The 224,796-nt window shown below is 40.4% G+C and overlaps 4 protein-coding genes and 1 long non-coding RNA gene across 12 annotated transcripts; 4 read left to right on the forward strand and 1 right to left on the reverse strand.

Annotated features, from left to right (window-relative positions):
• Positions 1-11,211: 11,211 nt before the first annotated feature.
• LOC128851431 (uncharacterized) lies at positions 11,212-16,758 on the reverse strand. The gene is made up of 3 exons (XR_008448812.1): positions 16,618-16,758; positions 14,090-14,196; positions 11,212-12,003 (listed from the first exon to the last, which is right to left on the reverse strand). It is a non-coding gene; the product is annotated as an uncharacterized LOC128851431 (long non-coding RNA).
• A 35,858-nt stretch (positions 16,759-52,616) lies between these two features.
• NDUFV2 (NADH:ubiquinone oxidoreductase core subunit V2) lies at positions 52,617-66,897 on the forward strand. Its single transcript, XM_054059365.1, has 8 exons — positions 52,617-52,775; positions 55,672-55,737; positions 61,615-61,677; positions 61,762-61,878; positions 63,471-63,639; positions 65,188-65,297; positions 66,229-66,305; positions 66,742-66,897. The coding sequence occupies exons 1-8, from the start codon at positions 52,746-52,748 to the stop codon at positions 66,833-66,835; spliced, it is 726 nt and encodes a 241-aa protein (XP_053915340.1). The 5' UTR covers positions 52,617-52,745; the 3' UTR covers positions 66,836-66,897.
• Positions 66,898-76,241: 9,344 nt separating this feature from the next.
• ANKRD12 (ankyrin repeat domain 12) lies at positions 76,242-145,227 on the forward strand. 2 transcript variants are annotated; one of them, XM_054057395.1, is made up of 12 exons: positions 76,242-76,362; positions 98,489-98,626; positions 106,497-106,644; positions 115,287-115,433; positions 116,399-116,599; positions 120,682-120,824; positions 122,387-122,534; positions 125,294-129,972; positions 138,240-138,338; positions 139,928-140,071; positions 142,703-142,798; positions 143,108-145,227. In XM_054057395.1, exons 2-12 carry the CDS (start codon positions 98,540-98,542, stop codon positions 143,291-143,293), a joined length of 6,078 nt encoding a protein of 2,025 aa, XP_053913370.1. In that variant the 5' UTR covers positions 76,242-76,362; positions 98,489-98,539; the 3' UTR covers positions 143,294-145,227. The 2 variants fall into 2 exon arrangements, with proteins under 2 accessions (XP_053913370.1, XP_053913371.1); XM_054057396.1 differs by lacking the exons at positions 76,242-76,362; positions 106,497-106,644 and having other exon boundaries at positions 98,488-98,626; positions 143,108-145,224.
• A 2,399-nt stretch (positions 145,228-147,626) lies between these two features.
• Positions 147,627-173,698, forward strand: TWSG1 (twisted gastrulation BMP signaling modulator 1). Its single transcript, XM_054057397.1, has 5 exons — positions 147,627-147,779; positions 150,074-150,238; positions 157,545-157,644; positions 162,049-162,315; positions 171,229-173,698. Exons 1-5 carry the CDS (start codon positions 147,642-147,644, stop codon positions 171,408-171,410), a joined length of 852 nt encoding a protein of 283 aa, XP_053913372.1. The 5' UTR covers positions 147,627-147,641; the 3' UTR covers positions 171,411-173,698.
• A 4,095-nt stretch (positions 173,699-177,793) lies between these two features.
• Positions 177,794-215,965, forward strand: RALBP1 (ralA binding protein 1). 7 transcript variants are annotated; one of them, XM_054059472.1, is made up of 10 exons: positions 177,794-177,977; positions 198,899-199,192; positions 207,027-207,485; positions 209,280-209,629; positions 211,033-211,194; positions 211,643-211,774; positions 212,294-212,401; positions 213,208-213,329; positions 213,734-213,857; positions 214,131-215,965. In XM_054059472.1, exons 2-10 carry the CDS (start codon positions 198,949-198,951, stop codon positions 214,392-214,394), a joined length of 1,965 nt encoding a protein of 654 aa, XP_053915447.1. In that variant the 5' UTR covers positions 177,794-177,977; positions 198,899-198,948; the 3' UTR covers positions 214,395-215,965. The 7 variants fall into 7 exon arrangements, with proteins under 7 accessions (XP_053915447.1, XP_053915448.1, XP_053915452.1 ...); XM_054059473.1 differs by lacking the exon at positions 177,794-177,977 and adding an exon at positions 178,773-178,789; XM_054059477.1 differs by lacking the exon at positions 177,794-177,977 and adding an exon at positions 206,674-206,768 and having other exon boundaries at positions 199,076-199,192.
• The last annotated feature ends 8,831 nt before the right edge of the window (positions 215,966-224,796 follow it).

The following is a 224,796-nucleotide window of genomic DNA, read 5'->3' on the forward strand; positions in this document are numbered from 1 at the left end:
AGCCTTGTTTATTATTTACTGTTCCTTTCACTATAATATCAGCTGATCTCTGTTCTCTGTTATGTATCTCTGCTATGTATTGTTGTTTCACCATCTTCTATAAAAGCACTCAGGGAGGGGAAAGCCCGTTCCTTGCTATGGCTGTGGAAAATGTCACTGTGACTTGTACTGAGAGTGACTTTTCAGTATCAAAAAGAGTATCTTTATCAGGATTTTTCACAAGCACACAGGTTCCTAGGGGTTTGGCTTTAGAAGTCTTTTGCTTTACTCGAGACTGCCCTCCTTTGACAACGCAGTGAATGTCTTTGATGACACCTTGAAAGATTACACCAAAGATACTCTTCCCTCTTTCTGCCAGTGACTGAAACAGGAGCTCTTGGGGATGGGGGGGCTGAAAAGAAGGCTGGGTGGTGGTGACACGGCTGCATACGACATCCGGCTTCATTCACTGTTTGTATTCTCATTGTCCATGTTGTTTAGCACAATTCTGCACCACGCAGCTAGATCCAGCTGCCTTTTGGCAGACTTTTTACGTAGAGGTATGGGTCTCTACATAATCTTTTTGACTAAAGTATAACAGTAATAACTCATAAACAAATTACTGTTAGGCAAATTCCAACATGTGCAGGTAGCCTGTTAGTGAAAATCATAGAATCATAGAATCATAGAGTGGTTTGAGTCGGAAGGGACCGTAAACACCATCTAATCCTCCACTTCCACTCCTGCCGTGGGCAGGGCTGAAAAAAAATAACTTGCAGAGCTGAAAAAAACCTCAAGGGATCTCTTAAAGGACTATTAGTTTCGCTTAGAGTCTTCTCCTCACCAGGATCCCAGCAGTCACAAAACCAATGGTTTACCTAAGATGGGGCAGAGCTTTTTGTTGTGGTGGTGCTTTGTTCTGCTTTGTCAGTCTGACTGACATAATTCAGCTCTGGACATTGCTCCACCCTCGCCAAATAAGAACATATCTGCAACTATCACAGCTCCTCCAGGTTTGGCTTCAGGATATATGCACAGCTGAATGAGATATTTTTGTACTCAGGGAAGGGCAGGGAAAAATGTTATTATTAACCAGACTCTTTCTGGAAATGGCAATAAATTGCTTATGGCCAATTTCAGCTAATGCTGGCCTTTTCCCACCAAAATATCACACTGGTTTGTATCTACAGACAACATCCAAATTTCCATTCTCTGATTTTTCTGGCACAGAGTCTTTAGGACAGCAGTTTCAACCATATTGTTATCAGAGGATTGCACATCCGTGGAATCATCGGTGAGTTTATTTATACACATCCTGCCTGAGTGCCCAGCTCCCAGTGCCAGGCGTGGCTGGGCAGTGACTCAGCAGCAGGAAACCTGATGTTGATATTTCTCGGCTCACATTCAGGGAATTGCTGCTCCCAGCTTCCTGACAGTCATCGAGGCATCACAACAACTTTCTCATAAAGATACAGCGCCCTTTCTATTGCAATCTCTGGCTCATACCGCATGTGAAGCATTATTCAGCCCCGGTTCCCTTCACTCCATCTGTCTCTCCACAGAGGTAATAGTGAGATTTTGGAGAAACAGAGACCCAACAGCAGACTTCACTGAGTTTTTTACCTAACTCATCGGGAAAGTGCAGAGGTTTAGTCTGAGTGTTCCTCGTGTTTTGCTTCCAGAAAAAGATTTTGTGAGGCCTTGCTTTGCTGGTGTTTGAAGACATAGAAGCATATGAGGGTGAAGACTGATTAAAAAAAGCATAGTCTTTTTTTCCCTCCCCCACGTTTAAATGTCAGTAATGTTCTTAGACTACATTGCTACTATATATGTGTACTAAACACACATAATGCAGCTTGATCTGCTTCAGTCCAGTAAGTGTGTTTTGGCTAAAATGGCTTTATGCCAACTTTTCACTCACCCCTCAAGTGAGTCCCATCAGGACCGGCAGATTACCCACTGATATTCATGGCACAAAACTCCTCCAACAGCTTCTCCAAGCCCAGACCTCTGTGAAAATTTGCCTCTGGCAGGTAAAAATAACTTCACTCTTTTTCTTTCTGCAAGCTTAACTCCCCAATTCCTGATGAACCTCCAGAGCTGGCAGCCTCTGCCCCTGCGTGAGCTACCTGCCAGGGAAGCAGCTGAGAGACGTGGACCAAAACCCAGTGGGAAACTCCTGCACCTCCCATTGCCACCACCTGAAGGAGGGGATATTTGTGGTGCCTGGGCTTCACCTCCCTCCCAGAGGAAAGCTATCAGTAACCACAACATTCAGCCTGGCTTTTTGGAGTCGGGCCACCATTTCCCCTGCTTGGTAGAACGGCCATGCTCACTATTATCATAGAATCATAGAATCATAGAATCATAGAATCATAGAATCATAGAATCATAGAATAGTTTGGGTTGGAAGGGACCTTAAAGCCCAGTTCCAACCCCCCTGCCACGGGCAGGGACACCTCCCACCAGACCAGGCTGCCCAAGGACCCATCCAACCTGGCCTTGAACACCTCCAGGGATGGGGCAGCCACAGCTTCCCTGGGCAACCTATTCCAGTGCCTCACCACCCTTATCCTGAATAAATTCATCCTTATGTCCAGTCTAAATCTTCCCCTCTCCAGTTTATACTCATTGTCCATAGTCCAATCACTACATGCTTTTATAAAAGGTCCCTCCCTGGCTAAGCTGTAGCCCCTTTCAGGTACTGGAAGGTCGCTATAAGATCTCCTCAGAGTCGTCTCTTCTCCAGGCTGAACAACGTGGGGAAACGGGGACGGGGAGATGGGGACAGGGAGAAGGGGATGGGACAAGGCAGGGCGGTGGGCTGAGTAGGGCAAAGGTGGGGCCAGAGTGGAGCAGTGAGAAGGGAAGGCAAGCTGCCTGGCTACAGAGCTACACTGGCTGCAGAGGGAAAGGCAGAGCAGGGCCCCGCATCACCAGCCTGCCCCATCCTACCTGTGGCTGCCTGGGATGAGGAGCCTGGAGAAGAGGGCAGGCTGCCCCTTCCAAGTTTATTCCTCTTTTTCTTTTTTTGGACTACTCCCAGCTGACACACTTTTCCCATTTCCCAAGAGGATTGTGCCTAAAGCACTTGACCAAAGGCATGGACAGGGTGAAGTAGTGGGGATGGGGATGATGATGGCATCTTTGCGGTGAGGAAGAATAATTTTGTGAAAACTCTTCCAGTTTTTCATCACTCAGCCCAAAATCATCCAGGTCTCCTAAGCACTGACAGCCATGCCTGGCACTCCACAGCCACTCCAGTGGCCCAACAGATTGGCAGGTGCATAGATACACCATGGAGATCACAGGCTACTGTATGCCGAACTCCCAGTGGTCTCCAGCAAGCATATGGATGCTCCTTCAGGAGACCTCTGTAGGACTTCTGCAGTATCCGGTATCATCTCGAGACTGGATATGACAGATCATAGAATCATAGAATCATAGAACATGTTGGAAGCGATCTTGAAGATCATATAGTCGGGGGGGTTGGAACTAGGTGATCTTTAAGGTCTCTTCCAACTCAAACTATTCTATGATTCTATGATTCTATGATCTGTTGTATCCAGCATCCAGGAAGCTCTTAAATGCAACAATACCAGAAACCAGGTATAAGGAAAGTCATTCTCACTGGAAGGTATTTCTTTCCACTGTTTGCACCTAACATAGCACTTGTCATTTGCTGTGAGCAAAATGTTTTTGCCAGAGGTAAGCATATACACAAGATTCAAGATTGCGATGGACAGAGCTCCTTAGTGCCAGTATAGTGGAGACAGCAAGAACTGAGGAAGTGGCATAGCAGAGAAGTGGCAAAAGCTATGCAGGAAACTAATCATCCTCCAATCTATGCTCCCTATCATTTCTCTGCAGTACTCTAAAAGTGCTTGAGGGGAAAAAGCAGCACAGAGAAGCAACAGATACATTGTTAATCGATCCATGTAGACTTCTGGAAGAAGAACAGAGGAAAAAACCCTCAGAGACAAGTGAAATGAATATCTTAATAAGTCTAAGTCGGGGAAAGTGGAGAAACATTGTAGGTGGGGAAATGATCCAGAGGAAATATGAAACTCAAGAGCTCAGAAATGTCTATAAAAGGAAAGCATTAAAAAAAGATGGGGGAAATGGACACCCTACAGAAAACGTTTATTTTAACATCTGAAGTATTTTTATTTAGTTCCTTCCTTCCTAACCAAAAGCCACGTCTGACAACTGAAAATGCAGTATAGTAGTGGTGTCATTCTCTCTATTTCACAGGTTATCTCAAAAAGCACTTCTCTACTGTCACTAACCTGTGGATATATTTGCCTCCCACATTTCCCCAAGGGAAGGTCAAAGAAGGCTTGAGAAAGGATGAACAAAAAGATACAAAGGGTGAAAAAGCATAAATAGATCCTGAACATCTAATTTCCTTGCATTTAAGTGCTTTTCAGAAGAGTTCACAATATACAGCTTTGTTTTGCTGTTATTTTTAAACACCTACAACACAAAACACTTTGTTAAACACCAATTAATAAGAACTCTGTGGGAGAATTCGAGGAATTTATTACATTACTAAATAATATCCTATACTTATTTGTGCAAAGTACATTAAAAAATGTCTTTATAATGTCTATGCCTGCTTACCTCCAGCTAAACTAATGCTATTAAATCTGAAGGCCCATTGAGTGGCTGTATTTTATTTACTGTAGGAGAGAGGTTTTTCTTCTGTGGCATTAATGGCTGAGAATATGGAACAATAAATCCACATTCCTCAATAAGTGAATGTATATTTAGGCTTGTCCTAGTTTTAAATGACCATACATGATTTCCATTATTATGCAATACCCTGATTATGATTGTCATGACTTTCTGCATTAAAAGATACCAAATGTATTTCATAGATTCCGTATTTGGAAAGAAGGCAAAAAGGCTGCTGGAACAAGTTGAGGGTCTTTTACCTGACATTTGTCCCACAGGCCAGCATCCCTAACCTATCCCAGAATGGCACCAGCCAAACAAGTCCCTAAAGCCTCAGTCCTGCACCCAGACATGTTGACTATATATATGAGCAGATGTGGGTGAAGACGGTTTCATTTCAATAGCAGCAAAGAAATCACAAGGGCCCAGTACATGTGCAATCAGATCACTTGTATTTAAAGCATGTAAATAGGGATTCAGGTGTGAAATCTTTGAGATGATATTTTGGAAATTTCAGCTCTAGCCAGTTCCTTGCATGAAGGTGCACAAAAAAAAATCAGTGCTTTTTTTCTTCAACCTAGCAGGTGAACAGATTATGCCTTTGTGCATTGTACTGGGCTGCAATGGCCCATAGCACCATTGCATGAAATGGGTGCTGAGCCCACCCATGAGTGGAAAAAACGTATTTGCAGCTATAAATCTGTAACCACATACTGGTGCAATCAGCACAGTCATTGTTAACTCCTTACAACTTTATATGGTGTGATACAAACATATTTTATTACACCCCTTCAGGAGGCTGTATTTTCTTCTTGGGCTCATTGACAATAAAACTCCATGAAGATGATCTGCATTGTGCAGAGAAGGGTAGTAGCTCTGGCTTAGCTCCATCACCAGCTCTGCATAATTGATGAACATTTTTATTGTTCTTTTCACTTCATACTGTCGCAATTTTGAGCAAGCAGATCCAAACATGTGCTTTTAATGCATGCATTAGGGAAAGAGTGAGAAGGCAACTCAGTCATAGCTCAAGGGAATGTTTGTCACCTATAAAATCAATGTCAGAAAATAAAAATAGAAAAATTAATACAAGAAATGAAATATATAACAGTGGATGTCAGCATTGCAAGCAAAACAATGAAGGCCCTGCTTTGCCATAAATTTACTGTGCAAAGCAAAGATCAGAAAGGTTAGCTGTGTATTTTGTGAATTCTAAGAGGTATAGCGAAAGTGGAAAAATAGGTTAGTGTTGAAATCAACCCTTACTTAGTTATTCTTTGATTTTTCAAGCAAGTGAAGTGTTAGACAATCATTGGTGATGTTTGCACATCCTGAAGCCTTTTATACTGTTCCCATCAGCTTTTTATTTGGAAATCCCAAGTTTATTTATTATATCCCCTTAGAAGAGTTTAACAAGTTTATAATACTTGACTCTTCCCCTTTCTAACTTCCCTGCATACCTAATGGAACAATAAAGAGAAAGAAGATCTAGCGTTGATTAATTTGTCATCAAAATATGCCACCAGGTATTTGGGGCCTCAGGAAGGTATTTGCTTTACGTCTTACAGTCCCTAGAGCCCTAAATGCTCTGATACTAGAGAGTATCTCTGAGACTTTCAGAGGGCACACTGTCTATATAAAGGAAATTCTGCAGGAACCAGCCTACAATATGCTCAGGAGTGAGCTGCCTCGCTGAAATCCCCTGCTAGCTCAGTTTGTGACAGCTCAGGTAGATCTCTGTGTGCCTTCCTTTGTATATATGCATGCATACATAAGATGTGCTCATAAATATGTTCGAACTGTTAGAGAAAACGAAATGATAACAGCTGGTAGGAGATGGCAGTTTTATAACTGCTTACTAATTTTTCTGTAGCTTATTGCTGAGCATTTTAGAACAGTGATCTTGCCAGTAAGTGCCAGTTCTTTTCATTCAGTTCAGTTTAATAGCTTAATAATGCATAATTGGAGTTCTTGGGTACTTGTAGTGAAAGGACACTATGCTCCATTAAGTCCAGGATACTTATTTTGAGAAAATGAGTGAGTGCGCAATTTTCTGGGAACACTAATAGATTTAAATGGATTTCAAAAAGCCTTTTACTATTAAAGAATAAGACTCAAATACAAGGCACATGCTCTGCTCCTGGGATGAGCCCATGATGCAGTCTGTCACTCACTCCTTCTTCATTAAAGAAATTCCACAGATATTGCTGGGAGTTTTCTTGATTATTCAAGCTGTGAATGGGATCATATTTAGGCCTCTTCTGTTTAGAACAGGTAGCATTCTTTATATAAAAGATAAATGGTTTTGAAGCAAGCTATTTCAGCATTTTATCGATGATTTGTAAGGCTACCCACTAGAAGTAGTCCCTAGAAAATCTGTTATTTTCTGATTCATCCACACAGAGCAATATTGTTCTCATGGTCTTTATAAAGTTTATAAAATTCTTTTGTTGACTGATGGGTTCTGTGTTCAAACTTCCTATGCTTTGTCTTCCAGAGCTCATGTGCGATGGACTGTAATGTAAATAAAACCTTCACTGCTGCTTCCTCTGGACTCAGCACCATCATTACATGGCTACTGGGCTGCAGAGGTACTTACATGCAGTGATGGACATTTGGAGATTGTTCAGTATTTTCCATGTTTGTAGACCACCGCACTCTTCCCATACTTAAGAATTCTTGGTTCCCGAGTCTTCAACACAAATACCTATTCCCTTCTGATCAGCATGGCTCATGACTTGTCTCCCCAGCATCCCTCAGCTAGTTTTGTTAGATATTTTTATAGTCTCTTATTCACCTTCTAACTTGCTAAACGTAATATACCCTTTGTTGAGAAGATGAATTTTTTTTCTAAAACGCCTGATATAAATGCCTAAATCTCTTCCAGACTGTGTGTCTTGCTTCAGCTGAAACTTCTTTCTCCATTGCTACTAGCACTAGTAAAAGTTCTTTGGAAAATCTACCCATTTTGTACCCATGTCACTCATCCCGTGCCTAAATAAGAAACAGATAAAATTTATGAGTAAACATGCTGAGCTGATGCTTGGCATATAGACAATACAACTTATAAACAATGGTGGGAAGAATTAAAAGATTTCACATTTCACTTTTTATCGCATCTTATTTTCACTTGCCGCATGCATACTGCAACAATATTTTCGTTTTCAATTTAATTTTTATTGACTGCTTTTCTTTTTCATTCCCACTCACATAAATGAGAACAGGGCACTATGAGTTATCTATGGATGATTAATTTATCTTGCTGACAGCTAGTCAGTCCAATGAATTAGGAACAGTCATAGCTCCAAGACATCTAATCATACTTTCCTTCTCTTTTGCTACATTTTAGAGGAAAACAAGGTCATCAACTCCAACTCAACCATTTGAGATCATCAACTCCAACCATAACTGTTAACTAGTAAATCATATCCCTAAGCACTTCATCTACCCTCCTTTTACATACCTCCAGGGATGGAGACTCAATCACCTCCCTGGGCATGTTGTTAAAGTGCTTGATAACCCTTCCAGCGAAGAAATGTTTCCTAATGTCCAATCCAAACTTCCCCTGACACAGGAGAAGGCCACTTCCTCTTGTCCTGTGACCTATCACTTGGGAGAAGAGACCAACACCCACCTCTCTACAGTCTCCTTTTAGGTAGTTGTAGAGAGCAATAACATCTCCCCTCAGCCTCCTCTTCTCAAGGCTAAACAACCCCAGTTCCCTCAGCCGCTCCTCATAAGACTTATTCTCCAGTCCCTTCACCAACTTCATTGCTTTTGTCCGAACACGCTCCAGGACCTCAATGTCTTTCTTGTAGTGAAGAGTCCAAAACCAAACACAGTACCCAAGGTGCAGCCTCACCAGTGCTGAGTACAAGGGCAGAATCTTCCCTGGTTCTGCTGGCCACGCTGTTTCTGATACAGGCCAAAATGCCACTGGCCTTCCTGGCCACCTGGGCACACCGCTGGCTCAGGTTCAGTCGGCAGTCGACAAGCATCCCCAGATCTTTCTCTGCCAGGCAGCTTTCCAGTCACTCTTCCCCAAGCCTGTAGCGCTGCACAGGGGTTTTGTGTCCCAAGTGAAGGACTCTGCACTTGGCCTTGTTAAATCTGAACATCAGAGTTACAATATAGTATAAATATTAACATTTTTATTTCTGGTTATTTCTGCCTCTGTCTGCAATTTCTCCGTATGCAATGATGCATGCCCAGATAAGTATTCACTCCATATGCACACTTTCCATTTCATGGAGTGTGGTTTGCATCTTTCTCCACCCAGGAACTTTGAGTGTCCTCGGCTCTTGGGATTGTTGACCATGAGTCAACGTCTGTCATACCCATCTCTAATGATTTTAAAGGTAGTGGTGCAAAAAAGAGTTCCTAAGCGTGGTTCCAGAGGACAGATGGAAAGCAGAACTTGAATCAGTATTCCGTAACACTTCAAAAAGCAGGGAAAAGTCCTAAATAGCTTCTTTCACCACCAGCAATGCTGGGGACAGGGATGTGACTCCTTGTTCACAAGTATGCTTCTGTTGCAAGAACCTTACATATTCAAGGACTACCTCTGAGAAGCAGGATTTACGAGTTTGGATATGTAGTTTCTATGTGAAGATAACTGGTAGAAACAAGGCACTTTGCTGAACTTGGGTGCAAAACGGAGGATCTGCTCCTCACAACCTCTTACTTTACCAGGAGGTGACCCACACAGATCAACACTTCTCTCTACTTTGATGAGTACTTGCTAAAGGAGAGTGTTCCAACACACCTATTAACTTTATTACTTTTACCTCCTGCTGCGACTTTTTGCACTGATCACTGCTCACATATTGGCCTTCCTCTACCTGAAGCTCAGGGAAAAGTATTATTTTGCTTTGTTTAGTTCCACATTCATCCATATTGATTAAGTCCTACAAAAGCTTACATTTGCCAGCTGGCAAAAAGCCATAAAACTTGTGGGTTTACTGTTCCTCCAGTCTTTGTTGAACACTATTGTTGACACCAAGGCCATTGTGCCCTTGTACATACCATTGTCATTTTTGCCAGGGGGCTGATGAGCTGTGGGGTGCCTGACAGCCAGACGTCATAAAGTGATGTGGTAGATCTGACTCAGAATTTTAAAGTGGAGAGAAGCAGTAGGCTGTGTCCTGCTCACTATAATTAAAGGGTGTTGAACTTTAGAAAAGTTGTAAAAATTATTAGTAAAGCACTGAAAAGCTCCGGCTCTTTTTCTTGTGTGCAGTTATTTTCCCTGATGTCAACTTGATAAAGGGTTCTCTGCAGCTGGTTTTCATTCAGGTCACTAACACAAATAATTTCACCCACCACTGGGCAAAGTAGTGCAATTGTATGATAATCCAGTTGAGGGAAATCAAGAGGAAAATCAGAAGATTGTCTCAAATCTGCGTATGCTTTAAGCTTAATAAAACACTACATGTCAACTAAATGCCTTGTGGTTACCAACAGCTTAGAAATTAAAGGCTAAGAGCCATGAAATTATCAAGATTCACAGTTATATTTTACATAGCTGCTAAACCTCAAAATAATTAGTATTGACTATCTCCACTAATCAATCTAAAGCAGATATTGGAAATTAGAGGCTAAATCATGTCATCCTGGATGCCAAAAGTCCTATTTATGGCACACCATTGTTTTGCCATGGCTTTATTTCTTCAGTAATAAGTGAAAGATGTGGTTTGGAATCATAACTGAAAAAAACACATTTCAATTATTCTTCTGGGTTTATCTCAAAGTACATACGAATGCGCCTGTTTGGAGGGTTTCTGGCTCTTATACACACGTTTTGCAACTGTTGCCGATTTTGGCAAACAGCTGCTTATAGACAAACATAAAATTCAACTGCAAGCGTCTCATAATCAAACACATTATAACTTACATTGGAACATGCTCTGAGAGTATGTTTGTTTGCAGTGTTATGGGATGCAGTCCCAGAACAAGCCCTAAAAGGGATTTGATTAGGAGAGAACAGGCCCAGCTCTGGGAAGGCATTTGTTCACTTGCTTCAGTCTGGCTCTCAACACAATGGTCCTTATTAGAGGATCATTTCCAAAATCTGGGCTGAACCAGTTAAGGAAAGAATTTCAAGAGCCTTGCTGGCTCTTGAAACTTAACATGGCTTTTAAAACCAGTTCCTGCCCAATTAAAAGAATTATTTCTTCAGGGGCTGTCATTTAAATGGGACTTGTAAATAGTACCTGCAAAAATACTATCTGGCAACTCTCAAAATATTAATGTGTTTAATATAAATAAGTCTTCATGAAACTTGGAAGAAAATCATGGGGGCGAATTCCTACCATGGAGTAAAAAGTATAGAAATACGAAGACAATTACATTTCTTTTCCAAGTTGCATGGAACGACAACCAGACTTTATTGTAATAGCAAGGCAAACAAGTTCTATTGACAACAACTTAATAAATATCCTCTTAAAAATAGTACAACTTTTAAAGAATTGATTAGCAATAATAAGAAAATCCCAGCCCTCTCTGTCTGTGTGTCAGAAATCTGGAGTGCATTTGAGAGGGAAAGTCTTTAAATATTGACTCAGATGATTTGTTTGTGTTGACATTCAAGGAGCCTGAAATACAGGTCCTGAATTGTCAAAGCTGATCTCCATAGCCTGTTCTTCTTCAGCATAAATGAAAACACAGAAAGAGGGGAAAATCCAGCTGCTTCCAGTGTCTTTGCTGTGTGATTCTTTTAAAAAGTACAGTTGAAAAATCTATGCTGAATTTCTTTAAGTTTTATACAAAAATTGCACAGAGAAAATGTAACCATGTCTTTGTGCATCTCATGCTCCTGGATGCCACAAGCTGCATAACAAAACTTTCATTGAGGCAGGAGTAACGTCTTCCTTTCACCTGACTTTTTTGGTCTCCTTAGACCAGGAGACCCAGCCTAACCCTTGTGTCTCCCAGCTCTGTGCCGTTAGGCAGAAGTGGCAGTGTTTGTGCACACTGAGCCCAAAACTGCTCCCCAGGGAGGCAGCAGTGCCCAGACCTTGTCACTACTCCCTTTATTCCTGTCCCTACTGATGTCCATGATGGACCGCTGCTGCACTCCAGTCAGCTGTCCAAAGACTGGGAATTTACTGCAGGTGCCCATTTACCATCATGTCACATCAGGAAAGGTATATATCTTTCCTCTTCAGGTCTGATTCTGACCCACCATGCTAACCTGGGTATTTGCATGACAATAAGCAGTTCTGCTCAGAAAACCGAGTCAACAAAAATCTGTGTAGAAAGCTGAGAAAGGAGGAGATTAACTGTAGGTTTGAAGGCTATGATGTGAAGAATATGGCTCTTTTCCTGCAAGGCTGGATGGAGAAACATCTGAGAAACACAGAAGGTAGAGGGAAACCATAAGGATTTTGAAAGTTTTGAGAAAGAGTTAAATGATCCCGGCACAGATACAGCAGATTACACGTATTATGGAATTCACAAGTCTTTTTTTATTTATTTATTTTAAAGGAGGAAACTGCTATTTTTTTTCAGCACATTCACTACTTTTGATACTAAACTGAAATTCCAAAACCTTGCAAGTTGTATGCCCTAGATAAATCAATTCCCGGTTATCTGTTTTCTTAGAAAATATTTTTTACAACATTAATAACTGCATAAGGGTCTTTTGTAAGTTTTGGAAAAATTAACTGACCAAGAAACGTTCAGGATTGCACTGTTACATAAATCCTTTGCCTTTGTACGCTAAATCAGCACAGCATCCGAAGGAGCTGTTACGTAAGTATTAGCAAGACAGCTGCAAGTTATACTTTCTTCATACTTTTCATATAAGCTCATTTGTTGTTCAGAGATCACTCAGACCCAAGCACTGACAAAAATCTTCCAAAATCTGCATTCAACCCAAGTCCAACAGTATTCTCTAACACAGTTATCTGAACAACCCAGCAAGTAGTTCCAAATGTCTCTTGTGAAATCCTTTTAAAAATAGAGTTTCCCGCAAACACATATTGCTGGCTGAGTATATGGAGTCTGACTGGGCTTTTAGTTTAACTGGAAATAATTCCAGCCCCATCTACTGAGTCATTTTAAATTTGCAGCAGATTGTCTATTTAGAGAAAATACACAAAAAATATATATACAGCACTTGTCACATGCATTTATGTAAACCCTAAGTTGTTGAGAGAAGAGGTGTTTTCTCCCTATATTCTTTTATAATAAAAAGGGCCCAAGTAGCAGTTAAAGTCTTAAAGCAATGTAAGGTCTTAATAAGCAGAAATAATGAATGAACAAAGTGCAAAAGTTCTGAGGCTCACTGAGCCAGAAGTCTTTTATGTGTCTTCAAACCTCCTCGGATGTTCATAGGAGGGTGACAGGAATCTTAGCGCATGTGTTCCTTTGCAATAATTTTTCCTACCCTTTTCTAATCACTTTAAGAACAGGATTCCAATAAAATTACATTACTATAAACTGTTGTAACAGAGACCTGCCAGTGTTCAACACTAAACAGCAAGAGGGACAGAATCACCATGCCTTTTCCAGAACTCACTCCAGAAATTTCAACTGGGACAAATTCCAGGTTTATATGAAGAAGTTCACATATATTCTCAGTGTGCATTTCTGATCTCTTATCTTTGAGAAGTACTTTAGAACACTGAAAGTGGTGGAGATACAAATAACACAGGTTTGGGACAGAACAAATGTGCTATCCGTTCACTGGGGAAGCATTATACATTACACATAGAGGAGTCAACAGGAAGGGCTAGATTGTGCCCCACAGGAGGGTTTTGCACTGCTCCCTTCATCAGCACAAAGCTGCCATAAGGATTTAACTGGGTACCTTAACTCTGCACTGCAGAGCTCATCTTACACCTTTGGGTGGTATATTTGGGTGGTACCTTACATCTCTGGGTTGTGTATTCCTGCTCCACTACCCTTACTGTCTGGAGATGGAGAGCATAGTACCAGATATCCACCACTAAAGCCATTCCTGGAAGTCAGAATAGCTTTTGGGAATGTCAGGCCACCTGCCAGAGACTGCATCCATATTGGTGCAGTGTCGGTGACCCAACGCTGGCAAGTGGCAAAAAGGTGGAGGAGCAGCTCCAAGGAGACACCTGTGGAGCTCCAATGAGACACCTTGCTGGACCAAGTTCTCCTGGCCACTGCTGAAGCTAATTAGATTGACTAACTTGTTTACCCTGCTCTAAGGAGTAGTTGGGTTAGCGAGACCCATCCTGATGTATTAGGAGGTCCTAGATACCCCCATAGAACAGGGCTTAGGTCTGAGTCGTTCTTGTATACTTGAGCAGTCCCACGTGCAGTTACACCTCATCATGTGGTGTTGAGGTGATGGCAGTATTTAATGATTCCTTTCTCTACCAGGTTGTGTTTCTGCTAGTTGGAATCTGCTTTGAAAACTAAAGCTTTCTGTAGCCCAGAGGGTGTTTATGGGACTTACCCTCAAGCTGTTGCAGGTGAGTTCTTGGTGCTCCTCCCATCCACAAGAGTGATGAGTCTCCAGCAGCAGAAATAAAAGTCCTGGGAAGGACGACCTACAGCTTGAAACTGAAATATGGCATTACAACCTCATTAATGAGAGCAGCTGGAAGATTCGACATGTGGCTGTTGAACAGCTCTCTAGCGAAGGAAGATCAGCATGTCGGGTTGGGTAAGTCCTTCAGTCACACATGAATAATAACAACTTCAAAACATTTTCTAAAAGTTAGAAGAAACTTATGCAGCATTTCATATCTCAATACATTATTGCAACTTAGTTAAGTACAGCTCTTCCTATTAATTCATACAAACTGTGTGGGACAATACCAAGAAAAGACTCATTTTTTTCTAACCTAGATATGTATTTCCTGAATTTCTTTGATTGCAGCTAGCTTTCCAGTCACGCTCTCACAGACTGGCTCTTGGACTCTTGTCCAAACTCTTTTACTCCCTGTATGCCTTCATATGATAAGGCAGCTGTCTATGGCACCGTTATGATAAAGGAGGTCAAAGGCTCAGTTTTCCTTCCTAAATCATAGGTATCCTGTGCTATTTGGAACTCCCAAGGGCAGCTATCACGCAGAGCTCACAGGCAATTCGTGTCCTGCAGCAGAACAAAGATCCTCCTTGAGGCCAGGCAGGATGTTCTTCGTTAGGGGCTCCATCTATACACATGGACATCTATTACCATTTGAGATATCCTAGGAAATCCAAGGTTTGTACAAGGCTGGAAGACATGGCACAGGGCGTCTGTGAAATATGTGACAGACAAATGTTTGTCCAGGTAATATACCCTGGCGACCTGAACTGGCACTAGATAAATATGTAATGGTGACCAAATGGTGACACAGATATCCTTGTTTAGGCAACTGAATCACATCCCTAATAAATGTAGTTGGGAATGCACATGACAGCAGTTCAATAATCCCATAGATTCATCCACTCCAAGGGCAGGTTCCTCAGGATGCATAGGGAGGATTCATAGACACTGGGTCTAGTGTCTGCACTAGAAGTAACTTGCTTAGCATCCAGTTGATGATCCAGAAGAGTAAATGTCTCCTGTGGGTCCTGTGTCATACACACAGTTTTGCATGCATGTCCCAAAGGCAAGGAGACATCTCAGTGGCTCATTTTTCAGCAACTGAATCCTACAGTTGCTCACCATTTGTTGTAATGCCTCCCTCACCACCAAACTCACACATAGACACTCACACTGTAGACACCTCATCATAAAAGCACAAACTGACATCTTCACTGCTAGCTCTGCTTGGGGACTGCCATGCTGTAACATTCCAGACTACAAGCTGTTCCTTTACCTTGTGTCTACCACCATGGGCCACTGATCTCAGCTTCTTCCCACACCTCTGCTGATATACAATCACTGAGTCATAGAAGCAAATCTCAGAACATACTAAGAAGAGATCCGTGGAGATCACCAAATCCAACTCCTGACTTCACACAAGGAAATCTAGATGTTAAATCATGTTTTTAAGAGCGTTGTCGAAATTCATCTCAAATGCCAACAAGCTCGAGGTCATGACCACTTTCCTGGGGCACTTGTTTCAGTGCTTGATCAACGCCTCAGTGAAAAACTTTCCCCTAATGTCCAATCTGAACTTCCCCTAATGGAGCTTTGAGCCATTCCCTTGCATCCAATCACCAGACACCAGAGAGAAGAGGTCAGCATCTCCTTCTTCAGTCCCCAAGATGAGGAAGTTGTGAACAGCAATGAGGTGACCCTTCAGTCTTCTGTTCTCTGAGCTGAACAAACTTTGTATACTCAACTCCTCCTCAAGTCCTCTAGTCCTTTCACCATCTTTATCGCTCTCCTTTGGTCACATTCTAACATTTTTATATCCTTCCTATGTTGTAGAGCACAAAACTGCACACAATACTCAAGATGAGGCTGTACCAATGCTGAGTATAGTGGGACAATCGCTTTTTTTTACCAGTTAGCTATACCGTGCCCAATGTACCCCAGGATATAGTTGGCCTTCTTGGCCTCCAGGGCACATTGTTGACTCACATTGAGCTTACCCAAAACTCATAAATCCTTTTCTGCAGGGGACACTCCAGCCTCTTGTCTCCCTATCTACACATACACTCAGGATTACACCATCCCAGGTGCAGATTACCCTCCCAGGTGCAGAATTACAAGTTAAAACTACTCCAGTTACAAGTAGCAACTAAAACACACGTCACTATTGAGAGAATAACAAACATGACTTCTCAATGCTGAGCAAACCTACCTCCAGAGAAAATGCCTATGGGCAAATTCCCATTTGCTATTTCGAGTTCTCTGCAACACGCAGGATCACAGTGACATACAGAAAAGATCCCTTAACTTTTTCTCCCACTCCCACCTCCTTAATGGTTTCCAGATATCTTCAAGAACCCGTTTAAGCCTCTCCAGCTGCTGAACTCCCAAGTTTTTTCTTCGTTATTGATTCAATTGAATCTCCCTGAAAATGGACAAAAGGTGGCGAATACCTGGTTCATCAGGTACAGGTTTCAGAGTGTTATCCTCTGCTGTGTAGAGAGAGTATCTTCAGATGGAGTCCTTCAAGTGTCATTAATTCTGTTTGCTCAGTGTGCCCATGGTATCACCTGATTTTTTATTTTTGTATGATTTCTAACGTATCTCATTATTACCTTGACACCTGGGGACTGTGATTTGCAGGAAGGGTTCTGTTCCAGGCCAGGCTGACTTATATCATAGTTCCAAGGCACGTTTGGCAGCAGCTAAGAGTGGCTGGTTATTTTTAGATTTTTTTTCTGTTCTTCTCTCAGTTTGGCTCTGTCCTATTTAAACTCTGTTTTCAAAAAATAGAGATCTTAGACCAGCAAAAGCTTCCGTTCTAATTTTGAGATATATTTTCACTGCTTGCAAAAAGAGTTTTCAAGTAGCTTGCTTCCACTTTGATGGTCCTAAAACTGTGGTATAATTATTTTGGACCCAAATCTGTATCTCTTTTCCTTGGTATGACAGTATCTCTCAGAATAAGGACAGAATTTCTATCTAAATCCTCTGTTTACAGGGGAATTTTTATTCACGTATACAGTAGTACCTATTTCTAACATCTGAATATGAACAGCATTTTGAGGGTTCTGCCCCTCAGTCTTTGCTGTTTATTTGTGTGCTTCCAGTTTTGCATTGCTGTAATTCACAAGGCCAAATTCAGTGACACCCCAATGCCTGGAAATGGCTGGGGTCACTTGCTGAGCTAAGGGAATCAGAGGGTGTAGAATTTGGCACCTCCAGTACCAGTACCAATAAACAGGGAAAAAAGCTGCATTCTTGGTATTTTCCCACCTGAACACACAGTGGCTATTGCTCTAAGCGGAGCTAATTTTGTTTGAAACTCATGGCTTTAAAAATTGAGAGGTGTGAAAAAAAGATAATTTGGAGGAAAAATGTACACTAGATTTTCCAAGGCAGCTGCCAAAATTGTCACACGTACATAGATGCAGGGGGAAAAATAGTGCAGTAGTGATGCTAGATCCTCTCTCAAGCCATTTTTAGCATCTTGCTAAGTGATGACATTGCCAAAGGAAGGGTGTGTACTCTGTAGTATGCATCAAGTGTACCAACAAATTATGGAATATATTAATATGCCATGCAAAACTGACTTGGCAAAGCCAAAAACAAAGGTCTTGTTTACTTCCCATTTTACAAGTATCTTTGGTGCAAGCACTGTTATTATTCTGGTTTTGATTACTGCTACAAGCTTATTGCAACACTGAGGCCACGTGGGCAGACAATTCACAGGTTGATACTTAATAAAGGAGCCATCTGCAAGCTCCCGTGCTATCATACATACTACAGCAATGTCTTCATAAAACATTTTCCCTAGAACATTTTTGAATCTACTTGATTTATGACTGTCAGAAATACCAGCTCCCATTTTTTTGCTGCTAGATTTCTTTAGGGAGTGTCCTTGCAGCGGAGCATGGCAGCTGATGAAAAATCTGACCTGTTTAATGGACAGGTTAGGGGTTGCAGAAAAGGAAACAAGCATTTTTTTTTCCCCTTTGGTACCTCACTATTAGAAGCTTCCTCAATGCTGCGCAAACACTCATAAAGGCTAATATTGTAACTGCTGCAGGTAAATTTACAGACAGGGAATGAGAAAGCTCGAATGACAACTTTAATAAAAGGACCTGGAAATGTGGGGCTTGATGCTTGTCTCTCTTGTTCATATATAAATCAGGATTAACTTAAATTTTAAGAGAAAGAACTTCTATAAATGTGTGAGACCAGACCATGACCACTCATCAGAATAGGTGTAAAAGATCTAGTCAAAAAAGGAACAAGTATTATTAGTCTGTATTTACTTAAAATATTTATTAAGTGCATGAGTATTTTAGCTTGAATACATTTGCCTGGCAATAAAATCAGAAATTCCGTACAAGAGAAAGGATTATTTCAATTGTATTCCACCTTCCCAGTAACTCTAGCAGCCCAATTTTCTCTTTTGCATGAGAGTGCCCAGGCATAAAAGCATGTGGAGGTAACACTGAGCATTTGGAAAGCCCGAATGCTTTGAGATCAGGAGTATTTGAGGAACAATATGAGACAAAACCCCCATCCCACATTTGGCTTTAACTGCTACTCTTGCATTCCAGTCTTGTGTCATACCATTTCTTTTCAGGAACATGTCTGGCAAGATAGGTTCTGTATTCCTTCTGAGTTTTCAAATAAGTGGGAGCAAGCGAGCCAGTAGCTTGCAGTTGGATATACAATTAGCTCTGCGGCTTTACGTTTCTGTCCTGATGCAGAAAATCTGCAGATGCTGCAACTCCATATTTGTTGGTTTTGCAGGCTGATTTCCTACTTGGTTCAGGAGAGTTTCTGAGAAATTTCAGCTATCTAAGTGGGGCTTGGAAATTTTGCCATGAGATAGGATGAGTTTTGTGTCCTGTTGGTGTTTTGCTAGTAAAAGAAAAGAAAAATTGAAAGTTTATTACTGTGGCTGACGCATCACAGGTGGTTGGAACCATTTCCCAGCTTTATGCTCGAAATAACTTTTTCAAAATCAGCACTAATCATAATTCAACCTTGTGAGAATTGCCTCAAGAGCATTATAAGAATTGCTGTCCAAAGGCCTGGAGAGAAAGAGTCCAAGTGCTGGAAACTCCACTCAGAGAACCACTCACAGCTATGACAGGCAGCTTCAGAGGGATTAAACTGCTAAGAAGCATGTCTGGGCCATAGGAAATAAGATGTTTGCTACCATACCAAGAAAAAAGATATTCCTTTTTCCATCTTTCTTTCTTTAAATATCTTTGTGGAGATCAGGGAACCAAAACCACATACATTATTCCTGGGTTTATGCTGGAGCCAAATGTTGCTTCCTTTTTTGCTAGTTCTTCTCATCTTAATAATTCCTGTCGTGATTTTTGCTTTCCAATGATCTTCTCAAAACACTAATAGCAGAGATTGCAGGATCTCATTCACCAGTGGTGACAGGTGATTAAAAGCCTATCACTGCACAAGCATGGGTAGAATTCTTTCTCTCCAAAGCATTAGTTTGCGTTCCTTAATTGAATCCAATTTGAACTCATCTTGTGGCTTCTTTCTCAGCTCACGGCTCCTGCTTCTCACATGCACATTTATCTTTCTCTCCTTCTCCAGACACAACTGGATATAATAAGGTTGTCTTTGACACAACTTCCTACTATGGATGTTTAAAATACAGGTTTCTTTTCATCGAGCCAAGATTTCAGCTGCTACAAATTTCATTGCCAGACACCTGCCCTGTGCTGCAGACAATAGCTTTAGGGACTGGAGTAGGGTCTCCGTGATGACTGCCATCATGATCAGTGTCTCGTTCAGTTCCTGCTTGCACCAAGTGATCCTGTTCAACTGCGTTCATCATCTCCATTGATTGAACGGTCCCTTAGTGCGCTTGGAAAGGTAGTGCAAGGGTTAAATTGCTCTGTTACAGCCCTTATTGTGGGGGAGCAGCAGTGGCTTGCTCCACTTGGGGACGGCAGCTGGGAGTCTAGAGTGACAGCAAGGCAGTCAAGGGCAGGGATCTCACCAACGAGTGTCCCATAGTCCCATAGTAATCAAACACATTGAGAAAAGCAAGTTCAGTGACATTAACCCAAATCAGCTGAGAGTGCAAATCCCCAGGTCTGTAGCAATAGGGCAGATCTGAGGTCAAACTGGGAAGCCAAGTGAGCAAGGCAACATCAGAATCAGCACCGTACAAGACCAGGCACGGGCATACCTGTAACACAGCTCAACCAAAGACCAAGGATGAGTGCCTGAACTTTAATGCAGCTCCCAAGACAAGAAGGGGAAGACCCTTGACAAGGCTTCTCACAGCTTTCCTACACAGCTCTTTTCACAGCAGCCTGATCCCAGGATACACAGCTGCACCATATCAACACACGTATGCTGGCCTTCAACACACAGACCACAAAACCCTTGGATCAAGGAGGGAAGAAGCTGCAGAACCTTAGTGCAACCAAGACCCTGACACTCATCCTTTCTTCTTCATTCTTTACTTCCAAAAGAGGCTCAAAATCACCTGTGCTTCAGAAGTGGTGCTTGAATATCAAGTTGCTAATGGAAGATGAAGTGCTTAGGAGGGTCATCATGTGAGCACTGGAATGAGTACCACCAAGTTCCCGGGAGAACGTAGTCTGCTTGCATCCCGTGGGTCTCCTTGAGGAACTGATGCAGATTTCTAGCTGCTTACAGAGTTTATTGGTCCAGACAGCTATAGAGGATTTCTGATTCTCTCCTCAGAACCTAATATTAAAGAGATTCCTGGACTCTTGTCAATGTCATAATCAGAAGTAATGAAAAACTCTATATTCCTCTCTGAATGATCATATACTGGTCATCTGAGGAGATAATTTAAGGCAGAAATTCATTGTAACAGTTATAGCCATAAAATTCCATAATTTTTCATTTAACAATAACTTAAATAATCTAGAATGTACAAATAACAAAGAATTTTCATCCTTTGTTGTCAAGGATCAGTTCAACTATTACAATTTTCTAAACAGAAGGCTCTGTACTTGCACATAGAAAAAGTGCAGAGTAGTTATTCTTATAAGTAAGCCATTGATTGAGTGATGTTCACTAGGAATAAGGTTAAATCCTTGTTCTAGGTGCATCGAACCAGGCCCTTGGATTACATATTTTATATTAATTTGCTACATTCTCCCCTTTTTAGACAAAATTACCTTTTAATGCGGTGAACAAGCCTTTCGAAACCATTGTGGTAAAAGAAGATGTCCCTGTCTTGGGGCAGGGGGAGGATCTCTTTGGGAGATCCTAAATAAAATAATTTTTTTTTTGTGGTAATAGTTTAATTCTTAATAGCTTAACTCTTCAGAGAGGCTGGAATTTGAAATGTAGAGAGGTAATCTATCTACTTACATGGAAGCAGATTTAATTAGAGCTCAATACCTTTAAAATGGCTAAATTATGCACGGTGTTGGGATAGGTTGTGCTAACTGAAAATCAACACTGGCACTCATAATGGAAAATAATTATTACTTGATTTATTTTATATATTTTCCTTGCTATTACAGTGGGAAAGACTGCATTTGCTGCTTGTGAAACTGTATAGAAGGAATGGTGATGCAAGGTGTTTTAATTCTTTTGACCAAGTTTGTGTCATTCTGTTTTAAATTTCAGAATAAGTTCAGATCAAATTTTCTGCATCCAAGTGTGAGCTTCTTTTTTGCTGCTGCAGTTGCCAGAAGTGCAAGGAATTGTAATTTTCCACATAAAGTTGAATCCAAAAAGGAGAGCGCAGATTGTCCATAGCACCTGTCAGGCAAGTAGCCACATCCACTAACTTCAACAGATGAAAAGCTGTAACACTGAATGCTTTAGCTATTGACTTTGGTTAGAACAGCAATAAGCCAAGTTTGAGAGTTTCTGACAGTCTCATCTAGAAAGAATAAAAAAACCAAGGCAAGAAGAGCTGTTTGAAAAAGTACTTAAAGCACGCTGGGGAAAAAAAGATTTAATGATATAGAAGGAAAAAATATCAGGTTTTATCACGCTAGAATTGTAAACTAATAATACATTCTTTTAAAGTGTCTGGAGTATGGTGAAAACACATTGCCTGAGATGCTCGAGGTGAAATTAGTGCACCTGGAGATACACGATAGGGAACAACCCATGCTAGCAGATGAAAGGTCACCATAACTTTCCTGTCCAGCCTGCTCATACCTGGGCATAGATTCTGGAAACTATATTTGGTTCTTTTAGTGTCCCCACCAATGAAGCTGGGTTTTAACGTGGAAAAATCATGCTCTGTAGTTAAGTTTGGGGTTTTTTTTTCTTGTGTTGGCTTAGGTTACAGCTGTAACTTTTCAGTGAAATAGGGGCAGAAAAAAACAACACAATGGGTCACATTTTCTCAAGATTACCCTCTCCCAAGTGACCTCATATCTTTTTAATTCTACCTTTACATTTCTCCCTCCTGCCAAATTATGAGACTAACACGCCTATTGATTGTTTTTTAAAAGCATGATATGTTTTTATGGCCATATTTTTATATTAAGTACCTGGCTTTATTGCCAATTGGTCAATCTAATGCATGTTAAATTTTCTTTGATATTGCTTCATTTGACACATCTGATTTTGCCCAGCTTTCAGCTGGAGGCCTTTCTTAAAAAATACGGGAATAAGGTAGTGAAAAAATCTTGACTAAAATCTTATACCATTACTGCTTCAGACTTTGTTATTCAATTTTTAAGATAATACAATGCACTTACTAGATATGAAAAGTAAAAGGAGCTACTTTCATAATTTCCCACACATCATAGATTTTGATAGAACTTCTGATTTACACATACTCAGAAAATATTAAAACAAACTGACAGTTCTGTTTTGATGCTCCTGCTTTTGGGAAACTATAAAGATTTTTTATTATTCATTCAGAAGCATATCTGAGTTGGGAATAAAGCACCAAATTTTAAAAAGTATTTAACTTCCTCCAAAGATAATTCAAAATTCATGGATATGTGAAGATCAAGTTCGTGCAGAATCTGAACATACATAAATCTACTGGACCTGAGGAGATATATCTCAGAGTCCTGAGAGAACTGACTGATGTCAGTTGTGAAGTCACTCCATCATATTTGAAAAGTCATGGCAGTCAGGCAAAGTCCCTGGTGACTGGTAAAAAGGGAAATACCATACCCAGTTTTAAAAATGAGGACCCTTGGAACTACCGACTATTATTAGACACCAAGTTCTTCACACAGACTTGCTTTTAAAATGAAAAAGTGACCTGAAGGCCGAGACATTTTGGCAAGCTACGGTGTGTTCATTTCGGCACATGGAACAGACAAGACTGCATATAGTGATGCCTCTCACATTTTTATAACATGTTGTAAATGCCCCACCAGGCATCCAGAACAGGGAAGGTTAATGTCAGCTACCTCATTTTTCATGGATGCTTCCTAGAAATCTGGAAGGAAGCATCTACGAAAAATCAGATAAGGTCTTTTTTGCAGAGATTAAGCTCAAGACAAATAAAGAACTGAAAACAAAGATGTTTCCTTGTCTAAATTCCTTCAAAGTTTTGGTGTGTAAGTTACGAGGGTATGACTTACGCCCATCATATACTGCCTTTTCAAGGAGCAGGTGTAGACTAGCTTAAAAATACTGATCATAACCTGCTATCAGCACAGCAAGCTGTGAATACCATCCATCAACCTGTCTCTCCAGGACTTCATTAACTCCAAACATCCTTTAGCATTCCTGCTCCTCTTTTTTCCTCACGGTGAGACAAGTTTGACCCTAAGGTATACTTATGCTTTTCAATGAAGCAAATGAGGTCACACAGATGAAACTGAGAGTAAGATTTCATCCATTATGCTCAGATCATCTTTTCACTTTTGCAGTACCATAAGCAGGGTCATTTCTTGATAATCGCAGGTTCAAGTCTAGGATGTTAGATATTTTACTTAAGCTTTGAGGGGTTCCGAAAGCATGCTAGATAGCTCTGAGTCCAACATTCCCGCCCAAATAACTTCTAAACTAATTTCTGAATACAGCAGCAAAGGAAGTAAAAGGAGATGAAGAGGATCTGTAGGGAAATACCGAATTCTGTGGCAGTCTTGTGAGATTTGTGCACCACAGGTCAAGAAGAACTATTCTGAACGCCATTAGGAAAATCAGTTGTAAGAGTCACAGAAGCAATTCATTTGTTCAGCCCCTTGGTCACTATTTTATCTATGTACCTACTTCCAAGGTAAGCCAGCACACTCCTTTTTGTTTTGCACTCTTACATCCTAACTTTTCCTCTTATATATACACATTTTACACCTCTGTCATTTCATTTGGTAGAGTCTTTTATGATGATAGCAGAAGAAACAGGTAGCTAATCAGACATCTCTGCTTGAGATTACCTTACTTGGCAAAGGATTAGCTGGATATCTACACTGTGGGTTAATAATTCATGGGGAAGGAAATATTGCAGCTCCTAGCCTTGCTTTGGGATGGCACTTCGTCTCTTGCCTTGCACGTTAGTCTTAATTGTCCTGGTAGAAAGAATAATAAATTCTTATGTTTCCTGCACACTGGCAGCCTGAACTGTAATCTGCAGTGCAAGGGTAAATATCTTATGAGTCATCTTTATCCAAACCCTAAGGCATTTTGCTTTAGAATCTTCTAGGTGAATTAAGCTAACACCTCACAGGAGAGCATGCCTGTTCAACAACTGTTGCTTATTTCTCAGCACTAACAGCTATGTTAAATATATTTTATACATTTAAAACCCCGTGAGGAGAAAAGCAGTGAAGGAGTTGGGGAGGGAGGAGGAGGTTTGAGGTCCCGCTTTTATCCCCATGCATGGACAATACCTGCCCTCTTACTCCTCTGCCAGCTCTCATTCTCAGTTTTATCTCATGTTGTTGGTTATTCAGGCTGCAGGGCCATAAACTCTGCATTGCATCAGCATGTTACAGCTATGGTTGCTGGTCTCTCAGGGACCAGTTCTGTTCTTGCTTCTAACTGTGCAGAAGGCAGGGTTCTCTCTTCCTGGGTTGCAGGTGATAAATAGGTACGGCCACCTCTTCACCAGAGAACTCAGGATATTTCTGCTTGTGTCCACATATGCTCAGGAAGAATAAAAACACCTATGGAGTGATAAGCTCTTGAAAGCATTTTAAATGCTCTGATGACTTTATGAAAAAAAAAATCAGATTGAATTAATAGTTGTTATAATCAACAGTATTATGCTAGAGCTTCAAACTCTCAATGACAGCCTAAGAAGTGACTAAAAGCAACAGACTGATATCCTACATTAGCTAGTCTTCAATAAGTTCTAAATTTCTTCTGATTTACAAAGCAAAATAAGACTATTCTTTCTTCTTTTCCCCAAGTGTCTGTCAGTTAAGCATTTTGATATTTTAGAGGTCATTAAAGCAGGTAGGTTGGCAGCCTTTATAAAGGATTCTTCATTTATGGACACCTCTTACATTTATAAGAGCAGAAGAAAAATTAAAGGGATTGCTGATCCTCCTCTCCCGGCCATCAGCTTTTCAGTGTGGTTTTCCTACATCTTCTAAGCTAAGCAATTGTGGAGTGTGACAGTCAGATGAAAATTGTCCTAGTAGTTAAATTTCCTACCTGACCAGTCTGCAGTTCCTTACCATGAATTCCCTGTCTGACCTTCAATAAATCACACCAGGACAGGACAGCGGGATATTCAGGTGCCTCATTTAGACTCACTGCAAGAAGTTAGCACTTCAGAAAGTTGTGGCTGCACTCAACTGCATGGTGTTTGGTTCTGGGAGCAGGTTCCACAGGCTGAATGTGGATGTTCCCTCTTTCTCCCTCCCCTGTACACATGTATGTCCTAAACATCACAAAATGTAGTCCACCTCCCTACACCAGCCTGAGGAGAAGGAAGAGGTGCAAGTTCTGAGACGTGAATTAGAAAAAGGAAGGTAGTGGGCTGGACAAAATCACCAGAAGGTAGGAGTTCTAAATGTAATGAAAATAATGAATGAGATCTAAACTGAGGAATCATCTTTAGTGAGGTGAAACAAGATGGGGAAGGGGTTGGAGAAACAAATAAGGTCAAGGATAGATATTTCAGATGGGAAAGAGTAAACCAAGAGAGGAAAGATAGACTGAACAAAAAAGTAGGGACATGAGTAAGAAAGCCTGAGTTCAGATGGAAAATGGACAAAGACAGTGAGCTGTCTGGTTTTCACATACATGTAAAAAAAACCAGTCTGAAAATGTCATTCTAAAGTCCTCACGTAAACACTGCGCATGATAAATTTATCTTATTCTAAGCATTGTTCTCTTTTGCTTTCATTTGCCAAAACTAATTTGGTCATTAAATCCTAAAAAAACCCTGTGAATTACCCTCAGTTTTACCCCAAAACAAGGAAAGTGTTTTGCTGTTTTTAAACTGAATTCTTACTCTTCAGAGGGAGCCAACACCTGCTGCTAACTGAAATGCCAGATGGTGCATTTGGATTTATTTAGACCTGACCCACTTCACAGGAGGGAGTGTTGCCCATATAAGATAGTACCTGTTCCCCATGGGTTTGCATGAGAGACGGAGCTTCAGCAGGCTGATAAGGCTGAACGCAGAGCAGCGCTGAGCCCAGCACTGTGTACTGCAGGTGATTCATCGCATTAGCAACGCAGCTGGATGCCATAGGAATCCAAATGCCTTCAAACCAGCAGCTTTTTCCACTTCAGGACAAACAGTTCTTGCAAACAAATAAATTGCAGAAGCATCTTTCTGTACTGCATTAGGGAAGAGAAGAATGCAGAACCTGTGTAGAAGAAAGAAGGCTGTATTTCTTTTCATCCACATTTCCAGCTTCAGCCCTTTGACAATATGCTCCATTTTGCTCTACAGCAGCATAAAAATATCTGCTATGGATCTTTAAAGGGGAACTGTTGCTAACTTGCCTAGAAAAGACACTGTAGAGACTGACTTAAAGATTTCTTAGCATCATTTCTTAGTCAGTCGAAGGAGTGGTGAACAAGCAAGTCTTCTCTTCCAAAGAGGATTAGGATGTATGTAGTGTTTCATGCACACAACAAAACAAAAACAGGAGTCCATCCCACGTTTGATATGTTGTTGTGTGGAAAGATGTTTTTGCAGAATTGAGCTAAGAAATTGGCATGTATTTATTCATTCACAGCACTAAAACACAAATAATGACTCATAAAGTCTACAGGGACATCCACATTTCTCAAAGCAATGCAGTTCTCTGGAGTCTTCCCACTTTGCAGGTGTCAGCTAAGGTGATAGTGTCTTACTGCAGTTGTTTTTCACCTACAATACTTAAAAGATCTCCTTGGGAAACAGTTATAGGATTAATATGTCACATTTAGATCAAAATAACTGACTACTAGGACATAAATGTCAGAGGTAAAATGCCCAACTTACGATGTCTTCAAAGTCAGTAATTACCTGCTTCAATTTGCAGCCACCTGACTTAGGATGTCATGAGCTAGAGGGGCTACATTGACTGTTTCTAAATCCTTTTTGAAGACCCTTATACTTTGGGCCTTGAGTTTAATGGTTTAATTATGCACCCTATGGAAAGAGAACACAATATGAAATAATTTCACTGAGCATTCTGTAGCTTTCATACTGTGGAAATAATGAACAGACACTCCTTAATCACCTTTCTCTGTACCACTCATAGTATTGTAAAATTTATCATCACCCCACTTCCTCTCACAGTTTGTTTTCCAAGTTGAATGGCTCGTTTGCCTACTCTTTTTCTGTGGAAGTTACCATTCTTCTTTCTCAGCATCTTTCTGAGCTCAAGTACAGTCCTTTCAAGACGGATGGCAAGAATTTCATGAAATGTGAAATACAGTTGTGAAAACAAAACATTAACTCTTACCATTTGTTTCCCATTTTTCAAAGCATTGCTAACCCCTGAAAGATCTTCTGTCTCTGTTCATGACAGCTTTACATGCTTTGGTAAGGAATCTCTTTGAAAGATTTTTTGAATATCTATACTTATAAACAACTATAATCATCTGTTCATCGACACCTTCGAAAGATTGTAATAAATTTGTGAATAAAAAGAAATCTGTGCTGATTTCTCCCCAGGTCTCATATTTACATTTCACCCACTGACTGATTTTTATTCTCTGTTATATTTTCTGTAGATTTGCCTGGTACAAGTCAGATCCTCAGAACAAAATCTGTAGCTCTTTCAAAGACTGATGCACCATCTGCTTTTATTTTTAATGTACAAAAAGGACTTCAGTACTCTGGTTGCAACTCTTTCAATCCTTGAATTCATTTAAATAAATGTCTTAATTTAAGAGTATGAATTAACCAGTAAGACAGGATATACTTCATTTCTGGAAAAACAGTTTCAAATAAATAACGATGTTTCATTGATCCATCAGTTCTTCTCCCACTTTCACTTACTTCCCTTTCTCTTAGATCTCAGACCTTGTACTTGATAGGAAAAAAATATCTCCAGAGTGGTAATTCAATAAAGTCTGGGTTTGGAGATTTCTTTTCCTTTTAGCTTGAGTAATTCTAGTCTTGGAGGAAGGGCTGCAAGACATCCTTTCTACCACAACCTGAAGGTAAATGCCATGTTTCTATTACAAAAATGACAGGAATTAAGTGTGATGCAATCTTAATTTGAAACTACTGACGTGCCCACATCTTCATCGTTCTTTTTACAAAGATCTGCCAAAGTCCTGTCAACAAATTTCAATTTACAGAGAAAAAACTCCCAAACTTATGTTAAAATCTGATTCTAAAAGTAAAGGGTCTGGTGACTTCTTGGCTGAGGAATTAAGAGATGTTTCCAGGCTACTCCTAACCATGTATAAATTATTTATTGCTACCGTGTAGCCCTTATTCAGAGAAAAATATACACAGGAGTCTCTAAGCTTGAGAGATCTCACAGAATTTCCTATATGTTATTTTGAAAGTCTCTTCATCCACATTATTTAATGCTTTGCCTGCAGCCCAGGCACTTGTATCTCAGACAGTATCTTGAGACATCTGTCCAAAGTGAGACATTTGCATGTTAAAGTCCTCTGATTTTGTACTTAGGGTAGGTAAAGGAAAGCCTAGAGGGTGTAGACTACCAAGCAAAACAAATCAACTGGTGGCAAATGGCTTTCTAAAGTTGTAGAGAAATCAGTATGACAAGAAAGTGGTGTAGCTCTTCTGGTTTCCTTGTGAAGTGAAAAGACAGCACAGCAGCATCCAGCTGAACCCTTTGAACAGAGCAGCCTTGTGTTATGGCAATAAATGGGAAAACAAAAAAAACAGGGATCAATTTTCCTGCTCATGCGCCCCCACGGCCACGCAAAAAATCTCTTTTAACCTCCTTTTGCAAGTTCCCCATTGAAGGAAAGAGATTAATAGTGTGGCAATCTTAAAAAAAAAAGGGGCTATTTTTCTTGGCTAAGTCACCATACATACCATATATATATGTATGTCACATTGTGGTGGGCTGGCCTTGAGTGGATGGCAGGTGCCCACTAAGCCACTCTATCACTCCCTTTCTCAGCAGAATGGGGCAGAGAGAAAATAATGGGAAAAAAACCCTCATTGATCAGAATAAAGGCAGTTAAATAAGGCAAAAGCAGAGGCCACACATGGAAGCAAAGGGAAACAAGATTTATTCTCCACTTCCCATCAGCAGGTGTCCAGCCACTACCTGAGAAGTAGGGCTTCAGTACACATAGAGGATGCTCCAGAAGACAAGAAACCTTGTCTTCCTCTCCTCTTTCTCTTAGCTTTTGTTGCTAAGCAGACAGCATAAGGCATGGAGGACCCTCAGTATTGATACAGGCTGGGAGATGAAGAGCTGGAGAGCAGCCCTGCAGAGAAGGACCTGAGGGTGCTGGTGAATGAAAAGCTAGACATGAGCCAGCAATGTGCGCATGCGGCCCAGAACGCCAACTGTGTCCTGGGCTGCATCAAAAGAAGAGATGCCAGCAGGTCAAGGGAGGTGATTTTGCCCCTCTACTGTGCTCCGGTGAGACCCCACCTGGAATACTGCATCCAGCTCGGGAGCCCTCAGGACAGAAAAGACATGGACCTGTTGGAGCAGGTTCAGAGGAGGGCCACAAAAATGATCAAAGACCTGGAACATAGGAACACCTCCACTATTAAGACAGGCTGAGAGAGTCAGAGCTGTTCATCTTGGAGAAGGAAAGATTCTGAGGAGATCTCACTGTGGCTTTTCAGTACTTAAAGGGGGCTTATTAAAAAAATACTTTTTAGCAGGGCCTGTAGCAACAGGACAAGGGGTAGGGGTTTTAAACTAAACGAGAAGTTTAGACTAGATATTAGGAAGAAATATTTTTCACTGAGGGTGGTGAAACATTGGCACAGGCTGCCCAGAGAGGTGGTAGAAGCTCCATCCCTGGAAACATTCAAGGTCAGGTTGGACGGAGCTTTGAGGAATCTGATCTAGTTGAAGATGTCCCTGGTCATTGCAGGGGGGTTGGACTAAGTGACCTTCATGGTCCCTTCCAATCCAAACCGTTCTATGATTCTATGAATACCCATTTGGTCAGTTTGGGTCAGCTGTCCTGGCTGTGTCTCCTCCCAAGATTTTGCTTGCCCTCAGTCTACCAGTAAGTGGGGAACGTTGGAGAGGCAGCCTTGATGCTGTGTGAGCACTGCTCAGTAGTACCCAAAATGCTGGTGTTTTATCAACACCTTTCTGTCTACCAATACAAAGCACAGCGTTATGAGGGATGCTGTGGGGAAAATTGATTCTATCTCAGCCAGATGCAATACACACACGTATCAATGCCATGCTTTGCAGATATATTTCAGATGCTGGCAAGCAAGATCCACAGGTTTAAAAGAGCTTTTCATTAACACCATCCGCCTCACATGGACAGTGAGGGGACGAATACACTGAAGATGTGAGGTGCTCTTCTAGTACTAGAAGTGTAAATAAAACTCAGCTCAATTTTTATAGAATTTTCTACCATCTGACTGACTGACATAAAAAGATGATATATTGACATATTCCTCTCCCCACTGAAGCTGCTGATTAGGGCTGCTGCTTTGCAGAGCCACGGGTAGGGGGAAGGGAAGAGGAGCGGCCACATCAAAGCCCACATGTGCAGCAAGGATGAGTCAGGGAGAATGAGCTAGCCATTATGTCTCTGCCACCCATTTGCCTATCAAGATGACCAAACTGGACCCTGGTTACCCCCTCCCGCATATCAACACAGGTATGCAGAGTTATACCATAGCCACAGAACAAAGAATCAGAGGTGATCCTGAAAACAGAAGTAATAATAAGATTTATTAATAGAAACCAGTATACGTTGTACGTGGATGAGTTATGGACGTGGAAACCATGAGTTTCGTGTGTTGGAAATGGCTTGATGTATGACCCTGCAGTTTTTTGGATCCCTACACATTGGTGAAGGTTGCACCAGCACGGGGGCCAAAGCAACCCACCGCGTCCCCTGGCCAAAGGTAAAGAAGATAAGGAGCTGCACCAACTGGCACGCTAGATGTTATCAATCCAGAAGGGACTATAAAAAAATGAGAGGAGAGGGTTATAATTGGAGCTCCCTCTCAGCTGGTCTGAGACCCCCACTGACATCAACATAACATCATGGTTCCAATCCCTTCAAGCACCAGAGCGTCTGCAAAAACTGCACCTGCAGCAACCTCATGGAAACATCTAAAAAGACTTTATCTCTGAACTCCAGACAGGTCATATAGTCCCTCATAGGGACCCTTACAGGATGCTAATATTGGTCTAGACTTGAGTTTATACTCTAGACTTAGAATTACCATTTTAATGCAGTTCTGGGTCCTACTCAGTCTCCCTCATAAATGACATAAATTGCCTGAGATCATCAGCTGCAGACTTATGTAACAGTAGAAACTGTTTTTCAGGAAAAATATTAATTCCTATTATTAGACATGAAAACATTTTTCAGTGTTATGAGTCATGGCTCTTGTCATCAAGCCAAATGCCATTTAATGTATTTCCTAAAAGCAATACCCTTAACTTCACTCAATCAGTAGTTCTGTTAGCATGCTTAGATGCCAGCTCTCCAACGTTTGATTATGAAATAAAATGGGCACATTCGAAAGGACTTGAATGGTATCATGTGTACTTAGGCTTCTGCAGTGGCAGGCTGATGCTGCCATAGCAACAAAATCTCTGAATTGCTTGAATTCTAAACCACCGCAGTTAAACTCCCTGTTGAGACAGAAAACAGCTGTCCTGCTAGCCTGCAGTCACTGTAATTTTTGCAGCTAAGTTGTCTGCAGTATGGTCCATATTTATATAAGTAGGGGCTGCATTTCCCTCGAATGGAGACTGATGTTTCTGTTGCCCTTCCTCCCACCTGACCAAGAATTTTGTGAACACCGGATTTTCACAAGACAGCGCTCCATGTCATGTCTGTATTTATGTACCTATGTCTCAAAGCTGTGACTGAAGTCGGATATTTCAATGCTGTCTTGATGTTGCTATTGTTTAATTGTAAAGTACGATCACTGCGATTGCAAATAAACATATACACATTTTAGCACCTTACTTTATATATTTATATGTATATATTGCACACTCAATCACCAAGTAAGGGCAGTAAAATAACGCTTTTGCCAGATGCAAATTTCTGAAAGTTCTGTTTTCTTCCTGGGCTTAGCAGAGGTCTGGTCTAGGGCACTGCCTCTCTGCTTAGAAATTGTGATGCTTGAAAGCTTGAAGATGAGATACTTTAAATTTCTATCTTTTCCAGCAATAAACTAGTTTTTGCAATACCACGCTTTAGATGCTCATTTTTTTTCACACTTCTTCAAACACTAATTATCTTTTTCAAACAGTGATCTTTTTCATATGCTCAATTTTTACAGCAATTGCAGTTAACGATTTCATAAAAATACACTTCTACCACATATAAAGACTAGATATCACAGAACCACAGAATCATAGAATCATTTGGTTTGGAAGGGACTTTAAGATCATCTAGTCCCAACTCCCCTGCTATGGACAAGGACACATCCCACTCTATCAGGCTGCCCTGAAAAAAGTGAGCAACACCACTTGGGGAACCACCACAATGACCGCCGAGTGCCCCACGTCACCAGTCTCAGAGGCGAATCACCACACACTCTTGAAGCAGGTACCGACAAGACCCCATTACCGGGAAGCCTCAACAGACCCATGACAACTGGCTGAGGGGGCACACCAAGGACACTGGCTTTTACGAGGATGTGACTTGAGGCAGCACAAACCAGTGACCCCCTTTGGCAGCCCTGAGGAACCGACGCAGCCAACAGATCTTGCCATCAGCCCTGGAGCTGAGGAGACCTCATTTGGAGGGTCTCCTTTCAGTTCAACGCATGTCTCTTTAAAAGCATTTCGAGTCAAAATGAAAACACACTTAAAATCACATACAACTTCACACAGACTAGAGATAACAAACTTCCAGTGATATAATGAAACCAACAGAGATTATAAACTTCCCGAGAGAAAAACATCTTTAAAACACTGGAACAAGTTGCCAAGGGAGGTGGTTGAGCCACCATCCCTGAAGGTGTATAAAAGATGGGCAGATGAGGTGCTTCAGGCCATGATTTAGTAGTAGACAGTTATAGTTAGAGTTGATGATCTCTAAGGTCTTTTCCAACCTAATGATTCTGTGGTTCTAAGTAGGCTTTTAAGTTCTATATTAGAGGTTCTTTCTCCCTCATTAATAAAAAACATGTGTAAAACAAAAACTCCCCACCACGTAAGTTGCTGTATCTCATTGCACCCCATAGAATGAGATCGCTAAATGGTGGGTGTTGCATTTATGTGTGTTATCATGACAATCCTGAATTTAAGCACTCAGAGGAACAGTTACGTCATAGTTCACCTTACTGGGGATTTGTATTTGAGTTCTGAGATGCTGTTGGCATTCAGGGAGCACTGGGCATCCAGACTGCCACATTTTGCCTGTCTAGCACCAAAGGTTGCTTGATGTTGGTGCAATAATGTGGACGTTGGTGCAATAGTGTGGAAAATAGACTGTGAAGCTAAATCTTCACTCAGCTTTTTATTATAAAAGTAAACACCTTCATAAGTTGTGACCAGAGGCTAGCACAAGATGTTCTATTGCTCTCAATAAATTTTCATTGCCTCTAAAGATTAACCAGCTTGGGAGCTTTTAATATACCATCATTGCTACATTTGCCTTTGGTAAATTTACCTAAAATGTCTTTCCAGAGGAATAAATTGCAGCATAGCAAGGGAGACGAGAAATTGCTATTCACAAGCTACTGCCTTCCAAAGGTTACCTTATAAAAATGTCTGCTGACTTAGGCAGTATTCTTCAGTGCCATTTTGGGGATGAAGGTTTGGTTACGTTAAGATTTATAACACACCCAGGAGCGTTCTCACACATACATAAATAAGAGGAACTGCTGAGCTCTGAAAATAAATCACTCAGCTTTTCTTGGAGGCTTTTAGGAAACTCTAAGGGCTGTGAAGATAGAAAAAGAAATTAAAATATCTACATTTGTCTTAAGCAGAACCATTTTTTCAGTGGGATACACAGCCAGTACCTTCATCACGGGCATATTCCAAGTGATGTCAGAACACATCGCTGAAGAAATGAGTTGAGTGTCAATTCTTGGTCGACACATTCAAGGTATTTGGGAAAAATCAAGTATCCAACCTCTATGTAGAGACCTTGGCCTGTCGATGACTATTCTTCCTCAGAGTAAATGTGACAAAAGATCATGGTAGCAGGGAAACAGAATTCCATGAGCTTGGCAAGTAAAAGCATTGCTGGACCTCAGTACTCAACCTCTGACGTTATGCATTCATTTGCTTACCTACAGAGTAGAAGGAGGAAAAGAGCTGTGAAGACCTAATGGAGGTCATCACTCAGCCAGGTTTATGGTTTTCTGACAACACTTTCATTTCCAAAACGTAAGAAGCATGTCGAAAAGAACATCTATAAATGATGAAGTGGTCTGAAGTCTTATAGATAAACTTAGATGTTATGGGAGCCATTAGCATGTTAGAATGATAAAGAAAATATCTAGGAGTTCTTCTGGTGATATGGGACTTAAAAATTATGACAGCATGTTCCTATTGTTTTGTTTTCTTCAAATTTCTATTATATGGAGCTGCTCATCTCTAGAATTTTTTTACATGCAAATTGATACCTCTTAATTCTTCCAATGCCAAAGCATTAACTGGGCTACATTTTCAGTAAGTGAAGCTCCATATGCATACATCTGTGCTTAAATGTGCAAATCCCAAAGCTGTGCTTGCAGCTGAATGTTCTGATACCTGTTCTTTGCATGAAAAATTATGCCACTAAAGGCAAAGCTGTAAGTATGTTTTGTAACACATCATAGGTCTCAGTTTCCTGGAAAGATTTGGGCATATGAACTAATATAAATACGAATAATATATGTACTGAATTGTTATCTCTTTTGGGGTTCATTTAAGTGGGAGAAATTGTCTTCATATTTAGGAAACTACTTATCATTTGGATGGTAAGACACCCAAACATCCTATGCCAGCCCAAAACATTGCAGTGTCTTTGTATTCTTTGACTCACCAAAGGCATTAGATTGCTTCAGTCTGCATTTGTAGCTGAAGTTCAATTGCCCCATAAAATCTCAGACAGCCATTTTATTGGCACAGCAGTGTAAAGTACATACCCTGCTGCAAATTATCTTCCTAGTCACAAGGTGGCAACAGGAGAACATTCTTAGCAAATAGGCATATATATGAAGCACAACACTTTCTTAAGTGGACAAGTTTGTATACTAGCTTACACTTTGCTCAAAGTTCTTCCTGAGCATAAAATCTCTTGCCAGAATTCTGCAGAGTCAGAGCAATGTGCACACACTTTTATTAGAAGCAATGAAGTTTGGTCATAATAGTCAGTGATATTCCTAGCTCTTTCCTTGGGCACTAATTTCCCAGAGCTTCTTTTACAGTCAGTTACTTTCCACAGTATTTCAGCTGTTCTTGATTGCAGAAAAAAGTTACCTTTTCCCAATGGCTATAGGATATGCAAAAGGAGGTTAATTTCCCTGGCTAGATTTCATCTTTGGGAATGGCCCTCAATTTTTACAGTAGTTTTTCCAAACATTTTTCATGAAAGAAATCATTCAAAATAATGCAAATTATTCTGACAAAGCAGCACAGAGTAAAAAGGATCATGTGAAGAGTATCTGGTGCCTGCTCTATTTTATCCTGCGTATTGTCATCAGAGAATAATTTTATTAAAAAAAGATTCTCCAGGATGTATTTCAGATATGCAAAGGATGACATTATCTTCCTAGTCTCCATTCTCCTTCTGTCTCATGTTCTGTATCTTGGAAACACTCCACGTGGTCTACTGTAGGCATGTGTTCCCACCTTTTACCAAATCCCCAGAGCTCAAAAGTGTGACTTTTTTGGCTATCAAGCATCACAATCTAGAACATGTCACAGTTAAGTAAAGAAAGCTTGTACAATGCTTTCTTCCCAATGTTTGCCTTAGGTTCTTTCTAGTGTCTAATTTAGTAGCTACCTAAGGAAAATGTAGATGTATATAATATATGGCATTCTACACAACAGAATTATCTTCTCCACCATTTTTCATTTATTAAGAATATACAAACAGTATCTTTCATGCATGTCTGAAGACTTTATGCTCCATGGTTAAAGTGGAAATACTTGATAACCATTAGTTTAAATAGGTGCGTCCAACACCAGGATGAACCCCAAGGTAGAAATCACAGAAGAAAATCATACATGGATGAAAACAGAATTTTTGCATAGTATCAGCTACCAGACACTCTATTTAATATATTTCAGATTAAAATAAATAGTCCTCAGTAGTTTAACTAGAACATTTACAGACTTATAGAAACTGCATTTTCTTCCTATCATATATATATAGTATGTACATATCAGAAAACCATGACACAAACCATGACATTTATTTAGGATGACGGGCATAATTCACATATTTGCTGTGAATAAAGCAGTCTTCTCAAACTCATGTTGATGAATCTTTTGAGTAGTACTTCATGCTGCTATTTATGTTTTTAATTGTCACGTGTTTATATAACAAACCTGATGGTATCTGCCACCTGATTGCCAATCTCATGAAATAGGCAACTATCCAGATACCACTGAATTCAGCTCTACCAACCCAATGGTGTAGGCTCACGTTGACTTAGAAAACAGCAATAGCTGGAGAACCATAGAATCATAGAACAATAGAATCACTAGATTGGAAAAGACCTCTTAGATCATTGAGTCCAACCATTCCTATCTGTTACTAAACCATGTCCCCAAGCACCTTGTCTACCCGTCTTTTAAACACCACTAGGGATGGGGACTCAACCTCCTCCCTGGACAGCCTCTGCCAGTGCCCAATGACCCTCTCTGTGAAAAATTTTTTCCTGATATCCAGTCTGAACCCACCCTGGCACAGCTTGAGGGTGTCCCCCTTGTCCTGTCCCCTGTCACAGCTCTCTTGGGAGAAGAGGCCAGCTCCCTCCTCTCCACAACCTCCTTTCAGGTAGTTGTAGAGAGCAATAAGGTCTCCCCTCAGCCTCCTGTCCTCAAGGCCAAACAACCCCAGCTCTCTCAGCCGCTCCTTGTAAGACTTGTTCTCCAGTCCCCTCACCAGCTTCGTTGCTCTTCTCTGGACACGCTCCAGAGCCTCAACACCCTTCTTGGAGTGAGGGGCCCAGAACCGAACATAGGATTCGAGGTGCGGTCTCACCAGTGCTGAGTACAGAGGGACAATAACCTCCCTGGACCTGCTGGTCACGCCTTTTCTGATACAAGCCAAGATGCCATTGGCCTTCTTGGCCACCTGGGCACACTGCTGGCTCATACTGAGTCGGCTGTCAACCAACACCCCCAGGTCCTTCTCCTCCAGGTAGATTTCTAGCCACGCTTCTCCTAGTCTGTAGCACTGCATAGGGTTGTTGTGCCCCAAGTGCAGGACCTGGTATTTGGTCTTGTAAGAAGTTATCACCCCACAGCTAAAGAAAACTCGTGTTTGTTCCTCACCTTCAGCACACAGTGCAATAGCTCCGGTTAAACTAAGGCTGAAGACGGGCATCAGATAGATCTTGTCTGGTCTGTTTGGATGTGACTTCTTGTCCAGAGCCACCGACCAGCGCAATGGGCTTAATCGTCCACCGGGTGGCACTAAATAACAAGGCTGTGCCGTGCAGTTATTCCACTCGTCCAGCACCGGCAATGGAACCAGCTGTTAATCTAAAAGGTTACAGGTTGCTACCGGCACAGTTGTGCACTCGGAACGTTCCGGATTTTAGCTCTATGTTTTCTATCAGGTTGGCCTTTAGAATTCACAAGTGTAGCACTGTGCTGCTTCTTGTTGCAATGCAAAAGAATCACAGGATGGAGACAGAAGCTGTGACAAAATGAGATGTTGACTCTAACAGAGATGAGCAGTTCTCTCAGGACTATCCACCTCCCAGATTAACGCCTGCCCTTTACTGCATCGTTTTGTTTCAGGACAACAACTCAGACCAAGTCGATCAACCAAATCTTGGCAAAGCAGCTCTAATGTAGTTCTTGGTTAAACCTTGTTTTAAATACAGCGTTCACCACAAAGAAACAAAGGCAAGGGTTTTAAAAAGTGGTAATACCATTTGGCAGCAAATAGTGCAGTCACACAAATGCCAACCTTTCAAGCATGTGTGCATTCTTCAGGACTTAAGTTTAGCCTTTTCACAAACACTAACCTTAAGGCTGTAAAGAAAGATTTGCTCTGGTATTATTTGTACTGAATGGAACATTTGAAAAAATCCTCACTTGAATTTGGTGTTTATGTTTTTGCCTCCTAAAACACGGTACCAGCATAGGCCTCTGGTTTTGCCCTTGTATGTTAAAAAACATAATACATGAACATGGAAACGGCTGCAGCAAATCGCTCTGAAGATCCATCCAGTCCAGCAGCAGCCAACAGTAGAACAGGGGGAACATTGTAATAGGGCAAACAAATACTAATGGCAAATTCCACCAGTTCCTAACAAATACTGATGGCAAATTCTTCCAGTTCCTAAGAGCATGAAGCTCAGACAGTAGCCAGCCCAGATGTGATATTTCTACTTACTAGCCTTTGGTGGTTTGGGTTTTTTAATGGCCTTACCTTAGTTTCATTTTCTCAACATGCGTATGGTTTGGCATTGACTGCTCTGCATGACAGTAAGTTCCTCATCTAAGTAAGCATTGCTGGAAAAGGCATTCCTTTTTGTTTTGAACAAAAAGAGCATTGCTTGATGTAAGTATTATGGTGCAATATTACACACAAGTGGAGTAGTTTTACACTTTTAAATCAGAGAGGAGGGTTGCCCAATCAAACAGACTTACAGATGCTATTTGCATCACATATGATAAAAGGATTTCAAATTATTTTTTTATATATTCTCTGAAGACAGACAATTACAGCAGCTACAAGGCTCAGCTATAAAGGCTAAGACTTTTAGAACCAAACTAGCATAATGTTTATCCAGGCATAAAGATGCTGTGAGGATAAAGCTTGTTATCTCAGGCCTTTCCAGACTGAGGAAGAAGTGTTATATTCATAATGACATATGGGAAGTACAGTGATATAAAGCACTGAGGTGAGATTCTGTGCTGTGTTTAAATCATCTTACAAGATCTTTAGACGTTAAGATAGTTTTACACCTACCCAGTTCTAAGGATGTCTGTTCCCGAGGAGCTCTGCCTGTAACTTATGCTGTTTAAATCTCTCTGGGGCACTCAGAGGGTCATGACGCTGCCTTGTATTATCTGCTGCTAAAATCTTTTTTATAACATGAACTACATGTCATATATTTAAAGACATCAAAAGGTTCAGTCTCTTTAAACCAACTGTAGATTAAAACCATCAAGAAGCTCTGAGATTCCTCCTTTCTACAGTTTAGATCTTAGTGTATTTCTTCCTCTAGAAGTCCAGTAGGGTAATTATGGGAAAACCTGCTCTCTTAAAAAGGTAGGAGAAAGAATTTTTCCCTAGAAAACAAACTAAGGATCTAAGTCGAAAGATTACATACAGAAAATACAATAAAAATCTCAAGATAAGGAGCTGGAAGTTTCCTACATTTACTAACAAGTGGCATTTTTCACAAGCAAAAAATGGTGCCTGATATTTTCCAGTCCTAAGGTGAGCCAGAAAGCTAGGTGCAGACCCAGAGTTTAGAAGCATTCCCTAACTTTTAATAAATCAGTAAACAAAACTAACTGGACCAAACTCCTTCTGGCCAAACCTTAGTGAAGCCTGTTGAATTATGTCAACAGGAAAAAATTTGACCTATCTTGTTTGTAAAATGTTGCGCAAATATAACAAATAAATTGAGTAAACAGTTCCAGAAAGAATGCATCATCATCATTCAAAATATGTTCTAGGAGACATAAGGGTAGATAGTGAGCTGAAGACTTGCATCATGGAAAAAAGCTAAATAAGGATTCAAATCTGCTCTAACACATTAAGCATTGCTGCTCTTATTTCTTTCTCTAGTTAATTTAGGACAGAAGCAAAATCCACGTACCAGTCAGGCAGGACCAAATTCACCTCTGGTGTAATTTAGCCGGATCAAAGACTAAGACTGAATCAATAATTTGATTTCCAGAGGATAACAGATAGTGGATATGGATAAGATGTGATACAATTCTATCTGTATACATTGAATACCCGATTCCAATGCAAATTCATAGTATCCAATGCATGGATTAATATCATTCCAATATCAACATTCAGAGGAGACCTTGTCCATTGGATTCACACACATTCTTTGCCTGTCCTCAGCTTCTGTGTGGTATTACTCCTCCCAGCAGGAGTTTCTTTCCAGGCCACTCATGGGTTTTGCCAGCTGTTGCAGTAGAGTTCTGAGAGGATGAGCCAGTCAATAATTCAAGCAGGCATTTGTTCATGCTCAGCTTTTCAGCAATCCATCTAGTAATAACCAAAAATCAATCATTAATTAAACATGCAGACCTAAACATAAAGCCTTAGGTCTACAATACTGTGAAATTGATGCTGCATTACAGTTTCTGATAGCTACACCATGCGATGATTCTTAGTCTCCGAGGCAGTGGTGGTTGAGTTTGAGAGCTCTCCAGATGGGGAAGCCAGAACCATAGGTGACATATTCTCCCTTCTCCAAGATCCACTATGTATCACCTGCATTTACATGTAGCTTTCCTGTGGAACAAGACCAGTCTGATTCAAAGATTTACTTCCTTTTTCCATAGGCCAGAACTATTCTGTTATGGCTTGTTGGAGCTATTGTACACTCTTTTTCATCCAGGTCCTGTCCAGCCTCTTTAGGCAGGTGCTACGTGTTTGTAGACTCCATGCCGGCCATATCATTCCTTCAAGTTTTTGCAGACTGTGTACAGTTATCTTAGCTCTACTATTTTTGTGCAACTATGCCAAGCAAACAGATATTACACAATATTCACTTCCTACCCTAAATCAAAGTCCTGTGGTTTGTCTGGGTGCAAGGTAAATAGGATGTCTCATGCTTCTGCTTTAACTCAAGCAGGCTTGTACCATATCTGGTACGACGCAAACAAAATATATTTCACAGGTCTTCTCGCTCCACAGCTATCCCTGCTGACTCTCGCTTGCTGCCATTCTGGAGGCAAACTAGCTGCAACTGAGTACAGCACAATATTACCTCTTTTGTCAAACCACCTTTTACTCAGCATGAGTAGAACCCCTGACTCACCTGAGAACAGCCTCCACTATCCCTCTACCTGAGCCACTAAAAGCTGTCTTCTCACCGTCAGGTAGAAGCAAAAGATAAATGTGTATTAAAATGTTGTTTCTTTTTAAATAAGGCTATGGGTCATGCATGTTCTTAAATGTAAGATTATAATTGTACACTTCTCTGACTTACAACTTGGTAGCAGTAGTGATTTCTTGTTTAATGAGGGCTGGATACAAATACTAGACAGGATTTATAATCTCTTGTTCTTCAGCTGTGAACCACAGCAGATGGTTTCAGTCTGTGCAGATTAAGAGCAAAGTAACACACTTTGTATTTCAGAATAAATAGGAATAACTTAACACCATTTACAGTTAGATCATGCAAAATAGAAAAGACAGCATCTTAAGAACTGAACATCTACTAATTTGAGCAGATTTTGAGATTATAAATATTATATTTGGCAGCTTGGAATCATACACACCACAAATGTATAAGAAAGTCTGAAAGGAAGAATGAATATGCAATAGGACTCGGATTTGGTTCCCCTCTCCTTTATACCACTCTTCCACTCCAGCCTTTACAGTCATTTCCAATATAGCTCTTTTTCTGCAAGGACACATGTTAGAACTTTTGTCACTGGAACAGTTCCTCTGAGTCCTAGTCCAGGAGGTTAAATCAAAGCATTAAACAAGAGAGGACAGAAGTTCTTATGGGACAGGTGAGAAAAAGCAACAAAACAACACAACAGCATCAAGCAAACGTCAAACAAATGACACAACAAGTGATACTATCAGCATGATTGGTATCAGTTGCAGCAGTCTTAACTTTTGTCATGGTGGTTTTAGATATCAGAGCAATGAAGAACTTTAACAAGGAATTGAAAGATTATTTTAGATATTCATAGATATGGGACATTTCTCCCGAGTAAAGTGGGCAGCACAGGGAAAGCGTGAAACAAGTGGACGACGCAGACAGGCATCATAGTGTAATAAAAGAGAGAGTTTTTTCAATAGAACTACTGCCTTGATGGCACCAGACCTCTATATAGGCCTGCTCAGGAGTTGCTTTTGGTGCATAGCCCATCATTCTTCAACCCAGATGGCTGAATTCATGCCAAACATGAGCTGGCAATTCCAAGCCAGGCAATCTCATCACTCTCTATGAAGAAAAAGTCTAGGATGGAGAGAGTGTTCTTCTATACAACAGCACCTACAGTGGAGACAGGCATTTCTGTTATGAGTTAGTACCAAGGTGGGTCCTTGGATATCTTTGAGGAGTGATAGCAGTTTAGTGCAGACCGGACCACGGATTTTGTCAGACGGTCCACGTGGTGTGTTTGTTGATGCCGTGTTTCCTGTTGTCACCTAGTTTCTGACAGAGATATAGTTGTTGTTCAACAAAATAATCATGGGGATTGAATTGAAGAAATAAAACCCACTACTAATGCAGCTTTATAAGGGGGGAGAGGCCTTGAAAGTGAAAGCAACTCTTTGGATAATAAAGGGAAGTCAGAACTTTCTTTTATTTAATGGTCAAATTTGGGGAAACAGTATTTGCAGCAATATTCTCAACGACTGTGAATGGGGAAAAGATTGAAATCACTAGGACGTGTAATCAGGAGAGAGAAAAGAGTGTGACAGTTACTGAATTAAATAATAGATGTGGGTGTCAGCGAAGTACAAGGGCAGAAGCTGCATTAAAGTGGTTTTTTGATGAAACCCCAGATAGCAATTCTAAACCATGTGTTAAGCATGCTGAGAGATGAAAGAGAAAGGATGATGAGGCAATAAACAGGAAAGGCAGGTGAGTTCAAGGGCACCGTTTTGATTAACATGGAAGAGCTTAAATCATGCCTGGATCTGTGAAGAGCATAAACCAAAGAATAGCAAGGAGAAGACTGAAGATCATTAAAGATAGTGTGATGAGTGGTCACCAGAGACTAAGAGAGGATGAGATTAAGTCCTTAAGAACATGGTCAGAGGAGGAAAATGAGAAATTTGAAACCTCAGAGTTTATGGTGGCTGGAATAGTGAGTTGCAGACAGGTAAGAGCATAAACGCTTTGGAGTCTGGTACACAGCTCTTCTATCTCCTGTTCCAGTGTGGCAATTATGAATTATTGTGTCAGCTTTGGCTGTGAAAGACTGATCCAGACTTTGGAGCAGCCACACTGCTGGCACCCAGGCCTGTTGCTGGGCCCTGGGAAGGTGTGAGTGTGCAGAGGACACCTGTGGGAGGCTCTCGTGCTGTAAGTAGGACCCATGCACCAGGATGCTCCTTACAACTCAGCAGCAATTTGTTTCAACACAGGTATCAAAGTGTGGAACAGCTGAATCCTAATAATCCACAAAGATATTGAATCAGCCTGTCTGTTCCCAACAGACGTAATTACTCTCAAAGCTTTGGATCTAACACAAATGTAATTCCTGTGCTTGTAATTATTACCCACTGAGATGTGGAGGTAGCTCTGACTAGAGCGGCATGTTTTGATTTACATTAGGTAAAACAGACTTCTTTCCTGGGGACCCACTTGGATGCAAGTAAAATGATGATATGACCTGGTGACAGCAACAGCTACGCCACATTAAATCACCATCCAAGGTGAACAGATCAAAGGTCATCAGCTTCTGGTCATCTAGGATGGTGTCTATGTAATAGTCAGGGCAGGGGGGGGAAGGTTTTTTTGAAGAGTTACTGAAATACAGAATAACTGTTATAATAAACAAGATAATAGACAAGGATTGCAGAAACTTATTTGTGCCCTACGATACCTGACAGGGCGAAAAGCATTTACTTTCAGGCAAGTTACTAACACATTAGAAAGTCAGTGCCCTAAAAGTCTTACTAGGCAAAGTAAAAATACGCCTTTAAACTGCACAATAATAACAACTACATAATAATAATAATAATAATAATAATAATAATAATAATAATAATTATTTGACCAGAAGTCAAACGCATTCCTGGTAGAGTTTTGTTGCCTCTAGAGAAGAAATGAAGATGTTGTCTCCTTTCATGCACACAGTCATTGTGTTGTGTTTTGTGATTTTTTGTTACTATTTTTTGTAACCTCAACCTCAAGAGGTTTAATGCATTTTAATTTCTTTTTAAGTAGGTCACTGGTTTTCCTATTCTGCACTGCCCTCCTTCTAAAACAACTTGTAGTCTAAACTTTTATTTATTCTCTTTAGAATGGCGGAAAAAAAAGCTCTGCAGAAAATTCAAATTACTTTAGCAATGCTACCGTATTCCTCTTTAACCTCACCCACTCAATACCCACCAGGCTGTTCTCAAGTTCTTGCCTTCCCATCTGCTAGTCCTTCACAAATAAGAATTCAGGGAGGAAGGCATCACAGAAAGATGAGAGCTGCATAAGGCAGAAAAGAGGAAACTTGTTCTTAAAAAGTATGACAAGGCAATGCAACTTGTTACTAAAACTGTCACCAAGCTGGTAGGGCATGTTCTTTGTAAAAAGACAGTAACACACTGACCACCAGGAGCTTAAAAGAAAACAGACTAAAACTCCATCCCATGATGTCCTTCCTGCATTTATCTCCGTTGAAAATTACAGTTACTTCTCCTCCCACGTCCTGGAAGGCGTGCAGAACTTGGTAATACAATAGCCCTCAAAATGTCAAACAAAATATTTAGACAGCATGAGGTGGGGAGAGATTGCAGCGAGGGAGTGACAAGAATTATGACACATGCGGGTAGTAACTGCATACGGCAGGGCTTCCTCTCTGGTTGCTTGCCTGAAAGGTGAAGAGAATGCACTGGTAGGGTTTTTTCTTGTGATGCTAAAGGCTGCAACATCTCTGGTTGCAGTTGGTCAGCACTCTGAAGCCCAGCTTATGAATTAAGGGCCATGTTGTGTTACTTGGAGCTTGTGAAAGCAAGTAAAGCGACATTCGGACTCACATCTCTGCCAGCACAAGATATGAGGTTCACAGGCACTGTGGGAGGAAGACATAAATAATAAATGAGCTAAGTAATGAAGACTAGCTGTACCTATTTATAGTTCTAGCTGCCCTTTTGAATAAAGAAAGTTCAAAGCTGCTGCAAAAAGATACTGATACCTTTTTTGAATGGTATTTGAACTTCATGGATGATTAACACGAGAAAGTCAGGAGTTGTCAATGAAAGTCACACCAGCCTTTCATATTGTTGTTGGAGAGAGAAGCAGTGCCTCTTACAGCAGTTTATTTACACATCAAAACATTCTGAAGCTTAAATTAATATTTAGCCTAGATACAGATGTAACGTGAGGATTAAAATTAAATTGTGTAGACTATTCAGAAGCTGTTCTTCCATATAGATTTTGGTACCTGACTTGGGAGACTACCTTAGGAAAGCAGCTCTTCGGGCTCTGTACCCAGTCAGGAGAGAGTCAGCTAGATACAGGAGGAGTGCAGGTTCCTAGGATGGGCATTTAAGTGTCTAATGCTAAGTGTGTGAATGCATTTACCTCCTCATCCCTCTCTATTAACAGTTTAAGTGAGAAGAATTTGTTCCTAGTGCCCTTCCCATGCTTCAAACCAGGGATTAGGATGAGAAGGAATGGCCTCAAACTGTGCCAGGGGAGGTTCAGACGAGACACTAGGAAAAATTTCTTCACTGAAAGGGTTATCAAGCACTGGCACAGGCTGCTTAAGGAAGTGATAGAGTCACCACCCCTGACGTATTTAAAAGACAGGTAGATGAGGTGCTCAGGGCTATTATTTAGTAATGGACAGGTATGTTTGGGCTGGATGATATTAAAGGTCTTTTCCAATCTAGAGAGTCTATGATTCTATGATTCTATGATTCTATGATTTACTGGCACTGCTACCATTTGCTTCAAGCAAACTGTGGAACAGAAATGCAAATTTATCATCTCTGGTACTCAAGCCATGGAAGCAAAGTGATCATCAACAAAAGAACTGAAACATATTTGTTGTATTCCATGTATTGTGAAAGCTCTTATCTCACAGGTCAGTAGGCCTAGTCCTCAGATGAGGAAAATCAGTTCAGTTCTCTCCCTTTCAGTGGATCTATACTGTTTTGCACCAGCACTGAAGATATGGCCAGTTTCCTGCGGCAGTGTCATTTGCCTCCTTTATAAATGTCTTTTCTGATGTTCTATTTCCTACTACACCTTCCAGGTTTCTCTGGCATAGTAAGGACTACTATCATACCAGACAGCCTCCGCTTAACAGCAGTATTCCCTGGTGTTCACATCCAAGTTGGTTCTTAATTGTTACTCAGCACCGCAGCTAAGCATTTGTGGTGGGGTTTTTACCATGTTCCATATGGCTTTTCATTTTCTTTCTAGTCCCTACCCTTCTGTAGTTATTTCTCTGAAGAAAAACCTTCTGCTGAAGTGGTTCCTTGTACAACCTCAACACTACCCATACAGTCATCTTTTGTTGGAAGAGTTCTTTCTACGATGTTAATAAATATCCATTCCAATATCACAATGAGTGTGTTTAACATGCAGGCAGTTTTTGCCTGCTTCGTCTCTGCTTCACGTCGGAAATGGGCCTCAGATCATACTTTACACTAATTCTGCTCTGTAGTACATATAACTTTTTGATTAATTAAATCTAGTTTATCACAAGGATAGCAACACTTCTTCATCTGAAACAATCCTGGGTATATAAGCCATTTTTATGTACGGTGCTGCAATATAAAGAATGCAACAGAGAATTTTTTGTTTTCCAATGTTTTTAGGTCTTAATTATTTAATACAATTTCTTCTGTTCATTCCCTGTGTTTTCACACTTCCTGAAATAGATCGCTGTGCTGGTTAAAAATGAGCATACTGATGTATAACACCAAGGTTTCAGAAATATCTCAAAAGCCTTTTCTTTTTCTTTTTTACATGGTTGACAGCAGGTTGTAGGTGTTTTAATGTGATTAGAAGCCTGCGATACCATTTGATAGTATTTATGTTCTCTCCAGATGGCCTGTTTGCAGAAGAACCTCTTCAAATGGCTTGCCAATGTTCACAGTCCCAACACTGCCAATTACTTGCCAGTGTTGCTTAATGTTAGAGCACGTATTATAAAATAATTAAAATTGAACGTTTTCAAGCATAATTGGTTAATATTACTTGTATGGCTATGGCTAGAAGTACTACATTTGAATGTCAGAAAATATACAGCAAACGCCTGTACATGCATAATGGATCGAAGATTAATGAAAGCTGATTTGTTTACTTTTGTGTTTCAAGATGGAGAGTAATGTAACAGTCATTAAATATCCCTAGCACATTTCCATTTACAACAAAATCCTGAAAGCAATTATTTGGCATAATGCATGCTAGTAAAGAACTCAAATGACACAGTAAATAATTATTTGATTGCAAGAATAATTCTCTAGCCTGCATTTGCAGAAAACAACAGTATTCTCCATCTCTACATTAAGAGCCCATGCAATTAGAGAGTGTGAGGCTGCTGGGGACAGGCTGTGAGGTTACAGAAAGAGGTTGTCTGGCCATTTCTCACCCATCCTTGTACACCTACCCTATTGGAGACATAGGCACAACTACACCACCTGCTGCATTTCCAGATCCTTGAACACAGGGAGTATCAATCTCCTTAATGCAGCTCCCTTTATTGGTGGGTCACACTGGAAAAGGAGTTGTCTGAAATCACCGGGATCCATAAAAGACCCTCTTAGGAATCACTGGTGGTTTGAGCAGTTGTTTGCACATGCTTTGTGGTGCTGGACCATCCTCTGAGTGGGCAGGACTTTGGCACTTCAGTGCAGTGCATGGCAGAACACACGAAGCAATGCATAAGTCTACAGATCACAGCAGATCACAGACTCCCACACAAGGACACACTGGTTTTTCAGTATTGTCATCTGATAAATAGACTGCATTTAGATTACAAATGCTTCCAATTTTTTTCCCTTGTTTAGTAACACATTTACAAAGTCCAAATTAAAAATGTGTATTGGGCTAACTTACATAATTAATAAGTTTCTGTGATCATACGTTTTATAGTATACAAATGGATGTTTTTTAATTTATCTGGACAGAACAGTCCCCGAGCCAAATCATACATGGCCTTTGCTATTCTTAGATCATGTGCTTGAGGCAGAGTCTCAAAAGGATATAAAAATTTGGCTTAGCAACAGAATCTGTAATCTGCACCTGAACATCCCTCCACCATTATACTTGCTCTGCCGTAGGCAGTCTTTGTGTTTGAAGAATTCATTTCAGGGCAGTACACAAGTACATAAATGAGACTTATAAGTGACCAAATAATTAGTGAAAACAAATAAGTGAAAATATCGAAAACTGGTAACAGCACTTCAATTACAAATACTGACAGCAGCTCTCAGCATTGAGGAAATGCAAAATAAAGAGCAAGAAGATAACCATTGACTACAACAAAACGAAACGTAACTTAACCGGAGGACTAGCACCACTAGTTGATCTGTGCAAATGAAAAGTATTCTGTTAAAAGGGTATTTAATTACAAAACCAGTTGCTGAATATATACATGCCTGTATATATGCGTATGTCTGTATGTATACCTGTAAATATCTGAAATAGCATCTCAAATAATTCTAATATTGCTTAGTGCTTGGGCTTTGTCTAGAACTATGTGTTGAGAAGTACAGGGGCTCTCATGTTGCCATACACATAGGTTTCTTTATAGGAGCCACCCAGGTCCAGCTACAGAGGCACAGCCACTGTGGTTCTGTGTAAGCTGGACTTTTGTACAAGTGCCCTGATGGCTCATTTTGTTGGTACAAATCCATAATGTAATCATGAAATCTTTTTAATATAATTCTGTTTGTTCTACTGCAGTTAATCCTGCCTTTTTGAAGGTTTATATGAAGTAAAAAAGGGTCTTTTGACATAAAAAAAAAAAGCAGATGAAAAATAAGAACATTTCGGATAAAGGAAAAGTCTGTAAGGAAAATTGAATTGTTACTAAAAGTACTCAGAGCTTCAACCACGATGACCGCAATTTTCACAAAAGTAAAATATATGTGGATAGATTTTCACTGCACACTGCATGAATTTAAGTAGGCTGCTCTACTGAGAGCCAGGGCAGATGAGAGGTTGGGGAGTGCAGGGGAGATCCTCCTCAGAGGGAAGGACTCTGTGATAACAAATGCTGGAACATCAGTTGATGCTTTGCAAACCTGCAATGCTGAGTACTCATTGGCATAAAATAACTCCTTCTTGGCTGTTATTTGAAAAATATGAATTTATTTTATGGTTAAAAAGACATATTTGCATTCCTCAACATCAGACACGAATGACGAGAGATCTGCGCAAGGATGGACCTGTAACTGATATTTCTAACAATTTGTTGCATTCAAGGAAGAGTCTGTTACTTAGGTCTTCTTCAGTCCCAACATTTGTACTGTATTAACTAAGTTATACTGTAAAACAAGAATGCTTATCAAAGGCCAAGAAGACAACCAAATGTTTGTAGTCTCATTTTGTCTGGTCAAGGGAGGTCAAAACACTGATGCAAGCAGTTCAAACATTAAACACTGCAATTAAAAAAAGTGGGCAGAAAGGAGGAAAATGGAGGACAAAAAAACCTCACCAGTTTTTGCAATTACCCCGTATTAATTTACCCCTCTTCTAGGTGGACAGGCAGAGAGAGTTGTGGTTGTTCAGCCTGGAGAAGAGGAGGCTGCAGGGAAACCTTATAGCCGACTTCCAGTACTTAAAGGGGGCCTTACAGGAAAGATGGGGACAGACTTTTAGCAAGGCCTGTTGCAATAAGAGAAGGAGTAATGGTTTTAAATTAAGGGAGGGTACATTTAGACTGGATATAAGGAAGAAATTTTTTACTATGGCAGTGGTGAAACACTGGAACAGGTTGCCCCTAGGAGGAGTGGAGGCTCCATCAGTGGAATCATTCAAGGTCAGGTTGGATGGGGCTCTGAGCAACCTGATCTAGTTGAAGATGTCCCCATTCACTGCAGTGGGCTTGGACTGGATGACCCGTAAATGTCCCTTCCAAGCCAAATCATTCTATGATTCTGTGAATCTTACAGATAATTGCTTCCAAAAGTATTAATTTTTTCACGCTGATGTCTGTCACAAAAGGTTTAAATCCAGAGTACTCTCACACAGATCACAGAACGGTTTGAGTTGGGACTTTAAATATAATCCTGTTCCAACACCCCTGCCATGGGCAGGGATGCTTTCCACTGCACCAGGTTGCTCAAAGCCCCATCCAACTTGGCCTGAACACTTCCAGGGATGGGGCATCCATAGCTTCTTTAGGAAACGTACTCCAATGCCTCATCACCCTTAAAAAGTTTCTCTGTACTATCTAATCTAAATCTCTCATTCAGCTTAAAAGCATTACCCCTTGTCCTGCCACTGCACTCCCTGATAAAGATCTTGTGGCTTGCTTCCACAAACCTTCCAAGTCCAACAGGACAGGAATTCAACACCTGCAGGAGGAATGGTCTGGATAACTTCTCCTTCCAGAGCAGGCAGTCACCATACCCCACTAGTGGACTAAAGTGAGGGGCAACCCACGCATTTGGGATGAGCAGCCATCACAAGGGCAGGCGTGTATGTGTCCACCAACGTGCTCCCGCCAACACACACCTGCTGATACAAGTAGTCCCTATTACAAAAAGTGGAATATTTTTTCTTTAAGCTAAAGTAAAGTTTCATCTAACTCACTGTGTTCCTCAAAAGTTAGACACAATGTCCCTCTGACAGCATGTTTTCTTTCAAGTAGTGTTTTACCAGACACTGTTCATTCTTTGGAGATGGAAAGGCCTTGTGTTCAGTCTGATCTGTGCTAAACAGATTTGTTGTCTTCTGTAATCATCTGTTTGCAGCCTTTCTGCATCTCTAGTACAAGGTCATGAGACAAGAATCATAGAATGACAGAATAATTTGGTATGGAAGGACCTGAAAGCCCATCCAGTTCCAAGCCCCCTGCCATGGGCACGGATGCCTCCCACCAGAGGCCCCATCCAACCTGGCCTTGAACACCTCCAGGGATGGGGCAGCCACAACTTCCCTGGGCAACCTCTTCCAGTGCCTCACCACCCTCATGGTGAAGAAATTCCTCCTTATATCTAGTCTAAATCTGCCCCTCTCCAGTTTATACCCATTGCCCCTCATCCTATCACTACAAGCCTTTGTAAACAGTCCCTCCCCAGCTTTCTTGTAGCCCCTTCAGGTACTGGAAGGTCGCTATAAGGTCTCCTTGGAGCCTTCTCTTCTCCAGGCTGAACAAGCCTAACTCTCTCAGCCTGTCCTCATAGCAGAGGTGCTCCAGTCCTTTGATCAGTGGCTATTTTTAAAAAAAAATTGAATATTTTGATTTAAGCTAGGGTAGAGTTAAGTTTCATCTATGTCATTGTGGTTTTTGAAAGTCAGACTATGCTCTGACAGTGTGGTTTCCTTCAAACAGCGTTTCCCAGGCTCTGCTCATTCTTTGGAGATGGTAACGTCCCGTGTCCAGTCTGATCCGCGCTGAGCAGATGTGTCTGCTGTGATCCCCTCTGTCTGCAGCCGTTCTCCATCTCCAGGGCAAGGGCAGGCAGAGCTGGCGCCAAAGCTCCAAATCGGGAAGAGATTTGACTGTTGTGAAGTCCATAGCATCAAAATCAATCCTTGGAAAGTAATGGAATAGGCTTAAGTTTGCTGGGAACATTTGTACACGTGTGTAAGTGTGAAAGGCACCCTGTTCCAGCCCCGGTCCGCCCGCACACGGTGGATGGCCACCCCTCTCTCGCGCTCCTCAGCCCTGACAACAGACACGCGTCCCCGAACCCCCGCAGAGGCCCCCCCGGGCCGTTCCCCCGCGGGCAGTGCGCAGCCGCGGGGCGCATGCGCGGGACCGGGTCTCCTTGTCGCGGCGGCGCGTAGGGCGATCGCGGGCCTGAAGGAGCGGGGAGGGGAGAGGAAGGGCAGCGCAGCGGCTGTCGCCGGTCACCGGTCACCGCCATGTTTCTGCGCGCTGCGGCCGCGCGGGCGGTAAGGGACGGGGCTGGGGGGAGGTGGCGGCGGCGGGGGCAGGGCGGCGCCGCGCCATCGACCCGGAATCCTTTAGGCCGGTGCGGAAAACCGGGGTCTCGCCGTTTCTTGTTAAAGCCCCGAGAGGTTGGGGCTGCTTGATCAACATAGAATAGTTTGGGTTGGAAGGGACCTGAAAGATTATCCAGTTCCACCCCCTGCCATGGGCAGGGACACGTCCCACCAGACCAGTCTGCCCAAGGCCCCATCCAACCTGGCCTTGAACACCTCCAGGGATGGGGCAGCCACAGCTTCCCTGGGCAACCTGTGCCAGTGCCTCACTATTCTCACAGTGAAGCAATTCATCCTTATGTCTGATCTAAATCTACCCCTCCCCAGTTTATACTCATTGCCCCTAGTCCTGTCACTCCATGTCCTTTTAAAAAGTCCCTCCCCAGCTTTCCTGTAGCCTCTTCAGGTACTGGAAGGTCACTATAAGCTCTCCTCAGAGCTTCCTCTTCTCCAGGCTGAACAACCCCAACTCTCTCATCCTGTCCTCGTATGGGAGGTGCTCCAGCTGTCTGATTATTTTTGTAGCCCGCCTCTGGACCCATTCGAACAGATCCACATCCTTCTTATGTTGAGGATTCCATAACATTCCATTCCATCAGTGTTCCAGATGAGGTCTCACTAGAGAAGAACAGAGGGAAAGAATCACCTCCCTCACTCAACCTGCTGGCCACACTTCTTTTGATGCAGCCCAGGATACGCTTGGCCTGGGCTATGAGTGTGTTTTGCTGGCTCATGTAGACCTTCTTATCAGTTACCACCTCCAAGTCCTTGTCTGCAGGCTTGCTCTCAATGATGTTGTCTCCCATCCTGTATTGGATTCATTAATTGCCCTGACCCAAGTGTGGGATTTTGCACTTGGCCTTGCTGAACCTCATGAGATTCACACAGGCCCACTTCTCTGTCTCGTCCAGGTCCCTCTGGATGACATCCCATCCTTCTGGTGTGGCAGCTGCACCAGTCAGCTTGGTGTCATCTGCAAACTTGCTGAAGGTGCACTCAGTCTCGCTGTCTGTATGATTGATGAAGCTACTAAACAGCACTGGTCAAAAGATAGTTCCAACCCACTTTATCTTAAGATGGACTTTAAAGATCTTAATGCTCTTAAGCCCTTTCAGCTTGAAACCATTACCTGTTGTCCTGTCAGTGCACTCCTCATAGAGATCTTGTGGCTTGTGAGGGACAGTCTGGGTAACGTCTCCTTCCAGAGCAGACAGTCATCATACCTGCTAGTCAGGTAAATTGAGGGGCAGCCCACTCATTTGGGAAGAGGGGCCATCACAAGGGAAGTTACAACGATCTTTAAGGTCCCTTCCAACCCAAATGATTCTATGATTTACAGGTTTTGGTTGTTGGAAACAGGACAGGATCTTTGGAGAGAATAAACGATTTTTATCTGAAGTGCTTCTTTTGGTAGGAGACTGCCTCTTTCAGGTAGAAGCCTGAAGCTTACAGTGTGGTGGTAGTCCCTACAGAGCCAAAACTGGATATGTGCTATATTTACTTTGAATTTAGTAGGGTTTATACCAGAGCATCAAATTCTCATTTATATGCTCCTTTCAGCATTCGCTGCAGAATTTTAGATGTATTTGCATGCTCTACTTACACTTTTTAATCTTTTGTCTGAATTCTACATGTTGCCTGGTTCCCCCAGGGCACTCAAATTAGCATGCCAGTGGAGTTTATTTGATGTACTTTATGCAAGTTGATAAAGACAACAGGCTGAGAGTGTCTTGGAAAGGGTGGCACACAGGAATGATTGTCTACAGAGTTATCCATGTATCCCGGAGTTCATTTTGGCCTCTGACACAAAAATTGCTTTCCTGGTTGCTGCTTTCCGGTGAGCCAGAAGTGGAAAGCTAAGAGGCATGCACAATGGGTGCATGGTACAGAACGCACGCAACTGCATAGTAAATCCAGTGATTCCTTGAAGGGACTCGTCATAGAACAGGGAGATGCTGTAGCCATCATGTCAAACTACATTGCAGGTGAAACTACATGATCTGCTGCAGAGAAGTTTGAGTTGATTAGGTTGCTCTCACAGAAAAGCAGGGACTCTAGTTCACTGGTACTACTTGGATTTCATATCTGACCTCCTGCCTACATTTCCACTGATTTGATGCTGATCCACTTGAAATCCCACAAATTTTATACAGAGATTAAGTAGGTGGATTTTTGTTTATTTGTATGCTATATTCCTCTTACTTTAACAACTCTCAAAATTGGTCTAGAGATCAATATACAAAATTAATATTAAATTGATATTAAATTATTTGTTAATATAATGTTTTCTTATGACAAGATCATCAAATTTTTTTTAGTAATACTGGCCAGAATCTAGCAGTATTCATCTGTTTTGGCATGACGGGTCCAGACAGAGACTACAGAGAATAACTGAACTCAACTTGCATATGGCTTTTGTGTCCTGTTGTTATTTCACGTTCTTAACTTTGTTCTTCTACGCTTACTAAATAAGTACCTCTGTAATGGTAGTTTCTGAAAACTTTTTAAAGGACATGAAATAAAGTAACAAATGGGAAAATTCTTCAGTGAATACTTGGATGAGTATTTGTATTCAAGGCAGTTAGACTAAGCGGTGGCAGAGTATATGTTTGAAGTTAAATCTTCTAACTTCTACTTTGTCTGAAATAGTCAAGATGACTTAAGAGATATGCCCTCCTAGTAGTACAGGAGAGCCCTTGATATTCTTCTCTTGACAATTCAAATTATTAGTACTGACTCTAGAATTAATGACATACAATTAGAGTAGAAACCAAGTTAATTCTGAAAGCAGTCTTTAGCAGTTATATAAATTATTAACTATTAATACTATCTATTTTGTTTGTAGATAAGTCAAGTCCGATACTTACATAGAACAGCAGTGTGCAATGCGAGTGGAGGAGCCTTATTTGTGGTAAGCAATTTTCTGCCTTACTGGAGGGAGAATGTGTAAGAAGAGTTTGGCACATAATTTTCTAATCTGCCTAAAAAGTTCTGATGGGCAGAACTTGCTATAGAAGCCTGCTGGAGTTTACGAAGAAGTGACTTTTTTCAGTAGGACTTATTAGAGTGGCAATGGAGTATCATAAGGTTTTATTATAGTTTTTAGTCTCGTTTTTCCTGTATCATGAAAACTTGTTTCTTAATAGTAATGGTGATATTAGCAGCATTTGTGTGTGATCACAGATGACACTTTATTTCGTTATAGAACGGTTCTTTTCAATCGAAGTTATTTGAGTTTGTAATTGAAGCTCATGACACTTGTTGCAGGTCCAATTTCTTGGTTTCTAAAATTTGCCAGTGAATTACCTGTAGGTCCAGGTCTGGCTCTGTTCACTAGAAGTTAAAAAGGGCAGTTCTTGTTAATATTATCTGCCGTATAGTGTGTTGCATGGTGGTTCATTGAGGCCATAATTATCATAATATGTATAAATGGTAATAGTGGTTGCAAACAAAAAAAACCCTCAGATTTAAATGTGTAAAGCAGACATGTGGTCCATCTGCCTCTGAAGTGAACCTGAAGCATCTCAGACAGGTGTATTTGTCTCATTTTGCTCTATTCAGAGCTTTAGTCTGCAACGCAACAGCTGAATAATGTGATGTGTTTACAGCATCTAGTAGAAATCAGCACTTTAGTTACTAGAGAACTGACCACTTTGTTGCAAGCAGGTGCTCAGCATTTTTAACAGATTTTTCTCCTTGTTGTTGCCTTTCTGCAGCTGTTTCTATAGTTTTTCTCATACAATGAAGTTAATGAGATTAAAGTACATGCTTCATGCACGTTTCCAGAAACCTAAGCAGTTATTGGTGATTTATGGAGTGAGAGCTAGTATTCAGGGAATGGTGGAAACAGTCAGTGTAGGCTGACAACTTAGGAAACTTCAAGTGTAGTTTGAGGTCGGTGAAGACAGGAAAAAAGGTTGTTGGCTTGTGAAGCTGGATAGCTTTGTAAGTTCTCCATGCATTTTCCAAGATTTATGTAACTACTTCAATTATTTTCTGGAGGGAGAAGCCTGAAAATAGAGAAAGAGAAACAGAAAAGAAAAAGATTGTATTCCAATTAGCTACTTGTGATATCCATTGCTTTATTTTGTTGCATCATTGACTCCTTTTATTTTTATTCCACAGCAGAATTTTGGCTAGCAAGGCACAGAAAATTGTTTGTTGGCTTGTTTATGGGGTGGGGGTTTTGTTTGGTTTTTTTGTTTGTTTTTTTAATAGGGTAATACTTGCTTTTCTGTGAAGTTAGAGGCTATAGGAAGAACGTAGTTGGATGCCAGTATGTGTGCGTGTAGTTGTTTGCTGTAGGTACAACTAAAAACCTTCAAAGCAGATTTCAGATGTTATTTAACACAGCAAGTTTCAAGGGAGACTTCTGAGTTGAGCCGAATGTATTATTTTAATCAACACTAGGTGCTTGTATACAATCAGAAAACTGGGGCTTTTCCCCCCTAGATTTTTGTAGGCGGGGGAGAAAGCTATTGAAAGTCTTCATCTGCCTATAATTTACTAAAAGACTAAGTGTCAAAGGTTGTTAAAAATTGTTTGTGGAAGAACAGCAGGCTTAGCTGGGAGTAACTCTAACCTGTTGTGGTGGTCCTCTTTGTATGTCAGTTTATATAGAAGTGTCTTGGTTTTGTTTTGCAAAGCATGTTGGTGCTTCTTGTTGCACTTTCCATGCAGGAAATCTTCTGTGTGAGGTAGGAAAATGCATGCAGCATATTTGTTTTGTAGCAGCAGGGACACGGTGTCAGCGGACCTAGTGAATCTAGGATTGAAAGGCAGTGCCAATTTGCATACCTTTGTTTTTATTTGCAAACTTTTTTTCATTCAAGTTTTATTCTTGCATATTATCAGAAACATACGGAATTAAGAAAACTTTACTGAAATTGCTTGGCTGTTTCAGGAGAAAATGAAGAGATTTCTCAGTCTCGTATTTTCACTTCCAGAAAGAATATATCAAGTTTAAAACTAGGTAGATTATTTGCCTATAGTAGCATCAGAGAGCTGCTCCATATCTGTCTTATTTCTGATAGCTAGGAAAGGCTTGATTTCAAAGATACTTTGATTTACAACAGTTACCTTTCTTTCATTAAGCATGCCTTCTTTATCTCTGACTTTTACCTGTCCTTAGCTCCTTAACAGCTAAAACTTAACTCTTTGTGATTTTCAATATATGGACTGTTTCCTTAATACATCAACTGTCTCAATGTGGGCTTTGTCGTAGGGCTGCACAGCAGTTCAGTACAGAAAGTTACATAGTTGCTGTACTAAAGTTTGATTTACTTGTAAAGATGACCAGTGAAATTATTTGGTCTGAGAGTACTTCCACCATTATTGATTTAAGAGAGGTTTATATCTTGAGTTCTGCTGGAATACTGAATGTAGGGTACTTTCCCCTTGGAAAAGTAGTAGTAAATTTCTTTTCATTTGATTTGAATAGCAACTGATTAGATATGGATGCAGCAATCTGTTGCTCTCATCATCTTTTTCCCCTGCAAACCACACAGTTCTCTCATTTTGGTTTACAGTGTTTTGGACTGGTGTTTACACCAGGACATGGGTCAAGTTTCAGACCAGCTAGTTTGCAGTATACTTGAAAGCAAGTTTTTTCTAGTTATTCTATTGCAGTTCTTCAGTGCTCTTTAATAATTCTGTGTGTCGAGAAAGAGGATTCTATCACTGAAAAAGAGAAATAAAATGGCCTGGGTTGGTCTAGCAAAAAGAATGTGAGATGAACATTCAGCAGCCTTAGTACCTTCCACAGGAGAGTGCCATCATCTGTGGGGTACTGTGGCTTGGGTCGGCCTTCACAGTGCTATTGTTCACACTTCCAAGTAGCTTAGGCTGCATGCTGCAATACAAACGTGATACAGTCAAGCTATGTATGGAATGAAAAAGTACTGTCTAAGACTTCAGGAAACTAGGGAACACAGGAAGAGAATCCAGGAAAAAAGTGTGGATAGAGTCTGACCTTGCATTTCAAGAAATTGCTGTAGTTGATGCAGACATAGAAGGTTGTATGGAGGAAGCCTTAAGATATAGTTTTCTTTTTATGACCATCTTGTGTGTAAGGAAAGGCTGAGGGATCTGGGACTGTTAAAAAAGGCTGGAGGTGGAGGGGATCTTATCTATGTCTATAATATCTGAAGGGAAGCTGCAAAAAGGACAGAGCCAGGCTGTCCTTTCAGTGATGCCCAGTGACAGGACCAGAGGCTATGGCCTTGGAGAACATCAGGAAATATTTTCTACTGTGAGGGAGACCAAGCACCGGCATGGGTTGCCCAGAGAGCTTGCGGTGTCTCCCACCTTGGAGATATTCAGAAGAAGACATCTGGACATAGTGCTGGGCACCCAGCACTGGGTGTCTCTGCTTAAGCAGGGGGCTTCAGCCCAATAACCTCCAGGGGTTCGTTGCACCCTCAACCACTCTGTGATTTAGCATAGGGTTCCTTCCAGTACTGTGTCCTTAATTCTGATCTTGTTTTTCAGAATCTGCATCCCAAAAATGCAGGAAGGCATTCATATAATTTAGGAGCAAATCAGCTTGTGTAAGTCTCAGATAAACGTTGCATTGTCAGACAAACAGAAGACTAGGGAACATGTGATTGACAAATTCTTAACAGCTCAGTAGGCCTAGAACTCTGTAAGCTGTCTGTGAAAATTATTGAACTCTCTGCAGCACAGAATTAGATTAAACTCAGTTAGGAATAGATCTTATTTAGTGTTCACTTGTGCTGTAGCTTTCACAGTGCACCTTGGAGCCTTGCTGCACAGAACTGACTGTGTGGCCAGCTGTGGCTTCAGATATAAAGTCTGTATTATTCCTCTTGACATGCAAGGTATTTAAGGATACCAGTTTAGAGACGGTACACTGAAAATAGCAGCTGTTCTAGACAAAGAGGGAGATTTTAATAAATTTACTTATTTGCAAAAGAAATTGAGATCAAGTACAATTGTAACTCTGTCAGATAGATGTGGAAGGCAAAACAGCAATGTGACGTAAAAAAGACATGCTGACTTGAGAAGGAAAAGTTAAACTATGGAAATAATTATCATGAATCATGGATTTTATCTATGCAGAGAAAAAAGTCTGTAAGGGAAAAAACTAAAGGTGGTGCTGTATTTCCAATCAGTTTTTCCTCTGACACCCTCTGTCAGAACTTCCATTAAAATTGGTAGAAAACCCTCATCAGTATTGCATATGGGAAGTCAGATCCTTTATCTGGAAGGGTTGATGACTAAAGGGTCTAAAATAGTGGCAGTTGCATTCCTAAAGGCTGTTTTATGTTATCTTGTAGATCACGCAATAAGGAATAAATTCATACTTAATAGAATATTAGTGTGTTCCAAGGGAATCTGTTATCTTTCTGTAAATCCTGTTATTAGGTGAAAATTCTGCTGGGTGGAGAAGTATATGTGGACCAAGTCTTAGGTTTGACTTCGAGCAGTGGTAGGAGTACCTGCTATCAAATTGATGGTGGCAATCATACTGTCTGCTCCAGGATGTAGACAGGATAAACAAAGGGAATCTCTTGTAAGACCAGCAGATGTAATTCAAGTTAAGTACCTGGCCTTTTTATATTCCTATATTAAAATTTCTAGATCCAGAAATAGCTATAGACTGTACATATTAAGTTCTGCACTGATGACAGTCTTGTAGTATGCAAGTATCTTGCAACGTTAAGACTTTTCATTAAATCCTTCACTGCTTAATAAGAACACAGGGTGGAAACTGCAGAATTGCCCTAGGTTACTTGAGAAAATGATCAAAGTGGAAGCCAGTGGAGTGGGTTTCTTTCTCCTAAATATACTTTTAAAGCTTTTATTATTAGCTGGTTGTGGGTTACTTTTAACATCAAGCCTCAAATATAGCCTACGTTTTTTCCCCCAGACTTTCAGTTTAATTTGAAACTTTCTATTTGAAAACTGCATAATGTTTGGAATGAAATGTAGCTCAAAGTATTTCAAGGATAGCATAATGAGATGCTTGGAGATAACTGAAAATTTGTGCAGGTATTTTTTCTGCTGGATAAGAATTTTTCTCAGAACTAAAATTTAATTATAGGAAAATGTCACTTTCTTGAAGAAAGTGACTTCAATTTGTATTTTCTGAAAACAGAAGAACTAATTTCAATTTCATATTTCCCTAGAAGACAACCTTAAGAATAATATGATAAATAGTTTATTTGGGAAATATTAATTCAAATTTCTGGTTCTTCCATTCTGATCCAGAATTGTAACTAAAATTAAAATGTTGAAATACATTACAAATCAAAGGAATATGTTAAAATGGGTTAATAATGTGTGTGTGGATGTGCAAACATTTGAATTATATAATAAGCTGTTTGATGAATTTTTAAGTTTTTATAGTCAGTCTTGTGGGAAAGAAAAAATCGGCTGTTTTACTCCCTTGTTGTATTAAGGTATTAACCAGATGACTCTTAATCTACCTGTGATAAGTTTGAACATAATTGCCAACAAATTAACAGTGTTAAAAAAATTTATATTTTGATAACGCCATATTCCTCAAGAAATTATTTTTTGAATAGGAAATAACATGAATAAGTGATCAGTTTTAGGAGTGGTTAAATAAGCATCAGCATTTTCAATAACTTTCCCAGACCTATTTAATCATATGTGATTCAGTATTTTTATCTGAATATATCAGTTTTATTCAAGCAAATTAACTGTAAGTATCTAATGAGAAGATATTTTACACCAGTAAATCTATCTTGAATAATTTCCTGACAACCCTATTTTTACATGTTTTCTTTTTCTTTTCCTGAAGCACAGAGATAGTCCTGAAAATAATCCAGATACTCCATTTGAGTTCACACCGGAAAACCAAAAGGTATGCAGACAAAGAAAGTTGAATACACAGACTTTGTCTTTAGATCCATACTGATTTTTTTTTCCCCTCTTTCTCTTTAAAAAGCGGATAGAAGCAATCATAAACAACTACCCAGGGGGACACAAGTCGGCAGCTGTCATGGCAGTGCTAGATTTGGCCCAAAGACAGCATGGATGGTTGCCCATATCAGCCATGAACAAGGTATTTAGTACTTAATTATCTTTCAAGAATAATTTTCCTGTTTTCTTTAAATACCTTACTAGAATATTAGCATTTATTTATCAAAACATAGTAATGTGGGAATTTACTTGTGGCATGGAATTGCGAGAATTCCTTGTAAGACTACATTTTAAAAAATAAAAGCGAAAACTAATGCAGAAAACTCAGGGCTTTGTTATTTACATAATGTTAGCCCATTGTTAGAAACTACAGACAGAACAAAACAAAAACTACATGAGCCTTATTTGGATAGGCTCTTTTCCCAGAGTCATCCTGAAGGTAGGAACAGAAACTCGAAAGATTGTGTTTGCTGCGGAGTTTGGGGAAAGAAAAAAGATAATGATGGTGGGTTTTTTTCTCCTCCCATATTAGTGGCAGGATTATACTTGATTTCGAGGCCTGCAAAGACTTCTGCAAAGCAATACTAGTGTAATATGTGTCGTGAGTGTTTTGTAACAATTCACAGCAAGTACCAGGAAGACTTATCAAAGTATTTATTAAAATTGTTTCAAAATCAGCAGGCAAGCAACTACACTGCTCTAAAGTGATAGGTTATGTGACAGTAATCAAGTATCAAGAACTAAAAAATTCTGGTTTATAGTCATATGAATAAATATGTCATATTTTGTTACAATCTGGCATATCATCAGTTTGTCAAGATTTAAATTCAATCAAGATATACTGACGATTGTTAACATTATAGAAATTACTGAAGAAGCCAAGAGGTTATTTAAAGAACAGCAACTTACATCTGCTACCATTTCTACAGCATAGCATAAATTCTCAAATCTTCATTAATACTGAATGCGAAATGTATTTTTGTTTATTTACTTTACATTTCAAATTGATATTATGTTTAAAATTATCTTAAGTTTTTAAAGTGAACAAATATTTTCGGTGATTTGTTACTTGCTTGCTATAGAGATTGGAGCAGTTGCACTATTGAAAATAGTCAGTACTCAATCTGAGCAGTTTTCTAGGGTTCCATGTTAATGAGGTCAGGGTTACTTACACCAGAACTGACTCCATGGAGATGGTGCTTCACTCCCTATTTATTAGATGTGACACCAGTCTGCAGATGTGGCCATTTCCAAGGCCAGCCCTGGTGTGTCACAGAACCTGAGACAGAACTGCTCTGAAGTAGGTGAGCACAGTACTGGTCTGTAAGTATTCCCTTACCAAAAGGCTGACAGGGGCAGGTGCATGCAAGTTCATTCATTCACTGCAGCAAAAGAAGTGCAGTATGAGCTGAAGCTGATAATGAAAGCTGGAACCCAGCTGACTCCTTGCATCTAGTTTGCATATGATGCTGGAGGGGAGCTGACTTGAGCTCCTTGCTGCACTAATCCATGTCTTACTGGAGTTTATGCTCGAGCAGGGTGACTCAAATCAAAGTAACTTGGGTGTCTTTTCTTGGTACTTGAGTACAGCTGTGCTTTGATACCCATTCCTTCCCTCTTAGTTAGCCCTTACTGCAGACAGAGGACAAGTCACTTTATTGAAATGGTTTGTTAAATGCCTTTACTGATGCCCTGTGAGAATTCCATGTAGTGACTGTTTTCCCCTTGTTGCAGGTTGCTGAAGTTTTAGAAATGCCTCCCATGAGAGTGTATGAAGTAGCAACCTTCTATACAATGTACAATCGCAAACCTGTTGGGAAATACCATATTCAGGTCTGCACTACCACACCCTGCATGCTGCGAGACTCTGATGGTATTTTAGAAGCCATTAAGAAGAAACTTGGTATGACACAAATTTGTAATATACTGTTTATAATTTTTTTACTTTTGTTTAGTAATACTGAAAAAAAATTTTTCATATGGTGCGGACAGAGCAAGAGTATTGAAAATATACAGTGAAATAATTAGGGAATAGGCACTGAACACTTCAGATTTCAGATTTGGCGTTTACTCTTTGTTTTTAAAGTTTTCAGTGCAATAGAGCAGAAAAGACCATGGTCTGGAGTGCCATTTAGTGGTCTTAAAGTGGTTTTAAAGGCAAATTGCGAGGAAATGCAGTATTCTAACATGACTCTTGAATTGACAAACTTAAGTGTTATCACATATATAGGAGAGGACTCTGAATGCTATGGTGTTATTTTATATGCAAAGTAAGATTTTTAACTTATATGCTATTTGGAAGTTGTTTGCGAGGGTTTTTTTACTTAAGTAACATGATAGACTCATAGAATGTTTGGGTTGGAAGGGACCTTTAATCCAGTCCACCCCCCCTGCAGTGAGCCGTGACATTTTCAGATCAGGTTGTTCAGAGCCCCATCCAACCTGCCCTTAAATGTTTCCAGGGATGGGGCTTCCACCACATCTCTGGGCAACCTCATTGTAAAAAACTTCTACCTTATATCTAGTCTAAATCTACTGTCTCTTGGTTGAAAACCATTACTCCTTGTCCTCTTGCAAGAAGCCCTATTAGAAAATATGTCCCCGTCTTTCTAAGTCCCCTTTAAGTATTGAAAGACCACAGTAAAGTCTGCCTGGAGCCTTCTCTTCCAGCTGAACAACCCCAACTCTCATTTTAACTGAAACTCATAGCTTGAGAAGTCAAAGCATTAAGAAAGATTGTGTAACTCTGAGATGCAGGCCTTACTTAAACTTCTATTAGTTTCATTGTCCTTCTAATAACTATAGAAGAAAACTGCTTTTTGGCATTCTTCTTTCTGTGGAGTATTTTGTAGAGATCAGACTCTGGCATGTTATTTTGGCTAACCTGCCCTCTGAGGAAGATCTATATCTGCATGACTAGAATAAGAATGTGTCGTGGGAGCTAAGTGTGTGCATAGAATTTCTCAGGAAATAAGCCTTTGTGTATAAACTTGGAAACGTTTTAAGAATTTGTAGCTAACAATGTTAATGCGTGGATCTTGGTTAATTTGGGAATCCAGTACTCAACGCTGTATATTAACATTATTTCATGTTAAATACATGTGAAACCTACATTTTTCCCTCTTTTTTTTCATTCTGTTTCATTGATTACTAAAAATATTCTCAAGTAGAGCTGTTCTGTTTCTTAGAATTGTTGTTTCATGGTTATTTTTCACAAAATCGTAACTGAAAGCCTGTAATTGAGGTCTCAAAAATATCTCTGAAGACTTCACAGTTTACGAGAAACTTTTGTTTAATGGAATCATTTTGGAAACATTAGAAGGACTTAACTATGAAAAAATTTATAAGGCCAACATACAAATAATGAGAAGATTATGGAGTACTTAAACTTATGCTTTTATTAATCCTGTTCAATAACCATTGCTGAACCAAATATTCTGTATTGTTTTAGGTATAAAAGTTGGAGAAACAACACCTGATAAGCTCTTCACGCTGATAGAAGTGGAATGTTTAGGTGCTTGTGTAAATGCACCAATGGTACAAATAAATGACAATTACTATGTAAGTATTACATTCCCTTTTAAAAGGTTAAACTTCTTTGCTGGGTTACCTGTATTTTAACTTGTTTCAAAGTCTGAAGTTTTAGTTACTTCGAATTCCTATTGGCAGGAACAACTTACACCCTAGAGCATCTTTTAATTTCTTGGCCTCCTCCTGGAACGTCTGTATCACAATGTATGAGTGTATTTTTTCTTTCAGTTACTCTCTTGATTTATACAACTGGAGTGATGTATTTCTGTGATAGTGGTCTGCCCATAAATCTGGAATTTTTAAGTAGGTATTTGATGAGCTTTTCATGCAGTCTGTCAGAAAGTATGGACTGCTTTAACACTATTTTTGAACTTACAGATTTCCAAATTATGGCTCACTTGGATGCCATCAGGCCAAAGGAATTAATATATTGACTAAATCCAGCTTTTAAAATATCTTATTTTTTAAATATTTTATTTTGTTATCACAGTCTGATTTTTTTTTTTAAGAACTGTTCTCTTGAACTGTACCCACAATTTCTTATTCGTAGCTGACACCATTTTGCAGCATGTGCAGTGGAACACGTGTGGCGGGCAGGCAGAGTTCCCGCTCACTAATGCACCAGGGAAGCTGAAAACAAACCCACATTATAGATGCCTCATGTGAACGTTCAGTTTTAACATAATTTCTGCAACTATATGTAAAATAAGAATTGTTACATTAAAATAACAAGATTTTAAAGTAATAAGCTTTTAAATTTTCCTAAGTCTTTAAGCCAGGGTCTGTAGTGGTGGACAGGGTAAAAATTACCCATGCTAGGATCACACCTAAGAGAGCCACTAATCTCATGGATTTTGAATGCTGGAGGTAGCAAAACGGCCGACTCTTTCTGTTTTGTCAATGTTTTGTCAATGTTCTGTTGTCGTTTGTTTTGGAATTTTTTGTTTGTTTTTTTCAACAGGAAGATTTGACACCCAAGGATATTGAAGACATAATTGATGAGCTAAAGGCTGGCAAAGTTCCCAAACCTGGCCCAAGGTACACTATATTTGTATGACCCTGGCCAACTACTTGAAGTCTGATTCTTTTGAGAAACCAAATTCTTGTTCTGGTGATTTGAGTTCACAACCTAGAGCAAAAAAGCATTAACTAATTTACTGAACAGAATTGCATGTATTCAGTGCCTTTTGATATATTTAAAGCCAAAAAGATCTGGAAAGAACTAAGAAGAGTCATAGGGGCCCTATCTCGTCACTATTTGAAAACTATTTGTCACTACTTGAATTTGGAATCTTTTTTATTTAAGAGTAGCATCACACATTTCTGGAGGATAAATAGGAAGGACAAAATTTAAAAAAAAAAAACAACTGGATTTAGCATTAAGTCAGATTTGTAACTGTCTTCTGCCTGTGACTAAACAGTATCTGAGGTAATAACAATACCAGCAATGAATAAAACTGCTTTCATTTTTCAGGAGTGGACGTTTTTCTTGCGAGCCGGCTGGTGGCCTTACTTCTCTGACTGAACCACCCAAAGGACCAGGTTTTGGAGTTCGTGCAGACCTCTAAGGATTTTTGTAATATAGGATGGACTATCTGAAACTAATAAAGTAACTATAATCTCAGTGAAATGTACATTCTAATAGTTTATTAAAAAAAAATGAAGAAAGCCACTGCAATTGGAATAGCCAACTTACAGTGGTTTTAACTACTGCAAAGCATAATCATAATCCTAGATTATAAGAAAGGGGTTCCATAGCCTGTGAAGTGACTCACTGAAAGTGTGCGCTTCTGATCACTGTGAGGTGAAAGTTGTATCTTTTGATCTGTCATTGAAAATTTTTTCAACTTTTACTAAGGTTCTTTGAAGAAGCAACAAAACTGACTAAATTACAAGTCTGACAAATGCACAAGGAAGCACACTGAAAGATCATCTACAAAACTTCATTGCATGTTACTTTTAATTGCAACTTAAAAACAGAAAAACAAACAGGAAAGGTGATCTAAGCTCCATTGTGTAAAAAATCAGGTAGGTTCAGTAAGAAGTGAATTTTGAACCTCATTCTTCTTACTACCATTCAGTGACCAGGAAATGTGAAAATTATCTTTTTATCATGTTACACCCCCTCCCCCATACCAGTAGTACTCTAGTAAAAGAATGAACAGCAACAAAAAAACCCACTTCCTGTACAAATTTATTCAATACAGGCAAGATACGCAGTTGGAAGAAGGCAGGGTATACCACAACCATTTAATACATGGGTGAGTGTAATATATGAAACTACTTGTTTGATTCACAGATCCTTCTTTCACCCTAACTGCCGAGTATCAGCTACTTCTGAGAACTAATCTGTGTGAAATTGAGATATTTCTCATGATATAAAAAAGTTGAAGATAATTTTTTTTAAAATGGACTGCATGTTGACACTTAATATATACGCTTGTAAAATCTGGCGAGTACTTTATATATATACACATATATACATTTCAGTGTAAATTAAGAAATGTGAGCAAACATGTCAGTCACTCGAGACCATGTTGTGCCTGACTTTTCTAAAATCTGTGGAATGTAGATTTTTATTATAATTAATATAATAGAGGGAGCTTTATTATTTATATTTTTTAATATTATATTCAGTTTAATTAATGGTATTTCCCTACACGTGACTTCTTCTGAGTCAAATTTTGTATCTACACGTTTCCCTGCACAATGCTTATCTCCTAGAGTCTTTTCATCCCCTACCTTTATTTCAGTAGGCTCTGTGAAGTTCTTTGATGTATTGTTGAACAAGGTAGTGTTGCTGTCAGTAGTACTGAGAGCAAAATACATGTTTATTATTTATATGTTAAACTTGCTATCCCTTCTAAATTACTAAATTTATAAAATTAAATCCTTGAATTGCATACAAAAGTGAATCTGCTAAATAAATAAATACAGGTCATGAGTGAAGGAGTTGCCCAATAATCATCAAATCATAGAATAGTTTGAGTTGGAAGGGACCTTAAAGATCATCCAGTTCCAAATCACTGTCATGGGCAGGGACATCCCACCAGACCAGGCTGCCCAAGGCCCCATCCAACCTGGTCTTGAACACCTCCAGGGATGGGGCAGCCACAGCTTCCCTGGGCAACCTGTGCCAGTGTCTCACCACTCTCGTGGTGAAGAAATTCTTCCTAATGTCCAGTCTAAATCTGCCCCTCTCCAGTTTTGTACCTGTTCCCCCTCGTCCTATCCCCACAAGCCTTTATGAACAGTCCCTTTCCAGCTTTCCTGTAGGCCCACTTCAGGTGCTGGAAGGTCGCTGCAAGATCTCCTCAGAGCCTTCTCCAGGCTGAAGAAGTCCAACTCTCTCAGCCTGTCAGGATGAGCAGGATAAAAATCTTGTAAGCAATACAGAACACTCTGCATATGAAAAAACAGTACATGGGTTGAATTATCATCTGTAATTTAAAGTTCCTGAATTCTGAAAGGTCACTCTAATGTTTGTAGTAGCCACACACCTGGTAGCAGCCCAGGCATCTGGAACTCCTCTGGAGAGGTGAAATGAGACAGACTCACTTTAATATACCAGTCTAAGCTATTTGTTTGACTGTAGTAAGAAAGCTGTATTGTAGCTCATTGAGGATTACCTTATTCTAACCCGGTATGAAAGCAGGCTGCTATTTTTAAAGCACACATTGAATATAAATGAGGATTTTGCATGTGTTATGGAAATATCCTGTGCCACAATTACTCATGGTTTTGTATCTAACTGTGAAACTGATAGAATTGCACAATTGTTTTGAAAGGAAACATAGTTTTAGACCTGCCAGGTTTGAAACTTCCAAGTATACAAAAACAAAGCTCTAGACTCCTCCCACATGTGAAGCTGGAAAGCAGAATTTGTTGCCCTGTCCCGCTTTTATCCTAGATTCATTCAATCTCGACATGAAAATCTTGAAGTCAGTCTCCTGAGCAGAACATTAGTGGTGTTCCACAGGCAAGTATGCCAGTCATTTTGATGCAACACCTGACAGTCTGCCAATCACTTGACTAGAAAAAGGTAATTTACATTATCCTTGTCATGTGGTACAAATCTGACACATCACTGTTTAAAGTTAAATTAATATTGTAGGGCAACTATAGGACAGTGAAATATTTGAAGAGAAACAAGCACATAACCATTATTCTATCTCATTTTATCCACTTCATTCATCGATTATATGAGGCTTTACAGCCCTGGTTTCTACAACAAAAAAGTTTGGCAATCATTGTATTAGGATAAATGATTAAATAAAACATTCATATGTTGCATTATTTCAGGTTTTGTTTAAAATTGAACATTTCAAACTTCAAACATCTCAACTAGAAATATATGCTCTGCAATATTTGTTACAGGTGTTTATACAAAATTATTTTCATAATGATAACTTAAGCAGGACTGTAATGAGGATTAACAAGGTGGTTATTATGCAAGAGTTCTAGAAACAGCAAAGTCATTTTTTTCTTGAATAGCTGCAGATAATACCCTGTGCTTGCTTTTACTGGTAGTATTGAATGTTTTAGGTAACAATTAATAGGGCATAATTTCCATTATTATCAGTCCTCAATAGCAGAGCATTACTAATAGTAATTCTAAGCAGGTGACACTAATCTGTCAAATAGTTAAACACAATTCTGCAGTTTCCATCTGCCAGTTAATATCTTGGACTGTAAGAGTACTGGGTGGCAAGTCAAGATGAAAAATTAGTTAATTACAGCTACAGTCAACACATTCCTTAAACTGGTAACATAGTAACAAAAACAGTTCTGTGGGTTTGGTGGTCTTGTTTGCCTCTCTTCTGGAATAAGGGAAAAATGAATGAATTCACATATATTAATTCTCCATATGCAAAAGTGGAAAGAAAAAAAGTATAAGGATGAGGAGGAAGAAAAGACTACCTAGACAAGATTTTAAGAAAAAGACACAGTCTTGGGAAAGGAAGTGAGGTTTAGAACTTGGAAGCAAAAGACACTCAATGAATCTGGTGGACTGAGAGAGTGGGAGGTGGTTGTTCTTTCCTTTGGTAAAGATGGAAGGGAGTCTGGAGTAATAGGAAATTCCACTAAATACCCAATGATGTGTTCAGTGTTGGATAGCAGAAAGTGTTTCCATCACACACACACACTACTAGAATATGTGGAACCATGTGGAAGAAGCAATGAAATTCAGTTCCACCTGTGCAGTATGTTAGCTGGGCTCACTGGCTGACCTGCTGGTTACCTACCTGAGACCTGTCTGTGCTTTCACCAGCCTGACATTTTGCAAACTCTTAGGTTAAGTTCTTTCAGAGTTTTGAACCGCAGCCTGGCACTCAGTTACTAGATTGAATTCAGCAATTACACAGTTCAACCAGATGCTGTCCAAGTTTGTCTTGATTAAGACCAGTAATTCCCACAGCTGGTAACACAAGACACTTCACTAGGCAGGGCAGCTCAAGCAAAGTGCTACACACACGAACATAGTGCAGCTACAAAGGGATTTTGCAGCTGTGCTATATGCTAAAGGAGAGAGCTTTTGGAGACAAGGGGAAGAAACTAATGTAGCAGTAGCAATTAGCAATTAACTGACTGATGCTTCTTATTAGTCCAAACAGGAGTTCTTATAAAAGGCTCGGGGAACTATATTTTTTTAGTTACTGATAGGTAATTACTCTCAGATCATAGTATCTGCTGCAGAAGATGTTGTTCAGGAGACTCCTACCTGGTTATCTCAGCTACTGGTTGTGAACACCTACCAACACACTGAAAACCCAGCGTTGCACACTGCTGGTGCTGATGCACATGGATCAGAATGCAGTGTCACACTGCTGCTCTACACCTGCACCCTGCTGGGTTTTTAGAAGGTGGATCATCGCTATCATTTCTGTATGATAGCAGCAATGTAACAAAAAAAAAAAAATTCTTTCTTGGTATATATATATATATATATATATACTCCACTTCTGCTCGCAGTCAGTAGCCTGTCTACACTTCAATCTGCTTGCCTCTGTGACGGCCTCCATAATCAGCCTGACCTGAAAGAGAATAAAGTGAACACAACTCCCTTTGTTATGCAGTCACAGGTGCCCGCAAACCTGTTCCTGGTCAGCTGGCAGTACTTAAGGTATGCGAGCAGAATCAAATGAAAACAAAAGCAGTGCTTTACAACCCAAATGATCTGTACCCAGCATCTGTACAATAAGATTTTGAAAGCAGATGAGATAACTTTACCTGAACAATTAGATGAGGAGCATGGATGTATTTCAGATTAATGATGCCTTTCCCTACCCATGCTGGAACACTCATGGCTGGAAATCAGAACACAGGGAAAGTCCTCAGAATTAAATGGCCTTAATCAAAGTAACCTTTATATTCTGAAAAAAAATCATGTTTCTGGCTTACTTAATAAACATAATTATTGAATTCTTACTTTCTAAACAGTAGCAAATGAAAGTAAACCAGTAGTAGCCTGAGCATGGCAACTAAAACTACATCAAATGGAGAGGCTTTTTTTAGCTGCCTCCTCAAAACCCTACACTGACAGCCTACCAAGCTTCTAGAAAGTGCTGAAGATATCTCTAGTATTCAAGAACCCATTACTACAAACCCACACGGATTCTTAAAGTCCTACTGCCTGCTATTTTAATAAGCAGACACAAAACCTTTCACAAGTGCAGACAAATGACCGGTTTTAATGTTGCAACTAGGACTAACATCAGTCCACTGCTGTAAGCCCTTTTGATATATTTGTATTAGGTTTAGCTTGTTGGTGCAAGTGAGCTACTATTAAAATTTGTAGGCCTGGTGGGTTTTTTCCCCTTTAAAAACTGGAAGGGGGCACAAGTTTAAAGCAGTAGTCTGTGCCCACCTGCAAGGCTGGGGGCTGCACGCCCCCACCTCAGATGGTTCTGCAGCTCCTTGCCTACATCTGCTGCACCCACCGGGATGCGAGGCGTGGATGGGGGTTCTGCCTCCGGAGACAGCATTGAGCGAACCACCAAGTACAGCAGGCTTGTCCTCCCACAGCTGCTCTCCAGCACGCACCCTGCCACAGCACCTGCCTCCAGAGGCTTCTCCCAGAAGCTGCGTGGTGCTGCTGCGCTTCTTCCAGCCCCCGTGCCAGCACAATCCCCTACCTGGGTGGGAGCGATACCAAAAATGCTGGTAAATAAAACTAAGACTTGTTTTGGAGTTTTAGAAGGCAAGCGTCCTTTTAATGCAGGCCTGGGTAGCATGAGGGAATGATCTGCACTAATTGTGTGAAGTGAGACAAGAGCTGAATAAAGAATGTATTTCCCACATGTTTAAATGCAAATGTATAATTTTTCCTAGAAATCTTATGCATATTATATTACCTTCCAAGAACTACTTTTAATGTTATTATGAACTTCACAACAGTCAAATCTCATGCTAATTTGGAGCTGGCTCCAGATCCCTCTGACCTTGCACTGGCAATGGGGAAAGGCTGCAGACAGAGGTGATCACAGAACACATACCTGTTCAGCACAGATCATACTGAACACAAGACGCTACCATCTCCAAAAGAATGACGTGTGTCTGAAAAAACACTATTTGAAAAAAAACCCAATGTGGTACAGTATCAGAGGGATATTCTGTACAACTTTCAAAAAATCGTAGAATCATAGAATAGTTTGGGTTGGAAGAAACCTTAAAGGTCATCTAGTTTCAACCTCCCTGCCATGAGCACGGACATCACACCAGACCAGGCTGCCCAAGGACCCATCCAATCTGGCCTTGATTGGTGCCCTCCAGCGATGGGGCAGCCACAGCTTCCCTGGGCAACCTGTGCCAGTGCCTCACCACTCACATAGTGACTAAATTCTTAATGCCTAGCCTAAATTAGCCCCCTCCAGTTTATAACCATTGCTCTTAGTCCCATCACTACAAGCCTTTGTAAACAGTCCCTCCCCAGCTTTCCTGCAGCCCCTTCAGGTACTGGAAGGTCACTATAAGATCTCCTCTGAGCCTTCTCTTCTCCAGGCTGAACAACCCCAACTCTCTCAGCCTGTCCTCGTATGGGAGGTGCTCCAGCCCTCTGATCATCTTTGTAGCCCTCCTCTGGACCCGTTCCAACAGTTCCACATCCTTCTTCTGCTGAGGATTCCAGACCTGGACACAATACACCAGATGAGGTCTCACGAGAGCGGAACAGAGGGGGAGAACCACCTCCCTCGTCCTGCTGGCCATGCTTTTTTTGATGTAGCCCAGGATTGATGTAGCCCAGGACACTGTCGGCCTTCTGGGCTGCGAGTGCACATTGGCGGCTCATGCCGGCTTCAGGGGCCAGCACCCCCAAGTCCTTCTCCGCAGGGCTGCTTTCCATCATATCATCCCCCATCCTGTATCCAAACCGCGAAGCTTTTAGTTTAAATCAAAATATTCCACTTTTGTAATAGCAACTACTACAGTGGCTGCAGCCCCTCATTAACCCCCCAGTGTCCGCCCTCGCCTCTCATTGGGCAGCGTCCTCCTCACCCGCCTCTCATTGGGCAGCGCTGCCACAAGCGCCCGACCCCGCCTCTCATTGGCCAAAGCTCGCCCCCCCCACCTCTCCTTGGGCAGCGCTGCCGGCCGTGCCCGCCCCCCCCTCATTGGCCAGCCCTCTCCCCTCCCGCCTCTCATTGGGCAGCGATCGTGGCGCACGCGCCATGCGTCGCTCGATAAAAGTCAGTGCGCCATCATCACCGGAAAATTCCTGCCGGGGGAGGAAGCGAACGCGGTGGCAGGAGCAGCTGAGGAGACGGGGGGGGGCGGGGGGCGCGGGGCGCGATGAGGAGGAGTCGCCCTGAGTGGCTGTAGGTCGGCTCCCCCGTTTACCCGCGGGGGAACTAGAAGGCTCTCGCCCCGCTTTAGCCCGGGCCGCCGCCATTTCCAGAATGTTCCAGCGGTCGCGCGCAGGGAGAGCGCGGCGTCCGCAGCGGCGCGTGCGCGAGTGGCTCGCGCGCTCCCTCCTCCCCTCCCGCCCCTGTGGCGCGCTGCGAGAACGTTATCCACGAGCTGCCTCTGCGCGCGCGCGGGGTGGCGAAACGGCACTGGGGGGGTGGGGCGGCGGGGGCGGTTGCGTGAGGCGACGGCTGTAACAGAAGGTGGAACGTTTTGATTTAAGCTAAAGTAAAAAGTTTTCATCCAAGTAACTGTGTTTTTTTGAAAGTTAGAATGTCTTTCTGGTAGCATAAGGGTTTTTTTTTTAATTGCATGGGTTTGATACCATGTTTTTTCAAATAACGATTTTCCAAGCACTGTTACGCTCCTCGTTCTTTAGGAAATTGTAATGTCCTGTGTCCCGGTCTGATCCGCGCTGAGCAGATATGTCTGCTGTGATCTCTGTCTGCAGCCGTTCCCCATCTCCAGTGCAAGGTTATAATATAAGATGTAGTTACTATTGCAAAAAGGGAATATTTTGATTTAAACTAGGGTTTTCATCCAAGTAACTTTATTTTTTTAAAGTTAGAACACCTATCTGACAGCATAGTTTTATAGCTTTTTTTTTTCCCCCAATACTGTTTTTCCAGACACTGCTACACTCTTTGCTCTATAGGAAATGATAACATTTTGTCTTCAGTCTGATCTGTGCTGAGCAGATGTGTCTTCTGGGATCACTTGTGTTTGCAGCCTTTCCCAATCTTCAGTGCAAGATCATGGTACGAGAAGTGGTTACTATTACAAAAATGGAATATTTTGACTTAAGCTAAAGTAAAGCTAAGTTTCATCTAAGTAATTTTTTTTATTTTTATTTTTTGAAACTTGGACGGAATGCTCATTTGATGGTGGTTTTAATTGCATGGGGTTTTATAGCATGTTTTTTCAAATAGTGTTTTTTCCAGGCACTGTTACGCTCTTTGTTTTTTCTGGAAATGATTATGTCCTGTGTACAGTCTCATCTGTGCAGAACACGTGTCGTCTTCTGTGATCACCTCTGTGATCACCTGTCTGCTCCCCATCTCCAATGCAAGGTCAAGGTACAAAAAAGTTACAAAAAGTGGAATGTTTTGATTTCAGGTAGAGTTAAATTTTCATCCAAGCAACTATTCTTTGAAAGTTATACACAATATCTGTCTGATAGCATGGGTTTTTTTAATTGCATGGGTTTTTATAGCATTTTTTTTTTCAAACAGTGTCTTTGCAGATGCTGTTACACTCTTTGTTCTTTTGGAAATGATAACGTTTTGTGTTCAGTCTCATCGTTGCTGAACAGATGTGTCTTCTGTAATCACCTCTGTCTGCAGCCTTTCCCCATCTCCAATGCAAGGTCAAGATACAAGATGTAGTTACTCTTATAAAAATGGAATATTTTGACTTAAGCTCAAGCGGAGCTAAGTTTCAGCTAAGTCATTGCGGTTTTTGAAAGTTAGAATGACCCTCTGAGGGGATGGTTTCCTTCTAACAGCGTTTCCCAGGCTCTGTTCATTCTTTGGAGATGGTAACGTCCCGTGTCCAGTCTGATCCGCGCTGAGCAGATGTGTCTGCTGTGATCCCCTATGTCTGCAGCCGTTCCCCATCTCCAGGGCAAGGGCAGACAGAGCTGGAGCCAAATCGGGAAGAGATTTGACTGTTGTGAAGTTCACAACAACATTAGAATCAGTCCTTGGAAAGTAATGGAATAGGGATAAGATTGCTGGGAAAATGTGTACACCTGCTCATAAGCATGAAGTGCGTCCTGTCCCAGCTCCGGTCTGGCTGCGCACGGTGGATGGCGATCGCTCCCTCGCGCTGCTCAGTCCTGATAAGTGATACTCCCTTTCTAACCCTCCCCAAACGAGCCGTAGGGTTCTCTCAGCCGCCGTTTCTCTCTCCCGGTGCCGCCCCACCCCCCCTCACCAGCCGACCGGGCTGCGTTAACGCTGGCGGCAGCGCGCGCCCTGCCCTGCGCCCGCACCACGTGGGCGGCGCGCGGCCAATGGGCGCGGCGCGAGGGGGGGGAGGTGGAGGGGGGAGCGGCGGGCGGGGGAGGGGTGTTTGCAAACCCGGCAGCCCCAGCGGCGGAGCCGGAGCCGCGGGCAGCGCCGGGCGGGGGCACCCGCTGCGCTGCAGGAGCCCGCGGGGACAGCGGAGCGGCTGCGGCTCCCGGGACAAGGTAAGGGCGGGAGCGCTTCTCGCGGGGACCCCCGGTGCTGCCCCCGTCCCCATCCCTGCGCGGCAAGCCGGCAGCGGGACCCGGGGCGGCGCCCGGCCCTTGGCTCCGGCTGTCAGCGCCGCGGCGGGAGCCATGGCGCCGCTGTCACCGCGCCCTGCCCCGCGCGGCGGGGGCAGCGGGGAGGGAGCACCGGGACGGGGACACGGACAGACAGACACATATACACAGAGACGCGTACACACAGGTACGTACAGAGAGACAGAGACACGCACACAGGCATGTACATGCAGGTATATACACACACATATGAATATGTTCACACGTATACACTATATGTACACACGTGCATATGTAAACACACATACACTCATGCACACACACATACATACAATGTACATATATGTATATACACAGTCACACAGATACTCTTAATACACACATACACACATGTGTACATACACTCATACACGTGCACACAGATACATACAATGTACACATGCATATACACACGCAAATACATATGTGCATACATACGCACACGTGCGTGCACACATACATGCATGCACACACAGTGTACACACATATATACACGCATGCAGAGACATACACTCATACACACAGACACACACATTGTACACACATGTATATGCACTCTCACACTTGCATACACCTCATACATTCTCACACATATGCACATGTGCACATGCAGGTGTGCACATATACACAGAGAAATACAGACATACAATATACACACATATATACTCTCACACACACACACACACGTACATACAGTCTAATATAAAGAGAGACACACAATGTACCCACACATATGTGTACACACGTGTATATGCACACACACACGCCCCACTGCCCCGCCTCCATTTCGGGCATTTCAGTAGCTCTGTGCAGCCTCAGCAGTTGCTGTGCCGATTTTGGCCGTGCCGCCCTGCTGGGATGGCAGCCCCAGCCCTTGCCAAACGGAGACACAGGACGGGTGAGTGAGGCGTTTCTGGTGTCTGCGTTACCGACCCCAGGGTGCCCGGCTGCTTTGCAGAATGAGGCGTGCAGCCGCCCTGTCTGCCCGTACGCTGCAGCCGCCGCTGAGGTGCAGCAGAGCCACTGGCACTGCACAGGTGTGACACAAGGCAACAAAGGAAGGGCGAGACATGAGAGAATGCCAGGCTCAGTGGCATGGTGCTTCATGCTAGTTCTAGCCTGTCTCTAGGTACTGCTGCTAATATTGTGGAATCAATAGAATCGTTAAGGTTGGAAAAGATCGTTGAGTCCAACCATGATCACAATACCACCATGCCTGCTAAACCATGTCCCAAAGTGCCACATCTGCACGTTTTTTAACACCCCCAGGGATGATGAGTATTCAGCCTTTGGGTTTTTTTTCTCTAAGAACTGTATAGAAATGAAAGGTTTTTTTTTAAGCTCCCAAATAAAATTAGTAGTTTAATATCAGCATAATCAGCTGTTAGCCTTGTGGAATTTGCTTGGATGCTCTCACTGTGTTCTATGCCTTTCTTCTGATGCAGAGGACAATATGAATTTTATACCTGTGAATTACAAGATAGTTTATGTGAAAAACAGTGCTTTAATGAAGACAACCGAGTAAGTTGTGATGCTTGTGGGAACAAAAAGCTATCAGACAGATGTGGAACAGTCCAAATGTACTCATGTTCCAGGAAAGAAATGTTTAATCTTGGAACAGTGGGAAAGGGTGAGATCATCATGTCTGTTAGAAATCATTAACTTTTATTAAAATAATTCAGCATTATTGACACATCATGATTTGGAGGTGGGGTTCACTTTTACTCTCTAGTTTTGAAGCACAAGGGCTTGGGTGTTTTTCATTATGCAAGTTGATGGCAGCTCAGCTGTCCTCATATCTAGGTTACTCTAGGGACATGGTGAGCTACCCACAGGTGCTTTGCGGCTACAAGGAGCTAAGCATCCCGTACTTTCTTTCCTTCTTCCACTGTAATCTTATGCTGTAACTCGGTGGGTAAGAGTCCTCAGAGTAATAGGTCTTCAGAATGATATGAGACATCAGGGCATTTCTTCTGTTCTGAGTGTTTGAGGCTTGTGCTGATGTTGGCTGTCACTCGCTTTTCTTCTTCCTTTAGATGGAAGCTCAAGACTCTCAGCTAAGCTTGTGGCTTGAGCTGGAGATCTTAATCTCACCCTGTGTGAATTGAGTAGGTTTCTGTGAAAGCTTCAGGAACTGTCGGTTCGAATAAAATTACAGGGTTTGAGGTGTAGCAGAATACTTCATTGACAAAGTCATAGAAGACCCATTGACTGTCTCATCCCATTCCCCTCGTCCCTCCCCGGCCCCCTCCTTAATGTTTCTGCTATCCTGTGTGTGTCTTGTAAGCTAAAATGTCAAGGAGTACCAGTGTTTTTCTCAATACCCAGAGGACTATGGTGGCATTCTTGTGGTGATGTCAGTTTTTTGGTGTGTGGTATGTGAGTCCTTTTTCTGATTTCCTGGCTTTTCTATAGTAATAGCAAAGTTGACAGTTCAATCTTTAAGCTATAAAGATTTCTGCCTTTCCATTGGCATCTCTTTATGTATTCTTCTCCCACTCAGCGGGTTATTCAAAATTATTTGTGAACTCAAATACTACAGACAGGAAAGCTTAGGACAGATGTATAAGAAAGCAAGCTCTGTGCGGCAAACTTAAGTTCATTTACAGTTTCCTCCAGCAGGCTTGTACAGTAGGTAACTTCTTTGAGGAAAAAGTCTTTTAATAAGCAGGCTGAATGAGTGTTTGTGTCAAGCCTCAGTGTTTGTCTGGCATTAGTTGCAGGGGGTACTACTATGTTACCACTTACCTTAGGGTTAAAAGCACAAACTGAAAATTATCGGTAATAGTGTCCAGCAGTAGGATTTTTGCACCTTTAGATGTCTGTTTAAATTGCTACAGACCCGGTAAACTGTTTCAGCTTTAACTTAACTAGACAGAAAAGGCGTGGATATCCTTTTAGTGGAAATACTGACACCTAGAAATGGCTGAGCTAGAACTTCTTCAATATTGAGCCTACAGATATATGAAAACAGACTTTATTTAACTGATTTACCATGTTTAGATGATCTTAGGCTGATGAAGTTGTGTGAAAGACTAGTGCATTGGTCCTCTTTAAAACTGGAAAAAAACTATTGATCGCAAAATATGTAATGATTAACCTGCTATCAGACTGTTAATATGCACACTCAGAACAACTTACTTTTGCCAAATTTGATCTTATGAAGAGGTGGGCTGGGCATGAATTTTAGGTGTTTCTTCTCTTCCGTGTTCTGTTGCATATTGCAGATGGAGTAGAATAATGTTGGTCTCCCGATCAGGCTGTATTTTTTTTTTTTAACTACATCATTAGACTCTACTTAGACTCTAGTGACAGATGGTATGCAATAAATATTAGCACAAACTCTATCTTGCATTTTTTGTTATGACACTGAATAGTTTTATTGACAGAATAACAGAAGTCAGAGCCCTGCTAACATCTTTATGATTTTTTTTCTGACCAGTTCATTATTGTTATTATTCCAGAACCTAGAGTAGTCTTAGAAAGTTCCTCCATAAGTTTATGGATCCATGCTTTGTACCTCACCTATGCAGTTGAAGAATTTGCATAAAACCTAAATATTCATTTAAAGAGAGACTTGGAGCCCATGAGAGTCCTTGACTTTGCCTTGGCTTATTTGGTGAGGCACCCTAACAGGTTGACCAGAGAAGCTGCGGATGCCCCATCCATGGAGGTGTTCAAGGCCAGGTTGGATGAGGCTTTGAGCGAGCTGATCTAGTGGATGACGCCCCTGCTCATGGCAGAGGGATTGGAACTGGATGATCTTTTAAGGTCCCTTCCAGCCCAAACCATTCTGTGATTATTTTGGGTTATGTCATTGGATCTGATGAAGTGTCCTTATATCTACTATTTATCTTTAGCAAGCAACAAATGAATAAACTCTCCTCAGTTTCATGGTGGCTACTCAGAGTGCTCTAGGTAGTGATAATGTCACAAGAGGATTGGTTTAGGCTAAGAAAAGCCATTAGCAATGTTAGAGACGTAATTACCATGCATATTAGATTAAAAGTAAAAATGCAAGCTGACGTGGAAGACTTGCTATATTTTCTTTGCTGTCTGTACTTGCCAGCAGCCTGGTGGAGATCAAGACTATTGGAATTACTTCCTTCTTGTTCTATGTCTTGCATTCATGAGGCTGGAAAACATCAGAGGTCAAAGCACTTTTTTCCCCTCTCTGAGCTTCAGAGTGTATTAAATGCAACAGGAACCAAATATTACTTTGCATTTCCAGGAATATTGTTGCAGTAGGGATCTTAGGGAGTTCTATCACTTCATGACAGCAGAAATGAGCTTACTTACACAAAGACATTTCCTATAGTTGCCCTTCTCTTTGAAAGCCTTTTGTTTTAGCCCTGCTTAATAGGTGTCTGGCTTTTCAAACCTTCCAGGCTTTGATAGATAGACACCTTCCTTCTCTGGTTTGTGGAAATATCTTCCTCTTGTTTATGTTCACATCAAGATTGTGTGCAGCAAAGAATGTTAAGTGAGAGAAATCTGCTTTCTGTTGTGCTTTGCATTGTTCAGCAACCTCCTGATCAGGGTTCTTACTAGTTTACTGATAAACAAAAAACATCAAGATCATTTAGTGATAGTCTCTAGAGTGAGCTGTGCTAATACAATTGTCTTCTGACTTCAAGAAGGGACAGGTGTCTTGACAGCTGTATTACCTTTCTTAAGTAAATAATAAAATGTCTTCTGTCTTGAAATTAACTGGTTCTTTGCTTTCCAGTCCCTTCTCCAGATGACACAGTAGAACATTAATGAAGGTTAATTGCAATACTCACTGTAGTTTTACAGCCCTGAATAGTTATACTTGTATGCAAACAGTATTCTGGTTACTCTCTCTTTCCACACCATCTGTTACCTCACTATATCTCTTTTCGCCCAAAGACAAATTATTGCTGGAAAGGAACTAACATATGATTTTGTTCTGTTACTTTTCTGATATGTGGTGGTGGCCAAGAGGTGGCAATGAAGACCATCAAATATTTTGCACGTCTTCACAATTTAGCCAGGACAAAACGCCTCAGTTAGCTAGCTGGGGACCTGGAAGTAGGCCTAGTCAGAGTCAGAAGCTTGTTTTTCTTTCCTTTCATCTACTCATTGAGGTCTTACTCATGAATGGTAGCACTCAAGCGCACTATTTTACCAGTGGTGACTCCTGCTGGAGTTGAAGGACTGTGGGGAAGTGTCAGTTCATCTGCTTTTAGCTTCTGAAGGGCCTTTGCATATTTTGAGGTTATGTTCCTTCTGGCAGTGCTGTAGATAAGTTTTGGGTTTTCTTGTGTTTGGGTTAGCAAATTATCATCAGTTTATGAATATTTAAATAGTAATTATGGAGTTTTAGTAATAAAGTATGAAGTAGATTTGAAATCTCTTGTCTTGGAGACCTTTAAAAGGTTTTCAGAGGGGCTGTAGTTTCCTGTAGAAGGAATTTAAGCTTAATTGTATCAGTAGGCTTGCTTATCTTTAGTTTGGTAAAATAACTAATAGAAAAGCTTTTAAGATTTCTTTGATAGGCACTGTGCTAATGTAATAGTCTTTCTTAGTTTACGAAGATCTACTTACTTACATCTTTAAGGAATAACCAGTAGATCAAAAAGGAAGCATACAACTCCACTTCTCTATTTAGCTTAATGGGAGTATCATATTATGCCTAAACATCTGTGCAGGTGCTTCCTTTGAACCCACAGCTCATCCTAAAAAAGACTCAAGAGGAAGCATCTGTGAACATACAAGTTTTTTTTAGACTTGTAGATTAAAAGGGAGGACTAATGGATTTTGCAGTAAGTGCCTTTGACTCCTGGGAGACGGAGTTCTTGCGCAAGCATGACTCTTTCTTGATCCTATAAAAAGGAAACCTATTCTGGGAAAGAGAAGAATCTCCTTCGTTTTGAGAGGGTATCTAGAATAAAGTGATATCTCTCCGGGCATTCTGGAAGCTTATCTATGTCTGATTCTCAGAATAAAGAAGTGAGGTTGTTTTTCCATGTAAGTGTTTATTTCTACAGCTAGGTTTGTCCCTCAGTAGCAATGTGATGTTTGCATTCTATGCAGCTGTCTTACTGATAGGGTTTAACTTCAGTATGATGTCACAAGCTGCACAGGTTCTCGCAGCCAACTGTGTAAGTCTTTGTTGGAATAAATGCTGTCCTGACTACACAGTGTAAATTGCTGGAAAATGTAGAAGACTTAAACCTTTTCATATGCTGAACATAGCAGCAGGAGGAGAGAACTGCCAGTAGACATGCTGCTACAGAGGTAAAGAACATGTGCATTTCTAATTCATGCAGCAGAGTCACAGACCAGTTGAGATTAGAATGCACCTCTGGAGATTGTCTAGTCCACCCCTCTGCCTAGAGCAGGGTCAGCTGGAGTGGATTGCTTATAGGTATGAGCAGTTGAACCTGGAATTCACCCCAGTAGTGCGAGTAAAATAATATATATAAATAAGTTATGAAATTCTCATTTTAGTTAGTCTGTTGGGATTCCATGCTGAACTTGTTGCCAAAGGCTTGATAAATTGTATAACTGTCAAACTTTTTTTAAAGCGAAATAAAAATGTATTTCAGGTGTTCTAGGTAATGAGTATTTCCTGATTAATTTCTTTTTTAGTAGTCAAAGGATGCATTCTTCAGGTACTGCCTGTGTGTGGTAGTCTTGTAAAGCTGTGGTGCGTTCCTCTAAGTTCTGCTACACAGATTCTTTATGAAGGGTTTTCTTTTTATTTAAAAGGCTACTTAACTGGTGATGTAAATAAGGCTTTTTTTGCATTTACTCTCACTTATTATAACTGCACTTTCTGATATTTACTGTCTTTTGAAGAATAAAAAGACAAGTACATGAATGTCTTTTTGACTCTATTTGTACTGGAACTTAGTTGAAGAAAGTCTCTTCCAGTGCCTGCAACTGGGGTAAGCTTCTGAGTGAGAAACTGAAAGTGAAAGGACCTTATTTTCTACTGCTGAAGGAGAAATATGAAAAGTAGCTAAAGCAAAAGTATTAATAAGAGCACTTCTTCAGAAATTATCATTTAAATATTGGTAACTTAAACTAAATCAATTATATTTTTGATCCTGCAGAATTCCTTTCAAGGACAAAACCAAGTATTTATTCAACCAGTTGTGTCGGTACTCTCATCATTCTGTTTGTGTCCTTCCAGTGCTTCCTTGCAGAACAGCCAGCCATATGCAAAAATAATAATGCTAGTATCTTCCATGAAAAGACAAAGGGTTAATCTGAGAGTAGAGAAATGCACTTGAGGATAGGACAATACTGACAAACATCCTTCCTATTCATTTTGAATTCTAGCACCAATTGCACTTCCTTACTGGCCCACGTCTTTTAGGAAGTGTTAGGAATGATTGGACTCGATGACCCAGTGGGTCCCTTCCAACCTAGGGATTCTGTGATTATATAATGCTCTAGAAATTGCATGTGTGGCTCAGAAGGAGTGAGACCCTGTGTCACTAAGGGAGCCATTTCTGCCCAGCTGAAATGGGAGTTAATGTCTGACTTCTGGAAGGCAGGTTTATTAACATTTTGGGGAGAGGGAGTGGGTTTTTTGTTTTGTTTCTATTTGTTGTTAATGTGAGGAGTTAACCCTGTTCCTAAATTTATGTTGATTACATCCCATCCCTCTCGTTTTGGGGCAGGTGATGTGTCCCTGTATGAGTAAAAGAAGCTTCAATACAAGTTTCTTAGAATCCCAGATGATTTTCTGCTGTTGAGTAATTCCTAACTGTTCTCTAATAAAACGTCATCTGGTTTATGTTGTGCAAGTTCTACAACTTTCAGCTTTGGTATTTTAAGCTGCTTCATTTAGAATTAGTTTTGTCATAAGATATTAATTTAAATGCTTTGAATGCAATACTTTTCTTGGGTATTAGGAGGAAATTATATGAGCAAATAGGGAAATAGTGGTGATAGAATGATCTGCCTTTTTTTTTTAACAGCCAGATAATACTGGTTTATTGATGAAGGTTCTGCAATTCTTGAACAATCTGGAAAGCCGTTATGATACCAAGTGTCTTACTGTTTTATGCTTTTCTAGAAAAAAACAACATTACTCCAATCCTGTTGTAGGGATTATTAGTTACTTAGTTATGAGCTTGCAAGACCATAGTCTAACATGTATGCAGACCACATCCTTCACTATTAAGCAGACCCACAGCCCTTCAAATGCTTTTCTAAAATAATGACAATTCTATAATCATAAGTTGGTAGGACTTCTCTTCTGAAAGTGCATCCTGAATATAAATATCTGTATTGATTAAGGTGTAAATCAGTACCTATTGTAAAGATAGCCCCTTGGCCCTGTTTATTTCTTTTACTAAATAGCTAGCATTTAGATTTTCAGACTTTAGAGACTATTTCTGTTCCAAAATAAAAGTGAAGAAATCACAGTAGTTCATCTTTTTTTTTTTTTTTTTTTTTTTTTCGTTTTGTTTCTTCAGGAGACCTATTCCAGCTGTCTGTTCATATTAAATCTTCTTTTGGGGTGCCAGTTGCAAAGTGCCATCTTCCCCACTCGCCTGTTTTCAGGGTCGTACCACCGTGTCAGTGCAGACCATGTTTGTCAACACTGTTTTTCACCCTAAATGACCTTATGTAAACAAATTAATTCCCATAGCTTTTTCCCTTCCCCCCACAAGCTAGGAAGGGATTTAATGTCCTAGGAGATGGTCAAGAGTAATCTGGGAAAGAATTTATCGCTTACCTACTTTTGTTTCATAGCTTTTCTCAGCACCTTACCGGGTCTTTGGAGGCAGTCTCTTGGTGTCTTCTTTTGGAGGGGGCTTGACGCACATGGGTTTACCCAGGTTTGGGTGAACGAATCTAAATGGATTTTTTGAGAGCGTCCTGTCCTTTAAAAATGACACTTTATGGGATACTTCTACTTTTAACACTTCACAGTACTATACTGAATATTAAAGTAGAAACAGGGCCTAGTGCATTTGTTTTCTATAGCTCTTCCATGTTCGGTTATCTGTATGGAAGAACACTAAAGGTCTTTTATAGATGACTGGGATCCTTTTGTTTATCTTCCTCTGTCATGTTCTATTAATAAGTTTTAGCTCTCATATGCTGAGCAAGTCTAGATTGGTTGGCATAGCACCTGCAAGGATATTTTGACAAAATGTTAAGTTTTCATGCTTTTTCAGTCTCTTGGCAAGACATAAACAATAGTTAATTCCAAACGCGCTCAGAAGTCTGATATCAACCAGACACTTTTTTTCACAATCCTGGTGTGCGGAGTGACATTTTTAGTGGGACGATCTCAGAATCAATTTGAGTCTGGAAACTTCGGGAAAAGTAAAGGAAGGTGATGGGAGCGTGTTGCAAAAGGAATGAAGCAAGTTGTTCTTGTCTGTATTTGCACACCTTCTTGCTGTATACTACAACATCACTAATCTTTATGTTCTGCTATGTCAGAAATGCTGTCTGCCGTGTCTTAGAGTAGCTGTGCTCATTTGCCCTTCTGTAGATAAAGCAGTGGGATCACAAGTTGATGATTTTTGGTTGGGACTCCACTTTAAATAGTGAATGGGATGGATCTCTGGAGATAAATTGCAATTGTGCAGTTTAGGTTACTGCTCCAAGAGGAGTCTTATTGCAGAAGTTGAAATAAGCTCTCTAACTTAGGAGGCGGTTATAAGAAAAGAGATTCCCATGTTGAAGAAAGTTGGGTACTGACTCTGAAAATTATGAATTTTCAGTCTGTTTTTGAATTTGTGTTAGATACAGACTTTTTATGAGCATTTGCCAAGTGTTTTCCTCACTTGTGGATAACTGCTTTGAGACTATTTTACGTTTTTTCTTCTGCAGTGGCAGGAAAGAGGATTTGCTTGTGGAAGTGGAAATTGTAGTCACCGATGGCTATGGTCTCACCAAGTATAAAGTGCTATCTAACATGAAATAATCTGAAAAATAAAGCGTGTAATGTATTATGGGTACAGCAAATTGGTCAAGCTTTTGACCTCATTATTTCTGTGAACTTCAGTCACCATCTGTAAAATAAAGTAATGACTTCTCATCTTCCAGCAATATTGTGAAAGTAAATTAGTATCTGTGAAAGGAGGGGGAGCCTGACCCTTATTGTTATCAGTTTTGATTTACAGATAGCAAGTTCTGTAGTGTTGTCCTTTTTATTTAGGATGAATGTTTTTAATTAAAAAAAAAGGGAGGGGGTTGTAGGCCTTCCCTTCTCTTTAGGAAGCTGGAAATCAAGGCAAGCTGAAATAGCAGAGGGTGATGGTATGAGTGATAAATAGATTGTCTTTCTCTGGAAGAAAGTGAAACCACTTGCTGCATGCTACATGTGTTTCTGGTCAGTGGTTCCTCAGAACTTCACCAGCTTGTCAAAAATGTTCACACAGCAACAAAAGCAAGTTTCTTCAATTGCTATGAGAATTTGGCTTTGCCAGTAGTGTGAATGATCACAGAAAGTTGAAGTACATGTTTTGTCTTGAGTACTACTGAAACGTTTCAGCAGGAGCATTAAGGGCTAAACTAGCTTAAAAGGAATGTTCAGCAAATGCATATATTGCTTGATCTTGTCCAATGAAGCATAAAAAAACCAATCAGAGTTGTAGGATACCCTAAAAATCTAATTTCTTTTGTCTTTTTTTTTGTTTTGTTTTTACTTTAAGAAGCAAATCAGTGTCAGTGTGTTGGTTTCATTCTGACAGGTAGATTTTTTGAGTTTTAATTAAAAGTATTTGAGGACAAGATACATCCAGTGCTACTCCAATAGGTGTTTCCATCCTTACTTGGTTGACATTTACTAAAAGTGTAATTGCAAGAAAACATTGCAGAAAGATGCACAGATGTTTTCTAATGATTTGCTGTGATATGAAAGAGGAGCAGTCTCTTGCTCTGATGCGGCTATTATTGAAGCATGATCATAGAATTGTGGAATGGTTTGGGTTGGAAGAGTCCTTAAAAATCCAGTTCCAACCCCCCTGCCATGGGCAGCAACATCTCCCACTGGATCAGGTTGCTCAAAGCTTCATCCGACCTGGTCTTGAACACCTCCAGGAATAGGACTTTAACGACTTCCCTGGGCAACTACCTCAGCACCCTCAAAGGAAAAAATTCTTCCTCATATCTAATCTATATCTATAAGCCAGTAGTACCTTTAAATTTCAAGTCAGTCCATGAAACAAATCTCAAAGGCATGTTGTGATGTGTTTTTTTCACTTATGAATAAGATTTTGTAAATTAAATTTTGGGCCAGAATTTCTTCTTGTTCTACAGTCTGCTGCTTGTAAAACTCTGCTGCATGATTTATAGGTACCTACAGTTAATCTAGAATAGGAAGGCTTGTATTTTCCGTAGTTTCTTTTACCATTCTTTTCCTGCCCAAGTAACAAACTCAACCTGGCCTATGTGAGGTACAAGGGCAGCTGAAGATACCTGACTGACTAGATAACTGAGGGATCTAGATGACCTCCAGATGTCCCATCACTTTAATTGTTCCTTAATTCAATGAACAGTGAGGTTCTTGTGTTCTTTGGTAAGCATGTGCTTAGTTAAAAAAAAACCAACAAACAAACAACCTCCCCACAGACCCTGGGGCCCCCAACCCAAACAAACCCAACCAAAACTCTTTCTAAAACTCAATCAAAAAAACTCCAAATTCAGTCATATTCTTTAATAGAGCGTATTTGTTAGGAGGAGGTTGATAAGTCTAGGTACTGCTGTTAGTGTGGAAAATAAATTGAAGAGTATTGTGAAATCTGTGGAACTTGATACTTGAAACCAAACACAGGTAATCTCGGGCTTTTAAAATACAGATTTGAAGGTCTTCTGGCTAGGGCCCAAGGTCCCCTATCAGCAAGTGCAACAAAAGCCCTGCAAAATGTCTTGTGTTTTCTTCACATTGAAAGAGTTGTATGTCCTCTGATTTTTCTCCTCTTCCTAGTAGAAATTCCTAGACTATGAGACACATTCTTTATTTTGGTAGGAAGTAGTGGTGAGTTCCAGCTGAAGTATTGGAAAATCTTTCTTGCTGCCTGTGTTGGCTGTTTTTTAGAGACTTCATCCTAGCCCTGAGTAGTGTAGTCTGGCATGCGATGAGTAGGTATTTCAGAGTACACTAAAAGCTGTTCTGGAGATTATGAGTAGTCTTTGCCCATTCCTATTTCATTATTCAAGGACACCTCTATAAAATGGTGTTAAAATATCTTATTTTTCTTACTACAGAAGTATTTTTGTCCTTGTATGTCTGGATCTCAAGTACGTAAACATTTCAAATTAAAATGTAGAAATACTCTCTCATAGGACAGTGAGCCTAGTAGTCCATTCCAGATATTAGATAGGATCTGAGAAATCTCCAAAATGCACATATCCACGTTATCTCATGACATATATTTCTGAAAGATGTGTTTGTGTTAGGCTGTGTTTTATTTTCTTTGTTTTCTACTGTATCCTCTAAAATCAGACAGGGAGAAATGCAACAGGGGAGGGGTGGGACACTTCTTCTGAGGTTGCACAATAGGTATAGCAAAGACAGGAGTAAAACTGATCTGAGCATTGCATGTTCTAGCCACAAAGTCATCTCAAATATTGTGCAAATCTTAGTGGAAAATTGTAATAAAAAGAGTCCCTCACTTTTGGACTGAAAGGATTTTGCCATATATTTTCATCAAATGCTGTAAAATCTGCCAAATCTGTGACTCATGTCCATGCTGGGTCCTGCATTTGCACTTAATACTGCAACAGACTGTTGCCTTAGGCACCGTTAGTTTGAGATTGTGTTGGAGCTTCGTTCTTTCATCATAGCTCTGACACTGGAATCTGTATGGACTGAACTGTCGCAATTGTGTGAAAAGAGCTTGTGAATATTTTCCAAATAAAAATGTTCTTGTCGCCTTTCATCTGTAAAAGCCACTGCGTGTATCATTCAGGCACTGTTCTCTTCAACATACTAAATGGGTGTGCTAAAGCCGGTAGCATTTAGTCATTTATATGCTGGTTACTGCTAGAGGGCTGAATTGCAAATACAATGAGACACCATGGAGCGTAGGGCAAAAGGCGCCTGGTAAATTGTTCTTTTCATTGTTCTTGATGGTATTTTAGCGCACACCGTGTACAAGATGTAGTGATGTGAAAAACTTAGTCTTAAATAGTACAACATATGTAAATAGCCTCTTATTTAATCTATCTTTTTCCACAATGTGTTTTTGTTTAAGCTTGTAAAGGACAGTGTGCTTCTAGTCTGCAGCAGGAGGCAGGCTTGCCAGTAGGGATGTACTTCAGTGCATATTTAGTCGGTTATAGCAGCATACGTCTAATATATTATCAGCTTCTGGAAAAGATGTCTTACTATATAGATCTCATACCTAGTCAGCTTTGACTTCAGCACCTTGGCAGTTAAGTTGTTCAGTGATCCTAACTACTAGTAACATGTGTGCTACTTTCTAGGGCACTGGACTCTAGCAGCACTCCTGGTTACTGTATGATCAGAAGTCATTTTTGTGATCTTCATTACTTTGTTTTCATAGGAGTTTGCATCAGAAACCTAAAATGAATTTTGCTCAAATTAAGCTTTTCATAGCCCTTTCTTTGTCTTCATTGCAAAGATGGAATAAACTGCTGCAACAATTGTAGACTAGCTGTGTTTATGTAGTCCTCTGCAATCAAAACCTTGGTACAAAGTCTAGTATTTTTGTGGCTACGGTCACCACTCATTCTGAAATTTCAGAGCAGTATTTTCTATAATGTTCTAATGAGATTCTTGAAAGTAGTCTGCGTTTACTATTCAAAGGACCAGGTTTCATGGCCAGCTTGCATCTTTTTCTGTTGATGGAGAAAAATGCTTGATCATCTTTTGGAGTAATCATCTTTCACTATACTGAAGTGACCTATGCCACAGAGCATTGTTTCTTAAGAGGATGATCTTGATCTCTACCCTCCTTACCCCAACCTTGCTAATTTTCAGGGGAGCATCGAATATACCAGTTGCGAGAATGTCGCAGTGTGCCTTTCTGTGGAATTATAAACTTTATCTGGAAGATGTTCTTCCATATACTCTGTTTTGGGATGTGAATGTTCTCTATTACAGCAATGTAAGTTTAAGTATGAAGTGTAAGTGGGAAGAGTAACTGGCTAGGTGAAGAAAATGGATAGGGGATGGGGTGGGATGGGAAGAGACAGAAAAGGTGAAGGGGAGTGGATCCAGCAGAACACTGTGTCTGAATTTTCTGGCACTTTCCTAAAGTGCAAGATTGCTTTCGTAATTTTTTTTTTTTTAACCTTTTCTCCCCTACATTCTTCCTGGCTGTATTCCACGTACTGTTGCTGTCTCCTGACAATGCTGCTGTCAAGATGTTTCTTGCAGTGCCTGCCTCCTCCTGACTGTATTTATTAGTTCTGATTTGAAGTCCAGTTACAGTAAGCCTGATGGAGCTTACTAGGTTTGAAACACTGAACTAGACACTACTTCCCTCCTTAAGCTCAGAAGTGTATAGGATTCCGTAGTCCAGCTCTCCTGTTAGTGGCAAATAAATTGCATGCCCTGGGCAATGCCCTATCCTGTACCTTCATTTTGACATTCCCATGGGACATCAGCAGTGTTTAAGATTTCATTTCTACAAGTGTATTTCTCCAAGTTCGTGCAAGGCTGACCATTGTACTAAACTTGAAAGTGCTGCAGAGTGATCTGGACTGGCTGGATTGATGGGCTGAGGCCAGCTGTATGGGGTTCAACAATGCCAAGTGCCAGGTCCTGCATTTGGGTCACAACAACCGCAGGCAGTGCTCCAGGCTTGGGGAAGAGTGGCTGGAAAGCTGCCTGGCAGAAAAGGAGCTGGGAGTGTTGGTCAACAGCTGGCTGAATATGAGTCAGCAGTGTGCCCAAGTGGCAAAGAAGACCAATAGAATCCTGGCTTGCGTCAGAAATGGTGTGGCCAGCAGGACTAGGGAAGGGATCGTCCCCCTGTACTTGGCACTGTTGAGGCTGCACCTCAAATACTGTGTTCAGTTTGGAGCCTCTGACTAGGAGATAGACATCAAGCTGCTGGAGCACATCCAAAGAAGGGCAAGGAAGCTGGTTAAGGGTCTGGTGCACAAGTCTTACGAGGAGCAGCTGAGGGGACTAGGGCTGTTTAGTCTAGAGAAAAGGAGACTTATCACTCTCTACAGCTGCCTGAAAGGAGGCTGTAGCGAGGTGGATGCTGGTCTCTTCTTCCAGGTGACAGGCGATAGGATGAGATGGAATGGCCTCTACATGCATCAGGGAAAGTTTAGACTGGGTGCTTGGAAATATTACTTCCCTGTAAGGGGTTGTTAAGCATTGGCTGCCCAGGGAAGTGGTTGAGTCACCATCCCTGGAGGGATTTATAAGACATGTGGATGTGATGCCTAGGCACATGCTTTAGTGGTGACAGTGTTAGGTTTACAGTTGGACTTGATGGTCTTAAAGGTCTTTTCCAACCTAAAAGATTCTTGTGATTCTCCATTAAAATTAAAATGAGATGCAACACTTGTGGTTTTTTACAGGCCCACAGAAGTGGCAAGGTGTAAGAATTTTTGGTTTATGTTCCTTGTTCTAGGGAAAAAAAAAGTCTTATGTGTTGATGATGGAATCTCCTGTGCTTTCCTCCCTAGCATAATCCCTTCTTGCCTGTTCTCTCAAGTTTCTCACTCTGCTGTTTGCTCATCATAGTCACGTTCTCTCGTTTAACTAATCTGAAGCTTTACTCCTCATTAGACATAGTTTCATGTGGAAAATGTTGGGTGAAAATATGGCTGTTCTTTTCATACACATGAAAAGCGTTCAGCTTCCCAAGCCAGAAAAGCCCAGCTCTATACCATTTGACTTTTCTTACCCTCCTACTGTATGTTGTACCTTCACATACTCAGACCTCACTGGTCTCTTTCCCCACAGTCCCAAGCTCCCCATCTTGTACCTCTTAGCACATCCCCAGCCGCTAACCAAAGTATTCCAAATAGTCTCTTGTTCTATCTTGAATTCTATTTTCTTAATGGACACTATAGGTGAAAAAGTAGATGTCGATCTGAGTTAATACATGCACTGTAGTCTGCTCAGGAGTGGTTTTGTTGTATATTGCTAGGTTATAGTTAAGTAGCTATCTGTATAGAGGCACTGACTTCTGTAAGAAGAAAAAAAATTGACCGTACTGCTATGTACACCATCACGTTTCGTGTAGTGGTAGTAATGCTGGAGTTTGTTAACCTCTCTTTTGGAAAAAAATCACTTCTCTTAGTTGTTTGCTGAAGGATGCTTTTATTATGAAATAAAATGCTCAAGTAATTTGCATTTTTCCTGATAAGATGAAAAACAAACCTAAAGAGTGTTAAACTTAGTTAAATGAAAATCTTTTTGCTAATGTCTTTTTGCTTAAACTCTGTTCCTTACAGTATTTTAAAAGCCCAATTTTCTGTGAATTTTGATGCTTTGTGCTATATCTGTTCCATTTCTCCCAGTGCATTAACCTGAGCTGCATTTGACACTCCCACCAGAATACAGATAACATTTGGCATGGCTAGGTAGGAGGAACCTACGTACTTCTTAATTAGCCAGTATGTACATAAGAGTTGGCCAGCTGGCTTTCTCTGAACAGAATATGTAATGTCGGCTTTTTCCTGCCTTTCCCTCAGCTCAGCTGTTCTTAGATGTCTCTGTTATACTCATCCACTGATTTTTTTTTTTTTCCCCTTTCTATAATAGACTCTTAATAGCTTTGAGTTCTAGATCATAACGGTCATTTCTAAAGAAACTTGGAAGAGTGAAAGTTGTGGGGTAGGAGGGACATCGCTAAGAAGAAATCTGTGTCAGTGTATTAGTTTCAATCAGAAATACACCCTTAGAGCAACTATCCTTATCTCTCCTCGCTGCAGTTTAATTTGCTCTATGCGGTGGTTTCAGAGCTTGACTCCTACTGTTGTAAGCCAGGAGAAGTGTTCAGGAATGTGCTGAAAGTAATCCAACCCTTAATGTGTGTTTAGTACGTGGGTCTGCACTAGAACTGATCCAAAACAAAGCTGCTAAATGTGACTAGTGTAAATTCTTGTTACCAGCTATTCCACTCTGCAGATCTCTTGATAATTCTGTACTTCTCGCTAATATAGATGTAGCCTTAGCTGTCATTTTCATAAGTTTAATTTTAGCAAAACATTCTGAAGCCTACCTGTCATATATTTATAGCAGAAGTTTTGTACAGTTGATTCACTGTTTTCCAGTCTGGAGTAAATCCCTATTGAAGAAAGGGATGTTTCTTGTCATTTTTTTTCCTCTGCAGAAGAAATAAGTTATGGGAAATAGAGAAGAACAAAGCTGTTTGAGAAGATTGCCTTCTGTTAAGTCCTCTGCTTTTTAAGTGTAGATGCATTCTAGAGCTCAAAGAGAAATGCAGTATCTTAGAAATTAACCCATCTCTACTAATAATATTCTCATAGCAATTCAGTCTTATGCCTCATTTATTTGCTGATAGCTGACCTTCAAGATCAACTGTACAACAAGGCTACCAAAGGAAACCTTCCTTAAGCATCGTGTAATTTTTGCTGTACGTGTTACTGGAAAGACATAGGGGAATTTGAGGGCAAGCACGCATTGTAAACCAGAATCAAAACAAGTAGGTCTGTGAGCACCAGAGCTAGTGATGCTTAATTTCTTATAGAATTACGTCTTATCATTGATTGACCCTGGTAACATGCAGATCTCAACTGAAGATTCCTCTGTGACTAGGGTAAAAGAAGGAAAATAGTTTATAAAAGGCCATTTCATGTGGAGTTTTCTTGCCTGCAATATGTCATGAAACTCATGTTGAAACTCTCCTTCAGGAAACAGTGACAGATTATTGTAGTTTTTAATTATTAACCACCAGCCACTCTTTTCCCATTAAATTAATGAGGACTTAATTTATTTGAAAACTTTCCTCTGCTGTCAGATTTAACATCCATCTACGAGGCTTGAAAGTCATTGGTGAATCAAACATGCATGTAACACAAACATTGGCCCCAGTTTCTCAGGAGTCTGGGCTGAAAGCAAAACTCATATAAAGGGATTGAATGGCAGTGGCGCTGTTGGAGTACCACATAAATTCTCTGGGTTTTTTTAAATAGGTGAAGGCATACCCTTTCGTTAGTGCTAGATGTAAGCTGGTACAAATTAGTACAATAATTTGTTGGTACTAGAGATTATGTGCCCAATTTTCTGTAGCTAGTTGTGTCTGAAATTCTGGTGTTTGGTGTGGGAGCGATTGTGTGGGTTTGAGGGTAGGTTTTTTTATTAAATAATCCTAGCTTTTTATATCATTGCCTGTAGATCTGTCAAAGTGCCTACCTTTGTTACTCTAAGGAGGTAACAGAATTTTTAGTTCTTTTAGGTGAAAAATGATTGAGACAAAAGTTAACCATGCTTCAAGTGATAGGACATAGGTAACTGATAATTAATATGCAGGAAAGATGTCCAAATGTAGACATCCAAACATAAAATCAGAATATCTGATTTTGTTACATGCAGAGAAGTTTCTTCAGTGGGAAGCAGACTATGTGTATTACTGAAAAGCATGAAATAGATCAGTTTGTTGGAGAAAAAGCACAGCTGTGCCTGTTTGTCAGATGAAAAGTGATGGCATTGCTTGTTGTGACAGAGGAGAATAATTTCAATGTAGAGAGTTTAACTTTTAATTTAGGGTTTGGGTGATTTGAAATGTGCCGTCAAGACTGCCTAATAAACCAGTAATTGCATTAAGAAACAACCCTGAAAGAAACTCAAAGCAGACAGATCTAGGTTTCCCTGGAAGAACCTACATTTTCACTTTGAATATAAGTATTTGTTGACTGTGTTCAGCACATGAATTGAAATGGAACTGAACTGTAGGTAAACAAAAATATGGTTAAAACATCAGTAAAATCATTTCTTCAGGTCAGAATTTTATTGTAATATATACTAGGTGACATAGACACCCTTTGTGAAAAGTAGGTTTTTTTCTTCAAATATTTGAAGCGTTTATGTCTGTTTGAAAAGTATTTCAGACCAGGATTGTGAAATAGCAACCTAGTACATAAAATGTGTAGTGGAAATCCTGCCATTTGTCGGTGGCATAGTTGGGATGGTTCTGCTTTAATAATCCAGCATATGATACTCAGTTTTAGTGAGTAAAAAGCAGTTTTCTCTTCAAAACCTGATTGGCTTGGGGTCAAGAATTGAATGAATTCACATTTAATTTTGATCATGTGGTGAAGAAAATGGAAACATCCGTCCTGTGCTTTCTGTCTTCATATCCTTATATTTGTGTATTATTTATACTAAGTGTATTATTTTAAATTACCTTTCTTCTAAATTTGTTTTGAAAACATTTTTGTCATCCTCTTGGCCATTTACAACACCTGTAGCTTGGATTTTTTTTTCTTTTTGGTCTACCATTTTTAAAAATAAACTATTTCTGTTCAGTAGCACTCGAAAGGACCTGCAGGGAGAGGCTGGGCCTTTTGTGAAGTAGGAACTCTTGTTCAGTTAATGTGGTTTAGTCCCTACTGGTGAAGCAAATAAGAGGAGCGAAGCCAAGTCTAAGCTAATAAATTACTAAGCTCATGAAGGTGGGCTCCTTGCTGTCGGTACCAGAAGGGTATTGGGAATGGCATACTGAACCAGGAAATAAAGAACACCAAAGCAGGAACGGTGCTAATGTCGGAGAGTCAAGTAGCAGAAAAAAAGGCAGGAAAGAAAACAGCAGCATATGCAATTAGAAATGTTTCGATTTCAGTAATAAAGATCATAGAATCATATAATGATTTGGGTTGGAAGGGACCTTAAAGATCATCCATTTCCAACCCCCTTGCCATGGACAGGGACATCCCACTAGACCAGGCTGCCCAAGGCCCCATCCAGCCTGGCCTTGAACACCTCCAGGGATGGGGCAGTCACAGCTTCCCTGGGGAACTTGTTCCAGTGCCTCACCACTCTCATGGCAAAGAAATTCTTCCTAATGTCTAGTCTAAATCTGCCCCTCTCCGGTTTATACCTGTTCCCCCTTGTCCTATCACCACAAGCCTTTATAAATAGTCCCTCTCCGAAGATAAAGTTCACATGTTGATCTGTTTTAAAGTAGTTGTATTTGTGATGGTATATACAATGAGAATGGTCACAAATGAAGTTTAAAGAGAGGATTTGAGAGGTTAACTGAGCAAAAGAAGATTTATGACTTGTGTTTTCTTTTTAAACCTATGAAAGCAGATTTTTGCTGCTGTCTTAATATTCTGTGTATGGTGTAATCAGCACAGCAGTCATCGTCTGTGAAGACAGTAACTCGTTGCTTCTTTTAGGATTAATAAATGTTTTTGTAAACTGCAGGAAACTCATTCTAGAGTAGTCTGCATTGCATCAATAACCTTTTTTAATTTGTGCAACTTTTTTAAAAAAAGCAAATAAAAAGAGAAGGCAAATAACTGTGTGCTTTATCCTTCAAAGATGAACAATTACTCGCCATATCAGCAGGGCTGCATAAATCCTATCGACACTGTATAAATAAAGAGAATAGACTAATGTTTCTTTTATCTAGGGTAAGGGTAGAACAGTAGAGATTTCACAGTGTTGTAGCTTGTATCATAGTGGGGACAAGATTCAGGTATGTGAGACAGTTTTTAATTAAGCTTTTCCAGTTTTTCAGCAGTTTGAGGTTAATATTTAAAAAAACCAACCAGCCACCCCAGATAAAATCCTTCAGGTGTTGGGGAAAGGGAGGAAAAGAGCAGCCTTAGTGCAATGTTTCCTGATTGTCTGAATTTAGGATTGAAGATTTTGAACTTCCCTTCCCATCTTGTTCTTCCCATCTGTTCTGGAAGAATAAGAAAGTAAGATGTTATTTTGTTGTATACAATGGTATTAATCTTAGCCAAGTATTCTGTAATGGAATTTCCCACAGTTTAGGTCTTATGGGGAGTGAGTGTATGGTGTGTAGAACTTCGTTTGGATGTGGAAGTTTTGTGTGTCAGGTCTAGTGTGCAAAATCCTCAAAGTTGTGTGAGAAAGAGAAAATACCAATGTCGTCAGTTGCCCGTGCCAAACCAAAATAGTGGCCTTGGTCCTGTAACAGCAACAAATTTGTTACCTGATGAGCTCAAAACCTTAACTGTAAAGCAGCTGTAGAAATGTCACACCTGAAATGACTTCTAGCTGTAACATAACATTGCTACAAGACACAGTAAGACTGTCATCACATAAATATTTGTAACACAGTACATCAATTCAAAATGACCTCTAAGATGTCACCAGCTTTAAAGTGATGTCAACTGCAGTTTTACTTCTCATGTGACCTTTCCTCTTAGGCACTTTTATGAGAAAAGTGGCTCCTCATTCTGTGGAAGAGGCAAGTCAGACATCTTCCATTGTATGAATCTGTAATGATGTTTATTTGGTGTACCCTAGAGATGAAACACCACAGAACTCTTAGAACTTTATATACATGTATATGGCAATGGATTATGTAATTAATTTGCTGTAAAGTGGAGATAAAGGTTTCTGGTATCAGGTGTAACCTTTAGATTTTTCTGCTAACATTTATCTCTTGTTCTAACGTATATCTCTTGTTCCAACAGAAGGAGTAGCAAATCACTAAGGTTTGCCCTTTTACCATAACAATTTGAGTAGTTTTCCATGCTAGAAAGCTTATTTTCTCTTCACAGTGTTGCTAGAAATGATCTTACGCATCTTCCTAGTCTTAGTACCTATAAAATGGAGTGAGATACTGAACCAATGAGCCATCAAACACCCAGAAGTGTAAAGTCCGCCTAAGAGTTAAATTAGAGGGAAGATGCAGTTGGACAAGTGACCTGGTAGTTTCTTGATGATACTGTCCCCAGTACTGGCCATGTCAGACCTTTTGAGTTTTCACACGAAGGTCTGAGCTGCGAATGAGTGGGATGCTTGAAGTCAGGTGTCATTGTTAGTCATCTTTTTTGGGGTACTGTTCAGCTCTACTGCCATCTGCTGTAAAAATATTTGTCCTGAAATGTCACTGCTGAGTCTATGTTTATATAATTTTGTTTGTTTCTTTTTCAGACACATGATGAACCCACTGATACAAGATACAGCTAGCTAGACAGCTATAAAATGCCCAAATTTGGATCCACAAAAACAGTTCAAGTTGAAAATTCTGAGAGCGATAGCACCATGGTAGAAAAAACAACTGCAAGAAAGGTAACAAAATTATATTCATGTCCATTTTATTTTGGTCTATCACAATTTTTGTTGCTGTAATGGGAAGAAATAAATATGAATCTGTATTCTTATACCTTGAGTGCAGGAAAAAAAGTATAATTTTTTACACAGCTCTAACTGTAAATTAAAATAGGGAATGGAATTTATGCCTTTTATTGTAACTTAATTCAAAAGGAAGCTGAATGCTTTGGGTTTATTTGATATAAGTTAGTGCATAGTTTCTATATCTTGCCTCATGTGAAGTCTTTATAACCTCACAAGAACAATGGTTCATGTTTTGTTTAATTTTACAGTGTCATACTCTCTGTAACAAACACATGAAACATTTTTGAAGGCCTGTGACAGTGCACAGACTAATGAACAAGCACAAGTTTCTTATATTCCTTTGTAACACAGGGACATCCTGCCTCTGTTAGGAGGACTTGAAAGCCGAATGCTGCAAAAAAGTTATGAGTGACTCCTGTACGAGCAAGTCCACTTTAAAAATGGTACAATCCATTTTTGAAGGTTGGAGAATGAAGGAGTTTATGAGCTCCAGTAATACCAAAGGGTGGTTTGTTGTTTAATAAAGTATCCCGTCATTTTCAATCTTCTGAAGCGCAGTTGCAGATAACCCAGTTCTCCATTTTGTCAGCCTAGTACACTTGTATAATAGACGAGTTTATTTGTAGCACTAATGAATAACAGAAGATAGAATAGTATTCTGCGTTGTGAATGAGAAGTTGTATATTGCCCTAAGGAGGGAGAAACCATTTATCTCCCAAATGACATTTAAAACTGTCTTCTCTAGAAAAGGAAACTTCGTACTGCTGCCTTGGAAGTTTGTATTCTCTGTAAGACCACTTAATGAATGGATGTAAGACAGGAAGAAATTTAAAAAATTGGAAAAGATCAGAAGATCCAGCGTCTACTTAAAGTTGTTTGTCTTCCGAAAATGTTCATAGAAAACTTTAGACTTTTTAGTCTCTTCCCAATTTGTTTTATGGGTCCCAGTCAAGCGAAGCAAAGGTAGTTGTTTCTCTTTGATGTGATGAACTTACTTAGATAAGAAGAGGAAGATAACAGAGTAAAATGAGGAAAGGAAACTGGCTTACTAGTAAGGAGATTTAATAATTTTTTAGGTTTCTTTTTTTTTTTTTTTTTTGCTCTGATCCTTGCTTGGGATATGGTCAGTGTAGTTGAAGTGTCATTCGATACTGGGAAGGAGGGGTAATGTCTGCAGCCTACAAGAAACAAGAATAGTAAGGCTATTAAAATGTAATTTCATGGTATTAAGTAGTGCCTTTTTATTTAAACAGTTGTAAATAAGTTAGATTTTGTAAAGATATTAGATATTTAACAAAAAAATGATTTCTGGCTTTATAAAATCATTATCTTGACACTTCACTGTTTCTGAAAATGAAACAAACCTTCAATGCAGGAGGATCATGAAGAATAATAAACAGCTGCTCATGCTAGGAAAACTGAATTATGTTGCATGTTTTTCCAAGCTTTATTTGTGTTGTGTTTGGGGTTTTTTGTATTATAAAAATCTATAACAGGTTAAAATGCGTTTTCATCTTTTGCTCACTTTCACCAGAGCAAAAATAGTGAGTCTGCTGGAATGTGTCAGTTTTAAATTTTCCTTTTCCTTGTTTCTTTGCTAAAGATATGGCTTGAAATGCTTGGAATGCATTTGTTTGTAGATTTGAGCATATAGAAATAGATTAACATATTTTCACAGTGCAGATTACTTTCTTCCTTCCTAGGCTTTCAATTTTACACAAAAATCGCTCTGCGAACTGAGTTTGGAAAAAACAATTCATTAAAAATAAAAGAGTTTACTTGTGAGGCTCCTTTACCACCTCCGCTCTTCATCTCTTACTCCCTTGCACTTCCTCTCCCAGTTGCTTGCAGCCATTGCAGAAAAATGGCACTAGTTTCCATAGAGGCTGTTGAATCTGCAACCACTGCCAAAGGAACTGCCTTAGCAGTGACCCTTGCACCCAGTTCAGTGAATTATTCACTGCTTGTCTTGACACCTTCCTCTCCAGTAATCTCCTGCCTCTGATCCCCATAAACTCTTCTCTCTCCGCTAATAAGTTAGGTAGTCTTCCAAAACAGAGATGTATTGTTATTCAAGAACACTAAAGAAGGTTGTGAATTCATGTGAGGATATGAATATTTTTTTCCAGGGAACAGAAGAGTGTCATTTATTTAACCACCAGGAAATATGGCAGATTTTGATTTAGAAAGGAATAGATTAATATCCTATTTCTAATGATCACATAAACTCCTTTCATTGTCATATTGGTTTGGGTGATGATTTGTCCTTAGCTGGTTGCTGTAACAAAGAATGGTATTTGAGATTGAGATGCCAGTGAAAGCAGGAGTATCTACATAATTGAAGTCCAGAAAAGGATGGAACTTTGACCGAGGACATAGATATGGAATCACTAAGGTGGGCTAATTACATTGGTACCAAAAAGTAAGCTGATAAGTTGCTTGCACTGTTTTGTTCAGTCTAGCTCCCTGTCCACCTTGGCCCAATGTGTAATGTGAGATTAGAGTAATGTAAGGTTTAGTTTGGAGATTGTATGATATAAATTGATGTGTAGTATTGAAAAAGTGGGACCCTAAATAAAGCAGCAGAGTTATTTAATTGTGGTATTAATATTCCTGTTTTCTGTTTTTTAGCAAAATAATACAGTTTGGTTGCTTTTGTCATATTTTGAGAAAAACTGAATACATGATTAAGATGTTAAATAGTCACTTCAACAGTCACATATCTGTTCTTAACACACTGACAAGTAATTTTCAGAAGTGCTTAGTGTTTAATTCCCCTGAATTAAAAAAAATAGACAAAATATTGCAAAAATGTAATCACTTGGATTCATCCTAGAAATATTTAAAATTCGACAGGCAATAGTGTAGAAGTTGAGTTTGAACAACAGAAAATCATGAAGGCAAATCCGTATTAAATACACAAAAATAAAGCTCTAAAGTAAAAGATTGACCAGGCCAAATCAACAGTGATCATTTAAAAAAAGAAATCTTTATAAAGTAGTGGAAATTTCTGTAAAGCAAATAAGGATTTTTGTTTCCCAATATGTAAATATTTGCAACTATCATTTTAAAAGCAATAGTCTTTGAAGCATTAGAACTTCTTATGAAAAAGGTATGGATTTGTTAACGTAATGTAGTTGGTGTAAGGAAGGGCTGATGCTGCAGGTGAAAGGGATACTAAAGAAAAATTTTTGTTTTAGTGGCATTTTGATACAGAAGCATCATGGGAATCTGAAAAATCTCTTGTCCACACACTTTTCTCTGTATTGTGTGACCAGTGAGTGACCATTCATTGTGCCATCAGAGATTCCTGTGTCTTTTAGTAGCATAGAAAGACCCTGAGGTGTTCAGTACTGATAATTGCAGTGTAGCTAGTACCAAAAATGCATTCTAACTGTATTTTTCATGTGGCTTTGGCTTTTTATTTTTTCCATAGAATAGTATGATCAAACCATTTCTGCACTTTGCTCTTATTTGCTTCTGTGTCCACCTTGTTATTGAAGCAGAAACATCTTTGTGCTGGTACTCATGGAGCTTAATCTCTATGATTGTGAAGATATGTAGTTTAATTATTGGTGTTCTCTTGTATGTTCATAGATGCATTGGAGGCAAAGGAGGCCCAACGTGAAATGGTATTCATACAAAACAGTGCATCTTACAAATGAACAGTAATGCTAAAGGACACCACTCTGTAAAAAAAATCGTCATTATTCTCAAAGTAAAAACTGTAATGGCCTAAGTGCGTGGTCTGAGGCTATTGCAATGGTTAATATATTAAGATAAAAGAAAAAAAACACTTGCAGGATTTGGTTTTCCTTTCATAATCGATACGTTTAGCTCTTACCCTTTGTGCACTCTTAGCTGTTGTCTGAAGAATGTAGTAAGGTTACTGTTGTTATGAGACTTAATCTTTCCCATTTGTCCAGTGGAAGTTAACGCTTATTATGCTGTTCTGTCAACCGGTAAATAGCTGTGTGAATGACCCCTGTGTCCAGGTCTTCTGACGCCTTAAAAAAATAATTGGGAATAACATTGCTGTTAATAAGCTCTTTATGTCATATATGCTTTAGGCTATGTCTATTTTTTTCAGTTGCTCATCTTGTGAGCATAAAATAAACAAATTTTTAAGTGTGTGCAGTGTATAGACCATTTACTGTTTGCATGAGGTATTTTATAAACATAAGGACATAATGAAATATAAATCTATCTGAATTTATACTTTAGAAATTACATAGCCAAAACTCAGGAAGTAAATGATGGATATGTAGTCCAGAGGAGAAACATGTTTGGGGGTTGTAAGAATCAACTCTCTCTTAGAAATGTCTGACAATAGTGCCTAAAGCCATTTTAATACCATGCGGAACACGCTTTAATATGTAATTATCTTTGATAGGCAGAAAAAGAATGCTTGTTCTCCCAGGGTTTTAGTACATCTGCTAGATTATATGGCACTTAGTTTTCTCCTTTTGTGTATTGTCATTGATTGTAGCGGTACCAGACAATAGAGCTGGAATGGGATATCAAAAAAATTGTCCAGACTGCTGTTAGTTAGCCTTCCGAGACAGTTTCTGTTGAACAGATTAGAAATGTGCTTCTCATCGTAGCACATTAGTATGGTTTCGTTGACAGAGAAGATTTTTCCTTGTTACTACATCATCTAGTGAGGCATGCATTAAATGTTGAGACGTGCAGATCCAGTTCATCCATTTGCCCCAGAGTAGAATAAGTTTAGTTTTTGACTAATGTTTGTTTGCCAGACCTTTTCTTTAAAGCCTTGCCTCATGGGAAATTCCAGTCTCCTTGGGCAGTTTGTTCTCACACTTAATTATGCTGGCTGACATAGAGTGGATACTTAGTAGAAGGATAAATAACTTCTATTCCTCTCCTGTTGCAGTTTACAGCCCATTACATGTTCGCTAACTGTAGTGGGTATGGAGAGTATGTAATGCCTTTCTCTTTGCAATAATAGTTTATGTATCTGAACATTATCATGTCTTCAGTGTTTAGTTCAGGATTAGCAGTTCTCACTTTAGATTAATCTAACCACTTTAGATTTAGTCCACAGATGCTCCGAGTTACTGATTGCTTCATAAAATACATCAACTTTGTTTTGGTTGATTTAATGAATCACATTAAGCTAACACATAGGCTTATTCATGCTGAATTTGGAACCTTGCTTTGGACCCCAAAAAAGAGATAGCCATACTATTACAGTGATCGTCAGTAGTTGGAACAGTGAACACAGCTTGCTCTTTAAATCGCACTGCGTGCTCTAACCTACAGGGCTTGCTACCTCCTTTTGCTTTCCTTGAATCCAGTTGAATCCAGTAGGCCATTAAGAGTTTTGTGGCTTTTAATGTGGGATCTTGTGATTGTACACCTTGGTTTTATCTTGGCTTTTCTTGTTTTGTTTTGTATTTAGACTGTTTTTCAAATTTGATTGTAATTTTCTTTTTCCTTTTGCCAGCGCTCTTTGCTTCTCCCTCTCTCCTGGTTATGTCTGCATATCTAATTGCATCTCTTATTTTAGCGTTGTTACAAAAAATACTAAATAGCATTGAGAAACGCCTTGTTCATTGCATCTTTTGGTTTGGAAATTCCACCACTAATTTGGTTCCACCAAATTCCACCACTAATTTGGTTCCACAATAGCTATGGAACAAAATATTCTGATTTTTCATTTTTTCTTTATTCTGCATGTGGCCTATTCTTTCATTTTCATTGTATCTTTATTTCTCTGGAAGTAAGCATTTTGAACTCTCTCCTAATTAGATCATCACAAACTTAATATCTGTGATAATAAAAATAAAAATAAAAGTAGTGCATCGGTCATAATATTTAACATACTGCATATATGCAGTTTGAAAATAAGAATAAATGTAAAGCTATCAAATTATTTAAGCGGCTTATGTCTCTTTGTGAGTACTTACTGATCAGTACCAAAAAAGTGATTCTTTTTAAGGATTACCAACCACAAAAAGTTTGCCTTTTTTTTTCCTACAAATCAAGTTGAAACCAATGTTTGCTGCTTACTAATTTTAAAATATTTATAATTAATCCTTTCTTTTGCATAGTACCCAACGTAAGATAGTATTCTAGAGGAAGCAGTAACATTGTAATACCACTTTATACAAATTTACATACGTACATATGAGAAATAACCAGATTGGAACAAGGGATGAAGAGAGCTCTTGGTAAGATTAGGCTGAAGTGGGAGACTCGTATGTAGTGAAGGAGGTCATGAAGGGCTTAATGGAGTTTGGATCTGCTCTTGTCAACTTATAGATGCATTTGCGAATGATCAGTTGTTGTAGACTGATTAGCTTGTTTCAAAAGTAGTAGGCCCATTATTATCCTAGGGTGTAGGGAATTCTTAAGAGATTTTAGATTTTTTAGATTTTCGTGTTCTAGCATGAGAGGAAAAGGGTGTGTGTGTGTGTGTGTTTATTCAGTGTTTTGGTTTGCTGTGTGTGTTTTATTCTGTGTTTTGGTTTGCTTGGGAGCTTGGGGGTTTTTTGATTGTTTTTGGGGGGGTGGGTTGGTTTGGTTTTTTAGGTTTCCAAACTTGGAGTGAAGATGAGTTTTCTTTGGGGCGTCAACCTTTTACTTCAGAAATTCTCCTGACATAGACTGATACATTCTTTGTGACTTCCCTGGTACAGGTGTTTGTTGGCTGAAGATTGTATATTTGTTTCCTGGTTCTTTTTATAATCACTTTTGCCTACCCTTTTTGCAACAGTTTAAACTCAAGAGTGTCAGATGATATAGTCAAACTACTCTTCTTACCTGTATTTGTTTTTAAATAGAGGAAGGGCAATCTTGAGAACTTTACTTGGAGTTGTTTCGTAGTTTTCCTCTAATCAGAATAAGTCTTTTAACTTCTTGCTTCAGAAGTAGCAAGAAGCAGCCTTTTGTTTTTCACTGGTTGACAAGTGTGTGTGCCTCTTCTACCTTTAAAAGACCAAATCTGTTAGTACATTCACCTGATCACCTGTTAAGAATGATCTAAATCTGGGGAGTTGTGATAGCTGACATAACTAGATGTGTTTCTCCAGCATGTGATGAACAGAAGAGGTATGTCTCTACATAACCTCTTGATTGGTAGGCCAAAACTTTGGGGTTTGCAAAGGGTTCTCTCAAGCAGTCCTCTTACTAACCTGCTGTCTTTTACATACTTTGACCTATATTAGCAAAGCAATCAATTAATATTGTGTCCGTTTGTGTTTTTATCTGTTTATCTTGAAATACGTTTTATAAGCCAAAAATTCTAGATGTATGCCGCTAAAAATCCGTATAGCTTGTAGCTGTTTTAATCTAAATTTGATACCAGGTAAAGTATTCTTTACAGATTTTCTAAGTTCCTAGTAAATTTTCCTTTAGAAAATGAAACACTTATTCTTGTTGAAATAGAAAGGGAGTTCTGTATGGAACGATTACAGGGTTGGGGCAGGGGAGGGTTGTTAGAAGTTTTTTTGTTGTTGTTACTGTGTTGCTATTCACAGTCTGAATTTGCAGTGTGGGCTTTTAATGTGCTTTTAATGTGATTATTATGTTATGGTCAGGGAAGGAAATTGAGATGGTCGTTAAGAGTTAGCAAATTCTTGTTCAGTTTGTGTTGTTCCTTTAATCATGGCTCCAGTAGAGAACAACAGTAAGGTTACTTCAAAAGTTTTTGAATAAACTAAGTAATACAGATGCAGACATGCACATACATTCTTGCGTAGCAGTCTTTTCAGTCTGTATACATTATAAGACCATTCTGCTTTATGCAAAAATTACTTAGTATACTTTTTATTTATATTAGAGCAAGGACAAGATTGCATCCTACAGCAAAACTCCAAAAGTGGATAGGAGTGATGTGGGGAAGGAGATGAAAGAAAAGTCTTCCATGAAACGTAAACTTCCTTTTACTATTAGTCCATCCAGAAATGAAGATCGCAATTCAGACACAGGTAGAACCTTTTTATTTCCTTAACTAATTATTTGTTGGTAAAATACGTCCTAATTTAATTAATTGTATATTACGGTTTTATATTGATTTTTTTTTTCCCTATAAAAAAGATTACTAAGTATGAAAGTTGCTTGCTTGCTTCCGATTGTTGCATCTCAGTCTGATAGGCTTTCATCCTTTCATTAGCAAGAACTAGCATGCCGGCATAGTTTATCTACATTTTCTAGTTGTTTCCTAACCTCATTCTTTTGCTTCTGTTTTAATAATAAACCTTTCTTTTCATCATCATCTCATTTGCTTAAACAAGAAAACTGATGAAAGATGTGTAAGTGCCTTGATTTGAGACACAGCTGTCAGCCTTTCGTAGCCTTTTTGGGGGAGAGGGAGTGGGAAAGATTGGTAGATGTACTGTCCTCCATATAAGAGAAAAGGTTGATAAGGTTTAGCCATGGAGAGTGAACTTCTTTCAGTCTAAGCTCTTATGATCTATTCAGGATACCTTTTCTGCAGAAGCCGGTAGTTCTTCCTGACTTAAGCATATTCTGTTAGAACTGAGTTCAAGACTTGAAAATACCATTCTTAACATGGCTCTTTTCAAATCAAAATGAAGCAATCTGGATGTCTTCCAAGACAGTTATTTCTGAGCCGAGATAATGAGTTATCTGTCATAGTTCAGTAATAGTTCTGTTGGTAGCAAGACTGTATCCATGCCCTCTGGTAGGCCACCAGAAGGCATGTTCCCCAAATTTCTCAGAGACTCAGTGCTATAGTTTTGTATACTTTGCTCATTGTACATTGGAATATTTTTATAAACAGGTAGTTCCCTTAATACACTTAGATTTAAATGCAAAATAGGAGCGTATACCACTATACCTGATTAATTTTTGTCCAGGATTGATTCAATGTTGAAACTGGGCTTCTGGATATTGCATACGCATGCTTTAGATCTCCATTTTCAGTGGGTTTACAGAATTCTAGAGTCTTACACTGTACTACTTGATTCTGAAAAGACCATGTATAAATTAGAAGTATGCTCTCAGCATCTGCATTATTAAATTTATTGCTTGGTATTAGACCCTAAGTGTTCTTCATAATGGAAGTAAATATATATAGAAGTAATATTTAGCACTTACCTAATGCTTCTGTCTTGGAAATCTTTTGTCATCTCTCCCCACCCCATCAGTTTTAAATAATTCGTTGTCACAGCATCTTGTGAGGTAATGTAATTTTTTTGTGTTTTCCTTGCTATAGCACCTGTTGTCAGCAGTTGCCACAAACAAGATGAATTACTTTAGGCACTTAGACATACACCAAAAGACAATGCGCGCACTACAAAATGTTGTTACAGGTTGTAGCAGTGAGATGAAATAAACTGTTCAAGTAGGGGCAATAAATACTTAATATGACAATAGAAGTCACATAGCTTTTAATTACTGTGTAGCAAACATCACAGCTTGTTATCCGTGTCATTACCACTGAGGTAAGTAGGTAAGAGCAACCACTCAGTTTCACAGATCAGGAGCTTGCTACCTAAGCCGTCCAGAACCTCTAAGGCAGGAACATTGCTAGGATGAAAGAACAGTTCTTATAATGCTGATTCTGCACCTAACCAATTAGATTAGACTAGGGAGAATTAGACTAGACTAGACTAGACTAAGGGCACTTAGAAAGATGCCATGTTTGGCACTGGCAGGGATTAGGACTGACAGCAGTGATCACGAAATGCACTGCTGCTTCTGGCACAAACTTGGCATTAAACATTGAAAAGATTTGCCTGTTACATCTGACAGATACTTATGATACTTTGGGAAAATCTGTAGTGGTGTTTTAGGGAAATGGTCAAAGGTTGTATATACAATTCGTAATGAGAAATATTCTGAAAAAATATGTGGTACTAGTCCGTTCTTCCCACTGCCCATTACAGTTCCAGGATATATTTTATTCTTTCCCTATAGTTTTACTTTTAGTACCCTCACAATGTGTTTTTTTCAGAGTTCAGACTAGCAAAATGTTCTTACTACTTTGCTAAATAGTTTCTCTGCAACAGGTAAGACCATTGAGTTTAATTTTTCAAATGTTTTTAAAGATATAGAGTCTTCTAGAAATGTGTCTAGGTGAACAAAAATCAAGAAATACCATAAAAAGTCGCTCTTGGATAAAAAGAATTAATTAATGGCTTAATTCAATAAATGGTTTATCTCCAAGATACGTAATAATGTTGCTAGCTGAGACCTCATGGTAATTTGGTTTATTTTCAGATTTAGCCTCTAGGTTACTTTCTTAATAATTTCCTGCCAGTTAGGACTGAGTCCAGTTGTCTAGATATAGTCATGTGATGCCAGTTGAGATGCTTGCAGCAGCTAAGTCAGCACAGGGCTGGAAGATAACGTGAGTCACAGGAGACCCGTGGCCTTCAGAAAAGGCCAGTGGGACAATGACAGCACCTGAGATTGCACTGCATAACTGTTTTTAAGCAACAATGTCCTATTCTGTGTGTCTTTTGTTGTGCAGGAGTGTGTCTGTTACACTGTCCTGTTTTGGATGGCTACCCTGCTGAGGGCTGTTACCACATCCCCATTCTTTGGTCAGAGCAAGCACAAAAAGCTACTAAAAATAGACATACCGGAGTAAAATTTATTTATACTGCAAGTTTTGCAGTATAGCTTTAACCCTTGTTTAAGTCAGTCTTATGAAAGACTCTACTTGCGGGCTTTGATTAAGACTGGTAGAATTGATGGTGGAAGGAGAAGCATTTTTCATATCTTTTTTAGTAAGTTCTCTTAGACTACTTAAATAGTGCTATTTAAATTTTGTTAGTTTATGTAATTAATCTGGTTATTTTTAAATCACCTCTAATGTGATTATCAGAATGAGAAGAACAGACAAGTGCTACTTTTTGCAAAGGACAAGTTTGTTTGCTTTTTCTCAGCCTTATTAGTCTGAAGAGAGAAATTTGAATTTTTCCTAATAGTTAAACGTAATGGCAGTGGCAGATCAGAAAAATTGTTTTCATTTTGAAGATAAGCATTGTCTTGTTACATAGCTGATTATTCAGGAAGAACAACGTGAGTTACAATTACACTGAATGTGCTAATTTGTGATCTTTCCTTGGGAATTACGTTCTCCAGATTTTCTGTTTATAGTAACATCTCGTTTTTGTTCTCTGACCCCTTCATTTTCTCTCTTTAAAGTAGTCTAAACACAGCACAGTCATTTTTCTTTTAGCATTTAATTAACATCCAGAAAAGCAAAACAACTGACCTCTTTATGTTGCACATGATTATCATAGTAACACTGTTTTTATACTCGTGCTTCCCATAGTACAAAGGTTAGTGGGGCTGTTAAAGGGACTGTTTACATGCTGTGTTACTGCTTGCTGGATTTGGACTTACTGTTCAATATTACAAGTTTCTTGGACTGTTGTTTGGACTGGAGGCAGGAAGGTGGAGGTCGTTTTATGTGTGTATGGGCATGTTGGTTTGGTTAAATAAATCTGCTGTAAACATGATTTAGTAGCTACTTTGGTATCTCTACATATACAGCATCCTGTGAGGTCTCTTCATCACATCCTAATCTTTCTCTTTCACTGAGGATAGGAAGTAGCGGTCAATCATGCAGAGTTTCTCTTTAAAATAACTTAAGTCAGATTACCACAGTCGCACAGATCTCAGTAGCTGTGTCCTCCTAATGTTGTCATCTGCAGAACTGATCATCTTGACCTGTATTCTACAGTTGTTAGTATTGAGCATATTAGTCTTTTGTTGTATATTACTCAATCTTATAACTTCCTTAGAAACATTTATTTCAAGCAATTAATATTTTAGCTTGTTAGGTGTCTATTAATCCTATTATTCCTTACAATTTGCACTATGATAAGAGTTTTACCTTAAATTGGACTATCACAAGCCCTGAGTTTTAATTTTGTCTTTTTATTTTATCTCCTTTATCCACTAAAGGGGAGTGTTCAAACAAATAGAATATTCTGTTTGTTTGGCGTGATTTGTTTTGTGAAATCCACATGATAAATTATTTCATAATTTATTTTCTTGATGCATTTAGAAATTACTTGACTGGGAATTTGTAACTTATCCAGATGAAAATAAAATCCAAATACAGTATTGGTTGCCTTGGGACATAATCTGTTATGCATAAGGCTTCCTAAAATAATCAGTGGTGATTGTAATGTTTCTTGTGCCAGTATCTTTAAATACTGTGAATGAATTTCATTAAGCTCTTCTACAGATAAGTGCTCAAATGCACCTAAATTACCATTTCGCATAACTTGACTATTTTTAAATCCCTTTTTTTAAGTGTTAATTGAAAATCTTACATTGCAAAAGGCAAATCTTGAAATTAATGTTGTCCATATAGATTTGGTGGCATATTATAAAGGTTATTAAATAAAGATAAGTGAACATGAAGCCACTTGGAAGAGTTTTGATTTTTATACTTTTAATGAAAAGTTTGCTGATGGTTTATTTCTAACTGCTGAAGAACACCAAAAAAGTGACAAGAAAATCAATGTAAAAGAAGATATTTGTATTCCATAGACTTTGAAAACAAAATGCTCAAAATCTACAAAAACCCAAAACCCAAGCCACAAACCTAATTCACTGTAACAGTCAATTTTGTGCGTTAACTTCTACCTGAACTTAATTTCTTAAACTGATGTTATTCTCTATTACTGAAGTTATTACTGTTTAAATTGTATTAACATCAAGTACACAGCCATGAGAAGTTTGCTGTTACCACAAGACAAAGAATATCTAAAAAGTCAAAGTTCCTGAATTCTAAGTTGAAGGTCAGCTCATAAATAAAGTGTAATGTACTGCATGTTGATATTCTTGGAGCAGTGAAAACGACTGTTATAATGTATTCTGCAGTAAGCATAATGAAACTTCCCAATAATTTGTAAGAGTTTTTTCTGTGTACTTCTGTCATTTCTTTATCAAGAGCTGCATTGTTGTTTTCCTTGAATTTAAAAAATAAAAATAAAAAGGTAGTTCTTTTACTACCTTGTTTATTTATTGGTCTGTAAAAATTTCTCTTTTATATGCCCTACTCCCTTCCTTTTTCTTGCTTATACCTTTTTTGTCCTATCTTGGTTTACCGTGTACATCCAGAAGCAGGGCATACGCATGAGATCTATGGGGAAAAGATGTGTATCCTCTTACAGGACACACTCCACTGAACAGATTTTCAGGTGCATCTGCTGTAATCCTAAGATTTTAAGTTTGTTGTTGTTCATATTAATTTTGTGTATTATTGTGTTTACATTTACTGAAAACACGTATGAATTCTCTCATAAATTTTAATAAAATTCCATCCTTTTTGAGTAATAAAGGCTTAGTTACGGTATAGCTTGGTGAGAGCAATCGTTTTCTTATTTGCTACTTTTGATTGGTAAGCTCTAGAAATGCTTTGCAAAGCTGTGTAAACAAAGTGTAATAGAAGAATCATTTGCCTCACCACTGAAATGTGTTGGAATATGTAAGGGAAGGATCTTCATGTTGTTTGACAGCATTAAACAGGAGATGGGAGTAAATCACACATGTTTTCTTAGTGGGTTTTTCTAACAGAATGATTTAAAAAAAACCAAAACCCAACAGATAAAAATACCTGAAAAAAGTACACTGTATAGTAGAAAAAGTAAAAGCTAGATTATCAAAAGATTTATTTCATTTACTTTGCTTTACTATTTTCTCAAGATGAGTATAGTTATAAAATGGTAAAAATAATTCAGAATGAAGATGAATGTTTTTCAAGAATCAGGAGCAGTAAGTAGTGTAAGCTAAGAAACAGCAAATCATGCTAGACAAACTGAAATGTGTTTTTATCAAGGTGCTGAATTAGTCAATGAAGGGTGTGATGTACATTATCCTTGCAGAGAGAACATGTTCACAATGAATGCTGAAAGTACAATTTCATTGTAGGTTTTCTTTACTTTTTCCTATGCAGACATTCTACCAGTAGGGCAGTCACATTGATTTGGATATTGGATGAATTTTTATATATTTGGCATTATGAGATGCATGCAGTTTAGCAAAGTCTCATCCATTACTTCTGCAAAAGGAGTCTTACTTCCTTTTAAACATGAGGGATAAATGTGTAAGGGTATTTTTTTAATATGTATGTAGTCTGTAGCTTTCCCTTCTTAAAATAGTCTTACTAGAAGATGAGATTTAGAGAGGGCTAGGAAGGCAGAAAATAAGTCATGAGGGAACAAATGAAACAAGGAGGAGTACAGAGAGGGCCTAAGGCAGAAGTGGAGAAAATCAGAAGATAAGAGGGAGTCAGCTTGGGGTTTAATGAAATATGGAATGGCATGGTTAGGAACCTCAAAGGGACTTAAGCTTCTAACTTGTAATTTTTATTAATTTTTGTCTCTCTGCAGAAGGTCAGTGAAATTTTCTTCGGTGGAGTGTTCTATTTTAAGATTGTTCCTTTTGTAGATGGTAGATTTTTATTAATTTTTTTTTAAAATGAAGTTTTTATCATACAGGTGTTTGAGGCTGACATTTGGGAAAGGAAACTGAGAGACCTATATAATCATGGGGACAGTGATAAAACCAAAATCCCCACCTCCTACTTTGACTTAGCTTAGTTGCATTTCCACGATTTTTTTAGTATGGCCCAAAATACTGAGATTAACTAGAACAGGATGAACAGTATCTCGTGAGATGGTAATTGGCCACACTAATAAGACAAAATAACTTATTACACAGAGACTTAAAAAGATCAATGAGGCAACGAGGCTTGTTTAACTAATAGTAACAGTCCCCAACCAAGTCTCAACCAATTTCCAGCCAAATTCTGGCATTTTAGTATGGCCAAATCCAGTTTATCAGTCCAACATCTTTCCCCCTGCCCCTCTTTCATTTATTATATAGTCCTCATTGTAATTTTCAGATCTCAGCTTTTATTTGTGTTCTTTCTTGCTTTATGGGAGCTAGCACACCAGTCAGCCACAGAGGACAAAAGGCAGGCAGTAGATATCCCTACTGAATTTGGTCCCTATCTTTGTGGTCAGCCGTCCTGCCCATGGGGTGAACTGGGATTACTAGTGACTGTAGGATGCAGTGTCCTATCCAGCTGTTAGAGGCTCTTTGGGAAGGCGGTCAGTAGGGAGGCTTCCAAAAGGAGAAGGTGTGGTAGAATAAGCAGGATATTTGGAGAAGCTAACGGTGAGCCTGGACTTTTAGGGAAGGAAACCAAGGGAATTATTTGATCAGGGTTTGGAGATTATATTACTATTGGTTGAGTCCTTTTGAATATTCTTTAGACCATTAATTCGTGACAGTTTTGGTTAGAATTTGGTTTTAACTCTTTCAAAAATTTTAACCAAATCACCTAATTTGTGACTAAGATTCTTTGAGCCACCATTTACATCCAGTGTGTTTGTGTTCAAGTAGTAATTGTAAAGGCTCTAAATAAAAAGACATTCTAAATCTAACATGTGAGTAATATAAGCTACTTACAAGATATAAAATATTGAATTTTATAGGAATTTGTTAAGACAGAAAAAGAGCAGTTACCTGGAAAGACAATACAATTACATAAAATGAATGGTCTTCGCAATATAAATGCAAACTAATAAGTCTCGAGAAAATACAATTAAACAATAATGACCAGGTAGGGAGATCTCTGGAAAATAGTTGTACTAAAAGACATTTGATACATTGAGAATTTGTACTTGCTTGATGTTAATATCATTAAATTAAAAAAAATTAATCAAAGTCACATAATTGCAAATTGGTTGTTTTCTGTCATACTTTTAAATGCCTGTGTTTGGTTTATAAGACCTTTATACAGAAAAATGAAGGAAGAACTTTTGAAAAGAATGGAAGTCATAGACCGAAGTTGCTAAATTACACAAATAAAATACTGCTTTTGAAATTTGTGAGGCGTTAAAGTTGTCTGATTTCAGAGCACATTTAACCAGTCTGAAGATCTGTGAGTGTTTGTAGGTACTAAATAGCTTTAGAAATTATCTTTTTATTCAGAAGTGTAATTTTAGCTCCTGGTTTGAAACTTGGACATGAAGTACTAAACAACTTCCGTAAATATTGATAAAAAGAAAGAAGTTATGTATATAGAATAGCTGTATGCTTTTGAAGGATACCAGTTTTTAAGAAGTTGCTCTAAGGGGAAGTAACAGGATAAGTTTGAGAGAAACAATTTTTTATTCAGTTACCTAACAAATGCTTGTATTAAAATATCTTTTCCTGGTTTTTAACGCGGTGTCTTCAGAGAAGTAGAATAGTGTACAGTGTGGGACCTGTATTCAAGGCTGATAGTTGACTAGCTGATCTTACAGAATTTTTTAAGGTTCTGACTCACTTCTCTGAGAATTAAAGTTATGGCATATACAGTCTTCCTGCTGTGAAACAGATTTTTGATCTTTAGAGTTTTTTAGCAATCCTCCTTACAGCTTTAAGTGCTTTAACGCAGTAGCTTATTAACCTGAAGTGATTAGAACAGGTAACCGAAAATAATGCAAATGCAATAAATTAGAGATGGAATTTCTGGTTTTCATCACCTGTCACCAATCACCGGTTCACATACCTTAGAAGGGTGGGTTTATTTCTAGAAAAATGTTCTAATAGAACAGCAACTTGAACTTTTAAATGTTAATATTTCCAGAGAAGGAAGGTCCGGAGAAAAAGAAAATGAAGAAGGATGCTGGAAATAAGAAATCAGCACCAGTTAGCATTCTTTTTGGTTATCCTCTGTCCGAGCGCAAACAGATGGCACTTCTCATGCAGATGACAGCAAGAGACAACAGTCCAGGTGATCTTACAGAGTTAACTTTTATTTCCTGCTGCCTATTTAATTCTATCTCAGTCAAAATATCCTAAGCCCTGATGTTTTTCCACAGTCTTTGATTTTTATTGAAATTGTTTCAATATTTCATAATTGTGGCACAACTCTTATTTTGCATTGACAAGTAATTTGATGAAGAATTCTTGTGCAAAGCTTTGTGTTATAATAGCTATAAAACCTGAAAATCTCTTTTCTTCCCTCAGTTATTTTTACCTCTCAAACAGTGTTTCATATGGATTATTTAAAAACTGAAATGTTCAACTACTGTCTCATTGTCTGAATTTGGAGCCGAATTTTAATTTAGAAGGAAACTGGATAGTTTTATTAGGATTTAATTGGAGAGGGGAGACACCTCTTTTAATTCCAAATTTTGAATTGTTCTTGGTCCAATTATATTTTAAAAAAAAATCTTTATATACTTATATGTTCTACAGGTGTAATGTTTTTTACAGATTTGGCATTTAAAAGAGGATGGCTGCATTTCCATAAGAAATTATCCAGACCACCCAAAACTACAGCTGGAGAGCTGCATGGAGTGCAATGCACAAACAGTAATTCCATAAACTGCCATCCTGCTACGTAAAAGTATAGTGGGATTGGGCTGGAGGAAGGGGAAGCAGAGTCAGTACTAATCTGCATGGTCACGCTTTGTCTTGTTTCAGCAGAATTTATACCAGAGTGTGTGAGCCTTGTAGTTTGGATAGACTTCATCTGTCCTTGAAACCTACTTTAAAAATAGTGAGATTTTGCAAAACACCCTTTGCACGTTGCAAGTGGGTGTTGTGTTGTTGAGGTGAAGTGTCCAATACATCCTTTATTTAAATATAGTTATTCATAGATTATTGACATCTTTGAATGGAAGAGGTAAAATGAGGTGAAGTAAAACTGATGTTAAATAACGTACAGTAACCATTTAAAAACTTATTTTGTAGATTCCACCTTAAATCAACCCTTGCAAACAACACCAGCACAAAAGAAAACTCCAAGCTCTTCTTCAAGACAAAAAGACAAAGTTAACAAGAGAAATGAACGTGGGGAAACTCCTCTACATTTGGCAGCAATTCGAGGAGACGTTAAACAAGTTAAGGAGCTAATCAGTTTAGGTGCAAATGTGAATGTAAAAGATTTTGCAGGTAAGTTCTCTCGACTGTACAAATTCAGAATTAATGCTGAAGTTGTTATCAGAGATTTAATTTCACTTCATGCTATATGCAAACAAAAATATAACTTAAAAGAATTTCTCAAATCCTGTTTTTTATTTCTGATAGCAATGGCATTACTGGGACACCGTAGTACATAGTATGTTATTAGGACAGTATATTGATACCTAGAGATTTCAGTTGTGGCCAGGGCCTTTGCATACTAAGTATTTACAAAACTATGTATGCACACTTGGTAAATTTTGTAGAATTATACGAGGCAAAGTCAGTAATTGATAATGGAATTCTAGGCTATGTGTGGACGTGCAAAGTTTAGTAACAGTGATGGTGGCAACACAGTAATGTACATTGTTTTCTTACTGGGACAGCTCATACTTGCAAAAGCAGGTGAGTGTGGTATAGCTTGCACTTGCCATCTAGTCCTGCTAGATTAATGATCGTTTTGATGTGTCACTATTTGCTGTGATTTCAGCACTGATTGATGAATTTTAACGTAAGTTGTAACTTGTACCATATTTTTCGTATCCTTTATTTGCTATCTTTCTTTACCATCTGTTTGTCTGTAAGACCTAAATAATTTTTTGCAACTTGCTGGCAATCTTTTGCGTGTTTTGCTTTTGATACTCTCACAGTAGTTAAGTTTCTACCTATTTTAGTAAATAAATCTCCAGCAGAATAAATTTGAGATCCACAAAGTAATACTTTCACAGAAGATAGAACCTGCCGTTTTGCGTTCAGTAGTTGTCAGTTGTTGATTGGCCAGGCACCAAATTAAATGCATTTACATACTGAGATAAGCCAAAGTACTTGCTTTTTTTTCCCCAGCAAACCAGTGTAAAAGGCCATAAGACTTAGGAACAAGGGTATTGGGTAGAGGCTTAGGGTGTAGAAGGAGGTTGGGGTGACAAGGAGTTAGGGAATAGAGTGAAATGAAGGCTTAATCAGAGGATAAAGGGTCGAGTGAGGTGCGGATGTTGTTATGGGTTTGGGGTCTAAGAGACATCTCTAAAGTGATAAGATTCAGTAGATGTTTGTCTCCTAAACACAAAGGCAACTCTAAAAAATAATACCAGTAGCAAATGCATATTATGTAAACTACATGGCTAGCTAATCCTAATACTCTGCCTCTCATCGTTGGCTCTAAACACTTTTTCACATCTGCAGTGAAAGTGGGTCATGGGAAAGTGAGGAAGTAACTGTAAGCAATGGCCATGTTGCTTTTGCTTTTATTCAAAAAAGGATGTGCTTCCAATGGGAGGGGTAATGCTGAAGAAGAATTTGTAGGAAACTGCTGGCACCCCAAGGGAATAAAGATAATATTGAGAATTCTAAGTAGTATAATTAAGTGGCAACACTAGCAGTTTCAGGTTTTCAGAAGCATTGCGTAATAGAAGCAAAAATATAATTAAGGTCTGAATGAGAATTTTAACTAGACCTACAGCAAAGCTCAGTTTAGGGGTTGAGTGGTTATAGCAGTTACATTATATTCTCAGTGGGAATGGGTGAGGTGAGCCGAGATAGCAGGCCCCAATGGGAGAAATTAAGCACTACATGCTACAAATAGTTGTAGCTCAAACTTGACATTAAGTGAAGATATTAATGAGATGGACTCAAATCTTGATTTTGGGTGAGAAACAGATCAGTAATTTCTTGGTTTATGGAGGGTAGCTGAATTTGTGTTTGAAGAGGAGGCTGCCCAACACTGGCATGTGGAGGAAGAAAAGGAAGCCGAAGTAGAAACCCTGTGAGATCTTTAGAGAAGTTGAGAAGAACTTGTTTAGAAGAGCAATTTGAGGAAACAGGAGAGGTCCAGGGGAAGACAGACGCTTAGAAATCACAAGAATAGAAACACTTGAAGAAGAGATGTTGTGGTGGGTTAACTCTGGCTGACTGCCGGACACCCAGCCAGCTGCTGTCTTCCTTCCCTTCCTCAAGGAGGCAAGGGAAGAAAATAAGATGGAAAAAAAGCCCTTTTATGTTGAGTTAAAGACAGCTGAATAAGAAAAGCGAAACCTGCAAATTGCAAGCAAAGGAAAAAGGAATTAGTTCACTGTTTCCCATCAACAGGCAAACGTCCAGGCACTTTCTGGGAAGCAAGGTCTCAGCAGGTATATGGGTTGCTTGGGAAGACAAATGCTGTAACTGCAAACATCTCCCCTTCCTTCTCCTTCCCTGAGCTTTTACTGCTGACCATGACATCATATGGTACAGAATATACCTTCTGCCAGTTTGGGTCAGCTGTCCTGGCTATGTGCCCTCCCAACCTCTTGCCTGGGGGGAGGGGAAGGGAGACAGAAAGCCCTGACACTGTACAAACACTGTTCAGCAGCAGCCAAATCACTGGATTGTTATGAACACTGTTTTAGCCCCAAACGCAATGTACAGCACTGTATGGGCTGCTATGAAGGACTTTAACTTCATAGCTTCATCTCAGCCTGACCTGGTACAGGTAATTAATTACTTTTAAAGGCAGTTGAAAGGCTGAGATCGTCTGAGAGCTGGTTCTGAGAATCAGTTGGGAGTAAGTTGTTAAAGCCTTCATTCAGAACTCTGAAGGAGGTGTCTGGGATCAAGTGGAAGGAATACTTTTCCATTGATAATCCAAAATGAAAAGCAGAGGTGGCTGGCTGAGCTACAAAATCCTGTGCAGAGCAAGAAGTCAGGAAGAGGTGTGGAGGATCTGAGTGGTGAGTCATGAGTGGAGAAAAATTAAGAATTTAGGATGCAGTGAGGTTTAGAGAATTAGAGGGTTTTTAGCTAAGAATTTGGCAGAACTAAATGAACAGAAAATGGATTAGTAATGGAGGAAATAACTCTGCTCATAGGATATCTGCCATGTGAAAATAAGAGTAAGGGAAACAGATGTGGAGAGCAAGCCAGAACTAGAGTTGGCAAGACAGACATTGTGATAGGATAGAAGGGCAATGCAGTGAAACATGGAAAAGAATGAATTACGGAGAGAATTAATAAGGGGAAAGAAGACAGGGATCAGAAGGCTGAGAGCAGAAAAGTGTCATCATTGTGAGTGAGTGGGAAAAGGGCAAATGACAGGAAAATGGAAAGAAGGTGGTGGTAGCCAGGCAGTGTTGGAAGTGACTGACCCAAGTGATGACTGAAGAGGAAATCTAGTATATAATTGCTATAAAATAAGGTAGAAGTTTTTTTTATTAACTTCTAATATATTAGAAGCTAGGGATTAGGTAAGTTAGAGGTTTCTTGTACCTCCTCTTCATGGATGTACAAGACCATTACCGATGAGACACAGAGTTCAAGTGAATAAACTCTTCCAGACTTGCACTGGTTATGTTAGAAACAAAGTTGAATGCCTTCTCGGAACTGGAGTTTGAGGTGATGTCAATAGCAGTAGGGCAGCTACGAAGTGGAAAGCATCAAGTTGTGGGAGGGGAAATTGAGGTAGGGAATATAGCATGTGTGGTTTGATCATTGTCTTCAGTTGAGGCTCTGATACAGAAAATGGGCACTGAACTTTAGATTATCAGTGTGGAAACCAAAACTGATAAAAATTAGTCATATTCTAGGAAATACCAGGAATAAGTTCTCTGCCAATGTTTATTAATAGCTTACTATCTAGACTAAAAGCTGCTGAATGTTATTAGTGATTGCTGGTACATATTCAGTAGCTCTAGTGATTGTGATAATTTGCCATACTTACTCTTTCCAGTAGTGTTTTCCAGACTGTTTCCATATAGAGCAACGTTACTTATATGTACATAACATTGTGTTCAAATTCTCACTAGTCAAAGAATTTCTAATGTGTTTACCCTGGGGACTTTGTACCAGATTTTGTCTTTTAGTATTTGATTAGTGATTTCTTTGTTCAATTTAGTGACAGTAATTATTTGGAATTTGTCATGAGGCTTAAAGTTGATAAGGCTTGTGTTATTCATCAGGTAGGTGGCGTTACTGTCTTGCCAACTACTGTGTGGGAGTGTATTTCAAAATGTTTCAAGGCAATAGAGACCTATAACACAGGAAAAAAAAACTCAAGCAAATCTTTGACGTTCCAAACTTACAATTCTTCGTCTTCACTCTAGGTTGGACACCACTGCATGAAGCTTGTAATGTTGGTTACTATGATGTTGCTAAAGTCCTGATAGCAGCTGGAGCCGACGTGAACACACAGGGCTTGGATGACGATACGCCACTTCATGATTCTGCTAGTAGTGGGCATAGAAATGTGAGTGTACTGGAAGAGTAGGAGGGGAGTAAATAGTTGATTTGGAATGCTCAGTCTTTAGAACAAATCCTAACTGTCCTGACTGCTGTTACACGGTTTTATAATTCTGCTTCTGCTGTTTTGGGGCTATCTTAAAGTTGTTTGGGGTTTCTTTGTTTCATCTTGCTTTTCATCATACTTCTATTGCCAGATATTTTCTACCAGTATCTATTTTCTTAAATATTTAAGTTTCACTTTTACCTTTTTAATGAATAAATGTTTTGATTACTTTTTTTGAGATTTTTACTTACAGAATTCTCAAAAGAAAAATGTGTCCAAACAACACACATTTGTGTATTTATATATATAGATATATAAATATCTAAAGGTATATATCTTACATTTATCTCTATGTATTTGTTCATGGTTTTGAAATAGAGCACTGATGTATATATATTCTTTATTTTTTTTAATTTTACCAATAATGACTTAGTGGAGAAGATAAATGGGGCACTTTAGGTATTTTGACATTAATTTCTAAATTTGTTCTTGTTTTCCGCAATCTAGATGTGAAGTTACTCCGTTCTCCCTTTGTATCTCTTCTATTTCATTGTTATGTGTGTGATCTGCTATGTAAAGCAAAAAATATCCTTAAATCAAGTATACCTTCTAAACAAAATGTTTGATTGAAAGCATCTTCTGGAAAGGCTAGAGAAATGAATTATATTAATCTGAATGTGAAATTTTTATTAACTCTTTTAGTAACTGTTTCTTATGGATATCTGAACAGAAGTGGGTCTTCAAACTTGCATGAAATTTTGGAGAACAGGTCCTCTTGCTTGTCTTGTCTCAGTATGTGTATTGGTGACCACCTCTCTGACATTATGTATTAGAGAAATTCTGAAGTTTGATGTTAACGTATCAATGTCTGCTGAATTTCCCCATTCTTAGTATGTAGGACAAAAAACCCCGTAACCCATACCGGATACTGTGCTGCAATTGCAGTGGCCTTGGTATCATTGTAACTTCAACAATTTGTTGACCTTGATGCTAGAGAAATGGATTTTGCTGTCTTGTATCCAGTTGGGGATAAGGATAGTTTGTTTCTCCCATAAAGTACTTGGATTTTTATCAGGACTTCACTGAAATGTGGAAACCAATAGTGCTGCTGCTGGAAAAACTTTTTCTGTTCCTTAGAGTTAAGTGATATAAAATTTGGAGCAAGCAGGTGAATCGGGTGCAGAGGAATGGAGAGCTTGGTAGGTAAGGAACCAGATGAATTGTGTGAGAAAATTCGGGAATAGCAAGAATGGAAGGCCACTGTTGCTTTTCTTTATGATGATGCTTTGTCTATGTAGCAGAGGACAACTTTCTTTAGTCTTCCTGATGACCTTCTTTAACAGGCAGATTACGTATACCTGGACTTTGCATTCCAGTTGCTTAAGTCTTGCTTTGCAGTCTCGGTCTCATGGGTTTAGGATTGCAGATCACCTTATCTGTATTTCATGTGCAATGGGACATTTTAATGCTGGTCCAGTAACGTGTTGTGGAAAACCTAAAAGTTCATTTATTTAATGCTGCAGATTGTGAAGCTGTTGCTTCGACATGGTGGAAATCCATTTCAAGCAAATAAGCATGGGGAGAGACCTGTTGATGTTGCTGAAACTGAAGAATTGGAAATGCTACTGAAAAGAGAGGTGCCCATCTCTGATGACGAGGACAGTTGCTCAGGTAAAAGTAGTTATTTAATTGCATGCTTTAAGTGCATCAATTCACCTGAAATTAGGTGGTTTTAATCTTTTGCATAGTGTTAGCTATTAAGAATAGCAATTGCACATAGCAATTGATATTGCTGAGGTAGTTTTCCACTTCTGGTTTTAAAGGGAGTTTTCATATCTTTTAGTTGAATCTAATTGTCTGAAATGTTTATTCTGACTTTTTTTTCTTCTCTCCCTCTTTAATAAGCCCTTCCCACTCTCTACATCAGCCTTACCTCAGAATGGTGTTTTTACCGGAGAAGATACAGAGAAAAATGCCATCTTTTATTATAATATAAAGCGGTTTCTGAGAGGTCTTCTTGGGGGAAAATATTCCGTATTAGATTAGTTGGGAACTAGCGTCACACGTCGGTATCACTTGGTTACAGTTTGTAAAGTCCCTGCCCGTGGGGGTATCACTGGTTTGTGAGGGTCACCAGATAGTGGCTTGCCTTTGTGAAGCAGTAATTCTTGGCCTCTACTGTATTTCTGCAAATTAAGGAGCAGGTCTTGCCCCTTGCGGCATAGAAAGAACTATTTTCTCCTTGGAAGCAACAGATTCTTGACAATGAGTAACTTGCTTGAGTGTCAGGCAGGAACTTTTCATTCTGCTTTCAAAGAATCTTCAGGAACTCCAATTCCTTAGACTAAAAGAAATTATGTTCTGTGGATTGAAAACTGTCCCTCTGAGCAGTAGAAAACGGTTTTCCACTGTGTGAGGGTGACTGAGCACTGGCACAGGTTGTCCAGGGAGGTTGTGGAGTCTCCATTATTGGAGATGTTCAGAAGCTGTCTGGATGTGATCTTGGAAACTGGTTCTGGGTGTCCCTGCTTGAGCAGGTTGTTGGACAAGGATGATCTCCAGAGTTTCCTTCCAACCTCAAACATTCTGGGATTCTGTGAAAATTACATGAGGGAGAGTGTTATGTCATGTGATTACTGAACTGGAATACTGCGTCCAGTTCTGGAATCCTCAATGTAAGAAGGCTATGGAGCTGTTGGAACGGGTCCAGAGGAGGGCTACAAAGATAATCAGAGGGTGGAGCACCTTCCGTATGAGGACAGGCTGAGAGAGTTGGGCTTGTTCAGCCTGGAGAAGAGAAGGCTCAGAGATCTTATAGCGACCTTCCAGTACCTGAAGGGCCTACAGGAAGGCTGGAGAGGGACTGTTCATAAAGGCTTGTGGGGATAGAACGAGGGGGAATGGGTACAAACTGGAGAGGGGCAGATTTAGACTAGACATTAGGAAGAATTTCTTCACCATGAGAGTGGTGAGGCACTGGCACAGGTTGCCAAGGGAATTGTGGCTGCCCCATCCCTGGAGGTGTTCAAGGCCAGGTTGGATGGGGCCTTGGGCAGCCTGATTCAGTGGGATGTCCCTGCCCATGTCAGGAGGGTTGGAACTAGCTGATCTTTAAGGTCCCTTCCAACCCTAACCTATGATTCGATGATTGTTAAAGTCAGTTTATTTTTCCCTGACAATAAACAAAACCAAACCAAACTGAGATATATTGAAAAACCATATAAAAAGCTGGTAGCGCATAATATGTTCTGGGAGTGACAGATGGTATAGAAGATAACAGGCACTTCTGGAACCTATTTTATTGATACTGTGTTGTTGAATACAAAGTAGCCAAGAAGCCTGCAAGGTTTTTGTCTTAACCATTGTGTACTGACAGTTTGATCCAAAAAGGATCTTACTGGAAATCGGGAGGAATCTTGCAGCAGAACATTATTTTTTCCTCATTCAAGTGTTTAATGCATTGAAACAGCTTCTTTGCTTTCCTTACACTATTATTTCAAACTCTTCTGTTTGAAATAATAACTGTTTGAAATAATAACTTTCAAACTCTCTTTTTATTTAGTATGTAAAATCTGTAGTTCATGGTGCTGAATATTGCAATACTCAGTGCTTTTTAAAAAGCAAACCGATAGATTCAGCTGAAGAGGCTTGTGCCGGAACCTTATTTTGAGAGAATGATACATCCAGAAATACTTCTTAAAGATTTTTGAGTTCTAGGTTTTCATGTGATCAGGTAGTGATCATGCTCAACGTGTTTTCTAAAATTTAATTTTAGAAACAGTCGACAGGTATACAGTTTTTACTTGTGAGTCCAAGACATCGCGTACAACATACTTGTTCCATGCTCTGCACTCGTATAACAGAGACCATTTGCAGTGAATTATAGCATGGTCTGCTTCAGGCTGTCCGTATCAGGTGCATCAAGATTCATGAGGGAATCTCTTTAGATGAGCAGCATTTTATCTTTTGTGAATAAAAGCTAATCTGCCCTTAAAACATGACTAAATAGTTCATGCAGAGGAACGTAATTTAGTAGTTAGAGAGCATAAGAGTTGATGAGTTCCTAGAGGAAATGAGTTGTCAGAATAAGATCTCCTTGGGAAAGAGTCAGGTTATGCAGGAATGACACGCAATAGATGAGGGTTACAAAATTTAAAGTGCATTGCTTTTACTAGATTTGGGTATAAATGCTCATAAATAATTTTACATACTTGAGTGACACCTGTAAAGTGTGGGGACCGCTTTGTTTTCATGACCTTTTGTTTTCTCTTAGAAAGCTTGATTCTAGTGAGAAGGTTTATAGTGTGTTTAGAGTGGTTTTCTTTCTTTTTATTTGTGTAGCAGTATGACAGCTGAACTGTTTTGTCTTGAACTAATGTGTGAAGAATGTCCCATCAGTATTCAACTAATTTTTGGTTTTCTTACTCTAGATTCTGAAGAAGCTCCGTCTATAAATCCGTCCAGTGTAGAGGGGAATGTTGATTCAGAAGCAGAAAAGGACTCTGTAGCAAACGACAGCAAACAAACAGTCCCTAGTAAGGCACCACTTCCATCTGCTCTTGATGAATATGAGTTTAAAGATGATGATGATGATGAAGTGAAAAAAATGATCGATGACAGACACATTCTTAGAAAAGACTTAAGGAAGGAGGATGAGACTGAAGTTGAAAAGAACAGCTTATTGGTGAAACAAGAAAAAGTTGTCTTTTCAAAATCATTTAAAAGCAAAAAGCAGAAACCGTCTAGAGTTCTGTATTCAAGTTCTGAAAGTTCAGATGAAGAAATGCTTCAGGACAAGAAGATAGCCTCTCCTTGCTCTATTTCAGAGACATCAAATTCTGATGTAAGAGTGAAGAAAGAATATATGGTTACAAATGAACACAAGCAAAAAGGCAAAGTTAAAAGGAAAGTAAAAAATCAGAGCAAAAATAAAGAGAATCAAGAACTAAAGCAAGAAAAGGAAAATGCTAGAGTAACAAATATAGCTGCTTCTGGGTTAGATTCGTTAGATAAAACTAGAGAGGAAGAAACCTTTAAGAAAGCTTTCACCCCAAAGGATGATTCTTCTTTACATCTATTTCATATCACTGCTGGCAAATCTCCGAAGCATCCCTGTGGATTAAGTGAAAAGCAGTCAACACCACTGAAGCAAGAAAATGCCAAAACTTGCTTGTCACCAGGAGGTTCTGAAATAACACTGCCATCCGAATTAGTTCGGTGTGATCACAACACTGATTCTGAATATCTAGTCGAAAGTTCTAGTGGCAAATCTTGCAAGCACAAAGAAAAAAGTAAACATCATCAGAAGGATTTTCACTTAGAATTTGGTGAAAAATCTAGTCCTAAAATTAAAGAGGAAGACAATAGCTCAACATTTGAGAATTCAGAGTATACTCTGAAAAAAATTGACAAGACAGGGAAAACACTTAAAAAGCATAAATTAAGGCACAAAGAAAGAGAAAAAGAAAAGCACAAAAAGGAACAGGAAGGGGAAAAGGAAAAACATAAGCATAAAGACAGTGCTAAGGATGTTCCAAGAAGTATTGAGTTTGACAGGGAATTTTGGAAAGAGAACTTTTTCAAAAGTGATGAAAGTGAAGATACGTTGTTAAATACAGAACATGAATCTCTTTCTTCAGAGAGAAAATCAAAGCTAGAAAAAGCTGTGGCAAAAGAAGATAAGTTAGTTAAGGAGAGACAGTTCCAGAAAGAGAGAAATGTTAAAGACGAGAGAGAGAAAGAGAAGAGCAAAAAAGAAAATGAGAAGTTTCTCAAGGATGAAAAAATAAAAGATACAAAAGAAGAAAAAGAGATTATGCTTGCAGATAAAGAAATTGAATTGTTCTGTTTTGGTGTTAAAGATGAAGCAGCCATTGTGCATGTAATAGAAACAGATACTGAAAAGCAGGAAAGGAATTTGAAGGAAAATAAAGAAAAGACTGAAAAGCGAACCCCAGCCAAAGAAAAAGATGTTGAAAAAATAGAAAGAAAAAGTGGAGAAAAAGATAAAAAGGTAAAACATGAATACAAGACAGAGAAAGAAAAAGCAGAAGTAAATGAAAATATAGAGAAAGTAAAGGAAAAGCCGAATTTTCACCTAGCAGAAAGATGCCATAAGGAAAATGATAAAATAAAAAGTACAAGTGCTCTTAAAAAACTTGATGACAAAGAAAGAAATAAAACTGATAAGAAGCATGATAAAGACAAGACTGATAAAGAGAGACATTGGGCTGAGAGCAAAGAAAAACATTGTTCTGAAAGAAAAGTCAAACAGTCTGAAAAAGAAACTGAATATACTAAATTAGAAAAAAATAGAACTAAAGACAAAGAAAAGGAACTTGAAAAAAAAGACAAATCCAAAGACAAGGAGATCTTAACTGTAGCAAACTCAAAACACATGCAAGAGGAAAGGAGATGCAGTATTACAGAAAGTAATAAAATGATGCATGACAAAGTCTCATCTTTGAAAGAAAAAGCAAAAGATGATTTATTGAAAACTCCAGATGGTAGAGAGAAAGATAAAAAAGATATAGACCGATACAAAGAGAGAGACAAGCATAAAGATAAACTGCATCAAAGTAGTTTACTTAAACTGAAATTTGAACATGAGAAGGTTAAGCCTAAACCAGCTCCTGCACCAAAGGATGCTCGACCTAAAGAAAAAAGATTAGTCAATGATGATTTAATGCAAACTAGTTTTGAAAGAATGCTTAGCCTTAAAGATCTGGAAATAGAGCAGTGGCATAGAAAGCATAAAGAAAAAATAAAACAGAAAGAGAAGGAGCGTTTAAGAAACCGCACTTGTTTGGAACTTAAAATGAAAGAAAAACCAAAACACTCGTTAGCTGAAGTAAAAAGCAAAGAACTGATTCGTTCAAAAAGCTCAGAGTTGCCTGATGTTTGTATAAAGGAAAAACAGCAGAAAGATGCTGCAAGTAGCAGATCGTTATCAGTAGATACGAGAAGTGTCAATGTTATAAAGCCTTCGTTGGGTTTGGATAATGTGAATAGATCCCCCAAATCAGAGAGTGAAAAGACAGGACTGAGCTCCAGATCAATGTCCATGATTTCAGTTGCAAGCTCCGAAGATTCTTGCCATACCTCAGTAACTACTCCAAGGCCGGTGACTGAGTATGACTCAGACTTTATGCTAGAAGGTTCTGATTCTCAAATGTCTTTTTCACAATCACCATTTTTGGCGAGTGCCAAATCACCAGCCCTTCTTGAAAAAGAGACCGATGGTCTTGCCAACTTGCCAGATCGCATTAAATCACCTTTTGCAAACAGGCTTCCACCAATGTACATCAGATCAGCATCTGTTGAAGATGTTAAGCTGGTTTTAAGTGAGTGTAGACCTGTTGTAGAGGTTCGAAGATGCAGCATGCCTGCTGCTGTTTCTGAACACTGCAAACAGCCTCGAATATCAGAAGAAAATAATCAAAATGCTCTACCATCAGTACAGACTTGTGCTAGTACTTCTCCTAAACCAGAACTACCATGTAGCGTGTTTGAAAGAGATTTTCAAAGCAGTACATCTGGTTTGCAGGCAAACTTTACATCATCTCCAGCTGGAGCTGTTAGCAATAAACAGGCAACAACAGGTACAAATACCACTAAAAATATTGTTCAGATGAGCCCTTCGGAAGACTACAACATACATTCAGAGCCATGTAGTCAAAGTGGTGTGGCTCAGCAAACCAAACCATGGGATGTGCCTTTTGAAAGACCTGATTCATTAAACAATGAGTTTAACAGCTTGGATTATGGTGTGTCAGAGCAAGATGTTAACAGTGTTGTAGCAATGCATAATTCTGAAAACAGGACATTAAAAGAGCAACAGGCATCTGAATTTTTGCCTCAGCATGCTGAAATCAAGGGAAATTCCAGTTCTCAAGAATCTGCATCAATTTTGCCTTCACAGTCGCCTTGTTCTTTGCTTATCCAGCCACTTCCAGATGTGTCTAAGCACATTTCTTTACCAAGCATTAGCAGTCGAGATTTATCATTTGTACATCAACAAAATCTTGTTCAAATTACAACTTCTACTTTAGATACAGATGCTACTTGTACCAGAGAGATGGAAAATGCTTTCTTCCCTTCAAACGTTAAGAAGGCTGATGCAGCCATTGCTGTATATTCTGAGAGCTCTGCAAAGGATATTTTGCAGAGCTGTGAAAGGGTGAATGATTTACCTGCAGTGCCATTAGAGAAAGATACGCCTGAAAGCGACAGCAGTTCACAATTAAATGTAAATTCATATCCATTCAATAAACTTATTTGTAAGAACACTCAGAGTGAAGTGGATAGTAACACAGCAGATGCTTCAGACGTTAGAAATGAAAAAGGCCAGCAAGAGAAGTTTGTTTCAGTGCATGTTGATAGTAAAGCTAATGTTGATCTCTGTGAACTGAGTTCAGGAATGTCAAAGGGAATTACGAATGAATCCGCTAATAAAAAACCCTGTACTGCAGACAGAGAAAATGTGTTGACCGATGATCCATTACAGTACTCCTCTTTATCGAACTTGGAAAATAGTTCACAACAGATTACACAAGAAGAGGTGCATAAATACAGCCACATTGTTAAACTGGAAGAAGAAGTTGCTGAGGATCAGAAGGTGGAACAGCAAGAAGTACCTCAAAGAATTACGAGGAACAGAGCAAACATGCTTGCTAACCAGGGTAAGCAGAATCCTGTAGGCTGCACACAGACATCAGAAAAAGAGTCTGAATCATCAGCATCTATGAGAGCAAGGATTAGATTAACTGAAGAGGATGATGCTCAGGTACATCATCCACGTAAAAGAAAAGTGTCCCGTGTGCCTCAGCCTGTGCAAGTGAATCCTTCTTTACTGCAAGCTAAGGAGAAGACGCAGCAGTCACTGGCCGCTATTGTTGATTCTTTGAAACTTGAAGAGATTCAGCCGTACAGTTCTGAGAGAGCAAACCCCTACTTTGAATATTTGCACATAAGAAAAAAAATAGAAGAGAAGCGTAAATTACTGTGCAGTGTTATCCCTCAGGCACCTCAATATTATGATGAATATGTGACCTTCAATGGCTCATACCTACTGGATGGCAATCCCTTGAGCAAGATATGCATCCCAACTGTAAGTAACATGGTCTTTAAATGTATAGTACAATGAAAGGCATGGTTTGGGTTTATTTTTGTAGTTTTTGTGTTCTTCCTAACTTTCTTCTGAATATTTGCACTGAAAATAATAAGTTGACATATTACTGGTTAATATTAATTTGATATGTCATATTTAAAAGCCCTATTCAGTGGAAATATAAACAGTGGCTTCACAGTCACTATGAGACAAGCCATCATGTATGACACCTGCACACAAATATTATTTTTCAAAGTATTTTCAAAAGTGAAGTCAGTTGTTGAGAGCTTCTCTAAATTTCTGTTGGCAATAATTTGGTTAAAACTAAATTATCCAGCTCTTCCATTTGGGGGCTGGATGTGCAGTACTTCAAAATACTAAGTCCATCACCAAACGTTTTAAGTAGGAGAGTACCTGCTACCTATAGAATCATAGAATAGTTTCGATTGGAAGTAACCTTAAAGATTATCTAGTTCCAACGCACCTGCCATGGGCAGGGACATTCCACCAGACCAGGCTGCCCAAGGCCCTATCCAACCTGGCCTTGAACACCTCCAGGGATGGGGCAGCCACAGCTTAACTGGGCAACCTGTGCCAGTGCCTCACCACCCTCATTGTGAAGAAATTCTTCCTTGTGTCTAGTCTAAATTTGCTCCTCTCCAGTTTATACCCATTACCCCTTGTCCTATCACTATAAGCTTTTGTGAACAGCCCCTCCGCAGCTTTCTTGTAGCCCCCTTCAGGTACTGGAAGGTCACTATAAGATCTCCTCTGAGCCTTCTCTTCTTCAGGCTGAACAACCCCAACTCTCTCAGCCTGTCCTCATGTGGGAGGTGCTCCAGCCCTCTGATCATCTTTATAGCTATCTCAGTTTCACCTTAATACTTTCAAGAATAGCTCTGCTGTGGCTCTTGTAATCCGTCAAGTTAAAGTGTTCTGAATTTTATTTAATAATGCAAAGTTCTTTTCCTTTTCCCTGAAGAACATCCATAGTTCAGGGACACTTTTTCAGTTCTAAGCTCTCCGTAGTTCTGACAAGGACATATTCCCAAGGACAGCTGTGAAGAAAGTCTGTGCAATGCAAAACAGTTGGCTCAAGTGCAGTTGATATTGCTGTTTGCGATGGAGGATGCCCCTCAAGGTGTCTCACAGCAATACAGTCACTGCTGGTCTGTGCTTTGAAATCACCATAATCATGGTAGCACTTGAATTGCACTTCCTTTCTTTGCTTCTCAGCGAATGTGATACTGTGCTTACTGTTCTACATGGAGGGGCAGGGGAGACCTGAAACATTGTGCATTGAGGGTTTTCTGAAGTGCTTTTACTCCTGGGAGTAGAAGGAGGTTTTCTATTTTTCCACCTCTTAGCTGATCCATTTACGCTGCTCTAGTCCTAAGGTAAAACATATTAGCTTAAAACTATTTGAGTGGTTTAAGTTAACACACATCATAGCTGAAATAGGCTGAGACAAGGCAGTTGTTTGGCGGGCAAAGTAGCTTGGAAATGTCAGAATTCAATAGATACAGAATGCAATAGATTGTATACCCATTACTTAATATGTGCAAGTTAGGAAAAGTCTGAGGTTAGCAGGAGTGGGGAGAAAATCTTAATCATTGAATGGCAAAAAATACCTATTAAACTGAATTGCTTGTGCACATGAAATGTCATGCGCAAGCCAAGCATGCAGTCTTCAGCCTCTGTATTTCTGAATGAACTGGTTATTATGTCGATTCATTTAGGATAACTTGCCCCTACTTGAGTTGTTGCCTTAAATTTCTCCAGTAGAGTTGAAGATTCTTTTGATTAAGCAATGAACACAAATTTAATGTATAAAAGTAAATTTTAAAATGTTTGCTTTATTGCAGAGGTAGTCATAATCCCTGGGAAAGCTGTTTCCTCTAGTTTTTCCACTTGCTGGTGACCACAGTTCTTTAAAATTACTAGATCGGTTATAATCTGAGGAAAGATGTGGCTAAGATCACCCTTCTGCTTGGTTCCCTAAGTGAATTAGGTTGTATGGTAAGCTTTGCTCAAATTTACCAAGCTGGCAGCTGTCCCCAGTCTAGAAATCCTTCTCCGTAGCTGTTGCCACTTCTATTATACATCTTTATCGCCAGAAGCAGAGATTATATTTTCTATATAGCAGCTGCTAGTCAAGTACATACTGTTTCCAAGCTACATCTTACTGCTTTGGCATCATACTTCTGTGCTTAATTTGGGATAAGCAGCAAGTGGAGATGTGTGGCATATATTTTCCCCTGGCCCATCTTCTACCTGGGCAAGAGAATTAATATTCCTGTCATAAATGGCAATACATGTAGGCATTATAAGAAAGGGAGGGTTATTGACATGGTATTAAGGTATTGCATGTCTCTCTTGCTGTTTATAGTGGGGAGCCTGTGGTTAGTGAAAATAAATCTAGGCAGTGGGTAACTTAGTTTCAGAAAATATCAGAGATGAATGCACGTAACCCCATTCTAATGGCTTTTAATTACTTGCAGAGAAGAAAAACCTGTAAAAAAAAGTTGATAAAAATGTTAATACATACTTGAAGTACTACAGTTACTGATTTTTATTTCATTTAGATTTCTGGGTTGCTTTCCTAGACATATATGCTCTGGTGATACCGATATTTTAAACTGTTACTCATTCATGGTACTTTTAACCTTCTACAGTTGTAGAAAGAACAGGTGCAGCTTTTTATTCCAGGCTGTTAGGAGCAAAAGGGAAGAAAACAAATGCCAAGAAGCCAAAATAAATTATTAGGAAATGGGTGTTTATTTCTATTAGGAGTAAAGCGTAAGAAAGCAGGATGAGTTTTAATCTAAAGAGGGAGATATTTTAAGCATTTTAGGGTTTTTTTTGTCTGAAAAATCATGTACAATGCAACTAACTGTTTGTTTAATTATTGTAATTTGTGTAAATACACAATTTTGATAAAATTTTACACAATTTTGATAAAATTTCTCATGTTTCTTTAAAAAAAATATACCATTAAAATAAGATTTTAGTAGTTCAGATTTAACTTCTCTGCAGAACTTGCATGTATACAATGCAATAATTTTAGATTTTATGAATACAATAAAAAGGAGTATTGCTAAACCAGAGATCATTTCGTGCTCAGAAATGTTTATTGTGTATTGTGCACATTGTCCAACAGTCTGAAAATAAGGGCTATGCTCAGTCTCTCTGAGATTAATAATAATATATTAGTAATATGTATGTGTTGTTATGCATACAATGTGTAATGTAATATGAAAGTGTAAAATTACCTTTCTGTTGGAATTGTTTTTAAAATTTTTCCTTTGATAGTTCTTCAGTTATTCTCTGCCTGATTTTTGCCTCATTAATTTACATAGACTACAGGAAAGTAGCTCCTCTTTCTTAAATTATTCCTGTATTTTAGATATCACTGTGTGAAGGTCTCTGTGAAGACAGTATATTTAGCTCTGACACTCTGAGACTCAGAATAGTTTGTGTAACGTACTGTTCTCTGCATTGGAATTTTAAGATGCACTATAGTTTATCTGATGAACTTCAAACATCCTGTAGGTGGGAACCAGGCAATGGTGCGCTTGATTTCCACACCCATGTTTATATACTGTAATTTATAACCCATATCACCTCCGGCTGTTGGGAGAGTCACGTATGAATTGTGGCTTCGCTCTCACTGATGCAAATGCAAAACATAAGATGGAGACATTAGGTCAGTTCAAAACAGAAGGAAACAAATCTAAATCTTCTGGCAAAGTAAATTTAAATTGTACTTAGTTATGTTGCCTTTCAGATTGTTGTGTCAGTACGTTCTGTGAAGTTCAGTCATCTTTATCTGTACTGCCTCCTGAAAAGAGATACCAAGATGATTTATTTCCAGCTTCTGATGGCTATCTAGCAAATATGTTACTAGTAAAAGGGGTTCTGTTCAGTTTCTGTGGCATTGCTGTAGAAACTTAAGTGGCAAAAGCTTTTATTAGTTGTATTACCAGAGACTTGCTTCATTAATGCATGAAATATTACAGCAATAGAGTAGACCAGTTGATTTAGTTGGCATGGGTGAGGGGAGATAGATAGGGATGTGTGAAAATAATTGTGGAAGTATTGTGTATGTGTGAATCTGAGTTAGCTTAAGTGTTGCTCTTTTTTGTAATGGGCACAAATGAGAAGTGAAGATTATAAAGTGAAGAGTTTGGGATCTTGTTGTAGTTGTTACAAAGGATTCAAGGCAAGCAAGAAACTATTAATTTATTTGCATGTTGGAGGTGGTGAGGGTATGTCTAGAACCTTTTGTATTACCGAACCAAGCAGTTTTGATGGGCTGCTTTCTAGTGATGTAGAGGAAAGAGGTGAAAGGTTGAGATATGTCTGGCTTTTCTGGGTGGTTTCTCAGACTGGGATTAGAGAACACTCAAGAAGGCATGATCTCTTTTTTTTTCCCCCTTTCTCCTGTATGGAGTCTGGGCCCTTAAGAAACTAGTTATCAAACTTACTTTGGTTATACAAGAAATCGAAGTCACCACATCCTTGTGGCATTTGGTTTCATGCTCTGTTCTTGCAAATCCAACATACGTTTCCGTATTTTCCCTACATGCCTCTTATGGACTCTTTCGCAACAGTCTCTTTGACTGGAAAGTCCCACAGGCTCCTCTGGCTGATCTTGCCTTGAAACCTTTGACTTCAGTTCCCTTTGAGGCCAAGAAGTTTTTGTTTCCTTTGCCTAAATTCAGTGCTGGATCACAAGCAGATTCTGAGAGACTACTCAGATCTTGTTTGCAGGCTTCATGGATCCAAAGCTCTTTCCAAAGAAGAGCAGAGACATAAAAATAATCATAATTTCATAAATCAATGTAAACAAACTCAGTATTGAGGCTTATGTTTTGGCAGACGGTGTACAGCTGCCCGGAGCGAGGTGTTTATAAACGTGGTGATCTCTGGTGTACCTGCTGCACAGAATCATAGAACGGTTTGGGTTAGAAGGGACCTTAAAGATCACCCAGTTCCAACCCCCTGCCATGGGCAGGGACACTCCCCACCAGACCAGGCTGCCCAAGGCCCCATCCAACCTGGCCTTGAACACCTCCAGGGATGGGGCAGCCACAGCTTAACTGGGCAGCCTGTGCCAGTGCCTCACCACCTTCATCATGAAGGATTTTCTCCTTAACTCTAGTCTAAACCTTCTCCTCTCCAATTTATACCCATTGCCCCTAGTCCTATCACTACAAACCTTTGGGAACAGTCCCTCCCCAGCTTTCTTGTAGCCCCTTCAGGTACTGGAATGCCGCTATAAGGTCTCCTTGAAGCCTTCTCTTCTCCAGGCTGAACAACCCCAACTCTCTCAGCCTGTCCTCGTATGGAGGTGCTCCAGCCCTCTGATCATCCTTGTCACCTCCTCTGGACCCGTTCTCTTCTGCGTTTGAATAAAAGCCCACAGAAGTTCACTGTCTGGGTAACTGAGTCCCTCCCAGTAATTTCCTGCCATATTAATTCTTATTTCTATTGCAAAATTAAATGGTCTATAAATTTAAAAGAATAACGTGAAATTGTTCAGGTGATATAGATACTTGCTGGCTCTGAAGTTTGTATTTCTGGATTGCTCAGCTGCATAACCTCAAAGAATATGGACAGAGAGATTGTTTATTTTGCTCCTTATGCTGTGTGCTTCTCTATTAACAAAAGATTTTTGAGAGAACTTTTCAGGTTTAGTAAAATCAATTAAATACAAGCCTGATGTTACTACGAGCATCTTATTTTATTGAAAGACTACACTCTATTAACAAAAGCACTGAAATTTTTGGGAGAACTTTTTGAGTTTAGTAACATTAATTAAATACAAGCCTGGTGTTACTGTAAGCATCTTATTTTATTGAAAGACTGTGACAGCACTGTTGGATTGTGCCCTAGATGCAAAGTTTCCAGGCAAAACTAGACTACAGTATGTCTCAGGATGGACATGAACACAATGAAATCTATTATGATTGAGACAGATTGTTCCAGTAGGTGTTGTGGTTTGGGGATTGTTGTGTGTATTTGGTTTTAATATTGATGACTTACACAAAATGACACGTGCCATAGATGTTATGGCAGATGCTCACTGGTTTGGGAGCCAAACTGTTTTCGTTTAGAAAAGAAGTGAAGTGTATCTTGCTTAGTAACTTGAAACACGAAGGAGTTGAATGAGAGGAACCTAATGAAGTCCAGAAAAGGCAAATGTAGGGTTCTGTACTTCAGGAAGAATAACCTCCTGCACCCATACAAGTTAGGAGTTTGGCTGGGAAGAGCTCTGCAGAGAAGGACCTGTGAGTCCTGGTAGACAAAAGCTGACGGTGATCCAGTAGCGTGCCCTCATGGCCAAGAAGGGCAGTGGTATCTTGGGGTGCATCAGGAAGAGCATAAGAAAGAAGGTCACGGGTGGTTGTTCTCCCCCTCTATTCTGTGTAAGTGAGGCCGGATCTGGAGTATCATGTACAGTTCTGGACTCCCTAGTTCAAGAAAAACAAGGAATTAACTACTGGAGAGTCCAGAGGAGGGCTGTGAAGGTGATTAGGGGATTGGAGCATCTCTCCTATTGAGAAGAGGCTGAGTGAGCTCTATCTGTTTATCTTGGAAAAGAGAAGACTGAGAGGGGATCTTATAAATATCTAAGGGGCACATGTCAAGAGAATGGGGCCAGACTCTTCTCAGTGGTGCCCAGTGACAGGACAAGGAGTGGCAGGCACAAATTGGAACACAGGAAGTTCCACCTGATCATGAGGAAAAACTTCTTTACTGTGCGGGTGACAGAGCACTGGAACAGGCTGCCCAGGGAGGCTGTAGAATCTTCTTCTCTGGAGATACTCAAAACCCACCTGGATGCATTCCAGCGCAACCTGTTCTAGGTGAACCTGCTCTAGCAGGGAGGTTGGACCACATGATCTCCAGAGGTCCTTCCAAACCTCTACTGTTCTGCGATTCTATGAATAAACCACAATTAGTTATTCAAAATGCTCTTTAATTCCAAAGACATTGGCTAAATTCCAGCAGGGGGCAAAAATTCTCCTGAAATATTTTTCCAAGATAACAATAATTGAAGAACTTTTAGTAGATAAACCACTTTGTTACTGGAGTGTATAGGTACATGATTGATACAAGTAATGCAACGTACCCGTATTTTCGTAATTGATTAATTATTTCTTGAGTTGCAGGATCCGTATTATTGAATAAAATTACTTATGTCAATATTTTTGTGTTAGGTACAAGGCAGAGTATTATACCTGTAGCTATATATTTCAGCTGTGGTTTCTGGGTATTAGTAATAGTAAGCAGTATTTCATTTAGTTTTGATGAGTCTTTCCAAAGCAGTATCAATCCTGTTGTGTCTACCGGTTGTTAAAAACCATCCTGAACTGTCAGACAGAACTTGGACAGAGAAAAGTAAACTTTGAGTGGAGTCTTAAAACTCCCAAGATGTTTATTAGTTACTTCTCAATAAAGATCTGATTTCTACATTTGCCATGAGGGTTCCAGGTGCCTTTGCAGAGTTTGTCACACAGCTCAGTCGGGACAGTAATACTGGTTATTTACTGTAATTGACTAAAAATGTAAAATGTTTACAGTATAACCAATCAATAACAGTGGCGATAGCTCACTCAAGTTGATTTTTTTAAATTTGTTTTTAGGTATAAGCTTTTAAAAAAGTTACTTGAACGATTAACAAGAGGAAACACTTTTCCAAGCCACTGCCCGGGGCTCTAGTTTACTTTTTGTGCTTGTCTGTGTTCTGTATGATTGTAAGATTAGGAATATGGTTGGTTACATTTTGTGCCATAAAAGATGCCAGTGACACTGTATAGATCTACGAAGTCACTTACTTTTTAGCAATATTTTTCTTACTTTGCTGTTGTATGTGGCTGGGCAGTTTTTGAACAGTTGTGCCTTAAAGAGTCTTTAACATCAAAAGCAAGTTGTATTTTCACTGTCTTCTAATGTATAGTCTTTTTAAAGAACAGCTATGGCATGCTGACAATGACTGGTTTAAAACACTAAATGATTTGAAATGCCATTTCATTCAGGTTCATTAACTTTATGATAAAGAATTCTTAAAACATTTTATTGCAAATGGATTTAAGTCACATAATTAATGGAATGTACAAGGTGTATTTTCCTTGCTTGTGTTTAGTTGGAATTTTTTGTTTGTTTGTTTGTTTGTTTTAATAAATGTTCAAACCATACAGGCAATGTTAAACATGTTAAATACATATTTGCTATACTATTTATAACTTTTTTTTCCACAGATTACACCACCTCCCTCACTGTCGGACCCACTTAAGGAACTATTTAAACAGCAGGAGGTTGTAAGGATGAAACTACGTTTACAGCACAGTATTGAAAGGGTAAGACTAAAGTAATTTGGTTTTTTATTTCCCGTCTTCAAGCTTCATGGGTTTTTCTTTTTCAATGGACTATAATTTGCTCAATTTAACAATGCTTTAGAAGTAATCTGCCTTCTATCCAAATTTATGAATTGGAGAAACTTGTAAATACAAAAAAAGATGTTAGCAAAACTTAAGTCAGTAAGACAGCAGCTTTTTCCTGCTAATTGCTCTAAGGTGTGACCCATATTTTTTCCCAGGGACAGTGGGAAGTGGGAAGAAAGCTGCAGACTCTAGTTTTGAAGGCTAATTTAAGTTGTGGACTTCAGAACCCCATTGACTGAGTTAGAAGGATTGAAGCAAGAATAATTCTGTATTGGTAGAAGACATGTGGCTTTAAGACTAAAACATTATTTGCAGTATTCTGCTTGCAGAAACTGCCTGAAATTATGTTATATCTGTATCTTGTAGGCTTCACTGAATTTGAACACAGAAATTGAGAAAATATTCCTCATTTAAGAGTATTCTTTATTTTTACGTTGCCCAAACCTTTTTCCTTGGCAGCCCAGATTTAGATATCTTTTCAGTATTTTGAGCCAGATTGCTTTTGGACACAGGCAGGATCCCTTTATCATATATCTTAAGGGTTTCCACACATCTACAAGTTATTGGCTCATTAAAACCTGATGTGGTAGGTTTTTTTATTAGGTTGATTTCAGTGTGGCTTAACAAACTGGTTGACAGAAGGTTTTTATTTTAATTTGGTATCTAAGCGTAAAACTAGGTATAAAATAACAAGCACAAAGGATGTAAACATGGTTCAAGTTCTGACTGAAAAGAAATTAGTTGTAACCAAACGAAAGATGCTGCTTTTTCTGTTTTCCAAGCTTTTTATAATCCAACTTATTTTCTTTTGATAAAAATCATAGCAGTTCTCTTGCAGAGTAGTAAACATTCATATACACTTCTATGTTTTATGAAATTCTGCATGACTTCAGTTATTTTGCTCAAATAGACTGTTCTTCAAAGAAAATCCACTTTATACAACTCTGAGTTAAGTTCGGCCAAATGAGCTTGTCTCTGTTGAGGAAAGGATCAGCTGTGGATCCAGCTGTGGATTTATAGAGCTTCTGCAGGTTGTTTAAAGAAAAAAAAAAATAATTAAAAAAAATTATCCTGTAAATTCTATTTCTGCTTCAGTTTGTTTGACCATTGTGCCAAATAAATATGTGACAAAAACCTTAATAGTGGAGACTCTCAAATCTATATCCCAACTCTGTTTTCCTCATACCTTTCATCTTTCACCTTTTTCATTAACTAGAACTTGCCTCAGTAGTGCTAAGTGGAAAATCTGGGCATGACATTCAGACAGCAGTGGTTGTAAGGGAAAATGTGTTTTCGGTTCTGATAGTCAAGTAACACTGTATGCATCATTAAATTGGCATTTTGGATTTGCTTAGATGAATAACTGTTCCTCCCTCCACCAGCTCATTTTTCACACTGTTCAAAAGCATGAGCCTTAAGTAGAAATATTTAAATGAATGGACATTATTGTGAATCAAGCTGAAATGTTTAATTTATCAAATATATATTTATTCTTATTCAATTAGGAAAAGCTGATTGTTTCTAATGAACAAGAAGTTCTACGTGTTCATTATCGAGCAGCAAGAACGCTAGCTAATCAAACACTACCATTCAGTGCCTGCACTGTTCTGCTGGATGCCGAGGTTTATAATGTGCCTCTGGATGCTCAGGTAAAGAGATCTGTGCTTCAGGCAAAAAGGTCTTTCTAGCTCCACTCTAAAGGAGTGTTTGGAGAGAAATCTGTTACAAAATTGTCATTGATTTCCCTAGAACTGAGATTTTGCACATTATATATACTGTCACTTCGATTAGGCCTCACTTGGGTGTACAATAACAAGGGGATAAGGATATATGTATGCTGTTTTTCTCTTCTGTACCATGTCTAGTTTTCTTTCATCTTTGGAAATTTTAAGAAGGATAAAATGAACATTACTCTGCTGGTTTTTATTAAATAAGATTTCAGTCGTAAACAGAACATATTTTGGAAGCTTACAAATATAGCTTAAAGAACAAAAAAAATTATCAGAACGCAAGATCTTTTTTGTCACTAGTCCAGCGAAGCAGAGCACAGCAGTGTGTGAAGTGATGAGATTGATTTGTGAAATTTAGAAATGTTTTGTGGAGAAAGTCACATAATGCTTTTCTCTTCTCTACCAGGCAGTCATTAGAACCATTCCATAGAAACGAGGTGACCAACAGTGAAATGTAGGAGGCTACCTTATGAAGTGATCTTTTCAAAATCATCTCAAGGTCCATGTTATTTACATGTGCCATGTTATTTACATGTTCACTGTTGGTATTTAGTTCCTGATTAATATATAAAAGGAGCAGTATACTTTATAATCTGTGTATGGCCTACCATTGAGAGGTTTGCTGCAGCTGTATCTCTTAAGAGAATATAATTTCACGTCAGTAGTTTTGTGAACAGGTCTAACTAACAAAAATGGAAACTGCATTCAGAACCTGCTCCAGTGACTGTGAGGTGCACATAATGCAAGGGAAAAAAATGATGTTATGGATGTACTAAAAGGTTCGATGCATTGGATGTTGGGCATTTTAAGATGAAACGCCTACATTTCTAACATATGTGGAATTCAGCTTTCGTCCTGCAGGCCCTTTTAGAATTAGTACAGCTTCCAGTGTTTCCTCAGTCTGTTATTACATTAGATTTGGATTTAGATTTAGGGGCCCTTAGCTGTTTAGAAATTTGAGATATATCTGAATTATGCATATAACTGCATTTTTATAATTAACATTTTACAGTTGATTTCAATTGAGCTGATTCTACATTTGAATTCTGTGAAACAAAAGGAGTCTTTATTGGGGGAGAAGTTGTGTTTGGGTTTCCTACACCCTAGCCCCCACCAAGTATTGAAGCTTTTTTTTGACCATCTATATAATAACAATATTAGTAGCAAAATACCTCTCCTTCCCCCTCACTACCTCAACAGCTTTGTATTTCAGTCTGTGGTAATTTTTCTTTCAATGTCATAATACTGCACGTGACGTTCAGCAAAATATTAAATGTATTTTTTAAATTGTCATCGAAATGGATGTTTTAAACTTCCAACTTGATGTGTTGATTGTAATTTGCTTCATAGGAAGAATGTTGATGCATAAGAAACCATTCCCTTGCACTGCATCCTGCCACTTTCTTGCCACCCCACTAGCAACTCTTAACAATGAAGAAATGTTTCTGATGAAATTTTTCTTGTACTTGGGCAAATAGCTGGGAAAGATTAGTAAGCAAAGATCTGGTTTATTTTGCAGCAAAATGACTCCCTCAGAACTGTTTTTATGGGATTTCTGGGTCTTTGGAGGCTTTCTTTTACAGCTGCACATGTTAGGCAGACCTTGAGGACTGTACTTTGCAGTCGTATGGGCCAAACGAGTTTCTTTTGAACATACTGTTAGCTGGTCAGAGCTCACCTAAATGCCTGCAGTTCAGTCTTGCAAAATCAGTGGTGTTGAGGGCTCTTTCTAGAACCAACCTATTCAGCTGTCCTTGATATGTGAAATCTCAGCAGTTTTCTAGAGATCTCAGTCTTTGCAGGTGTTTTTCCTGTTCTTCCCATTCCTCCCGTGTACAAATTCCTACGGTGTCTTTTTTTCCTAACAAAGTAACAGCAGCTCGTTCTATTTAGTGGTAACTTCAATTTAAATTTAAATAATGGTCTGGTTTTAGGACAATCTATAGCGTATCTGGTTTCTCACAATGGGCAGATGTGACATTCTACATTCTTATTAAATAGGGGTTTTAAAAAAAAATATTTCATTGCGCAGGACACAAGACATGCCTGCTTACTCTTTTAATCTCCTTCTGGGGATTTTGATGGTAAAAATATTTTTCTATTATTACTTTTGCATACCTGTGCAGCCAGTTAAGTCAGGCTGCTTAAGTTTTCCTTTATTAATGTTTTTGCTTTGCTCTGAGGGAGTATTAATTTAGTTACTGAATTTTAAACAAACAAAGAGAGAGCAATTGTTTGGAAGGATCTGCCTTGTACTGATTAAGACTTTAAAGCCTAAATCTTTAAGCCTCCTACTCTAAATTTCAAAAATACAATACAATAAATAGCTTGAGGGAGTCTAAAAATGTCTATTTTTAGTGAGCATCTGGCTCACAGTGAAAGTAGTGGTCAACGTTTATACTCACATACCTCATTACTTTGACTCAGAGTTAATTTTTCCATCTGAAGCATTCTTTATGAAAGTCCCACAAAGTAAGCTTTGTGTCTTAAAGCATGTCTCAGACTGAATTATCAAATAACTTACAGTTTGAATGAAATTGTTTTTTGTAGGCCGATGACAGCAAAGCATCAGTGAGGGATCGATTTAATGCCAGACAGTTTATGTCATGGTTACAGGACGTTGATGATAAATTCGACAAATTAAAGGTACGGTTCTTTGTCTTTCCAGTTGCAAAAAAAGAGAGCTACAAATGTCACTATGAAAATGAGATGAATAAACAGTAGATTGGTGTGCAGTACCATAGGCTGTTGAGGAAGTTTTAAGGGCAACATTAAGGAGGGTCTAGGAGTATAAAATCCTAATGTTCGTTGCTATATACTGTAATCTGTAAATTTCTAAATACATAGTGGAGAAATTATGACCACCAGAGAGGTTCTTAGATACTTTTTCTGTTTTCAAACTTGTTGCAATATTTTTCCAAATATTGAAATAACTTCTTTCTCAATTATAAATAGACGTGCCTTTTGATGAGGCAGCAGCATGAAGCAGCGGCTCTGAATGCAGTACAGAGACTGGAGTGGCAGCTGAAACTACAAGAACTTGATCCTGCTACATACAAATCTATCAGCATTTATGAAATTCAAGAGTTTTATGTTCCTCTTGTTGATGTTAATGATGACTTTGAATTGACGCCAATATGACAACTAGCATCTTCCGGCTCACCCTTTCCCTTGGACAACTAGAGACTGAGGTGCAGGGATACACAAAAGGTATTTTTCTTTTAAGACAGAGGACTTAATTCTGTGGAACGCTACCTTTCTCAATAATTCAGGTGTTCCTTCAGAGAAGTGTGGCACGAGCTCTTGTTCAAACAGGGAAGATGGATGCTGATGTTAAGTCAGTTTCCCAGTAAATGCCATTATCTGTATTTTAAAATTGCCTGTAGCTTTAGAGCTTATTGCTGGAAAAGATGATGAAACACGGTGACTTAACAGCGCTGGAAGCTGTTGATAACTAAAACAGTCACCAAAAAAACAAATGAAACTTAAAATCTGCTATAAAGCTCTGTATTATGAAACTTCAGTAACAGCTGAACTCCCACAGAAAAATGATAAAAAAGCCTGTGGAAGAAAATGTAAAACTTGGAGGAAAATAGTTAATCTTATTATATTTTGTAAATTGCTGTACAGTTTTCTTTTTGAAAAAAAAGATGTAATATTGTCTTCATTTTTTGAATAATTTATTTTATACATATTGTGCAAATGTAAATAATCTTGTAATTAATGTTCAAACCTGTATAAAATAGATATTTTAACTGTAAAACTGTTTTTGTCTAATGTTTTATTGGACCAAAGTTGTAGTTTTTATTAAGTGTAGTGTGTTCCTGGTTGGCAGTTCTTTTTTGTATGGCATGTGTTTGATTTAGCTGCTTGTTTCATCACCATAACTGTAAAAGAATTGAAACTGAACTGTATTGCATGCTTCACAGAACTCTTAACTCCTTTACTTCAACCACTGATACCTAAACAATTGTAATATTTACAAAATCATATTTCATACTAGTCTGCTGTTGTTATGCCATACCTGTTACTTACTATACTGAAAATATTTTTGTGTAAAACAGAAACAACCTTTTGCTCTTATATGGTGGTCTCGTAATAGAGCCTATTTTTTCCAACAAAATGCCTTTGAATGAAAATTCTTAAATTGTATATTGTCTATTTTAATATTAATCTATGGAAGGATATGTAAATAGTTGTAAATACAATGTTTAATAAATTTTATTGGTCATGTTATTAGTTGGCATTTCTTAATATTGTAACAGTTGCTAGATCAGATCTTAGCATTCCTGAAATATGTAAGGAGGAGGCTCAATGAAACTCAAAAAACCTCCCATGTTGTGAAATTTAACACTTTTTTTATGCTTGGTACTGTTAATGAGCAGACAGTTAATTATTTATTTGTAGGAGGTTACGGATATTCATGAAAAAGATTTATTACTCTCTAGTCCATAAATTATTCAAGAATGCTTGGGATCTGATGTCTGTGAAATTACTTCTGGAAGAAATGGGGCTTAGGCGAGAGACCTGGTTACCTTGAAAAGAGATTTAGAGTACTTGGTTTGAACTGATTTTTAATTATTGCTGGTGAACTGCTCCAGAGTACTTATTCCTTGTGCTTTTGTGAATGCCCAGGGTACCTTCCTGTGATGAAGAGCAAACAGGCTTTGAACAAGAGACTACATGGACAGTAGACGCCTTCCCATGTGCACATCACTGCTAGTTCCAGGCAAGAATAAAGTAATAGTAACTCAGGCATAGTAAAACCAAGTGACTTGTAGTTCTTGCCCTGTGACTTTTTTTTTTTCTACTTTTAGTTGGTTAGTTACCTGTGGAAGAAGTTCTTCCTGCTTTTATATAGGAATACCCAAATGTGATATTCTTCTGAAACTAAAATATTCTTATGAAAGTAGCTGTAAAATTCTGAAGTAATAAATCTATATTATCTGCTTAAAAAGACAGAAAAAAAGTAGAACTGCAAGCTGTTAACAACTAGTAATTGGGTTTGAGTTTACTTCCATCAGATACTTAGAGTAATAAAAATTAACTTACATATCTGGAAGTGGGAGAATCTTCTTTTTTAAGTACAGGACATGAATAATTAAATGTTTCATAAAGAACAGGAAAGATAATGGGTGTTGCACAAGTGTTGGCTGCACTAGGCAAGAAACAAGTGACAAGAGTATTTGGGATGGAAGAGAAAACCGGGCAGATTTTTAGCTGGAACTTGGTGCAATTGTACAGCAATACCTCAGTGTGGGCTCAGAGTGAGAAAGGGTATCGGAGTCTACCAGAACAGTGGCTCTATCAGACCAGGGAGTGGGATGGCACGGGGGTGCTAGGGTTCTGCACCCAGAATGGCAGCAGGAACAGCCCCATGGGGTTTGCAGGGCTGGGAGGAGGGTGGGGGTTCTGAGGCGTTTGCTGTAAAACAAACAGAAAGTTCCTCCCCTGAAGCATCAGCAGAAACAGTTTGTGAAGAATTTAAAAATATTTGGCAGTATCCTATCTTATAAGGAAATCGGACGACAGATGTTGCCTACGTTTTAGCCTGTGTTTTTGTTACAAAAAGAGATTATTTCCTGTTATTGGGGCCTATGAAACAGATTTTTGGTCTTTTCAATTGTAGCTTCTTAGTAAAAATGTAGTTGCTCAGAGAAAGAGGACTGTCCAAATGTTCCCATCTTTTAGACAGCTATTTCCTCCCTTCTCTGATTTGAATCCAGGGTTTGTTCCAGCCATGGTTGGTTGGGTTTTTTCCCCCAAAATTTACTCTCTGGGATGACATCAGTGTATTGCGGAAGGACAGCCTGCTGTGGATTTCTCCCAACAAGGTGGTGTGAGTAGGGAAGGGAGAAGAGTTGAGAGTGAATAGAGTAGTGACTCAGGGAGATGGCCGTATTTCCCTCGCCAGAGCTTAGCTGTCTCCTGGGAAGCCCAAGGGCTGCTCTGGGTTTCTGGGTTCCTAGCAGCTTACTCCTGGGCATTTCGTCAGCATTGAGTTGCCGGAGCGTGTCCAGAGGAGGACGACAAAGTTGGTGAATGGTCTGGAGAAGAAGTCTTACGAGGAGCAACTGAGGGAACTGGGATTGCTTAGCCTGGAGAAGAGGAGGCTGAGGGGAGACCTTATTGCTCTACAGCTACCTGAAAGGAAGTTGTAAGGAGGTGAGTGTCTGTATCTTCTTCCAAGTAATGGTGACAGGACAAGAGGAAATGGCCTCAAGTTTTACCAGGGGAGGTCTAGACTGGATATTAGGAAAAATTTCTTCACCAAAGGAGTGGTGAAGCATTGGAACAGACCGCTCAGGGAAGTGGTAGAGTCTGAATCCCTGGAGGTGTTCAGAAAGTGTAGATGTGGGATTTCAGGACATGGTTTATCAGGCACAGTGGTGTTGGACTGTGTCTCACAGCCCCCGGTCCCTTCCTCCCCAAGGGGTGCCCCTGCCCTCCCCTTGCTGGCTGTGGGGCTCTGCACCCACCTGCTTGGTGGGACACAGCCCCCCTGCCGGCTCTGTGATACTGAAAATGTCAGCAAATAAGCCTTCTAGTGCTCATTTTTGGGGGTTTAGAAAGCAAACATCCCTTATCAGGCCTGGGCAGTGCAAGGGAACCATCGCCACCCATCGTTTGCAGCCAGACCAGAGCTGGGACAGGATGCGTTTGCCACTTACACACATGTAAAAATGTTCCCAGCAATCTTATCCCTATTCCATTACTTTCCAAGGACTGATTTTAAAGTTATCATGAACTCCGCAACAGTCAAATCTGTTGCTGATTTGGAGCTTTGGCTCCAGCTCTGCCTGCCCTTGCACTGGAGATGGGGAACGGCTGCAGACAGAGGGGATCACAGTAGACACATCTGCTCAGTGCGGATCAGACTGGATGCAGAAACATAGAATCACCAGGTTGGAAAAGACCTCTTGGATCATGAAGTCCAACCATTCCTATCTGCCACTAAACCATGCCCATGAGTACCTCGTCTACCTGTCTTTTAAACACCTCCAGGGATGGAGACTCCACCACCTCCCTGGGCAGCCTCTGCCAGTGCCCAATGACACTTTCTGTGAAAAATCCCTTTTTCACAGAAAGGGACACAGGATGTTATCATCTCCAAACAATGAAGAGTGTCTGGAAAAAACACTGAAAGAAACTCTTCTCTCAGAGGGACATTCTGCCTAACTTTCAAAAAAATACAATGACTTAGATGAAGCTTTACTTGAGCTTAAATAGAAATATTCCACTTTCTATAGTAGTAACTACTTCTTATATCATGACCTGGCAGTGGAGATGGGGACAAGCTGCGGACAGAGCCGATCGGGGCAGATACATCCCAGCGCGGACCACTCTGAACACAAGGCATTATCATTTCCAGAAGAAAGAAGTGTCTGGAAAAACTCTATCTGAAAAAAAAAACAAAACCAAACACGCTACGAAAAGCACAGCCTCAGAGGGACATCCTGTCTAACTTTGAAAGCATATATTTACTTGGATGAAACTCCGGCATGAACCACAGCCTCCCGCTCCCCGCAGCCCCCGCAGCTCCGTCCCCCCATCCCATGGCGGGGCGGGTCGCGGCTGCGCCCGGGGCGGCGGGGGCGGAGCGGAGCGGGGCAGCCCGGCCGCGGCGGTGAGAGACCGGGGATGGAGGGGTGCTGGGGGGAGGACGGGGTGCTTCTTTGTGCGGGGGGAGTTTCGGTGCGGCGCTGGAGCGGAGGAGGAGGAGGACGGGGGGGGGTGGTGGGGGGTGAGGAAGGACCCGCGCCGGAGGGGAGGCGGTGGGTGGCGATTGGTGCCTGTCAGCCGCCCCCCCAAAGCCCGGCGGTGCCGGCGCTGGGACCGGGGCCTCCTCGGCGGGGAAAGGCAGCGGATCGGCCCGAGGGGGGTGGGTTTGGGGGGCGATTTGCTGCGGGAGGGCGATGGGGGAACTTCGGGGCCGCTCCGACGGCGCCTCCCGGAGCGGCGGGGAGCGAGCGGGGCTGGGGCACCCCCTGCAGCCGGCATCGTGCTCGCCCCGGCCCGCCGCTGCCCTCCGAGCGGCTGGAGCCCGGGGGACCTGCCCTGTGCGTGGGCAGCGGTGCCCCCTGCCGAGGGGAGGCGGCTCCGAGCCCCCGGGCTTTGTGACCGCGGGGAGAGAGGGACCGGGTGCGGGCTCCGAATGGCCGGGTCGCGCCTTGTTTCTGTGCTGGTTCGGCGCTCTGCTTTGGAATAGACTCATTGCGTGGTTTGGGTTGGAAGGGACTTTAAAGATCACCCAATTCCAACCCCCTGCCATGGGCAGGGACATCCCACCAGACCAGGCTGCCCAAGGCCCTATCCAACCTGGCCTTGAACACCTCCAGGGATGGGGCAGCCACAGCTTCCCTGGGCACCTGTGCCAGTGCCTCACCACTCTCATGGTGAGGGATTTGCTCCTTATGTCTTGTCTAAATCTGCCCGTCTCCAATTTAAAGCCATTCCCCCTAGTCCTATCGCCACAAGCCTTCATAAAAAGTCCCTCCACAGCTTTCCTGTAGCCCCATCAGGTACTGGAAGGTCGCTATAAGGCCTCCCTCAAGCCTTCTCTTCTCCAGGCTGAGCAACCCCAACTCTCTCAGCCTTCCTCATAGCAGAGATGCTCCAGCCCTCCGATCTTCTTTGTAGCCCTCCTCTGGACCCGTTCCAAAAGCTCCATATCCTTCTTACATGGTAGATTCCAGAACTGGACACAATATTCCACATGAGGTCTCACAAGAGAGGAATAGAGAGGCAGAATCACTTCCCTCAACCTGCTGGCCATGCTTCTTTTGATGCAGCCCAGGACACGGCCTTCTCGGCTGCGAGCGCACATTGCCGGCTCATGTCGAGCTTCTCATCGACCTGCACCCCTAAGTCCTTCTCTGCAGGGCTGCTCTCAATCTTATCGTCCCGCATCCTGTACTGAAATTGGGGATTGCCCCAACCCAGGTGTAGGACCTTGCATGTTTGGGTATTGCTCAATGAGAGTGTGCGGTTTTTAGTTTATAAAGCAAAATAGGGATTTCTACATACAGACAGAAACTCTGTGCCCCATGAGCATTTTTTCCCTCTTCTGAGAACAATGCAGGCTTGCTGTACGCTTGCCCAAACATGGGCTGCCTTTTATTATATATTGGTACAGTGCCTAACGCAACAGGGTCTTCTTTTGGCTGGGCTCACATGCTAAAGACAAGTAAGAGCTCACTGGCACATCGCTATCGTGCTGTGTTTGTAACAAGTACCACCTGCCAAGAAGCTGGGACTTCACAAAGGAAGAAAGGTGGAATGCTTTGAACAAACCCAGTTCTTCTGTCTGTTTGAAGTAGCAGATGCTCCTCACCTGAGTCTCTTGTACTTTTTCTTTAATGTTGATGGCTGTATTTTTGAAAAAAGAAATGTTAACAACTTTGCAATGGAAGTGAAAGCCCGTGTGACATCTAACTGACTACTTCAAAGATAACACAGCACTTACCTTATACTTGTCTTTAAAAGGTTGCTGTGTAGCTTTGGTCCTAGACACCTGTGTGCACCTTTAGCCTGGGGAGATGCTACGTGAAACCTATCTGTCTGCTTTATGCATTTACAGAATTAGATCTTCATTTGATGGGCTTTTCTCTTCTGAGGCATTTTTTTTATTGTTGCTGTTTACAGGAAATCTTATTTGATATTGAGTACTGCAGATTGTTCACCTTGAGTTTAATCCAAACGTGTGATAGCAGAATGCTTCAAATGTACAAATTATCTGGGGGAGGAGGGGTTGGGTTTGTTGTTTAGCTCCCCTATTGACCTTTGGGTTTTTTCTTCCTTTTTCTTTCTTTTTTTCAAAAAACTGTTAATCTTTTTCAAAGTAGCTGCAAAGGGGAAGGAAAGTAGGATTTAGCTTTTTTTTTCCCCAACAGCCTTTTCAGTGGCTGTTTTTTATTTCAGTGCTGTTGCAGTCCTTGTGTAAATTGGTCACCTGCGGGAAACATGAGGTCGCAGTGCGTCACAGCGCCCACAGTCACTCTTCTTCTGTTCCTGCTGTGGATCCAGTCATCAACAGGCTGCAACAAGGCTCTCTGTGCTAGTGATGTCAGTAAATGCCTGATACAGGTATGAGTTCTGTTTCCTTTGTTTGCATTTAAGTGTTTAACAAGCTGTTCCGAAGCTGTGTCTTGAAAAGATCCAGCTATACAAATAATCAGCATTTTATGCTAAATGATGGGGGTTTTTTTAACTAAGTTAATTTGGTCTCCTGCATGTATAAATGCAGATTAACAACCATTTTATAGACAGTATTAAGTGCATGTATGTACGGCCATGTTTCTTTTGTTAATGGAAACATTTTCAGGTGGAGAATTAGGATTGTTAGAACCCACTACCAGTCATACTGTTAGTTTTCAGTCTTTCTTCTTTATTAGTGATATTGCAAACAAGCAATGATTTAAAACAGACATTTTATTATAAAGGTTTCTGCAGGCAACAGTTGTTTGTTTGTTTTAAAGCTTTTAAAGTTTGTTTTAATGATAATCTGTGATCCTAGCAGTTCGAATGTGCTTACCATGTTCCTGTATCTGCCTGAGATGTTCCCTGTATCCATTCCCCTTAACTTGCAATCTGTTCACTTCCTTAACTCTCTCAGCCCAGGCAGAGGGTCAGTAGCTGATGCCTGATGCTTTCCATAACATCAGGTTTGTACAGTTGATGAAAAAACGCCTAAAAACTCACATGAGAGAACTAACACGACCAGGGATAGGGACTTAACTTGTCCTAGAGTCCCTGTTGATCATGAGGGACCTGTAGATACTAATGGTAATGAGCAAGCTCTGAAAGCATGCAAATCTATCTTAAAAGAACCCAAACAACCAAACAACAAAAGCTAATGAGTTGAACTGGTTGGCAATGGATGTGAAACTCAAATCCAGCCATTGCTTTTGACTCACTGAATGTCTGTCTGCACAGTGGAAGAAATGGACTGAGACCAGGTTGCTTTTCTTATAGCAGGAGTTAAGAGTCATGGAGTGCAGCAGAACAGCAGCGCCTTTTGTAGCAGAATTGCAAACAATTCTGGTATCTACCAAGTCTCTATTTATTGATGGTGTATAAAGCACGCTTCTTCACTCCTTATTGAAAAAAAAAAGACCATCATGTGGTCAGTTGCGGCCTCTTTAAAAGACAGCATTTCATACTGCTTCTTTGTAGATTGGAAATGCAAAACCAGGGAGCACAAATACCATGTGCTGGTAATCTGCTAGTGTGCCTACTATAAAGGTATGGTGACAGTCTGAGAAGTAATGCAGAAGTGGCATGAAGGCATTTCCATGTTTACTTCATTTCATTGACTTCCATATAAAATTTGCCTCATTTACAAATAAAAATACTTGTCAGATTCACAAATCCATCCTGCAGAATGAAGACTGGCTGTACGCTGAACCTTCTTCTTTCAGGCTTCTGCCCTGCCAGTGCTTTAAAGAAAGAGAAACTGCTCCTTCTTTAAGCCCCACCATGTGCTGTACAGTTGTTAAATACAGCAGTAAGAAAGAGGCTTTTGCCTTTTACCTTTTCAAAGACAACGCCAGTGTTTTCGCTGGTGCGTTAAGCATTGTGCACTGTGACAAACTGATGCACTTACAAGTTCTTTCTGTTGCATTTTTTCAATTCTCCTCTAGGCTTGAAAGATTTAAAAAGTAAGATGCAAGTTGTGGCAATGGATATATGAGGCAGTTAAATAGCAAGTGCCAGTGGTACAGATTTGTTGATGCAGGGCCAAGTTGTTCTTCCAGATGAAGGGGAAAATGGGGAAGATACATTGTCTCCTTTTCCTGTGCCACCTGTGGAGTCCACAATCCATGAAAGCACAGGCAGCTCCTTCCTAAGTAATAGTTTACCTTCTATTGGGCCAAGCTTGAGACACGCAGCATTTAAACTTTATTTTTATGAGCTAGTCTGAGTAGAGCACAGCCCGCAAGAAGTGGAGCTAATGCCACCAGAGTCCTTCCTTGGCTGGGAATGAGATGGCTGAGGTTCAGTGCTGCATGGAAGAAGCTCACATGACTGTGATTTACTTGGATGCTTCGCTTGGATCCTTTACTTGCTTTGTAGTGATGCAGCCCAGTGCATGCAGAAACTCTTGCACTGCTTTACTTGTTGTAGGTGTGTTCTCTCTTTACTTCGTACAGATGGTGTGAATCCCTCTCTAAAGGATTTCCTCAAAATCAAAATTATATGCAATTCTCTGAGACCCTAAAGTAACCCAGGCCATATGAATTGTTTACAATTACAGGGGAATGCCGCTGTTCATTTTCACCGTCTCTTCCCACGAACAGGCCAGACATACCAGTCAGTATTCATTCTTTATAGAAGAACAGATCAGGTCAGACTAGTCTGATCGTGAATGTGAAGACTTCTAAAGCTTTGACTTAAAGCAATTGTCATCTTTCTTCTTGGCTTGTTTTTTCTTTTTCAAATGTTCAGTGCTTCTGTGGCAGAAGTACTGCACTGCCATGTGAGGGGCATGTTACTTCTTGGGTAGGCATACAAGTAAGGTATATCCATTTATTTATTTTCCCCTTTTCTTCCTTCTGGAGAAATCTGAACTTAAAAATAAATTACTTTCTGGAATGAGTTTGCTTGACTGTCACGTGACATTTTTCCCTAGCCTATTTTTATAACTGTTCTAATTTGGCAAAATCTGTGGCTTGAAACCAAGATAATGTCACTCAGAGACAACTGGGCGAGCAAACAGACTGTGAATGTTTGTCATCTGCATCTGCCTGCAGAAAGTGAGGCTGCCTGTCTTGGAGACATAATGAGAGAAAAGACCTGGTCTCTCAAAAAGGGTACAGTTAACATAAATATTTTTGCCAGCATGGCTAGAAGTCAGTCCAGTCACTACTGCTACTCCTTAGGAGCTGCTCTGCTTAGGGGTGGTCCCTACATAAATATTTATTTTGTTAGATCCAGAAGAGAGTATGAAACCAACAGCTCGCATGCATTTAGCTTTCCTTTTACTTCTTGAGGCTCTAGTTCCATTGGTGCTCTCGTAGTCTACTTATTTTTTCTGTAAGCAAAGTCCTATAAGAAAATAGCTTCAGGCATCTCTCTGCATAAGTTTAGCCTTCACAAAAAAAACAACTTTGTGGCTTCCTGTAGTTATTGAAGGAGTTGTGGATAAGACTTGGGAGTGCTGTCAGAGGGGGACCACAAAATTAGTTCCCTTGAAGACTTTGCGTGTCGCACCTTCCCATGTCTCTGAGATTGGGGCATTGAAGTCACTGACTGGAACCTTGCCTTTCAGGTAGGCCGACGAATTCTGGTTGCACATGATGTGCATATTGCAGTATTTATTCTAGCACATCTGTTGTTGACTTGGATGCATGGGTTGTTTTGATGTTTCCATGTGTGGAGGAGATGAGAAGGCCAGCTACGCTCGCTGGGTGGAGCAGAGGCATATATCGTGTCCTTGCAACATGGAGGAAATCCTTGAAGGTAGAAACTTCTAGGATGGGACGTTCCCACAATTGTTCACAGCAAACGGGTTTGAGGCGAGTCCCAGGCTGGCTCTTGCGGTGCAGAGGTACCTGCAGTAGTAAAGCTTTGATGGTACGCCCATGTTATGCTGGAAGCCGAGCTTTGCTGTCTCATCTGCAACAGCTCCTTAAACTAGTTTCCAGTGTAGGAAACAAACTGCTATAAGTCAGGCATGGATTTCAGATCTTTTTAAAGAGAGGTTGTTTTCTGGGGAATACAAACTTTTCTCTCCCTAACGCTACATGCCTGCAGTCACCTTGGCTGGTGTGGCATCATTCCGATTAAAACCTCTCTTTGCCTTTGTCTTCACCTCCTGTTAATTTTGCTTGCTTGTCATCTTGAAAGGATTTCCAAGACTTTTTATAAAATAAACACCACTCCTCAACTCCAGGGCTTAGGCATCTGAAAATTACTTTTGGTGTCTATGTTGTAGCTGTACTACATTACACAGTTGGGTTAACGAAACATTTCTGACTGTTTTGCTTCCCGGAGATTTTCTGTTATTAAACTGTTCTAGGAAAAAACATTAGCTTTTTTTCCTTTCACTCCTCCTTCCAGTTTGCAAAGATGCTGCCAGTGCCTTCAGGTCCTGTTTCTCACTGCACTGAGAGAATAGTCTGTCATTTCAAGAAAGCTTTGAAAAAATGCAGATGTTAAATATCTTGTAAAAAAATCTTTATTTGCTCTCTGGAGTAGAAGTATCTTTATTGTACGAACATGCCTGCTTCCTACTTAACGCTGTATTTTTAGACTGAGAGGCTTCTTTCTTGCCTAGCAAAATACATTCTTCGACGCACCTTCAGTAGTTCAGCTTGGGAAGTTGCCAACTTGACTTATGAGTAATATTTTCTTCCACTGACGCCTCACTACCCCCAGCTATGAACAGGGAACATTTCTCATTCTGCCTGGCTTCACCCATGTCTCATGTAAGCGTTCTTTTAAAAGATGTATCCTGTACAAGTATCCAATGTGGATGAGTCAGGCAGAAGGACTCAGGAGTGGTTAAGGAAACCATGTATGTGCAAACACATATGGAAAAACAGGCAGTTATTGCCCTGAATAGAGAGTTAAACTGTGAGAAGGAGGGAGCTGGAGAACTATGCAGAAGATTAATTAGGTCGTTCTTTCTTCTCTCCTCCCCCTCCCAGCTGAGGAAAAAAATAAAGAAAGTAAAAAAAAAAAAAAAAACAAAAAATTACAGTGCACATACGCCCATAAAGTTCCTAAAATACTGGTAGGTGTAGTGGTGCTGTCCCAGGTTAGTGCTTACACATACTGAACCTAAGCAGGGTTATTTTTATTATGTTTTATTATGTATAATTTAAAGTTACATCTAATTCAGTGAGAATACTCTTCTCGTAGATTCACACAGTGCAGTCTATAAGATTGAAACGACTTCATTTTACTGAGTTTTCTGGCTTTGATTTATACACTGCCTTTAATAGTTTGCGGAGAATTGCCTCCTCCCACGTACTGGCTTGTTGGTATTGTCATGTCTTGGTAAGTATGAAATTATTTGCCCAGTTTTACTGTTGATGAAAAAATACACAGGATTATTTTTAGTGCTAAGATGTGTTAATACTATTCTCTAGCCAAGGTAACAGGACTTTACTCATAGTTGTTTTAAAAGTTGTTTTATTCAGGCTTTTTATTCTCAAGACTGACACAATCTGTTTATTAAACAGTAAGATAAATATTTTAGAAGTGCGTCATTCATTCACAGAAGTCATGTTTCTAAGTTTGTGGTGTCTCCTCTTGTGGAAAAAAAATGTATATTTTATTAATGAGCGTGTTTTTCATCTTTCACTTGGAAACAGCATAGTGATAGATGCCGTTAATAAACTTTGAGGATGACAAAGTAAAAAATCTTGGTAGTCTTCCACTCTGTAAATAAAAATCCAAGACTTACCAAGACTGCATGCAGAGCAGGAGTTCACACTTGATCACACAGCAGGGCAAATAGTTCACATCAAACCATGCAGACAACAACAACATTAGTTTGTGAATTTGGTTTCTCTGCTGGCTTCAAGAGATTTGTGACCTGGAATGAAAAGTAACAGATCAATGAATTTATACTGCATTAACACATTGTAGCACGTCTAGAGCAGGGTTGGGAATTTGTAGAGCTTTAGTCCAGAATGGGGAGCCCTGCAGCTTCATTCACTGTTTTCTTAAACCATGTCCCCAGCTGGACGTTGCTTAGGCCTCACCCTCTGAATTGGCCTCTTCGGTCTTCTGTGGGCCTGTGAGAGTTGGCGCAAGCGAGGAGCGATCCTTTTGCAGCTCCACAGGCTGCAGATGTTTGCTGTCACCAGTTTTGAAGAACAAAGGAAGAACAGGAGTCGTGCACAATCAAGGGCATCTCTGTGCCTTGCCTAGCAAATGCACTCCTGATGTTTGGTGTAAAAATGCCTCCTTTCTTCACTGCCTGACGCTTCTCAACAATAGCAGCAAAGAATTACTTTAGAAGTGGAATTCTGCTCCTTCAGCTTCTTCCCAAGGCTGTGTTAGGAGTGGTGTCTCTAACCCAGATGCAGTTAGCTGAGGTGGAGCCTCGAGTGGTTACTCCGTGTTAGGCAAACTTCATGCCAAACCGCCTTCCTGCCCTTCCCTCCTGTCCATGTGCATCTTCAGACCACACAGTGACGTGTCCATCCCCTGCCTCCGAAAAAAGGGATCAAAGAGCAGGAATGGGTGTCATCATGTCCCCCATACCCTGTGAAGCACAGATGTGCCGATGGCTCTTCCAGTAAAGCTGGGGGTGGGAAGGAACCTGTGGTCAGTGTTTCCAGTAATGGGATTTTGTGTTCTAACCATTTGTGTGTAATGTAATAGTTAGACAGATGTCATCAAAGCCTAATTCTTAGAACGAGCAAATGTGACTGCTAGACTGTCAATATTTTGCATTATGGCATGATTCAATCTCATATACTGTCATCATGTAGCCACAGTCTTTTAGCTGAGCTGGAATTACTACTATGGATTTGAGCTAGAGGAAAGGAAACTGCCTGGTTTTTAGATTTCCTTCATCCATGTAGGCTGTTTCCATGCTTTGAGGTCTGCAAGCGTATGTCTTCAGCAGAACTACAAAATCTGCCTTCGGATTTAGGTAATATGAAGTGAAACATTTGTCTTGCTTGCGTGCCTTTTCTGGTTTTCTGGCTTAATAATGACTGAAGAAAAAGCTGTATTTATACCATTTCACTTTCTAGAGGCTCCAGAGGTGTATAAGTATCCCAAGGTGTCAATTTGGGGAGGGGGGCGAGGAGGGAGAGGATTGTTTTAATAATAGCAAAAATGAATCAGCTGGATCTGGGGGAAAAAATAATCCAGTCTCTGATATTGCAAGTGGAGAACAACGTGTGACAAGTATTCATCAATGTGCAGATTCCTGTGGTCAGATGCCTTAACCGAGTAGGTTCATTTTAGAATCTATGAATAGGTGTACTGGTAGGTGTTGTGTATCTTCTTGAGTATGCGCATGCTGCTTGTAGTAACTTCCTTTTTTAGCTAAATTATAAGGTATGCACACTATTTATATATAAAGAAGCATCCTTCTTTGAACTGTTGTAATGGGATAAACGTCCAAAGAACTTGTAGATTCAGGCACACATAGAAGTGCACACACCTTTCCCACAAATAGGATTTTTTTTCTTTCTTTCTTGCTTCTTTAGAAATCCACCTTTAAAAAAATAACCTTCCAGAAGATCCTTTTGTAAACTAAGATTCATTCTTTGGCTGGAACTGTTGTACCATTTACTCACGGAATTAGTGCACTAAGCTTTTTTAATGCTGTAATTTGAGTTGTGGTTTGAGGAAGCATTGCTGCACCGCATTAGCGTTTTACATCTGAGGTTGCTGTGGTGTAATGAGATTATGTTATTTTCAGGAGCTGTGTCAGTGCCGCCCTGGGGAGGGAAACTGTTCCTGCTGTAAGGAGTGCATGCTCTGCCTGGGCACACTTTGGGATGAATGCTGTGACTGTGTTGGTAAGTTGGCATTTCTTTGGGATTTTCTTCTTTTTTCTTAAAAGACTTCCTCTTGCCACATGCTGAGCTCACAGTCTTATAATAGAAGTAAAACACTGGGACTGGATCTGTGCTTTAGACATCTTACAGCTCATTCTGTGGGTACTGAATAAATTACTGTGGGGAACCAAAGACCTGAGGGCTCCATGTGCTCTACAGAGTGGGGGGTGGCCGTAGTCCAGGTATTGCTGGGTTAAAGTAATTGTAACTGGCTCTTAATTTTGTCTGTAAAACATAAACTTGTTTTGAAATTGTTGTCTTGAGGAAACTATGCAGCACCTGCTTCGTGGGGTTGGATGCTGTATGGAGGTTCTAACTATAAAGTTTATTGACAGATACCACAGGTGAACAATTTTAGATTTGAGTTCCCATCCTTGAGGACATGTAAATGGATATGGCCCAGCATTTTTATTGTTCTTTTATTTTCAAAAAGAGCTCTTTGTGGAGGGTAAGAAAGAGGCATACAAGTTCCTACTGTAGGATTGGATGACAGTCTTAACAAGAACAGCATTACTGCTAACAGGTAGTGTTCAGAGTTGCCAGATCTCTGCAAGTGAATGCTGCCCCAGCTCAAGAAGGATCTATCCTGGTTTCATCATGTTTTAAAAGCGCTGAGAGTTTCATCCTCTTGTGGTTGCTGCAAATCTCCCTCTGCTGCCATTCAAAATCCACCTGGCTTCCATGACAGGGATGCATCTTGAGTGTTGTACCTACTCTCAGCATCTCTGGCTGGCTGGGTCGTCTTTGAATTCATGAAGATTATTAGCTTCAAAATGCTCCTTTTCAGCACAGTCCATTGCTTCTCCTGTCCCACCATGATGTGAATATGCTTTCTGACATCCTACTTTTTGCTTGGTTCTGGCTAGCTTACCTTTGCTTTACTGTCTTTTAGTAAGCAGTGGAGTGGCATGGTCCTGTGCATGTATGACTCTTCCCAGCGGCATAAAGTATTTTCAGCCCCTGCCTCTGTGGAGGATATACATTTAGAAATAGCCCTTAAAGTTTGTTTTTCTTATTTGATCTGAAATGTATTAGTGGGCTCCTCAAAAAGCAGGGGAAAAAAAAAATCTTCTTTTTCCCCATCCCCTTTGCCCTTCCAATGTAATACTAAAGTGTGCTGTTGTCATGTTTGGTCATAGCAGTGCGAAATATGATAGTAGGTTATTTCCCTAGTTCAGAAGCTTTATCTGCTGTAGAAAGCAAGGCTTAGTGTGCTGATCTCTTCTAGGGGAGAGGAAGAACCTAACTCTTGGAATTGAGGAAAAAAAAGCTGACTTCACAAACAGGGTTTTTTTTTTTCTAAATCTGCAGATTACTCACTGTTCTGTTGCTCTTTCCCATGGTGTTATCCATCAGAGAAGTTAATCAGGTTTTAGGTTTGGTTTGCCAGTACACACTAAACTAAAACATCTCCTTATGGTTCTGTGGGTTCCTCAGACCTTGTTGGTTCTATGATGTGGTACTGTTCTTCTCTTTAGAACAGGGTCATCCTTGCTGTGACCTTATTCAAATCGGGAAACAGGAGCGCATTCCATACCCAGCTTCCTGGAGACAGTTCTTTGCTGATACTTGAGCTGATATTTAAATCTCTTTATAAGCTGATTGCAGATACCAATAGGTTGTCATGTCTTTCAGGTCATTCCTGCTCTGAGGTCAGGAATTACCTCCTGCCTTCCAGCATTAATTTTACTTTCGGTCTATTGTTGTCCTGTCTTTTGCGTGGATCTTCTCTCCTGTCTCTGACAGGGACAAAGACACTGGAGTAGGAAGAACAACAGGTTCCTCTTTCCTCTGTTTTTCTAAGCTTGGTGGGTCCCTTATGTAAAGGCTTGTTTGCTTCCATCATTTCAGTAGCCCATTTCTGCATCTTCTCATCCAAGAAAGATGGATTGGGACTGAGTACAATTCTGTCAGCTGGCTAAAATCTCCATGTGAGAACTGTGATGCTGGAAAGGAACTTCGATTTTCAGTAACAATAGGTAGAAAGAGATGGGTAAGGCAAAAGAAGGAGAAATACTAAAACTGAAAGGATTATTGTATAGCTTATTACATTTGAATACATCTGTGTGTTTGTTTCTAGTGCAGGAGACTGAGCTCTAGCACAGCAGCATAGTTAGGTTTTAAATTCTGGTCATCCAACTTTGTCTTAAATCATTGGCTTCCAAAACAGTGACGTAGACATGGTCATTCCTTAAGCTTTTTTATTTTCGCTTTAACCAAAGCTACTCTATTGTGTAACTATTATAATTATAATTGGAGGAAAATTTTTCAAAATGAGAACAATCAGCCACTGGAATCATCTCCCCAGGGAAGTCGTGGATTCCGCAGCATTGGATGCTTTTAAGATTTGGCTGGACAGGATGCTGGGCCATCTTGCCTAGACTGTGCTCTTGCCAAGAAAGGTTGGATCAGGTGATCCTTGAGATCCCTTTGAACCTGATATTCTGGGATTCTAATTATAATTAAAATACTTCTAAAAAATAGCCAGAGGGAAGGATCTTTGTGGAATGAGCAGTTACCCATTACACTACAATGTTTTCTTGCTACCATTTTAAGATAATGTTTTTGCACTGGATTGATTGACACACATACTGTCTACATTCTTCAGTAATTTGATAAACAATCTTGATGTTCTTTTTTCCCTTCTTAACAGAGAGATTTGTTTTCTGAATCCAGCGTTATGCAGAGGGGCATCTAGAAAGGCTCGCCAGTTTCCATTTCAGAGCATTAATAGAATAACACAAATTAAAGTCCGTGTCTCTTGATGTATCTGTACAAAATTTTTACCAGATTTGGTATCTTCCTAATTAAATGTTAAGCGGGCATCCTTTACTACAGTTGTATGGTGAATATTCCAAGTGCTTACTAAAAGGTGATAATGCAGTGACAACATCTGTGAAAAACAAACCTAGTTGAGATGAGTAAGAAAATAACTGTTTATGGTAAGATGTTTGCGTAAGTATAGTTATTTTTTTTTTAGTGTGAACTGATGTTTGGAGGAGAAGCTTTTTTTTAATTCCTTCCTACCTAATACTTGGCTCACCTTTTTCTATAGGAGCAGACTATCTTCGGTTGTTCGTATCATTAAATGCTGGTAATACTAACCACTTGCTTAAGATTTGCCAGATCTCCTGCTAATCATCATGGACTAGCTTCACTCTGTTTTGTTCATTATGGAAATATATAGATTGAAAAGATTGTGCTCTGGTTAAAGATGATTTCTGAAGCTGGAGTCCTAATGTATCTGCAGCATAGGAGATGCTTCTCTGGCTGTGTGGGGCAGGTAGACTTTGAACATTTATGTCCCATATTGCTTTGATACTTGAAGGATTGGTGTGCTTTGCAGCTGTGGCTGACTAAAACTGTGCCTGTGAAACTACCCCAAATGGTATCCAGATGTACATGAGGACAATGGATTTCTGTCTCTTGCCAGGTGACTTCTAGTAGTGTTTTATGGCTTCCGAGTTTAAATATCTATCCAGATACAACTTTTCTTTTTAATCCCAGTTGTTTCAATGTTCAGATTAAAACAAGATACCCTCCAGTTTCATTCCTAGTAATAAATGTTAGCGTTTGAATGGTTAATGAAAAACTGGGACCTGTATTGCAGGTCATGAAAACATTTTGTAGGAAGTGGCAAAGAGAAAAAAAGATTACAGTGCTTCAAGAAAGATACTGTGAAAGACTCAAAAAATAAGGAAGAGGTAACCTGGAAATAAGCAACTTGCCTGTAGTGACCCTTCCAACTAAGCAGCAAAATGAGGTTCGTTCAGCTGTCTCTAAGCAGGTAAAATAAGACAAACTCTTGCTCCTCTCTTGGCAGTTATCTTTGCATCTCTGGTAGGCAGCTAGAAGGATCTAGGGCATTGCTGGAGCAGATGAGATCAAGTACTTGAATTGTGATTAAAAGTTGCATGTACCTCAGGACTTGACAAGACACTATCTTCATTCAGTCGTAAGATTCTATTCCGGATTTATGCTAGTATCAATGATACTGTTCTTTGTCCCTTTTCCCAGGAGAAACAAACCTTTCTTTGAACTCTTCATACTCTAAACTGTAATGCTAGCATAAAAAGGGAAGCGAACTGCTGTTTAGGTGAGGTTTTTCTTTTCACTTGGATCTCACAAGTCACAGGTGTGTTTTGTGGAAGGCTGCAGAGGTCTGAAACCTGCTCTTACGGAAAGCTCGTTCTGTTGTATTTGGTGGCACTTCTGCTATTGACCTAAGAGTGGGATAGATATGAAAGGGCTCTCTGTTCTACTTAGCAAAAAAACCCCCAATTTTAGTTTCCTAAATATCCCTGCCTGTTTCAATGACAAGAGCTTAAAGAGTTTTGTGTAAGTTACCATTTCATTCCTCTGCAGGTATGTGCAATCCTCGCAATTACAGTGACACCCCTCCAACATCCAAGAGCACTGTAGAGGAGTTGCATGAACCAATTCCTTCACTTTTCCGAGCGCTGACAGAAGGAGATACTCAGCTGAACTGGAATATCGTTTCCTTTCCTGTGGCGGAAGAACTGTCACACCACGAGAACCTCGTTTCCTTTTTAGAAACAGTGAACCAGCCACAGCATCAGAACGTCTCTGTTCCAAGCAACAATGTCCACACACCTTACTCCAGTGACAAAGGTAATGAGTGTAGTGTCTAAGTTCCTAATGTTTCCTCTCATCTCTCCCTGGAGCCTTCTTGGTGTACGTTCTTTGTTTGTGCTGGGTTCTTCTTTTCCCATAAAGTGTGAAAAGTTCAGTCTAATTTTGAGCATGATATAACAAAATGAGTGGGGCAAAAGTATGGAGGAACATGGAAGATAGATGTTTAAGTGTCTGATGATCTTTGGAAATGCTGAACCACTTGAGTTCATTATCTCTATAATTCTCCTGTGGCATGAGGCAGTTTGTTCAAGTTACTTCACATGCACTGGAACAATGTGTTCTTTGACTTTGAAGAAGTTACCAGTAGTTTATGAGACAGGGCAGATGAAAAATTGAATCCAAATCATGTGTCAGTGTAGAGGGAAGCAACTGAAATGCATGGCTTCAGAGACTGGAGAAAACCAGATGCCATAAAAATGGCATCAGAGGTTGGAGAAAACCAGATGTATCTGGAGTAGATGTTTATTTCTTTCATCTGAGCTGGCATAATTTGAACTCTTTAGAAGGATGGTTTGTTGGAAATCCAGGATTAATAGTAAGCCTGAGTAAGATTAGCAAGATCACTCATTATGTTGAGGAAGAATATGTGACAGACAGTCTTAAAAATAAGTGGTTTTGGGGTGGGGGTTCAGTGTATGGAATCATTACTCTTGATTTATATCCGGTTTTTTATATTCTCATATATTCAGTTTAGAGGACAGATTTCAGAATATTGCTTGCTGGAGAGGCAAAGATGAGAAGTTTTAGGTAGTAAGAACAGTGGGATAAGAAAAATACTCTGCTTCTTGGTTTCCATACTAAACTTGAAATATTTTTCCCTACAAATCATTATATCAGACTTAAAAGAATCTCATAAACAGTTCATAGGGAAATTGCTTCTTAACAGGGAAAAAAGAGCATCTGATTTGTTTTATTAGTGTAATTAATGCTTTGCTTCCTTCCTAACACACACTTTAAATATTCGTAACTCCATATGTTGCTGTGGTGGTGGCTTTCTTATCTTATCAATGAAAGGTAGAGCAATTGATGAACACGCTGCTTTTCTATACCATTGTGAACCTTTGACCTAGTTAGGTTTCTAAGTAGGACTGCTGTTCATTAAATGGGACCGTAATGGCAACTTTTCTAATTTCCTTTGGTTAAGGCACGTTAGAAAAATAAATTAATTCCAGAACTGGGAAGCCAGATGGTCAGAAAGCATTTCATTCATATGTCTTTGACGTTATTAAAACGCTTGCTTGCCATTATGAGAATGATGCAGAAAGCCATGTTAAATGGCAAGCCACAAAAAGCCCTGGGTGCAAACACTGCAGTATTTTAAGATGTAAATTATACTTGGAGGGGGGAAATTATGCTTAGAACAATCTTGACTATATCTCACTGTATGTAGGTACCGCAGCCCAGTTGGCTGTTCCCTGGTAGTCCTTTACTCCCATATCAACAGGATGGGCTAATGATAGTTTTGGATTAAACCTGGAATTTGAATTGCAACTCAAGGATGTGGAGGAGTTTTGAGTTTAACAACACAGACAAACACATAACACTGTAAAATTTTCTTAGTCAAAAGTCTCCTTTACTTCATTTACTAAGAACATGTTCGAGATTAGGTTGAGAGAGCTTTCACTGGAATGATGACAGTCCAAAAACAACAGTAATATTTGGAAATAGTTACTGAATGCCACTGGTTTTCAGGCTTCAGTAGACATTTAGAACAGAAATAAATGTCAGAGCTGTTCTTTTAGTCATTGGCTATGACTCCTCCATCTTAGTAATCAGTGAAGAACTGGAAAACATAGAAGATGGCTTTCAACATCCTATACTTTTAAATATCTAAATATGCAAGCCTGTTGAGGAGTATCTCTTTTCTTGGTCACAATATGGATAATTTTGTAGTGCTTTGCTTTTTCAGAAGTCTTATTAAAGTTTGCTCATAAAAACATGGATGATTCAAGCCCTGAGAGCAGAAGGATGTGGAAAGAAAAGCTGGCTGCTAGCCTTGTTCAGTTGATGTTTATTATGGTGGAAGCAAGGACAGCTGTGGAATTTTACCTCTTGTGCTGGATGTTGTGTGAGCCATGGGGTAGCATTGATTTTAATACTGTTTTTGATGAGTTCATTGGGGAAGCAGTACCCAAAAGGTGGAGGGGTAGTAGGTCGAGAGATAAAGAGCCTTGTGAGGATGGACCTAGAGAGGGAGCCCAGGAAGTTGCTGGAGTTAAATGGCTTCTGCCCATGCAAAGTTCGCTCACACTGTGGTTTAACAAGCTTGGATGTGTTAGAGAACCATCGAGAGAGAGATTGGCTCTATGTGTATTTGTGTGTGTGTGTCTGTGTGTGCGCTCAATTGCAGTAAATACAAGCATAGCCTGCAGTGGAAGAAACTTGAAGACCGTCTCTTTACCCTTTCTGTCTCCCCAAATGTGCTGCTAGGCTTGAAGGCAGATCTTGCAAATGGAGACATCCTTAAGGTGAATTGCTAAGCAGTTGTATTCAGGGCTGTGACGTTCAGAAGTTTGAAAGAATATTCCTGCGAGCAAGAAGATAGATGCTTTATATTTTCTTTACAGTGCTGTGCCTCCTCCATATTGTGGTTCTTCTGTGGCTCCTTGCATGCTTCACCCCAACATCTTCACCTTCTAGTGGGAGGTGTCCATGCCCACATCAGAGGGGTTGGAATTAGATGGTCTTTAAGGTCCCTTCCAACTCAAACCATTCTGCGATTCTGTGAACGTGGTGTGCTGGCAGCAGCCTGTTCCATTGCCTTTAAAGGGAGGGGGGCTAATGAGAGGTAGATTTTTGGTAAGGATACAGTAGTCTCTGTGCTGTTCTATAATACGAGTACATCCGAAAATTTGGAAAAGCTCTGCCTACAAATACCCCATGCTATGTCATGTGATGCAGTTCTGATTTTAATTTCAACTCATGTTTGTACAGGGATGGTCGAGGGTGCCACACTTGCTTGATGCAGCTCTGGGTTGAAAAGCAGAGAAAAGAAAAGCAGCACCAGCCACAGGACCCAGCAAGTTTCTTTGCCTGAGTGATGTGAAGCCACTGGCCCTGGGAGGGGGTGGGGTGTGGTGGGACATAAAGCATTCCTTTCTCGCCCCAGCCTACTGTGAGTCCAGCCACCAGACCTTGAACTTCCCCGTTATTATCTTAATGAGTGTCTTCCCTTTCCTCCTGTGAATGGCCTTTTAATGCTTTAGCTGCCAAAGTGTGTGTGCACTGCTGGAGTTGCTGTGGTTCCTCGTATTCGTAGTTTCTGGTGTTTGAGCTGCTACTTCAGAGACGATTGCGATAATTATTAATCTAGAGCTACATTTATACTTCATTATTTTTGCTTTTCTTTTAGCTGATACCCTCAGAGCTCTGAACTGTGAGTTCAGACGTTTAAATAAGCTTAATTGTTTCAGATGACAGGATGTTGGCGAGAGAGAGGGGAAATAGATAATCTTTTGGCAACTGATGAGACAAATTCTGTGTTGTAGTTAAGGATTTCTGACTTACAGTGCTTGGTGACACAGGGGATGGCATTGGTTCTGCGCTTCTTCTCCCCTCCAGTGCCAGACAGAGGCTAGAAATCCAGTGAAGTGGATTTACCTCCATATTTTGCTAGGAAGATATATATATATATAAAAATGTTTCTTTTCATAAGTTCTGATTGACATTTCATATGGTGTGAATTTTAGGGTTGTCCTATGCAGGAGTTGGACTTGATGATCATTGTGTGTCCCTTCCAACTCAGGATATTCTAAAAAGTGGTATGGCTGCTGGATGGGCAGTGAGCTTTGTGCAGTAGTTTTAGAGCTACTGATAAACAGACCAGCAGACAACTGAACTTACGTAGCACCTTTAAATTCAAAGGTGGCCTACATGGAATTGTCAGTAAGTAGGATCTCCCACACAATCTTAACTGAGTGTGAATTGGGGGGGTGAGAATGGGGAGAAGGTGAGAAACTCAGGTTCTGAAAACAAAAAAAGGGGGAGGGGGGGCTCTGTAGCTGGAAGTCCCCTGGTGCTGCTTCCTCCTCCTCTCCCCACCTCTAGCCTGTGGTCCTTACTGCATAAAAACTGGTCAAATGCCAATGGAAAAGCTGTTACTGCAGTAGGTAACATCCTTTTTGCCTACACTGAGGGAGCCAAGTGACGACTATGTAATTAGGTTTGTGTAATAATTTAAATACTCTCCTGGATCCCAACTGAGCCTGTAGGTATGTCTTTTTTTCCCCTGTGTAACTCTGTTTCTGCAGCCTGTAAAGAGGGATTTAATGCTCAAGGCAAGGAACTCTCCTGCTTTCAGCAATTCAGCCTCAACCCATGCACACAGACGCTGCTGAGGAGGGGAGCAGGAATTGTCTCATGACAAAGTACACCCTGGGCAATCTGACTCCTTCAGACCTGGCAAGGCTTGGAGTGAGCAAGACTTTAGAAATTATTGGGTAACATATACCCAGAGCATGTACTGCAGCTGCTTACAGGAGCTACTAGGAACCAGACAGATGTACTGCCAGCTCTGGCCTGCCATGTACAGTCTGTCCTCTCCCCTTCACAGCATTTTTGGACTGGTCACTCACACTTAAAGTCCTTGGTTGTTGCTGCCACCTTAATAAGGTTGAGGTCTGGCTCGTGGTTTGGTCCTGGGAGAGTGGCCAAAGAGATCAGTCTCTTGAGTCTTACAGGGTCTGACTGCTGTCATCTGGTTCTGCCAGGGTTATGAGCTGCCTGTCTTCCAGCGTCCTTCCTCCTGGAGATATCTTTACTCATGTAAAAGCACACTTCAGTGTTACTGCTGAAGAACTGGAACTCAGGATGGATGGGGCTCTGAGCAACCTGATCAAGTTGAAGATGTCCCTGCTTACTGCAGGAGGGTTGAGTTAGATGGCCTTCATGCTCTCTACCAATGCAAACCACTCTATAATATTATGATTCTATGAAGAAAGGCTTATGTGCCTCTAGCCAGAGCATGATGCGCAGAGGGAACATGCCAGACTGAATGGGTCCTCGTGGGAAGAGAGCGACTCTGGGCATTTCAGTCCTCTGAGGAGACGGTGGTTGAAAAGAGCAGAAGTTGTCTTTGTAGTGAAGAGCTAGGTGATGCCTCTGTGTGGGTCAGAACTGCCATAGGGTTTCTCAGCAGTGCATTAAAAACTGGATGCTGCTGCTCTGAAAACAAGAGGAGCAGCTGGGACTAGTCATCTATCAGCTGGGACTAGTCATCTATGAGGAGGAGATGCTATGAGGAGGAGTAAAATGGGAAGGAGCCCTGAGGTAGACAAAGTCTGGGCAGTGAACCTTGCTTTTGGAGGAATAGCAGAGGCAAGACTGCTTGCACAGGTGCCAATAAGAGGCACTAGCTGCTTCATACATCCTGCTGCTGGAGGTGGACTAGAGCTTGGTTTTCCAGAGATGCTATTGCCGGTTGTGCCCATCTGTACATGTGCTCTACTGTTTGTGTTACAGCCTGCTTTTCGAAAGGCTGTACCTGTGTCCTGAGATGGTGTGGTGCATGCATTGGTTGGATTCTACTGAGCAGCAGACAGGAACATCAGCCATAGGTAGTTCAGTTGTTTTTGCATCCTAGGAATCACAATTTTCTTCCACAAGAGGGTTTTTTTTTTTTCCAAGTTTCAGAGGGCATAAGCTGATGAATTCGGCTTCTCTAGAATTTCTAAACTGGTACTGTCACAGATAAGGCTAACGTGAAGGTGAACACAGGCATTCCCTTAAAACAAATGGGACTGGTCATTCTCTGGTGTGGAGACAGACTGCAAGTCCTGAGAGTGGCCAACCCACCTCAGAGTGTGCACAACTTTCCTGACAATCTTCCCTGACCTACAGGCATCCTTTGCATGTTGCAAGTAGGAATGCAATGATCAACATGAAAACAGTGAGCACTTCTAGTTACTCTTGGGAGAGGATTTTGGTTTCTTTAAGGAGTTGTTCCACTACTGTCTAGAGAGAGCCATAATTCATTTTGCCTTTTCAAGCTGATCCAGAGTCTAGGTCACTCAGATGAAGATGGCATCTCAAAAGCTGATTTTGCAGCAAGACATTTTCTGGATTAGCCAGGACTGCATGTTTTGGGGCAGAGTCTGTATGTCTCCAGCTGATGCCTTCTGAGACTGACCTTACTTACAGCATGTAATGTCAAACTTGAAAAATTACTAGAAAGGGATTAAAGGAGTGAATTGGGATTAAGCAAGAGGCTATAAAGAGTATGAATACTTCTCAGACTTCTGTAAGGTTCCTGTGCTTGCACACCAGAACTGAACTGGATGACTGAGGAGATACTGGTGCTTAGATCTCATGATGAACACTGCCTGGAGACTCACCTCTACTTTTTCACACCCACTTCCACTGAAAACCTCCTGTGAGGAGTGAGGGGGACAGATAGCAGGGAACATCTGGGCCTCCTGAGAAAGGAGGCTGTATGCTCCTTCTTGGAGCCTTGGCAATCTTGTGTTTTTGTTGCTGGTGATGAAATATTTTGAAGTCCTTGTGTGATCTCCATAAAAGGTGGAGTTGCTATGTAGCACCTAGGTGGATTCTTGTTTATGAGGCTGTGGTGGCTGCATCTCCCTACTGCTCTTCAGCTTTGGCTGAGCACTTCAGGTATCATTGAATCATAGAATAGTTAGGGTTGGAAGGGACCTTGAAGATCATCCAGTTCCAACCCCCCTGCCATGGGCAGAGACATCCCACTAAATCAGGCTGCCCAAGGCCCCATCTAACCTGGCCTTGAACACCTCCAGGGATGGGGCAGCCACAACTTCCCTTGGCAATCTGTTCCAGTGTCTCACTACTCTCATGGTGAAAAAATTCTTCCTGATGTCTAGTCTAAATCTGCCCCTCTCCAGTTTATACTCATTGCCCCTCATCCTTATCACCACAAGCCTTTATGAACAGTCCCTCTCCAGCTTTCTTGTAGGTGTGTACCTGGCTGGTCACTCTTTGCTCATGCTACCATAGCACGTGTTTCTGGTTTGCTCTTTTCCCTTCCTCTCTGGGAATAAAGTATTATTGCTGAAGATGTAGATTTGTTCATTGGTTTTAGGCAGCAATTTTATTCTTTGAGAACTCTTCCTCTGGTTGCTGTGCCTCAGCCTTTATTATAAAGGGTCAAAGAAATAGAAAGGCCAAGAATGGGACAGGACTTAGACAGTATATTTTGTTGATAATCTCAGCAGTACTTCAGGTACTACACATTTTCTTGGGCAGCTGCAGCTTTACTCGGAGCCTTCCTGCCTTCCTGGGAGCAGAAAACTGCTTCAGCTATGGGTCTGCCCTTCTTCCCCAAGGTCCTTATTAGCTGTATTGCACTGTATATGGTGTCTGCAGGAAGTGTACGTCAGTTCAGAGCTGAACAATGCAGTTAATTCTGTCTTGATTTCAGTGGGCTGACAGCATGTCCTGTGACCCTCTTGCAGCTCTTGGGTAGTAGTAAAATCATTTGACAGTGATCAGCATCCCCTCATACATGTTTTGGCAAATGATAATTTTTACAACAGGAGGCATGGTTTCCAGATGTCATGGAGGAGAATGTGTCCACAGAAAAGCTGGCAGCTACATTGTCTTCTGCTCTATGTTGTGCTGTTCTTTGCCACATGCCCACAGAGATCGTCTGTTGTTGGTGCTGGGGAGACTGATTGTATAGATCTTATGATGGCCTGTAGGGTGACGGGGATGCTTGCTGGCCTCACCTCGCCTATGGACCTCAACTTAGGAACTTGCCATGAGATGTGCATACTACTCATGTTGCTAATCTATGGGGCACTAGTGTTTTCAAGAAAAGGTTCTGGTGCACTCCAACCTCCCAAGACTTACTCATGGATTAGTACTTGAATAAATCCTATGGTTAACAACTATACTGCTCTGAGAGTCCTTCTCCTTATTTCCATAATCATTCAGAAAAGCCCCCACTGTCTTGATTCACTATTTACATTTGGATTACATGTTTCTAATCCACATTGAAATGTGGGTCAGTATGTTTCTCCTGGATCCACACGCTGTTAAGTAGTAATAGGGTAGAAAGCTCCTTGACATCTCCTGCTTAAGAATCATGTGCGAGTGAGACATCCGTGTTTGTAGACAGCTTTCAGTGGTGGTTTTTCTCAACGTGTGCCAGCTTATGTCAAGTGTGTGATGCAGTGAAGGTGCTTTGGAGGATGGATGAGTAACGTTACACTGTAATCACTCAGTCAGTGGAAGAAAGCCGGTAGAGTCTGTCAGCTTGGAGAACTGGAAGTAGACTGAGGACGGATGGTTTTGTGTTGTAGCTGTGGTGAATGCTTCAGCTCTAGTCTAGTAGTAAAGCTGGTGTTCTTGCTATAAAAATAAGAAAAAAGTATTCAGTTTCAAGTGGAGGAAAACAGGATTCTCTAGCTCTGTGATTTAAGGTAGTTTAAGAATATGGTTCAGTTGGGGGAGGGGGATGTTTACATAAGTTCAATAAGTTGGATTTGGTATTTTTCAAATAACTTCTCTGTAGCGTATAGTAACTGCTGTGAAAGTGGTACCTTGGTGATAAAGATATTACCTTCAGAGGACACGTGCTTGCTTCTTATTTTCGCATAGCCCATCCTTACACTTCAAAAGATATCCCTTATAACAGTGGGACACAAAAAAATTCCAAAAATATTCTTGCCTGTGACTATTGGAATAAGTTAATAACAGGTTGAGTTGTAGATGCTGAAAACTTGAAGTCAATAGATCGTGCCTTGGGTCTCTGTCTCTTCTCTCTGCTTTCACTATCACTTGTTTTTTCTTTATGCCTCATGGTCATGATGTTTTGCAATTCTACTTCAAAAGCTGCATATTTAATTAATTTTTAACTAACTTGAAAAGATGTTTTAAGTCCTTTTAAACCATTTTTTTCTTCTCTTGGTTTAGAACACATGTGTACTGTGGTGTATTTTGATGATTGCATGTCAATACATCAGTGCAAGATCTCTTGCGAGTCCATGGGAGCATCCAAATACCGATGGTTCCACAACGCCTGCTGTGAGTGTATTGGGCCAGAATGCATCGACTATGGCAGTAAAACTGTAAAATGTATGAACTGCATGTTTTAAAGCAGGAAAATTGTAATATAGCAATACTGAGGCCAAAGTAACCTCTCTCAATTAAAGAGATGGTGGAGTGCCTACTGGTGGCAATTAAATGTACCTGGTTGAAAAAAAAAAGATGTATAAAATCTGAAAAGTTGTTTTTTGGGGTTGGTTTTTTTGTTGTTTTTTTTTGTGGTTTTTTTTTTTAATTCATGTAAGCAAGGCTAACTAGTAGAAGTTTCAACACTATGTTTTAAGTTTATTTTTCTTTATTTCTACTCAAATGGTACAACAACATCCTTGCTGTTCTGATTGCTTTCCTTTGATTTGAAAGTATTGTCTATACTGGTTTTCAGAACGTAGTACTATATCTTGTAGTTTAGAGTAGCGAAACATGAAGATTATGGTAATGAGGTTCCCATCATCTAAGCTCAACAAATAATTAAATGGCTGCTAGGTTGAAGGGGCTGTTTTTTTTGTTTGAGTTTCTCATTTTGTTTTTTTAACTTTATTATCTTCCAGTTTTTGAGCTTAGCCTTCTATTGCAAAAATGGTATTGGAGGGAAAAAGAAAAGTTCGTGCTTTCTTTTCAAGTTCAACTCCTGGGCTGTCATGGATAAAATCCTAACTTCTTAGAAGGGCTGCCCAACAAAATAATGTGTATGGGACACTTTTCTTCCAAGTTTCATTTGCTGTATTCTCCCAAGTATGTTGGGGCCTAAGTTGCGTCATTTATATGTATAAAAAAAATACATTTCAGCCTTCTCTTAGATACCAAAATAAAGCTGTTAAGTGCAGTTAAATCTCCCTCCTTTTGCACTGTTCTCTAGGGTTGCTTACTCCCTGAATACTCCTGTATTATGGATTTAACAACTAAATGAATAATGAAGAAAGAAATTATGTGAACTAGCAAGTGGTACAGGGTTACCAGTTGAGCAGGTGGCCGTCAGCATGTTCCTGTTTAGTAGTTTGCTGTGAATATTTATTCCAAAATGGCATTCTTTTATTTTCTTTCCCATGAAATGTCATCACTGAGGAAGGGAAGATGTGTCTACAAAGGCAAAATTAGGATATTCTGAGCTTAGAACATTCAGTCCATTTTTCTAAGTAAGCATTTCAATATGCTGACAGTTACATAGCTGTCACTGTGTCCCAGTTAGGTGTCCGTTGATAATGGTACTGAGTACAAGGATAAAGTGTATGAGTAATTAGCAATCAGCTTTTGGTATTTATAATGATGTGCGTTTCAACTCCTTGAAATGTTTTTTTAATGCATATATGCATATGCGCACACAAAAGAATTTGACTATTCATGCTTCTGTCACTAACCTCAGTCTGGAGGGATTAAACTGTTTTCTAGTCACATCTGCCTATCTGTACCATGTACAAATGAAAGCAGTCATTTTAAATTTATTTTGTTGAAAGGTTTCCCTGAATGTTTTTTTATTTTGTTCTCATGATACAATTCTTTCAATAAGATGAAATAATAATAATAATAAAGAGATCATCCCTTGTGAAATAACATTACTTTTTTCAGTCTCTTTTTCTGCTATTAAGAAGTACTTGAAAGATGAATGTTTATTGCTTTGAACTAGTGGATAATGGAATACCTTCATAGTTTAAACTTGCAATTAAGTAATAAAAAACCATAGACGTGAATAGAAAAATTTAGCTTATCATGAAGAAATTGTTCTTCCTATATTTGACAGTTCACATTATCTTTTCTTCTAAGCTTGAGTTTCTTAAAATGAATGGAGAGAAAGAATATGTTAGAGTAGCTGTGATTGTTTTTAGCTGAAGCGTGATGCATCATTGTTCTGGACCGAGATAGGGCACATACAGTAAGCATTGCTACAGGTCGTTTGCATCCTTCAGATTCTTGCAACGTTAAATTATTGGAAATGTTATGGTAGCTCAGAATCTTTTTGTGGGAAAAAACAAGGCTGATGTTTCTGATCCGGTACCTGCTGCCCCGTGGATCTGTGACACCATCTCTATTTACATCATCAGAATTTCACTGTCCGGTCAAGTCAAGGGAACAGCAAAGGTGGGGAGGACTGGCCTAGCAGGTGTCCAGGAAACACTGTGGGCAACAGCATAAAAATGTAAATACAGTTGTCTGTGTTATAGTGGCCTGAGAATGGGCAGTGGGGATGCACCTTTTGGGGCTCGCCTTATTTTTTGTATTTCCTGATGCTGTCTAGAGTTTGCTGTAAGTGTTGTGTGTATGCAAATGTCATACAGCAACATCCAGTGTATTTTACTACAATGACTGTTTTAAGAGCTATTTTAATAAAAAGACATTATTGGTTCATGTGTTTTCTTTCTCATTATTTTCTCAGGGCAAATGTTACCAGGAAGCATAGTATAAAAGTTACTGACCTTAACGGATGGAATAATAGAGAAAATTACTAAATCTTGAGCATTTTTTATCCTGAAACTAAAATTTTAGTTTAAGTTTTTTCTTGACATAAATCAATAAAATAAAATTAATAATAACATGCTTCAAATACTTTTCTGGGTAGGAGTCTTCTGCAGGTAAAGCATCAGCCAGTTTTATCACGGTCCTTTAATACAGAATTGTAAATCACTGAACTTAAAGAGAAGAAAAAAAGGCAATGCATATAACAAGAAATGGTTCTGACTAAGAAGGGGGTGATAGCCCTTTGCTGTTCTTTCTCTGAAATTAGAGAAGATTTTGTTTAGCTGCTTTGCTTTTTGGTTTTGGGTTTGTTTATTTCTCCCCACAGGCACTTGTTCCTAAATTTCAGAAGCATTGATACCATGCAGAGGGAGTGGGTACCATGGTGGTCATAACATGATATTGCTTTCCTGTCATTTCTTATGGTCCCTAGCTTGCTTTTATTAATGCATTTATTGGATTTTACATCTAGTACTTAAAAAACAAATATAAGAACACCTGCATGTATCTCTACTACCGTTTGTCCAGTATCCATACCAAAATTATGGCTGCTTTGATACCTGGCTCCCAAGCCTGCTGTCTTATTGACTGGCTGGTCTGGTTTGAAGTTTGCTGGCAATCACACACTGACGTACAGACCCACAAAACATGCACACACTCTGGTCTCTCCAGCCATGGGCATCTGAGACACAGAGGCCCCTTTCCAGTGGCTGACACTTAACGCCTCTGTGCACACTGCAGGGAGACTTCTCCACCCAGAAAAGAAGTTTAATGGGACAGGGCAGACCATAGGTCATGAGGTACCTGCAGGGCACAGCCAGACAAGTGCACTAGCAGGCAATCTGTTTGTAGCTGACCAGCGCTTTTTTTGTCTTCTTAACGCTCTTTTTTGCCTTCTTAACCCTCTTTCTTGCCATCTTTGTTCTTCCCCAAACAACCTGGATCCCCCCCTTTCCCTGCCTTTGGTCCCTCTGCTACAACTCCCGTAACAGGTCTCGTGCCATCACAAAATGCTCTTGCTCTGCGTCCCAGGAGTCCCATAATCTTGTACACAGTAAACCCTATAACTCACAGCAATGGCTGTCATGGGACAGCCCTGAGAGGTGCTTGTTTCTTTGGATACCGTATTGGGATATCCAAATTTGGATACCGTATTGGGATTCTCCCACCTACCATTGTGCTCCTTCGTGTTCATGGATTATGTGTTGCTCACATAACGTATTGCTGGTCGCAGTGTCTGCTGGGTTTTGCAAAAGAAACACCTGTACCAAGATTTGCCACATGCTCTTGGTGTGACATCTTTCACCATGCAGCTACACCACTAAAGTCTGTGCTTCTCACATAGGTAAAAAGACATAGGAAACATTGCAAGGAACAAAGCAAATCCATTTCTTTTAAATCTATCTAAGACGTAAAGGCTGCCAAGACCCACGTGTTCCTATATCATCTTCATTGTGTGTTTTTAAATGTTCTTCTTACTGCAAAGATCTTGGAATGGTGTGATTCCATAGTAGTGCTCAGGGGAGTTGTATAGGCTGAGGTCAGTGTCACACAGCTCTTTTGGTTCTCTTCACCTGCTGTGTGGTACTTCTTACAAATGACGTGCTTTCCCTCCAAAGGCATTAACTAATTACTCCTCTAGGCTTTCCTTTGTACATACAGGCTCTCATTGTTTTGCATGTGTGTTTCCATATGTGTCTAACCACTTTCTTTCTTTAGCTACAGCTCTTCATGACTGCTGTGTATAGCTTTATTGCAATGAGAATTAAGTAGCGTGTCTGAAGCTATCCCAGAATAGTACAGCCCACGTAGACTCCCATCTCTCCAAGACAACCTCAACCCCCAAAACAGCTTCCTTGAAGCAGTAGGATAACTGAGAGGGAATGGGAAGGAATTATCCATTCATTAAAACAGCTCTGCCTTCCCCCCCCCTTCTTTTTTTCTGACAAAATGCTTCTAAAGCTCCCCTCTGTTTTTATTTTATTACATTTATGAAGCTCAGGTACATCAGCAAGACTGAATTTCAAAGCAGAGACCTTGCCACCACAGAATCCTTCCTTGATTTTGTCCTTAAAGCAGTGAATGTGGGGTGCAGAGGGTGTAAGGAAGTGCCTCAGTCTGTGCAAGCAGGCCTCAGGCCGCAAAGAGTTTTGTAAGTCAGAAGTCACCCAAATGTGTTACACATGGCGGTAAATTGGTATAGTCAGCACTGCACACAATCACTTGTTTGTCTGCAGAAAATGGAAGAAGATTCATTCTGGGTTCATTAGTTGATGGGCCCATTGTGCATGAACTTGGGTTGGCAACAGCCTCTGATAATACTCTTCAGAGCTGAGAGCCTCTGGTGACTGTCATTTCAAGTGCAGATCCTCACAGGCAATCATCTCAGATTACTACGGGATGTTACTGAAGTAACCTTTCTCTCTTCTTTTGCCAGAAGTAACAGGGCCTTTGTATAGCAAAAAAACCACGAGCTGTGACATTAAGTTAAATACACCAGTAAGGCTTGCTGTTAAGCTGTTTCTTCTGGAGGGGAGGAGGTAAACTGGAAGTTGCCTGCTTATGTAATATGTTGCAGAGACAATATCTTTGTGCTCCAACACTAATCAGAGTGTTTACAACTCTCCCTTTTGTATTTTCTACTGAATAGCACAAATTCCTGTGGGGGACCTTTTACATTACCGCAGGAGGTTGCACAAAGAGCCCATTTGACAGAGACTAAGCAGCATTGAATCTCAAGTGAATAAATGGAGCAGGTGGCACACTGCCACAGTATTCATGTGTCCAGTAGCCCAGGGATTATGTTTGAGGCTGTGGGAATGAATTGGCCCAGTTCTTACTGAAACAAATTCCCTTGTTGATGAGGAATCCTGAAAAGGCTCCAAGTTGTGCAGGTGCTTAACTCAACAGAAACTTGCATTGTAAAGAGACTAAGAATACAAAATTCCTTTTAACATCACTGTAAACAGGATGCATGTTGAGATGGGGATGTGTTTCTTGGCATAGGTCGCCTCAAGTCACATCCAAAGCATTTCTCAGTTTTCTTGTGTTACAGAGAGTGGCAGAGATGAGTGCGGGTAACAAACGATTCAAGGTCAAATTCACTATGCAAGATGAAGCCAAAGTCGATGGCTGCTCCCTGGTGAGCTGCAAACATGGGAGTCAGTGGCAGCGTTATACGGGAAAGCAGGCCAAATGCAAACGCCGACAGAGCTGCGTGAGCTCTCGCACTGACGGGTTTTGACGTTTGCCGACTTCCCACTGCTACGCATTTTCTCTCACAAGGTGTCTCATCATTCGCTGCTTTAATCATCGCCAACCCTTACATTTCCTTATAAACCTGCTCAGAAGAGCAACTGGGCTGCTGACCCACAGCAGCTCCAGGAAACTTTTCCCGTGCTTTCCCCGCCAGGAGCATCCTACTGAAGCAGGAGGCGGGCGACAGCTAGACTCGATGATCACAAAGTCATAGAATGGTTTGGGTTGGAAGGAACCTTGAAAACCATCCGATCCCAACCCCCTGCCAGGGGCAAGGGACATCCACTAGATCAGGCTGCTCGAGGCCTCATCCAACTTGAACGCCTCCAGGCAGTGATCTCAAAGGTCTTTTCCAACCAAACGATTCTATGATTCCATGACACTGGGGTTCCCCTGTGGCACCTCCTCGCTGCCGCCTGTCCCCACGCCCCGGTTTCCCGCAACCCCCCAATCCCAGGGCGCTCCAGCATCGGGTAAGACCTTCAAAACACCGGGGCGCACCCCCTGGGAGTTGTAGTCCAGCGACAGGAAGCCGCCCGGCCATACCCACGGAGCGACGTCTCCGAGAAACTACAATGCCCGTCATGCCTCACGCGCGGCCCCCACCGCTCCCCACGCTGCGCATGCGCATAGCACCTCCCTCAGGGCTGCGTGGGGGGGGCGGTGTCCCGTCGGCGCACGCGCCTGCCACCCTACAGGCCGCTCCCCACTCCCCGTCCCCCCCCCCCCCCGCCCCCGGCCGGCCCGGAGCCGCGGCGCGAGGCGGCGGCGCGTGCGCGGTGTGGAGCTCGCGCCGCTCCCCGGCCGTCCCTTGCGAGCCGGGCGGCGGCGGAGGCGGCGGCGGAATGAGGGGCGAGGCGGGGCCCCGCGCCTGAGGCACGAGGCGGAGCCCCCCCCCCGCCTCCGAAACGGTGAGAGTGCCCGCGGGCGGGGGTCCTCGGCCCCGCCTCCCGCACTGGCGGGGGTTGGGGGGGAGGGCGGGTGGGTGGGGGCGCGGGGGAGGTGCGTCTGCCGGGTGGGGGCGGGGCGGGGGCGGGCTTGACTCCTCCTCCTCAGCCGGACAGGGGCGGGGCCGGGATAGACCCCCTCCCCTTCTGCAACTCGGCCGGGGCGGGGCCAGGATTAATCCGCCCCCTGTGCATTTCTGTCGGACGGGGGCGTGACCAGTATTGACCCCGCCCCTTAAACTCAGCTGCGCAGGGACGGGGCCAGGTTTTACCCCGACCCTTGTGCAACAGCCGGAGTTGGTCTGGAGGCGGGGCTAATACAGACCCCGCCCCCTCCGGGGCTCAGCTCGGCGGGCCTGGGACTGACTTCTCTCCATTAGCTAAACGGGAGGTGCGCCAGCAGACTCCGCCCCCTCTACAGCTCAACCTGGCTGGGGGCGTGGCCAGCGCTGATTCCGCTCCCTCAGCTACTCAGCTGGGGAGGAGGTGGGGCCGGAACAGGCTCCACCCCCCTACGTCAGCCGAGTAGGGGCGGGGTCAGCACAGACTTCGCCCCCCTGTGCAGCTCAGCCTGGCAGGGGATGGGGCCATCAGTGACACCGCCCCTCTGTATGGGGACGGGGCCAAGGGGGCCACACCCCCCTTCCGCTTCCCAGCCAGTGTGGGGGTGCGGCCGGCACAGATCCTGTCTCCCCACCGGGCCGGGCCCAGGTCCGGATCCGGTGCATGTCACGAGTTATAAGGGTTTGGATGAGGGTGGGCTGTGAAGATGCCTGGTAGGTAAAGGAGCTGGGGTGCTGGTGGGCAGCTGGCTGAACATGAGCCAGCAGTGTGCCCAGGAGACAACAGCATCCAGGCTTGTATCAGAAATGGTGCGTCTGGCAGGACCAGGGAAGTGACAGTGCTTCTGTACTCAGAGCTGGTGAGGCTGCACCTGGAATGCTGTGCTTGGGTTTGGGCCCCTCACAGCAAGAAGGGCATCGAGGTCCCAAAGCATGTCCAGAGAAAGGCAATGAAGCTGGTGAAAGGTCTGGAGCAGAAATGTTATGAGAAGTGGCTGAGGGAATTGGAGTTGTTCAGTCTGGAGAAAAAGAGGCTGAGAGAAGGCCTTATTGCTCTCTGCAGCTACAATGAGGTGGTCTCTTCTCCCAAGGAACAAGTAATAGGACAGGAGGAAATGGCATCCAGTTGTGCCAGGGCAGGTTTAGGTTGGACATCAGGAAAAATTTGTTCACTGAAAGAGTGGTCAGGCACTGGAATAGGCTGCCAAGGCAAATGTGGAGTCTCCATCCCTGGAGTTGTTCAGAAAATGCATAAATGTGGCAGTTTGAGATGTGGCTTAGTAGGCACCATGGTGGGCTGACAGTTGAACTTGATCTCAGAGGTCTTTTCCAACCTTAATGATTCTGTGATTCCAAGGATGCTGTGTTTTCTGCCCAGCAATGCAGTTGAGGAAGCATGTGCCATTGTACGTCGTACATCAGGGTGTGAGGTATGAGTAAATAAGCTGTTCTTGCTTTTAAGTGCTGATGACTGTTAACACAAACCACAGAGAGAATGCCAGCAATGCACCCTAATAATTTGAAATTATCTGTTCATGGGAATGGTGTGGTTTGGATTTCTGCCCCCTGTCCCGGTGTCCCTGAGGTTAACGGTCATCCCTAATGAGGAATAATAATAAAAAACAGTAGGCTAAGGCCTTATCAGTTCAAATCCAAGATGGCCTTGTGTATGAGTCTTCTGTTCCAGCACAGCAAACCAGCCATAATTACATTATTTTACCTATTTCTCATGTAGAAAGTGCTGGAAGCCCTTACTATGTTTGTTCAGCATCGTTATAATGCACTGATTCAAGGGTGATGTTAAGGCTCTGTTGGATGTGACCTAGAATTATAAGGCATGTGAATTTATCAGCGAGCTTGAAAATGGGAGAGAGATCTCTTAGATTTGGGCTTCGATGTCATTTGAGGTGTTGCATACAGCTTCTGCTGACTGATGCCATATCTTCTTCAATTCTTTTTAGTGCAGTCCACATATATTATAGTTATGCAGTCAGTGTGACATGTACTCTTCAGGGGCTCTTTTCTACAGAGAAGTAACGTAGAAAGAAAAAAAGCTTCCAAACTGTTGTGCTTTTGAGTGTTTGCTACTTCTAAGTGTCTGAAGCTTACTAAACCCCTTGCTTGTAGCGTTCTAGGTAACTGTCAAAAATAGGGTGTTTATTACAGAGAAGAAGGGAACTTTACTTTCCCTGTTCTAAGGTTCTCATTTCTAACTTTGAGAAAATAGATGTGTCTTCCCATATCTGAAATAGATGATAGGAATAGTTGCCTCACTGCAACTCTGACGTTATTCTGTCTTAGTTAAGGTGTATTCAGGGGTGGGAGGAGCACATCTGATGGTTTGGTTTGGTTTTTCTTCCCCCAAAAGTAAGCATTTCACTGGAAACCCCCTGATGTGATTGTAGTTATAGTGGGAGCAAATTTTCTCTCTGTATAGTAGCTTATTTCTATTTCTGTGTACGTGTGTCTATACCAGAATATGTTGTTTTGGTAGTGCTGTAACTGCCTACATTCTTGCTTCAGAGCTGCATGACTTAATTCAGTACATGTAGTTAAACCAAAACCGATGTGCACATGCACTGTATCTAACACTTTGGGGTTCTAGTCTCAGTTTTACTCTTTAGGCACCTCCTTGATACATTTTGGCTGTATTTTCTCACATGAAAGGTCTGAGTCAACACTGCTGTTTCTTACAAGCTGTTTGTAGACTAATAATGGAAGATGCTGCTGTTTAGCAGAAAAATATTAACAAATGTGAATTTCCTTTCCTTCTTTGTAAAGCTTGGTGTCGTGTAGCTGACCTCAGAATGCCAAAGTGAAGTACCATATGATGTTTATTTTCCATTTATTTTATGTTTAGTATAATCTACTAGGCTTTTCTCTGAACTCATGCATCTGATCATTTTGTAGCAGTGAATGATTTGCTACCTGTAAAACTAGTCATGGTTTGCCATGGTCCTGCTTCAGATTATCACCTAAAGAATTCATCAGCTCTTTCTGCTATTCACCTGAGTCTTATGACCCATAGTTTTCAAATTGTTGTTGAAAATATATGTATATATCAAATGAGGCCATAATTGGGCTGGAAGTGGCCTGTGGGAGGCTTGCGCTTGGGCTGCATCCCCAGACATGGTGGTGTTGAGAGGCGGTAGCTTTCCAAGTAACAATTATGTTCTGTGCCTGGTGTGGCTAAAACTGGAAGGGTGAGGATGCAGGTTTGTTTTAGAAAAAGGAAAGGCATGATTCTGTTCTTGTCCATAATTATTCCTATCACGGTTGTCCCTCACCTTTTGGTTAGACATCAACGCATACAAACTTGGTTGAAGCTGTGAAGGTGTAGTTGAGTGACAGACTCTTTGATGTTAGCAGCGGCAGCAGCCAGCTTTCCTCTCTGAAGCTGAATAACAGCAGGGATCCTGCACTCCCTGCTTCCAGTTTTTCTTTAGGCTGCAGGAGAAAGTGGGGGGTGACTGCTTACTCAGGGCAGCTGCTGGGAAGTGGGATGGGGAGGGATATATACAATTGCCTTGAGGAGTGGTGGTCCAGTAAGTAGACTCACACAACACTCAGTTCAAATATACCCAAAGAGATTTTATAGTTTATTCTGTTCTGTTACTAGAAGACAGTGTACTAGGAAAAATACCTTTATTTAGGTTTCATCAATAAAGTGTGGTGACAATTTTGAACCAGTAGGGAAGAACTTGTGAAAAAGATAAATAAAAAGTGCAGTAATAAATGCAGTGGATAAAGTTATTTATTAAGAAGGTAAAGAACGAAGTTAATACCTAAACACAGTATGTCTGACCAAAAATATTAGTGAAATATAACTGGAGTTTTTAGCATCATTTACTGCTAGTTGTGCACTGAAAAAGCAGTCTTTTTTTCTTGTCTAATATATGAATTCTAAGTATGCACGGGAGACTGAGATCTGTCAATTCAAAAACATGAGATTACAGTGTTTAGGAGCTATAAGTTCACTATCTAGAAGTAGTTATTTCCTCTGGTAAGTAAATCTAGAGAACATGTTTTGGTATTTTTTCCATGTATAAATTCTATAATACTAAGTAAACAAAAGTACGGATAATGAGCATGTCCCAGTTTCTTCCAGAAGCAGCTTGATATAACATCATGGCTAAAAAATAGCAACAAATTATTTAATGAACATGGAAATCTATAGTACGAAAGAAAGGAGTTGTCACCACTTGTAATATAAACCTGAATAAGCTGTTTAATAGTGCAAATTAGTGTGACATGCAGCCCCATTTTAAAAAAAAAAGTAGAGAAAATGGTATGTTTAGTTTTAAACAAATTCAATATTGTCTTCTATGTGCAGAATTAAATCATGCAATTATTCTGATATAATAATAATTGAAGGCAGTGACATAAGTCGCTTCATCCTCATTGGTGTGTGCCTGTTAGTAATTTGTCACCTGTCCATTTGTTTCAGGTGGTGGGAAGAGATGTAGAAATACAAACCTTGAGCAATCAGTGCAACTATGAAATTTATTTTAAAAACAGTTTACGATCCTTGGGGTTGCAGATTGACTTTGTAGGGAAACCCTGGCTTGCTTCCATCTGGGCTAATGTCTTTCCTGGAGGAAGCAGGGAATGGCTTAATGATTCTTGCCAGCTATAGCCCAACATGAAGCACAGTACTGTGGAAGGCCTTGCCTAAGTGTGCAGATGCATTTTTGCAGTTTCTGAGGGATGTGCTTTTTTCATCGGAATAGTTGCTGCCCTCTACTTCAGAGCAGTGCGAGGGTCAGCTTTGTAATGATGTCACGATTTCTCAATTCCACACTGCCTTCCTTATTCTCCATGCTCACAAGGAACTGAGCTTTTTTAAACTGGCTGTTTAGGTCACTGGAGACATACAAGGAAAGAGAGGAATGAGAGATGGCTGCTGTGAGGTGAGAAGGGGACCAGGTAGTTGCTGTGAGTATGAATGAGTCCTTGGTAATAAGGTTTGACATTCCAAATCAGAGCATGAGTTTGGACCAAACTGAAAATTGTTTTAAGGAAAATAAATCTAGTTTCAGGCTGCTTGGTTTGTACAATTAGTAGCAGTGAATAACTCGTCACTTGAGTCAATTAATTTAGTTATGTATAGATAAAATGTATTTGTGTTTAATTTTTGTCCTCTGTAACATGAAAATTTTACGTTTCACTGATCCAACTTAAGTCAGTTCATGGAGTTTACCTCCTGTTTTAGAGTTGCAGTAGGATCCCGGGGCTTCTGTATTACAAGTAACTGAGCTTTGTGCTAGAAGATGGACATCTGACTGGAGGGGACTGAGCATAGACCTCTGGTGTTACCAGAGCTTGAGCTGAATACATGGGTTTTAAGAATGTTTGATGATAACACTGTTAACTTGACATTTGTGGAAACAGCTATCACCGTGACAAAAATTGCAGCTTCTCTTTTTCACTGAAAATTTAGAAAGAATTCTACAAGCAGGTCCAGGGAGGTTATTCTCCCTCTGTACTTGGCACTGGTGAGACCACACCTTGAATACTGTGTTCAGTTCTGGGCCCCTCACCACAAGAAGGATGTTGAGGCTCTGGAGTGTGTCCAGAGAAGAGCAACAAAGCTGTTAAGGGGGCTGGAAAACAAGCCTTATGAGGAGCAGCTGAGGGAACTGGGGTTGTTTAGCCTGGAGAAGAGGAGGCTGAGGGGAGACCTTATTGCTCTCTACAACTACCTGAAAGGAGGTTGTGGAGAGGAGGGAGCTGGCCTCTTCTCCCAAGTGACCGGGGACAGGACAAGAGGGAATGGGCTCAAGCTCCACCAGGAGAGGTTCAGGCTGGACATCAGGAAAAAATTTTTCACAAACAGGGTCATTGGGCACTGGAATAGGCTGCCCAGAGAGGTGGTTGAGTCGCCTTTCCTGGAGGTGTTTAAGGGACGGGTGGACGAGGTGCTGAGGGGCATGGTTTAGGGAGTGTTAGGAATGGTTGGACTCGATGACTCAGTGGGGCCCTTCCAACCTAGTGATTCTGTGATTCTAAGACCATCACTTCTCTCTAAAACCATACCTAACTTTTTTAAATAGGAGTTACACCTAAGAATTAGAAACTATAATTGTAATGTTCTTTCTATAATATATTTTGTGAAATTTACTATTTAGTTTACCCTGGTAATTAGACTTATTGCTACTTTAATTTCTGTCCTGTCCAAGTGAGTTTTTTAAATAAGTATCACCTGTCAAGGTGCAGAATTTTTTTGATGTTGCAATGAAAATACATTTCCGCTGATTTTTATAACAATGAATTGCATTGAATGCTAAACATAAATTCTAATTCTACATTAGTAGTGTTTTTGCATCATGTTACTATTAAAGTACGTAATTCTTGCTTATTGTTTTCCTCTGTCCAATACACTCCTTTTACTTACTTAATATTGAGTGTATTAATGTAATATTGCCTCACATAAGATAATTAAATTGGCAGATATTTTACTGTATTTGTAAAAATAGAACTATGATAGATTTTAATGTTGTGAATCAGATGTTATGTAAAAGCGTAATGCTAATCTGTACAAATCCTAAAATACCTTTATTTTTAATACAATTTGAAGAAGAATGTCATCTGACACCCTCATATTTTAATTTTCAGTTGTGTTGGCTTCAAAGGACATGCTGTTGTTTTAAGATAGCCTAAAGAGCTTTTAATATTTGATGGGCTTTCTTTAAATTGGTTGAATGGACTTAAAGTGTAAGAACTTGGGGAAAAAAAAAAAAACAACTGTCCGATGAATAGGTTTACCCAGAAACTCCTTGGATTATTTCAGCCTAGTGGTTTTAGCTTTTCTTGTTCTTTAGATGTTTTACTCTTTACAAATTCCGTTAAGTGCTGGCCACTTGGAGGCTAATCTCAGATGCAGAGATCTTTCACAGGTCATGCTTCTGAAGTTTCAGTCCTGAAATTTGGGGTTGCAGTTCTCCAAAATTTATACAACTCATGCCACTGGTAATCAGGCAGGGTTTTATCAGTCATGTTTTGAAAAAGGTTTTCAAAGCTGTTGGAGGAAATGAAATGCAGCTTTCCAACTGAAAGAGGAAGTGATGAATATGTGGAGTTCTTTTGTGTTGTCTGGAGGGTTCACTAAATTAACATGACTGATATACTGCAATGTAGATTCAAATCCAGGTTCCTTGACATAGATAATTGTGATTTTCTAGCAATTTATATCATGTATGTATCTTGGAATATGCCAAAATGTGTATGCTTTATCAAAAAAAACAGCAGAGGAGTTGCATCGGTTGTTACCTGCAGCGCTCCTTTTGTGCACTACAATCTTATGGTATTTTATTTATTTTATGATGAAACTGGCTTGCAATTTTCTGTATCGGTTTGGCTGCTTTTGGTTGCTAGTTCTTTATAAATTCTTCTTTTGTAAGTGTGGTTTTAATACGCTATTTCATTCAGACTTTGAAGACATCGTGAAGATACACAAATGTGTGTCACGGAAGCTTGCAGTTTGTATCATTAGAACAGTCAGTTACAGATATGTATTTTTGACAGGTAATTACTTTTCATGGGTTTTAGTACTGAAGAGCAAGCATTTTGCCACTTTTAAAAATGCCTTATACAGACAGAGGCAGTTTATTTTCTTTTTTGTTGTGAGGACAATGGCGCTGCTTTATCTTACGTATACTAGGGCTTCCATTAAACTACTTATGCTAATTTTATTTCAAGCAGCATGATTTTTCTTGTGTAGGTAAAACTACGTAACAGATTTGAGAATCAGATACTGAACTTTTTTTGCCTGCTGTGAAGAATACGTATTTTTATTGTCTATTTGTGTTATTATTCAGTGCATTTTTATTACATTTGGCAAGTAAACTGAAAATGGGAAATTTGTATTTCAGAATTGTGTATTTCAGAAGGTGTAGGTTTTTTATGGTACTCCGGAGTCATAGGATTGCCAAAAATTACTGCATTAGGTGCTACAGATTGAGCCAAGGCCCATTTTAGAAAATATATGTGAATTTGGTTTTAAATTGTAAGGATGTTTATACATTTTGCTAGACAGATGGTGTTTCTTGTGGTCTTTCTTGTAAGGCTGTTTGGCTATGTAAATTGGTGTAGAAGACAAATACTGTGAACTTGTGGGTCCTGCTGCTGTTTTTAAATCAGTAATGAACTCATGAGTCTTCCCTGTAGTTGCCTATGAAGAAGCCGTTGCTGGCGATGGAGGCAATTTCGTGCTTCCCAGCCATTTGCTACAGAGAGACCAGCTGTTGCCCCAAGCTGGGTGGTGCCACACCTTGCCTTGAGTGTGTTTGTGAGGGTTTTCAGTGTTCACACGCAGGACATTTTGCAACATCTCAGCCCTGGAGGTGGTGATGTTAATCATAATTAATAATCTACTGCACTTATAAATATTTAAATTTACTTTCCCCTTGGGTAAAGAGTGAATCTGGGGCAAGGATGGAAAAGAGAACTTGTTCATCCCAACTCTACATATGGTGCTGAAAAAAATAACTAAAAACTTAGAAATTTACAGAAAGACTAAGTACCTGATGTGGTCTTGATGAAGAGTGGTCATTGGCATTGATCGGAGTATGTCTGAAAAGAGGAAATTATATAGTCCTCCTCTTGTGTGGACACTTTTAGACCATGGTAAAAAACCAAAACCAACCCAAAACCAACATAATTTTCTTTTACATATCGCATGAGTTTGTCAGACATGGGTATCTATTCCAGTAGTAACATCGTTCAATAAAGCTACCGTTTTGGTGGCATAGCTCAAAATGCGTGGCCAAATGAAATCAGCTGCATCAGACAAAGTCTTTTGGTGGGTAAAACTGCATCTACAACAAGGCTTTGCTAAGAAGGGCTGTGGTGGCAACACAGAAACATTACAGTCCTATCCATTATATTTAATTTGGGAAAACGTTTGCATGCAACCAAATCTCCAGTTGATTTTACTCAGTATAGGCCTAATAAAACAACTGGTGAATGCAAAAGGGCAGACTTTAGCTTTGCTTCAGTTTCTAGGTCAATAGCCACTAGTATTAGCTTGATGATTTACAGGACTTTTAAAGTCACAAACTAAGGTCCTGCAGATAGATGTAGTTATTAAATAATCACTGAAAATAATTAGAGAAGCTGCTATGTGAACAGTTTTTCTGTCACAGTCTTTCTTTTCCTTTCTGCTGTTACAGTAGAATAGGTTTTATCTCAAGCATGATAGTTCTGTTTTAATTTAATATTGGCTAGAAGTCAAATACGATCGCTTGTGTTACACTGTAACATGCAGCACTTTAAACATGAAAAAAAGTCATACATGGAAACCAGTCATCTGTGTCGTGTGTCACAGTATGAAGAGATCCAAGCAAAGCTGTTCTTAGTTTCTTATCTGATAGAGTTGTCAGGTCAAGTGACAGTCTGTAATTTATAGATCTCTTCACATGTCTCCAGTATGTGGTGGAAAACAATCAATGTAAAGCACAAGAAACTTAATTTTTGCTACTTTAACCCTAAAGGTTTGTGTGTTGTTAGTATACTTTCAGAAGGTGCTTATTTCTGAGAATGATAAGGCCTTAGAATTAAATATTCTTTGTCTTTGGTAAGGTAAACTAGACTGTTCATGCTGTTAAAGGATTATGAAGTGATTTCTGTGAAATGAACTTAATGCTTTTTGAAAATTCTATGAATAAAATAGTGACCACAGTTCAGCTAATTCAGCGAAAAAGCATGGTGCTTCCAATTTTATTTTTTTTCTACATCCAGTCTAAAAGATAATATCTCAATAATGGATTAAAAAGCGATGCTGTGGATTCAGTGTGCAGTACTTTGTGCAGCATGTGGGCTCTTTGTCATTCCTCTGCGTGTGAAGCAGATCCATGCAGTTGTCAAAGCGTAGCTAGGCTTTGTCTGTACTGAACTCAGGGGGCTAGTAGATGGTAGCAAGTGGCTTTTAAAATACAAACCAGCAGACCCAAGTTAAGTGATGTTTGTAGGGGATTTTACCTGTTCTGATTTTGTTGTAATCAGTACAGGTGAGAAATATGATGATAATGCAGCAACGTTGGCATCTGCCTGCAAATGTCAATGGAGTATGTTCCCAAGATTTCCATAGAACTTGGACTCTACCTGCTGGCTGGAGCTTCACAGTGGGTTACTGTATCTCTGCTGCTGTTGCTTTTGCCAGGTAAATTATTGCTGTAACAGAAATGCCAGTGCATTATGTTACACGTTTCTGGTGTGTAGGCATGTCCCAAATTTGTTACCAGTGGTAAATCCAAAGCAAAATGTCTTTAATATTTGTTGTTTACGCTTGTAATTACCAGTATTTTAGCATTCATTAGCTAATGCACTCTTAAAAAAAACAAAACAAAACAAAACAAAAAAACAACCAAAAAAACCACTACAAAAAATCCCCCCAAAATACACAACCAAAAGCCAAACACAACCCCCCCAAACTAGGCTATGTATAGCCTTAGATTTTTTTAACTGGGTGATGACTGCACCCAGTCATTAAATTTTTTTGACTAGGTGATTGTCAAGGCAATCCCAAGCACAATTACCGGCTTGGCAGAGAATGGATTGAGAGCAGCCCTGAGGAGAAGGACTTGGGACTGTTGACTGATGAGAAAGCTCAACATGAGATGGCAATGTGGGTTGCATCACAGAAAGTCAGCTGTATGCTGGGATGCATCCAAAGAAGTGTGACCAGCAGGTCAAGGGTCGTGATTCTTCCCCTCTATTCTGCTCTCGTGAGACCTCACCTGGAGTCCTGTGTTCAGTTGTGGAGTCCTCAGCACAGGGAGGATGTGGATCTGCTAGAGTGAGTCCAGAGGAGAGCCACGAAGATGATCGGAGGACTGGAGAACCTCTCATACGAGGACAGGCTGAGAGAATTGGGCTTGTTTAGCCTAGAGAAGAGAAGGCTCTGGGGAGACCTTCTAGCTGCCTTACTTAAAGGGGGTCTGCGGGAAAGATGGGGAGAGGCTCTTCATCAGGGACTGCAGTGATAGTATGAGGAGTAATAGTTTTAAACTGAAAGAAGGGACATTTAGATTAGATATTAGGAAGAAATCTGTTCCTGTTAGAGTGGTGAGGCACTGGATGGTGAGGAACAGGTTGCCCAGAGGAGCTGTGGATGCCCCATCCCTGGAGGTGTTCAGGGCCAGGGTGGATGGGGCTTTGAGCAACCTGATGTAGTGGAGGGTGTCCCTGCCCGTGGCAGGGGGCTTGGAACTGGATGGTCTTTAAGGTCCCTTCCAACACAAACTATTCTGTGATGATCGAGTAGCGCCAGTCCCGCAGGGCTTTAACAAGAAACAGGGCGAGACCCCGTTTTTCCGCACCAGCCACACTGTTCGATGATTCTGTGATGATTCTATGGAACTGAGTGTGCAGAGCTCTGGCCTGTCTTGAAAACTAGATTCCCTTCTCTGTTGTGTGATCCGTCATGGTCAATCTGTAGATGCTCTTGAAAGAATAGCAGAAATGCTTAAAACTCCAGTAGAATATTTGATGTAAAATCCATTGATTTCTCTTCTCCTTAATTTTATTGTTGTGGGGTTTCTTTTTCTCACTCTGGGGATAAGCACTTGCTTTTTTTGGCAGTAGTTGATGGTATGTTCAGCTCAACCAATCAGACTGTTGTGGGTTTTTTAACTGACTCCACTAAATGAACAGCTGTTCTCAAATTGGCTGTGTTCAGGCACTGGAGTATGACAAAACCATGCTGTAGTTGAAAACTCTGCAAGGGGAGTTTGTCATTAACCAGACACATCCCAGGAACTGGTCAAAGTATAAACATTACTCTTGATCTGCAAGATCATCAGTTGTATGACTTGCTGCAGACCTTTGTTGACTAGGGATGGGATGACTCTTCAAAAGACTTCTGAAAACATGAATTGTGTAACACTTGTCTATAGTCCTGAGGGCAAAAAAATCTTAAAGTGATACTATGTTTATAGCAATTGATAAAAAAGTAAACCGCAAAGCTTTATTGTATTTTCCTCCCGTCTTCTGTTAAGTGGTAGAAGTTAAACTTTCTCTTCTGTTTTCCAAGCTTTAGTACTGGCACAAGTGGGAATTTGGAGAGGTGGACAGAGAAAAGGGGCAGGTTTGTTACACCATGAATTAAGGTTGATCTAAGCAATAATAGGTAACATATATGTTGTACAGTGTTGCATATTTCAGAAGTATGGGAGAGTTTGATGCTTTTGCAGGACGGTTCATATTACTCAACTCTGCTTTGGCGTGGTTTAACCCCAGCCGCCGACTAAGCACCACATAGCCGCTAACTCACTCCCCTTCTGGTAGGCTGAGGGGAAGAACATTGAAATGGTAAAGTGAGGACAATTCATGGGGTGAGATAGGAACAGTTTAATAATTGAAATATAGCAATAAATTGTAATGAAAAGGAAAATAACAGAGAGAGATAAGACCCAAGAGGGAAAAGTGATGGAAATGTCAATTACTTGACACCAACCAACCAATGCCCGGTCATTACCTCTACCCCAGCCAAAATCTTCAGGAGTTTTCAGTAGTTTAGCCCTTATCAAAAGTCACCACATTTTTATTTGGGCTGAAAATTGCTTGATTGCATTTATTAGGGTGGTATTTAAAAATGTAAACAGAACACGCCAACCAAATTCTTTCAAACTTTTTCTGAGGATTAAACTAGCAGGAAAGAAAATCTCTTTAGCGTAATTAAGAGTATTTTCGTAATCAAGCAAACCTTTTAAATGCTGTTTGTATTTTAGAGGGGAAACCTACATTTGGCTGGGGCTCACCTCCAAACTCCTTGCTTGTGTGTGGGGTGTAATTTTCAGAAGCCTTAACTGGAATTCACTGTGAAAGAAATGGAAGGTGGCAAGGGAAAACCTGGGAGATAGGGAGCAGCCAGAAGGAGAGATTAGATTTGGCACTGGATGTGGAGAAGAGAAATGGTGAAACTGAAGTTGCATAGGTCTAGGTGCTGCACCACCCACATGGTGAGGGGGAGGTTGTGAGAGAGAAGAGGTACGGTTGGGGAACTGGACTGCAGGAGAGAGGAATAAAGGAACTGGTGGAGAGAGACTGAGCCTGGGAAGCAGCGGGACTAGACTGCAGAATGGGAAACTGGTCTACTGGGCTTGATTAGGAGAGGAACTGGTATTGGTTTACTTGTGGCGACAAGACTGTGAGGACCAGGAGCAGGATTCACAGTGCCTAAGGCCAAACAATCCGTAAGAGTGGACCAGCACTTTATTCCCTGGGTGGGCAGTAGCAGTTATGGCGCCAGTAACTGATAAGTCAAGATAACTTCTGCAAAAGTCTGGCCTGGCTGACAGTATCCATCTACTTCACTGTGAAGAGTCCAGACCGTCTACTTTTTACTTCAGAAAGGTGCAATGTAAAGCAATCAAACAGTAATCTTTCCAGTTGTTAGCTGGCCATGTAATTCTAAGAATGCCTCTTAGATAAGGAGTTGTGATCATAATAGAGTGCACCACTTTGAAGCTTGATTCAACTGGGGAAAGACACGTGGCAGGGCTTGCTGAGATACCCCTGAAGGATGGGAATGAGCTTGGAAGCCACATGTGATATAGTTCATGTAACCTCTCTACACTGCTTTGGTTGTTACCCTGTAAGGATTTGTTCCTAGGCTTTTCTCCTAGACGATCTGCCTTAGCTTGCTCTGGAAGAGACAGTTGGATGTGAACAACCACAGCTTGCCTCACCAGGGAATTAGGATGTTAATAGCCAGCGCAGGAGTCGGAGGCAGAGTCACTGGACAGGGACTTTTTCTGTGTGGTTATGGTCAGTCTCTTCTTAGGTGCACTTTCTCTGTAGCAAAGCAATTAACTCTCCCCAGGGGATCCAAGTTTTGTTTTCCCCAAGATGTCTCTGCAAAACGGCCTGTGAATTGCTCTGCAGAATTTGTAGACTAGAGACTGTCAAACTGTTTTTCCTGAAGTGAACAAAACTGGAAAGTGTATGCTAACACGTGGAGAATTTATACTGGTATGATTGTGAGACTTTATCATAATGTGATCAGAATCTTTGTTTCTGGTATTTTTGCAATATCTATAAGTATTTAAGGTTTTCGCTCCACTGAATGGATTCATGAAGAGCTGCAATACCCTCAATAAAAGGGAATAATAACCTGCATAGTGCTACATATTCTGAATGTGAGCTGGCTCCTGCAACAGTCCACTCAAATATGCGTGTGGTCTATGGCTCTGATTGTGAGAGTACTTTGTGTATCACTGCTTCTGAGTTGGTATGGACTCTCAGAGCAGAACTTGAAACACTTTGGATGGTAGCGTGATTGCAACAGACTTTAACCGCCTCTGGGTAGATGAGAGAGCACACAAACCTGTTTATGTTACTTTAGAGATGATCTGATGCTGATATTATTTTGAAAAATGTACAGCTTATTCCTCTGTGACTGCAGTTGTGTGAGTGCACACTCTCCTTTTAAGGGAGTTTCCTGATATTCTCATAGCATCATGTATCCTGTAAAGAAATCTTAGGTTTAGGAGCTGAATGCTGCTGTGCAGTTTGTATTTTATTCTTTTTATCCAAAATCTCTTGTGAAGGCCCTTCTTGAGGCTTTAATTATTGCCAATTACAAAGAGTGCATGACTCACCAGGGAGTTACTTAATGCTCTGTTTTTGTGATTACTTCTGACTTGTGAAAATTTAAACTCACTTTACCTGTCTACATGAAGCATTTCCTTTTCTTTCTCCTTTCATTGTCATGTTGCTGTATTAAAGGAAGGGCCACTATTTATATACTTGGGTACAGCTTGTTAAACAAAATAGATGGCCTCTAATGTCATTTTGCTATTTGACTGCATGGCAACTTTTCAATCAAGAAATGTTTAAGTGAAAACAGTGCTTTGAACTAAGCTTTTCAGTATGTTGTAGGAAATGCATCTTTTTATGTCTAAGCACAGCTTAAACTGTTATGGTTTATTGCAGTAATAAAAATTCAGAACAATTTGAGTAAAACATAAATGGTTTCTTAGTTTTAAGCTGGTAAAAACCTTGCTCTTTGCCTAAGCTGTTGCTGTAGCTGACAACCATCAGCAATTACAAGATGGTTAATTTAAGGCATACTTAACAGTGTCCTCTTCTCTTGAAAGGACCATGTTTTTAATGGCCTCTCACACCTAGCAATTATCTGCTCAAGATACGGAACTTAAGTGTGTCTCAGACTTTGTATAGTCTTGGTAATAACTTCTAACTCTGTTTTCTCGTCACCAAGTCATCTTTTTCAACCATCTCAGCAGTTGTGTGAGTACCACTCATGGTTTCTGAAGTGTTTTGACATGCTTAGCCCACAAGTGATCGATTTTCTTCTTTCCTCTTATGGTTCATTACTTTCTAAATTGGAGCGATGTTTATTACTAGGATGATTTTTGTCCGAAACTAGTGTGCCTCATTTCTTCAAGTTACATCAGTTTCTTCACATATGTGCAGATCTTTTGTATTGAAGCCTGCAATGATGGAAGTGCTGCTGTGTTCTGGGTCTTGCTTTTGGGTGGTTACAATAGAGCAGGGTCTGTAGCTGAGTGAGTGTTTCCACTGGGCCTCCATCCTTTGATTACTGACTTCTTGGGATTGTTTTCAATGTAATACCCAGATTTTCAGGGTGTATTCAGGACACCTGTTTGTGGCAAAATGGGATGCACTGGGAGCACCCACTGTGCTTCAGATGTGGTCTTGCGTAATGCTTTCTGCAGAAAAATTCCGTGTCCTTCATTCCACCCAACAGCTTTACAAACTAACATTTGTGCATGCAATCACCTGCTCTAATTTGCTGCTGCTGTTGCAATTGGTTGCAAGGCACAAAGTCACAATGAAGACTCAGTGCAAAATAGAAATAATGGAGCCTTCTGTACTGAATGACAGTTGCAAGTTTGGTCTTTCAACCTGTGCTTCTCTTTAATGTGTTCAGACGGCCCTAGATGACACACTGTAATAAGTGAGATCTATTAAAGTTGTCTGTCATGTGTCTCTCTCTGTTACTTTTCTATTTTTTTTTTCTAAACCTCAGCTGTTTAATATTAATATTTAGTTATTAGGTGTGTAGCTCAGGCTGAATTTCTTAGGAGAAAGTTCAATTATTTAAAAAAAGGAAACTAGGAAAAATTCATTCTTTTGTCCATGCAGGCATCATCTGTCCTCTCTCCAGCCCTCATTCCTGTGCTTGGTCTTGAAAGGCAGTGGTGACATGACAGCTAGGAGTTTTTGTGTTAAGGATGTACCTTCTGCTTTCCACGTTTAAAATCTCTTTTAATTTAGCCTTTCCTTGGAGTGTAGAGGAAAGGTCACAATTCTGCATGTGATCAGTGAAGGCTGTTTATTTTTCATACTCAGTTATTCTGAAGGTTCAACTCCATGTTGAGCAGGAAGGTGGTTCAAGAAACTACATTTTGGGAGTACTCAAAAAACCAGGTACATCTAAGCAGATGCTTGAACCTCAGGAAGCTCTTTGATGCCATCATGTAACAATATTTGTGGCTCCTGTGGAAGAATCAAATGTTGAGTGAACAAGAACTGGTGGGAGTCAAGGAGGCTGCTGTTGGCAGGGAGGAAGGAAAGAAGATGAATTCTTGTGATACTGGGGAGGACTGAGAACCAGTGGGAGAAATGGGGACAAGGTGAGAAGATGAGGTGGTAATCATGAGGAAACAAAAGACTGTAACAGAGAAGAAAGTCCAGGAGGATTTTGGATAGAAGAAACAGAGGAAGAAGGGGGAGAACTGTGTATGTTCAAGGAAGAAGTTTGCATCAAGAGCACAGGAACTAGCAGGAAAATGAACAAGGGGAAGGGAAGGTGGGAGACTGAGCAAGGAGTTTAGGTCACAGAGACCAAAGCAGAAGAAGAACGTGTTGTGTGTGATATATAGAGGATAAAAAAGATAAATCAGTCAAAATGGCGATAATGGGAGTACTGGCACTGGGTGAGTGGTAGAGAAATTGGAGCTTGAGGCTGTGGGAAAAAATACTAAAAAATCAGTGAAATCTGTGGAGATGAATCTGTGCATACAGAACCAAACTGCCCAAAGAAGGGGGTGCACTCCTGGCATCATGATCCTGCCACTCCTCTGCTTTCCGTCTTTAGTGCTTGTTGAGTTCTTCCGTGAGCCAGCTCAGCAGCAGGAGCCTGTCAGAGCAGCCTGCCAATCAAATTGTCTCAAAAGGTATCTTAGGAGAGGAAACTGGAATGGGGTGTTTGTGTTAATGAGGGTAGCAACGTGATCTTCCCCATGTGGCCATAGTGAGCTGGTAAATCTCCTGGCAGATGAGAACTGCATAAGTAGAGACATGCAATGTGAAGCAAAGAGCCCGCTGCAGAAGAGAGGCAGGACTGAAGCAGTAACAGATTGGTAGAAAGGGTCATGTCTGGGAGGGAGAAGTTGGCGGAACAATCAGCCTGTTTGTTAGAAATGTTCCTTCTCAAAATGCTGAGAGAATCTATGATTTTTCAGTCTCAACGTTTCTTGCTATCAGCAAAAACTTATAAAAGTAAGAACAAAGGTGCAGATCTGTGTGGCATTAAGACTGACATCCATTAGTAAAAGTGGAATTGGTTTTTGAGGTAGGCCTAAAGGTTCTGATTCTGCTGATAGATATTGATGTAATTCAAGCACGGAGAAATTTCTCCCTCATTTGAAGGCCTAGGAAATTGTGCATATAGGAAAGTGAAGCTTTCTTAAAGTCGTAAAATAAAAATATGAAACATACGTGCAGTCTGAATTTGTTGCATTTACAGATATGCACTATTATAGTTATTTCTAGTCGGTGTTTCTACTTTACCCAGAACAGAGAATGAACAATGTTTAAAGGCCTCAGGAATATGTTGTTTCTCATCATAATTCTGTGTTGTACTGTGTCCTATTCAAATGCAGATCTGAGTAACTGTTAATTTCCATAAGCACTCTGTGAGTAATCTCCTGTGGTGAAATATTTTATTTCATAGAACTGAAGGATATTGGATATATTTTATTTAACAGAACTGCCCAAACCCACTTAGCTGGACGCATTTATGATTATTAACCTGGAAAAATGCAATTCCGTATTATGTTTTTCTGTACCAGTCTGTAAATAGGACCCGGGGAGTTGAGTAACTGAGTAAAACACTGCTAAAGAGTATTTTGGAACATATAGGCTAAGTCTGGCTTCATCCCAGGAGGTCTTCTGGGTTCCAAAGGCAAAGTATGTGTCTTCATTTCCCAGGGTGATGTTCATGTGCCTTCGCAATGTCAGTGTCCTTTTCCTCTGTGCATTTGCCTGTCTTGCCCACTCAAAACGTGGACTGATTTGTAGGTGTGGTTCATCCTGTTTGCTTAAAAAAATTACATGTTATATTTGTAATTTAATTCCAAGAGTTCCTATTGTTTAACAGCTTTTGGTGGGGTGGCTTGGGTTCCTTTTTTGGGGTAGAGCTGGAAGTTTTTTGGTGGATGAAATGCAACAGATGCTGTGCAGGAATTTTACGGATCATTCTCATACTCAGATGAGATGCAGTCGTATTGCCAGTCTGTGTCATAGGTAATATTGAAAATGATTGTATAATTGAAAAGCCTGACTTTTTTTGATATCTGCAGGTCTGAAGCTTTAGATACCTGGACATTTCTCCTAAAATGTCTTGTTGGAGTATTCCATTTGCTTGTTTAAACACAATATCAAATTAGCCTAGCGGTGCAGTATTTGACATGCATTAAAAAATAGAACAAAACCCAACAAGCATGATAAAAAATAAAAAGAGAAAATGGCTGGCCTCAGGTTGATGCTGTTCTCTTTTAAAGAGGCTTTCTGCTTTTGCATATGAAATTGTAGGCTAGTTTGTATGATCATAGAATCTTAGAATCATTAGGTTGGAAAAGACCTTAGAGGTGATTAGCTCCAACTGTACCTGTATACTACTAAATCATGTCCCCAGCACCTCGTCTACCTGCGTTTTAAACACCTCCAGGGATGGTGACTCGGCCACCTCCCTGGGCAGCCTCTGCCAGTGCTTGATAACCCTTTCTGTGAAGAAACTTTTCCTATGTCCAATCTAAACTTCCCCTGATGCAGCTTGAGACCATTCCCTCTCATCCTGTCACCTGTCACTTGGGAGAAGAGACCAACACCCACATCTCTGCAGCCTCCTTTCAGGCATATGTAGGCAGCAATGAGGTCTCCCCTCAGCCTCCTCTTCTCCAGGCTAAACAACCCCAGCTCCGTCAGCTGTTCCTCGTAATACTTGTTCTTCAGCCCCTTCACCAGTTTTGTTGCTCTTCTCTGAACACCTCCAGCACCTCGGTGTCTTTCTTATAGTGATGTATAGGGGATTCCTGTGTAGCCAGTATGCGTTGTTTATTTCTCTGAATGAGGATTTAGTAAATACTGGGCATCCATGGTTGGTTGCCTAACTTAACTAAGAGTTGACGACTTTCTTCTTAATAGTAATCCACACTTCAAGATTAAGCAGCAGGAGTACCAGAGGTAACTGCAGAGTCCAAAGGCTAGTGCAGAAGCCACAGTTATATGTGGATATATTCTCACCATAACTAAAATATTTACGGAAATAGGTTTGATATGGCTTTTGTGTGCCATCTTATAATGTATTTTAATTCTTTTTTGGGGGGCCATGGCTGCACAGTCACCTTGATTGCTATAAGTCTGCAGTGCAGGGCACTGTCCCCCCCAGCTTCCTTGTGCTTGCCCTGACACTTGTAGGGCTGCACAAAGAGTCATGCTATTAAATGGATGGGTTTTGTTGGGTGTTTTTTTTTTAAATAACTTTTTTTCTTCCATTTGTCTTCCAGTAGATACATTTCTTTTCCACAGCAACACATCAGTACAGATTTAAATTGGCTTAAATTTAGCGTGTAACCATGATTTGACCTCTCATCCAGGCATACCAGTAGGTGTGGAAAATATCTTTTTCTGGAGTGTGTTCTATTTCTGTTTTCCTTTCATCCATTGAAAGAAGAGTTCATATCTGAGGGTGACCATTTAGACACAAAGGTCCAAATTTAGCAAGCAAACTCCCGAGGTGTGATGTCCCATACAGCATATCTGTTCTGTGGAATTCCTGAAAATTTATCTGTGCTAGGAAGTGGGTTTTTTTGCTTATGAGTTCCATTGCTGATAGTTTATATATTGGCTTCCTTCAGCAATTTTAATCTTAGCTTTTATTTGGCTGTAACTCTCAAGCAAAGAATGTACCATCTGGGTGCACATGACCTGATATATAGCCTCTTCAAATGTGAAGTTGTTGTTGTTGTATACCAGAAACATCTAATCATTCTTTTTCTACCTTCTCTAATTTGCATTAGCAAAATTAGAAGATGGATTTGACTTTAAGACTTATTTTTTTTTTTTCCTCCCCTTATTGCAACAGGCTGGGCAAGTTCTTATTTGCATCTGTGAAATATGCTTGGGAAAGATGAAAATTATCTCACAAACACTCGGCTTTCAGACTGACCTATTTTATGTAAAAAAATTAAAATTAAGTCAATATTATTAATAAGTATTACCAATCGGTAGGCAAGCTGCCTATTAATTTTGTAAGAATTATTTCAAATGTTAAAATATTCCTATACTTTATATACAGTGTTTTATATAGGCTAAAGTAGAGATGCTAAAATAGCAGCTCTCATGTTGATGTGGCTTAGGAGTTAATAGACAAATTCTGCAAACACTGGGCTCAGGACCTGAGGTTTATATTACTGTGTCCTGATGTAAGTTGGAGCATTTATTGTAGAAGCTACTGCTGTTTGTTGTGCTTTCAGGATAGAGCTCTAAACAAGGTGTTTGGAAATCCATTGCTTAAAATTGTGTGGGGTTTCTTTTTGTTTTCCCCTCCTGCAGGTGTGATGGACAGGTAGCAGAAGATTTCACTTTGATATCAGGGGATCAGAATGACTGAGTGCTTCCTGCCTCCCACTAGCAGCCCCAGTGAACACCGTCGGGTAGAGCACAGTGGGGGTCTTGCTCGTACTCCCAGCTCTGAAGAAATCAGTCCTACAAAATTCCCTGGATTGTACCGCACTGGTGAGCCTTCACCACCTCATGACAGCTTGCATGAGCCTCCAGATATAGTATCTGATGATGAAAAGGAGCATGGGAAAAAGAAAGGAAAATTTAAGAAGAAAGAAAAAAGAAGTGAGTACACGAGTTCTCTTATTTCGTGCTGATAATTTCTCTTTCTCTCTTTCATTCTCAAAATTGCTTAATATTCCAAATGGAATTTGTTTAGGTGTGAAGGAAGTTAACTTGCCCAAGCAGGCTTTGTGCAATGCCTATTTATCTTCCAAAGAAATCCACACCTTAACCAAAAAAATGATTTGGTTCTTGTTGCGCATATACGGATGCCAAGCACGTGCCCAGAGTTACTAATAAACATGTTTACCTAAAACCTTTAACGACACATTGGTAATTGCCTGGCATGGAGTTCTTCTAATTTCATTACCTGTTCACATTTGGAGTGGAGGTTTCCAAATGTATTTCCAGATAGGTGCTTTTTTTAAATTGTAGCTGAGGTTCTAGCTGAAATAAAACTCTTCAAGTTTGACCTGTATTTTGTACTTTTAAATTTGGAAGAGTCAGTTTCAACAACTTTGACCCTTTTCCCTTACGTCTCCCGTATCCAGAGTTTGCTGTTGTGCACTATCTGAAATTTTCCTGTGCTTGCTGCACCATTATTTGAGGACCAGTAAAATCTGTGTCCTTTTTCCCTCTAGTGTCTGAGTTCAGTCTGATCATGCAGTTTCCTCCAGTAGTGCCTAAATATTATTGCAGACTTAAAAAATGTGCAAGCCAATGTTGGGATCTGAATATACCAGAACTGGTGGAGAAAAGGTTAGGAGACAGTAAAGTTTTTACTATAGAATCCATTGTTTGTCACTGTATCAGTGTCCAGATGGAAGTTTTTGCTTAAAAGGCATATCCCTCCTCCTAGACTACAGAAGAGGAATCTTCCTGCCTGCCTTTAGTTTTGTGCAGAAAACATTGGAAATGTGGAATATTTTTATTCAAGTTTTTCTACATGTTCTGAAAGAGCAAAGCACTTGAAAGTACTGAGCTGATACTGAGCCCTGTCAGTACCAGGAAGCTTCTTACTGTCCAAGACTCTGAAACCTAAATATTCCAGTGCAAATGTTAGTGCTTTTTCAGCTGATGTTTCATTTAGCAAAACTTCTTCAATATAAAGTTTCTTTTCTACAATGCCCCAATCTCTGATGCCTGGAAATTCTGGATGCCTGTGTGCTTTACTGCTTCTTCTGCTGCTTCTTTTATGTGAAATTGGGAAGATCAAAACCAATGAGACAGCACACAGTATTCTGGGACGTTAGAGTGAATATGGAGACTCTTTGTAACATACATGCACATATTTAAATAATTACTTTTTAAGAATTTGCTGCCATTGCACTGCTTTAAATCAAACCATTTTCCTGGAATGCAGGATTTGTTTTTACCATAGTTTAGAAGGGCTATTATTATTAACTAAAGACTGTGTGTATAAAGGATACTGTAACTCAAAAATATATTATCCTCCAGTTAAAACCAGCAGTTTAAACTCCTGCAGATTTTAAGAGAACTGATTCTTTAGGTTTTTCCCTAATGCAAAAAACTTTAACATAAACCAGACTACTGGATTGGTGATGAAAATTCAGTATTGATTGGATGGGTCTAAATTTAAGCTATTAGTAGCTGCTTTTTTCCTCCTTGCAAGTCAGCTTTCTGTTATGGGTTAGACACCTCTAACTTTGGAATTGTTAGAGGTCAGCATTATACATAGTGTGAGTTTCTTTATGGTGTAATTCTGCATGTCTCATGGTGATTGTCTGACTGAAGAGGGAAAATGCTGCTTCGGCAAATATCAGCAGGTCTGTGCACATTAGCACTGTAACAGCTTTCTTCCACAAGTGATTACAGCACATTTTATAGCTGATGTAAAGCAATTTTTGGTACTTAAAAGAAGCTTGAAGCATATGAAAAATCCTCAAAACCACAAAAATGAAAACTGTAGGAAGAATCAAATTCTCTCTTGCAACTGTAATGTAAAAAAAATATTCAACACTTCTTAGCCCTAATCTTTCAGACAATTGTCATAGGTTGCATATAGAGCATTTTAGTATCTCTTGTACAGTCCAAAAATGGTCATTATTGTTAATATACCCTGAACGGACATTTTAGTTATGTAAATGAACAGGACTGTTTATGGTTGCTTAACATGGTAGTTTCTTTAAAAATTCCCCTTCCAGCTTTGCCTTTTGTTATTCCTTCCATACTTTTGATTCTTTGGGTTCTTCCACCTTTTAAATTCTACAGCCTATGGTTTCTTTTCACTTTTTGGGCCATCTGCTTTACTTTGGAAAATACACAACCTCATATGGTCATGTAATTTGGGCTTGAAACAAATATTATTGATCATTTCAATGAGAAAAAAGACAAGTGTTGATAGTAAATTATGACAGAGTGGATGTTTGTTGATCTTACAATATTAATGAATGAATGGCAAGGTCTTCCAAACTCCTGAAACTATGTAACTTTAATCCTGTAAATATTTAGATGTATTTTGATAATACATCGAGAAATGCCTGAAGAGCAGGCAGGTGTGTGGAGAGGGAAGAATAAATATTCCATGGTTACTGATTTTAATTTTTCAGGTAAATCCCGTTTGCAGGAGTAATGTACTCTTAGCCTTGGTATTACTACCTCAATCAAAAAAAGCTTTTTTGTATGTTACCAAGGGTTCTCTTTTCTTACGAGGTTAATATTAATATGATGACTTAATATTTTTCATGTTAATGGCAATAACTAAATCACACACAGCAGTTATCCTGTGGGGAAAGTGCTAAAAATGTTTTGGAGATGATAGAAAATTAAGGAAATTGAGAGTCCAACTGCTCTGTTTTAGCTGCCGAAATTGTCTGGGCCGGGGCTAAATTGTGACAACGGAGGATTGGTTTGTATGTGGAATGTCAGCTGCTGGAAATATGTTTCAGCCACTGATTTAGATTCTTCACTCCTCTGTGACAGACTGTGTGTTAGTTCACTGTAAAATTAGTTAGGTTAAGGCACCTAGTAGGCATTAAAATGATTTTTCTTTTCCCTGGGATAGTTCTAACTCTGATCTGTTCCCTGGCTCAACACATCCCTTGCCCATGATAGCACTTGTACTGGGGCAGCAGAAAAATGAAAATAGATCTTTTTTTAAGCAGTGATGATTTATATGAATCAGTGGCCAGTTTAATTGATCTTTCAAAATGAACGTTTAGCCACCTGTCACTAATCGCATGTTGATAAAGTAATAAAATATGCAGTTCTCTGCCGAAGAAAAAGGTTGTAAGAAATACTTAAGAAGAAAAAGCTATTCTACCTGTTAGAATTTCTGTAGATAGTCTGTATGTAGTAGATCTTACTGTGCTCATTCATTCACTTCTGAGATTGATACTGTTGGACAGGATGGGTTCAATACGCAGCTAGGAATTTTTGTTTAGAATAATTTTTATTTTCTTTATGTAATTATTAGGGAAGTGGGCGTTAACTAAGCAGTCTTGTGAAAGAATGGTAGTGTCATTGGTATGAACTCCTCCAAGATCTTTAGGAAATCTTTTAAAAGACCAAATACCTGATGCATTGAGCAGGGCGTCGTATATGTTCTTTTGGGATGTAGAAGAGGGCTGAAATATTCCTACTGTGAACTTGGAGACCTGCTCTGAATAGTCTTTGAACAACCTTATCTAGTGGAACTTCTCCCTGCCCATGGCAGGGGAGTTGGAACTGGATGATCTGCAAGGTCCCTTCCACCCAATTCTGTGATTCTATGATTCTGTGATCTTCTGTCCCCAGTTGGATGTTAACTTTTATCTTCTCACCCTGAGTTGCTGAGTTGAGGTTCTAGCTACTGGCAGCTCTCTGTTAGATACCACCAGGTGGAAAATACCAGCCTATTCCCTCATCTATCGTCTTAAGGGATTTTTCTGCTCATGAATGTGGATATCCAGCAACCATGCAAAAGCTCTAATAGTATTCCAGCTGTTCGAGGTAGGGCAGTGACATGGTAAGGTGTCTCCATGCTTATGATCGTTCATTTCTGTGCAGAGGACTAATGGAGATGGTTTTTGTGGTAGCAGTGGATGCTTCATGTCTATAGGGGGAAGTCTGTTAGAAATTGTAAGGAGGCCATTGTCATCCTACAAAAATAACCAAGCAGTTGCTATTGGAAACAAAACATTATTTTTACTAACCTGGTGTGTGGAGAAGCTCTAAATACAGTTTCTAGATCTACAGAATAAGAAGTTATTAGAATTGTCTACACAATGATAAACATTGGAAGTTTTTCATATGAAGGTTTATCTTTCCGTGTTGCTGCATCCTATTCTAGTAATAAGTTACTACATATATCTATATACTTCTGTTTGTTTCTTTAGCAAAGTACTATTTGGAAGCAGTTTAAAAGTCTGCCTTTTAATACCAGGAATTATTTTGAATCAGAACAAAATAAGGCAAATGTTATCTTTCAACTTCATTTGCTGTCCTTGCATCAGGCTGCGTGGTCACCTGAATGCAGAATTTGTTTGGGTGTGCTGTGCTTGTATCAGTGAGTTGGATGTATATTAAAAGCAAACTGATCTAATTAAAAGTTGGATACTAATTGTCAGTAGTGTTTGTAAGCTCGAAGTTTCTATTAGTAATAGCAATACATTTTGTGGGTGAGGAGAGGAAGTGGAAGCTGCCTACAGAAGCTCATTGTGCATCCATGTCTGTCTTACCATTTTATTTACAAATGGTGTACCAGTTGATGGCAATTCCTCTGGCAGATTGAAATCAGGTAACTAATAGTAGCTTTGTGTATCGGTCAGTATAGTCATCTTTGACCTACTAATACTTCCATACGTGAAAACAATCCTTTTTGTCTTTCAGTGAATTAATTACAGATGCACATATATTTATTTCCCCAGGAGCCAAAATCAGGTGTAGAGATATAAATGACTTAAAAACTCATCAGAGATCTCATATGCAAAACGTATCTTGTGATGGCTTTGATAAGTGGCAGTTCTAATCCTTTGTGTTAACAATCAGTGCCACAGCCTGAATTTATAGTTTTCTTATAAGAGTTCAGCAAAAGTATTCCTGAGTATGCAGACACAGTGGCCTCACTGAACAACAAAGCTTTTAAGCCTGTGAGTTAGGTTTTTCTAGAGTAACATTGGAATATTTTTTATTATTGTTTTTAAAAGACATTTTCATAATTTTCAGTAAGACAAGGGCTGTACCTGTTATAGCACATTTAAAATAACTGCAGCAAAGGCATGGTTGTGGAAGATCTGATAAAGCCTGAGCAAGGAACTGGCAGATGGTCCAGTCACTGTGCCAGTGTAATTATTTATTAAATCAGTACTGGTCTCATACAGATTCAGGAAAATGACACTGACATCCATTAGAGTGATGGGAAAATGCAGACTATTTCATAGAATCATAGAATAGTTTGGGTTGGAAGGGACCTTAAAAGATCATCTAGTTCAAACCCCCCTGCGATGGGCAGGGACACCTCCCACTAGATCAGGCTTTCTACTAGGAGTCTTGAGGAAACAGTGAACAGAAATATCAGTGTACTAACAGTAGGTAATACTTTCCACATTTAATATCACATGATTTGTCAAGCACTTTTGATATTTTTTCTTCTCTATAAATTTAGGTTGTTTTTATTTCAGTATATCACTGGTGAAAGAAATAAAGCAATTTATGTTACTGGAAGTGTGGTTTACTTCTAAAGAAAATGGGTCTACTCTGAAAGGGTGGGAGATTCTGTGTGAGTTTGTAATTAGTATGTATTTCTGAAGTTTATTGACTTATGTTACCAAGACAAATTAAAATAGACTGTATTTAACTTGCTCCTTCATGTCTCCTCACAAAGTCAAGAAATACCGGTTTCAGTAGCTTGCTATTGCTGGTGTAACGTTCCCACAGATGTAGAAAAGCACCAAGTTTTGTGTTGCAACACAGAGTGTTGAAACATGTAAGGCAGGTGCTGTGGTTGATGGTGAAGCAATCCCCAAGCTTGGGTCCCCTGTGCTGATCCAGAGGACACGCTGATGCTCTTCATAGCGTGTGTGGGCCACCCTACGCTGTTTGACTGGGAGCCGTTACCACTAGCCAGGAAGGGAAATCAAAGGGCAGGTTGTTCTGGGCGCTGTTGAATATTTGGCTTTCTGTTTGGAAATTACATCTGTGAATACCATCTTGCATGCTCCTCCTTTGTCCCATAGCTGGTCCATCAGCAGAGTGGGATTTGAATCCTTAGTTTATGCACTGCCAGAGTTCCTTACCCGTTTCTGGTTGTAGATTGCAAAACCAGCGGATGATGATTTAGCCAATAAACTGTGAGGATGAGACCTGTTTGCTGAGTTCTCCAGTTAACATTTATATTTTTATATTTATATTAAAATTCACTTGGATGAGAACAGTGCTACTACGGTCTTTTCTCAGTCTTCTATGAAAGTGCATGTTTGTTGGTCCTGGGGAAGTGTCCAGTGTGGGAGGGGTGAGCTGTTGACACAATTGTAATTAGTTTATGGCAGTTCCATGCTTTAATACATTTCTTACTTGACTATTTAAAGCTGCCTTCTACAGGGGGGTCAAGGAGGCTTCAAAATGTAGGCAGCTCCTTGGATATGCTCAAATAATGCTGAGAAACCCTGAGGCTTAGTTTAGGTTAGAATTGAAAGGCCAAATGTCCCCTGGTTCTTTTGCATAAGATCTTTCACCTGTAAAAGTTACAGCCTATAATCTTATCCGTGATGCTGTCTCTCAGAATCTAAGGGTGTAATTTTCCACCACCCAAAAGTACTCAACGCAGGAAGAGCGCTTGGCTGTCAGTGTGCTTTCTCGCTGAGGCAGAGGCACTGCCTGTAGGTAGCGGAAGAGCCTCTTAAGGATCTGTGTTATGGAGACTTCGCGTTGAAGCAAGAGCTTGCTGCCTGCTGCCTCGAGGGACCTGATGGTGTGAATGGCGTGTAAAATGTCATCTTTGTTGACCAGATTTCAGGCTTACTTCTCTTATATGGAGTATTGCGTGTGTAAAACACAGTGAATTGATTTGGAGGTCGTTTGTTTGGTGTTGGATTTGGTTATGGGTTGTTCTTTGTGGTGGTTGTGTTTTGTTTTTTGTAATCCACCTTTAAAGATTTCCTTGTTGTTGCCGGCAGCAGAGGCAGGGCTGGCTGCAGAGGCGTAGTTAGTAAAAGCACTAGCTCATGTTTTAGCCGGTACTTGGTGATTTGCTGCTGGAACGGTGTGCTCTGCCCATGGACTTGTTTGAAGCTCTCGCCTATTCTTTTAAGGCAAATACACACCTTCACTGACAGGTATCGTGGTAGCATTACTGGAATTGTTCTGTTTGTCTAGTGGAAAAGTAAGTGTGCTTGAGCTCTTTTCTTTTTTTTTTTTTTTTTTTGGTATGTTATTTGAGGCTGACACTTGATTAATTTCATACTTACCTTAAAATACATAATATTCTGGAAAGGAATTGGGGAGTTAAGTGGCTGAAGTTTAGTTGGTTTTTAATAGAAGTTTGTTAGATTTGTATATATGTAGTGGATGATCCTTAACAGTGACTCTTATACTGTTGATTACAGGAACATAGAGAAGTTGCCAGACAGTTGTTTTTATTTTGCATTTCCTTGACTATTAGATGGGAAACTAGCCCATAAGATGGACATTGCCATTATCAGTAAGTATATAAAGCATTAACTGTTCAGATTGTTCAGGAGCTGTGTGCCTTATTTTTGATGTGATTATGAAACCTTGATTTAATCCTTGTCCGCTTAATTGTGTAACAACTAAAGACAGCCTTCTGAAGAGTCAGGCAGGTGCTGTGTTTTAATTCATGTTGCTTCTCGCTCCTTGTTCTCTCCCTGTTACAATATGCTATCTGGAACCTAAACAGATTTACAACTGCCCTCTTGCTTTCTCTTCCTTTGCCTCATAGCGGAAGGTTATGCTGCATTTCAAGAGGACAGTTCTGGTGATGAAGCTGAAAGTCCTTCAAAGTTGAAGCGGTCCAAGGGAATACATGTCTTCAAGAAGCCCAGCTTTTCAAAAAAAAAGGAAAAGGATTTTAAAATCAAAGAGAAACCCAAAGATGAAAAACACAAGGAAGACAAGCATAAGGAAGACAAACATAAAGAGAAGAAATCAAAAGACTTAACTGCAGCAGATGTTGTGAAACAGTGGAAAGAGAAGAAGAAAAAGAAAAAGCCAATTCAGGAGACAGAGATACCTCAAGTGGATGTTCCAAGTCATAGACCCGTCTTTGGCATTCCTTTGTCCGATGCGGTAGACAGAACCATGATGTACGATGGCATCCGCCTGCCAGCAGTTTTCCGTGAATGTATAGATTATGTAGAGAAGTATGGCATGAAGTGTGAAGGCATCTACAGAGTTTCAGGTACTCTGGGCATGCTGACATGCAGGTTCCTAAGGTCTTTACTTGCCATTTTCTTATTATTGTACCATTTTCAACACCTAGAGACACTGTTTATAGCTGCATTCATTTTGATTATCCAGAAGACAGACAGATTGATAAAGTTAAGCAAACCCGTAGATCTGAAGTACCATTGAAAGTTGCTAAATATGGTGGTACTGCCCAATGGCAGTGAAATACACTTGGTTTGGCCTTTTGTGATAGGATGGTAAAGATGGACAAAATATGTGAGTATGGCCAGCTTATACTTTCGTATTTCTGCATCAGAAATGCAATCCTAGTTGATTGCAGAAGCAAAGATGAGCTAAAACCATTTTATGACTTGACCTCCCACTAAGTTGATATTTTTTTTTCTTAAAAGCTTATTTGGTTTGAGCAAATCCACTAATAAGCAGAAAATGCAAGTTTCACTGTTTAAGCTATGCAACAGCCGGCTCAATTTACCATGGTAGTTGGGTAACACCAGCTTACGTAAAAGAAACATCAGTTTTAGTCACGTTAGACAAAACAAGTCACTTTATTTGTGAACTGCATCTGCAGTAGAACTCATGTAAGTATATCTGCGGGTATGTTTTAAGGGAGGAAGAACAAGCGAGAAAAGGAATTTGACGAAAACCATTGGAAACGAGTTGCCTAGCACTGTAAAAGTGCGATCAAATGATTTTAAAAGCTTGATTAAGCTGTTTTCATGCCGTTGATCTCTATGGTATTTGGTAGATGTGCATAAATAGCTGCAGTTTCTTCATCTTGCCTATCGGAATATTCTGATTGTGTGTATTTTTTCAAGACCCAGTGTGTTGGGATTTTTCACGGATGAAGGTGTGTTTGCAGTAAAGCGTTTTTGAAGTTTGTGCTTTCTAGGTGTTCTCCAGTGCAATAGCGCCCTCTCGTGTGTGCAAGGTTGTCTAACTTGAGAGCTCCGAGAGAGGATTGCAGTGGCTGAACAACCCCCCAGCCCTCGTGATCCCTGACTAGCTTCATTGCCCATGAAACTGAGGATATTTTACCTGGCATTTACCGTGGGCTAGGCGCACCCAGTGCTGCTTCTTTATTGTGTCTGAGCCAAGCCATGCAGTGCATCCAATCAGTGTAACTCAAGTGGGAGTTTGAGCTTTGAGAACAAAATTTCCCTGAATCTGGGAAGATTGGAATGTCACCCAGTTATAAAAACACCTTACAGAAAATCTTGCCTGGGTTGTATGGACACGCTTTTATTCATGTGGTGTCTCAAATCAAGAATCCTGTGTTGGATCCCTCCGCTGAGGAGGGCCAGCTGGAAATCTGGAAATTAAAAAGTGTGGGGTTTGTTTCGACAGAGGAAAGCTGTTCTAGGTGGAACTTGTTTTACAGTATTTGAGTTGATAACATGTACAGCCCTAAGCCAAGCAGCAAATAATTGAACAGCCTGAAAGACGCTGAATGCAAACACATGGTTGATTTTAGGTTCCCTTACCCTTCGTCATCCTATTTCATATTCCTTGATGTGAGGGAATGCTGGCGCCAGTTCTGATTCAGAACTTCAGCGGTGCTGTGTTTTTCCTTCACAGTAGTAGTCAGCACGTTTAGAAGCAGTGATCGCATCATTTTGAGTAACGATTTTAATCTAGCTATGTGTCGATAACTTTTAAAAAAGTACTCCTCAATTAGTTTAAATTGTAAGGAGAGGTGAAATAAATGCACCTAAAAAAAAGTGTACATATAACTATTACACATTTACAGTTGAAGATTTCTCTTAATTCTTGATCTGAATATTTTAAGGAATAAAATCAAAAGTTGATGAGCTAAAAGCAGCATACGATCGAGAAGAATCTCCCAACCTGGAAGAATATGAGCCCAATACAGTAGCCAGCTTGCTGAAGCAGTACCTACGAGAACTGCCTGAAAATTTGCTTACCAAAGAGCTAATGCCTCGCTTTGAGGATGCTTGTGGAAAGAACACCGAGGCTGAGAAAGTGCAGGAGTGCCAGAGGTTGCTGAAAGAGTTGCCAGAGTGTAATCATCTCCTAATTTCTTGGCTGATTGTGCACATGGACCATGTTATTGCAAAAGAACTGGAAACAAAAATGAACATCCAGAATATTTCTATAGTGCTCAGCCCTACTGTCCAGGTATGTTACCATACCACATGTGTTAAAGCAGAAATTCAGCCCAAGACACACTTCTTTGTAGGAATTCTCTTGCAGATGGGAATTGGGTGTTGTCTGATAGAGTTAAGCTGAATTACAGCTTCTCTTTATACCTTGGAAACTGAAAATGCTGGGTAATGGGGGAACAAAAGACTTTCTGAATGTACATTTGCATACAATGGCTCTGATATTTGGGTTATTATGAGAGTATTTCAAAGCCTGCTGTCAGGATTTTAATTCTGGTGTGAACAGCCGTAATTCAGTGTTGAATTCATCCAGTAATTCATGCAGATACATGATTTCTGTGGGTTTGTGATTCAGTGACAATTTACTGAAGACTATATTGCTTAATTTTAATATCAAGCCAATTAACCCTGTCCTCCAAATAGATCTTCCTGGTGCAGTGACAGCTTTGGTGTCTGCGGTCAAATGGCTGGGAAAAACAACTTTGTTTTCCAGAAAGGTTTTGTGGTTTCTGGATTGATTAATTCCTTAATGAGCATCTTGGAAATATTTAATTTAAATACAGCTCAGAATTAGTCCTGTGCATAATGGAAACATAGCATTATTGGGTGTGGGTCATCCAGAAGAAAACTCGCACCGTAGGAAAGTTTGGCTTTATAATTAAGAGTCCAGGTGGAGGCCCAGTAGCAAAAGGGCTGGGTATTATTCTTGGCTATTTTGTTGTGCCAGACACTTTCTAGCTAACGAAAGAAGTAACAATTAATGTAAAACAATGCACACCCAACCATGTTTTGTTGTTAAGTAGATTTTAGCAAGTAAAATGCAAGTAGCAACAGAACTCTAATCAGGATAAATTTCTGAATTTTAATATAGTAGATCTAGTACCAAAATAAATGCTTCTGTCTCGTGTTAAAACAAGGAATACAATAGCAGCTGCTTTCAAACTACTTTTACTACTGTATTAAATCATCTGAGGGAGAAGTTGTAGAAAATGCTTACTGATTGGGGGAGGAGAGAGAAGGCAGCCAGCAACTGGCCGTAGCGCAGTATGGTTGTGTTCCCTCTGTTGCTGCATTTCTATGAATAAAAGGAAAGACTGAATACATTTTTGTATCTACCAATGATTGAAATAACTGTGGGAGGCTAAGATGTGTGAAATTCTGAGTCGAATATGAAAAATGCCTCAGAAACACAGGTAAGAGAGAGACAGTGAAATGATTCCTTGAAGCCAGCAGTAGGCCATTTTAAAGTATCATTTTTAATCCAGATCTTAATCTCTTAGGACACACTAACATGACTGTGACTCACAGAAAGACAAACTAAAAGCTGTTCTGTTTCTGTAGAAAGATACTGTGGTTCTCAGGTAAAAATGATGTGAATAAATCATCTTAACCGATATTTTGTCTGTCCTTCCCTTGCAGATCAGCAACCGTGTCCTGTATGTATTTTTTACACACGTTCAAGAGTTCTTTGGGAATGTGACCCTAAAGCCGGTGACAAAACCTCTTCGCTGGTCAAATATGGCAACAATGCCAGCACTTCCAGAAACACAAGAAAGCATCAAAGAAGAAATCAGGAGACAGGTTAGTGGTTACTTTAGTGTTTTTGTGTTTATCTTTGCCCTGGCTTTTTATACATTCAGTAGTAAATGCTCATAACCTTTTAACATGCTCTTTCATTCCTTCACAATGGTCCCGTCAGTGGAGACTGGAAAGTTGTTTGTGATGGTTATGGCTGTGTCTTTTATGAGTTGCTTTGCTGTGTAGTTCAGTACTTTTATTGTGGGACATAGATTAGGAGAACGTGTTAAAGCCTGTGATTTCTTTAACATCGCTCCTGGCTGGATCCAGAGCTTGTGCTGAATGTACGTTAATGCTTGGTGTTGGTTGATGGGTGAAGCACTGCAAACCAGAACTCTGAGCCTCTTGTCACGAAGCCAACAAGATTTTTCTTTTCAGCCTGCTCTGCCGTTAAGGACACTCTCTGTCTATCAGATATTAAAGACACTAATTTCTTTGGCATTATTTCTAGGAATTCCTACTGAACTGTTTACACAGAGACTTGCAGGCAGGGATAAAAGACTTATCCAAAGAAGAGAGACTCTGGGAGGTGCAAAGAATTTTAACAGCTCTTAAGAGGAAACTAAGAGAAGCTAAGAGGCAGGTGGGTAACTTTTCTATTTATTGGCCAGACATCTAAATCGTGGATCCCTAATTTGTGACAATGCAAAAGCACCCAGTTAGATCAAACCACATTTCAGTCTTTTCACTGCAGATGTTTTCATCTTAGCTTTACGTGGCTGAGGAGCAATTGCATTTTCTGGTGAGCGGGTTCTCCCTAGAGACAGCACGATCTTCACACTCCTTCACAGCTGTTTACGAAAGGAACCTGTGTATGATTAAAAACTCGGTGTTTGGCAGAGCATGTGTTCATTATGTGCTCGAAACTGTGTCCTGGAGTGCCAGGAGAAATTACTGTAAGATTCAAGATTAACAGACTTAAGAAGCATTTTTTTTTAACTGTCGTATGTCCCAGAGAAGGGACACACCTTGCTGAAAGCTCTCAAGACAACTAAAATGATGATAATAAATTTGGAAAATAATGTTCAAAAAAATGTCTTTTACAGTAAAGAGAGTGACTGGGGAAGCTGTCCCCTTAACAGCCATTTTCTTTCCCTGGCAGGAGTGTGAAACAAAGATTGCACAAGAAATCGCTAGCCTTTCCAAGGAGGATGTCTCCAAAGAAGAAATGAATGAGAACGAAGAAGTTATAAATATTCTGCTTGCACAGGTATATAGATGGCAGGCATTTACCTGTTTGTCTGCTGGTATCTTCTTGTTCTCTACCTTCCAGAAACCATAGAATTGTATTTCCTCATTCCATATCTTTCAGAAATATTAAACACACTTTTGTTCCTTCTAACGCAATGGGAAAACCTTAAAGGGGCCTCTCTGTCCATTAAAATACAAGGCTGTTTTAGTGGTAAATAAAGTAGGGAAGGAATGCTGACTGCAGGAGCAAACCCAAACCAGAGGAGACTCTAAACAGCAGAAAGGAGCCACTGTGCAACAACAACAAAGTAGCCTTTGTTGTTAATGTACTTAGAAAGCACTTCCAAATCTAAGCAGTTTTAATACCACTAACTACATTCCTGGTGATCAAAGGAAGTAAGGCAACTATTTTGGCTTTTTTTGCCTTCCTTCGCTTCCCTCGGTAGGTTTGATCTTCTCTCTGCTGTACTTTCCTCCTTGTAGCTATCTTCAAAGGCATATTTTGTAATTCAGTTTTTTCTAGTTATTTTACTGGTTAGCCAGAGCTTTCCCTTGTGATTCCAGGAAATAGGCAGCCAAACATGTCAGGATGTGGTGCATCAGCTCCACAGCTATTCAGCACAGCGATCAGCTTGAGGATTCAAAACAGACGTTGTTGGTTTTGAACTTACATTTGCTTCAAGGTCTTGATGACTCAGGGTTCCAAGCAGGCAGGCTAACCACTTCTCCCGAAAGGATTTCAGAGAACAGCGTCATCTCCTACTTTATCGTATATTTCTGTGGAACATTTCTGAAGGCTTTTAGCGAACTTATTGATTGTTGCAGGAGAATGAGATTTTAACAGAACAAGAAGAGCTGGTGGCCATGGAGCAATTTCTGCGGAGACAGATTGCCTCGGAGAAGGAAGAAATAGATCGCCTTCGAGCAGAAATAGCTGAAATACAGAGGTAAAAGGGAGACCGCTTACACCAGAGCCCCTGCCAGGCGAGCACTCTTTGATTAAAAGTACTTCTGAAATAATACTTTAAACTACACTTAAAAGCTCACCCCGTGAACATCACATTTGAAAGCTGCCCCTTTTTACTGAAATCTCAGCAACTTTGGACCTGTCCAGATATTTTCTGTTAGTATAACTATGGAATGATGACTTAAAGGAACCTTGATGCTGTGCACTAAAAATTCCCCATAAGAAATCACTGCCATTTTAAATTAAGCTTTGAAAGGGGATTCCGATCTTGTTTTCAAAACCATTGGAGATTATTCAGTGGATGTAAGTCAGCTCTTTTACGCAGCTATCGTTCTGTAAGGCTTGAGGAAGTGTTTAAATGACAGTTTGTCCTTGGTTTTTCAGTCGCCAGCAGCACGGCCGAAGTGAAACTGAAGAATATTCTTCTGAGAGTGAAAGTGAGAGTGAAGATGAGGAGGAACTGCAGGTCATCCTGGAAGATTTGCAGAGGCAGAATGAGGAACTGGAGGTAAGATTTGAGTTTTTGTATTAATTGCTACTCTTCTCCTTAGCGGTTACTAGATTTCAGCTGTGCAGAGATGTTTGCATGTGTGCACACTGGTGGTTTTGCAGCTGTTTTGCCTCGGCATTACCCACAGGCTCTGTTTTTAAATCACTGTTGCATGCAAGTCATGTTGCTGTCTGGTTTAACAGCAACGCTGCATAGTGTGATGCTAAATGGCCCCGTTAGAGCAATTTTCTGTTGGTAGGAGCCCTGACATTTGTTATCGTTGTTTACAAGATAAAGAACAATCATCTGAACCAAGCGATTCATGAGGAGCGAGAGGCCATCATAGAACTGCGAGTACAGCTTCGGCTACTGCAGCGAGCGAAATCGGAGCAGCAGGTGCAGGAAGAAGAGGAGCCAGAAAAACGCGGGGGTGTTTCTCAGCAGCAAAGAGACAGTGTCCTGGAGACAAAAGCAGCCAAAGAGCAGCCAAAAGCAAGCAAGGAGCAGCAAGTCAAGCCATCGCCAAGTAAAGACAGGAAAGAAACTCCGATTTGATTAGGCTCCTTAGATATGCATAAAATTAACTGAACTGTGCAAATTACTGTAATTTGAGTCAAACTGCACAAATTTATTGCTGGCTGTGTACATTCTGTAAAGAAACTTTTCTTTTAAGCCCTGGAGACTTTTGTCTCTAATACTTGTGGCTTCTACTCATCAGACTCAGGTGAGTTTGGAGAGGCCAGAAGAGTTTTCCAGTTAGTATAAGATTATTTCAAGACTGGTTTCCTTCAGGTGATTTAAAATAATTCAGTAACAGTTTTGTTTTAAACCAAAATCATTATTTACATTCATTGGGGCAGAATTGGAAGATCTCATTTTCAGTAAATAAACAAAAACTCACCCACACTTACTAATTATTTGCCTTGTGAATCTATTCATCCTCATTCACTGTTATTTCTGCTTATTAACCTAGTCACTTCTTGCTTGTGCCTTTGATACCTTTCTGATGCAGATTATATACAAGGGAGCTTTAATTTTATTCTGGGGTGGCTGAAAAGTTGGGAGACGACGGGGTGTCACGTTTGCCTAACATGCCCTTAAGCTTCAGTTTTGTTCTGAGATGTACCGAATAAATGTAAAAACTTGAGAGATGTTATTTATGTCCCTGTATGATGGAAATGTTTATCGAGAGCTGTTCATGTCTCTTAGCAATGTAGGTAACCCATTTTCTCATTTATGAACCATTGTCATCGTACCTATTTAAGACAGGCTGTGTTCACGCTGCTGCCATATAGCCAAGAGCTTTTTCCACATCCATTTTAAATGTTTCAGTCCCTTGGAGAAAGCCACTGATGGATGCTTTAGGCAGGGACAAGGATGGGTTCTGTCACTTTGGGTAGATCCGCCTGACCAAGCAATACAGCATTTCCATTGGCAGAAATGCAAGTCACTCGCGTTTTCCAAATAAGCCTGAAGAACGATGCCAAGGGGAGGCACGGAGGGGTCAGCAATAGCCTCTTTTTGTTGCGTTTAGAAAACCAACAACTTGGGCCTTGCTTTTGGTTTGGCTGTTTTACTGCTTCTGCCCATCGCAAGCCTACAGCCACGCTGGCATTTAGAAGGGTCACATAATGTTTCGGATCCACTCTCGAGGCTCGTTCATCTACAGACAGCAAACTCCACAGAGTGCAGATACCTTATTTTTCAATCTGGATATTTATTTTCAGCACCTGTTGGATGTGGTCGTAGTCTTTATCTATTGCACTGTTGTGAATCATTGGCCATGATTTGATTTTTGTACAAATAATGCTTTGATATGTTAGAGAAAACAGCATAATATTTTTTTAAAGTTTGGGGAAAAAAGTTTATAAACACAGAAAATGTGGTCAGATGACAAATGTAAACTAAAGCATTCTCCCTTGCCTTCGTTACATACATTTTATATTTGCTGGCAATATTTAAATGTTTTTTTGTTGTTGTTCAATTCACACTAATTCCTATTGAATTGTCGTGGATTTTTCTAATGTTCTTCAGACAAATCTCTTAATATTGGTTAACTTTTATTTTGTTAGGACTGTATTTATCAAGCAAATAAATTCAACAGCCATTTGAAAGTGGTTTCTAATTTCTCTCCTTCACACTGTGTGGTATCTTTCTCTAATGCAAAAGAGTTTTTATTCTTGGGCCATTCAGGCTTGCGGAGCAGCTCGCTGAAAGAACAGTGTCTGCAAATGAATGTCATAGAAAGGTTCCGTAAGGCAGCTGAAGATCAAGTTTAATTTGATCAAATTAGAGACTTTAAGACTTTGAATCTTTCTTAATACAGATATTTCAGCTGATGGAACAAACACCGTTCTCTTTCATGGAGCCTTACAGCGCCCTTGAAGTGTGTCACCATTGAAGTCTCAAAGGGAAGTGGAATTCCCGCTCCTGCAGGAATGTAGCAACTGTACCCAGAAATTTTAAGTTCCCAAACACAGGAAAGATGGTTCTTTGAAATAAAATTTCCAATGGTGCATCCAGTGCTGGACAGTTAGTGATAGAAATTGTAGTCAAAATCATGAGTGTGGGTCAATGGTGGCCACACCGATGGCACGGCAGCCCCATGGACGTCCCAGGGCGGGGGCTCAGGCAGTGACAGCCTCCAAGTGCCGGGTAACCACCCTGGAAAGAGCATGGGGGGGGGGCTGTGCCTCAGCCCCTCTCCTCCCCTCTGCCCTGCCTGGGGTCACTGCTCCTCCTGCCCCAAGACCAGGAGCGTCAGCACAACCCCAACACCAGTGCTTCCCCTGCTCGTAGTGAGGAAGCCACAGGGGCAGCACCGGCACCATTGATTTCAAAGACTGCATTGCAGCAGTCCCAAACAATTGGAAAAAATAGCCAAAGCTCATTTCAGATAAAGTGGAGAGTAACTACAATGCAATAAGCCGAGAGTGTGGTTCAAGATCACTTTATAAACTGTCTTACCATGAAATCTGTGAGCTGCGGGGCTCAGGCCGTCACCTCCCATGGCACAAACACTGCCTGCATTGCTGGCTGCCTTCAGGAATCATAGAATAGTTGGGGTTGGAAAGGATGTTAAAGATCATCCAGTTCCAACCTCCCTGCCATGGGCAGGGACACCTCCCACCAGACCAGGCTGCCCAAGGCCCCATCCAACCTGGCCTTGGACACCTCCAGGGATGGGGCATCACAGCTTCCCTGGGCAACCTGTGCCGGTGTCTCACCACCCTCATGGTGAAGTAGTTCCTCCTTATGTCTAGATTAAATTTGCCCCTCTCCCATTTATACCCATTGCCCCTCGTCCTGTCACTACAAGCCTTTGTAAATAGTCCCTCTCCAGCTTTGCTGTAGCCCCTTTCAGATACTGGAAAGTCACTATAAGGTCTCCTCAGAGCCTTCCACTGGCTGAACAAGCCCAACTCTCTCAACCTGTCCTCACAGCAAAGATGCTCCAGCTCTCTGATCACGTTCATAGCCCTCCTCCAGACCTTTTCCAACAGCTCCATATCCTTCTTATGTTGAGGATTCCAGAACTGGACACAATATTCCAGGTGGGGTCTCACAAGAGAGGAATAGAGGGGCAGAATTGCCTCCCTTGACCTGCTGGCCACGCTTCTTTTGATGCAGCCCAGAATGCGGTTGTTCTTTGGGCTGCAAGCGCCCATTGCCAGCTCATGTCGAGCTTCTCATTGACCAGCACTGCCAGGTCCTTCTCCACAGGGCTGCTCTCAATCACATCATCCCCCATTGTGTACTGAAACCGCAGATTGCCCTGACCCAGGTGTAGGACCCTGCACTTGGCCTTGTTGAACATCATGAGGTTCTCAGGAGAGAATTTCAGATAAAGTGGAGAGCAATTCCAGTGCAATAATCTGAGGGTGTGGTTCAGATCACTTTATCAACTGCCTTACCAGGAAATCTGTGAGTCGCAGGGCTCAGGCCATCACCTTCCATGGCACAAACACTGCCTGCATTGCTGGCTGCCTTCACGAAGTCCACTCATCTCTTAAATAACCAATTTATCTAAATCAAAGCAGAATTTAAATCAACTTAAGATTTTTTTTTCCCAGCAATGCTTATAGGTGCCATGTGCAGCAACACAACCTCTGTCAGACCCTTCGGACAAAATACCAGGCTGACTGACCTTAACTGAAATGAAGAAACAGACCTGCAACATTAATTCTGGTGTTCTGCGATTAACAAATCCTTTGTGACAGTTTAATGTGGCCCATCTGCTTCCCTCTTGAAAATGTGTTCCCACCAGAGCATTCCCTCAGAGAAGGTGGAGGGCGATGGCACAGGGGACAGCTATGAAACTCGCTTCTTTTTATAGTGCTTTTCAACACAAGCCTGTGACAGAATTCCTCATGTGAGTCAGTCAGAAATCCAAAGGGGCACGAAGCACCTATAAACAAGTCACCAGGACTACAATGCCACCATTAATTGGGACGCAAACCTGTTTTTTGCCCGCAGCAGCTTATTTGCACGCAACTGCAAACGTGACAGCTTTTAAACTCCTCGAAATACTACAACAGTAAAATGAACCGACTTCGTACATCTTGCATACGCAGCAGGTTTTTTTCCTCCCAACAGAGCCTTTTTACTTTGAAAAATAGCAGCCTGAAGGGAACTGTTACTGAATGGTTGAACAGGGTGTGATTTTATTAATTTATTGGGATAAAAAAGAAAGAAAAACAAAAGAGTGAGCAGTAATTCCTCAGGTGACATCCGTACTACAAGCCTACATCAACTTAAACCCAAGACTGTTTGCCCTCCAGGTTTCCTGGGCTCTGTCTTGTCCATGCCAGGTTTCCAACGCTGGCTCAGCTTCCTACTCACAGAAGCAGAAGCCACCAGTTCTGGTGGACTCTAAAAGGTGTCCTCTTCAGTCAGTGAGATGCTACACAAGAGAGCTTTCAAAGCACAGTCCTACAGGGAACCACGAGGGGTTCCAGAAATTCATTGTCCTTTATGGTGAAGATCAAGCACTGCTGTACAGGAACCTTCCACCTCCATTCATTAATTCCAGTACAAGCACTGGGGGATTCACTTTTACTTCTGTGTCCTGTCAGATTAATGAGCGAAGTCTGATTTTTCAAGTCTATGTACTTCAGCCAAGAATTTTACACCTGACCGTGTAAGACTGTTCTCTTTCAATTAAAAGAAAATAAACAAAATTAAAGCATCAACCTGAGCCTCTGCTAAAAAGACGTTTGACCAAGCTTCACCTGTCAAGGTTTTCATTTCTCAGCACACACCTCTGACTTGCAGCGTTTCAAATGCAGAGGGAAAAATGCCTCATAGTGAGGCTGCTCACATCCAACAGCCCAAGTTCTCTCCAGTATTCCTTAAAACAGATTCTGACAGCAGGAGCCAGCAGCCTCATGCTCTGTAGCCGAGAACGGCTGTCAGTCCTCCCTGTCCCAGGGAGACGAGGTGGAGCCTCCTCAGCGCAGTCCCAGGCCAAGCCCCCAGCTGCCCCTCCATCCCCTCCCAGTTGTGGATACCCAAAGTGACCCCTGCCAGAACAGACCCTGGGGCACTCCGTGCCTCCAGCTCAGCACTGGCAGTCACTGCTGCTCCTCCTGCACACAATGAACTGCTCCCAAATGTCATCTGGAGCTTCTTGTGTTGGTGACTATCTTAACAATGCAAGTAAGAAGGTGTGTCAAAGGATTATGCTGCAACGCATATGATTTAAATGAGATGACCCCACTCCCATTCCTAGAATTCCCTATCTGGACTGCAAAACACGAGAGTTCTCATTATGGTGAAGTTCACAGAATCACAGAATCACCAGGTTGGAAAAGATCTCCAGGATCATTGAGTCCAACCATTCCTATCAACAACTAAGCAGTGCCCCCGAGCATCTCATCCACCCATCCCTTAAACACCTCCAGGGAAGGTGACTCCCACCACCTCCCTGGGCAGCCTCTGTCAGCCAATGACCCTCTCTGTGAAAAATTTTTTTCTGATGTCCAGCCTGAACCTCCCCTGGTGGAGCTTAAGGCCCTTTCCCCTGTCCTGTCCCCTGTCACTTGGGAGTAGAGGCCAGCTCCCTCCTCTCCACAACCTCCTTTCAGGTAGCTGTAGAGAGCAATAAGGTCTCCCCTCAGCCTCCTCTTCTCCAGGCTAAACAACCCCAGCTCTCTCAGCCGCTCCTTGTAAGACTTGTTCTCCAGTCCCTTCACCAGCTTCGTTGCTCTTCTCTGGACACGCTCCAGAGCCTCAACGTCCTTCTTGTAGCGAGGGGCCGCTTGGCCCTTGAGTTATGGCTCAGGGTGGTGCGAGCAGCCCTTGCTGCCTGCTGCCCTGCCCTATCACTGGCCGTACCCTCTGACTACACGAGAGCCAGAACAGTGGCTGACAGCCCTTCCACAACTCATACTGACCGTATCCAAAAAGGTGGCCTGCAGGGAATAGAGGAGGGCAGGCATCAGGAACAAGGCCAAGACTAAAGGTCACTGCATCCTAAAACTTCTAATGTCGTTTTGACTTGTCACTGACCCCTCCCTAGATAGTCCCAGATGCCTCCCCACAGCCTCCCACATCAGGGCTGCTCCAATCCCCAACACAGGAACACACCAAAGGCCGCTGGAGAGATCAACCCACTGTGAGCTGGTGCTCAGCAGTGCGGGCCTTCACCTTCCCAAATTCCTCTTTTCTCTGCTGGACCCCCTGTTCCAGGAGAGGAAGCACAGCACTGCTCTCCTCACCCACAGCCTAAATGATCCCTTTTGGAGGGGGCATGGAGCAGGCAGCACAGCCCTGCTTAGCTACAGCCCAGAAGATGACCGGGGAAGTCAGCAGTCGTAAGCATCTTGATTTGACAAATAAAAATGTTTCATCCAAGATATAAGCACCAAGGAATGCAGTTTGCTGACAAGAGAGAGGTCTGCCATGAGCTCCTGTCGCTGCACCCCCCTTAGACAGAACCTCACCCCAGTAGTGCGAGCCACTGCCTGTTTTATCACAGTGCGGGGCCTTGAGGCAGATAGGGGTAGGACGTCTGTGCTGACAGTCCTGCTTATTGGAAACAACATTGTCAGGCACAAAAATCCAGAAGGTGGCCAAAAACCCAAGAAACAAAACAAAAACAAAACATCTCAGTAAGGCAACCAGAAGAAACAACTGTGAAATAAATGAGCAACACAAGAGAGATGACCCAGCCCCCATCTGAGCCTTTGTTGTCACCTTACTCAGAGTTTACCTGGGTTCATTCTTACACAGGAAACCTGGATTGACTCCAAAATAACTGAAATGCCTTTTGATGTTCAAGCAGTGCCTACTCCTCCTCTCAGGAGCCTTGTTAAAAAAATGCAGGAGTCTGCTCAGTGCCTTCCCTTTTCACAGCCAGGATTCAAACCCGCCTGCAGGCTGTCCTTCCAAAACACTTCCCCGCACAGAAACATTCCTGCACCTCTGCAGAAATGGGTCATGCTACTTGAAGTAGACCACAATCAGAGGGCTGTGAGATGTTTAAAACATCTGTTTACTTGTCTCTGCTAAGTCACGGTGTATTTTTATCTGCCACATGTAGTCCAACCTCAAGAGCAACTGAATCCCAAAATAACGCCATTACCTTTAACACTTATAGAATCATAAAGATAGGAAAAGTCCTCTAGGACCATCCAGTCCAACCATGAGCCCAACACCACCATGTCTACCAAAACCACGTCCCAAAATGCCACGTTTTTTGAACACCTCCAGGGCTGGAGACTTCACCACTTACCCAGGCAGCCTGTTTCAGTACCTCACCACTTTTTCAGTGAAGAAATTTTTCTTAATGTCCAATTCTAAACCTCCCCTGGAACAACATGACGCCATTTCCTCTTGTCCTGTCACTTGTTACTTGGGAGAAGAGAGACACCCACATCACTACAACCTCCTTTAAAGAAGTTGTAGAGAGCAATAAGGTCTCCCCTCAGCACCCTCTTCTTCAGACTAAGCCCCAGTTCCCTCAGCCACTCCTCATAAGACTCGTGCTCCAGGCAGAGCTCTTGCTTGTCAGCAAATGGTGTTCCTTGGTGCAGAAATCTTAAGAGGCAATATTCCCATATGCCACATCAAAATAACACCTCCTATTTTTCTGATCTAAGTAAAAAGTAGAGTAAACCAGAAAGGCAGCGTCTGAAAGCACTCTGTGTTGGGGAAGGAGGTGGTGGCCACGGACATCTAAAATGAGCTTTCCTGTCAGTCTTGTATTTTTAAGGCAGTCTATCAGTGTGTCCTAACTGTGTACATAAGGGTTTACTTCAAATGTACTTTCTGTGTTGTCCAAATGCCAACAGATAGGCAGATGAGCCTTTCCCATCTATATCAGACAGGGGAGAACTGACATGAGAGAGCATGTAGAGTACAGAACCAGCTTTTGTCCATCTGGCTTGGATGACTCCTCCCATCCCACCAAGACAGAAAGGTCCCTGGGCCGAAATCAGGTCAGAAAACATAGGCACTGCATACGTTTCCACACCAAAGGACAAGGGAACAAAAGGAAACCTCGTCAATGGCAAGGAACCCAATCAAAGTGGAAGAGAGTGCCTGAGCCACAGGACAGATCTCACTGCTCTGCCTTCTCTGCCCATTCACTACTAATTCCAGTCAGCCACTGCTGAACCCTGGCCGCTGACGGTAACAGATAGGGTAACTTGATCCTTTAGACTGAACATGAAAACCATCAGAGCCAGACCTACACCAGCACAGGAGAGTTGCCAAGCTTGTGCAAACTTTTATTTCAGCCAAGGTGAAATCAGCCTGCAGTCCTAATGAACACCCGACTTTGTCCACAGGGCCAGGAATTTGCGCAACATCTACCTGGGATATATAAAACCAGCAAAAACTGATTTCCAAGCACCAGTCTCGGTTAAAAACAAACGGCCCTTGTGAGGGTTTCAAACATTTGCCAGTTTTATTGGTGTGAAATCTGCAAGAAAGCATGGCAAGGAAACAGCCCTACCAAATCCTGATGGGTCTCTGGGAAGGAATAACTGAAGACAGAGAACCCAGTGCGAAAAACAGCAAGCAGAAGAAAGGAAGACAGTGCTGTCAGGACATGGGGAAAAAGAGGATTTCCCATGAAAAGGGTCCAAGATGAGAGAGTCCAAGATGAGAGAGTCAAAAACTTAAATAGAAAACAATGAAAGTTGCTTGTGGAGGACTGATTTGGTATTCTATCAAGAAGAAGGGTTGTTTCGGGGAAATTGTGGACCTACAGGTGACAATTTGGGAACCACCTCACCTTCTGCTCAAGAAAAGAGAAATTAATTAAGATACAAAGCTTGAATCTTTCTTTAGTGAAAGACACAGGAGAGAATTCACCAGAATCTTTGGCAGTGTTCCCAGGCAACGTCCCACAGGAAACACAGCTCTTTTTTTCACCACTCAGAACAGAGATGCACGTTTGCCCAAATCCATATCCTTAGGGACAAGTTGAAGCTGGAGTTACTAGCATCACTAACACTGCAGGAATAAGAAAATTCCCTTTCAGAGTTGAGCAGAGACCACATACCTCAGGCTGTAGCTCTAAAACTGTTGGGCAACGCTGAGAATAAAGGAAGTCTTTGGCTCCTTTTCACTTCTTGAGAATCACAAAATGAAGCAGGAAAGAAGCAGACAGGTCCACAACATGCTGGGTGAAGGAAAAAGGAGAAAAATTCTTTCCTGAAGACAATCTTTATTTGTTACATGTCAGGGGAATTCCAGTATTTTGCAAGTGAAAATACTCTGTCTTCTTAGGAAAAGCGTCAAACTCTCTCTCAAAGCCACAGGCCTGCACCAGTACTAAAAAAGTACAGAACAGAGAGAACAAAAGCATTCAGAAGATCTGTGTCATTTTTTAACTTAAAAGTGTCTTACCTTTAAATAACTGGAAAATACCTGAAGGGATCAGATAGAATGCTTTATTTTACTGGACTAGTGGAATAGTATGTTAGTACAGTAACAGAATTAGGTCAGGACACGTTCATTCCAGACCCCAAACACTAGGTTTTCTTTTAAGCCCCAATACCCCAGTCAAAGTTAGAAGACCCAAAGAATACTCCAGTCTGAACAAAGAGCTCAGAAATCACACACATGACCCAACTGCAATTTAACTCTCATTACAATGAGGCAAAAAACAGACAAAGGGATTTAGGTACCCTGAGCCTGAATCCCTGACGGGGTTGAGGAATCTTGAATGCAGAAATTGACTGGACTTAAACGTATATTTCTAAAATGGGAATCATCAACCCAGGGACAGAACTAGTTCCTTTCAGTTTTCTCTGCAGGGCAGCAGGGAGAGCTCAGAAATTCTACTGTTTGGAGAGCTCACTGCTTTCTGGCAACCTGCTGTCACCCAGAAACAGTGCTGTCCCACTGCCCAGTCCTCCAGGGATTTGCATGCAATTTCTGAACAGTTATCAGAGAACATGAGGAACAGAAAACCTGATGAGAGTTCCTACAGGAACTTCTCACCTGGGCATATAGCTGCCTTTTCAAATTCAAAGCCAGTTTCAAAAAGAAAAAGGGACAGGCAAAGGACAAACTTGTGTGGGGGAAAAAAAAAAAAAAAAAAGGCAACAAATCCAAACCTTAAAAAAAATTAAAAAAAAAAAATAAAAAATCAAACAATGCCCCCCCCCAAACCCACAAAGGTTCACAGCAGACAGAGACGACTCTGTATCTTAACCACCTCATGGCCATGCTCAGGAGTAGAAAAGCAGGCCTTCAGAGAGGACACAGCAACTTTGTTTAGTGGAGAAGAAATTGCAGAAGAGTATTTTTCCAAGAAAACAAGGAAAAAATAAAAAGGCACCTGCCTGAAGCTGAACTGCCAGGGTACCAGGCACCTGTCTGATAAATGAAAACGTTCTGCTAAAATACATCAAAGATGAGCTGCCATAAGCCATTTCTACCTCCTCAGGAAAATAAGCTTCACATAGTTCAGGTTCAGCAGGCTGTAGGAAAGGTGATTTAA

This window comes from Cuculus canorus, chromosome 2 (assembly GCF_017976375.1).
Source record: "Cuculus canorus isolate bCucCan1 chromosome 2, bCucCan1.pri, whole genome shotgun sequence".
Lineage (NCBI taxonomy): Eukaryota > Metazoa > Chordata > Aves > Cuculiformes > Cuculidae > Cuculus > Cuculus canorus.

What these genes read in the sequence shown, in the direction of transcription:
- NDUFV2 (XM_054059365.1), top strand. Translation starts at nt 52,746, where the DNA reads ATGTTTCTGCGCGCTGCGGCCGCGCGGGCG. An exon ending in GTGGAGGAGCCTTATTTGTG is followed by an intron (nt 55,738 to 61,614) that starts GTAAGCAATTTT and finishes CTTTTCCTGAAG; the next exon opens with CACAGAGATAGTCCTGAAAA. An exon ending in TCACACCGGAAAACCAAAAG is followed by an intron (nt 61,678 to 61,761) that starts GTATGCAGACAA and finishes CTCTTTAAAAAG; the next exon opens with CGGATAGAAGCAATCATAAA.
- ANKRD12 (XM_054057395.1), top strand. Translation starts at nt 98,540, where the DNA reads ATGCCCAAATTTGGATCCACAAAAACAGTTCAAGTTGAAAATTCTGAG. An exon ending in GAATGTAAAAGATTTTGCAG is followed by an intron (nt 116,600 to 120,681) that starts GTAAGTTCTCTC and finishes TCTTCACTCTAG; the next exon opens with GTTGGACACCACTGCATGAA. An exon ending in TGACGAGGACAGTTGCTCAG is followed by an intron (nt 122,535 to 125,293) that starts GTAAAAGTAGTT and finishes TTCTTACTCTAG; the next exon opens with ATTCTGAAGAAGCTCCGTCT.
- TWSG1 (XM_054057397.1), top strand. Translation starts at nt 147,642, where the DNA reads ATGAAACTCCGGCATGAACCACAGCCTCCCGCTCCCCGCAGCCCCCGC. An exon ending in TCAGTAAATGCCTGATACAG is followed by an intron (nt 150,239 to 157,544) that starts GTATGAGTTCTG and finishes TGTTATTTTCAG; the next exon opens with GAGCTGTGTCAGTGCCGCCC. An exon ending in TGAATGCTGTGACTGTGTTG is followed by an intron (nt 157,645 to 162,048) that starts GTAAGTTGGCAT and finishes ATTCCTCTGCAG; the next exon opens with GTATGTGCAATCCTCGCAAT.
- RALBP1 (XM_054059472.1), top strand. Translation starts at nt 198,949, where the DNA reads ATGACTGAGTGCTTCCTGCCTCCCACTAGCAGCCCCAGTGAACACCGT. An exon ending in AGGCATCTACAGAGTTTCAG is followed by an intron (nt 207,486 to 209,279) that starts GTACTCTGGGCA and finishes GAATATTTTAAG; the next exon opens with GAATAAAATCAAAAGTTGAT. An exon ending in TAAATATTCTGCTTGCACAG is followed by an intron (nt 212,402 to 213,207) that starts GTATATAGATGG and finishes TGATTGTTGCAG; the next exon opens with GAGAATGAGATTTTAACAGA.